General features: G+C 42.5%; 3 protein-coding genes across 8 annotated transcripts; 2 read left to right on the forward strand and 1 right to left on the reverse strand.

The window, feature by feature from the left end:
* Nucleotides 1-11,340: 11,340 nt before the first annotated feature.
* On the forward strand, nucleotides 11,341-57,301 carry CCDC92 (coiled-coil domain containing 92). Of its 4 annotated transcripts, none has more exons than XM_083150935.1 (4): nucleotides 11,341-11,673; nucleotides 46,446-46,613; nucleotides 48,481-48,522; nucleotides 56,025-57,301. In XM_083150935.1, exons 2-4 carry the CDS (start codon nucleotides 46,484-46,486, stop codon nucleotides 56,795-56,797), a joined length of 945 nt encoding a protein of 314 aa, XP_083007061.1. In that variant the 5' UTR covers nucleotides 11,341-11,673; nucleotides 46,446-46,483; the 3' UTR covers nucleotides 56,798-57,301. The 4 variants fall into 4 exon arrangements, with proteins under 4 accessions (XP_083007061.1, XP_083007088.1, XP_083007080.1 ...); XM_083150962.1 differs by lacking the exon at nucleotides 11,341-11,673 and adding an exon at nucleotides 20,935-21,017; XM_083150954.1 differs by lacking the exon at nucleotides 11,341-11,673 and adding an exon at nucleotides 21,368-21,690.
* Nucleotides 57,302-64,913: 7,612 nt separating this feature from the next.
* Nucleotides 64,914-221,754, reverse strand: DNAH10 (dynein axonemal heavy chain 10). The gene is made up of 79 exons (XM_083150976.1): nucleotides 221,464-221,754; nucleotides 218,509-218,637; nucleotides 217,311-217,462; nucleotides 214,750-214,858; nucleotides 203,309-203,424; nucleotides 200,498-200,726; nucleotides 198,125-198,282; nucleotides 194,269-194,499; nucleotides 193,990-194,180; nucleotides 192,618-192,816; nucleotides 186,086-186,280; nucleotides 185,778-185,948; nucleotides 182,619-182,795; nucleotides 180,403-180,576; nucleotides 177,842-178,011; nucleotides 176,971-177,122; nucleotides 176,310-176,471; nucleotides 174,544-174,751; nucleotides 174,200-174,356; nucleotides 169,918-170,394; nucleotides 166,233-166,391; nucleotides 163,132-163,248; nucleotides 162,180-162,282; nucleotides 158,409-158,587; nucleotides 156,399-156,610; nucleotides 155,472-155,628; nucleotides 154,475-154,708; nucleotides 154,278-154,400; nucleotides 151,883-152,116; nucleotides 150,401-150,624; nucleotides 147,354-147,623; nucleotides 147,086-147,269; nucleotides 144,116-144,250; nucleotides 139,810-139,962; nucleotides 138,502-138,690; nucleotides 138,050-138,196; nucleotides 135,492-135,683; nucleotides 135,075-135,193; nucleotides 134,806-134,964; nucleotides 133,463-133,598; nucleotides 133,254-133,376; nucleotides 132,883-133,017; nucleotides 131,940-132,156; nucleotides 131,742-131,861; nucleotides 130,646-130,791; nucleotides 125,774-125,926; nucleotides 125,204-125,464; nucleotides 124,669-124,841; nucleotides 122,962-123,055; nucleotides 120,668-120,835; nucleotides 120,332-120,520; nucleotides 120,079-120,250; nucleotides 114,222-114,425; nucleotides 112,996-113,076; nucleotides 111,810-112,007; nucleotides 109,179-109,340; nucleotides 107,563-107,737; nucleotides 100,906-101,087; nucleotides 100,609-100,745; nucleotides 99,582-99,799; nucleotides 98,836-99,057; nucleotides 98,196-98,343; nucleotides 97,462-97,741; nucleotides 94,518-94,747; nucleotides 93,446-93,719; nucleotides 89,470-89,574; nucleotides 89,235-89,389; nucleotides 88,522-88,676; nucleotides 86,597-86,780; nucleotides 76,077-76,277; nucleotides 75,700-75,909; nucleotides 73,852-73,947; nucleotides 72,955-73,126; nucleotides 71,788-71,919; nucleotides 69,552-69,763; nucleotides 68,851-69,018; nucleotides 67,798-67,978; nucleotides 66,233-66,378; nucleotides 64,914-65,180 (listed from the first exon to the last, which is right to left on the reverse strand). The coding sequence occupies exons 1-79, from the start codon at nucleotides 221,687-221,689 to the stop codon at nucleotides 65,034-65,036; spliced, it is 13,935 nt and encodes a 4,644-aa protein (XP_083007102.1). The 5' UTR covers nucleotides 221,690-221,754; the 3' UTR covers nucleotides 64,914-65,033.
* Nucleotides 221,755-228,540: 6,786 nt separating this feature from the next.
* DENR (density regulated re-initiation and release factor) lies at nucleotides 228,541-240,834 on the forward strand. Of its 3 annotated transcripts, none has more exons than XM_083150988.1 (8): nucleotides 228,541-228,714; nucleotides 230,424-230,541; nucleotides 231,810-231,829; nucleotides 234,156-234,240; nucleotides 237,548-237,631; nucleotides 238,340-238,456; nucleotides 238,550-238,689; nucleotides 240,575-240,834. In XM_083150988.1, exons 2-8 carry the CDS (start codon nucleotides 230,433-230,435, stop codon nucleotides 240,617-240,619), a joined length of 600 nt encoding a protein of 199 aa, XP_083007114.1. In that variant the 5' UTR covers nucleotides 228,541-228,714; nucleotides 230,424-230,432; the 3' UTR covers nucleotides 240,620-240,834. The 3 variants fall into 3 exon arrangements, with proteins under 3 accessions (XP_083007114.1, XP_083007134.1, XP_083007123.1); XM_083151008.1 differs by lacking the exon at nucleotides 228,541-228,714 and adding an exon at nucleotides 228,854-228,986; XM_083150997.1 differs by lacking the exon at nucleotides 228,541-228,714 and adding an exon at nucleotides 228,895-229,051.
* Nucleotides 240,835-248,574: the final 7,740 nt, after the last annotated feature.

Below are 248,574 nucleotides of genomic sequence, written 5' to 3' on the forward strand. Positions count from 1 at the left end.
CTTCAAGGGACCCCACTTTTCTGCAGGTCCTAACACTATTGCTCAAAATGGCTACAATACACATAGCTATCACATTCATGTTTGATTCCAGGCATGCTATCTGGTCTAAAGCTCACAGCAGACTACTCTTTTAAAGGTGAGCAGTTACCAACACACCTGTCACTAGTCATCTAGGGAAATGGTTAACATAAGCTATGAAGTATAGGTTAATTCTATCACAAGGTGAAAGCTGGTGGGACCAAATTTTTAATCCATACTGTTTGTCAACATTTCGGGGTCGACACACCCCATCGTCAGGACATATTTGGGTACTTATGTATTATCTGGGCTCCCATGTTAAATGCACCCCATTTTTTCATACCCCTACTATCCAACTACGAGTTGATTTTCTATAGTGTGACGAGCGCAGCGAGCCACCGTGCCTGAAGCGTGGCGAGCGCAGCGAGCCCCGCGAGGGGACGCGGTCTCATAAGAAAAACGGGAGCCCAGATATTACATAAGTACCCATATTTGATAGTGAAAATATGTCCTGACGATGGGGTGTGTCAACCCCGAAACGTTGATACTTTCACCCTGTGACAGTCTCCAACATAGCACACACACACATATACTGATACATACGGATGACCGGTGGTGGTGATGCCAGCGGTCAGAATTCCATAGAAGAGAATCCTGACAGGGGGTGAGTATATACTTACCTTCACCCTGCACCCTTCCAAATGCTAACCCTACCTTCTAGCAGCCTAAACCTCTCCTTCGCAGCCTCAACCTAACCCTCCACACTTGTAGCCTCAACCTTCCCCGCAGCCTAACCCTAACCTTCCCCCTCACAGCCTAACAATAAGATGCCACACTAGTGCCTAAACCTATCTTAGCCACCTAAACCTCCCCCCTGCAGCAGAACCCAAAATCCCCTCACTAGTACTCATAGGTGTGTGCAGTCCATTTCCTTAAGGAGTGCACCATTGGAGGGGCGTGCCTATCACTACCTACTGGGCGTGTCTATCACCGCCTACTGGGCATCAATAAAAGGTGACGTATTTATGTATATGGCCTTCAGAATGAATCATTCCCCCCACACACTAGGAACAGGGAGCGCCTAAGGCTAAGTATTGCCAACAGCGCCCCCTACCATGCAGTGCTGTGTACAGTAGCATGCTCCCTTTATGTCCCTTATTGAGACTAGATTTTGGGGGCCCATCTGTACATGTTTTCCTATATACAGATGTACAACATTATAATGTAACATTTTTGTATTACACAAAATATTGTAATATATATATATATATATATATATATATATATATATCTCAAATTATACAACAAAATCATGTCATGACAGAGATGACAATGCTTCAAGGTCCACTGTTTCCTGGAACTTATGCTTACAATTATATAGTGTACCTTGTATACAGATTATTTTTGCCAGCTGTAACCATGACTATGGCACCTTGCTCTCTCTGTGTGTTACAAAGTAACAGGCCGTACCCAAACAAGTATTATACAAAACATCAGAGAGAATGCCGTGTATAGGAACAGCACTCAACTGATAACATTGAAATTAGCACACAATAGAAAAATAAATATTTCAAAGATTAGCACTCCTTCTCTGTAAATTAATCCAATATTCCGTTTGATCTTCATATACCTATAGCCAAAGTCCTACAATTATTTTAGGCAAATATATATTTGACGTCATTTTGACTGTAGTACAGAGTAGACTTGTACAAAATGCTTAAGCAAAAAAACACAACTTGTAACTTGTTGACAAAGATGTAATAATTTGAATAATACTATTAGAGATAGAGAGAGAGAGGGACAGAGAGAGAGAGAGAGAGAGAGTATGATATTCCAAACCAATAAATTTGCAGCCTAATATCATGTGAGCTGTGTGAACAAAGCTGAGGATGCAATAGAGTTGGTATATTTGTTAGGTTATGTTGAATAACATGGTTTTGCAAAATGGAAAATACTTGGGTCTGGAAAATGTTCTACCTCTTGGTGGTATTCAGGTTTATCAGTCATTGATATCAGATAAGCTTCCTCAGGGCCATCTGTTGGCCCTGAGGAAGCTAATCTGCGAAGTGCGTGCCAGCTAGCGGTGCGCAGGCAGATTGTTGCACTTTATTATTTTTCATATATGCATTTTTATTGTGTGTCCTTTAAAGCAGCGATGTCTCACCAGTCCTTTTAAGGACTGAGACCTATCTGCAACTGTGCTCCTCATTCTACCCTGCGTGCATTTCTAACATTGCACACAGAGGGAGCACCTCCATCTGATCCTCTCACAGGGTGGCCATTCCTACCTGCTATAAGGCAGTGGAACACCCTGATTGAGTGCAGAGTGATCACGAAATAATTCCTGTATAATCTATGCTTCATCTTGAGAGACATAATAGGCATCCCTGCCCTATGTCCCAAGACTAATATAAACGTTATAATATAATTGAGTTGCAGAACAAGGGACACGCAGAGTTATAAGAGGTTTTTTAACCCACTCCTCCCTGGCACCCCCTATAAGTCTAGCAGTAACATTTGGGCACTGCAGACCCACATTTCTGCTTAGAATCGGGGTAACCTTAAAACTGTTTACAAGTGACACACCCAAACACGTCTAACATATAACATAATTACTGTTAGCAACATCTGCCTGCCACCTTGGTTTTAAATGTGTGAACCCCACCTATGTATGTCAGTATTGTGTTTTTAATACATTTTCGCAGACTTTTATAAGATACCCAATAAAAGTAAAATTTTATTCTTTTCTTTGGTGCACCATCTCAAGGACATATCTTTTTTCTCTCTCGAATATTGTCTCTAATCCATGTCCGAAGGTAGCACACCCCTGTCTTGAGAATACCCATATTTAAGCATTATAGATCAAGGGGTCCTCTAATGATATCTAGTAGTCTTGTGCGATTGACCTAAACCAAAACCCCCCACTGTCTGTTAATAGCCATTCTCATTTTATTACTGTTTTCTTCCCAGTTGTAAAGAACAATGCAATATGCTATTAAAGTTGAAAGTATTTTTGACATTTATTTATTAACAGTTTCTTATATTGCGCACATTCTGCAGCGCCACTTATGAAAGCTTTATTGATATCCTTTCTGTTACAGTGAAGCTGGAGACCTGGAAATTTTGTCATATGTGTTTGTCTTGGATCCACTATTTTTCTAGAGCTGGATTAGATTGAGCTTTCATCTCTCAGGGATGACTCCTGCAGTTTACACCATTAACATTTCTGTTATGTCAGTGAAATGAAAATTAATGATTCTATTCTTAGATTTAATTATACATGTGGTAGTTGAAAGGGATTAGTTCTTGGCAAATGCAAACACTCCATTGGCTGTCTTGTTATTCAATCATTATAATGTTTTATTTGTTGTTTGCATGATTTTGAAAATGCTTTATTAAGGGGGTATTCAATGTCGTGCAAAAATGGCGAAATCGCATCTGTTTTCGCAAACAATAGATGGAATTCGCATTCCATCTATTCAATGGTTTCTCTTTTTTTGTTGATTTTCCGAAACAAATCAGAAAATAGGAAAAGACGTGTATCCGTGAATCCACGTAGTTTTCTGTGGAAACAGCAACTAATACGAAAATTTTGCATCTGTTTCCACGAATGCAGATTTGTCTTTTTAAAGAGCTGGCTCTGCAAACACAAATCTCAGCCGTTTGCCTTGTGAAAAAAGATGGGATTGAATAGTCGCAACCTCTTATTTCCGAAAATCAGAAATAAGGGAAAACATTGAATACCCACTAAAAGGAAATCCAACTGTTTATGGTTTTGTGTTGGGATTTAAATAATAAAAATTTTTTTTTTACGTCTTTTGAAGATGGAGACATTTTATGAATGATGTTTGATACTTATTACATCTAACTCTGTCTGCAAATATTACATTTGCCCACCTGTAGTGCAACACGCTTTTGTCTATTTTAAGAACAAATTAGTCCTGCGATCAAGCCTGAATTTCTTTCTTTATTATGTATTCACTTAATTGTTTTAAAAGTATTTACTGGTGTTTAAATCCATATTTTATTCTCTGTTGTAGAACTACGTTTTCCAACATATGCAAAACCGTTGTTCACTAATTTGATAACCTAAGCAAGATTTTGATTGGGGACACCTAGCACTGCTCCCTGTTCACACACCACACAGTAGAGCCCTTTTTGCCACACAGTAGTACCTCTTACACATTATACCACACATTAGTAATGCCCTTATTCTCATAATGCCCAACAGTAATTCCCCTTAAATGTTATGCTGCACATTAGTAATGTAATTCTACACATAATTCCACACAGTAATACCACTTTCACAAATGCCATACATTATTAAACCCAACACACACCCCCACGCACAGCACTCACCCGGGTTGGACTCAGCAGCCCTCCTCCAGAGAAGGTGTCCATTTTGTTACTGCCCACGCCTGCTTCCATTGTCTCTGCTCCCCACACTGGTGCTCCCCCTGGCTCATTTGTATGAGCTGTATGCCCCTAGGCATTTGCCTATGCCTAGGGCTAGCTTTGAACATATGGACACTATAATTCCTAAACAGTTGGCACTTCCTAAACAGAGTGTCAAATGTTGTCTAAGCCCACCAATCCCCATAACAGGACGGAGATTTCTAATATTGTGGAGGTAGCATTCCATATGGGGTAGCTAATGTATAACAACTGGGATTTTAATTGAACTTGTGATATTAACCTATGTTCTAACCAATAAATCCATCTTAAGTAGATGTTCGTTTTCAAGTGTAAATATTTATACATTGCATACATATAATATTAGTGTATGCCAAAGGATTGAACAAATTAGTTTTTTAGTTTTATATTATATATTCCATTGAAATTTAGCGGAAATAAAAATATGTCTATTACATAAAAAAATTGGAAAAGATGTGGATCCGCAAATATAAAAGTTTTTCATACATACACAACACCAATATGCGCCAATAGCTATAAGTAGTCCCATACCAAACTATAAGAAATAATTTCTTATCTGTTTACTTTTGACAAAATTAAACTCCCAGCAATGTGAATTTTGTTTTCTTTTAAGAAGATTCAAAATGACATAAAAGACATAGGGTAGTATCCAATTACCCACAGTCACCCTGGCATACTGTACCTCCCAACAGTCCAGAAAACCACCGGAATGTCCAGATTTTCGGGGACATTCCTGCGTCTCACCCATGACCGGCAGTGTCCCCCGGCGAGGGGGGCTGTTGGGAGTCCCCCCTGTCGGCTGGTGAGCAGCGGTGAATAAACGCTGTGCATATGCGCACAGTGTCTATTCCCACAGCCAGGGGGGTCATGCCCCCATAGCGGCAAAACGTGGGCGTGGCCTCACGGGTGAACCGTGATTATAGGCCACGCCCCCAAAATTTTACGGCACGCAGACCCCTGTCCCTCCTCCGGCTCACAAGAAGTTGGGAGGTATGCCCTGGGATATCCTCATCAGGCAGGTGAACCAAATCCCTGAAAGTGCCTTGTTTTTGTGTGAAAATGGAACTGTGGCCGGCAAAAACCACACAGGTTTTACTGAACCTGTGTGTTTTCATGCAAAAATGCTATAGGTTTAAGGGCCCTACATACACAGAGATGTGTGCCAGAGATACATAACAGGAGATTCGGCACAAGAGATTTCACTCTTGTGGCTCATTTCAGACAATGAGCCACATACAGAGAGATTTGTGTCAGAGATTCATAATGGGAGATTCAGCACGGGAGATTTCAAATCTGTCACAACTGTCACAGCCGCACATGCCATCAAACTGCACTGTGTGTATATATATATATATATATATATATATATATATATATACTTAGAAGATTGGTGTCGGCACTCCACTCTTTTTGTGAGTATAACCTGGGTGCCTTCCTATGAGCAGAAGCATAGATATATTGAGAGGGTTGGCGGCACTCTCAGCGTAGATAAGAAAACTCACAGAGGCAGCAGTTTGCTTAACAATTCAATTCGTGTTAAACGAATTTTCATCAGAAGTACATCATACATTACAAGGTACATACCTTTATCCCTTTACCAAGAAGCCCTGTGCACGTGAGTAACTCCCACAGCGTGTGCGTCTGTGATGGCGCACAGTGCATGATGTCACATCGCCGGGGGTGGTGTGTTGCTAAGCAACTCAAGTCAACAATAAGTGAAAGTTGTGAAAAGATAGTGCTGGCTGTCAAGAGCAGGCTGGGATATCTACTAGAAGGGGCAACAGTGTCACTGAGTCCACATGGGTACATTGTTGCACAAGGTGTAGACCATTTGTTACAGAAAGCAGTTCAAGTTTAACTGCTCGTTGAGTCCGTTCGGTCTCATTGTGTTAAGTTCATACGTCCACCTTGCTTCTTTTTGCAGGAGTTGGTGTTCTCTGTTTCCTCCTCTTATCGACAAAGGAATGTCGTCAATGATCTTATAGCGCAGAGTTGCTAATCCATGTCGCGCCTCCGCAAAATGCCGTGCTACCGGCTGGTCAGAGGACTTGCCCTCTATGGCATGGCGTATTGCGCTCCTGTGCATTGCCATGCGTTCCTTGAATTTGCGTGTGGTCTTGCCTATGTAGGCAAGACCACACGGGCACTTTAGCAGATAGACAACGTACGAGGAGTTGCATTAGTAAGTCCTTTTAATTTTGTAGACCTTTCCAGAGTGGGGATGTGTAAATGTGGGAACTGGTTCCAGGTAGCTGCAAGTTGTGCATCCCACACAGCGGTAATTCCCCGGCTTCTTGGTAAGGAAGTGTCCTGGGGCTTTGCTGATAGGATCTGTCATGTAAGTTTTCATGACCCTGTCTTTTATGTTGCGTCCTCTTCTGAAGCATGGTGTAAGTGCTGAGTTCTGCAGGAGCGGTAGGTCCGTGTCTCTTTTAATTAGGGGCCAGAATGTTTTCGCTGTTTTAGTTAGTGCTTTACTGGAAGGGTTATAGTCCATGATGAATATAGATTTGTCAGTTTGTTTGTTCTTTGATGATGTTTGCCCAAAGTGTGCTTTTGGTGTCGACATTACTTTGTCGTATGCTTCATTTAGCAATTTATGACTGTATCCTCGTTCCAGAAATTTATTTTTCATTAAGGCCAGTTGTTTTTGTTCCTCTTCGGCTGTAGAGCAGATCCTCCTTACTCTGCAAAACTGGGAGTAAGGTAGTGATTTTTTTAGAGGGTCCGGGTGATAACTAGTCGACAGTAGCAAAGAATTCCCATCTGTAGGCTTGTTATAAATGGTTGTTTGTATGCTGTTGTCCCGCTGTTGCACCAGAACATCAAGGAATGGGATTTCTGCGCTGCTGTAATTGTACGTAAATTTGATATGTTCATCTGCTCTGTTGACCCATGTCATCATGTCGACCAGTTCGTTTATTGTGCCAGTCCAAATCACAAAGATGTCGTCCATAAATCGACGGAAGAAGGTAATCTTTGAGTTGTATTCTTCTTTTGTTAAGAACAAGCTTCTTTCAAGGTCTGCCATAAACGCGTTGGCGTACGTGGGGGCCACACACGCCCCCATCGCACAGCCCTGCGTCTGGATGTACATCTCTTTATTAAATACGAAATAATTTCTTGTTAGAACCAGGTTGAGGAGTTCCAGAAATAGTTCAGTATCTGGCCCCTTATATTCAGAGTTATCAGTTAATAGCCTTTTGACAGCAGCCAAGCCACGTCCATGTGGTATACTGGTGTAAAGGTTAATTACATCAATTGTGCAGAGGAGCACTTCTTGAGATGTCACATCTATCTTGTTGAGTTCTGCCAGGAACATACTTGTGTCCCTAAGGTATGTGTTGCCCTGTGTGATGAGAGGTTGCAGGTGTGCATCCAAAAATTTGGAGACATCATAAAGGAGTGAACCCCTGCCGGATATTATCGGCCTTCCGGGGGGCTTTATCAGCCGCTTGTGGATCTTAGGAACCAGATACAAGATAGGTACTATCGGAGTTTTCTTATCTACGCTGAGAGTGCTGCCAACCCCCTCAATATATATATATATATATATATATATATATATATATATATATATAAAGGATTGTGTGTAGACCTGGCACTCCCCCAGCTAGTCAGAGACCGAGGTGCCTTCCGGAACAGAAGTATAACCATAAGCGAAGAAGCAGACAGCGGCACTCTGGGAAATTTTCAAAAACGTGTATTGAGATTTCAAATCTGTCACAACTGTCACAGCCGCACATGCCAGCAAACTGCACTGTTTATATATATATATATAATATATATATATACACATCTATATATATATATATATATATATATATATATATATATATATATATATATATATATACATATATATACATAATGAAACAATAAATGGATACTGGCTGCTGAAAATAAATCTAAGTCATTAGTGGAACAGTGACCTCCCCCCCAAACATTTCATAGTTGGTGTCCCCCATAAAAAGTTTTAATCGTTGGTGGTATAGTGTGGCATCCCCCTCTCCCCTCCACCGTTGGTGGCACAGTGTAAAAAAAATATAGTATATACTTACCAACTCCGGTGTCTTCCAGCGTCGCGTCCTCTCACTGCAGCTTCCATCTGACTGCAGAGGGCGGGCGCGGCACCCGGCAGGTCCAGGAAGCGTCTCTTCAGCTGGGCTCCGGCGGCAGCGGGGCTTCAAGGTCGGCGGCAGCGGGGCTTCATCTGGGCGGCGTGCTTCGGCATGACAGTCGCTTAGATGGCCCTGCTCATCCCCGCGCCACACATGCGGACTGTTATGAATTGACCGGGCCATTCTGAATCTTGTGCAGATTCAGAACGGCGGGGGCGCACATGTAAATCCCTGTGGGGGCTATATACACAGCGATTTACATGCATTTTCAGGGATTTTCTGAGCAATTTAGTAAAATCGCTCAGAAAATGCCTGAAAATTGTGCTGTGTGTGGGGCCCATAACTCTACGGTAGTTAGAAGAGAGCCCGGAGCAGGAAGATCCAGGATACTATGTGGAACCCTCCCCGGGAGTTGCAAATGATGCATCGCATGTGATGTATCACTTGCAAAACTTGGCACATCAAGTGCCTAATCTTGTGTCCCCCTCCCAGGGAGCTGCAGGGGGGAAATCAGGTCTGACTTGTCCTTAGGACAAGTTGGACTAATGTATGGGGGCCTTAAGCATTACAAAAAGGCTGGACTGGTACACAGGGGTACGGGGAAAAGCCCTGGTGGTTCCCACTGCCTATGAGCCCACCTACTCCTCTATGGATCAGGTCCCAGACTTTGCAATTGAATTATACATCACACATATGTTCAGTGGCAGTTTTCACCTATGGGCTGCAGCCCCCCCCCAGGTAAAATCCGCCACTGTCTCTGCCTAAAGTAAAGCCAGATGCAGTCTGTGAGACTGCTCTGGCTTCACTGTGACTGGCAGTGACTTCCTATTGGAAGTCTGACCTGCCAGTCACAAAGACAGTCGCATTGGGAGGTGTTCCCTCCCTCTGAGATGCATCTCTGTGCGCAAATACGCAGCAGCCCCCAAAACGGGCTCTGCACATGCGCAGTATGGTGGACCATACTGCGGATGCGCCGGACCCGGGACACACGGAATATGCCTATGGGGCTGCTGCAAAAGCAGCCCACAGAGGCTGGGGGCCAGCGCATGCGCAGTACTAAAGAGGCTACTGCGCATGCGCTGGCCGCACATCGGGACCGGAGCAGGCAGCTGAAGGGACCAGGAACATGACAGCGGCAGCAGAGGGGGGCCTGACTGGAGGCTGGTCAAACCCCAAAATGTACACCCCAATGACTGCTCTCCCAGGTAAAATCCACCACTGTGCTCTGCCTAAGTGAAGCCAGATGCAGTCTGTGAGACTGCACTGGCTTCACTGTGACTGGCAGTGACTTCCAACTGACTTGCCATTCACCCAAGGCAGTCCCATTAAAGGCCCCTAATTCAGAGATGTACGCTAATGACGCTGCAAGTGTGGTTTTCTCTGCAACATAGCTCCTGATATCAACAAATTAAGCTACCACCCAAAAATGAAAAGAGACGCCCACCAGAGCTCCACAGCTCATTTGCATATGCATACGCAGCCAATATGCAAGAACGGGAAAAATTAAGTACGCCTATGGCTTTGTAGACTGGCAGCAACAGTAGCAATGCAGTTATTGTACATTAGGACTCACAGCTGTGTATGGTATAACCCGCCGACGGTCATTTCTCTGGCATCAGAATTCTGTAGGATTACTACCTCATCCCTTTATTTCTGGACACAAATAATGACACAGGTTCTGTGGCTGGCTGACTTCAAGACTCCATTTCACCTGGTTTTAATCAGCCACAGAACCTGTGTTATTAATATGTGTCCAGAATTAAAGGAATGAGGTAGTAACAGTAGTGATGGATTAGCCACGGGGCGACATGGGCGGTCGCCCCGGGGCCCCCACACATTTGTGGCATGCAGGTCCGGGGCCCCAACACATTTGTGGCATGCAGCGGGGTCTGGCAGTGCAGGGTCGGATAGCACTGGCAGGCAGGGGGTCCCTGCAGCATATGTGAGATCAGCAGCGGAGTCCCTGCGGCGGATGGGAACTAGTTCCCATCTTCACATACGCCGAAGGGATCCCCTGCCTGCTAGCGTTGCATGGACCCCGCTGCCCAGGTAGGGGGGGAATGATGCCTCCGCCAGAGAGGGGGGGGGATGCCTCCATTGGGGAGAGGGGAGATGCCTCCGTGGGGGGGCCTCCACAGACCTTTTTGTCCAGGGCCCCCACAGTCCTTAATCCGGCCCTGAGTAACCCTAGAATTCCCGACAGTGGGGTGAGCGCATTCAAGCCTCTTGCGATCGCCTCCTATTCTCCCTCTATAGGAGTCAGGGACCGCCATGAGGGAAAATAGGCCCTGTTAGTCAGGATCTCAATTGTCAGTCTTTTAACAGTCGGGATTCAGATGTCGAAGAAATGTCAGTGACTCAGTGAGTCATCCAGCACCCCTCACAGCTACTGTCAGAAACAGGTTATAAAAACGTCAATGACACACCTGGATTTTCGCAACCTCTCCCCGCAATCATCATGCTAACACCCCCAAATAATCACTTCCTGTCAATTACTTTGCAGAGCAATCCATGCTGTGTGCAGGTACCGCAGCACCTTGACACATGCGCAGTCCAAATGCAGCGCATGCTCAGTCTGTTAATGATAGCTCAGTTCCGTGAAACATCGACTTTGCTTGACAAGCCGCGTGTCCATGTCAATTACTGGCCAATTCTGTATAATACTCTAGCCCTGAGCAATAAACCTATTATTACACCACTCTGGGACTGAGCAACTATGATCTCTATTGAGCCCTAGCGGCTGCATCTGGTAAAACACCTGCTGGCCTCTTCCTGGGTGACCTCGTTTCCATGGTGACCGCATTGCACCTGAGCAGCAGCCTGTGCGTTCTCCTGCTGCAGACCGCTGCCAAATACCGACACGCACACCTTGGCAGCGCTGCAGGGGCCACACGGCTCGTGTCTTCAGGCCATAGATCACAACGGACACCCCGGGACTCTTATAGGAAACGTCTGGGAGCTGTAGGCTCCGGGAGGCCTCCCGTCATGCATCGCTTTATTGTGGCCGGTAGCTCAGGGAGATAGGAGAAAGGCAGCCGGACAGCAGCAGGCCAGCGGACATGACCCACAGCACTGCCTGGCAGTAACACCCGCTTCATGTGTATGTATACCTCGCATAGCTATACATGGTGCAGCACTGAGCGCTAGGATACAGGCACTGTGCTTTGTGTGTACTCTGTATTTCCCCTGGTGATTACATGTATGATAATGCATATCTGTGTAGCAGAGAGTGGTACCAATTTCCTGTCTTTCCTGATTAGTAATATCATTACATCGATATTTGCAGATGAAGTTTATAGTATTGAGTCATTGGCTGAAGCAATCTTGCAGATCCCAGCCACTTTGCTACTGGGGTAGTTTGCATATGTCTAGGACACTTCTGGATCAATTCTAGCTATATATTATGCCATAATCATTGTGGTTCTATTACATTCAACACTCTTATCTATGCCAGCTGTGTAGCCTTTGCTTTCTTTACATAATATTGTATTGCCATTCATTCACCTTCAGATATTCCAACTATTGCTAGAAATAAATGGCTTATGCACATACTGTAATGTGCAGTTATATTGTCTCCTTTTTAGGTGCCTACTTACTAGACGATATCATGAACAATATGCACGATTATGGCCATCGTTAATAACATTATCGTGACTATCATCCACAGGTCGCTATGCTGGGTACACACCTACAGATTTATCTGTCCAATCTATCTGGTGGGATCAAAAATCTGACAATGTATGGGAGCATATGAGACTCATTCATTTGCTCTCAAATGCTGGAAAACAAACAATAGTAATTCAGATAAATTGGTTAAAGTCGTTTATTTATCAGATTAAACTGAGCAATCCTTGTTATCCATTTTCCAGTGTTTGAGAGCAATTGATTTGATTGTTATTTTCCCCCATACAGAATGGACGGATAAATCTTGGTGGAAGTATGTATGTGTGTGTGTACCCAGCTTTAGCGATGTCCTCCATCATCTGTACATGCAGGATGATGGAGGATATCCCTAGCGAGAAGTATGATCCCCACCCCCGCCGTCAATCCCGACGCTGGCAAGTGTGTCTGCACTTTCTGTTGCCGGCTACCTCCCAGGTCCCGATGACCACCACATCGTCTAATGTGTAATATCTAAAAGTAAAATATAGCTCTCATTTCTCTGCTTTCTGGCAGAAGAGTTCCCACATAGTGGGCGACCAATATATCTTTGTAGTATCCCATCTCCCTTATACCCATGCTATTTGTTGTATACCTCGCATCTGGCCAGCTCCCCTGCTGCATAACAAGGCCAGAGAAATTAACATTTAAGCAATCTGAACCCTCTTATGCCAAGAGAGCTGTCTGATTGGCTGGGCAATCATCCAATCAGAGCTGCAAGCACGAGAAGTGTCAGATCACTTGGACGTAGAACCTCTCCCACCTCCTCCAATAGGAGATAGCCCAGTGATTAGTCAGAAGCTGATTGATAGGGTGAGCAGGGAGAGGGTTAACTTGACATTTTGGAACAGTGTGGAATTAATTTATAGGAGTTATAGATGTAAGTAAGAGGACTTTGGGGCTACTCCTTTAAGTAAAGTAAGTTAAGACTATACCCATGCAGCTATTGCAAAGGGATACGGTCATTGGGTCACCACCAAGTAGGTCAACAAGCATTAGGTCGACATGACTTTAGGTCAACATGCAGTAAGGTCGACATGACTTTAGGTCAACATGCAGTAAGGTCGACATGACTTTAGGTCAACATGCAGTAAGGTCGACATGACTTTAGGTCAACATGCAGTAAGGTCGACATGACTTTAGGTCAACATGCAGTAAGGTCGACATGACTTTAGGTCGACATGGGTCATTAGGTCAACAGGGTCATTAGGTCGACATGTGCCAACAGGCGGTATTTCATGCCCTACCATCTACTGGGGCATGGTGGGAGAATAAAATAGTGTGCCGAGCGTAGTGAAGCAAAAAACAAAAACATGTCGACCATACCTATGTCCACCTAATGACCCTGTCGACATTACCTATGTTGAACTAATGACCCTGTCATCCTTAAGCCATGTTGACCTAGTTGTGTCGACATAATGCTTGTCGAACAACTTGTTGTAGACCAAATGATCCATACCCATTGGGAATAGGGCAGTATTTCAGGAACAATTGCTAAACTAGAATCTTCAGGTTACTAGGAAGAAAACAGGAGAGATGAGCTGTAATTGGAATTCATTTGCAGATTGATATGTTACTGTCAAATAGGAGAATGTAAACTAGTAATTAGTGTGAGGACAAGACTAATAGCATGTTATGTTACCAGAGTAATATGGTACACAGAATACTAAGTATTACAGGGTGCTCGTCCCATAATACTTACAAACTTGAGGGACTGTAGGGCTGCTGGCACTTCACAATCCTACTGTGCTGAGCTATATGTTGTGTAATGTGTTGATTTCCTTTTGTGAGAAACACTACAGCAAACATCATGAATGATTTTTATAGCGTGCATACAAAGTAATATGAGTGCACCTTACACGTATTTGTGCACCTCGCCGTAACTGTTTCTGGTAAAGGTAATAAAGAATTTAGCTTGTGATAACTAGCCAGAGACTGCAATATAGCAACACAAGTGACAGTGTGTACATACCTCCATACTCCACTCTCTTCTGACTACGTCATTGAACCATTTCAATATTTGACATTGGACAACACAATTGAACACATATTTTGATTATAGTTTCCTGATAATTTGTTTCCAACAGGTATTTGTGAATGCTATTAAAATAATTGTATTGTTAAATACATTGGTGTTGTGACTGCAGTTTTAATTGGCAGTCTCTCTGCTACTATATACTGTAGTTACACAGGGCCTTATTCTAGTTCACTCTTTTTGACAAAATCCTTCTTAGATCGACAAAACCATGTGCACTGGAGGGGGGCAGATGTAAAATGTGCAGAGAGAATTAGATTTGGGTTAGTTATTTTGTTTCTGTGCAGGATATAGGTCTCACTTTTAAGTAAAACCCCACCCAAATCTAATTCTCTCTGCACAAGTAACATCTGCCCCAACTGCACTGCACATGGTTTTGTCCATCTAAGAAGGATTTTGTCAGAAAGAGTAAACTATAATAAGGCCCATAGTTACATAGTAGATAAGGCTGAATAAAGATTTGCGTCCATCGAGTTCAACATGGGTTGTAATATCTTTTATCCCTTGTTTTATAGTATGTTCTGACATTTTTAAAGACAGATTATGAGTTATATTTGTACCCTTGGATGTTTTTAACCAATAAATGTTTGTCTAACCTTATTTTAACCGTATTTATAGTGTCTGCTGACACCACTTCTCCAGGAAGAGAGTTCCAAAAATTGACTGCTCTGACTGTAAATATTTTTTTTCTTCTAAGGCAAAAAAATCTTCTATTTTTCTAATCTAAACTTGTGCCCTCACGTCCTAGATTCCTTTCTTGCAGTAAAAAGGGTGTGTTCCTTATATTGGCCCCTGATATATTTGTACATGTTGAGCATGTCCTCCCTTAAACATCTCTTTAGTGTAAATAGTCCCAAATTGCTCAATCTCTCCTCGTACTTTAATTCTCCATTCCCCTAATAAGCTTTGTTGCTCTTCTTTGTTTTTTTCCAGTTCTATAATGTCCTTTTTATTGTGTGGGGCCCAGAATTACATAGTTACATAGTAGGTAAGGCTGAAAAAAGACTTGCGTCCATCTAGTTAAACCTGGTATAGATATTCTTTGCTGATTTGGTAGGTTCTGGTATTTTACAGACAAATTATATTTCTTATTTGTACCCATGGATGTTTTTCTCCAGTAAATGTTTGTCCAACTTTGCCTTGAACGCATTTAATGAGCCATTTTGTACTCCATATTCAAGGTGAGGTCTAACCAATGCTTTGTACAGTGGCATAATTACTTTTGAGTCCTTAGTTTCCATGCCCCTTTTAATACATGCTAGAATTCTGTTGGACTTTTTTGTTGCTATGTGACATTGAACACTGCACCCCAGCTTGTTATCTATTTGGACTCCTAGATCCTTTTCAAGTACTGAATTACCCAATGCCTCCCCGCTTAGGTTGTAACTAGCACACTGGTTATGTCTCCCAAGGTGCATAACCTTACATTTATCCACATTGAACCTCATCATTTTGAAGCGTGGTGACATCTTCTGATGATACTCTGCTCAGTTTTGTATCGTCTGCAAAGATGGATACATTGCTGAGTAACCCCATCCCAATATCGTTAATAAATATGTTAAATAAAATGGTCCCTAGTACCGAACCCTGTGGCACTCCATTTAGTACTGGTATCATATTTCATATGGCACTGTTCACAACCACTCTTTGCGTATTACACAGCCAGTTCCCTACCCATCTACAGATACTTGCCCCTAATCCCAGGTCCTCCATTTTATTTATCAACCTCTTGTATAGTACTGTATCAAAAGCTTTAGCAAAATCTAGGTAGACCACATCTACAGTGTTTCCATTATCAAGGTTTTTGCTACCCTCCTCATAGAAACCTAGTAAATTTGTTTGGCATGAATGATTTTTCACGAACCCATGCTGGTTAATACTGAGTAAACTATGAAGGTATAAATATTCCTGGATACCATCCCTTAAAAATCCTTCAAATATTTTACCCACTATTGATGTTAAGCTCACAGGTCTGTAATTAGCTGGGTCATCCCTTTTTCCTTTTTTGAATATTGGCACTATCTCTGCTATTCTCCAGTCTTTTGGTACCTTACCTGATGATAGTGAGTTATCAAAAATGTAATATAGAGGGGTCGCTAGTTCCTCCCTTAATTCCATTAGTACCTAGGATGATTCCAGGGACGTGCAGTCAGGGGAGGCAGGGGAGGCAGTGCCTCCCCTGTCATTAATGATTAACCATAATTAAAATAATACAAAGAAGATACTTATGACACATATTATGTGTCATAAGTATATGCTTTATATTATAATCATTTTTACCCCTTTAAAATAATATACAGTATATCTTGGTCTAGGAGGCACCAAGTGCGGTGCCTCCCGCTAACAATGTAAATGGCCAGAATCAGGGGGCGGGCAGTGGGCGAAGCCGAGCACTGGGCTGTAAAAGCCCATTCAAAAAAGCTGGGGAAACGGCACCTGTGGCAGTGCCTCAGTGACAGGGACGTGCTTTCTGCCTATATGAAAGCACGCCTCTGTCACTGAGGCAGATGTGATTGGGCAAGCACATCTGCCTCTGTGACAGGGGCGTGCATTCATAACGGAGAAAGCACGTCCCTGACTATCACTGAGGCACTTCCAGGGGAGTATCTACAGGCGGCGTCGAAGGCTGCTTAACTGCCTTTTGACGACTGCTCCTCGCCGCCTGCTGTCTACTCGCCGCCCGCTCCGTGTCTCCGGCTCACGCGGCTCTGACTGTGTGGACAGTGGGGGCTGACAGCAGGGAAGTTGGGTGGCTTACCTAACCCCGCCAATGGGTGCCAGATGCCGGCTAGGCGACGCAGCAACTAACCCAGCGTCACTAGTCCTGGCCCCAAAGGCAATCCCCTGCACCCTCTGAAAATGTTTTAATTTTTAATCATTGCTGCCGCCGATGCTTCCGCAGTGAAGGGAGGAGCAAGGCTGGAGGTGCGCTCTCCCTGCACTGCTTACGATGCTGTGTCTGTGACCTGTAGCTGCCGCTGTGACAGGTCAGGCTGTCAGCATAAAGAGCGGGTGTGTGGCATTAAAGCGCCCCCCCCGTACTGTGTGATGCCCCGGCGGCATTATCCTACAAACCCCCGGCTCTCATACTGTGATGACTGAGCCACTCCCCTCCCCCCCCCCCAATGTCCGGCTCCCATACTTTGTGCCCCAGCAGCTGCTTCACCCACCAACCCCTGACTAATGTACCCTGATGCCTTGGCCGCCGACCACCCCTGCTGCTCCATCTCCACCCAGGCAGTGACTTCACATGGATTGTAACAGCACCTAATGCTGGCCGTGCTGCTGAACTTCCCTCCTGATACCCGCAGGCACAGACTGGAGGTAAGTTGTCACTTCCCTGCACTGTGCACTTTCATTGTTCTTTTCCTTCATGCCTTCTCCCCCACCCCCCCCCCACCCCCACCCTCACCCTACACCTCCCTGACCACAGTATACACTCCAACTACATTCCTTACAACCCCTGCATTATTTATTTTGCTGTGTCCAAGTTGCTTCTGCGCTGACAGGCAGAAGCTGTTTTGCCTGTCTCTGCTGCTTATGCAGGTGGCAGCTCCTACAATAGCCTGTCAGCGCAGAAGCAACCAGGACTCAGCGTTCCCCACAGAGTCCGTTGGTGCTGGCCCCACCAAAACAGTGCCTCACTGACCAGTAACCTCACCGCACGTCACTGGATGATTCCCATCTGGCCCTGCTGATTTGTTTGTTTTTATTTTGCTGAGCCACAATATTATCTCCTCGTCATGAAATCAATATTGAGATCCGGCTTGTTTGTCCCATTTGTGGTACATGTATGTTTCACAAATGGAATATGAGCATGAAATAAAATAGTGCAACAATGACACCATAGCTTTGGTTCTTGGCACTGTTGTGTTAGCATACACAGTATATGGCTAGGGTATCTGGACTCATGATAGATTGACTCTAGGTCGACAGGGTCCAAAGGTCGACAAGGACAAAAGGTCAGCATGAAAAATGTCGACATGGCTTTTTAAAACAAAATTATGAGCCGACATGTGCCAACAGGTGGCATTTCATACTCTACCATCCACTACGGCGTGAAGGGAGAATATAATAGTGTGCTGAGTGCGAAGCATGTTGACACAGACACCAAAAAGACATGAAAACTCATGTCAACCTTTTCACTGTCGACATTTGGACCCTGTTGACATTTCCACTGTCCACCTTTGGACCCTGTCGACCATTTCACTGTTGACCTTTGATTGACATTAGTGGTTGACCATATGACTGTAGACCTATACATTGTAGATCTAAAGTTGCACACTGTGTTAGCATATACAGTACATGGCTAGGGTTGCACACTCTCTGTTAGCATATACAGTACATGGCTAGGGTTGCACACTGTGTTAGCATATACAGTCAGGGCAGGCAACAGAAATCTTGGAGTCCTGTACACTGATGTTTCTGCCCACCCCCCCGCACTTTGCCCTTCAAACCCCAACCCCCCCCCTGGCATGCGGCGATGCCTGGCTCTCTCTGAGATGAGCTCCAGGCAGCTCCTTGCCTCCTTCCCTCCTTAGTCCACTCCTTACCTATACCATTGAGGATCCAGGGGGGCTTTTACACTTCAGTCTTCAACTGTGTAGTAGAATAGAATCTCTGACCACAGGAGGACCACAGCAGCAGGGCAGGACTCCGAAGGCAGCTACCACAGTGCGGAACACAGATTAAGTGTGCTGCGCATGCGCAGTAAGGTCAGTGACGCGCGGTAGGAGACAGCCGACTCAGGCTCAGCCTCCGAGCGCTGAGTGGCTGACCTGGACGGCGGGCAGACAGAGTGACAATCAGTGCTGCGGCAGGAGGAGAGACCCAGGGGCGGCGGCGCGCACAACACAAGCGAGTTGGCTGGACAGAGCCAGCCCAGCACAGACACCAGACTGCTGTGGACCGGGCCGCAGCAACGGGGTTCACACAGACAGGCCCTTGCCGGGCTCTGGAGCCCTTCAGATTGCCGGGGCCCCTCACAAATGCCCCCCTTGACACCCCCCTGTCGCCGGCTCTGTATACAGTACATGGCTAGGGTTGCACACTGTGTTAGCATATACAGTACATGTCTAGTGTTGAATACAGTGTTAGCATATACAGTACATGGTTAGGGTTGCACACTGTGTAAGCACATACAGTACATGGCTAGGGTTGCACACTGTGTTAGTATATACAGTACATGGCTAGGGTTGCACACTGTTAGCATATACAGTACATGGCTAGGGTTGCACACTGTGTTAGCATATACAGTACATGGCTAGGGTTGCACACTGTTAGCACATACAGTACATGGCTAGGGTTGCACACTGTTAGCACATACAGTACATGGCTAGGGTTGCATACTGTGTTGGCATATACAGTACATGGTTAGGGTTGCATACTGTGTTAGCACATGCAGTACATGTCTAGTGTTGAATACAGTGTTAGCATATACAGTACATGGTTAGGGTTGCACACTGTGTAAGCACATACAGTACATGGCTAGGGTTGCACACTGTGTTAGTATATACAGTACATGGCTAGGGTTGCACACTGTTAGCATATACAGTACATGGCTAGGGTTGCACACTGTGTTAGCATATACAGTACATGGCTAGGGTTGCACACTGTTAGCACATACAGTACATGGCTAGGGTTGCACACTGTTAGCACATACAGTACATGGCTAGGGTTGCACACTGTTAGCACGTACAGTACATGGCTAGGGTTGCACACTGTGTTAGCACGTACAGTACATGGCTAGTGTTGCATACTGTGTTAGCATATACAGTACATGGTTAGGGTTGCATACTGTGTTAGCATATACAGTACATGGTTAGGGTTGCACACTGTGTAAGCACATACAGTACATGGCTAGGGTTGCACACTGTGTTAGTATATACAGTACATGGTTAGGGTTGCATACTGTGTTAGCATATACAGTACATGGCTAGGGTTGCACACTGTGTTAGCATATACAGTACATGGCTAGGGTTGCACACTGTTAGCACATACAGTACATGGCTAGGGTTGCACACTGTTAGCACATACAGTACATGGCTAGGGTTGCACACTGTTAGCACGTACAGTACATGGCTAGGGTTGCACACTGTGTTAGCACGTACAGTACATGGCTAGTGTTGCATACTGTGTTAGCATATACAGTACATGGTTAGGGTTGCATACTGTGTTATCATATACAGTACATGGTTAGGGTTGCATACTGTGTTAGCATAAACAGTACATGGTTAGGGTTTCATACTGTGTTAGCATATATAGTACATGGTTAGGGTTGCATACTGTGTTAGCATTGCATACTGTGTTAGCACATACAGTGTATGGTTAGGGTTTCATACTGTGTTAGCATATACAGTATATAGTTAGGGTTGCATTCTGTGTTAGCGTAGCATACTGTGTTAGCACATACAGTATATGGTTAGGGTTGCATACTGTAAGTACCTTATGGAACCACTCATGATGCTTAATTTACTGATATGTGTGTATCTGTCCGCACACCCACTAATGGGATGTGTATACAGTAGTACATAGCCGCACAGTGTGATAGAATGCAGGATGCGGTCCTCCCGCACCTGTGCAACAGTCTGATGGAACGTACGTGTGTGTGGTCCTGTATGTCAGGATTCTGCCACTTCTATGATGTCTGATGTTGGGATGAGGACATCTTTCTGGTCCTTTCTTGCCTTATATACCTTGAGCACGCATAGAGCCACGCAGAGTATGACATCATATGGCACAAACTTCATGTGAGTCCCCTGCATTGTGTACATTGTGTCTACATGGCATAAGGTGACGTAGTATTCCTGTTGGTAGGTCATGTACGCTGTCCTCTGGGTGTGGCATTTGTCCTATATTAGGATTACAGAATTGTTGACGATTATTGATTATTGCGGATTATTGTGTATGTGCTGTCACCGAACTCCAGTGGTAATGCTGCATCCCTCCCCCTCCCGTCTGTCTATCTATCTACAGTATCCCCTGTCTATGGGGATCGGCACTGGTACTGTCTTGGTTATCTTCTGGCCGGATGTATTTATAGCTTTGGTTGATGCGCTCGTTAGCAGCAGTACCTTTCATCTGCTTCTGTAGGAGGTGCAGCAGTGTCTTCATCCCAGCCCTCCCTGCCCTCGTCATCAGTATGCGGGGCATCGCCTTGGAATAAACGATCCATATCATACCCCCGGGATGTGAGAAGGGCGTTTTCCTCCGCTGATCACAAGAGGAGCAGGGGCTGCTGCCGTGCTGTGTGTGTGTGACAAGGCGGGGACACGGTGCCTGCATACATACTGTCAGTCCTAGCTGCTGTCTCCCTGCCCATGTGTGAGTGAGCAGTAGCGCTTCCCCATGAGCTGACCGTTTCACACGTGGTGCTGAAATCTATAGGGTGAGTTTCCTGAGGCGACCTCGTTCCCTCCAGAGGTAATGACTTCAATGTGTAAATATTTACTAACAAGGCTCTGTAGACTATCGGCATGCTGATGTTGCTGGAGATCAGATGGTCCGCATTGCAGATATGAAACTGTCCAGACTGGTACCTTCCCAATTTGTTCACTTTAACGTAGAGGGGATATGTGTGTGTGTGTGTGTGTGTGTGTGTGTGTGTGTGTTTGTGTTTTGTAATGATCACTCCGCGTACACAACCACAGGGAAGTGGCCCATTGGCATTCTAATTATAACCTCTCTTTACAGTCAAAGTACCTGACCATTACTGTAGCATCCCTTCTGAGACTCTTTTGTCTGTTACTTTGCATTGGTAAGCCTGCTCTTATGCCCAGCTGGCAATGTCACCAGTGTCACCAGTCCTGCTTTTCTGCAGGTAAATTATAGAGCATCTGCCCAGAAGGCGGATTCTGCTGCGAAAAACTGGGTCAGCTTTTGTGGCTATTCTAAGTATTTGTTTAAGCTCCAATCTTACAGTAAAAAAAAATACTATACTATAGTCTCTATGCATTGTACAGTACACATGCCTACATTCTATAGAAAGCAATCAGGAAAATCAGCTACCTGTATGTTATCGTGGTAGGTTATTGCAACACACTAGTTATCCTGGAATGAAATCATCAGAAAAGTTTTATAGAGCAATTGCCAGGCTTTTCCATTGTCATTCAGATTTGCAGCTACTGCCATGTGCGTTTCCTATGTCTTGTTTGCCAACAATAGCCACTACCACAGCTGTGTTTGTATTTTTGCCTCTATTGTTTCTTTAGCTTAAAATTCAATAAATAAAATATAATTTTATCTAGCCACCGAAAAAGCTGTGATTTGGGCTTTTTTCAATAAATTGTGGTACATTTGTTTGCAAACATTTATCTGTTCTAAGAGCATGCATCAATTGACGTCTGTCTTCTACACTATTTAAATGACTGCCTCGTATGTCTTCTGCTTTTGTAGTAGCACTTCTGCCTGTTATTATGTCAGTATACATGGTTTCAATACTGTGCTTATTTTTTTGTTGTAAAACTTTCTTTAAACAGTTATATTTTATGCCCCATCTTGCATCTCTACCTACGTTTTGTTTTTGGTCAGTTTGGCGTTATAAACCAGGCAGATAATGGTGTATATGATGTTGAAGTGCGTAGAAACCTTTAAAACCCAGTTCATGTCTAGGAGGAGAGCCACACACACACACACGTCAGCTGTCAGTGTACCATTGTTCTGCTCAGAGCATTTTACTGTAAAGACACACCCTTAAGAACACAGACCTCTGTGTATCAAAGGACTTTATTGATCTCTGTACCTTCCTCCATTTTAGTTTAGGGATCAACAAAGGTCATATGGATACATAGGGGTTGATCCTATTAGGTCTGAAGGGTGCGAGGTGCCATTCGGGTGCCGTTTTCATGCGTTTAAACACTGGAAAAGGCACACGTTTCAGTCCGATCTTGCACCCTTCGCTGGGCCCAATTCGCTCTAAAGTGTGCCCGGTGCCATGAAGATTCGCACTCGGGAATCATATACCCCCAATAGGATCGACCCCATAGTGCCCTGTAGCCTGACTCTATTGTGTACTGTATACACAGAGACATACCAAAAGTGTGATGGTTATACCAGTTCTAACATGTTTTACAAACAAAACTGTTGTCTATTCCCACCCATGTTATAAATCATTGTTGCACATGAATGGAATCATTTGTCAAATTAATTTGATAACAAATACAATAATTTATTATCCGTAACATCCCATAAGAAATGACATATTTACCTTAGTTTGGAATCAAGGTTAATACAGTAGCTGCATAATCTTTCCGGTAATGCTGCAGAGTATCGCAACTTTGTATTCTCTCCAAATGTGTTGTAGGTTACAGAACAGTTCACCTTTATTATGAACACACTAGTGAGGGTGTAGTGACTTCCAGTTGAGCTCGGTAAACTCTGCAAGACTGAAGTTGCATAGAAAGTAAATATTAGGTATTTCACAGAGTGCATGTATGATATAGCTAATGATGCTTCTATGTCTACTACCGCCTCGTACTATTACTGGGTGTGGTATAACTCGCAGACAATGTCTAGGGCGACCCCAAAAGGTTGACATGCACAAGCAAAATGTCAACCAGAAAAGGGTGACACATGAAAAGGTCAACATTTCCACTGTTTGTTTGGTGTCATTGTGTATACCTCATACCAACAATTAGTGTACAGCTCCCCCCCTCATGGCTCGCTTCAGATGCCTCACTCTGCGACCACTGCGCTCGGCACACTTTACCATTCCCAGTCTGAGTCCAAGTGGAAAAGTCTGTGTTGATCTTTTGACCAGGTTGAGCATAAATATGTCGACCACGTGGTGTTGTCCTATTGACTATCGACCTAGATATTGTCTGTCAGCCATCTGGATACCATTATTACTTGTGCTATACATGTCTCTGTACTTCCAGCAATGTGGGCAATGGGTTGTGTGTTTCCTAAAATGTAATTTTACCCTCATTTCTTTACTGCTGTGAGGTTTATGTTTCTTACGATTTCTAAACAATGAAGTAAAATCCCTCCCATTTTTTGTAATAATAATAATAAAAGTAATAGATTTATTTCTATTGCAACATAATGATTCTGTAGCCCAGTACAGGCACCAACATTCAGGATTACATGGGTATATGCTGCACTGCAGGTGGGGCAGATGTAACATCTGCAGAGAAAGATAGGAGCCAGTATTTACCCTGCACAGAAGAAAAAAAAAAATGTGTGTGTGTATATATATATATATATATATATATTTATATATATATTTATATTTGCTCCTCTCGCACGGCAACATGGCTTGTTCCAGACACGAAGTTATTTTTTATTTGTTTTGCTTTACTGACCAATATGAATCAGACCTATAATTACATAACAAGACACTAGCAGAACAGGCCCTGCTTATATTCTGATACAGAAGTTGGGGGGGGGGGGGGGGGCAGGGATAGAGTATGTGTGTGGCAGATCAGTGGTGTGCAAAATTTGGATAGGTAGGTGTGGTAGGTTTTACTGAAGAGTTGAGTTTTTAGCTCACATTTAAAGGCATTGAGGTTAAAAAAGTCTGATATATAGGGGTGGGACATTATAGGGAGCAAGAGCAGCATAGGAGTAGTCGTGCAGGAAGAGGAAGCGATCAGGAAGTAGGAAAGGAGGCAGTCATTGGCTGAATAGAGCGGGTGAGAGGTAATGTGAGAGGAGATGACTGAGTGGAGATGACATATAAAGGTGCGTACACATGGATAGATTTGTCCAACGATTCAATCTCGTTAACGATTTCCTCTGAACCTCCTGCACATACGATTTGGTGACAAATGATGAACGATTGAGCAAACGATTACACATGAAAGATTGATCTTTAACGATGGTGGAGGGAGAGGGAGCCAGTCAATTAGCCTTACCAAATCGTTCATCGTGCATACACATGAAACGATTGGTACACATCGTTAACGATTGGTCGCTGATCTTTCTGCATGCAGGAAAGATCAGCGACCTCTACCAACGTACGCGCATAGTTCGATATATCGTTCATACACACGGAACGATTGGTCGTTTCAATCGATCGGGAACGCCCAGATCGTTTAGATGTAGGGGTACAAATTGTGGTTGAGGATTGTATAAGGGAGTAGAGGAGTCTGAATTTGATTCCATGTATTATAGGCAGCCAGTAGGGAGTCTGAAAGGTTTTACTAACTTGCAATAATTAGATAGAGGTTTGGCAAATGCTGAGCCATTTATGGAAACTGGTGCATTGATAACTGCAAATACTGGTGCTGCAGCCAAAGCTCATATTACATTCTGAGGTGGCACACCTATTTTTGCACAAATATAATGGGTTTTAGGACAAAAACACATATTTGTTGATGAAGATGTCTCTATGTAGGTTGTCCCTTGCTGAGTGGTATCGTTCTTAATATTACTACCACATGCAAAGAGAGATTTGTATTCCAGGACATGATTATTAAAAGGTTAATGTAGGGGTTTTTATTCTGTGGACATTGCAGAGATTATTTTGTCCCTCAAGATGTGCTGAATACTGGGCCTCAGGCAATGTTTTACCAGCTCTGCCTTCTTCCAGGTGTATTTCATATGAAAAAATAAATTTCTAGGAGCACTTCATCTTGTTTAATGAAGCACAGAAAGTGGCACATGTAATAAAGGACAATCCGGTATACCCTCCCTCGCCTGATTCATTTAGGACATAAATGTGGTTAGCATGGACAGTGCTGTAGTCAAACTAAAAATATGAATCTAGCTAACAAAAGCTGCTATGTTCTAGTAGTAGACCGTAGTCAGGGGTACATGCAACAGTACCCACAAATCTACAAATGCCTAGCAACATCCAGAGGATGAACCTGGTTTTGCCAGTTATGGTATAAATGGTAGATAGTGACAAACTTGTTTTGGCCTTTGTCAATGTTGACCTTGGTTATATATACCATTTCACGGTGTCAACTTAATCATTGCCGATCATTAGTCTTGTCTACATTGTCTACCCAGTGACCGCATACCGTTTTGCCTTGCAGATGGTTGCAGACTCACACAGAATCCGGATCCTCAGGCCAGCTATTACATTTGGCCCATTTATTATACAAGAGGAGGCTAATTAGACATATGGCTGCAATCTGTCATGTATATTGCCTCAGTTCCCCCTCTAAATTGCTCCTAGGGGTATGTTTTAAAATGGGGCAACCTTTTGTACTGTATATGCACTGCATCACCTGCATTGCACATAGGGGGTTATTCAGTAAGGATCTCAAAGCAATCTCTTTCTCTTATGGGAAAAACCATGTGCACTGCAGGTGGGGCAGATGTAACCTGTGCAGAGTGTTGGCTACTTTATTTTTACATTGCAACTTAAATTTCAGTTTGAACACCCCCCATCCAAAATGAAAGGTCCATACACACTGGGCAATTATGCCCAGTGTGTTTGGTGCACGATGATGAGGAAATTAGCTTGGCTGAAAAATGCTCAGTACATATATACACAGAGGGGGAAATTTACTAAAGGAAATTTGTAAAAAATAGGTGTAAAAATAGGTGTATTTGTATCCAGAAATACACTTATTTTTGACATTTACTATCCCGAAAAAACGGCAATTCGTATTCGTATTGATAGCACATCAATACGAATACGAATTGCCGTATTTTTGGGATAGTAAATGTCAAAAATAAGTGTATTTCTGGATACAAATACACCTATTTTTTACAAATTTCCTTTACTAAATTTCCCCCTGAGTGTTTTTCCCCCTGCCCAGCCTTTTCCCCAGGGGTGGACTGCTTTCCATAGCAGGACACTATGTAAAGCCGCCTCTCAGTCGCTTTCTGCTGGTAATACCAGCAGATGAGTGGCAGCCAGCAGCGATGATGCAGAAAGACCCAGAAGCGCTCACCGCTCATAGCTGCCCTATACACACTGCGAGGCTTTCACATGAAAGTCCCCTCTGCACATGTTACACCAGCCCCACCTGCAGTGTACATCGTATTGCTTATTAGAGAAAGATTTTACTTTGAGATCCTTGCCCCAATATTTATCATCCCCTTAGAATCTAGTTTGCTGTGGGTTGTCAACCTTGCCTAATGCTTGTGTTGACCTTCCAGCCCTGTCGATCTTAGCCAAGTTGACCGATTTCAGGTGTCGACCTAAGTAAGGCCTGTCGATATTCAGTGTTCAACCCAATGCATGTCATATCCACAGAGTACACAGTTACATGTGCACCAGTTTTCATAACTGACATTCATAGCGCTTCCAAAAAGTTAGTGATGTAATTTCCAACATTTTTCTTTTACGATAACACTCAGATGGCACACATCAGCTTTCGGTGCCATCTCTGGCAAAACTAATCGGATCATTCTGAGAAATGTGATGTTCATATTGCAGTTATTAAATACAATATTTCTCTGTCGTCCATCTTGGTGACACATCTACTGTAACCATGGGATGTAGGAGGGTCCGCAGGAGCAAGGCACCGATGCTAACTTCTTTGAGGGGCAGGCTCCACCCTTCTGTATCCCAGCATTCCTCAGTTCGTTTTAGGTGTCCACTGGAGTGGGTGCTAAGCTGACTGGCTGCGACCTCCCCATGAACAATTCGCACTCATTTTCTGGTTATTAAACAGTATTTGTCTCCTGAAAGTACATGACATGATATGATTGAATGAATGGTGCATTGCTTACATAGGGCCTTATTCTGGTTGGAGCGGCCGGGCCGTACGCGTACGTCCCGGGATTTTTTATGATCTGCGCATGCGTACATTCGCTAATGCGCAGGCGCGAACACTCCACAACGCTTATGGACGGGCCTCTACGTGCGAAAAAACCTATACGCGAGTGTACGGGCATTGGGGGCGGCATAGGGGCGTGAAGAGGGGAGCGGCCGAAATAATGAGGGAAAAAGGGCGTAAATATGGGCGTACACGGGGGTGTGCACCAAAAATGAGCGGTGCTACTACCGCACGATCGACTAAGGCACCGTTCATTTCGGACACAAAACAGGCGGCCGCAAACCGCCATCTCAAACCACCCCTACAGATACCGCATGCCAGCGTGCGCCTGGGTTTGCTAATTTACGCTGATTACTACTCAAACACATACACCTGAATGTAATAAGCAATGCTGCAGTCTATTAAGTCCAAACCATGATTTCACTACCTGCAAGCCACACACAGCACTCAAACACATTGGAAGCTTATCTTTCTATACTTCTCTACATTTAAAGGTTTGTTTAATTTAAGGTAAGAATCTTTTTAAGACCTGCTAAGGTAGCTATTTGCTAAACAGTTACACACATTCACTACGTGCTTTCATAGACTTTACACAGTAGCAAACTCAATCTACACAAGTCGACATGTGTCAACGTGTTCACTCTAATACAAACATAGGTTTTGTATTTATGATACAATAACATAAACCACATCTAACACCTACAAAGGATGTTTCAGCAATGTTTTAAGCCCATGCCCACTATTTTGCACACAATCTTTGTATAGTACCCAAAATACAGAACTGTACCACTATTTGATCTGCTATAAATTGGATTTGACTACACTCTGGATGTAAGATGCCACCAATCACATTATTGCACTCACATCTCTCTAACAAAGGATTCCTACATCTGCTTATGACACTGTAAAATCATATATATTTAAAAACTTATACATGTTTCTTCACAAGCAATTTTATCATGTTTGGCCGATTCACACATCTTTTTTTAGGGAGGACACATATGCATTCCTACACAAATGTACCTTTTGACCCTTGTTTGTCTGCCTCACCCACTCCATGAGGAAAGCATTGTTCTGGACCTGCTTTTACCTACTACTGTAGGAGCTACCTCACCTGCACACAAACTGCTTTCTCACCTATTAAGTTGCTCTGCACATGTGCTGACACAAACTAATTAGCAGGGAAAAGTTGGATAGGAACATGGGAATGACCATGGAGAGGGTTACACATGGGAAACTTCGACCATACTTCAACAAATGTTCAAAAATACCCTGGTCAGTAAGTACACATAAATCTAGTATTTGTTTCACACAAGAAATTACACATACAACAATTTTGTTTTAATTGGTAAAATAAATTTATTTGCTGTTCAGCATCACAGCTTAGTAGACACTTTCATGTCATAAATCAAATAAACAAATAAAATAGACACAAAAATAAAAAAAAACAGCCAGAACAAGAGGTTGCATATCTCCAAACATGTGTTACCCTGCAAATGCAATGGTGAAAGAAATGGGGACACCAGAATACGTACTGCAACAACCAGGGTGAATACTAAGCAAGATACACACCACCAAAAATTTATCCTGCATTTGTAGAGGTCAAAATAAGAACTTTAATGCCCATGGCACGAAAATGGATAGATGGCCAACTCAGGAAGTGGATGTCCAGTGCAATTTAAACATTTGGGGTCCAACCACAGAGGAAGTGAACCAGGTCTCATTATTTGGGCCCTTTTCTACCCCTTTTAGATGGGGCCTTGGGGACAGGGGCCTTTGGGTCAGATGGCTTGCGGCGTCTTCCCCTAGTGGACACAGGAGGGTCAGCAGAGGTGGAAGGTTGGGGAGCAGCTTGGGGTGGGGCAGCAGATGGGGGATTGTCCCTTAGGGACCTGGCAGTGGGCAGCAGCTCCGCAAGAATGTCATTCAGGCGGCTGAGGTGTTGGCCAATGTTTTGCATGCCAGCCGCCAGAGTGTCATTAATGCGGTTGAAGGCCTCACACTGCTGCCTGTTTGTGGCCTTTCAATCCTCCAAAAATTCCCCAATCTGCTGCTGACGGAGCGCAGCATCCACCCCTTGCTGCTCGATCCTCTCCAGCGTCACCATCATGCTCTCATCCCATGTCTCCTGTGGCTGGGGCTGGGGGTGTCTTCTTGGTGGAGGCTGGACCACTTGCTCCACCTGTGGCTCTGCAGAGGAAGATGCTTCCGGTACATCCTGGGTTTCTGCTTCTGCTAGGATAATAATTGAAAACAATGTCACCATCACATACGCACTAAAAAATCTCTTTCAAAATACAATGCATTACTGTGACTTACCATCAAAAGCAGCATCAAAGACCTCCGCCGGGAGCTCACTGTCCATATTGGAGATCCCCCTGACCTCGGCCACATCAATGACGTCCAAGGCGTCCTGCTCCAGGGGGGTATACTCCAAAGTATCGGGCATAGGACCTCTCCCGGTGGACATGCTGTGGTTGTACCGGTCAGTCATCTTCCTCTTCAGTGTACTTTTGAAGTCGGTCCACCTACAAGTTTAAAAATACAAATATCACCATGAGATATGTGCACCACTGTGCTACGTGACATTTCCTAGTGTGGGTGATCTTATGTTTTTTATCCATATGTGTCCCACACACATTAATGTCTCCATTAGGAGGCATTTCAGTGTCTCATCTCATTCATTAGGCCACTAAATGCACATACATAGATCACTATGCAGAAATGACATCATCCCTGGCCAAATTAGGCACCTCCACCTGTTGTGAAATTACACATTCCACCATAGCTTGACAGTGTGGTTATTATGGAGTCATTTAACTATGGGATGGCATACTGGGATGTGTAGTTTCTCACCAGCTACATGTGCACAGTTTGCTCATTCTTGTTTCAGTTGCATCATATGGAACATGTAAAGGTGGCCATACACGTTACAATTATTGTATACAATATTGCATCTCATAGCATATCGGTTTTGCGATGAGATCAGATTAGATGAGATCTAGTACAAAAAGTATGTGCTGCACATACTTTTTGTACTCATCGCTAAACCGATATGCTATGAGATGCGATATTGTATACAATATTGTATACAATAATTGTAACATGTATGGGCACCTTTACAACAACTCTTTCCAAAACACACTTTCTCTTGTCCCATCACATACTTCACATACTTCACATGAGCAGAACTGTGCCCATAACCTCACATCACACCAATGGTGCATGTTTCATATATCAATGTGGGTTATTAGACATGGTTGTGTTCACATGTGACATTGAAGTGTAGCACTATCTACAAACACACCTTTCTATTATTCTCAAAACATACATGTAACATATGTACACACATATGACATTATCAGGGGGACAAACACACTTGCCTTTTCTTCACCGATAGCCAATCTCTGACCACTGGTGACACCTGGTTCACTTCCTCTGTTATCTTGTCCCAAAGGTTTCTCCTTGCACTGGCACCCTGCTTCCTGATTGGCAATTCTATCCATTCACGTGCTCTGGGCACTAAAATTCTTAATTCTGCCTCTACAAATGCAGGGTTTCTCTTTTTGGAGGTGGTATCCTGCTCAGTCCTCACCCTAGATGTTGCAGCTCGTTTTCTGGTGGCCCCAGTTCTCTCACCATGCACCTGCTGGGTCACACCTGTTTGGAGAGATGCAACCTCTTGTTCTGGCTGGTTGCTTGGCCCTTGTGGAGCTGGTGGAGGTTGAACAGGGCCTGTTAGTGAGGGGCCCGCTTGGGCTTGCAGGCTACCTCTCTCTTGAGCCCTCCTTCTCCGCTCCTGTTCCCTCTTCTGTAATGCTTCAAGCAGGGATTCTGCTTGTGCTCTCTGCAGAGCGTCCTCAGCTGCGGAATCGTCTGAGTTAGACATGTTTGCAGCAATTCTGGCCTGCATCTGACTGAATATTTATATGTTAATCTCCCGCCATGAACAAGGGGGCGTATATTTTTCCCCGCAATGTACTTGCTAATTTACGCCGATATTTCCCGCCGATAATTTCCGCTTAAATTACGCAGGTCTCCACGCACCTGATCAATCACCTGTATATGCACATACACAGGTTGTGGAGCATTGTGTTCTGCATCGTGAAATGTGTGCACCTGTCATTCCAATGATGAGTGTTGTCAGCTGGTATCTGTTGGAGTTCGTGTATGCTTTGTGAGTCACATTTCAAAACATCACGTTATAATGCTTTCCTTACATATGTAATGAGTCTGAAATTGTCATACACCAACATGTTGCAATGTGCCCCTTTTAGCAGCGTATTTATTAGTAGACGCTTGCGTGTATTCTTTTACGCACACTGTATATACAGTTCCTCTCTATACATTGAATGCATGCTGTTGGTTATGTTGTGTATATCGGAACGGTCCGCGTAAGTTTCTATTCGCATCCAGTTTGTTAATGTAAGAAGGATTAATAAAGTTAATACTAAACAAACAATTTTTTACACCAATCAGCAAGCACCAAAAGTGATATATGTACCTACAATTAATAACTGCGCCATTGCCACTATGACTTCAACCAGGGCTAGGGCGTTTTCTACCCAGGAGCTATTGGCCTTGGTTGAGGTCATGGACCGGCGCCTGGGGCCCAGGGGCCCTTATGTCTCGAATAATGACAAGCGGCGGGCATATAATGCTGCCCGGACCGGCGTTCACAGGAGCCTGGGCCAAGTTGAGCGGCGCTGGTCTGACCTGCGCCGGCGGCAGCCAGTGTTGCTATCATCACTTCGCCGCCATATTGCCCGATGTAAGTTTTTATTTACTAGTATGACTGCGTTTTTTTGCAATGTTTTCTGTACTTTTTATAAATATGTTCCTGAGTATGGGGGTGTATAGGGGGTGTATATGGGGTGTATATGGGTGTATATGGGGTGTATAGGGGGTGTATAGGGGGTGTATAGGGGGGGGGTTTAAGTAGTTGCTTAGTTTTTGGGTGTAGCATATCAATTAGTTTGCATGATAAATGTCTGAAATATAACAGCAATGATAATTTGGAAGGTTATGAGCATGACTAATGTGAATTTTTCTTTCCCCCTTTTTTATGAAACCCAATCTTCGATTTCTATGCCATCAACATGAACATTTCAGCACGGGCAAGAGCCCGCATAGAAGCCCGGGAGCAGGCAGCCCGGGACCAGGCAGCCCAGGAGCAGCCGGAAGAGGAGGAGGAAGAGGAGGAGGAAGAAGAGAAGGAGGAGGAAGAGGAGGAGACAATGCCTCAAGCTGGGGCCCACACAATTTCGCCATCCCCTTCCCCCACCCCCTCCCCCACCCCCTCCCCAACCCCCACCCCCTTCCCTACCCCCACCCACACCCCTACCCCCACCCCCACCCCTACCCCCACCCCCTCCCCACCCCATTTCCAACCCCCCTACACCTCTCCACCACCCACCCCCAAACCTCTCCAATCCCCACTCACACCCACTACCAGCATCCAAACTCCAATCCCATCCCCCTTGCTCCTGACCCCCCCAACCACCGCACAGCCAACCAGCGGCGACCAGGATGGCTCAAGTAGCCGTAAGTAAATAATGTGTCTAATGTTTACCTACACATTTCTACACATAAACAATCACAACAACCACATATGTGTATCCAACATCAACATTAGTTGCAACATATCACTGCAGGGCGACCATGAGGTGTGGCCTGTCCTTCTCCAGGAACAAGGGTCCCCTTGGTGGTTTTTTGGAGTGTGGCCATGCCTCACCCCTTGAATAATTGACATAACAGTACATCCAATGAGATATCCGACATTAGTGGTGTTGTAGTTATGTGGCTCCAGGTGTTGGGTAACTCCACTTCCCAGCATGATTTGCAACATAAATGTAGAGATTGTTTTGTTAATAGTGTGTGAGGCCATGCGGATGCATGCTTTACAAACATAGCTGTAGGCCTATAATTTGTACAGCAATGTCCTAAATTTAAAATAGTAAGGAGTGCTTAAGCTGCCACAATGTCATAACCCTTAAATAGCACAGCCTAATTGTGAGGTTAGAGGAGAGTCCCCCAAAACCAAACTAGCAATTGGGATACAGCATACATTCATCCAAGAAGGAGTAATTTAATTAATGTTATTTACTATGTACAGTATGTGTGTGTTAACATATTATTTTTCAGTACTGTGTTTACAGCAGACCCATCTTCAATGTAGTTTAAAAATGTATGTGGCCTTCACACATAACTCACAAGTTTTTATTATGTACAAATACAACAAACATTTGTGTATGTTATATATTAATTTTTTTTTTATCCCTTCACTACAGACACTGAACAGCAGCAGGAGGAGGTGGCAGCCCTTATTCGGGAGATCTTCCTGACCCTTTTTTATTTGCAAATTCTTTTTGGCCTACTGGAGGCCCGCATTTAATTTATTTTGATCCCCCCCCCCCCCCCTTATTATGTTTGTTATAAATAAAAGTTAATATTGTGTTATAAATTGCCTGTGTTTTTAATAATAAATATGTTAGAGGGCTTGTAAGGGTAGGTACATACAGATGTGTAATGTAAGTTATATTAGTAATTTGAGGTGAGGGGTAATGATTGATGTGTGAATGTGTGTGTTTTTGAGTAAAATAACACATAGTGAAAATGCATGAATGTTTAATGTTGTTAGATTAAAACATCACACATAACATCAGGGTAGGTATACATGTTACACATTTTGGACAAAGTAATTATGGACATAATTTAGTACATATACAGAAACACCAACATAACTTGATTTAAAAGTAACAGCAATATGGGGACACATAGATAGTGATTAAAATGCAACATTAGAACATAACAAATATACATGTAATGAGGGTTAAAATGTTGTTTTATTAGGGTCATTATTAAGGTAGACAATTGAGTTAATAGAAAACAATAATTGAATAACAAATAGAATAATTAATTAATTGTCAGAATTCTAGTTGAAAGGCAAGATTTGCAGGTCCATATATGTGAAGGGTATGCCAGCGTACACGGACGTACGCTCACTCTCACGAGCGGTGACATAAGCTGAGTTTTCCATTGAAAACAATAGCGACCCGTCCGTGCAAGCTGGCGTACGCTCAGATTTCCGCAAGAAGTCGGCGGGAAGACGGACGAGAGACGTCCGTAAACGGTGGCGTACGCTCAGTTGTACGCCAGTTGTCGGAGTGTAAGGGCTGGCCCGTCCGTGTACGTTGGCGTACGCTCAATTGTACGCCACTCCCCTTTGACGTTGTTTCTGGCCGTACGTATGCGGCTGAGTTGTGGGTGGACTTAACCCCAACGGCCGCGTACGGATAGCGTACGTTGTTTTGGAACGTACGCACGTTTGGCCGCTACGATCAGAATAAGCTCCATAGTGCCCTGGTTTAGTCAGCAGGACATGTTCTATATACAGTGATGGTGTGCGCTCTGTGTCTCTGTAATAGAAGCTAAAAGGGTACTGACATAACCTGATCACTCAGCTCCCATGCGGCAGGATGAAGTCATTGGAAGTGAATTGTGTATGACCACCACACGGCTTTCTTTTTATTTTAAGGACCTGTAAACCTAAAATACAAGTTACCTCATGGGGTGTGGATTATTAGATAGACTATGTCTAGAGAGACAGCCAAAAGGTCGACACATGAAAAAAGTAGATATTAACAAAATGTCGACATGTAGTAGGTCGGTATGGTGAAAAGGTCGACACAAGCAAAATGTTGACATGTGAAAAGATTGACATGAGATTTTCCCATTTTTTTTGGTGACATTTGTCAACATGGACCCTCAATTAGTGTGACGGGTACTCTCGCATGGCTCGCTTTCAGCATCATTTGTAGTCCAAGAGGATGGTAAAATATGAAAATATTCCCAAATAATGGGGAAAAAATTGTGAGCAACTCATGTCAACCTTTTGTCAATGTCGGCCCAGTGCATGTCGACCTTTATCTGTGTTGACTTATTGCAGGTTGACCTTTTGAGTGACTGTCTAGACACTGTAGCTCTATCAACCAAAAGCAGCCTCATGTAAATCACAATCACACATACAGCATATCCCATACAGTGATGGAAGATGAGCAGATGAGAGGGAGGGGTGGGGAAGTGGGGAGTTTGCAGACACAGGCCTATAAGGATACAAACCATCTATGACATTTCCCGGTGTGTCATGGGTGCCAGCTCACTCCCAGCTGTAACACATTCCGAAAGCAGAGCACCAAATAAGTGTATTATTTTTTAAACAGTGTATATTGGTCATTACCAAAGGTATAATATATGATCGCTTATCTGTGAGTCTTGCTCCACAATGGTTATTCACAAAATGTCATTCAGAGGAATCTCTTCGGCAGTCTGTATGTAGATAAAGAGACTTAAGGTCCATACACACTGGGCGGTTATGCCCAGCGTGTATAGACAGCAATGACCGCTGTCATCGCTGGGGGGGAAGATGCTCAGTGCATACACGCTGAGCCGCTGTCAGCGGGGGGCGGACACATTGCATAGCGCAGCGCTTTCCCGGCGATGATCAGTGTGAATCACCGCTCACCGTTCATTGCCAGGCTGTACACACTGGGCGGCTTTGAGCTGAAAGCCGCTCAAACTTGGTGTTTTGAGCGACTTTCAGCTCAAAATCGCCCAGTGCGTATGGGCCTTAACACAGGGGTATATTTACTAAAGTGTAGGTTTTAAAAGTGGAGATGTTGCCAATAGCAAACTATTAGATACTTTCTATCATCTTCTAGAAGGTGCTAAATAGATGTTAAGTAGAATGATTGGTTGCCATGGGCAACATCTCCACTTATAACACCTGCACTTTAATAAATGTACCCCATAGTGTATACTGATTGTGTTTAGTAATATAAGATATCCAGCAATGTAATAATAATAATAATTTGCGTACCGGAATCATAAATAAACATATTGGGCCAAATAAAACTGATTGGGTCGAGAAATCAGGGGAAAGTGGCCAAATTGCATGTGTTTGACATAAATCCGATAAGCGGTCCCTTGCACATCGGGTCGGACAGCCTCCCAGCAGAATGCATGTGGTATATCGCACACAAAAGGGCCTCATGCAGTCAAGGGGGGTTGGCTGCGACTGCTTCCCTTGGGGAAGTCGAGCAAAAACCATTAATGAACTGTAGGCTGCTATATCCCCCCCCCCCAACAAAAAAAAAGAAGTCAATATCGTATTCAGAACCAATTGTAAATAAACTATATTCCATGTAATTTTTTATTATGTACTAACGTTTTGATAAGCACGTGCATTGCCTTGTTAACCTTTAAAACCTGGGAGTTTTACTTTCCTTTGGCCTGTACTTATACGTTTATATCCAGGTCTGTAATTAAACTAGTGTACATAAATCATTATGTATCTCTTTGAGCAGTGGTGGTAAAAACACTTTGCTTTTAAATGCTCCAATATAGCAAATTAGAAAGATCCTTCTTCACATAGCTTTGTTTGTTTTCCAGTAGCTTGCTTGGCATGAACCAGTAGCCTACTGCCAATTTGTGCTGTAATAGCTATCTATGGGTTTGATCACTGTGATGGGAATCTCTAATAGACATGAAACCGCCAGCCCCTCAGACTCAATGCATCACATTCCCTTTTACTGGTCAGGGGTTAAGTGGGCCCTGTCGAGTAGGCATTCATTAATGACTTCACAGCTACTTATACATAGATTACATTGTAATCCTGTAATGGGAAATACACACCTGAGCAAGGCTGATTCAAGCAAAGCTTCAATGCACTTTCAATGGAGTTCTAGCAATATTATTTTAACTTCATTCTTTTTGATATGGTAAGAAGTTACAGATGAGCTCAGCATAGTGAGGTCAGGATGTATTGGGATATATGCATTTCATACTGTAAGTAAAGGAAAGTTACTTACAACATTTCATTTCATGTTGCAGGACAATGTCCTGCTTATCCATTTATAGAGTTAACAGTTTATGTTTTAAGTACAAGGAAAATATGACAAATGTAAAAAAAAGTTGTTATTACAGCTTGTATTCAATAAAAAATATGCATTTCCCATACACCTGCTCCCTGATCCAATCAGGGGAAATTACACAAAAATAGGTTCAATCTACATTTTGCCAAAATGTGTCTTAAGCCTCGTACACACAGGGCGACAGATGTGATGTGCTGAGTGATGTGCTTAGGTCGCTCAGCTGACGTCGCTGGCACACATGCGATGTACCCGCGATGTGTGCTGAGTGATCTGTGTGGACTGGCGATCTCACTAGTCTATGCACGTGACCGCACAATATCGTCGCTCAAGCAATCTCTGCTTAATTTCTGAGCGATCTAATCAGATCACTTAGAAATAGGGCAAATTCGCTCCGTGTGTATTCCCCATTAGTTGCAACGCAATGTGATTAGACAATTGCCAATCTGATATTATTACATGTTAAAGAAATACAGTTTGCCTGGTAATGACATGTGAGATAACGGAAACTGCCTCCAGCTCCAGATGCAGTACAATTGCCTGTCGGCATGTGTTAATTAATTAAAATAAGTTCTCTTTCCTATTCATGTTACGGTTTTGTTACCCTTCTATAATTTATTGGCATACTGTAAAAATGATCACATATTTTACATTCTAAGGGGTCAATTTGCAGGTGCAAGTCATCGCAGCAGGGGCCACACTTTATGGATGCCCGAACTCACACAAAAGTTAAGGTACTCTTTACCTAGAACGGCGCCCGTCGCGGGCATTGCGGGTACATTTATGTGCGTCCGCGACGCGACCGACGCGATGCCCGCGATTTCCCATTGAAACCCATGTTAAACATGGAAATCGTGTCGGTCGCGTCGCGGACGCAGATAAATGTACCCGCGATGCCCGCGACGCGATGCTCCCGATTTCCCATAGGAATCAATGTTAAAAGGCGCGATGGACCCGATTTTACTGTTAAATGGCTCAATCCACCCGATTTGGCCATAGGAATCAATGTTAAATGGGCCACAGAGCCCATTAACCCTTAAATGCCCCCCCAAATTTTTAACGCCACCCCACGATCCACGTCAACCCGAAGCGTGGCGAGCGCAGCGAGCCCGCGAGGGGCGTCGGTACGCGTCCTCCGACCTTTTCATGCCCTACTATCCACTAGGGCGTGGTGTGAGAATATAATAGTGTGGCGAGCGCAGCGAGCCACCGAGCCCGAAGCGTGGCGAGCGCACGCGGATACCTTCACAGTTATGCGCGTCCCCTCGCGGGCTTCACAGGTGTCCGTGGCGACGCGGACACCTGTGAAGCCCGCGAGGGGACGCGTCTACCTGTGAAGGTATCCGCGTCCCCTCGCGGGGCTCGCTGCGCTCGCCACGCTTCGGGCTCGCTGCGCTCGCCACACTAATATATTCTCACACCACGCCCTAGTGGATAGTAGGGCATGAAAAGGTCGGAGGACGCGTACCGCCGCCCCTCGCGGGCTCGCTGCGCTCGCCACGCTTCGGGTTGGCGTGGATCGTGGGGTGGCGTTAAAAATTTGGGGGGCCATTTAAGGGTTAATTTGGCCCCAAATCGGGTCCATTGAGGCATTTAATAGTAAAATCGCGGTCAATCTGCCGTTTTAACATTGTTCCCTATGAGGAAATCGCGGTCATCGCGGCCATCCCGATTTACCCGCGATGACCGCGATTTTTACCCCGACGCCCGCGATTTCAATCGCGGGCGCCGTTCTAGGTAAAGAGTACCAAAGTGAACGCTACCCCATACAGGTCTGAGTAATTTTGTGTGAATTCAGGGTGATTTCAGCCAGCAAAGGGTGCGAGTTCGGGTGCAAATGCCAGCATGAAATGCCACAGCAATGGCACATTGCACTCTTCACAAACAAAGGGATTAATCCCTAAATAGATTGGCCCATTTTCTTTCTTGGGGGGTGGGGGGGGGGGGGGGTTAGAGAGTAATACCGGTACTTGTTTCCTAGCACGGCCACAATCGCGGCCATCGGGGGTAATTTTTAGTGGCACGCGACGCCATGCTTCTGGCTCGCTGCGCTCGCCACACTATTCTATTCTCAACTCCACGCCGACGTGGATAGTGGGGGTATGAAAAGGTCGGAGGACGCGTACCGCCGCCCCTCGCGGGCTCGCTGCGCTCGCCACGCTTCGGGTTCACGTTGATCGCGGGGTGGCGTATAGTACTTTTGGGGGGACATGTCAATGTTCAGGGGAGTTTTTTGGGGTTTCTGGCCCATTTACCATTCTTCCCTATGATGATTTGGGTAAATTGACCCATTTAACATTGTTTCCTATGGGAATGCCCGCGATGGCCCCGATTTTACCCCCGATGACCGCGATCATGATCGTTGTGGCCGTGCTAGGAAACAAGTACCGTAATAACAATTATAAATACTTGACAAACATCACATGTCAAGTCATGCAATGGAGGCAAATCAATTCAACAATATTAGGAATATCAACATGAATAATGTTTTAAGCAAGAGGAGGGGGGGGGGGTAAGAAGAAGGGACACACAAAAGGAGAAAAGGAGAGGTAAGTGATCAAATCAGTAATAGGAGGGTGCCCTAACAATAAAACCATAACAAAATAGGTCATAATGGTCCATTTTAGTATGTGACATATTTATATAGTAAATATTTATTGTGGTTCCCTTGTATTCTAGTCACCAATATATATTAAATACTAATAATGCCCCAAAACACATTTGTTATTTTTTAATTACTTTTTATTCTATCCGCCTGCACTATATATGTTACATATTTATTTACCCATATAGATCTATGCTACAGTAATGTTGCCAACCAACACCTACAGTATTGCCTCAATATTTGTATTGTATTGGTTGTAGTACTGTATATAGTTACCTACACTCTTCTTGTCTTGGTCTAATGCAAGACTTGTACACTATATTGAAAAACATTTACCCACTGATTGCAGTTTGATGTTTTATTTTACTGGTATGATGGTAAATCTTGTTTGTTATTTGTGTGTGTGTGTGTGTGTGTGTGTGTGTGTGTGTGTGTGGTTATTTCCTGACTATGTGCTTAGTTTGTATGGGCCTAGCTGTGGCCAACATTAGTATGAAACAATCCAATTTACAGAGAGCTACTTTCAAAACCTAACTTGACTGGTCACAAATTAATTGATGTGTTAATAGAGTTAAGTTTCAGCTTGATGATTAACCAGCTTTTACAAAGCTAAATTATAATGATCCTATATTGGCCTCTTAATCTTGGCCATATTTATAGTATTACCTGCAGATTTACATTTCCAACGAATGTTATTTAATCAAAACAGAAATTATATTTGTAAAACAGCTGAAATATATTTGTTTTAGAATTGTTTTAACATTAAAATTAAAGCTAAAAACTTGAACCAGATGAAATATTATTCCTGTCTTTCTACCTGAACGGGATTTTGAATGTTGCTGCCTGGGTCATTGCGCTCTGGAATCTGGGAGTGGGGCATATGCTCGCTGGACTGGAAGTGTGGCAACCGCCATTTGTAAGTAATTATTTTTAATATTAGAAATACGGGACCCTGTATTACAGGAAGTGGGGCATCACTAAATGCTACCACTTCCTGGCACCGAAAAACGGATCTCCTAATTGGATAGAAGCCATTTAAATAGAGACATTATCCATGGAACAGACATACAAATACCTTAAATCTCCTTGAGAAAGACCCAAGCAGGGTTGAAACACATTTGAGTGTATCATCCTGACCCACTTAGAAGGGACCAATACCGACACCATCCAGCTGCTATTCGATGCCAGTAACCGGGACTGCCATCTTATACCATGCACTTTTGAGAACTTTGTTACTCTTAGTTCTCCACCTTTTCGGGCAATCCTCCCTACATTTGGATTCTGGTACTTTTATATACTTTTGTTGTTCATACCATGTTTTTATACTTTTCAATATCATTAAATTGAGTTACACTAGATTATGCCTATTTTGTCACCATTCCGGGATGATCTGGAGCAACATAAGTGCTTTCTAAAATACTAGAAAGCAAGAACTCCGAAAAAGAGGAAAGCCTAGTGGTTTTCCTCAGTATACGATTTCTGGATACCCGGATCTCTGCAAGTTCATAGAACATAACTGATACTAACAGATTCTTTATTTTTTTTGGTTAATGTGTTACACTGCATCGGGTTTCACATAGAGAATGGTTGATGCCTTCCATGCAAGACCATGATGGGAATCACATTGAGCTAAAGATCATTATAGTAAATAACATTGGGGGGTTTCAGACCTGACCTCAGCCCTGCAATTCTGCAAGATGGACGATTATGAATTGACTGTGCATGCGCGCGGAACGAATTGATGGCCATTCAGCAAAAAAATAGTGTACTTTTGGATTGGTGTTTTGTTTTGCTTTTACTAATATCTGAGGTTTTCCCCCTTTTTCCCAAGTTCTTACTTACTAACGGCTCACTGACTAATGTAAGTGGTTAATTGGTGTTTAGTGTCACGTGACGCTATGAATCTCAGATCAGAATGAAGAGGAACAAGTTTTGTAATCTGATAAATTCTGTTAATGCTGTTCTAGAAAGCCTTGATAAAGACTCTTCTGTCCGTAGATTGTCCATCATGAAATTCACACAATAGTTCTTCAGTAATAAACTGGACACTAGGGGTGTCACTGCAGCTGTCCCTAAGACTATCCATGTTTTAACATATTTTATTCACAGCAGGGGAATTTGGTTATTATTTTGAATGGGCCACTCTGATAAGATACACAGATTTGGTGGTCTGGACATTGTAGTTTTACTTAACAGTACTTTTCTTATGTGATTATGTATTATAGGCCTTATTCATGGTTGTACGCACATGCTTAGGCAGTTACGATTTTCCAGCCTACAGACTTGCTAATCATCGTAAGTGCGGCTGCTGCCCTGTAAAGAATGCAGACTGAATGCAGACTGAATGCCCCCGCCCCCACAGCCATTGCAATGTCCTCATTACTGCATACACATAAACAGCATAGATGCAGTAATGAGGAACTCTAACTAACCAAATGAGTCTGTTCACAAAGACTTACTGCAGCAGTAGCAACACTGGTGCCATGTTTTTCTGAGGTTGTGAATGCCTTACACATCCTAAAAACATCCGTGACATGCCTGCATTTTTAAGCCATTCCTCATTTCCTGTTCTGTCAATCTTTTGTTTAAATTCTTACTGTGAGCGGCATCACAAAAAATGCTATGACAGCACATCTGCAACCTACCAGTAATCACTTAATTGCGTGAAAATCGACATTGCTTAGAAACATGAATAAGGCCCTATGTCACAAGAAATTCAGTATAGTAGTACTATTTCACACCCATTTTATACCCCTCTCACACCTGCGATCCGGCAGTTACCAGGGTTGACCCTTTTACACCGAAGAAATACCTGTGTTATTCAGCAAATTACCGGGTTGAAAAGTTTTAACCCGGTAGTTTGCTGCTCGGTGTGAAAGTGGTATTACTTAATGATGGACCACTGAGTTTGTTGGTGGTTGCCACCATAAGATTTATAGTATGGGCATCCTTAGCAACTGCAATCAATAGGTAGTTAATTATTTCAGTCTAATGCACCCATTAGAGATGTATGACAACAATCAGTATTTTTTTTTTATTCTGCCACGGCTGTCCCGGACACTGCAGACTGCCTGCCCCGCCGTCACACTGCACCCACACCCCCGGGAAGGCCGGATGCCACGCTGCCCGCCCAGCCCCTACTGATCGGGCCCAACACATCGTTCGTACTAAAAAACACCCACGATGTGCCGCTGATGAGTTCCGATCCAACAGATTGAATCTGCAGCAGGTTCAATCTGTATGGTCCGACCCGACGCACACGGGGCCGCGCATCTAGTCGGATGGGATGTCAAACACATCCGATTTTGGCCAATTTCTCAGCCCGATCCATCGGTATTGGGTGAAATTGGCCCAAATTGGATAAGTGTATGGGCACCTTTAATGTGGCCATACACTGCTGCGATGTCTCGCAGCAGTGTACGGCCAGCCGATACCCCGCAAGGTGCCCGGGACTTTCCCTGGCGACAGAGACACATGCGATCCATCACAATTTGTTGTGATGGATTGCATGCGACCCTGCTCTTCTCCCTGCCCGCCACCGGGAGGTCACAGGTCGGGTGATCTGACCGGTCAGGATGTCCAACTGACCCGATTTGACAGCCCAGTTCGTCAGAATCAGCCCAAATCGGCCCAGTGTATGGGGGCCTTTAATGTATAACTTTGCGAGGCAAGTATTTATAAGGTACAATAAGTAGCATTGCAGGAGTCACTCCAACAACAGGTTAAACCAGCTGTAGAAGATTTCATGACAACACAAGGTATTTGTTAGGTAACATTTTTGTAAACTGTCACCATTCCCATGACAAAGTGCCCAGTAGGCAGGAAACATGTTAGGACACCATACTGTCCCTCCATGTTGTGACAAGATCACCTTTATGAATGACTATCAATAACCTTTTGTCAGGACTGTTTGTGCTTTGTACCTATAAAGAGGATGTGAATGATGCAGACTAATTGAAAACATTTGTATTGATAAGTCTATACATTAGAAATACTTACAATCCAATAGTAGATTCTCAAGGGTTTATTTACTAAGATGTGAGTTTTATTGAAGATGGGATGTTGCCCATAGCAACCAATCAGAATCTACTCTTTATTTATTTAGCACCTTTTAGAAGATAACAGCTAGAATCTGATTGGTTGCTATGGGCAACATCCCATCTTCAACAGAACTCCTATCAGTAAATTTACTCCTTAGGGTGGTATTCAATTGTTTAGTCAAGCCCCATTTCCTCTCTAAATTAATGGGAGATCATGGGGAAACATTCAATTGAATTTATTTTGCGCATATCACACTCATTATGGTCGGGATTAGGTGCACATAGCGGCTAAACATGACAAAACTAATGGGAGCAATGTGAAATTTCAGTGCTCAAACTGGTGATTTTTCAAGCATTTAGCTTCACCACCCCTGGGGAAGTGAGCTGTACTGGTGTTAGAGTGCCCGCTCACAGAAACATTTGCATATTGCTGGGAGGGGCATGTAAAGGTGCGGGGACATACTTAAACAACTGAATACCGCCCATAGTCGTTAGATTTGATTGTTTATATGTGTGACCCATGTTACAACAGAATGGACATAGGAACTGAGGGAACATATTTATTTAACCTGCTCTTTTAATCATTTTGTAGTATGATTGTTACACTATACACTTATAAGACCATAGACTTATGATTGACACAATAAACTGATTGTGAATCAAATTGTACTTAAAATCAATTAGTCGAATGATACTCGCATTACATTTCTGTCCTCAGACAAAGGGCTCTGATACAAATGACTGAAACCTGTACAATCCACGTGAATCAATCAATGTAGGCCTGTTTATGTTCCTGATTAACTGTGAAGATGTGTAAAATGATGTTTAGAGAAGGGAGGGCCCTTCCCCTGACTGCAGGCCGGCACACACCTACAAATCACATGCGATACATGCAATGTGTCACTGATGCATCCGATCTGACAGATCATATGATCTGTATGCTCTGGTTCGATGCGCATTCCCGTGTCAGACACAGCCGATTTGGCCTATTTTCATCCAATATATCGGCCTGTACCAATCGGATGAAAACAGGTCAAATTGGACCTATGTATCCTTCACAGTCAGACACAGGCTACTTACACAGGGAAATATCACACTGCAGCGTCCACCTCTGAATCAGGCCCATAGTGGTGTGTGTGCAGTGATGTTGGTATGGCAGCTTAGTAGAGTATGTACAAAAGTTACTATGTCAACATTGTGACTATATCAACATTTTGAATGTCAACATGATATCCCACACGCATTTAGTAGTGCATACAGGAGTGTTAGTTACTGTAATCCACTACAATTGGGGGGAAATATGCCACTGTTATTATGCATCACACTCGCACTATCTGCATTAGCAGTGCCCTTTGTGTGTCTGAGTACCAGGACAGTTGTGACAAAATTAAGACTTTAACATATTCCTTTTTTTTTTTTTTTTTCATTCAAGGACAACTTTCCTCAGTAAAGCAGGGTAGACATTAAGTGATATATTAAATGATATAGCTCATTTTGCCCCTTCTGATTAATGCCATTTGTAATATCGTCCTGTGTAAATGCTCAATATCATTAACGACGTACGCTCCTGTGGGTTGTTAACAATGTCCCTCATCATCCGCGCATGCAGCTCAATTTTGGCTATATCGTCAACAACTGTATGGAGCGGGGACAGGATGACATCACTGAATAATATTGTTAGCATTATCGTTCAGTGTGTATAATCTATATCGTTTGCCTGAAAGTTCAAGCTAAATTGTTAACAATATCGTTCATAGGTGATATCATCTAGTCTAGTGTGTACCCAGCGTAAGACCTGCTGGGCCTCAGTGTGCTGTAGGGATATGATCTTGCCTTTATGGTGTCTATACAGTGTCAAACACTGTCAAATATATCATATATGTTTATAACATTTATGTTAAAATTTGGTCATGAATTTCTCTGGCAGGCTGACTCCTTGCTCTCTCCTGAAGAGTGAAAACCATCATGGCCACTTCCAACCTGGAAAATCAGCTACAAAGTGCCCAGAAGAACCTGCTATTTCTACAGCAGGAACATGCCAACACACTGAAAGGCTTGCACGCTGAGATCCGCCGATTGCAGCAGCATTGCACAGGTAATAATGACTAACAGGCATACTTTGCACTAGGTAGATATCTCAGCACCGACCAAGTAGTGCAGCACATATATACATACATGTTATCATGCATATAATTGTGAAGGAACGTTGATCCCCGGATATCGCCAGCACTGTTTTTATTGTGCGCAGTGTTAAGCTTCCCCCAACCCTTCCTCCATAAACTCATTGGCTGGGGGAAGCTTAACACTGCAATAGCTTATGCTGCTTCTTGGGCAGCTCTGGTGATCCCTGGGGGGATCGATCCAGCACATATAACATGCATGTATATATGTGCTGTGTGATATCCCCCCTGCACTACTTGGTCGGTGTTGCAATCGCTTCTGAGGTATAGATGTATTCACATACATCTAGCCTCCTTGTGAATTGAACGACCCATTCTAGTCGCACCATTCCGTTGGGTGACTCAGTAGTGCCAAGCATCTTTTTTTGTGTTATTTTTTTTTCATTTAATCTGCGCCTTATTTACATTTCTATGCATATAAGATGCACAAGTACAAGACCTTGCCAATTAAAATGATATGTGGCGTGCCTATATTCTGTATGTTGCATTTTGTATGCAGATACAGCCACAGTCACACATAGAATATAGGCATGCTGCATATCATTTTAATCAGCATGGCCTGCTTTAAGATGCATGTTTGGCAAAGAAAAAAAAAGTACCACACAAGGCCCGCAGGTCATTAGTTGCACCATACTAATCAGTTACGATCATTGCAAAATAAACATTATGAATCATTGTTTCTGAGAACTAAGCTGCATCCTAATGTCCAGAAATTGTAGCTGACTAATATACAGCACACACACTTATTGTGGAACTTCCATTGCACATGACCTTTATCACAAACTGATGTCCACAAAAAGAAAGTTGCGAACAATACAGCTTGCATGTATGATCTGACTGCAGAATCATATGTTCTGTACCATGAAGCCTAATATCGGTGCTGTCTTCTGAGTATAATATACTGTATGAATGTGAACACCTGACTAGGACAAATCAAGGATATAGGATGCATTATTGTTCTCCTGTGTTGCTTCTCGATCAGTATGTGCAGCCCAGCTGGCTGTCCTTCAGGTCACTAGAAAGGATGGAACATACTGCTAGAACACCTGTCCTCATTACACACAAATAACAGTTTGGATCATTGTAACTCATTCATTACCAGCAGCTGGCTAACCCAATAGTTTCTTCAGATAATGTACAAATCTTTTTTATTTTTAGGTTACAAATTGTAAGGAGTGATTGTAGTTCTATTTCAGATGGGAGGTTCCTATGGGCATCCGATTAGATTCTACTTCTTATTTATTTAGCAGACAGAATTAAGTGTATCTAGATTACCTACTAAAACCCCATTTAAGGGGAAATTTACTAAGATAGGGAGTTCTATTTCAAAGGGAATGTTGCTGTGGGCAACCAATCGGCTACTATCTATTATCTTCTAGAAGGTGCTAAATAAATAAGTAGATTCTGATTGGTTACCCATAGCAGCATCCCATCTTAAATAGAACTCCCGTGTTGGTAAACAAACCCCTCATTCCACACACCGGGTTACCCCCTAAGTGTGTGGTCTCCACCCTTTGAATCAGAAACGTAAAACCGCAAACTTAATCATAGAGTATATATGGTAACAGCTGCATGGCAATATAAATTCTCTGTATGGATACAAAACAAAAAAAAATATTTTTTCATAGAGTGGGTGATTAGGAGACCAGCCAATGTCAGGCTTCTTTCAGAAAATAGAATGATAAAATATCTTCTAAATGACGATTTGCCAAATGTGCCCAAAGGGCAAAGCGATACTGGTTATAATCAGATGTTTAATACTTTGTGTTTTTTTTCTCATAGATCTGACATATGAACTGACTCTTAAAAGTTCTGATGAGACAGGTAAGAACAGCTGAGTAAGCTAATGCTGTATTATACAGGTATATTTGTGTGCCTATTTCTGCAATATTCTAACAATGGCTGCCATGGTTTCAGTTAGGATAACAGCCATTATATGATTCTAACACTGCATAGAACAAGGAACCATTTCGTTTCTGTCCAGTATGTTCCCTGTGAGCATGAACCTGATCTACAAGTAGTGATCTAAGAGAGGCTGAACACAAAGGGAGACCATGGAGAATGTGCCAGCACAGAATCCACACACTGGCCCTTATTCAGATCTGATCGCAGTACAAATTTGTTCAGAAAATGGGCAAAACCATGTGCACTGCAGGTGGGGCAGAGAGAGATAATTTGGGTGGGGTGTGTTGAAACTGAAGTCTTAATTGCAGTGTAAGAATAATGCAGCCAGTATTTAAAATGCACAGAAACAAAATAACTCATACATGTTACATCTGCCCCACCTGAAGTGCACATGGTTTTGCCCATTTTCCAAACAAAATTGTACTGCGATCAGATCTGAATAAGGGCCACTGTTTTCTTTTATAATTACTTATCTTTCCGACCTCCACTAACATTACTTCAAGCCTTGGATTCTAGTGCCCTCTATGTGAATAACAGTTAATTTAGCTATATGCTTAAAGTTAATGACTGTTTTGTATTAGACAGTATAATGCACCTAATTCAGCTTATCCCCTTAAATTGCGGTCACATTTATGGACCGTTTGTGGGCCAGGCCACAGTGGCTGCTTGATACCACACAAACCTGCTGTGACCCAAAACATGGCGGCATGCACAGCTTGGCTGCACCTCAATGGGGCTACCCTTAACATGCGACAGTTCACTATATATATATATATATATATATATATATATATATGTTATTGCAAAACTTTGCAGTCGCATCACAGGGAGGGACCTGGCATGTGGGGAACTTTGCTCTTTGTGCTGGGCATCCCCCAAACATGCATCAGCTTATGCCCTATTGTTATGTTCATGTTACTTTCTAAACTCTACAATATTCACTGAATCTTTACGCAATAAATATTACTAGAAAAATTGTGTCCCATTGTTTGGATTCCATTGTTTGGGAGACTTTTCCCACTGCCGATGCCTGCAGTCCAGGGATGCCCCAGTCAGGAAACTACATGAAGGAAATGACCAAAACTTTTCCACAGAACAATTGACTCAATCTGCACATTTTGCCAGGAGAAGTGAATTCTGAAAAATGTGATTGTAGATATGGTGCAGAATGGTGAATCAAAAATGACAATCACAGAACGACACATCTCTATGATATAGTCTGTTTTGCTGCAATATTCAGTTTGCTGAAACTTTTCTTACAACGTTGCTCATCTATATTTAAATATAAGCTCCTGTCAGTTGTTAAAAAAAAGCTGATCATAATGGAAACCCAGTAGTGGAACTACAAAATATGCTCCCCCCCTGCCGGAAAATTTAGGCAACCCCCCCAGTAAAGTTTACTCTCACTTATACATCCACTTGCCGGTTCTACGGGACCTGCAAATCTACTTACTAGCCTGCAGTCCCGGCGCTCTTCCTGCTGCTAATGAAAAATGCATCCAATTAAATGGCTACCCCTAACAGCAGACCATTTTTAAGGTTTCTAGAGGAGGTCGCCTCCTCTTGCATCCTCAAAACCTGTCTTCTGTAAGGGGGCAGACATTTTGTTAGGGCTATTTTTCAATCCACAAATATACTGGTAGGCTAATTGGCTCCAAACAAAAAATTAACTGAATGTCTTTGTGTGCGTGTACATGTGGTAGGGAATATAGATTGTAAGCTCCACAGGGGCAGGGACTGATGTGAATGTTCAAATATTCTCTGTAAAGCGCTTAGGAATATGTGTGCGCTATATAAGAAACCGTTAATAATAATAATAATAATAAATGAATTAGCAGCAGCAGGAGGAGTGCTGGAAATCGTGACTGCAGACAAGTAGATCTGCAGGTCCCGGCAAGCAGCAGCAGTTCAGCGATAGCCCCGCAAACCCTCTACGCCCACATTTACTCAGCTCCTCCCTGCCACGGCGGGGTCTGCTGGGCTATTGTTATGCCACTGCGGCAACCTGCATATTTAAATATGTATGTGCAAAGTTGTGAGAGAAATTTGCACAAATGTCTTAAAAAATATCCTAAAATTCATAAAGCAAGTTGATATACTAGAGTAGCACAAATGCATTTATAAACGGTATAGCAATCTATTTAATAAGAATATTATCCTTTAACGCAGCGGTGTCAAACTCAAATTCATCAGGGGCCGCATCAGCAGTTTGGTCACCCTCAAAGGGCCACTGTATAATAATAATGCAATGACACCACAGGCTTCTCCCGCTGTATAATAATAATGCAATGACAACACAGGCTGCTCCCGCTGTATAATAATAATGCAATGACAGCACAGGCTGCTCCCGCTGTATAATATAACAATAGTAATGCCATGACACAAATTATTATACAGGGGGAGCAGCCTGTGGTGTTATTGCATTATTATTATACAGAGGGAGCAGCCTGCGGTGTCATGGCATTACTTTTATATTATACAGGGGGAGCAGCCTGTGGTGTCATTGCATTATTATTATACAGGGGGAGCAGCCTGTGGTGTCATGGCATAATGCCATGACACCACAGGCTGCTCCCCCTGTACAATAATAATGACACCACAGGCTGCTCCCCCTGTATAATATAAAAGTAATGCCATGACACCACCACCAGATATATTGTTTTTTTATGTAACTTACTGTATTTTATCCCTCAGGCTCCTTTACTGCTGCTGCGGCTCCAGTGATTTCAATTCCACTCTCTGCGCCACGGCCTGTCCTGCTGCGGCCCCCCGACTCGGCCTGCCTGCAGACGCGTGGGTGGGAGGCGTCATCGTCATGACGTCCCCACCCAGCGTCTACCACTGCCTCGATAAGAAGGAACAGGCTGCCGGGCCCTCCTCCACGTAGCCGTGGAGGCCGGCGGCCATGTTCCTGTGGCCGCAGACATCTTAAAAGACCACAGGAACATGGCCGCCGGCAGTGCAAAAACAAACTCTCAAAAAAGAGAATAAAAGGTGAAGGCTGGCGGGTGCTACGTGGGCCACATGACGAGGTCTGTCGGGCCGGATTTGGCCCGCGGGCCTTGTGTTTGACACCCGTGCTAACGTATATTGTAATTGTATCTGATAGAGTTATAGAATAACAGCGTAGACAAAAATGTTTTTGTTAATACAAATTATATACCATCAAAGTCTAGAGGGAAATATCAATGAGTTGAAAATAGAATGTAAAATGATTGATTTGAAGGCCTGCTAATACATACGTTCAATATCTGCTGGTCAGCATAGCCTGTGTGGTGCTTAGTAGGATTTATCAGACACTAATTGCAACTGGTGAAAACATGGTAGCTCGTTACTATGATGTAGCAGTGTGTGCGTTCCTCTGACACATGCACTAAATGCTGAACAAAGAAATAAGTCCAGGATGTGTCTATTACGGCTGCATGCATGCTAATATCTTAACCTGTAAGCACATTGTACAACATATACTATGTAGTGAAAGAACCACCCCAGAAATCATGCAATATATATATATATATATTCTATTTATTATACTTGTTATTAAATTACTGTTACTAATTTTAAACTGTTCAATGCAATATCTGCGCTAATACAGAATAAGGCTGACATGGATGAATCAAACTCAGATTGTCCTATATATAAATAAAAAAAAACATCCCCCTCGTTTTTTTTTTTTTTTTAATACCTTTGTGATTTTTATATGTGTGCGCGCGCACTGAAATGCATTGATTTTATGATTATGGGTTGATAATAAATTATTAGAGTACAATCTGAGTTTGATTCATCCATATCAGCCTTCTTCTAGATTCTATATTAGTGCAGATATTGCAGTGAACATTTTTTTTGTTTGTGTGTTAACTTATGCTGAGTTCTCGTATGCCTCCACAGGCCTATTATATATCTGCAGCTTAATTACATGGTTTGTTAAACTACTGCAACAGCGCTCATTTTTTATTAGCACTCCTATATATTCTGGAGTGAACATTACCCATTTTATACTTGTTTCTTTGTAACTGTGTCACAGATGATACTTTTAGCATAAATCTGAGATATTTATTACTGTCAGGGATAAGTTAATGAATTAACGTCCTTGGAGAGAACCGCTTTGCTGAGGATGATGGGAGTTACTGAACACTGCACCTGCTAATATCACATTGCTGACTAAGCCATTTAGAGCAATATTTTTGGCACACAATTCACATTTTTCCTGTAGTGTGAAATACCAGAACAAGCAACAAATCTATGTTGCTGGTGTATATTGGAGACCATTGGGGCTTGCGGTACTTGTACACCAGTGTGCAACTAAATCGCTAATTTGTGTAAAAGGTTCCAAATTGACCACCCACTGTGATTATTCCCACCTGGTTAGATTTCGATTATGCTGAACCTGTGACTTTGTACATAGGTTGTACCAGTTCTTTTGCAAACAAAGTCACAACTTAGCGTCTCTGGTACACTGTGAGCAGCTTTGTATGCATCCACGATGCAACTAAAACAAATAAAATGTTTGCTGTGCCACATGTATTGCAGCATCTCAGTTGTGCCAAGCATTTTGTACCATGTGGCATAAAGATGCCAGGTGTCTGAGGGCACATCTGTAGCCAGATTCTCAAGTAATGACCAACCAAATCCAGATTTCGGTTATTGTCATGCAGAGAAAGGTGAGGTACCATTTGGTTCTGTATGCTTCATTTTAAAATTCTATGCATTCAGATTGTTGACACCAGAATATCGATATGGTCTGAATGCCAACTTGTCAACATTGTGAATGTCGACACCCCATTTTAGGGTTAAGCCTAATTTTAGAAAATTGTATTGGAAATCATATTGTCAACATGATGAGCTTATGTATACAACACTACAGATAGATGTCAGCATTTTGTACATGTTGGCATTCTGGCAATGTTGACGTGGCCTAAGCAAAGGTTTATTTTTATTGTGTTTTTTTCCTTCTATCACTTATTTACAGCCAGATTTATCATAAAAAGCAATATCTAGTTAAAACGGGTGCGACAGAATTGTTGGAATTCCCGAATGATAATTAGCTGTGTAAAATAACTGGCACTGCCCTGCTTCAGAGAAAGCTGCTGTGTTATATTCCCTTACATAAGCTTTAAGCTCACGCTGCCCCTTTAAGTGTCACCCGGCGGCTGATTGCCTGCACTTTGCTGCATCTACAGTATGTCATACTCTATATCCACACAGTTCCCTGTGGGTTCAGATGAGAATTACAGGACAAATATTAATATTTCATGTAATCTTGTTACAGCTGAATTGATGGGAAATTGTAAAAACTGGACTCTTGAACAGCAAATGGCCTTTTCTTATTGATTTCCTGGCCATTAGTGTCCTTGAACACATGAGCCTTTCATGTTGTGCTGTTCTCAGAACAAAGCTCTGCTTGCAGACTGAAATCTGAGCTTGCATAGAGATACATTGCTGCAGTTCCATCAATATTTGATTCCTTATGGTGGCGGACTGCAGCATCACTATATTGTACAGCAAAGGGAAAATGAATGCAGCAGACAAGTAGGATGCATTTCATATTTCATTTCCTGTACATCCTCAGCACAAAACTGGGGCAGAATTCCCAAACTCATTGTCAAAGAAAATTGGTCTGTGAAATGATCTAATTCACAAACGGAAATAAAAACTGTGTAAAATGTCCCAGCATGCGGGAGAGGCTTGCTGGAACTCATAGTTCCACAGTAAAAGACAATAGTTTTTATTCTATTTTTTTTACACTGAATTAGCCTGGTGACCACCGCACAGGGTCACCGGGGACAGCACCAGGCTTCAGCCTGATCAGGTAAGTCCTGGAGAGGGGGGACCCCCTTAATTGGGGGGGTCCCCACTCCCCCAGGGCCCCTGGCCAGGCTGACTGGTCAGTAGGGATAAATGTTTTGGCTGCGGGACCTTATATAATAAGTGTCCAACGGCTGTGACATTACCCTGCTGGCTGGTTTGGCCTGGGGCTGGTTCTTAAAATACTGGGGACCCCTAGTCATTTTGTCCCCCATATTTTGGGAACCAGACCTGGAGCCTGGGGCTGGTTTAAAAAAATCAGGGAACCCCTATTTTCAATACGGCTGCTTAGTAAATCAGGAACCACCATTCTTTTGAATGGTGATTCCTGTCGTATTCTATCGATGGTGTATTCCTTCGTATTTGTAAATACAAATACGAATGTCCCATCAATATGAATACGAAAATTGTTAATTTGTTAGTAAATTTCCCTCTTAATGTCCAAATACTCCATACAGAAAATATACATAGTATATGTAACTTAGCATATCATATTATAATTAAAGTAATATATAAAAATAAATAAAACAACAGACTTTAAGACAAGGATGAGTATACTTGCTGTATCTATACTGGCAAAAAGTGGTGACATACAAGGAAGGCAGCTCCTGACTGTCCCAAGTTTGAGGGCATACACTGTCATACACTGTCATAGGCAATAAATTGGACTTGGATACAAGGAGGTCATTCTGGTTGACTCGCACAGCAGTGAATTTCACTGCTTTGCTAGCCAACTAAATGCCGGCCGCATGAATGGCCACACCCCACTCACAAGGCGATTTTCCCCGCAGGCATGTGAATGGATGTTTTGCATAAACATCCATTCCCAACCTTGCATGATTTCTTCAGGCCATGCAAATATGTCAGTGGAGGCTGCCTTATATTTGCGGCCATTCCGATGAAGGCAGGGCGGGCAGCTGACATCATGTGACATCAGCCGCCCGCCCCTGGCATACCTAATTCCGCCCGAATTCCTATGTGAATGCCCATTGTTTTCATGGGGACACCCATTAAACGCTGGGCATTCCCATGGGTGTGACCCGTGCCTGCCGTCCCACTCCCGCACTGCTCCGTCCAGACAAACCAGCGACTATGCAAGTCGCCATTTGCCACCAGAGTCTGCACATGCACGTAAATGGTTATGCGCATGCGCATGCACAGAAGCAAAAGTGGAAGACTTTGGGGGAAATTTACTAAGATGGAAATTCTATTTCACATGGAATGTTGCTATGGGCAACCAATCAGTATCTACTTATTTAATTAGCACCTTCTAGACAATAATAAATAGTATCTGATTGGTTGCCCAAAGCAACATCCCATCTGAAATAGATCACCCATCTTAGTAGATTTCTCCCTTTGACTCTACTTAGGGCACACCTGGAAACCAAGATCACTGTTCTCATTAGAAAAAAAAATCCTTACTATATCCTATTTATTTTAATAATAATCTTTACAACATGTATTTCAAATCAGGTACTTAATCTACAGTCAAAAAAATATGTTTTTATTAAACTGTCGCCACACTTTTATATTGTTTACTATCCTAAGCTAAGGAAAGCTGAAATCTGCATTCATAAGGAAACATAACCTTTAATCCATGTGTATTTTTTCCCCAGGAGATAGTACTTCAAGAAGCACTGAGCTAAGGAGAAACTGTGAAGAACTGGAAGCTCAACTGAAAGACAAAGAAAAGGAGAACAAGGAGTTGTTAAAGGAGTTAGAGCAGAAAAATGCAATGATAACGGTCTTAGAAAATACAATAAAAGAAAGAGAGAAAAAATATTTAGAAGAACTAAAAGTTAAAAGCCATAAACTAAACATGTTGTCCAGCGAACTGGAACAGAGAGCCAGCACTATTGCCTACCTTACATCCCAGCTGCATGCAACCAAAAAGAAGATGATCAATTCCAGTGGGGCACCTGAGGTTGCTCCTCCAGGGAGCCCAGTAATGCCCAGTTATAAGCCATCTCCCCCAAAGGAAAAACTACCCGAGACTCCAAGAAGAAGAATGAAAAAGAGTCTGTCTACTCCCCTTAATGCTGACTTTGCTGAGGTCTACAGGCTTGGGGCGGATGGCCGTAAAATAATGTTGCGGGAGCCCGTGGACGCTATGCCTGACCCAACTCCGTTTTTATTGGCTAGACAGTCGGTGGACACACAGATCATTAAAGAGCGGCCTCTTGTTATACCTCCGATTCGTTCTGATTCAAGTAGTCCAGCTAAAGAGAAGAAGCAGAAAGCTCACATCGGGGTCGCACATAGGATTCCACATGCCACCACTGTCCAGAGCCAGCTTGTACCCCAGCCAGAAGTTGAAACATTAGCAGTGGATCAGGTTAATGCAAGCAAAGTTGTTAGGAAGCACTCAGGAACGGACAGAACTATTTAATATATATTTAGTATATCCAACTAAACACCATGTTATAACTTTAACAAATATGTTGCTTTTTATGCACTGTGTGATGACGACAAATACAAACGGTAGATATTTTTTTCCATTTTCTTATTATTTTGAATAGCCTGCATGCCAAATGTACACAGACTTTCTGTCGAGAAAAAAAATGTTCTGCTGTTCTGAAATCGTTCCTTCAAATGACAAAATGATAAGTGATATATGGTGATATATGAACCCACAGTATGTAAAGCTTGCTCCAAATCTTCCATCTAACAGCGTCTATGCTATAAGGTAAAGCACAGCATTGTCACTTGTACAATTCTACTGAATAACACAGCAATATTAGTCTGATGCGCAACAAGCAGCATAAGGCTGGCAACACGTAATACTCTACTCTGTACACTGTATAACAATGCCTTTACTGTACAGGCGGCACGTGAAATAATGCAGATATATGTATGTCTGATGGAACTTAATAAGACAATATACTCACACTGAGCCAGTGGTGGTGTTTTTACTTAAATTACATTGCATCAGGGGCATAAGTTCATACTGGGAGCCCTGAGGGGACATAGTTATTGGTGTGCCCCCCACCCCCTTCTCTTCTCACATTAACTACCAACACCCCCTACCAGCAGCACCCAGACATACTCTCAGAGATGCTAAGATGGTGTGTGTGTGTGGGTACTAATTAACTGGGCCTGGACTTGTCAGAGGTTGAGTCCAGGTTATCTTCTAAGGCAGGGATGGGGAACCTTTGGCCCTCCAGCTGTTGTTGAACTACACATCTCAGCATGCCCCGCTACAGTTTTGTTATGTGGCCATGTTAAAACTGTTGCTGGGCATGCTGGAAAATGTAGTTCAACAGCAGTTGAATGGACAAAGATTCCCCATCCCTGTTCAAGGGGACATGGTCCCCCTATGCCTCATGTACATGGTAATCTCTCTATACAGTTGCCGGCTGCTGTGGGATGGGCCCAGTGGCGTAACTATAGCTCCACAGCCCCCGCGGTGGCGGGGGGACGCACAGAGAAATTGAGGCGCCGCTGGGGGGCTGCGGAGCTATAGTTACCCGCGGTCTGTGTCTCGCCCGGCTCTCTGCCGGGACCTGCCTGACCGTCACGGTCCCGGCCGGCTCCTGCTGCAATGAAAACTGACAATTAGAAAATGGCTGCCTCCATACTGCAGACAGTTTTCTGTCTGCAGTATGGGGGAAGCCATTTTCTAAGAGTCAGTTTTCATTGTAGCAGCAGGAGCCGGCCGGGACCGTGACGGTCAGGCAGGTCCCGGCAGAGAGCCGGGCGAGACGCAGACCGCGGGTGCAGGTATGGGTAAGAAGGGGGGGGGGGGGGCAGGTTAGGTGTGTGCGGGGGCGGCGAAAAAACGTGCGGCGGGGGGGGCGCAAAATAGTTAGTTACGCCCCTGGATGGGCCCTTCCTCCTGCAGATCACATTCATCCCCCACATTTACTTCCACCACCCCAAAAGCACTCAGACTGGGAAAGGGAGTCCGGTATCCGAATTTCGGATCGACGGAGGGCTGATCGACAATACCATGGTCAACCACCAGAGGTCGACCTTGGCTAGTTAGACGCGTAAACTTGGTCATCAAGCATTAGACAGACAGGGACGGGAGATAAGACGGAAGGTAAGCATCAACATAAACCTGGTCGACAGTAGCAAGGGCCACACGTTTTTTTTTGTCTTTTGTCTGATGCCAGTCCACTTGGATCCTAATCTACTATCCAAGCTGACATAGCGTAGGAGTATAGCATGGTGAGTGTAGCAAGACATGCGAGGGGACACTGTGCACATATACAGTGCCAATGGGCACCCTACTGACATTTGTCACCAAAAAAAGACGGATAACCCGTGTCGAACTTGCTACGTCGACCAGGTTTCTGTCGATGCTTACTTTCTGTCGGTCTAAAGCCCAACAACCAAGTTTACGTGTCTAACTAGCCACGGTCGACCTCTATTGGTCAACCAAGGTATTGTTGATCAGCCACCCATCGATCCTATATATCGGAACCAGAGAGATCCATGACACATGCTCCTTGGACTCCCTACTTATTCCTGCTGGGGTGCATAAAGAAGAACCTGGTGCAATGGTGGAAGTCAGTGTCCTCTCTTCAGGGGCCAGATTCACTATGCTTCAAATGTGATGAAATGTAGAGTGATAAACAATCAACCAATCAGCTCTTACCGGTCATTTTTCAAACACAGTCTGTGACATGGCAGGTAGGAGCTGATTGGCTGGCTGTTTATCAATCTCCATTTTATAACTTTTGAAGCTTAGTGCATCTGGCCCCAGGACTGGCACCAATTGTCTCCTGTATTTAGACCCCCACACTGTGTACGGATTGCTGGACTCAACCTGTCTCATCTAATGCATCTAATCGTCAATGCACAGTTTGCAAAGCAGGATGCAGCATGTTTGTCAAATATGGAAACTTCCTTTCCTAAATATGAAAATCACAAGAGGGGATCATGCTATGCTAATTGAATTAAAATGCTTTAAAGTTAATGCACTGCAGTCAATGCTAGGATGTAAATATTACTATCCTCTATATCAGGGATCCTCAAACTATTTTGCTCTGGGACCCCATCAGACAATAAAAATAATGACAGGACCCCAGCAAGTTACTGCAGAAGGTCATCAGATCACATGTGTAGTCAGCAGACAGCACATACATAGCAGCATTGTGGAGGAACAGAGTGATGGGAGGAGTCTAAAATAACAGACAATTCAACAGAGTCTCAGACTCCTTGAATCACTGACTGAGATTAAAAAAGTCATGAGCCTGATGGTCAGCAACATGGAGTCGCGACCACATGCTGAGAAGGTCGGGACCCACTTTGGGGTCAGGACCCACAGTTTGAGAACCGCTGCTCTATATGGTGCTACAAGGTGTCCGCAGCACCTTACAGAAACAGAACATAAACGAACTGTGTGATCAAAACAAAATAATCACTTACAGTACAAAACATTATAGAAAATGGACTACATGGAATATAAAGATTGCTGCTGCAGCAGTCATAATACCCAGGTAAAAAGCACCAGTTGAGCCCAAGGGTGCTGCTATTGGCAGTGGGGAGGAGATCAACCAACTATTGCTAAACTGAAATGAAATGGATTTATTACTACAAACTAATAGCATACCCTCCAACATTTCAAATGCAGAAATCGGTACAACTTCAGAAAAGAGGTGTGGTCATGGGTGAAGGGGCGTGTCCACACCCCCTTTCTTATCCTTTTGATGGACAGTTTTGCCAATGTAGAATTATCCTTTCTGATCACGGTGCGGTCCCTACTTGATGCTGCTCCCCTCTCTACCACTTCTCCATGCTACAGACTCTCCTGCTGCTGCTGCTGCTTTAACACACGCAGCCGCCTGTGGGGAGGGACTGCAAGCGCTGCCTGAACCAAGGACTCGGCGGCGGCACGGCCAATCAGCGACCTTGCACAAGTGATTGACGGTGACTCAGCAAAGGGCTTGCAAAAAAAGGTGGTGGGGAGCTGCAACCGCAGGTGTGTGGCTGCTAAGAGGCCAGAGATATACACTGTATGGGCAGCGGCCATTTTGTAGTGTGTGGACGGGGATAGAGAGAAAAATCGGTACAATCGGTACAGGGAGATTTAGCCGGTACAGACTACTAAAAAAAAACGGTACTGTATTGGCTAAATCGGTACAGTTGGAGGGTATGTAATAGCTGCACAATTCTCAGAGAAAAAAAGGTCATTTGCAGTTGCTCGAACCTCTAATATTCGCATCATATCTGTCTGGCATTGCGCCTATCAGTTTGTACAAAAGTAAAAGAAGGTAAATTGCTTGCAGGTTACATGAAGACTCATGTGTAAGTACCATTGAAACAATGCTAAATGGTGGACCATGCCCCTTTAGTTCTATGCTAATAACCGTTGATTTAAATATACCAGGACACTCAGGTATGGAGTCCTCGTAATCATTGTTTCCACCCTTGCACAAATATAAAACCAATAAAGAGTGAGATTATATTTCTCTAGTATTGATCTACTACAGTAATTAATATTCCTTTAGTGGGACATTTCTGTCCACCTGCTTATCTCAAGCACTGGGATACAGTACACAGCCAAAATGGACACTGATGTAGTCTTTTGGTGTCTCTGACCTGACTAGGACCTTTCATTGGGTCAATAGCAGCAATTTGTGCCCATCTTCTAACTGCAGTTACCATGTTCTTAATAATAAGTATTTGGTATTGTGATCATTATCAATGTGTGTGGCCAGTATACCAGGTTATTTATAAAGTTGACTAAGCAACAGTTGGATAACTTTTCATTCTCTAATGTGTTCTCAGAGATTGTCTTATAGACAATGGTCCTGGGAGATAGGATTGTAAAGAAATATGTATACTTACATCTAGAGCGGTTTCTTGCATAGGATGATTGCATTTAGGTTTGTATGATGATCATGTGTATGTCTCTAATTTGAATAAAGGGGAGGGGGCATCAATTCTCTTACTAGCACAAGGCACCAACATGTCTAGTTACAGCTCTGTGTATAAGGTTACTACTGGGTGGTGTAACATGTATAAGAGGTACTACTGTACTGTGTGGTGTAATGTGACAAATAGTCACTACTGTGCGGTTTAAGGTGAATTGGTACTATGTGGCTACAACCCTTCCCCATGTAGCCACAGCCCTACATTTTTGGCACATACACTGGCCCTAATTTGAATATGGGAGGAGGGGGCACCAATTATTTTTCTGGCACACGGCACCAACATTTATACTTACAGTGCTGGCACCATAAATGAAGGAATAAAATAAATTTCAAAAGTTGTATATTAAAGTATAAAAGACTAATGCTTCTCCTCACCTCTAAAGGAGGAATTCAGAGTTTTGTGTGCCTGTAGCCACTAAATGCAGCAAGTCGATATGTCAGATGTTGAATTCATAATGTCAACATTAATTAAATGTTGGCCTGTTGAAAATGCATTTTTTTTCCCATTGATTTGTCAATTTAAAACCCCCATACATGAGCAGCACACTGTACTGTATTGCCACAATGTCCTGATGCTCCTATGGCCGAGTAAGATAAATAGGAAAATTACCGTAAACAGAATTAAAAATTAAAAATTCCAAATAAATACCAAATAAAAAGTGTTTCAATTGGCAAATGTGGTGTTTTTAAAACTAGTAATTTCCCTCATGGATCGATGATCATTTACTACTGGCCTGTGTGTTGTTGGGACTCCTGTAGGCATTCCAAAGAAGAACCGGTGTGTTTCCAGTTATGTGTGTGCAATTTGTTCGAATATAATAAACATTTCTGATTTTAGTATCAAAGAAAATAGTCTCTTAGGAGTAATATCAGCCAAAAATAAGCCAAAGCTATGTCTACATCTATTTATGGTCTGGAAAAAAATATGCCTCCAGCGTTCTTTGCCTTGTGTGCTTTATCAGTAGCAGATATAAAGAAAATGAAACAGAGTAAAGGTAATAAAATCCAGTGAAATCCAGTGGGGATGCGGTCATTTGGTCTATAGCATGATGGTAGACAGTCATTAGGTCGACATGGGAAAAGGTCGACATATGTCTATGTCGACATAGGAAAAGGTCGACATGGTTCTAGGGCAAAAGGTCATTAGGTCGACGGGGTTTTTTTCACAGTTTTTTCTGATTTCTCCCCAACTTCCAGGTTGTGACATGAATAACAAAGCATACTGTATACAGTATTTCAATTAGGTCCTTATTTTGCTCGACAGCACTAAGGTCGACATGCATCAAGGTCGACACACCTGAAGCTTGAAATTGGTTAAGGTTAAAACATGCATTAGGTGGACAGTCAAAAGTTTGACATGCAATTTTTCAGTTTTTTTTTTCCCGATACAGTCAACAAAGGCACTAAAAAAGTGTGCCGCATCCCTTCGTATGCATGCTTCGGTGCCTTGCTGCTCTCTGCACTCTATAATCTTCTCCCACCACGCCCAAGTGGATGGTAGGGCATGAAATACTGCCTGTCGGCACAAAAAGAGTGAAACACTCCGTGTCGACCTTTTGACTGTCGACCTAGCCCATGTCTACCTAATTACCTGTCAACCTAACCCCATGTTGACCTTCAGGTGCGTCGCCCTAATGCGTGTCGACCTTCAGTGGTCAAACCAATGAATGTCGACCTTCCCCTTGTGTCGACCTAGTGACTGCATCCCACATAATTACTGATATTTTGTCAGAGACCGTTCCTGTTTTGGAAATGCACATCGCAAATGAAAGAAAAACTAATGGCAGAAAGGAAGATAAGTCGGCTTTGGAGGTTCCACTATTTGGTTTGCTTCCATCTGGCCTTGGACTGCACCTGGTTGGCCCAAGCTGGTTCTAGCCTGAAGGCAAAGGAAATGCTGACAGATGGGAAGTGTACTGATCCTCAGACTATTTGGAATCTATTATTATTTTGTCCCAATGTCCTGGTTCATACAATGCCCATAACACAGAACGCCCTGCACATAACACACAACACCCAGCATTTGACACCAAATATACATGTGTCAGTGTGACAGGAGCCTCACATCCCTACTGCATGCTATTGGGAACCCGATTCCTACTCCTTATCTTCTGTATTGGTGTTTGTGGCTTCCCACTTGCATAAGTGCATGGCCATCCCTGTAACATGCAGCTCTGTTCTCACTATGACAGTCACTGCATGCTGTGAGCATGACGATGACCTGGTCCATTATCTGGGTTATTTCATTAGTAGCTGCAGATTGTACTTGCAATGTTTCATCAGTGCTTTATCTTACTGTTCTATAACCCTGTACAGCAGATCCTTGGCTCAGCTCAGTACAGCTCTAGCTGTGTTGGCTCTGATGGCACTTACATTATGAGCAAGTGACGACAAGTATGTCCAAGATCTAAGAGGCAGTGCCAGTAGTAAGAAGCTCCTGTATGCTAAACCCCATCTAATCTAGGCATATCAATCAAAGCAATACCCAGCCTTTCTGTCCTGCACTGAACTTTGGCAGCGAGTTATTGTGTGACAGGGACTGGCGTCATTGACTGCTGTTTGGCCTTAGTGGACATAACACCCTGAGGATTACTCACTAATAACCTCCACTAATCAATGTAATGTGCATTGCTGCGAACTTGAAATAAATGAAATACTATTAAAAGCAAGTACTCCGTCTGCTGCTGATCATGCCACAACAACATATAATGGTGATACTTTTGTGTCCATTGCAGTGGCGGACTGGGCCTCCTAATCGGCCCTGGCATTTGTGCATGTGCGACCTTTGTAGTGCATGCATGTGCCGGGCATGTGGGTGGTGGTGATCCCGGCTTGCAGGAGAGAGGGAATAGCCGCATGAGATGCCTCCCTATCCCCTCTCTCCTGGACCCGACCGGCGCAGTACTGTGTATAGGAACCTAACAAAAAAGCATCAGCAATAGTATAGGCACGGTATGAGCTAACTAGTAAGACAAGAAAGCCCTAGCACCTATAAGTTACACATATATAACTTAGCCTTTCACATCATTACCTTCCCAGAAACCATTGTCAGACTGTCCCCTCCTATAAGGTAACAGACAAGCAAAGCTGGCACATAGTATATTCCACCTGCTAACTTTATAGCGCACACTCTGAACGTGAATCAGGCCCATTGTGTTTATCTTTCTTTATCATCATTTAATTCAGTCAGAATTTTGCTTCAAAAAGTAAAACTGTGACTTCTTTCTCTAAAATGCCAGAGACTGCCCAGCACAGGGCAAGGCCGCCCAGCATGCCTGGTCACTCCCCATGATATCACATTATATTCGCATTTCTATGGTACTCCTATACCTGCGGACGTAGCTGCCGCGAACCACCCCAAAAGCTGTCCAGACTGCTCCCACCCAACACAGCTTCTCCGCAGTTTGAGCCTTTGCGCATCAGTGCTGCGGCAGGCATGCATGCGCACTTGTGCAAGAATGTCCTAATAGGCCAAGCTGAATTAGGCCTGATGAACAAGTATTTGATGTATCCCATTTTCACTATAGCATTTCTCATCTTCTCTATGTACATAGGGTTTATTGTTTAATACGGGGGTTTGAATGAATGTTGAAAGCCATATTAATGAAAGCAATCATTGGACAAGCACCATTTATTTCAATGTTTATCTTACATATATCTAAATATATAAACATTTAACATGAAAAATATATCATCTGTTATTGTGACAATTGGTAATAAGGGCACATGCTGCTCTGTGGTAATCTAATCGGAGTTGAGCGTGAGGCACACTCCTTGCAGCACCCAGTGTGAAATGTGCTTCGTTGTGTAGAGATCAGCCTCAAACACCAAACCAACTCCCATTGCATTCCTCCGCATAGATGTAGTGTAGACGGGCGTCTTCAATGTGTTCTGGAGAATATAAAACAGCCAGAAAAGCTACATGAAGCTTCTACCTTTAATATATACAGATATTCAGAACATTTTATATACATAAAAGATGATTAATTACTGTACATACAATTCTCTTTAACCATACACCTTAGACACCCAGTTCCTAGTCACGGCACCTGTTCTATCATAAGCCTGGATACACCAGATCTCTCCTCTCATACGCCATTACAACCCTCATGAATTATGTAAGGGAAGAACATGCTTTTTGGCAACATATGGTGTAGTCAGTAGATAACGACATCTTTCCTACGTGTCAAACAAGATAACAGTTTCCACAACAAAACATTTGGAAACTTCAAAAGCTTCTCTTACAGCTATGCATTAATAGAACAAGTAATACTGACCTCCGACATTAAGGTCCAAGGTGGCCAAGTAATATGCAGGTAGTTGATTGTGACCATTGATGAGCATTGCTAAGCTCTGCTTTAAGTTTTGTAAATGTGTATATAGGGCTTAATTCAGGTTGGATCGTATATGTTAAGTTGCTCACAGCAGCTCAGCATATGTGATCCATAGCAATGCAAATGCATAAATGATCCAACCTGAATCAGTTGTTTTTCTATATTCAGCATGTTGGAATGTACTATTGCTTTAGAACAGGGGTGGCCAAACCTGTCATAGAGATCTACCAACAGTTGCGGTTTAAAAGGCAACCTGTCGAGCTATAGTAAGAATGAATGCAGCATTCGTTGACAGTTAGCAATGACTACAGCTGTGCACCAGCTACAGTAGGTTATTTGGAAAACGTGGACCGTTGGTTTGGCCAACTCTGCTTTAGAAGGACTCTAACATCGGTGGTCATTGTAGATCTACCAGCCAGACCACATGCATAGAATAATCTGCAAATAACAATATTATTTAAAGGTAATGAACATTCAAAGTTATTTAGTGTCCTTTGACAAGTACATAATCCATGTTAACCCATATGTCACTAGCCATATACATTCTCAGGGATCTATTGTAAAAACAAGGTTCGATTTGGCCAACAATTATTCCTTCTGGTGACTTACCTGTAATTTGAGACGATGAGCTTCAATTGGGATAACCTTCAATACAGGAAGCTCCACGACAAGGACTTTGGGTTTGCTTTTAATTAAACATGATTTCTCTATGTCCCAGTCAGCTCCCTCCAAATACAGGCCAGAAATGAAGCATCCTGCACAGAAGTTATGAGGAGATAGAATTCATGTTGCGTGCACAAATGACTGCAGTAAAGGCAGCATAAACTTAGAGAAAAGCAAATGAGGCACACATTTTGGACTTTAATTGTATATTCAAGTGCATGATGAGAAAGTAGCAAAATTAAAACCTTTATTTTGTGCTGTAAAATATGTTCTCACTTACTATGAATAGTAAATTTACTAAAAGGTCCATTTTAAATAGATCTAAATCGATGTTGTGTTTGTTGACATTTTAAAAAACTGATAAAATGTGCAGTTTAGCAATTGATTTCCAATTGATAACCTTTATCAAATTAACTCCTTAGAGTGAAATAGCCTATTAATTACATGTAATAACCCTGTTGCTGAAGGGCTCTTTTTCTGGGATTGAATATGACCAGCCAATGAGGAGGTATGACACATAAACACCACACTTTCAGAGTTTACATTTAGTTTAACAGAAATACATATGATATTATGAAGGACATATATATATAATGGGCCTAACTTGTCCTTTGTACCAAAGTGTTTAAAGGCACCTATTGTCTACACGCATCTGTCCCTATTTTGTGTGGGTAACAGCTGCAGTATGGTATATGACTGTGTGCTGGACATAATGTTATATTCGGTACTAAAGCTGAATCAGATCGATCAGTCCTATGACTCCACACAATGCATACTTGCCTACCCTCCCAGAATGGCCGGTAGGTTCCCGAAAATCTGGTCCGCTTCCCGGAAAGGTAGGCAAGTCCTCCGGAATCCCCTCAGTCTCCTGCAAATACCCCTCGGAGTGGGTACGGAGGGACCCGATGACACGAATCGCATCATCAGGCCCTGCCCCCCCACTGTGAAATGTCTGTAATACTGGCAATTCACAGCAAGGGGTGTGGCCACGATGATGCAATCGCAATGACCACATCCAAACAGGTTAAGTAGATTAGCCCTGCCCCTTCCACAGGACAGCCGCCATCCCCGCCCTCTTCTTCTTCTAGCTAGCTTTGCAGCCCTCTCCCGGAAAAGGACAGCCCAAAAGTAGGCAACCCTGACACAATGTAGATGTCATAAGTTGGGTATTAAATGACAATGCAAATGATGCCATGTCATCAAGAATTTACAAACAATATTGTACAGTGGTCACATTAAGGAGCAATCCTGTCATTGTCATTATAGTCATGATTGAGCATCATGTACAAACGGCAGAGGGGCTCACTAAAGATTCATGGGAGCGTGCACTGTTAACCATATAATGCATAAACACTAGACGATATGCACAAAAACATCATTATAGATGGTCGTTATTGAGCATATTGATTAAAATATCTAATGTATACCCAGCTATACACAAATAAATACTTTTGCTTCAGTACATATGGCTAAAGTTCCTGTAAAATAATGAACACATTACAAATACACACCCTGTCCTGGTCTCTCTGTGACCTCATCAGCTGTATGAAATTTGGTAACCTGAGTGTACAGGGTGGAACGGTCAAGTGGCCATCCATTCTTCCTGCATGTAGCTTGGACAAGAGCAGTCAGATAGGACTCCGGAATATGTAACCCTGACAGCCACATGACGTTTGGCTCACTGTCATTCACCTGAAACAATAAATGAATGTATCAATTTAGGGCAATTTATATAAACATGTCATATTTCTATGCTGACTCTACATCATTAACTCACTTTGTATATGGGAACACCAGATGACACAAACTATAGGTCTAACATCACCTTTCTCCAGCCTCTAACACCAGAACTGAATCCAATAGACACAGATGCGCCCTACCAGTGGACTGTAGGCATCTGCACTGTAGCATGTTGAACAGCAACATAATTAATGTTGCTGATATAAATCAGTGGGGCTGTGGTTAATAGATTAAAACTTTATCTTATCCCTTTCACACAGCACCTCAAACCCGGGTAATTGACAGGTTGCTGACATGTCGACCCGGGTCAAGTTGCTGTGTGAAAGCACTAAAGCTTATAACCTGGGTCGTCCAACCTGGCAATTCGACCTGGGTTATAAGAAGGTTTAAACCTGGGTCGTTCTCTGTATAATGGGCCACCCAGGTTTAACGTGAAAATGGCGGACCCAGGTCCGACCCAGTATAGCAATATAAAAGTCATTGCATAATATGCTGGTAATATATGCATAAAGGATAATAATATCATAGCATAAATATTGAAGCCATAATTGTATTATTTCAGAAAGTAGCTAGAGCAATTATTCACAACTGAGAGGCAGACTCAATAATCCATTGTGAGCATTTGGCGGCTTCATAGGGTGTTTATTTGACCTGATTTCTGCTTGCAGCCTATGAACATGCCAGCAGAAATCAGCCTATCATAATTGTGCTTATAAGCGCAGGCTGAGCTGCCAATGACAGAGCGCATCTATTTGAATCTGGTAAGATTTAATTGAAAAGAATTCCAAGAGTACAAAAAGGATGCGACTAGTCTTGTATCTTACCCATGATGTGTATTGATTGTAACGTCTTCTGAAGTGAATCATCCAGTTTCCCAATGACTTTAAAGTATCAGGAGCCAGTCTGCGCCATATGTTAGGAATCTGCCCATTGAAAAGCGCTCGAGCCACTTCATCTAACTCATTGCTCATTCCAACTTCCCCAGCCAAAGCCTGCAGATAACAGAGTAGGAAGTAGTAACCAACAGAGGTGGATCAGCTCAGCACAACAGAGGTTTATTTTCACTAGCTAAATACACTACAAGTACAAAGATATACTGTAGGGCCTGACAGTGTGACTCCCCTGGGACATTTGGGCTTCTACAAACGGTGGCTCACTATGAAGCACCCAGAATCTCTTTGTGTTTACTTGCCATATTGTCACAATACAAGGGGCAAATGGCATGGCTGAGCTGATGAATCACATACTGTATGACTTACACACATAACTGCCTTTGATGTTGCTTTATCACAGTACACACGGAAGCATCAATTATAAATGTGATAGTGAGGGCTATGATGTATTAAAATAATTCTGTTTAATGTTAAACCCCTTTACTGTTAGGTAAAACAGGGACAGCAATGGGAAATGACAATGGCAATTACACTGCTCAATATAAAAGCTATTAATCCATATACAGTACAGGGCTATACGGTATGGGACAGCATGACACAGACTCTCTCTGACCGCTCTTTCTCTGAATCACCTTCTGAAGTTCAGCCAGGGACCTGGACATGCGGATGATCAGATTGTTAAACCTCTCCAATTCCTGCAGTAACACCACAGTGGTGGGGGATATTTCCAACCCCAAGTTCTTTCTAATTTGATCCAGATCAAATATTTGGGGCAGCTTGTTCTCAATGTCCTTTGCCACTTGGCCGATGTACTCATCTCTGCTTATACCCGTGCCTGATTCTCCTGGGGTGATAGTAAGGCAAAACATTTACGTTTATACAAATGGTGTGATGATATTATCCTTTGTTTATATGGCACCACAAAGGGGTCCGCAGGTACAAAAACAGAAACAGTATGGACAAAGCAATAAAGAAACTCACAGTACAGAACATTGTCCATGTCTTGCATGACATAGACACTGATTATAAACATTACTGCATCGGCCGTATAACACAGATGTGTTCTCACTCATCCAGCCTCAATACGCCATGTAGCTCAGGATGAGTGAGTCACCAAGTCTCGTGCCACTCTGCTAAAGTCTGGCATCTTTCTTGATGAACATGCATCTTAGTCGCAGCACAATGTGACTAAGACACACAAGAAGACTGCGCTGATTAATTTGATATATGGCACATAGTAGTAGTAGTAGTAGTACGTTTATTTATAAGGCGCCGCAAAGTGTCCGCAGCGCCGTACATAGCAAAAAAAAAAAAATTACAAGGTAACGTACAGGGTGTGTTGAAAGATACAGTATAAATAGGGGTATAGCTGGTAGGACTAAAATCAGCATCAGTTCAGAAGTAGGTGTCAAATTTGTCAAGGAGACTGAAGATGAAGTAGAGGAAGGGAAGAACAGGACAGGAGCACAGGTGAGGTAATGAGGTAGGGTGAGTACGAGAGGAAGGAGGGCCCTGCTCATAAGAGTTAACATACTAAAAATAGGTGGGTGGACGAACGAAATACAATAGGATAAGTAGGAACGGAGGGGAACGGAGGCAGGATAGGAGGATCAAAAGAGGTTAGGAGGAGGGATAGGCTAGTCGAAAAAAGTGGGTTTTGAGGGAGCGCTTGAAGGAGGTAAGGGAATCAGATAGCCTGATGGGTGGCGGGAGGTTGTTCCAGTGCAGGGGGGCAGCGCGAGAGAAATCTTGGACACGGGAGTGGGAGGAGGTGATTAGGTGAGAGGTCAGTCGGCGGTCAGCGATGGAGCGAAGAGGACGGGAGGGAGTGTGGATAGAGATCAGTGAAGAGAGGTAGGGAGCTGTGGAGGAGGAGAGAGCCACATCTACGTAACTGGGCATGCCAAGGAGAGATGCCAGAGAAGCTAGATCAATGTCATTTCATGACAAATTTGCTTTCGTTATTTTGATAAATAAAACAAGTTCTGTTCACAAGACATATCTTTTTTTCCAGATTAACTCTTGTAATATTGGACCTAATTCAGACCTGATTGCACTGCTGCAAATTCGCAGGCTGGGTGATTATCGACAGCGCATGCGTACGGCCCATAGTAGGCATGCATGAGACCTTCCTGAAAAATATTCCTGACAATTTTCTTTATTACTGGCCATACACAATTTGATTGACAGGAAGCCGCCATTTGTTTGTGGTAACTGGGCATTTTCTGGGAGTGTCAGGGAAAATGCAGGCATGCCCAGGCATCTGAGGGAAAGCTGTGTGATGTCAGTTACGGCCCCGAACAGCCTGTTTCTATCGCAGCCGCCGAGTAAGTCCTGGGCTACATACAGACTGCGCACAGTGGAAAATCATTGGATTGTGAGCGGTTGTGAATGGACTGCAGCTATTGGCCGATCCAGCTGATTTCATAAAGCCCTGCTAAGCAATTTACAGGCTTGCACGGGGCGTGATGTCACTCTGGCGGAGCGGCGTATAGCTGATCACAGGGCTATAAAACTTAGCAGCCCAGCAATCAGGTCTGAATTAGGCCCATAGTTCATTAAAATTAACCATACTGACACATATATAAAGTAAAGCACATGTGTAATGTTTAAAGGTTTGAGGCACCAACATCTAAGGAAACTTGTCACTCTCTTTTATGTCATGTCCACGCTCCCCCCCCCCCCACGTCCACCCCCATTTACTCATCTGCCAGTTAAATAAGGTAGCTCACATATCTAATAATAAATTCTCATCATTTCCAGAATATCCCAATACATGGATATAGCAATTAATACATAATGTGAATGTAAACGTGTGTGTGTGTGTGTGTGTGTGTGTGTGTGTGTGTGTATTCAAAGTGCAGGCACCTGTTTGTGGCTGGAGCTCCAGGAGGTGAGACCACATATCGCGAGCTGCCTGTGTGTAGTATCCAATTTCAGCATTAGAATGGAGGCCAAACACCTGAGGGGTGTTAGCAAGCGGAAGTGATTCTATCTCCTCTGTTGAAAAAGTAATATTAAATAAAAGCAATCTTTAAATACTGTGCAAACAATACAATGTAATGGTTTAACATATACATTTCAGTTTCTTAGAATGTGGGTTACCGCTTTGTTCTCCTATACACAATAAGGGCATTATTCAATGAAGATTTTTGGCACGTGCAGCGAATCCTGTTTAGGATTCGCTGCACATTCGCCGTTTCCAGAGGGCTGGAGCATTCGCTGCCAGCCCTCCCTGTCGCCCTATTCAACGTTGCAGGGGCTCACTGCCCCTGACGGTGAATTTTAACCCCTGCGGCGAACGCCGGAGGATGCCGGGGGACGGCGGCAGGCAGGGAGATGGAAGTCTCCCTGCCTGCCCCAGAATGTATGTGGGGTGGAAGGAGGGCTCCCCGGGACACAGGCAGCACAAGCTGCCCCCCGGGAGAGCTGGCAAGGGACTCGGGAAGGGAGCCGCTGCACTGCTCCCGCTCGGGCATAATGAGCGGGAGCAGTGATATGAATATCTAATGAGCGTCTCTCTGCTCTCGGCCCCCTGCTGGCTGTTATGTGTAAAAAAAAAAATTTTTTTATATATATTCATGAAAAAAAATAGCATGCCCCTTCACCGAAAAAAATTACTGATTGTTTTTGAATCAAATTTAAAAAAAAAAAAAACTTTATTTTAAAAGTTCAAATTCCAGTTCACCATAAAAAGATGGCGATTGCTACACGGTGAAGCATGGCGAACATGACCTTGAAATTAATTCGCCATCTGATCATTGAATAGACTCATAGCGAATCACGGCGAATGACAGTGAAAAAACCCTTTGAAAAACCACAGTGAATTGCGGCGACTATCAGACGGCAAATTGGCCGTCATTCACTGTTTGCCGTCAGCAAATAGTGCACGATGAATAGGGCAAATCAGTTTTTCAGCAAAAAGATTCGCCTTACAGCACGAAAATAGCACACATTCGCCTTAGAACATGGCGAATCAGCGTCATTGAATACTGCCCTAACTGTGCCCAAACACGTGAATGATGTAGACCTTACCAACATAGTCGTCTTTTTGGTTTCCACTTGGAATTTTGTAATCAACCTCCTCATTTTTATAGAAATGGAACAGCTGGAATGTGTCAAATATAAAGTCACCCAAATACTCGTCCATGTAGGTGGTGAGGATACGACGGTCAAAGCTGTCAATTGCCCGTCCCCCATACATCACCTACAGAGGTGCAGAGAACAATTATTAATAATTACTTTGTGGGGAGGCCGATACCTCCAAAACATTCAATGTTTATAAAATCTAAAGTAAACCATATAATAATGATCAAAACAACTGTGTCTGACTTGTTACCTATACACAGTAACGTAGCTCATAAAGCTCTCTGTGTGTAGGCCGTTGTTGCAGTGACCTTTCACATAACAGCCCCTTCATTCTATTCCTGTATAGTTTCTAGTAGTATCTAGCAGGGGCCTGCACACAGATGTATTTACTTAAAATATGAAGCAGTAGGCAGACACTTCTGTGACATGACAATATGGAGGGAAGTCTGCTGTTCTGATGAAAGCGCCATCCGTTTGGCTGGGGTTGGGGAAAACGTTGGCTCAGTGTGTAAAGCACTGTTTTAGTTGGTCAGACATGTTGGATGGCTGGTCAGGTGGTCTGAAAGTCTTGTTCATGTCACAAACAGCCTAGAAATGAATTGCTCCTATAAAGATAGATGAAAATGAACTCATCCACTATAGACATTATGGCTCATCCAATATTCCTCGGAAGTAACCATGAATTGTAATCTACAGTATGTTTGGGATGTTACTGTATTAATAAGATGCTAGAACACCTTATTCTTTGTGACTTACAGTAAGATGCATGTAGAAACTTCTGTTTCATATTGGAGTTTGTAGAAGCCAAGGACAATATGGGAAATAGTAAAAAGAGAAACAAACCTCTCCAATTAGGTACTTGAGGCTTCCCCATGGTATCCTGGTATCATGCTGGGTGTAGGCTTTGGTCAGATATGTATGTAATATCTCCATGCACACCTGGGCACAAACAATAAAATCAGAATGATGACACTGAAAATGCAACTAGTGCAACATGATATGGACAAGAAAATCACATACAGTATTAAGTTCATTAGAACAGTAACAATCTAAACAAGCATTAAATAAAATATCCCATGTTCTGTACAGTAAGTGTACATCCATATTCACCTTAGAGATCTGCACCTACAGTATTTGAGGGAATCTTTATTACATGCGTAACAATCAGGAGTTTGAGTCTTTGTTCCATTACTGTGGAGTTTGTCTTTTTCTCAATAGACTTAGCCATATCATATGTTAGAAAGCAGTCCCTACATAGCTCTGCTTCTGGACTTTCCTCTTAATGTATGATTGCAAGCACCTGTGTTGAACAGGTTAATTGATAAGAAAGGTGTTTCACCACAGGTGATGGCAATCATACATCAAGAGGGAAGTCCTGGGCAGAGCAATGTGTCCCTCCTGCAGAGGGTCATGTTGGGAGGTATGAATAGGCTCTCACTGTTAACTGGGTAACACCCTGAACACTGACCCTCTAGTCTTATGTAAATATGTCATGCTGCAATACATCTCATTCTTGCACGTTGGCACAATGTGAAGCACGTGGGCACACCACAAGCTGTATTTAGATAGGAACATCTATATATGCCTTGCGTTTCTAAGCGGTTTCAGGTGTCTACATACACATCCTATAAATAATGGAAGATTTGCATATAAGCAAGGACATTGCTGTGTGCTGAGCAATCATGCTGAGTGTTCTAGCATCGCTCAGAATGCTTCAGAATCGCTAGGTGTGAAGTATGCAGTCGATATACCGTATATACTCGAGTATAATTCGACCTGATTATAAGCCGAGGCACAGCCGAGGCACCTAATTTTACAACAAAAAAACTGGGAAAACTTATTTACTCAAGTGGGACCCTCACTTGAGTATAAGCCGAGGGGGGGGGGGTTCAGCTTAAAAAATGTTCTGAAAAAGTAGGCTTATACTCCAGTATATATGGTTTATGCTACAAATGTATGTACAGTCTCTTACAGAGTTAGTACGGGGTTCCAAACATTTCTAACCAAAATCTGTCTAGGATTAGGGAGATGTCCTTGCTAAGAAACCATTTCAAAATTGGCCATATAAGTGGGAGACCATACAATACCGGGCCACTGAATATATGTGTACTTTATCGCTGCATGGCAGAGTTCACTATGCTGACATTCATAATGTCAACACCAGAATGTGGAATATTATGAGGCCAGCTAAATGTTGACATGGAAATAACAATAGTTCTAGGGTCGACATTAGGCTGAAAACTGCTTGTCTGCATTTACTATGCCTATATGTTGAGGACATGTTGACCAAGTCGAATTATGAAGGTCAGCTTGGGGAATGCTGACAAGATATCCCGAACCTCACAGCATGAGGATAGCATTACAGACAGGGCACTGTTATAATGGTATACATAACTAATCACTGTAACGCTGCCTTGCAGTATGAATATATAAATTAAGGCTGATCTAGCAGGTTTATTTGTAGACTCAGGGGTAGATTTATTAAGCTTGTGAAGTGATAAAGTGTCTGTTTTTTTTCACCGGCCAATCAGCTCCTACCTGTAACTTCACAGTTAGGAGCTGATTGGCCGGTGATAAAAAGAAAACACTTTATCACTTCACCAAGCTTGATTAATCTGCCCCTCAGTCACCACTTTTACTTCCTAAAGATGTTGGAAAGTACAGACAGAAAGTAATGCCAAATGACCATACCTGGAAATCAGACTCATTGAAATCATAAGACACATTCCAGCCAATCTTCCCAAACTTCCTTCTCTCCTGCACCACCGCATGGAAGAAGGTCAGGACATAGACCAAGGTTTTGAATGCAGGATGCTGACATGCATCAAGAGCTTCATGGGTGATCTTGAAGTATGTTGCTCTCATGTTCAACTTCAGCCCATTAGGAGGTTCTGTAACAACCTGCAGAGCACACGTATAAACTGTTTATAGGTACAGGACTTCCAGATAAGCATCAACAGGATAAAACAGCATCAGGTCCTTATTATATTCAGGGGGTCCCTGGACAGTTAGTATTGATATGACTTTCTGTTTTCAGCTGTTTAATCCTTTCGGGGGAGTATATTTACCTTGAGGGATTTCTGTAAAATTCCAATAGGGAAGTCTTTGGTGGGATCTGTAGTGAGCCACAGGCGGAAGTCTGGGTGTGGTTTCCTTATCATCTCCAATGCTTTTTCTAAATCTTTCAGCCACTTCACCAGAAGGTGGCAGTTCTGTAACATGAGCCACTGTCCACGAGATACAGCTATCTCCAGGAGCTGAAGGGCAACCTATCACAACCAATGTTACATATTATTGTTACTACAGTTGTTATTATTAATTTGTATAGTGCCACATATATAAGTATGGTGTCACGGTGCTCTGATGTGCAAAGATGAAATCAGAGCACACATATTGGGATGTAAAGGTATACAAAGATATATAGGGTGAGAACATAAAAAAGAGTAGTGATGTCCATCTGTTATAGGCAGTTTAAAATGAATAGCTATATAACAGATATACTGTATGTCAGAAATGGATTTACAAGAATTAAACCTAGACTGGATGTATACACACCCAGGGCCGGCTCTACCATTAGGCAGCTGCCTAGGGCGCCAGGATCTGGGGGGGGGGGGGCGCCACCAAGTCTGCCTATCAAAAAATCCAGGATGTCCATGAGGATCTTTGTTGTATTTAATGGAGGTGGCTGCTGTGGAACTTCTAAGACATCACCTACATACTTTCCTACATTTCTGCCCCCTCCTCCTCCGACATTACTGCCCCCTCCTCCTTACTCTATTATGGATGGCAAAGGGAGGCCTCCAGGGAAAGCAGGGGACTTTCCCACCTTCCTGAGGGCTGGGTGGACCACCCAATTTTTGGGAGCCTGCCTGCCATTCTGGAAAGTGGGTATTGGTGGCAGTATTGGGGGTGGGGGAGGGGCAGTTTGTCAGTCTCAGGACTTGCATTTCAAAGGGCTCTTGAACAGTTTGCAGTTAACTAGTCATCAACACTAATGTTTATTAAAAAGTCTTTTTTTTAAAAGGAGGTGTAAAAAAAAGAATAAATTGAGGTTGAACATCATCTGTGCACATGAATAGGTCAGTCATATATTCCTGTCTGGCTGCCAGGATTAACCCTTTGAGTGCCAATGTATCTACTGAAAATGCCAGCATTGCTCACAGTTGTTATACAAATTCAAAGAAAAAAAGTTACATTAAAAAAAAGATTATATTTCCTATATAAAGGTAAACCTTACAGGTCATTGGGCAGGATGTACTAAGGGAAAAATGCGGTAAAACTCCAGTTTTCGAAGTGTTTACCGCATTTTCAAATGTACTAAGACCTGTAATGACTACAGCTGTGCACCAGGTGGCAGGGTATCGCCACCTGGTGCACAGCTGTAGTCATTACTAACTGTCACATTTTCAAACATGTGCTGCATTTATTCCTACTATAGACCCACAGGTTGCCTGAAACATGAACTGGTGGTAGATCTTTGGTAGACCGGATTGGCCACCCCTGGGTGTATGAGGCTTTAGACCAGGGGTGGCCAAACCTGTAATCAAGATCTACCAACAGTTCATGTTTTTCAGGCAATGACAGGCCGGACGCCTGGCCAGTTTCTTGAATTTGTCCCAGTGAACTCCACGGCAGTGGCAAACAGCGTGTGCACACGCTGTAGGAAAACCAGAAGAAGACCGCCGAGAAGGAAGAACCAACGGAGGCGAGTACGGATGGGGGAAAGCAGAAACAGTGTGCTGAGGGGCCTGTAAGGTGGTGAACAGTCACCGCGACGGGTCATAACAAACCCAGTGCTCTCTGCAAGCTACTGGAGAGACTGGTCTACTCTCGCCTCACAAACTTTCTTAACTCTAACACCCTATTAGACGCGCTTCAGTTAGGCTTTCGCTCTCAACACTCCACTGAGACAGCTTTGACTAAAGTGGTGAATGATCTGGTAACTGCTAAGTCTAAAGGCTATTACTCACTACTTATTCTTCTAGATCTTTCTGCTGCGTTTGACAATCTGTCGATTTGTCGATCACACTCTTCTCTTACAAACACTACACTCCCTAGGTCTTAATGATAAAGGGATTTTTGTAAGAACTTACCGTTCGAATCCCTTTCTCTGATATGGTCCTGGTGACACAGCTTCACATTGGTGACACAGCTTCACATTGGGATGTAGGAGGGTCCGCAGGAGCCAGGCACCTATCCTAAAGCTTTTGGAGGGTAGGCTCCTCCCCTACTGCATCCCAGATTCCTCAGTTCAATCTTTCAAAGCCACTGGAATACATTAACTCAGTACAAACAACTGCACATATTATATGCACAATTTTAAATTTAACTTTTCAACCAATTATAACATGAAACATCATGAACACTGGCATACTTACTGAGCGTAAGGGAGGGATCGCTGTGTCACCAGGACCATATCAGAGAAAGGGATTCGAACGGTAAGTTCTTACAAAAATCCCTTTTTCTCTTTCAATGGTCCTGGTGACACAGCTTCACATTGGGACGTTCCAGAGCCGGTCCTTTTGGGTGGGTACGCACAGGTCTGCAGTATTCATCACTGCTCGCCCGAATGATGCGTCCACCGACGCGAACTCATGGAACCTATCGAATTTGGCAAAATTATGAACAGATGACCAAGTGGCAGCGCTGCAAACCTGCTCAGCTGTTGCCCCATGTCGAACCGCCCAAGAGGTGGCAACCGACCTGGTGGTATGCGCATTAATCCTGGCCGGTACAGGCCTACCAACTTTAGTATATGCAAACGCAATAACAGAGCGCAACCACCTAGCAATGGTCTGCTTTTTTAGAAGCAGGCCAACTAAGTTTGTGTATGTCATACAAAACCAGTAAAGTATCAGTCTTTCTGACACTCTTAACTCTGTCCACATAAACGCGCAAGACGCGCACAACATCCAAATTCCTCAATTTGTCCCTTTTCCTAACAACCCTCTGGGGGTTGAAACACAGGCAGAACAATCTCCTGATTTAGAAGAAAAGCAGAGACTACTTTTGGTAAAAATCTAGGGGTACTGTCCGAAAGGCAGCCCTATCATCATGACATATAAGGGAGGAATACTTGTAGCACAAAGCAATCAACTCCGATATTTTTTTTTTTTTTTTTTTTTTTCTGCTGACGCCACCGCCAACAAAAATACCAGCTTCCCTGAAAGGAAACTAAGGTCAACCGACCTTAACGGCTCAAAAGGCGCCTCTTTAAGGTACTCCAGAGCCAGAGATAATTCCCCTGGTGCTACTGGTTGGTTGTAGGGAGGTTTCAATAGATAAACCCCCTGCAGGAAGGTCTGTACTTCTGGTTCTAACGCAATCCTTCTTTGGAAAGAAAAATTGACACGGTCGAGATATGTACTCTGAGTGACTGAAGGCCTAACCCAGAGGAAAGGCCCTCCTGTAAAAAACTCCAACAATTTAGCCATTTTAAATCTCGATGTGCGTGACCTCTGTCTTACACACCACCAAATATAGGTCTTCCAGGCCCCAATATAATTTACAGAAGACACTGACTTTCTGTCTTTCCTCATTGTGTTAACCACCGCCTCTGAGAATCCTATATTCCTCAAAATGGCGTTTTCAACAGTCAGACCGTCAAAATTAATCGAGCTGAATCCAGCTGGTTGAACGGTCCTTGTTTTAGAAGGTCTGACCTCAGAGGTAGACGCCACGAGTCCACAGAGAATCTCTGAAGCCTCGAGTACCAGGATCTCCCTGGCCAATCTGGGGCCACTAAAATTACTGGAATTGTCTGGGCCTGTATTGTTTTCAACTCTCTTGCCAGCATTGGAACTGGCGGAAAATCATAAAGAAGATTCCCCTCCCAGGGGATAGTCATGGCATCCACTGCTTCTGCCAGTGGATCCCACATCCTGTCATACAACCTGGGTACCTGATGGATGAACCTGTATGCCTTCAGGTCCCTCTCCGGGGTTTCCCCCTTATTGTAATCTAGTGGAATACTTGTGGATTCAGCCTCCATTTTCCTTCCATCAGTTTCTCCCTGCTCAGGAAGTCGGCCTCTATATTCTCCACTCCTGGTATGAAGATTGCTGATAATGCTAGAACATTCTGTTCCGCCCACAAGAAGATTCGGGACACCTCCCACATGGCCAGATTGCTGTGTGTGCCTCCCTGGTGATTCAGATATGCCACAGCTGTGACGTTGTCGGTCTGAATGCCTAAAAGGGAGCTCTTGTAATCTTTTCTCCCGCCAGAGAAAACCTCTTCCACACAGCCCTCAGTTCCAAGATGTTGATCAGTAAGGCAGACTGTAAAGTATCAGTCTTTCTGCTCTAAAGTGCACAAGCCCTGCAGACGCAGGTCCATGACTACTGCCCCTCATCCTCTGAGACTGGCGTCGGTAGTTTTGACTACCAACCAGCTCCAGGACTGCAGGGACCGACTCCCCCGAAGGGAATCCACCTCCATCCACCATTTTAGGAAGGATCGAGTTTCTGAAAACAACACCATTTGTTCTGACCTCATGGTCTGAGTGTTCCCTGTCCACTGGGACACTCTAGAGTGGAACCTGGCGAACTGTAACGTCTCGAAAGACGCCACCATCTTCCCCAGCAGTTTGAGGCACCTCCATACTGCTGTGCTCTGAGACCCTAGGATCTCTTGTACCAAGGCAGCCAGATCCCTGGCCTATGCCTCTGGTAGAAACACCCAATGCAACTGGGTATCCAGACCAATCCCCAAGAATTGGAGTCTCTGTGACGGCACCAACTGAGACTTTTGTAAGTTTAAAAAACCAGCCGTGAGCCTGCCAAAAACCCAATGGCTTTTGCCCAGTGACTCTTCAACATGTCTGCTGACTCCGCTCTGAACAGCAGGTCGTCCAAATATGGGATCACAGTGTTTCCCCTCAGTCGAAGCACAGCCGCCATTACAGACATTATCTTGGTGAATACCCTTGACGCTGTGGCCAGGCCGAAGTGCAACACCTGGAATTGCAAGTGCATGGTCTCCTATCTCAATAGAACCTGATGTCCTGGGTGAACAGGAACATGAAGGTATGCGTCCTGGACATCCATGAACGCCAAAAATTCTCCCTGGTCCAGGCTACACAGCACTGACCGTAGAGACTCCATTTTGAAATGGTCTACCCACAAATGGATAATTAACGACTTTAAATTGAGAATCGGTCTGAAAGACCCTTCTGGTTTGGACACCCGACACAGAGTGGGATAAAAGCCTTTTTTCCATTCCGCTCTGGGGACCGGGATCACCACACCCTTCTCTAAAAGAGAATGAGCCGCTCCCAAGGGAGCTGTACGGAGCCGAGCCCCTTTTGGTATTGGCGTGGGAATGAATCTTCTTGGAAGAAGACCCTTGAAGGGAATTCTGTAACCCTGGGTTATAATTTCTAACACCCAAGAATCCCGGTCTAACAATGCCCATGCGTCTTTGAACAGTGTCAGATGTCCCCCCATCTTGACCACCGCCGGGCAAAACCCTTGGCAGTCATGCAGACGGTTTGTCCTCTCCTTTGTGTTTGGTTTCTTATGAAAGGAACCAAATTTAGACTTTAGGACCTTTCCCCTGAAGGGCTGTCCTCAGAAAGACGCACCTCCTCTAAGGGAGGGCCGCAAGGCTGGCCTGAAAGCAGAAAGCCTTGATGTCTGCTTGGCTGCAGGGACTGGCAGGACAGTACTTTTGCCACCTGTGGCCTGCTAATAATCTCTTTCAGTTCAGAAGGAAGTAACAGCTTTCCTTTAAAAGCTATTGTCTCTAAGGCTTTCTTAGACACATTATCTGCCTCCCAAGCCTTAAGCCAGATCACTCTCCTGGCATTTACAGACACTGTGGAAACTCTGGCAGCCATTTTGAGAGCTTCCTCTCAGACTCCAATACATGCTCTGCAGCCGTTTTTAAGCTTCTCTGCAAGCAATAACACACAAGGGTCAGCGTGTAAAATAGTGCACAAATTTTTGGCCCACACGATCATGGCCTTAGAGACCCAGGCTGAAATCCTCAGAGGGCGTAGGGTGTATCCCACCCCTTAAAATAATGCTTTGAGGCTACCCTCCAGCTTTTAGTCTGCGGGGTCCTTAAACGCTGCTACCCCTTGTACTGGTAGCACAGTGGCTCCACCTGAGGTCTTGATACACGTGTCACAGAAGCATCTACCACTGGGACTTTTTTCCAGAGGTCAGCATGCACCTCAGGCATGGGGTACAGGCTTAGAAATCTTTTAAGTATCTGAAGCCTTTTATCAGGGGTTTTTCAGGCCCCTTAGCAGGGAGATATCAGATTCTTTACGCTGTCTCATAAAAAACAACCTTTGCAGGAGTTTATCCTTCACAGACAAATTTAATGCCTGTTTAACAGCAGTAATAAAATCCTCTACCCCTGAGGCTGAGGACTCTTCAGAAATATCACCCTGGTTTGCTCTGTGTACTCTCCTACCTCATCAGCAGCTAATAATGGCCCTGAATAAGACCTTTTAGGGGTCCCCACAGAATAACCATAAAACTTGTGCAACAAGTAATTTAAACCTGCTGATTCCCATAGCAGTATCCTGCATGACCTGTAATCAGTCAGGATCTGTCTGGGTCCGAGGCACAGAGCTAGGGGACTGCTGAGAGAATGGCAATGGTCTAGGGAAGTTACCAGCCATCACTCTGCCTGTCCAGTAATGCTCCAAGGCATTTTTAGACCTGCCTAGGGCTTGGCCCATGCAAGTTCCGATGTACTACCCTCTGGAGTTCACTCCCCATGGGTTTCACAGCAGCGCATATAAATACATAAGCCCCCCTCAGGGACAATTCTCAGTGTACAACCACTGCAAGCGCTCAATGCATTTTAGGCTCCCTCCCCCAAGACCACAGGCTGTTGCTCAGACCTGATGTTCTCAATAACACGGTCACAGCATTAAATGTACATACATTATATACAGTGTACTCAGTCACTTAGCTTTCTGTAGTCTTCAGAATGGGGAAAGCGAAGCCCAGGAAATCCAATCACTCTGTCAGGATCTGTAAGCCAGCTCAGCTCCGCTGCAAGCGTTCTGAATGGCGCCAAAACAGAGTGAGGGAAGGGATCAAGTCCCTGCTGCTGCGGGGTCTGTGACTTTTGGCGCCAACTACCCCCAGACAGCCGCTCCCATTGTAGGATCTCCTTGTTCCAGTATCTCCCCCTCAGCTGGGGACCACTCGGAACATGCCTGTAACAACACTGCTGTCCTCTCATATCAGGAGCTCAGTGTGTAAGCTCCGCATAAAATGGCCGCCGCCATCACGGAGCGCCTGTCCCCCATGATCCCCACCTAGCGTGAAGCCGGTTTCAGAGCGCTCCGGAGCCCAGGCAGCTTCTTAAAAGAAGCTGTAAGCGCTGCACAGGGAGGCCAGACAGCGTCTCCCATGTGCACAGTGAGCTGACAGGACGCGCTTCTGTCAGCTCCTGCTGCGCTAGCAGTGTGAAGATTCACTAATGAGAATCCTCACACTGTGCCTACCTAGCTAGTGTAAAAGTTAATAAAATAATAAAAACCCTAACTAGCTCTACTCCTTCGGCTGCTCCGGCAGCCCTTTAGAATAGCACCCACTCCAGTGGGCACCTAACACGAACTGAGGAATCTGGGATGCAGTAGGGGAGGAGCCTACCCTCCAAAAGCTTTAGGATAGGTGCCTGGCTCCTGCGGACCCTCCTACATCCCAATGTGAAGCTGTGTCACCAATGTGAAGCTGTGTCACCAGGACCATTGAAAGAGAAACAGCCCTTTCCTGGTTCACATCTTACCGATCTGATTGCTCTTTCAGTGTTCACTTCTCTGACTCTACTTCTTCTTCATTACCTCTGTCAGTCAGAGTTACGCAAGCAGATCTGAAGATAAATCTGCATGTTTATTTTCTAAACTGCATGAAAAAAATAAACTTTGCAGAAAAAACAAATATTTTAAAAATAATAGAAAAAATAGTTCACTCACAAAGGGGTCCGATGGAAGTGGTGCGCTAAATGCATCCTAGCGCTATACATCCAGGATATGAAGGGTGGATTTTTAAAACCACCTGCCTCTTCTGTTTAACAGGTAAATGTTATAGGTTGCTCCTGCCGCAATTTGTACTCCACGACTCTCTGCTATCTCCCGCAGCTGTGGTCCCAGCTTGTAGGTAGAGAGAAAGTCTGTCTAGTACTGACATACAATGCCGGCTCCGTTGTGCGGCTCCGTTTGCGGCTCCTGTTCTGGGGGGTGGTTGGAAGGTAGAAAAAAAGTGACCACGTTCACCTGGCCAACGCGTTTCAATCCGCAACGGGATCTTTGTCAAGGCTCTCCCGTTGCGGATTGAAACGCGTTGGCCAGGTGAACGTGGTCACTTTTTTTCTACCTTCCAACCACCCCCCAGAACAGGAGCCGCAAACGGAGCCGCACAACGGAGCCGGCATTGTATGTCAGTACTAGACAGACTTTCTCTCTACCTACAAGCTGGGACCACAGCTGCGGGAGATAGCAGAGAGTCGTGGAGTACAAATTGCGGCAGGAGCAACCTATAACATTTACCTGTTAAACAGAAGCGGCAGGTGGTTTTAAAAATCCACCCTTCATATCCTGGATGTATAGCGCTAGGATGCATTTAGCGCACCACTTCCATCGGACCCCTTTGTGAGTGAACTATTTTTTCTATTATTTTTAAAATATTTGTTTTTTCTGCAAAGTTTATTTTTTTCATGCAGTTTAGAAAATAAACCTTTTTAAATAAATATATTGGAACTTGTATACATCTGACCATAAGCGCCTGTGTTAAAACTTCTCCAACCCCCCCTCTTTCATCCATGATATTGGCTGGCCGATTGAACCAGCTGGAGATTTCTCAGGCTGCTAGGTGAGAGGCGCATTTGAAAAATCACACACCATCCCTTTTGGCATAAATCTGCATGTGTATGGCCACCTTTAGGTCCTCTGATTTCTCAATCTATACTTCCTCTCTTGGCAAAATAATCAGCTCTTTTGGATTTCAGTATCACTTATATGCGGATGATACTCAAATCTATCTATCAACCCCAGAGTTGTCACCAGTGGTTTTGGGTCGAGTCTCTGAAAGTCTCTCTGCCATCTCATCTTGGATGTCTTCTCGCCAACTCAAACTCAATATTTCCAAAACGGAATTACTTATATTCCCGCCAACTAAGAACAGCTACCATCCTGATATCTTTATCGCTGTTGAAAACTAGACAATCTACCCTACCCCACAAGCTTGTTGCTTAGGGGTCATCCACGACTCTGAACTGTCCTTTCTTCCCCACATTCAATCTGTCTCCAAATCATGTTACATGCATCTAAAAAACATATCCAAAATACGACTGTATCTCACGCAAGACACTACTAAATCTCGTATCCATGCACTCATTATATCCTGCATTGATTATTGCAATAGTCTCCTAAATGGTCTTCCCAAGAACAGACTCGCTCCACTGCAATCCATTTTAAATGCTGCTGCTAGGCTGATCTTCCTTGCAAGACACTCATCGTCTGCTGATCCAGTCTGCCAGTCCCTCCATTGGTTACCTGTATCTTACCGTATTCAATATAAAACACTTCTACTCGCATTAACCGAACTGCACCAGCATATATCTCTTTACTTATCACAAAATATCTCCCATCTCGACCACTCCGCTTTACACAAGATCTGCGTCTCTCTTCTGCACAGATCACTAGCTCCCATTCACTATTACAGGACTTTCATCGGGCTGCTCCCATCCTATGGAACGCCCTTCCATGCACAATAAGACTCTACACTAGCCTCCAAACTTTCAAGTGTTCCCTGAAAACTCACCTCTTCAGGCAAGCCTGTCATATTTAAGTTCTACATGCATAACCCTCTGAGGCACTTATGTATTATATTGCTTCCCTTCTGGACTTGTAACTGTGGGACTGCTGTGCTATTACTGATGCCTGTCCTTGTGTTTCCCTCCTATATCCCTATAGATTGTAAGCTTGAAGCAGGGCTCTCTAACCTCCAAGTCTGTCTGTTGTTACCCAGCTTGTTTTATCATTGTCTACAATTGTAAAACGCAACGGAATCTGCTGCGCTATATAAGAAACTGTAAATAAATAAACATATAAATATAGAAACTCTGAGACTAATTAGCAAAATCTGAAGCTAATTAGGGACACTGCAGAACAATTTGTACATGTATATAGGATTGAAATATTAAATAGCATTTTAGTTTTCATTCATTTTTATATATACCTGGAGTAAATAAAAGGTTATACAAATGACAGAGTGAAGCAATTTAACTTGATAGCAGTTTCTGCCGTTTCTATGTTATAGACTAGAAATTAATTGATATACTGATTATATAAGAAGTGTCTCAAAATGTGTGGGGAGGGGGGGAGGGAGGAGGTGGGGGGGATTAAGCATTTGCAATAGATTAAGTTGAGTTTTCTGGGTGATCGAAAATAAATGTAAATCAATATTTACTGTAGATGTGTACATAATCCAACATAATCTAGCACAATAGCACTGTATATATGGTAGATTAATTTAGCAAAGCAAAATTATTTACTGTGAGTTAACCTAGCTGTTGAGAAATACAGAACATAATAAGAGGTCAAACAAGTCGCGTTACTTACTTTTTCCTGCCCCTGACCCATGGCAAGGAATTTCAAGCGATTTCCTCCAAAGCCTGACCTGTCTGCCAACTTCATGAGGTCACTGGCAGGATCAGACCCCGGACTCAGGATAAACACAATGGGTGAAGTAGGAACACTTTGTTCAAATATAGCTTCAAAGCTTATGACGGGTGGCTGGACATACCTATGGGTTGTAACAAACATTCTGCACTTAGTAAATGAACCTTAACGCGTGTGAGTGTGACTCGCCTGAGTGGACATGACACATGGGTAAGCGTGTGTTTTTATACTGGTTATGGACGGATTATCATTGTCCTGAAGGCTGCAGTGCTAAACAATGATTATTTCACTTTTGCCATTACAAACCATTAAGTGCCCACAGCTAAATATAGGTTGCAGGGAAGATACATTTACAATGGTTAAAAGACTAATCTAAGAAGACAAGTGTTAGCTGGCAGTTCTGCAGGGACCACAGAGAAGAACGGTAGTGATATAGGAGTACTGCGGCAATCTCATCAGATTACATTATATGTGAGCCAGTGGGGAAAGATCTACCATTCATTATATTTCTATTGGACTGCTGCACTTTCCAGCAGTGGCATGGTTACAGCAGGGACAGGGTTACAGCAGGGACAGGGTTACAGCAGGGACAGGGTTACAGCAGGGACAGGGTCACTGCAGGGACATGGTCACAGCGGAATGGGATCATTCGTCAGACTGCATTTAGGTCTACAGTCATTAGGTTGACCCCACTAGGTCGACTGGCAGGAAGGTCGACCTGAATTAAGGTCGACATGGGCCAAGGTCGACATGACTTAAGGTCGAATTTGCATAAAGGTCGACATGAGGAAGGTCGACTGGTCATAAGGTCGACATGGGTTTTTCACTGTTTTTTTATCCGAATGTCGACACAGTCGACATGGACACAGTTGGCAATGAGAATCGGACCCTTGCATCGCTCGCTTCGCTCGCGATGCTTCGGGCACGGTGCCTCGCTGCGCTCGGCACACTATTTTATTCTCCTACCACGCCCTAGTGGATGGTAGGGCATGAAATACCGCCTGTCGGCACATGTCGGCTCAAAAAACAGTGAAAAACCCATGTCGACCTTATGACCAGTCGACCTTCCTCATGTCGACCTTTATGCAAATTCGACCTTAAGTCATGTCGACCTTGGCCCATGTCGACCTTAAGTCAGGTCGACCTTCCTGCCAGTCGACCTAGTGGGGTCGACCTAATGACTGTAGACCTAAGTTCATTCTAATAGATGACCGCATCCCGTCACAGCAGGGACATGGTCACAGCAGGGACATGGTCACAGCAGGGACATGGTCAAAGAAGGGACATGGTTGCAGCAGGGACAGGGTTGCAGCAGGGACAGGGTTGCAGCAGGGACAGGGTTACAGCAGGGACAGGGTTACAGCAGGGACAGGGTTACAGCAAGGACATGGTTACAGCAGGCAACAAATAAATATTAAATGAGGTGCATGCACTTTGCCAGTACTATAGCTGCTCCCAAAGGTGCTTTATTCTGGCTGCCTGGTCATGCTGGCTCCTAGATGAGTGTTACTGTAAACTCAAGTATGTCACACTGCAAACAGCTGGCACGTTCTATATGTATCCATACAGCATCACATAGTTATATATAAATTACAGTGTTTTACCCACTGTAGTCAGAACAATAAAAAAAAACAATCCATTTAGACCTTCAATATACTTGGGGGTCATTTATCAACTGTATCATTGATGTGATGCAATGTAACTGTACACAGCTTCCAACAAGTGTAGCCATTGCTAGACTGGTGACATTGGCATTTTGGAAAGAGGGTGCGCATATATGTCCCCAGGGGATGAGCGTGACCGGACGACAGGATGCTGGCTGTCAATAGACTGCATTATATCATTCATTTCAGCTGGTTACTTACTTCTCTCCCATGGTGACTGTGACATAGTCTGTTACAGCCCTGTACACACGGTCGACTCTAAAGCATCTCAGCAGCAGCAGTTTTTGAAAGGTAGAAAGCTTGTCATTGTAGCCGAGAGGGAAGGGATACTGCTCCAGAGTGTCCAGGTCATACCACTAAGTACAGGAGCAGAAGAACACAATTGCTGATGTTTTCTGTAGTATACGATGGAAAATTACAGCAAACATCTGATACGTTGCTATGGGTTACAACACTTTTTCCTGTGTAACCCTTTTCTTTAATGACCTTTGTCATTATATGTGCAAAACGTCCTTTAGTGCTTCATCGGACACTACACATTTATTTGATCTAGTTAAAATGTCAGTTATGTTATCTGCTGCAAATTTAATATTTATTAAGTAATACAGATATGAAATGACAATACAATAGGATGACTGGTCATATTTGTTCTCGCTTAACCCTTTGAGTGCCAACATCTGCGCTAAAATTGCCAGCGTCGCTCACATTTGTTATATAAATTCAAATAAAAACCGTGGTGTAAAAAAATATTAAATTTCCTATATAAGGTAAACATTACATGGAATTATGATGAATATAAAGGTTTGCTTGGCAATTTTTACACCTCTGTTATCAAATTCACTTGGCATTCAAAGGGTCAAGTAATAATATTCAGCTTTCTGTGGTTTAAATGCGATAACTAAGATCTCACTTACAACTTTCCATTCCGACTCATGTCTCTCCACAAGATCAGGAAGTGACCCATACAGGGATGGAAACAATTCAGAGAGGCGGATGATGTCTTCCCATCCTTGGTCTGGAAGCCAAGAACATGGCTTCTTTCTCTTGCTTTTCTCCAGTGATATATTTCCTAAAGGAGAAAGAAGGATCTAAATACACCAAACTTAAACCAAAACCCAGATTCTTATAACGAGTCACAATAAATGATACCTTTTAAGAAGAAGTCCAGTTCCTCCTGTGGCACCCTGCCATCTGCTTGTTCTAGCTTTATAGTCATATTGAAGGAAAACAGCAACTTATGTCTCTCAAATAAGCCTGAAAATATAATGTTTTAAGTTTAACATCAATCATAAAAATCACATCATTTGTAAAAATGTAAAACTGTGACAGTCATGTGACCAGAAGTTTATTGCTTCCTCTTAGGTCCCAAATACAGTAAGCAGCTATAGGGAACCTATTCTAACCTACACTAGTCATTTGAGTTGCTCCAGTGTTTGAGTATTGAATTAGGAACAAAAATGTGGTAATTTACAGCAACTAGCCTTATCACAGCTATTGCACAAAAAGTGCAAGGAAAATGACTTTTCGCTGGTACTGTATGTATGCCACCATTTCTTTCTAACACCTAATGTATTCTATTGCAAATTCTCAAACATGGGATTACCACAATAATTCTATATACCATATAATATAGGATAACAGTATTTAAATGGTCAGAATAAAAATGTGTACACAAATGGCATATATATATGAATTTTGTTCACATGAAAAAAATTGTTTTTATTATATATTTGGTTAGTTATAGTCAATTTTACAAAAAGTTAATAAAAAAAGACTACTTCATCCTGCAAAGCTAAAAACACACCAAAAACACCCCTGCAAGGCTAACAAAACACCCCAAATACTTGTCCCATACCTTGTACCCCAATTTTCATGATTTTGCATTATTTGTTTAACATAAGCTACAAGTTATTATTGGCTAATTAAAAACGTCTAAAGTGCCTAATTACCCATTCAGAGGGGTATCCCCAGGGCCGGCGCTACCCACTCAGCAGCTCCTGCAAAGCAGGTAGGCGCCATGCTGAAAAGGCGCTGTCTCCCACCCTGCTCTGCTAAAGTTGCCTCAGCCCTCACTGTCACTGCCTCCTGCACGCCGCCTGCAGCGCCTGTCTGATAGCGGGCGGCAGTATGGAGAGGCTGAGCAGCTCCATGCACCGCACACACACTGTCCTCCTCCTGCGACCTGCCCCCTCTTCCTCACACTCACGGACACTTGCGCTGAGGCATGTAGCGCTGTCTGTGAATGCCTGGATGACATGTCATGTCCAGATCCGCCCCCTACCCATTGCTCCCTACGCCTGTCAGCTGTCAATCAAATGACGAACAGGCAGCAGCGCTGCCTCCTCTTCCTTCCCTCTTCTCAGTGTGCTGTGCCAGTGCCAGTCCTCAACACTCCGCCCCCTCTATTTCCTCCCCTCTTCTTCCATCTCCTCCTTCTCTCCCCTCCTGTCCCCCTCAGTCACGAGAGGGGTGTAATGGCGTCCTCAGCGTCCTGCCTACGCAGATAGAAGAGGAGGGACTGCACAAGAATTAAACAGCAAAAGAACAGTGATTCTTTTATTATACATGTTTATAGCAAATTTTTTAATAATTGTATATTTTTTTTATATTAATTTAGACACTTTTTAAATAATGGGCTGGGTTATGTGCCTAAAGGTGGCCATACACACTGCAATAGCAGCGTGCTATGCGATGTGTGCTCCTGCGGGCATCGCATCACATAGTACAAAAAGTAGGTGCTGCTTTCGGATCGCATCGCGATCTAGCCCATAACGTATGTGATTCTCGCAGCGTGTATGGGCACCTTTAGTGCCTGCAACATTTTGCGGACACACCACTGAGATGGTGTATGCATACATGTACATGTACCCGAGATCCTCCATAGGATCTCATGTTGCATAAACTCCCACAATCGGGCTGCAGTTTGTTGCAATGGCAATGTGAAAGGGCGCAAAATTTATGGTTTGCAGGAGGGCGCCGGACACCCTAGCACCGGCCCTGGGTATCCCAGTGATTTTGAACCAAATCCCTACATTTTTCACCTGCTCAGAAAAGGTGAACGCAGATTTGTGATAAAACCTGTGGAAAATGATTGTGGTTTAGTTGCAGACAATTTTTTGTCTGCGTTTTCATAGCTAATTGGGTACCCTCCCTAACCGAAGAGAAAATTAGTGTTGGTAGGTAATGATTTTGGTGAACAAAAGATTCCCAGCCCTGAGAGATACAGGAGTTATTGGACCGCTAACAGATGCACATTTTTTATAGTACAATACATAGCATAAATGTAGAAGTCAACATTGAAAAGTAATATTTTCATTAATAAGATTCTTATTAACTTTTAAAGTGTCCTTATCTTCCACAACACATTACAAATTAAATAATACATACCAGCCTTTATAACAATTACATGATTTTAAGATTTATGCAAACACTAGTTACCAGCCCATCAAAATGACAGAACAACATAACAGTAAGGTCAGTGTAGGTGACTGTGCGCGCCCAGCCTGGAGCAACACTTTAATGTTGTTTGGCATTAGTTAATAAATGTGAGCGCCTACATTTCTAAATAAAATACAAACACCTCTGCCACATCTGTTATTTTGTGGTCAGAATGTAATGGGAATAGATATCTATGACTTAATGCAATATAGCTACAATATATATAATTAAGAGCTAGCATTGAGAGTGTGCAGCAGTAAGCCGTAAACATCATTACTGCATATTATGCACCAGTCCTCTAGTACTAGCAAGAGACACGCATCCTATCCTTAAGCACCATACACACTAGCTGAACCCCACCGACACCGATATTGGCAGCTGCGGGGACCGGACGGGATGCAAGCGCATACACACTTTCCGTTGCTGGGGTAAAGGGAGAGACAGCGAATGGAGACCACGAGGGAGAGACGACCATGCTGCAGCTGCAACATGATTGTCATTAATGAGGACCTCCCTCGTCTGACCATGAAGGACAAGGAAGGAGGTTGTTAACAATGTGCACAGTCACTAGGCAATATAGTAAAATATATCATTCAGAAGGGCCCTTCTGAGTGACATCTTTTACTACATATATCGCCTAGTGCAGCGGTTCTCAAACTGTGGGTCCTGACCCTCTCAGCACAGGGTCGTGACTCCATGTTGCTGATCATCAGGCTGATGACTAATCTCTGTCAGTCTGAAAAATCTGTTGAATTGTCTGTTATTTTAGACTCCTCACATCATTCTGTGCATCCACAATGCTGCCATGTATGTGATGTCTGCTGACTACACATGTGATGTGATGACCTTCTGCAGTAACTTGCTGGGGTCCTATCATTATTTTTATTGTCTGATAGGGTCCCAGAGCAAAATAGTTTGAGGACCCCTGGCCTAGTGTCTATGGGGCATAATTGGGTGTGGATCAAAGAGTCAATGTTTTTAGGCCGACAGTGTGTAGCCACAAGGTCGTCATGGGGAAAATATCAACACAAGTAAAAGGTTGACATGGAAATGGTCGACACATGAACAGGTCTACATAATAGTTTCACATTTGTTTGGTGTTACTTTGTACATTAGAGAATGTGCAACTCCAATTAGTGTACCATGTTCCCTCACATAGCTTGCTGAGCCACATAGCACGTGAATGGTAAAGTATGAAAAAGTAAAACAATTTAAAATAAACAAAGTTTTCCTACATTGCCACTTATATCAACAGTGTGCATGTCCACCATATGTGGACTAGACAGTCAACCTATAATCCAGATCCCATCAAATTATTGTAATCCTGTAGAATGTAAGGAAGGGAGCAGAGCCCTCTTACCTCATTGGGGGGTATTCAATCTCAGACGATATTACTGCCCGGAGGATGTCAGTGATCTACACTCCCCTATGCAAGTTTAACATTGTTAAAAGTCGAATCTGCACTGTCAAAAATGGCCAATGAATTGTTGAATCTGCGGCCATTTTGAATATCGGTGGCTGTTTCCGCTGATGCACAGACTTTTTATGATTGTCGTAATCATTTGCTAAATCAAACCACGACAATGAAACTAGACCCAAACACAAGGCTTCCTGCACATTCCGAAAAAGAACAAGTGGTTTCCTATGTGAATTACAGTGTGGGCTGTATCTGAAAGAAAACACTAACCTGTGCATCCATAGTTATAAATGTTGAATGTCAATGTGTCCATTATGTTTTTCAACCTTTTGACCAAAATACCATCAGGCAAAGATTTCCGCAGTGATAGATCAAAGACAGCCAAGAATGATGACAGCGAATACTGATACATTGAGTTGACCAGTGCCATCTCAGACAGGACAAAGAAGAGTATGGCACCACGCTTGGCAGCTGGTCTATAACCATCTCGTAATTTATCAATGTCCACTGCAGTCCTCTCTGCTAGCTTCAATTTTTCTGATACCTAGTTGGAAAAGAAAATGTTAATCTATGACTAAAGGGAATGGGATCATTCGTCAGACTGCATTTAGGTCTACAGTCATTAGGTCGACCCCACTAGGTCGACTGGCAGGAAGGTCGACCTGACTTAAGGTCGACATGGGCCAAGGTCGACATGACTTAAGGTCGAATTTGCATAAAGGTCGACATGAGGAAGGTCGACTGGTCATAAGGTCGACATGGGTTTTTCACTGTTTTTTTATCCGAATGTCGACACAGTCGACATGGACACAGTTGGCAATGAGAATCGGAATCGCAATGCTTCGGGCACGGTGCCTCGCTGCGCTCGGCACACTATTTTATTCTCCCACCACGCCCTAGTGGATGGTAGGGCATGAAATACCGCCTGTCGGCACATGTCGGCTCAAAAAACAGTGAAAAACCCATGTCGACCTTATGACCAGTCGACCTTCCTCATGTCGACCTTTATGCAAATTCGACCTTAAGTCATGTCGACCTTGGCCCATGTCGACCTTAAGTCAGGTCGACCTTCCTGCAAGTCGACCTAGTGGGGTCAACCTAATGACTGTAGACCTAAATGCAGTCTGACGAATGACCGCATCCCGACTAAAGTACTTTAATATTACAACTGTAATAGTAGGTTGTCATTGTATGCTGTTGTTCATTATATTATGCAACTTTATACACATAGGCCATAACAGTAAATATGGAGTTAGTAGCTTACTAATATATAATGTATTTATTGCATATTGGAAGAATCAGAGTTATCTGTCATTAGACAGTAGTGACATTTGACACCTACCTCTGTAGCTTTGGACTTTGTCTCTTCCAGGGTATGAACCAGTTCCACATTATCCAGCATGTTACCGGTGGAGGTTGCAAGCTCTCTTAATAAGGAGTCTTCCAGGTCCTTTAATAACTTTTTATTCTCACTGGTCTCCAGAATAAGATTTTCTCTTTGCTCTTCCAACTCTCTTCTTTCAAAGCCAACAATGACACTCAGTAATTGATCTTCGAGGCCTTTCAAAGTAACTGAACATTACACAGAAAAGAGATTCAGAGTGAACACTGTGCCTGTTAGTATACAGTATATTGGTTTTTTTTGTACTGCAAAACCAATCTATCATGCATTGTACATAAAAAAAAGTATAGGCATTGCTTCCAAACAAATTAGGCCCTTTCTTCATAATTCAGATATATATTATGATTTATTCAATCTGGGGTATTCAATCTGGGATTTAAATTGTTGGAACGTCTTGACAGTCAGAATCCTGGGCCGTTTTCGCGCAGCTCAACTGTAACTCAGTTGGAATTCAATGTTCTGGCTGTCGAGTGTCGGAAAGTGGGCGTGTTAGCGAAAACAGCCGCGGATTGACGAAAAACGTCCATGATTTTGACAATCCGTAGCCGTTTTCCTACAAAACAGATCCAACTTGTTTTAAAGTCAAATCTATTTTTTCGTAATGTGCCATCGATGCTGTCAGAAATGACAGCATTGAATAGGCGACGGCCGCTATTTCCACAGGCCGGGAGTGAATACCGCCGTAAGTTTTTTATATATATATATATATATATATATATATATATATATATATATATATGCAGTACAGCTCATAGTTTATGCAGTGTTTGAGAGGCTGCATAGATTAATTGTCTAAATATATTGCTGCATAAAAAATAGTTTAAAAGCATGTTGGAAGGGGAATATTAAACTCTATCACAGGCAGCAACTGGGATGAACTTCTACTTGTAAAGAGACAGACCCCCCTTCCCCGTCCCACCACATAAAATCATTTGAAATCATTTGGTGTGGCAGAATGTGAATTCTGTCTCATTCTATCTTGTGTGGCATAATGTGAGTTTTAGCTCATACTGTGTGGCATAATGTGACTGTTGGCTCATACCTTGTGACATAATGTGAAATTTGGCTCATACTGTGTGGCATAATGTAATTTTTGTCTTATACTGTGTGGCATAATGTGAATTTTGTCTCATTCCATGTGGCATAATGTGAATTTTGTCTTATTCTGCTTGGCATAATGTGCATTTTGGCTCATCCAGTTTGGCATAATATGAATTTTAGCTCATGCTGTGTGGCATAATGTGAATTTTGGCTCATTCCATATAGCATAATGTGAATTTTGGCTCATTCCATGTGGCATAATGTGAGTTTTGGCTCATTCCGTGTGGCATAATTTGAATTTTGGCTCATTCCGTGTGGCCTAATGTGTATGGGGAGTATTGCACTGGGAGGGGAATATTTTGCATAGGGGGAGACGCAGGTAGATCCCCAGTAAGTAAGTGTACAGAAAGTAGATCCCAGGTTACAAAAGTCAGGCCACCCCTGTTCTAGAAGATAATATATAGAATCTAATTTGGTTGCCCATAGCAAAATCACATATTCAATAGAACTCCCATCTTAGTAAATAAACCCCCAAGTTTGCCTTGTTTGCTGCCCCTACCCATGTATGCCTTTGCCCCACCCCTCTATGTGTTCCTCTGTCACACGTGACCATGTGTGCCTCTGAATCCACCTTTGCAAGTGTGCCCATATTACACCCTGAAAAAGTATGCCTCTAACCCCTTAATTATATGTACTGCTCCACCTAACAAATGTTTCTCTGCCTACTTTCACTTTCTTTATCCCTCTTTGTCCCATTATCCCATCTGTTTCCCCACCCAATCTAGTTCACCTCCTTCTACAATCTTCGCCCACCATGTATTTCCTTTTCACACCACACTTTTCACCACCTCATCTTCCATTTATCCCCTGCCTTTACTTTCTGCTCTTATGCACGCTGTATGTAGAACTCTATTAGAGGTGGCGTGGATAAATTGAAATACAACTATGGGCGGTATTCAATGTGAATACCGGCGACGTGCAGCAAATCCTGTTTAGGATTCGCTGAACATTCACCACTGCTCGCTGCGTTCCGGAGCCTCGCCGGCTCCGGTATTCAACGAGTCAGGGGCTCGCTGCCCCTGACCGGCGAATTTGAGCTCCTGCGGCGGACGCCGCAGGGAGCCTGAGGACGGCGGCAGGCAGGGAGATGGAAGTCTCCCTGCCTGCCCCAGAACGTTTGTGGGGGGGAGGTGGGCTCCCCGGGAGCCAGGCAGCACAGGCTGCCCCCTGGGGGAGCCAGCAGGGGACCGGGTATATTCACTACACCCGATCATGAATATGTAATGATCGGGTGAAGTGAATATATGAATATCTAATGAGCGGCTCGGCTCCGGCCCCCTGCTGGCTGGTCTGTGTAAAAAAATATATAATGAATAAAAATAGCATGCCCCTCCTCAGAATAAAATTCCAGATTTTTTTACACCAATTGTAAAAAACAAAACACTTTATTTTAAAAGTTCACCTTCCACTTCACCATAAAAAGATAGCGATTGCTACTCTGTGAATCATGGCGAAAAAAACTTGAAATGTATTCGCCATCTGGTCATTGAATAGGGTGATTCACCGTTTTAGTTAGAAATTCGCCTTACAGCACAAAATCGCCATAAAAACCTGGCGAATCAGCCTCAATGAATACCGCCCTATGTATTACAACACACAATTGAGCCCAAAGTTGGCATGTAAGCACAACTTTCTATTGCAAGATGGAATCACTGTGGTGGATTGCATGGCTGAGCCTATTAATCAACTAGTACTTGTTAGAAACTAAGAAACACACCTATGCAAAGGCAAGGTACAGTGCACTATGTATTGAATAACTAGGAAAAGTGTTATATATCTTCACCTGTGTAATTGATGACCATTGCTTTACCAAACACTGAAGGAGAGTACTTTGGGTTTGCCAGCTTTGTATTTAGGTACAGTCTGAAGTTTGGATCGTAATCAACCTCTTTATCTCCCAAATAGAGAAACTGACGACCTTGGGCGCCTTTAATATTTTTCTCTAAAACATTGTCAATGACAGGGTCAATATATTCATCAACATCTTGAAACAGGAATGGGAATCCGTACTTAATGGCCATTTCTAATTGTTTCAAGAAATCAGGGTCATTAAAAGAGGAAATCTAAAAAAGAAAAGATAAATAAAATGTAATATTCAAATTTATTTCTTAGTATCAATTATAATAATTTTATTAATATAGCGCTCTTTCTCCAATAGGACTCAAGGCGCTTACCAGATAGAATGAATGTAATACAGTACAGAAACAATGAAGTACAGAAAAGCTTTTCATAAACAATACTTGAGGGAATGAAGAAAATGCTTGAGTAAATAGGAAAGTCTTGAGTCTCTTTTTTAATCATTCTAGATTGGGAACTTTCTGCAATTGTGGGGGGGGGGGGGGTGTTAGTTCCATAAAGTCAGAGCTGTATGGCTAAAAGCTCGACTCCCAGATGAATTACGGGAGATCTTAGGTTAATTAGCAATCAGTAATTCAGTTGCCAATTATCAGTTTATATCTGCCTAAATCAAAGTAACTGACTGATCCCTTATAATGTAATAAAACAAGTTAACCAAACCTTTAGGTTGTTCCTTTCCTCCTTCCTTTTGATCCAATTGAGTGCTTGCTGTTGAGGGTCTATGCACAATGGGAAGCGGCTTGCCCTAGTGGTCAGTATGCCATTTTGGACTGAGAGTTCATCTGGAGGTAGACCTTCTGAGCCCCACCTTCAGGAGAGTCACATATAACAGCAATCAGAAATTTAACAGAATGTCACAATGTCCGTTTGTCCATACAAATATAAATACATTCTGGGATACAGCAATTGTAAACTGTATTTATCTATAAAACATATTTGTGGTCATCTCTAAAATCTTTAATTATTTTTTATTTTAGAACTGCTGGACTATTTTTGGCTTTGTTAATAAACACAGGTAGTGTATCATTTTCATCAGATTTTCATGTTGTATGCTGATGTTCCAATATGTTGTTATTGAATTATGATTTTCTGAACAATTATGGCAAAATAAGGGCTTAATCTGCCTGATTCAGCGGCTTCGCTGCTTAGCGGCCCATAAACACAACCCACCACCCAGCCGAACTAAATAAGGTCATAGTCAGCGACCATCAAATGATTTCGCTCACCCCTTTGGAAATAAAAGTCAGTTTAGACTTCCAAAGAGCGGGTCCGCCATGTCTGGATTAACTTACTCACTTACCTGCTAATTTCAACATCATCAGTAAGTAAACTTTCAATCCTGAAGGGGTGACTCAGGGGGACTTCACGGTCCACTATGTCTTGCTGCCATTCTGTGTATACCATCTCTTTACGGAACTCCCAGTTGAAGGCCCCTTCATAGCTAAGGAATGCTGAGCAGAGTAAACAATCTCCAAGCAACTTCACTCTCCTCTCCTTCAGGTCTTCTAAATCATTTGTCCACCTAAAATAGACATATTAAAATTAGATGCATCATAGATAGCAAGTCTCTTGCGAGGCTATACACTTACTACGGCCTACATTTCCCAGCCAGGATAGGTTAGTCCAGTCGTGGAAAGGCTAAATGAATTATAAGTGCTCCCACGTCCTGGAAAGACTTTGATTATGTTCCAATTCATCTACTGTGTTCTGTTGCTCTGTGATTCTGGCTTGGGACAATAACCTATGATTCATGACTTGTGTAGATAACTGTCAAATTCTTTGTGCTATTGCTTATAGCTCCAATGGATTTACAATAACCTGCTGAGCTCTTATGTGGTCATTTAAAAATAAATCTACACATCAGCTTTTTAACCAAATAAAACAGATTGCTAATAGACATAAAGTAAGTGAATTGCAATTAAGTGATAGGACACACACAATTCCGATGAAGGAATTTACAAAGGGCACAACAAAGAGGTCAATGCGATAAAACTTCTGCTTAAAATAATGAAGGTTTTCTTAGCTTAAACTTCTTTCCAAACTTGCCTTAAATTCTCAGATCCCAAACCAGAGATCAATTTATCAGCTGCTATCAGCCTGCGCTCCATAATTTCCGCTTCCTTCTGCAGCTTTTGCTTCTCTGCTATGGCATCTTCATATCGTTGTCCCAGGGTTTTCAACTCACTCTGGATGGTGGCTAATTCCGACTGGATCCTCTCCAGGTCCCGCTTACTTATATAATAGTTCCGCTCCAGTTTTGCCACCTGCATTATGGAAAAGTTATTTCTTCTCCAAAATTTCCCTAAAGTACCAATATTTCAGGATAAGCACCTAAGTGGCAATGGTTTGGAGATCTTAATGTTAGCCGTATACATTGTAATGATAGGCAGACCTACTGAGAATTAGGTGGAGAACATAGAATAGGTGTTTCAGAGAGAAAACACAAATGGAGCATCTGAAAAAAACTAATTAAAAAATGTTAAACAGATATTTCTCTTAATATATCCTGAATGTACTGGAGAGGCTGCTATATACAGTGCTATACCGGCCTGTGTAAGCAAGCTTCTTACTTTTTACTATGTGTCTTGGCCCCTCCAAGCATCTATATTGGTCAAAATAGGTTTCTTATTATTTTCATAATAACACAACTTGAAAAAAAAACTAAACTACATTGCTAGATTGCCCTGATCAAGATGTTGTATGACACTGGTACATCTGTGTGAGACTGAGCCTGTATCTGTGTGGGCTCCAATGCAAGCTGCCTTCTTGTACCAAGTTCTGCTGTGCTTCATTTGCAGCTTGGAACATGTGTAAAACCTATTTCTGTGCTTATAAAAAAACGCAGCCTAGAACCTCTAGTACCTTGTGAGCAGCTTTTCGTTGCCTAATGCGGTTAAGACATAAAATAAGATGGTATGCTACTACGCTCAAGCATCTCAGTGGCACCCGGCATGTCATGCTGTATGGAATACAGACAACCAGTAAATGAGGATTTCTGCAGATGACTTAATAAAATAAAGTATTAAAAGAAGTAATAGAAAAAATACAGTCACTATTATTATCCATACTCTACCTTTTCTCTCTTTGGTTTGATCTCTTTAGCCACATCACAATAACCCATTACAGCATCGACAAACTTTAACATCCCCAGGCCCGCTTTACTAATGGCCTCCATCTCTTCAAATGTTGCATTGAGATTTCTTAAGAACCCTAAAGAAAAAGCCAAAAAAAAACATACAACAGATTAATGGCATGTCAGGGACTAAGATGATGTATAGCAAATATAGTTTAGCTAAAGTAATGGGTTATCATAACAGGAAATATATCCCTTGCAGACAGATATAGCAGATATACTGTATGGTCACAGTACCTCTGACTGTCTTGACTTGATTCTGGGTGATTGCATCAAAGTCTATCTCCATGAGTGTCTTCAGGAAATTTGGTTCCGACATCATTCCCTTTGCATTCTTCCAGCTTATCTCCTTGTACCCTCTCATCACCAAGATACACTCACAAACAACCTGAACTTGCCTTGGAGGTTTGGCAAATGTCCTTAACAAAATAGAAAATACATTTAATCTTTCCATGAAACAGTTATGGTTTAAATGACACAATAGACCACTGCAAGCTCAAACATCATGCTATACTACCGTACAATTGACCCAAACAACATAAACAGCTTAAAAACAAGTAACAATTTTATGCTTCATACCGACTACAAGCAAACAAACCAAATCCATAATTAAGCTTTCATAGACAGCTGTAGAGCTTAGGTTTGTGGTGGTCTAACTAAAGCATATTATAACTTACCTAGGACTTAATCTGTATAGGAAAAAAATATTTTATAGGCAGCATAGTACTCTGTTACAGCGACCCCCCTCTGATTCCTCAATATACTCTAATGTATAATACTCTAGTGCTCGATGCTGTTCATTTATATGAAGTAAACAAACATTCTTTATTACTACACACTACGCAGAAACACAAAAGGAAAGTTTGCACAGGTTTAGAATATGTTGTTGTATATTTTTCTCTGTGTGAATTACCTAATGTATTGGCATGTCATAAAAGGTTGATTGCCTTTGATTGGTGGTGCTCGAAAAGGTTTTTGTAAGAGCAGAGCAGCAGTGATTATGCCTTGATATAGGACTCTGACCATCATGATACGTTGTGCGCTGAATTGTCTCCATTTATAGGATGCCAGAGGTTTTTCAGATACTCCTGTGTCCCACTGCACCTTTAAGGGTAATTTAACCCTGTATTTTGACTATTTTGGGGAAATTTACCAAAATGGATTCGTAGAAAAAAGGTGTATTCGTAGGGAGAAATACACCTTTTTTTTACGAATTTGTATTTTCGGGATTTACAATCCCAAAAATACAACAAATCGTAGTCCTAAAGATGGAACATTCGTATTTGTATTTACAAATACGAATGTCTACACCATCGATAGAATACGACAGAAATCACCATTCAAAGAATGGTGGTTTCTGATTTACTAAGCAGCCGTACTGATAATACGGCTGCTTAGTGGTGTGAAACACCCACGCAAATACGACAGGAAAATAGAACACCATTTTCCTGTTCTATTTGCGTTTTAGCCTGCACGGATCAGTCAGATCCGTGCAGGCTTCAGTGTAAAAAAAATAGAAAAATAAATAAATTAAAAAAAAAACCGGCGTGGGGTCCCCCCCACAGCTGTAACCAGCACCAGGCTGAAGGAGCCGGGGCCGGTAATTAAAAATCAGGGAACCCGACAAATAGGGGTTCCCCGATTTTTAACAACCAGCCCCAGGCTCCTGCTCTGGGGCTGGTTCCCAAAATACGGGGGACAAAATGACTAGGGGTCCCCCGTATTTCAAGAACCAGCCCCAGGCAATACCAGCCAGCGGGTAATGCCACAGCCGGGGGGAGACTTTTTATGCAAGTCCCCCCGGCCAAAGCATTAACCCTACCGACCAGTCAGCCTGGCCAGGGGCCCTGGGGGAGTGGGGACCCCCCCAATAAAGGGGTCCCCCCCCTCCAGGACTTACCTGACCAGGCTGAAGCCTGGTGCTGTCCTCGATGCCCCTGGGCGGTGGGCATCGAGCTGATGGTTTTGTGTAAAAAATAGAATAAAAACCATTGTCTTTTACTGGTGAACTATGAGTCCCAGCAAGCCTCCCCCGCAAGCTGGGACTTGGAGAACCACAAGTCCCAGCCTGCGGGGCATTAAAGGGCCCGCTGGGTCTTGTAGTTCCACAGTAAAAGAAAGAGTTAAATAAACACACTGACACACGTGAAAAATAAAAGTTTAATACACACATTACACATACATACTGATACTTACCTTTCTTGATCCCGTAGGTAGCCCTGGTCCTGATGTCCTGTGTCGTCCATGTCGGCTGTCTGCGTCGTCCTCCAGGTCCATGTCGACGGTCCGTGTCGTCCTCCAGGTCCATGGCGGTGTCCGGGTCCGAAGAAATCCATGTTGGAGCTGTGGAAGGAAATCCTACTCACCTGGTCCTGCGCTGAAGAAGTCTTCTCTTGATCCGACGTAATCCAGGTAATCTTCCTGCTGTCGCCGGTCCCCGCTGTCTGCGCTGTCTCTGCATCGCGCTGAGGAGAGATGCTGAAGTTTCATATTCGGCGCCTCTCCTCAGACTGAATTCTATTGGCCGCCTAGCAGGCCAATCAGGAGCCGACTTTCTCGGCTCCTGATTGGCCTGCTAGGCGGCCAATAGAATTCAGTCTGAGGAGAGGCGCCGAATATGAAACTTCTCAGCATCTCTCCTCAGCGCGATGCAGAGACAGCGCAGACAGCGGGGACCATCGGAGGGTTACAAAGCAGTCGTATATGACTGCTTTGTAACTGATCCTCCGGAACACGACTTTGCATACGACTTAAACAGTCGTATGCAGTCGTAGGGAAAATACCAATACGAAAAACTAGGTTTTTCATATTGGTACATTTCCCCCTTTATGTCTAACAAGAGGTGCATTTTATTAATTAAAAAAAATACCAATTAAAAAGTAATATTTTAAATACAAACATACACAAGTATTTAAATAAGAGTGCTTCCCTCAATAAATGTTGTGTTTACTTTTTTGCCTTTTTCTGTTACTATGTATTTCATAAGAGGGTGAGCAATGTAACTTTCCAACTTAACTGTGAATGTAAAAACACAGAAAGGAACACACCTACCTATATGGCTTTTAACTTTCATATGCTCATATAAGGATATTATCCAGCCATTGTGGATTTCTATTTTACATTAATGCTATACTATTATCACCTTACTGACAGTAGGGCACATGGGAAAACATTATAGGAAAGATATACCTTAGCCCTATCCATATGTTTACACTCCACAATACTCCACTCACATTAACACCTCACAGCAACGCACATCAGAGAGATTGTCACATGGCCGAGAGATCGTCACATGGTACTTACATTCTCCTTTGATGAGCATTTGGTAAGAAAAAAATCTTATTCCACCTCATGTACAACAACAAAAACTCTACAAAGATGATCACAACACACTACAGTTTGCATATCTAACCTTAGTATAGTAGTACAGAGTACAGAGGTGATGTACATGTGCATCTAATTTCACAAAGCAGGGCTAAAATAAGATTTTGTATTATGGAGTATGATGATTACAAAGAGAGAAAAGGCCAGGAAAGGAGAGGGTACAATTCAATTGTGTCTCTCCGTTTAATTATGCCCAATGAAGCGGGCAGACACATTTGAGCTTGCAGCCCCCTGTGCCGGTGAGCTGAAATGTGCAAAAAGTGACCAGGTCACTTTTCAAGTAGTACCCAGCACTTTGGTTGGGTTTAGCTGTTTTACATGGGCGCAACAAGCTTGATAAAAAACAATTGAATATCACCATCTTGAACGTTCATCATTTTATATGGGAGATTGGGTGCAACAGACCACTGAAATCGCCACCCAATGAATTGGGTAGCCCTGTTTTTATGTTTTGAGCTTTGAAACAGCTTGATGTTTATACTTTTCAGAGTGTGCATTATCAGCCTCTGTATAGGTAGGAGTGTTTCTAGTTTATGGAGAGAATCTACAAGAGTGTAGATGTTGCTCTAGCAGCATACTGTACATACAATTTTTGTTAATAAAGTTTATAATTAGGACACAGAGTTGTGCCATGGCCACCAGGAGCGCACTATGATCAAGTGTGCTGTGCATAGAGTGTATTAAGTGGAAAGTATAACATTCAGAAAGACATGGGCCTGATACACACATCCTGGATGTCATTTACTCACACAACAAATACAGTATATGCAGAACCTGTGTAAGACTAGAGGGGTCAGGGTTGCTCTATATCGGCATCATATACAAGGTACGCCAACTTTACACTTATCTCCATGTTTCTGAACACTTATTTTGCTTGTAAACTAAGAATTTCATCTTTGCCATCACTATTAATTTAAAAAAAATCTCTAACAGAGCAGAAACAACTTTCCATTTTATTTACTTCAAAGAAAAACAACTGCTAAAGCATACACAACGAGCATAATATATGTATGGAGGCAAGTAGTTCTCAAGTAGTCAGTGATGCATTTGCAATTGTCCCAGAGGGCTTCTAGTGCTGGCGATAGTTATCCCCATCATCACTGCACTTTCCCTGACTGCCCACAGATAATAACACTTTCTTTCCGTTACACAATCACTCCTGCCCGTACTTGCCCTACTTTAGTATACCTCTTCCCTCCCCATCCCAACTCTCCAGGCAAAGATGGGCATATGTGCCCAAAATCAAGCAAATTGGTGTAGGTGTCTGGTATATGAACGTGCACGGTAGTTTGCAATCTGACCCAGTGCTCACTCTGCATCTGCCTCAAAATGTGTAGACTCAAGTGTATAAAAACATTATACAGTACATAAAACAAATCTATCAATTGCAGCCCTAAACAAATAAAATAAAACAAGTAATTAGTATATAAAAAAGTGTACAGTATATATTTCATTAATCATACAGCTCACTAATAACACATAATTTTAAAAAACTAACGTGGGTACTTATGTAATATCTGGACTCCCGTTTTTCTTATGAGACCGCGTCCCCTCGCGGGGCTCGCTGCGCTCACCACGCTTCGGGCACGGTGGCTCGCTCCGCTCGCCACACTATATAAAATCAACTCCATGCGTAGTTGGATAGTAGGGGTATGAAAAAATGGGGTGCATTTAACATGGGAGCCCAGATAATACATAAGTATCCTAACGTGTTATGTTAAGTGCACTATATGGAATAAAAATGAGAAAAAAATTATACTTTAGGGGCCCATACACGAAGCAATGTGCTCTATGCATTTTGAACTAGATTGCATCGCATCTAGTTCATAACGAATGCAATGTGCTACAGCAGCGTGTGTTTTGTACTAGATGTGATGCGATGCGATCTATGCTGCACATACTTATTGTGCTATACGATGTGATGTGTGCAGGAGTGCGCATTGCATCTCACAGGCAAAGTGCATGGGCACATTTACTGCTTGTCTTTCTCTTACCCAGTTAGTGCAATGATTTCCATTCACCCCACATATCTAGTACTCCGGAGTACAAGGATACAAAATATGTGTAAAATATACAAGGGATGGTAGAACTGTTTAGTTTAAAAATGTCATTTCATTCAACTGCATCTACATTTAATGTAATGACTGAGCATATACCAAATCTCCCCTGCTTATAGATTCAGTGGATCTAACACCATCTGACATGTCAGCCACTGTTCATTATTTGTTACACTAGTATAGCCATTCCGACAGGAGACAAATACTCACTACACTGGTGGAAATTGGCAATTGTGCGATAATTTTTTGTGCTTCCAATGCATACAATGCATACAGGTGGGCAGTGACTGCAAGTGATGACTCCTGACCACTTCAATAGAACCCATGGCAGTACAAGTATATTCTACAAAGTGTGACCACCATACTGAAGATTTAGCATAATCAACACAGAGGGAGAGACAAAGGCAGACTCCAAAAGGTAGTCCGAACTGCAGAGAAGATCATAGGGGCAGACCTTCCCTCTGTCCAGCACCTGTACCTGTCCAGAGCAAAAGAACAGGCAACGAAGATAGTCAAGGAACAACTACATCCTGTCCATGGCTTGTTTAACCTGCTGCCTTCAGTCAGGCGCTACAGGGCCATTCCCACCAGTTCCACCAGAAGCCTAAAAAGTTTCTTCCCTCAAGCGGTTCACCTGCTGACACTTGAACTTCTGAACATCTCACTGTCTAGTCGCGCCATAAGCCTTTGCACATAATCTAACACTGTGTCCCCATGAAATATCTTTCTGTATGACTGTGCGTGTCCCTGACCTGTTTATATTGTTTATTGTTTATACTGTATACTGTTTACTTGTTCCCACTCTGGCTGTTGCACAGCAAACTGAAAACCAATTCCTAGTATATGTAAGTATACCTGGCCAATAAAGCTGATTCTGATTCTTATGAAGATTAAAAAAGTTAATCTTCATAATGGAGATTTCTTCCTGTGGTGATTGTGATGATTCTTCAGTGGTCACACTGTGCATGTGACACTCCTCAATACCATTTCACATTACGGTGTTATGAGCCTCATTCAGAGATTTGTTATATAAACTCAATGTTTGCACAAATCTCAGATGTCTTTTATCTGCGAATGTGCAGAAGCCACGCTGTGTATGGGCAGATCTTGGTCTGCAATGCAGCTCACAGCTCTGCAAAAGCCACAGTATCACTTATTGCTGCTTACATTTGGGGCAGCAAATGGCAGCATTCCAGAGGTGTGTCTGCCCTATTTTCTGGGTGTGCTGGGATCCTTGGATGTACAGTACTTTACTGGCTCCAGCAGCAGGGCTACTTCAGATGTCCAATGATCACACAGGTGAACCAATGCTGTGTCTTTAGACACAGCAGCTGATCACAGGAGCCTGTAGTGGGCGTCATATAACACAAGATGCACTGTGCATCTATCAGCCACTACAATCATCCACTAATGTAGATACATTTGCTCATACATATTATAAAATCAAAGCTACCTGATCTCAGTAACATCAGATCTGTCCAATTTCTGCAGTTCCAGTTTTGCCGCCTCCAAGATGGGCAAAGCTTCTGCCAGAGAACTCTCCGCATCCTTCTTCTCCACCGCAATCACCTTATTCTGCTCCTCTATTTCTGCAGCCTTCTCTTCAGCAAGCTTTCGTTTCTCCTCAGCTATAAAACAATAACAAGACTAAAACTGTGAGAAGGAATGAGTGAGAGGGGCATACGCAGGAGGCCTTCTACATGCCAATGCAAATGGCGACCAGCCCTTAACTAAGGAAAACTATGACTGAGGATTCCTCCTTCTGTTAAAAAGAGATGTTATGCAGGGAGGGTACAGGGTGCATAGGTGGGCAGATGCAGGGTGCAGAAATGGAAGATGCAGGGATCAGAGGTGGGAGATACATATTGTGTACGGTGCTTAAGACTCACATTGTCAGGCACTTATACACACATACATACAGAATTATTCATAGACAATCGAGTGTGCTTGTGTGTACCCCTCCCATCATATAGGGTAGGAACACTGTACTGGCTCCTCCATCCCCTCCTCCTCTCTCCCTATGCTGCTGGCCTGTCAGTGTGCTGAGTAACCCTGTCCCCTCTGCTTCTGCATAATGGTAGTTACAGCACTGCCATAGACCAAAAAACAAATATAGGGTAGCTTCCCAGCGCTAGTTGGATCCAATGAATAATAACTGCTCGATATTCCCGAGTGGATATCCTATAGGACCACACTGACCTTGGTGTTGGTCCCTATGTGCACAAAAAGGTATCTTTACTGGCTCAAATTCACAGGGTCTTGTACACTTCTATCCAAACATGGGGAGATTACAACTGACCTGATAGTAGGTCCCTATATGCACATCGCGGTTTCTTTGAGAAGCTCCAAATCTCTGTGACACACACACACTCTGTTGCAGATAGTACTGACCTGGTAGTAATGCCCTATGTTCACATAGGGGTTTCTTTGATACGTCCCAGCCAGCACAATAAGTTCCCAGAGTTGAGTAGCGTGCTTTCCAAACACTGGATGGTTTATTGCGAATATAAAAAATTTCCAATTCAGATAAAATGTTTAAAAATGAGAACAGGATGGGGAACAGAAAACTCTGGACAGCCACCACAAATCCTTCTCATCCGGATTGAGTTGGAGAAAGGTGGGACCGATGGAAAGGGTCTATCCAGGAGTTGTCTGTGTCTCCTTCCATACACACCAACGCGTTTCAAAATTAATCCTACCTCAGACACCCTGTGAATTTGAGCCAGTAAAGATACCTTTTTGTGCACATAGGGACCAACACCAAGGTCAGTGTGGTCCTATAGGATATCCACTCGGGAATATCGAGCATTTATTATTCATTGGATCCAACTAGCGCTGGGAAGCTACCCTATATTTGTTTTTTGGTATATGTGTAAAGGAGTGGTGCTCCTGGTTAGCAATCCAGCTGCGGTTGAAAGCGCTGTCTAACTGAGAATCTATCTTGTTTCAATTGTACCACTGCCATAGAGCCTATACAGTAGAACAGAGGAATACATTTCTATTATTTTTGCCAGAGACAGTATGCATGCTCACCATACTCATCTTTCTGCATGACTGTGTATAACTCACCAACTGCAGTGTTGACTGATATCTCATCCAGTAACGCTTCACATGCGGCCGATTTCTCGGCTAATACAACCTTCTGTTCAGCCAGCTTTACATTAAGCTCAGCCAGTTGCACAGTAGCTTCCTTCAACTTGTCTAGACCCCCTTCCAATCGTTTGCACTGTGCTGCAATAAGAGACCATATAAAAACGTAAGAGAGGCTAAATACCAAATACGGTTGTAAGTACAATACATTTTATTTCAGCATCTTATTATTTATATTACTATATAATCATTTTCTCCATTGGTCACTAAAGTCTGTGCAAAGTGTTATACATATTTGCAGTATAACAAGGGTATGCAATCTCCCTATTCAATGCTGTCTTTAGCGACAACATTGAAGCGGGATCACGGCAGAACAGGTCTGACTTTAGAAGCTGTTGGGCCCGTTCTGCCGATAATGGCCGTGGATTGTCGCGATCCCGGCTGCAGATCGACAATCCACGGCTGTTTTCGTGGCCACGGCCCAATTGTGCAGAGCGGCAAACGGGACATTGAATCCCGCCTATCGTTCTGCGGTCGATCAGACCGCAAACCGGCCAGGATCGACAGCCGTGATCCTGGATTGCATAACCCCCTAAATCTTTTGGGAAAAAACTACCATCATAAACTATAGAACTACCATCATAAACTATAGATGATGGGCTCCAAATAACCATTCTTATATTAAAATTACCCCTGAACAGCAGTGATGTAATTAGGTGTGGGCTGGAGTGCATCAGGTTTTTACTGTGCCATTTTTATGGTTACAACAATGCAAACATTCCACTTCTCATCTAGGGTAATCCGATTTACCCCACTTCACATTAAGTATGTGAAGCTGTAGGAAAGTGCCAGGTGATGGTAACAGCACCAGAGGAGAGGTTGTTTGGAATGGATCCATTGGAGGCAGTGAGTAGTTTCCAGTACATAGTGTTGCACTGACAAGTATAATGTAATAAAGGTGAGGAACACATGAGGTGTATGGATGAAGGTTTTGGGAACATGGAGGGGTTTCTGTACAATACCATTTTTGACAAAATCCAACATGTCTTTATTTGTCTTTTATGAGGATAAAGACACGTTGGATTTTGTCAAAAATGGTATTGCACTTTTCCTTTCCTCCTGCTTCACATATGTTTCCAGTGTGTGTTTATTTTGTGTTTTAATATACAAATTCAGCCAGAAATGTAAAGAACCGTATTCAAGGGGCTCAATTTTTAATTTGACCTGGGCGCTATTAATCCTAATTATCCCTGTAGCCAACAGTAATAATGATAATATATTCATTAATAAAATGAGCTTCTAATGATTTGCATAAATGAAGAAACGCTTTCAGGATAGTTCGGTACTGGGGCTCTCTCCCTATATTCTGATGACACCCTACTGACATTGGGATATTCAGATAAGCTACTGTATGGGAAAAATGTACTAAGATGGGAGTTTCACATGGGATGTTGCTATGTGCAACCAATCAGATACTATTATCTTCTAGAAGGTGCTAAATAAATAAATAGATTGTGATTGGTTGCCCATAGCAATATCCCATCTTAGCAAATTTCCCCTTTTTTATTTAAGAAGTGTACTTGTTTATGTGTAGTAATACATTTCAAAAATCACTATATTTGAACCATTATTCTCTCTCTCTACATACTGAATGGAAATCCTACAAAATTGGGTTAATATACATCCCGATGGTCATTAAGCACAATTTTCTGATCCCATATATTCCCATAAAGAGGATTAAGGGTTTTTGAGTCTCCAAAATGTATTACTTTGATGTATCTGTTTACAATAACAATACTTATACATTAAAAATAATTACCTTCCGTTATATGTGGATTCTTAAATTATTACACTAGAAGGCAATTGTTTCTCTCTCTCTTTTTATCTATATATATATATCTATATACAGGTTGAGTATCCCGTATCCGAATATCCGTTATCCGAATTATTCGGAAAACCATACATTCCAGAAAGTGGAAAAAAAACGTTTTTTTGCTAAAAACTCACTGGGGACATTTGTAACAGCCCTACTGAGGACATGATATGTAACTGGCACTATATATGTACAAGAAAATGATTGCTTGGCCTTCAAATTCAATATCTGAGATAGTACACAAATTTTGTTTCATGTTTTGAAACCTTGTTTTTTGAACAAATAAAATATATTTGTGTGCATTTCATGTGGTAATAAAATATATGTGTGTGTATTTTATGTGTTTATACAGCATAAATGCAAGATACTTCAAAATACATCATTTAAATATTAAAATATTCCAGAATACGGAATAATCCGCTATCCAAAATTCTCCTGGTCCTGAGCATTTTGGATACGGGATACTCAACCTGTATATATATATATATCTATATATATATATATATATATATATATAGATATATATATATAAATATATATATATCTATATATAAAACTACTAAGCCTGCACGAAGCAAAAGCTTTGAAAGCTAGTCTGCTACCTCCTGTGTTTGTGCATGTGTGAGAGAGATGCAGTTTCCATCTGTGCCAGCAGATGGCAGTATTTAGGAGACTCACGGACACTAGACTTATATAGATGATTTTTTTTTCCCCAAGAGGCCACATTCATATCTTACCCAGATTAAACTGATTCTTTTCTTCCAATAACTTTGAATATGTGTTGATGAAGTCCAGATAATTCTTTGGGGTGACATAATTGCTGCGTCTTAGTTTCTGCTGGAATTTTTTGCTGAATTTCCCCACAGAATCATGCACCATAACAACATGGCCAATCACAGGCTCTAAATGCTGAGATGGGATCATTTCATTTACGCCTGAAACATGTAAAAACAAATATTTGAAATTAATATTTTACAATGACTATACTTTATACCTGAAGCTCACTAACATTTTCTGCTGATGGCAAAAAGATTTAAGGGGGTATTCAATGTGGGACTGCAACTGTCAGAACGTCCTATCAGTCGGAATCTCGGGCCGTGAAGTCGACAATCCAAGGCTGTTTCCGAACCAAAAAAATCCTACATATTTAAAGGCGGATCTGTTTTGCCGAAATCCGCCTTCAATGCTACTGGAAACGGCAGCATTGAATAGGCAGTAGGCACTATTTTCCCTGTCGGAAATAGCGCCCGACATTGAATATCGCCCTATATCAGTTTTCTGATGTAAATAAAATTATACAAATAAAACTTTTGCCTTTAGTCATCTTGGATTAATTATTATTTAAGTGTATGAATTTATAATATTGTTTTTACTTGTGTATTTTATATTATTGTGCATTGACCAATTGAGTATTAAACATACACTTTTATTGTTATCTGGCAGCCAATAAAAAGCTTGAGGAACGTTTCATTGCACAATCATGTGTTTTGCCCTTACAAGCACCTGGGCAGGGGTGGCTCTAGCATAAGGCAGCTGCCTAGGGTGCTGGGATCTTGGGAGGGGAACAAGGGAGTCTGCCTATTACAAAATTAGGGATGACTGTGACAAAGTCCCCTTGATGTACAAAGGTGGTGGCTGTGGAACTTCTAAGCTGGCACCTCAACACTTTCACTTGAGGGGCTGGAAAGTGGGTATTGGTTGTGTGAGGTTTCCAGGGGTGGATGGGGTCAAAGGGGGAAGGGTAACAACAACAGTAGACTAAATATTTGCTTAGGGTGTCGAGAAGCCTTTCGTCAGCCCTGGTTGTAGGTGGATACAGCAATGTTATCACGTGTACAATACATCTTTGTAACATCCATGAGTATCAGCACAAATATTTAAACATGGTTTTGCAGAAAGTGCTGTAAGACTTAATCAACTCACCTAAAAATGATTTAGCAACAGCATATAGAGCTTGTGGTGGCCAAGGCAGGAACCAGTCAATTCCAGTATTATTCACCAAACCTTGACAAATAAAACACACATTTCTATCCTTAATTGAATGCATTATAATAGATGTAGGATACAAATAATTCATATACATTTTATATTCAGTTTCCCTATATAACTCTGTATATTAAAGACAGCCATGTGCACTGCACAGAGCTGGATTAAGAACCTTTTCATAGTAGGCTACAAAGTGACATTGAGAATGCGATATTGATAAATAGGCCCCTATGTGTTTTAAAAGGTAAAAAGAGTGAAGACACTTGTAACTAACTTGCGAATCAAAATGGTAACAAGCACTGACCCCTAGCAATGAGCATTAACTCCTGGCAACAAGCATTCTCCCCATGGCAACATTTTAGTAGCTCTTCAGGAGATTTATTTTGTCTCTAATAGCTTATGCCCAATTAAGATAGGAGACCACTGGTACTGAATATTGGATATGTCAAAAACTGTATATGGAACAAAACTTGTATTGAAAAAAAGCTGTGATTGCTAAATTGTAGCATTTTGTGTGCAGACTCAGGAGTAAATTTACTTATGCTTCTAATGTGACAATGTAATGTTGCCCATAGCAACCAGATTTTGACTATCATTTTCTAAGAGACAATAGGGAAATGGGATTGCAGGCAGTCTAGGGTAGAGTAGGCAACTATGAACTGAGATGAACAAAATAAACTTGTTTTTAGCTGACTATATTCATCATGCTCACTCTTTTTTCCTGTGCAGCAGACTCCCATGCTAGGGGGATGTGCTTCTAAGATAGTTTAGAGAGGATGTGCAGGTACACATTGGGGGGACTGGTCCATTCCCAGCTATTTGACTTTGATCAGGTCCCACCAGGAGACTGTCCTAAACATAGCTTTATATAGAGATTAGTACTAAACAATGTATGTTACCTTAATGGCTCAATGTTCAATGTGGTATTTAGAGGTGTGTAAGCACTATTAGACAACCAACAAGGTACATTCGCTAATTATTATCATTTCAACATGAACATTTCTAATTTTTTTATTATTTCACAGAATTTTGTCTCTTCCCCCATGCTTATGGCCTGAGACAGATGTCAGTTGCTGCCTCCATACAGCAACACAGCTGTCCTGCCCAAGGATGTCATCTGGAATACTATGAATGGCACAATAGACACAAAGGTCACCTCTCACCTGGGAAATTTCTGCATCTGGTTCTTAATGTGTCACCAACTGGGGACATTCCAAGTAAGATGTGAAGATTGTTGGCGCTCTTGTTAACGAAGAACTGCCAAATGCTTTCCTTGGCAGGACCCACTCCGTGTTTGCCAGCTTCCTCCCTGACTTGGCTTAGAATAGATTCCTTCTCCTCATCTTGGAAAAGTGCTGGGACCATTCCTAAACAATGACCAAACAGTATAATATAGGGTGCTGCCATTTATAGACACTTTTGTATCTTTAAACCTTCCTGCTACATAAATGATGTGCTACAGTAGGACTATGCTAGCGTTCCTTGCTGTTCCAGTGCTGTATGTAATTTGTGACAAATCACATTATAATCAAGAAAGCTCATTTAACCACTTTCCATATGAGTAAGTTTTGGATTTATGTGTAATTTATCTCTAGTCTCTTTCTCTCCCTCGGGAGACTATATGTCTGTATATCTAATTTAGCTATCGCTTTTCTTTTTCACTAGTGGGGTTTCTACATCTACAGTATCTATTTATTTATCCATCATCTCTCCCTCTCTAGAGGACATCTACATCTCCCTCTCTATGGAGTTTATCTATCATTTGATAACACAAACTAATAATTGATATGGAATGTAGTGTCAGAAATAGTGTAACAATAACTTTAGTATACCACTTATAAAAAAAACATGACATACTGTAACAGGGTGCCCTCACATAATACAGGTCACTTCAAAAGGTGGTAAACTTCTAGCGTACAAACGGCATCCTCTGCAGTAGCGTTGCAAAAGTCAAGATATCAATGTATTTTATAAAAGGAGTACCGCACCATATACAGTAAGTGATATATTTATGGGAACCCCTGTATAAATCTTGTGTTTGCCTTGAGACCCGGGTGTGTCAACAGATGGAGATGGGACGCCTCTCTAAAACGAATACTTTACAAGACTAACATACATTAAAATGAGTAAATAATTAATTTCCCCTTGATCCTTCTGGGGATGGTTACTATGGTTACTATGTTAGAATGGTTACTATGCATGCATTCTTTAATAAAACATCCTTTGATAGGAAATAACCGGTTAGTATATTTAATTTGTATTCACAGTTATTTTGAGTCCCCCACTTATGTGCACATATTAGTGGTATTACAGCTCAATTTGATCACACACCTCCTGAGGAAGCCGCTGACCACAGAGAAGGCGGAGAAATGCGTAAAGGGCCTACAGGGGTTGCTACTGGCAGCACACAGAACCGGAACCAGTGAGAACTCTCTGACAAGACCGCAATTGTAAAGACTGCACCAGCGGTCGGAGTAACTCATCAGGTACTGGAAGCCGGATCCCTTACTTGTGCTGGGCCTCAATTTAGCTGTAATACCACTAATATGTGCACATAAGTGGGGGACTCAAAATAACTGGATACAAATTAAACAAACTAACCGTTTATTTCCTATCAAAGGATGTTTTATTAAAGATTGCATGCATACTAACCATTCTAACAGAAGGAGCAAAGGGAAATTGAGTATTTACTCATTTTAATATAGGTTAGTCTTGTCTGTGTTGCTGGCCATATATGTGATTATCTTAAATAAATTATACAGTTATTTTGCACAGCGCTGTTCCACTTTTTTGTTGTTGCTAATTTTGGAATAAGGCTGTAACATAACAAAATGTGGAAAAAGTGAAGCGCTGTTAATACTTCCCGTATGCACTGTAAATTTTTCCTGTATGCCAGAGTATTGGAAGGTATGTCCTACTCACTGTAAGTCTACCATGAGCAACACAGTGTTGCACAGGGGTAGGCAGTGGACCATGGTACATACTGGGGGTAATGAGTATACAGGCCTCGATGAACCAAGTTGTTTTTTTTTAAGACAGCTGTTTGCTGTCTACAGCAACTGCCACGTGCTCCACAGACAATGAGTTCCATCAGAACGCTCTGTGTTTTGCAATGCATAGGATGAGGGGGAGCTGCTCCACCTCCCTCAGAGTGGCAGGCATTTGGATGCACTGTGAGGGCTGCAATGTTACACAGATGTGTGTCAGTGGAGGCCTCCAGTTCAACCCACAGTATGCGGTGTATGATGCAGCCATTCCCTTAACTGATTAGGTAATTGTGGCTTCTGGCAGGGGTCATGTCCCAATTACAAAACATTGAACATTAGGATGTGTGGTTTTACAGAGGTGAAAATGTTTCTAATTAATCATGCAGGGAGACAGGTATTACTGAGGATTTATTTAAAGAATAAATTATTTTTGGGAGGTAGTGTCAATTTAGGGGAGTATGCAATGTCGGTCGATCTCCCGCAGCCATCTCCCGACGGGGAGATGGCTGCGGGGCCCTATTCAATGCTGTCTTCCCTGACAGCATTGAACAGGGGTTCTCTGCAGAACGAGCCCGACAGCACAAGCTGTCGGGCTCGTTCTGCCGAGAAAAGCCGGAAATAGGCGAGCTCCCTGCCGGAGCTCGTCTATTTCCGTCCTCAACTCGCGGCCACGCCCCCTTCTCGCCTTTCGGCGGCCGGGACATTGAATCCCGACCGCCGAGCTCACATCGAGCAAAGCGAGAACGGGACAGGGGCACAGCTGTCGAGCTTGTTCGACAGCCGTACCCTGACATTGAATACCCCCCTAAGTGTGCTCTGTGGTGGACTGTGACAGAGATTCATTTATTAAAAGTGCCTGAACTGTAAGGCTGGGTAATGCTGTACATACAAAATGTACCCTGGGTAAAACAAAAATGTGTTTCCTTACAAAATCCAAGGAGGTTAATCCTGCCGTGGCAGCAAGCGCTTAGAAACATAGAAACATAGAATTTGACGGCAGATAAGAACCATTTGGCTCATCTAGTCTGCCCCTTTTTTACCCTTCAGGTAAACTCAACCCTTTTTAATCCTTATTTCTTTGTAAGGATATTCATATGCCTATCCCAAGCATGTTTAAATTGTTCTACTGTCTTAGCCTCTACCACCTCTGATGGGAGGCTATTCCACTTATCCACTACCCTTTCTGTGAAGTAATTCTTTCTAACATTTCCCCTGAACCTACCTCCCTCCAGTTTCAGTGCATGTCCTCGTGTTTTATTACTTGTTTTCCTTTGAAGAAAATTTCCCACCTGTACTATGTTAAAACCCTTGATATATTTGAAGATTTCTATCATGTCCCCCCTTTCCCTTCTCTGCTCCAAACTGTACATGTTAAGATCTTTTAGTCTATCCAGGTAAGTTTTGTGATGTAGGCCATGAACCATTTTAGTTGCCCTTCTTTGTACACTCTCCAATGTATTTATATCCTTCTGAAGATATGGTCTCCAGAACTGGACACAGTATTCCAGATGAGGTCGTACCAATGACCTATAAAGTGGCATTATTACGTCTTTTTTTCTGCTACTGATTCCTCTCCCTATGCAACCAAGCATCTGACTAGCCTTCCTCATTGCTTTGTTACATTGCCTCCCTGCCTTTAAGTCACTTGAAATAGTGACTCCTAGAACTCTTTCCTCCTCAGTAGTTTCCATTATAGTACCCTTGATACTATATTGAGCCTTTGGGTTTTTGAGTCCCAAGTGCATAATTTTGCATTTTTTAGCATTAAACTGTAGTTGCCATTCTCTTGACCAATTCTCAAGTTTACTTAGATCATCAGTCATTTGATTTACCCCTCCTGGTGTGTCTACTCTGTTGCATATCTTTGTATCATCTGCAAAAAGGCATACTTTCCCTTCAATACCATTTGCAATGTCACTAACAAAGATATTAAAGAGCACTGGTCCAAGTACAGATCCCTGGGGTACTTCACTGGTAACATGTCCCTCCATAGAATGCACTCCATTTACGACAACTGTCTGTTTCCTATCCTGCAACCAGGTTCTTATCCATTTAATTGTTTTATAATCCAATCCCACACTTTCAAGTTTATTTAGCAGCCTGCGATGTGGGACAGTGTCAAATGCCTTACTAAAGTCTAGATATGCCACATCTACAGCCCCCCCTTCATCTAGTATTTTGGTCACGGAGTCAAAAAAGTCAATGAGACTTGTTTGGCATGATCTCCCTGCAGTAAAACCATGCTGTTTTGGATCCTGTAAGTTGTTTAATTTAGGATGTTCCACTATTCTTTCTTTTAATAGTGTTTCCATTATTTTCCCTACTACTGATGTAAGGCTCACTGGTCTGTAGTTACTTGCTTCTTCTTTGCTTCCGCTTTTGTGCAGTGGAACTACATTTGCTTTTCTCCAGTTCTCTGGAACTGCACCTGTATCTAGTGACTGGTTGAATAAATCTGTTAATGGCGCTACCAACACATCTTTTAGTTCTTTTAGTATCCTTGGATGCACTCCGTCTGGCCCCATTGATTTATCCACTTTCAGTCTTGAAAGTTCTGTTAGGACTTTCTCCCTAGTAAATGTACCTCCATCTACCTTATTTTTATGAATGTCCTTGCAACTTAACTGTGGTCCCTTCCCTTCTCCTTCTATAGTGAATACAGAGCAAAAGTAATTATTTAGATGATCTGCAATTGCCTTGTCTCCCTCCACCAAATTCTCAGTGTCTGTCCGCAGTCTTATTATTCCTCCATTTGATTTTCTCCTTTCACTTATATACTTAAAAAAGTTTTGTTTCCTTTATCTACCGACTGAGCCATTTTCTCCTCAGCTTGTGCCTTGGCACGCCTGATTACTTTCTTAGCCTTATCCTAGACCAGTAGCTATATACAGAAGGATTAGGAATACTGGAAGGGAACAGGTCTGACATAAAGGGCAAATACTGATTTTAGGAAAAACAGATTAAGTTAATATGGACAAAGAATATTTTAGATTTTTAAAATAATTAAAACCAGCTTTATCATAGAAATAAAAGTACAGAAATGTACTCATCTGAAATATGGTTTAATTGAATAAATACCTATTTTATCAGAAAACAAATTCAAAAACTGCAACACTTTATGCTGCTGTGCATATTCCCCTACTGTAGGGGTTTCAAACACATGTTCTGCTGCACTAATATGGCACGTCCAACAGTCTCAGACAATCCAGGGGTCTGGAGTCAAGGGCACAGGACTGCTGTCAGTCAGCCCACACAAAAGGGAAATACTGTACAACACAAGGTGAATTTTGTTCTTATAATATTCTGTTTGTTTAATGCCTTTCACTTTCATAGCAGCAGTAATGTGTGCTTACAGGAGAGGTTGGGACTGGATGAATAATGTACTGTTTCATAGATATGTTATATTTTGGCATTTTATATTATATTAAAAAAGATTTAAAAAAAACGTTATTTTAATAAACTTTTAAATCATATCAGGTTTTTTTTTCTTATATTTTTACTTTAAAACCTAGAGTATGTGTTCCTCATGCAAATGTGTTGTCCGCAGAGCCAAAACTAGAGGTGTGCGAGTGGTACCATCACCCAGGGCATAAGGCTGAGGTAGTGGCACCTGTTTATGGCTTGTATTAATACATAGAATCCAGGATACGTACTCGAATCTATGGATTATCACAGTCGAATCACCTAAAAACAAGCTATTTAACAAGGAAAAATTACTCATTAGCTACAACAGGTTGCCTTAGGGACTAATTGAACAGCCCCGCAGCCATGGACATGTGGGAAGAATTTTAGGCTTCTAGGAGGTGAGCTTATGCAGAGACCCGCCTGACTGAGGTCACATCTCCTACAGCAAGTATAGGCTTGTGCAAATGCATACGAATGATGATGACGAAAATTTACACCAGTGACTGGAGGGTGACGGAACAGTCACATAGATGCGGCCAACTATGTGATTACAAGCAGAGATCTCCATCTAATTCTGAATATGGATAGTGCCCCAAAATATTCAGAGGTGCTGAATAAGTAAACCTACCCGATGTTAACATGTTGTTGATAAGTTCCAGAAATCCTTCTTCTGCTACGTGAGCATCTGTAAAGAGGAAAACCATTTTCTTGTTCTCCAGACCAAGTTTCATGTAAAGAGTCTTCAGATCTTCACGGAAACTATTCTCTCCATACCCCCGACTCAGAACAATTTCAAAAACCTAATAGAAAGGAATTGTCTTTACAGTTACCTGACAGCCCTGGAAATGAATCGGATACAGCTGATAATAATGTAACCAAACCTCATATCCAGCAGCAAAGGCAGCTAATCGAGCAAGAGATTGCTTCCCTGAGCCTCCTACGCCAACCATCAGCGCATGACCGCGGTCCATCCTTATAATGCGGTGTATACGAGTTAAATGCTCCAGTGCATCATCAAAAAGAACCAAGTTCATTTTGCTCTTGTTTTCATTGTATTCCTCAAGAATTTCCTGCAAACAATAACCATTATATACACACATCCTTATGGTTTTAAAGAACAAAAATAAATCAGGCATTTATGGCAAAGCAAATATTGTTTACTTATGTGATACAGAACATGGTTGTTGTTGTTAAACATACTAGCTGGATCATCTCACCTGAAAGAGAGCTTTGGCTGCTTCATAATCTAAAATGTCCTCATATACCCGAGGTTCTCCTTCATCCATTGCTGTTCTGTAATCTCCAAACAGAATGGGGTCTCTCATGGCATGTTCTAAGTCCGCTTTAAAATGTTCCTCTATCAAACTCTGAATGTTGGCTTGTACCTTTATGGTGAATGGAAGCAGGTTGTATTAGTTACTACTATAAGTTAAATGCAAGTATTTGACAGATTACTAATAAAATAGCAAAGTGTATATACCATGGTCTAGTGCAGGCATGTCCAACCTGCGGCCCTCCAGATGTTGTGAAACTACACATCCCAGCATGCCTTGCAATAGTTTTAGCATTCCCTAATAGCAATACTATGGCAAGGCATGCTGGGATGTGTAGTTTCACAACATCTGGAGGGCCGCAGGTTGGACATGCCTGGTCTAGTGTATACACAGTCCTCAACTTTATATGTACAAGAACTAAACTCCTACAGAACTAAACCGATGCCTTCTGACAGACCGTGAACATCAACTTGTTTTCAGTAACTAGTCTTGGCATCACTTAAGCATCCACGTTAAGAGGTTTTGCATTTGTGACCTGGATGTATTGACTTAGAATTCTCTGAATCTTTGCACCTGCATTCAACCTCTGTTGATTTTGTATCACCTTTAACTTACAATAATAGGCTTTTAGATGCATACAATAAACAATAAATATAGTTGAGTTCTAAAGGCCGGTGAACACACTGGACCTGATTGAGAAAAATATAAGGAGTTAGGGAGTGGGCGAAAAAAAGATAATGACTTGGGGGGGGGGGGGGACGACGACAGAGATAAAGACTAGATCGAGGGGCATAGGTTGGAGAGCAGCCGCTGAGTCCTGCCAGTGCCAGTGCCACTAACCAAATCAATCCCGGGATTGACATCTCAAATTACTGTCTTTTTATATTGCCAGTTGTAGTTCCCTTTGTCCGTATGGTGTCAACCTATTGACTGTAGACCAAGACGCTGTCAACCAACCTATCAACCGAATACCCCCTGAAATTTACTTAGGAGACACAATTAACTAAGGGTCTATTTATCATCACTAAAGTGTTAGTTTCTGCATGTTTTACATAATGGGCCATTCCTTATTAGCGGTTCAGGAGGGCTATCTAATATTTAGCAAACTAAACACCATCTTCAGCTGGAGCTGGTCTCTCAGAGCACCGCTCCTTCCTCTGGAAAAAACGGCCAGGGTTGCAAACAGGGATATGAGCAGAACCCTCCAACCCCAGAGTTTTTAGCAATTTATGGCAAACCATAGGCAGAGGCACGTGAATACTGTTCTTCAGTGAGGAGCCATTGGTATTGTAACAAGTCTCTGTCATGTACGTCCATATACATGCCACAAAAAAAAAATGGGTACTTGTTTCCTAGCACGGCGCCCATCGCATCGCATACCATAAGGCATACGATGGTATGCGTTGCGATGTTACGCGATGGCAGCCGATGTAATACAATTTTAAATTGTATACAATCGCATTGTATGCCATTGTATGCCATATACAATGGTATACGATTTAAAATTGTATAAGCACCCTAATGGGTGTTTTTAATGTGTTTAAATGTGCCCCCTATAAGATAATTAATTGTATAAGCACCCACAACAATGTTAAAAGTACCCCCACGCCACCCCCACTATCAACGCCAACCCGAAGCGTGGCGCTACGCGTCCTCCGACCTTTTCATACCCCCACTATACACGTCGGCGTGGAGTTGATTTTAGATAGTGTGGCGAGCAGATGCGGAATACATGTAAAGTAATACGCGTGCGCTCGCCACGCTTCGGCCTCGGTGGCTCGCTGCGCTCGCCACACTTTATAAAATCAACTCCACACCGACGTGGATAGTGGGGATATGAAAAGGTCGGAGGACGCGTACCGCCGCCCCTCGCCGGCTCGCTCCGCTCGCCACGCTTCGGGTTGCCATTGATAGTGGGGGTGGCAAGGGGGTGCATTTAACATTGTAAGCACCCATTAGGGTGCTTATACAATTAAAAATTGTATAGGGGCTTATACAATTTAAAATCGCATCGCATTGCATGCGGGCATATGGCATGCGATGCGATGCCATACAACTTAATATCGTGGGTGCCGTGCTAGGAAACAAGTACCAAAAAATGTATTGAAAGGGAAATAAAATATTGATAGATTTATATAATTGTGTCTCTTTAAGAAGGTAAGCTTAAATCTGCAGAAATATAGCTGACATTGTCCCCAAAAAATAAAATAATCAATAATATTATAAGTGTCAATTACCACTTTCTTATCGTCTTCATTGATAAGCCTATCATGGAAAACTCGTAGCGCCTCATTCCTCCATACTCTCACCATCTGTGCCACTGTCTGAAATCTAAAGTACAATGCAATACATAAAGATTAAAGATTTATCTCACATATACATAAGAGAAAAAAGGGTATTTGTTTCCTAGCACGTCGCCCATCGCATACCATGCCATAAGGTATGCGATGATATGCGATGCGATGGTATGCGATGCGATATTCAGGTAAATGACCCAGAATGTACAATTAAATATCGCATAGCATCGCATGCCAGCAAATGGCATGCGATGCGATTTTTTAATTGTACAACCCTGATGGGTGCTTACAATGTTAAATGCACCCCCATTGTCAACGCCACCCCCACTATCAGCGCCAACCCGAAGCGTGGCGAGATCAGCGAGCCCGCGTGGGGCAGCAGTACGCGTCCTCCGACCTTTTCATACCCCCACTATCCACATCGTTGTGGAGTTGATTTTAGATTAGGAAACAAGTACCGAAAAAAGGATATTTTATAACTAAACATTAAGAACATGATAAATTTAGTATGGACTATATCAGATGTTAACTTAAGCTATGCCCTTCTTTACATGTTCTTTTGGGTCTGCTGTATGGAGGACTAATGTTTAATAAACAATAACAATTACCCATAAGACTGCTAAAGGGCCTGAGTTTTGTTCACTTCACCAACAACAGCATATTGCCACATCTGATAGACCTGATTTTGAGTTGTACGCATATGGAGCAATTTAGACCCATTTGTATTGGTCCGAATTCAGCCCCTTCCCAATGTTTGGGGTCTGTAGAGGAACGCCCAGCGTGTTATGGGCGTCCCCATAAAAACGCTAGGCGTTCCCCTGAGAACACAGGTGTGGCGATGCCTGCTCAGGGCGGGCGGCTACCGTCACATGATGTCAGCACCGCCCCCAATTTGGTGGATAGGAGGCATCTGAAAAGTAAGTATGGGCTTTCTTTTCAGAGCGAAGGCTGCAGAAATCATTAGATTGGCAGCGACCACCAAATGATTTCTCCCTACGTTCGCGTACACATCCCCTTACATGCTAGTGAGGGGATTCGGGCATCCAGTCGTCATGTCATCCAGTCATCATGTGGGGACAGTCATCATGTGGGGACAGTCATCTGCTGGAGACAATCTTCCCCCTGCCTCTGACACTCTGCTGTGGGGGAAAGGGCATCTGCTGGAGTTGCTGGATGGTGACAGGCACCACCTCTGGGGTCAGTGCAACATCTCTTTTGGGGTGAGTAGCGCTAGCCATACCTATTTTTACCCTCCTCCCCTGTATATGTTTTGCTTCCTTTCAAATCAAGGGGGTAACGTTGGCATATCTAAATATTTTTTGGGGTAAAAGGTAAAAAGTTCCCTAAACCCTAGTTTAAGCAGACTCATTTATTTGGAGATGAAGCATTGGATCTGATGTATTAGACATGTTTTTACATTTTATTGAAGCCTGGTTATGAATAACATGGTGTGTACTGTAAGTGTATGTATTTTATGCATCTAATAATAGTTACATAATTCCAAATTCTGGCTTGTTAAATAAATGTGTTTTACATCTGCAATTCAAAGAGCTATTGCAGTCAATTCTGAATCATATTGTTCTGCTACAATAAATCAAACTGAACAAAACAACAACATGCCAAGTTATAAAACTACATTTAAAATACCTTTCTGGGGTCGTTAAAACCAATCCATTAAATACACGAGAGAGGTCTCGAAGGTTAAATATATAATGGAACTTTGAAGGTGTTGGAGGAAGATCCCGAACAATCATTTTATAAAGCTCAAGAGTACAAGAAGTCAAACTATCACAAATAGCCTGGATATCTTCATTAAATATCTGTAGAGGATAGAAGCGGATATTTTGATCATTTTCATTTAAAATATCCTTATTTTGTTACAATTTATCCTGGTCACAATATTTCTAGATTTAAATATAGAAGTACACAAAATTCCATTTGGGGCAAATTTAAATGAGCACCGAAGCGGTCAGGACCTATTCAACTAGCTTCTGTGCATCAACTACAAAAGGTTGATTCTGCTCGCAGTCTATAGAGGTGCAAGCAGCCTACTGTAATGGGCAAAAAATGTTAGCGAACAACAATCTGCTCCTTAGTAGTTCTAAATTATGCATTTATATTGCTATATATAAACAGAAAATAAACAAAGTATTTTTGCTCAAGTCTGAGATGTTCAAATTACCAATATGTGTCCATGTAAGATAGAGAAATAAATACGGTGCAAGGACTCTTCTGAAGGGAATAGTACATTAAATACGGTAAAAAGGGAAATAAATCGTGTGTCCACTTCATTACGGCCACCACCAGCTTTTCCCATTGCAGCTATAAATCCAAGATCCCGGAGGAACTTGCAGTTAAGCTCTTTGCCACGGTCATACATGCCGCCCTTCTCCAGTAGCAACTTTAGCAGGGCAATTGGCTGTTGTGTTCCATATTCGTCCACCTAAATATAAAATAGAGATCAACATTACATATTGGTAGGCTCTGTATGCCAGAAATGTATATTTGATTAATAATCTAAAACTATGGACTCTCAATATTAATTACGTGAAAAATCCTTTAGATATAATTCTATAAAAATAGTGATTCTGTTATTAAAATGGACTTCTCGCAATAGCATAAGGCAGTAGATATTTCTTCTGCGGCTTTCTGCAACTTTGCATACGACTCAGAATTAGGCTGATATTTTCAAGTATGAACATCATACAGATGTTTGGAGACAATATTGATAAATTGTCATAAGTAAACTAACCTTTGGCATATTCATGTCATCCATGAACACCAGCAAACGTTTTCCCATAGGTGGCCCATAGGTATCCTTTGTACGTTTCTCTACATTGGCTTCCAGATTTCTTTGGATGTCCATAGAGGTCGTACGAGAGGAAAAATTGATAGTCAAAAGAATCTGCCAAGACATTGAACGTAGAAGATTTTATTTAAATGGTTATTAATTGGTTACATTTATATTTTAGTGGTTTATGAAATAGGGTACTATAGGAAACTTGCCAACACCACAAAAATGAAACAAAAGATAATCTTGGTCTATGATGTTCCTTTCCCCTGTTTAACTAAACAGCAGTTTACAAGCATTGTATGTGGAAAAGGTCCATAAGAAATTTATGGTGATAAAATGTGACACACTTCAAGCACTAATACTAAAGAAGATGTAAAATGTAGGAGTGTAACAAATAACTCCTTGACAATTAATTTATGCGAATAGACAGCCAGAACTTGATATGGTATAATCATAATGGTTGGTGATGAAAGTACTATCAGCGGCAAGGGTCAAGACACTATTAGCCAATCAAATGCAAATGTTATAATCATCACTACATATTGCTTAAGCAGCTCTCCACAATAGATATGACTCCTACAACACTTAATGGGGGTTGTGTCCACATCTAATTATGTGAACAGGACTTTCTTGAACCCAGTAGGGACTTGGTTGCCCCTGCCACCCCATTCCAATTTACCAGGCGTGTGCATGGATTTAAGTTAACTTCAGGAAAATATCTGTATTTGAATATATAGATTTATATTTATTTTCTATTTATTTTTATTATTATTTATATTTTACTTTTATTATTGTTTATATTTATCTCTATTATTATTTTTATTTCTAACATTATATTTATTTTTATTTAATTAATTTTCATATTTATTTTCTTTATACACATGTGCTCTCTAAGTACCTATTTTGATATTCAAAATAGGAATGATTATATTATTCTAAACCAAAATATACTGAAACTTTAGATACATTTGTGTTACCTACAGTATATACATTGTTACAGCAATAAAAAGTTTCAAAGATTTGCTATACAAATGTCTCTCTTTCTTTGACACCCTGCATTAAAATCTTCAGCTCTCTGCTTTTTAAATTATGTATAATTATATTTATAATCTATATCATTCTTTTTTTCCCTTATTGTATTGAATGCTAATAAGCATATTCTATATATTTAATACAAAAATCCACCAAATATTTGCATATAAATATGGATTTAACCCAATTGTACACAAATACTTTGATGACAAACTTATTTATTAATTAATTGCTTATTATTGTTCTCCAATTTTTTTTATTAAATAAAACTACTTAGTGTTTATTGTATGATATTTTATAGCTTTTACCAATTTTTTATACACATTTGAATACATAATTGGTCGCTTGTCTAAAATATCTTACTGACAGGTGATTGAGATAATCAGTCATCAAAACCGTGGCATTTTGAAAAACCAGACGTTAACTAGGAGACGCAACATGTTGACGCCCCCCTGGTTTCCAGTTATTCTAACTGGCCTCAGCAGCAGCAGCAGACCGTCCAGACCTCTCGCAATTACCTGCCCTCTATCCAAGCCCCAGTGCCCCTGACGGAGACCGCTGTCAATCAGCGCAGCAAAGCGGCTTTTCTCCCTGCAGCCCTGCTAACAGAGGACCGCCGGCAATTAACGAACACCCGCCTGACACCAGCACCACTCGGCAAGAGACATATACAGGAGGTGCCTGCAGCCCTGCTGCATCATCTACTGCTCTTACATAGCACACTCGGGGGCAGATTTATTAAGCTCAGTGAAGTGATAAAGTGTCTGGTTTTTATCACCGGCCAATCAGCTCCTAACTGTGACATTACAGGCTTGGTTTGAAAAATGACAGGTATGAGCTAATTGGCCGGCGATAAAAATCAGACACTTTATCACTTCACCGAGCTTAATAAATCTACTCCTCAGTTATTACATCAAATCCAAGACGCTCTGATCCTCCATGCAGGTGAGCTCATTGTGTGCTGTACAATTCAAAGCCGGTCAATCGGCTTACCGCCATTAACTCTGCATATGCTGAAGCCCTATTATAGGTGCATTGGAGGAATAACCACTTAGAATACTAACTTTACGTTTGCATTAACTTCATTGGTACTCTTTACCTAGAACGGCGCCCGCGATCAGAATCGCGGGCGTCGGGGGTAAAAAATCGCGGTAATCGCGGGCATCGCGGGTAAATCGCGGGTACATCAAAATCGGGTACCCGCGATTACCGCGATTTTCCCATAGGGAACAATGTTAAAAAGCCTGATTGACCGCGATTTTACTGTAAAATGCCTCAATGCCCGCGATTTTCCCATAGGAATCAATGTTAAATGGGCTACAGAGCCCAAATAGCCCCAATTAACCCTTAAATGTCCCCCCAATTTTTGTACGCCACCCCACGATCCACGCCAACCCGAAGCGTGGCGAGCGCAGCGAGCCCGCGAGGGGCGGCGGTACGCGTCCTCCGACCTTTTCATGCCCTACTATCCACGTCGGCGTGGAGTTGAGAATAGAATAGTGTGGCGAGCGCAGCGAGCCACCGAGCCCGAAGCGTGGCGAGCGCAGCGAGCCCCGCGAGGGGACGCGGATACCTTCACAGGTAAACGCGTCCCTTCGCGGGCTTCACAGGTGTCCGCGTCGCCACGGACACCTGTGAAGTCCGCGAGGGGACGCGTATAACTGTGAAGGTATCCGCGTCCCCTCGCGGGGCTCGCTGCGCTCGCCACGCTTCGGGCTCGGTGGCTCGCTGCGCTCGCCACACTATTCTATTCTCAACTCCACGCCGACGTGGATAGTAGGGCATGAAAAGGTCGGAGGACGCGTACCGCCGCCCCTCGCGGGCTCGCTGCGCTCGCCACGCTTCGGGTTGGCGTGGATCGTGGGGTGGCGTACAAAAATTGGGGGGACATTTAAGGGTTAATTGGGGCTATTTGAGCTCTGTAGCCCATTTAACATTGATTCCTATAGGAAAATCGCGGGCATTGAGGCATTGAATGCAAAATCGCGGTCAATTAGGCTTTTTAACATTGTTCCCTATGGGAAAATCGCGGTGATCGCGGGCATCGCGTCACGGCCGTTTATGTGCTGCCCGCGATGTCGCGATCACCGCGATGGGCGCCGTTCTAGGTAAAGAGTACCACTTCATTCACTTAAATAGCTGGGATGCCAGCTTTTTCCAGTTATATTGCTTTATCATAATACATGTGATTTCTGTATGTGTATATATTTTTGTATATTTCTTTCATTATTATGTGTTTATATTTTTTGATATTTTACTAGATTGAGTCTTGTGTCATTATTGAAAAGGTGGACCTATATACAGAATTTAACTATATGTGCAAGTGTCTGCACTGTGACAGTTTTCCAATTGTATTTGGAAATAAACTCTGTATATTAAGAGTGACTACAAAGAGGCAGATTCACTTATTCCTGGTACTGATATTGCTCACAGTCTATGGATGTGTGAACAAAACCAGTCCAATGTAACTATAACCAAAGAAAAATATACATTAAATAATATAACCTTATACCTAAAAAAATTAAGCACCTTAAGTACGCCTTAAAGAAAGAGTGCTATAGAAATACTACTACAACTACAGTTGTTTTTATTATTATTATTATTATTATTATTAATATTAATAAACTCATCCTGCAAACTAGAAAACAGAGGCAACAAAAATTCACATAAAATTGTCTATTACAATATTATGTGCCAGCTTGGCGCTGAATGTGTTCCTTTCCCAAAATTTGTATACTTTAGCACTGACATAAAATCATATGCTTAGCAATTAAATGAAACATTAAAAAACACTCTTTTCAATGGCTGGTTTATACCTTCTTCTTCATAACCAACCTTGATGGAATTGTGTTATATTTGAAGCATAAGTGGTGATCTAGGGGGATTATTCTGGTTCACTTGCAAAGACAAATTCACTCTCTAATGGACAAAACCATATGCACTGCAGGTGGGGCAGATTTAACATGCGTAGAGAGAGTTAGATTTGGGAGGGGTGTACTTCTATATTGCAGTGTAAAAATAAAGCAGCCAGTATTTACCCTTCACAGAAACAAAATAACTCACCCAAATCTAACTCTCTTTGCACATGTTACATCAGACTCCCTGCAGTGCACATGGTTTTGTCCATCTGAGGGTGAATTTGCCCTTGCAAGTGAACCAGAATAACCCCCAAGGTGTATAATAGACATTGTCATTGAATGTGCTACTAAATGAGATCTTCATGAGAAGCTAAAGGGGCTAAAAGTAAGGAGAGTTTAGCTGTATTGAGGAGTATTGGAGGAAAGATACAGTAAATAAAAAATAGTAGAATCCTAGAGGAAAAACAAAACTATATAATTCAATTAATAAAAACAAACAATTTTACTATCATTATGAGGGAAGCTCAATTAGCCAATGTAAATTACCCTGGCTAATTAATCCCTGGGGGGTATTTAAATTAACACCCATAGGCAGCAAGATCAGAGATTTTGTTTCAACTGCCCAGAGGCAGGAAAACAAAATCCCAAAAGGCCATTTTTTCATGCCCGAGATAACACATTATCCTGGATCCTGTGTTTTCACTTAAAAAGAGTACAGTTTTCTGCCAAGATATAAAAAAGGTGGGTAAGTGTTCAATTGCCAAACATTGGGAAAAACATCCTGAAAAAAACTTTTTTTCCCCCTGATTAATAATTTACCACAGCTAATTGTATTTTACCTTAAATACTGTATCTTAAATAGAAAATGAGCTATTTAAATGAGACAATATTTAATATATTATGAATACATATGATACACTCATTTTTTTTTTATGTATACCGTGTTATCACTGTTTAGGTTCCTTAAGAGATTCATTGTAGTTGATGTTTTAGATGTACCAGATTCACCAACAAGAACTACTGGACGTTTAATTTTCACCATCTGCTCCAACAGCCACGTGGTGCGTGTAGTGTCTACTGTGGGAACTTGAACACACAAAGTATGGTCATCAGCACAATTATATAAATAAATGTTTAATTAATATACTGTAGAAACCATGAAAACAAGGGTAATATCATCAGGTAACAGTAAACTAGTACAATAATTAAAAGCAGAAATTAAGAGAAAATGCAGATGCACACTGTAAACACTAAGGACACTGGAAATTAGAACAATTATAATAAACTCTGCAATTTAACATGGAGTAAAAGGTGCTTACCATAATTTTGGTCCAAAAAATATGGGCCCAACTACCAGGGCCAGGTGACCTCATCAGGTAGTGAGAAGTTACCGTTACAGTGTTAAAAGGGGTTACATTAATAAAAATAATGAAATTACTTGTTCAACACCAAAGTGTATAAAATGATTAGATAGGCCAGCTTGGGAATAAGTTATTTTTGGCAGTTAAGGGGCTCAGGTTTTGAGGTCCTAGATAGGATATCATTCCTTATTTTCCCCAGAAAAAAACTAGGGGTCCTAATTCCATAAAGCAAACCTCCAATCCATCCATGGAAATAGATTTGGTTATCTAAGGAGCCAAGCTACATACCCTTAGAAAAACAGTAAGCATTGCTGCTCACCTAATGGCACATTTGCTGGAAGTACACCAAATTATATTCTGAGCTCAGTGACTCAGTTACACTTCAGAAGTCTGGGCGACAGAAATCATTGATCTGAACTACATTATAGGTCTACTGAAGTCCCCGGTCATATATTATGGTGTTTTTTTTTTACCAAAGCTCTGACAAAGGGCATTCAGTCTTTACTTTGATAATGGAGTCTATACAGAAAGAACTAAAGGGTTGAGATTATAGTGAAATCTCTTCCTGGTTAAAACTAGATTGATCTTTCCACCCCATTTTGACCCTAAATTTCCCAAACATCCAGTTTTAAATGCACAGGTTGTGGCAATAAGTACCTAGACTTTCACACTTACCTAGAATATCAATAAATTTCACATCTGATTTATGTATGTATTCTGGAACCAATTTACTCCAAGGTATCCATTTTTTTTTCTCAATATCAAAATGAAAGTCATAAATGGTGGGCAGCTGACCTATAATGAAAACACAGATTCAGACGATTAGCTTCCTACTATACACCTTCTTGGTGTAATGAACAGAATTAAACAAACCTGGAAGCTCCCCCGGTCCCGCCAGGGCCTGCTCATCGTAAATAGTTGACATTGATGCTAAACGTTTCATGTACTCATCAAATTTAACTCTTCCGGTTTCAAGTAGTGTCGCTCCCAAAGAGCAATACAAAGCTTCTATAAAGTAGCATTCCAACACATCAATATCTTCAACTTCTTTTTCAATTAAAGCATCCAGCATCATGGACAATTGTGTCACCTAGAAAGTTAAGAACATAATGATTATATATATCTTTTATTTTTGTAAGCTGTCAATTTATTTTTATCAAAACTGTGCAGGGGGTGGATCGAGAGAAGGGAATTCCCATGTGCATCCTCCATTTGGGGCCCTTCTCTCTCTCTCTCTCTCTCTCTCTCTCTCTCTCTCTCTCTCTCACACACACTTTTGTTCTACAGTAGACTCTGGCCCTTGCCAGAGTTTACTGTGAACTTGCTCATCCTACACCATTTTCTGAATGATTTCTGTTGTGAGCATACGCAGACCTCTGGAAACATGACATATGCACCATGTTTCATTAATCTCTGCAGTGCAAATGGAGAGGTAAATATTTTGAATGGGTGCAGGGTCTGCCCATGTGTGCAAATACCCTGTACGCATTATTGATATGCCCATTATCTATGGAGTTTTGTATTTCATACGAAATTCTCGATTTGGTCTTTCATAGACTAGAGAGCCAAGTAGAATAATGTTAGTGGCAAGCACCATACCGATAATCTTTAGGAATATCATTTGGCATTAGCAGGTAAGTAAGACAATTGAATAAGGGGAGGGCATAAAATGGGTATTGTGTTTCTGGGTTTAGTATAAGTGGGATCTCTATCTATCTATGTACCCTGGGGAATCCAGTATTATTGTCACACAAGGTTGAGTGGAGAATTGGGTGGGTAACACATACAAACTACCACAAACATTATTTATAATTACCATGTTTAGATCGGTTTGAGGAACAATAGTTTTTAACTTTTCTCCTTGTTTCCCATCCAGAATTCCTTCAACAATCATTTCAAGGCAGTGAGGAACATATTTCTCAAATAAGCGATTTAATTCAATGTGCTCTTGCTAAAATAACAAAAAGTAACTAGCAATGTTAAATAATTCAATCCAGTGATTAGGAGAGTAAGACAAAGTAACACATTGTTCAGCTTCATAAGGAAAAATGTACAAGTAGAAACATAGTAGAAACATAATAGGGTTAATGTGGAGTAGGTGCCATATAAATAACTGGTAATAAATAATACTCACTCAGCATCAGGACCATTGTAATTAATGATAAAGCATTCTGCACGTATATTTACCTTGTTCTGCCTATTGTTGACCCACTTCTGCCAGTAAGGTCGGTATTTAAGGTTTTTAGGATCTACAAAGACCATTCCGCAGCGGGATACAGTCGCAGGAGAAGCATATTGTAAATCCCCAACCTAAAGAAACCACAGAAACAGATGATTTACTTGTGTAACAGACTGTAGATAGTGAAAATCATTACCAGGATGAAAATAGCCTAGACCTCAAATAATAGGGCGCAGTGTGGTTGAAGTCGTATTCTTTCTCCGTTTGCCAAGGTCAATAGCTTGTTATCGTCCATTACAGAGTTCATATTTTCCACCCAGAGAGCGTCCACATGTCCATCAAATAATATGTACCTGCAAACAAGCAGTGAAATGCTATAAAAGGAGTGCAAACTACAGAAGTGTGGCAGCTTTATTTACAAAGTGTTTGCATTCATAAAGACATTTTTAATTATTATCTAGCCATTATTGGCAGAAGCAAATTAAACTTGTTATTCATGTGTAGGTTGATTTGCTAATGCAGTATTGAGTTATGCATTTTTCTCAGCTGTCCATTCAGGTGCTGAATAGGTAGGGTGTCACAGTATGGCGACTCCCTCTATGTGATGTTGCACAGCAGAGGAAGGCAACCTGTTGTATGGTTCTACAGTTATACTAGAGCAACAAGTTCCAGCATGCAGTGTTCTTTATTCCCAAAGCTACATAGTACTGACACACTGCTGGGTTCTATGGACTGATATAAGAGAGGTGCAGAAAGACTAAGCCTGCACACATATTCACTAGTGCCACTGTAAGAATACACACTGCATGTTTTGAGTGTATCCCAGCGATGACACTGGTAAAGCAGACAGATAAGTTTGCTAAGGGCCCGATTCAGACCTGTTCACTAGGCTGCGTATGTTTGAAGCCTAGCGAACAGGTTAACACCACCCGCCGTCCGACCACACCAACCCCTGCCACGTAAATCCCTGCATTTGCATACGAGGGGATGTGTACGCATACACATCCCCTCACATTCCGGCACACGGAGAAAAAATCATTCGATAATCGCTCATCATCTAATGATTTCTCCTCCATTTGTGGATAAAAGCAAGTCTATACTTATTTTTATGTGGGATGGAGATGACCGAATAGGGGGCAGGTGCTGATGTGACGTCAGCCGTCTGCCCCCAACAGGCATTGCCATGCCTGCCTCTGCAGGGGGACGCCCAGCATTTTTATGGGAACATTTTCACAATATTTTCGTACATTAAATGGACATTGGGATTTGAAAAGAAACCATCTTCACAATACAGTCTACTCAATACATTTTTAATAATATCCATTTGAATGGACAAGGGGTCATAAAGGGTTAAGCTTCCTGTTTTAGATGAGGTTGCTAGTTTTCAGCATGCTCTGCTCCTGTTTTCATGTTCATGCCCATCATAGGGAGATTAAACACAAGGCGATAATTCTGTTCTGCACTAAGTCAGATCGTACACTTTTCTGGTATTAAATGAACTTCATCACAGTTGGCAATAATATACATACAAAGCTAATAGATTTGCCGAGTGGGTTTTACCTTCTCTCTTTTTTATCAGTGGGTTTGTTGATTTCCCTGAAGATATTAGAAAGGACCCCATCTGTCCAGTCTCTGGTTGTTGGGTCCAGGATACCATATAGCTCAATCACACTCATGGCTTTGGGATTCAGTGTATATAGCTTTGTCATAAGCCCAAGTCTGGTAACAAAAAAAAAAAAATTAATGTATAATTCACTTTTTTATTCTCCCATTACAACATTTACTATACATAATGCTACATAATGCTACAAAATAGACACATCACTTACTTAGTCTGGGCCAAGCACAAACTGTTAATTACGACAGATTTACCCCCTCCGGTGGGCCCAACTATCATAGTGGTGTGACGAGTCAGCATTGTTTCGTACATCTGAACAACTTTGTCCACCTATATAAAATATAAAAATCTTTAAATAATTAACATTTTCATGAAAATAATATAATTTAGACTCATAATACCGATACTTTTATTTAAAAACATACAGTAATAAGTAATAATTTGTTTGCCGTATCCTAGAAAGGCTAAAATTATGCAATTGCTCCTATTTGTACATAAAAAAGTATTAAAAAACTCCTTGCTAAACTTTACTCTTCTTTCTTGGTCTTTGCATTGAGGAAAATCTTCTCATTTTCCAATATGGCAAAAATCTGCCATCAGCTCATTACTGTTAGAAATATACATTTACCTGAACAGGCAGCAGTATATAGTTGTTCTCTTGAAGAGCTTCTTCCACAGCATCATTAAATTTGGGGTAACGAACACGGGGGCAGTCCAATCCCGGGAACAAATCAGAGATTAAACCAAGGAACAGAGGGACATCCTCAAACACAAACTTGGGTAAATTCATGTCCCTCAGAGCTCTCATCAACACAACATCCTAAAACATAGTAATTTAAACATGTATTATATTATCATCATAGCATTGCATAGGCTATAAGAACATTTATAGAGGGGGACCAATTTGGTCTAAATGCCTGCCTTGGGCAAACATAGCTCCACTGTACAGTAGGAATGTCATACAGTACGAGCAGGCCAGACTTGAGCAAAATGTCTACCAGGTGCCAGCCATGGCTTCATGGGAGCCCACAAATATGGAGCTAGCAACGGTATAGGTTCCACGTGTGAGGGCACTTCTATAGGTGCATCTCATTGTGCTTCACAGAACACAAAAACACAGAATTATGCTACAGTATGAATGACTTACAGTACGAGCAGGCCAGATTCATGCACCAAGCAGATTAACAAAATGGCTATAGAGCGTGAACCAGGGCTTTGTGGAAGTGCTTCTGGCTTCCTCTGCAGCCAGGTTGCTATTGCTGTACTGCATGGAGGCGACGGTAAGCAATCCTGCCTCAGATGGGTCAGCTCCTGCCAGGTGCTCAGCTCTGTGTTGCACAGTATGTGTGCCCAAACCTGGACAGCGGTGCAGGTAGGGGGCAGGAGCTGCGGGTTGATCACTGCCGTGTCTGTTCCTTTGTCAACAGCCCCTGTGGTGTCAACTAGCGTAATGAGATGCACCTTCAGCATTTCCCTTAGTTGGATAAAATCTATGCCATTGCTCACTCTATAGATGTAGGCTTCAATGAAGCACTGGTTCAGGCTTGGTAGACATTTTTTTAAACCTGCTCGGTGCTTGAGTCTGGCCTTCTACAGACAGTATGGTGACTGTATGCTCGCTGTATCTCCATAGCGCCTATGTGTTTTAAATAGCGTAATGAGACGCATGTACAGAAGTGTACAGTGTAAATGCATAACCTATGCAATAGCATTTTCTGAGAAAAATGTCTATTTAACATACAGTACAGTAAAGTAGCATGTATAAATGTATGAATGCTAGACTAAAAACATAGAGAGAAAAAACATCGTTATTTAGAGAATCATACCCGGGTCTCTGAGCATAGAGAGCGGCATACTTATCCACTAGCCTTTGACACATCGTGATAGCGAACTGTGCTCATAAGTCTATGTGAAGATTGATCTCATGCCATCAGTTATGCTTACTCTACGGGAACTGCAGGACGCTATGTTTATGAAATAATTTTGGTTAGGGGACCCCGGAAGCTCCACCTGACCGATGTACATTACATGGCCCATTTGCCCGAGCTTGTATTGTACTGTACTGCACAGATGGAGCCGCAGCGCCATTCGCCGAGAATGAGATGCACAAACATCTCAGGTGCAATCACCTTCCATTCTCGCCAAATGGCGCGGCTCCCTCTGTACTGTACTGTATATCAATCCGCTGCTGAATTAGTGGAGCATTATCCAACCAGAAGGTGGCGATGTGTATTGCCTATTGTGCAATGTGCCTCAACACACCTCAGTGCGTCTGAGTGCACTACAAAAATGGTGTGCCAAAACCCTCGCTTAGGCACGATGGTGCAATGGATAAGTGTAGCTCCATCTGTACATCCTATTGCTCTATCTGAGATTGTTTAAAAGGAAACGCCAATCTGTTGGTGTAATGGGCCCCATACATCAGCAATCACAATTAATGGATTTCCAGATCCAGGGCTTTTTTGGCCAGATAAATGGATTCTACAATCTATTTGACTTTGCCCACACATTACAGATTTATTTCAGTGATCTGCAGATTTTTCCATCTAAAGATTGCATCTTCATATCTGGAAATTGCCCAATCGATTGTCATTTCAGCTGTTCATAATGTAAATAGATGAAGAAGATGAATTGGGAATGCCCACACATATAAAAAAGATCCGCAGATAATACCAGATTATTAAACATGTTTAAAAATCTGATTAAGCAATCGATTGGTGATTTTGATTGGGATTGCCAAAAGGGGGAGCCCACACATCTAAAATTAATTGTGGCAATCATCTCCATATCTTAAAATTGTCACAATTAATTGCTGATGTATGGGGCCCTTTACTATATATACCAAATACAGTTGTCAACAGGGGTTATGTATCAAAAGCATCTCACAGAAGCAGTTATTCAATCAGCTTCTGGCTTCAATGCATAGAAGTATGTTGGGATTTTAGTCAGTTGATTTACTCCTCTGTACTTTATACGCTGATAAGAGCAGCCTCTGCAGCAGTGCCCACAGTGATTGCAATATACTGTAGGTGAGTGCATCCAGGAGTGGGTCCCAGAGGAGACTGCTAACCAATGGGATTAGATAGAATGATGTGTCATCTCAGATTTATTCAAGTTCGACTGTATCTGTGTAACAGAGCCTGCTTATCCACTGCAATTTCATCGGATAAAATACAATACAGTTACCTCACTCAGGTCAGGTGATCCTCGTTTCAGCTCTCCAGCCATCACCAGCACAGACTTTAGGGCACGCAATCCAAAATCATAGTGATGCTGTTTGGATAGCTGCTCTCTTGCAAGTTTGTACAAGACAGTCATCTTTTTAGCCAAGTTCTGAATTGGAGGACATGTGATAAGAATTAACACATCTTAAATATAGTCAAATATTAATTTGTTCCAAATGGACTGCTAAATGCATTTTTGTGTTACTTGTGATGAAGTAACTTAAACTGGAATAAGTTCGATAATTTGCTAACATAATCATGTTCATACATAGCTGTTATTCAAAAGGTGGTTATTTACATGTTATTTCTTTAATGATGTTGTGTACTTTACACAGTGTTTAACCACAACAGAACAATAGGAAAATAATACTCAATACATTTTAATTTTAGAAAACTTGTAACCAAACAACTCACCTTGGCCAAGAGAAAGCCCTCTGAAAAGAGCATGATTTCACAGATTTGCTGGAGATCCGGTACAATGACCACCACTGGCCTGAAGAGAGCCTTAACGGATTCTGGCAGCTCTGTTCGCCCAGCATAGCCAGGATTCATTGTAATGAAGATCCCCATTCGAGAATCTAGGGCAATCTCCTGGCCTTCAAACTAAATAGCAAACATGGAACAGCAAATCAGATCATCACTGCTTGTATTGCAATGGTTTAACATGGTACAATATTACACTGTCCACATACATCGTATAGGTTACTAGTAAGCCGACTCGCAGCAAAAGCTTCAAAAGCTAGTCTGCTAGCTTGTGATTGCCCCTGTGTTTGTGCATGTGTGAGAAAAAGATGTAGTTTTACTCGTTGCCAACCGATGGCATTGTTTTTCGGAGACACACAAACAGACACTAGACATATATACAGATGATGTACTGTTTTGTTGACAATAGCCAAGAGGCAAAGAACAGTCAAAGAAAGGTTAATAGAATGAAAATAGAAGGTGTCAAAATTGCATTTTAACATTTCTTAGAGTCAATTCAAAGGGCAAAATCAAAGACACATAATAGTACTATACTTTTTTTTTTTTAACCATTGTTTTTGATATTGCTACATAATAAAACAAACCAGCATATCACAAGGGAGTATATTCAATGGTATTTGCAAGCTGTTACAGCAAGCAGTGTAAGTGCTCGCTGTCACAGATCGCACGTCTACTATTCAACTGACCCACTGCATACGCTGTTTCCCTGTTGCTAGGTTTTTGTAGCAAAGGGGAAACAGCATGTATGGCTGCTAAAACAGCGAGGCTTGTGGCTAAATGCAGCGGGCTCCCTGCATTAACCGCGAGCCTCGCTGTTTGGGGGAATCCTCGCTGTCCTCTGACGGCGAGGATTCCCCTGGAACGTAGAATAGGGTGAGCGTCCGGCGCGGGGTTTAAAAGGCTTGTTTTTGTAATCCCCGCCGTTTAATCCTCTCACAGGCTGCATTGAATACAGGCCGATATGTAAGGCATAAAAAGTTAGAGGACCACACAAAAGATCCAAACACATCTTCGTGAAAATAGGTCGATATTATAGTAAACATTTACCAAACAGCAAATAATCAGAGAAAAATAAGTCACATAGCTAATAGTAACTATTAAAGCTAGTACTATACTTTATACATGTTCTCAATTATTACTGCAACAGACAGTAAAATAAATATACGGTAACAACATTTGAACTATATAGTAATATAGGATTGTCTGACAACCAGAAATACAGTCATAGACACTACTCACCTGGAATTTCTTCAAGTGATGGATTAGGGCATTCCGTATGGTCTGTATCTGAGAGGAAATGACTGAAAGCACAGAGGCATCAATCCTATTGAACTCATCAAAACAGCCCCAAGCTCCACATTGAGCAAGGCCAGAGAAGATTTTACCGACAGCCTACAAATATAAAGTCAAGTTAAAAATAAAATCAGATCTACATTAAATATCGGAATTTTGACTGAAACAAACAAAGATATAATACAAAACATAATTTAACATTCTCTGTAGTGGTGCACAGTGTAGTAGTTGCAGAATTTATAGAAGTGAATAATTATATTAGTATTACTAACAGAATTAGTGGTAGTATATGTCATTGTCAACATTGTATGACTTGTATGATCGGGGTAGAGTTTGTATGTTTTAACTGTGTTTGTATCGTTATCATCATGTAGATGCTCCAGTGTCCTTGCAGCCTCAAATCCTACTGGTAGTTTACTATCTTCTTATTATAGGTTAGCGAGAGATAGGAAAGTGGATTGTAGGCTCCATTGAGGCAGTGGCTTATATGAATAAACAATCACTGACATATAAGTTCTGCATGATACGTTGCTGCTACTATAATTTATTAACCTTTATTAATATAGTGCCAACATATTACTTAATGGTTTGCAAAGTATGTTTTAATTATTCACTTTAGTGTCTGCCCCAGTAAGTAGACCGTACAGTTTAAGAAGAGTGCTAATACCGTTTGTGTAGCAATTCTGTTCAGTATATATCCAAAAGAGTGGACGCGTTAGGATTTGCCATGCAGATTTTTAGTGATGCTATCTCCTAAGCATGCTTTCATCTGGATAGGTGGAATAGCTGTGTTCTTACATAGGTGGACCACATTAAGGGCTAGTTTGGTATCCACAGGACCGGCGACAGGGGGGGTCAAGGGGGACAAGTGTGACGGGCCCCAGAGCTTCCATGCCCCGCCACGGCCACCACCTGTACTAGCTGGCCTGTCAGTGACCCTTGTGGCCCAGCCGTCTACTGTGTACCATCTGTGTGTGTCTGAATTCTGACTGACTCACTGTGTGCCACTGCCATCTACTGTGTATGTTTGTGCCCTGCAGCTCGGCGCTCAGAGCCGTCTACCCTGTGTGTGCGCACGGCCTGGGGCCCCAGGCGCACAGCCATACCCACTGCTGGCGTTGTAGCCTCAGTCTCTGGCTCCTGTACTTTTACTGCACATGCACGGGTCATCTGTTCCTCTGTGAACGCCTGCCTGCTGGTAGTGCTGCTCTGCATTCTTTTGTAAAAGTGACAGACCAGCAGCAGCCAGGAGGCAGTCCAGCAGGTCTTAGAACAAGATAAATCCGCACCTGAAAACAGGATTTGGAGCAGCAAACGGTTAAATGAGGTTACTGAAGAAGAGGGTTGTGTGGATTTGGGATTAGGTGGGGCCCCAGAAATATCATTGTACAGGGTCCCAAGATTTCTGTTGCCGGCCCTGGGTATCCAGATGATAGGCTGAGAGTGTCTAGGTCGACAGTCAATAGGTCTACATGCATATGGTCGACATTGCAAAGGTCGATGAGTGAAAAGGTAGACATGAGGTTTTTTTTTCATACTTTACCACCACAAGTAAAAGTGATGACAGCGCGTGGTACCTTGCCAGAAGAATGGTGAGCAAAATGAGTGACCTTTTCATGTTGACCTTTTCATGCGTCAACCATTTCCAAATTAACCTTATGCTTGGGTCATCCATCTGTCTATGTCAAACTTGTGTTGACTTAGACACTGTCGACCTATGATCCATACCAGCTGAGTACTGTGGTGCTCCAACCAATGTAGGATGACAATACACAGGTAGGTAAAAATGTACTTTTCTTACTTATTCTACATCTATATATCAAGAGATCATGTTACTAAAAAGATAAATAAAAATGCAGAAAAGAAAAATAGAATATGTGAATTAAAAAGTACCAGGGTAAATTTCTACAAATAATGTCTCCACTTTTCACTTTCTAAATTTTATTTATCTCTTTTTAGTCATTTAAGTTTATTTTGGTACTGCTTTCCTAGCACAGCGCTCGTCTCATTGATTGTATGCCTAAAGTTTAAGGTACTTAAGGCATACAATCAACGCGATGGACCCGATTTTTTAATCTCATGGATCTCATGGATGCATGAGATCCATGAGATCAAAAATCGTGAGCCCCCAATAACCATTGTTAGCACTATCAACGCCAACCTGAAGCGTGGCGACCTTTTCATACCCCCACTATCCACGTCGGCGGGGAGTTGATTCTATATAGTGTGGCGAGCGCAGCGAGCCACCGAGCCCGAAGCGTGGCGAGTGCACGCGGACTACTTTACATGTATTCCGCGTCCCCTCGCCACACTATATAAAATCAACTCCACGCCGACGTGGATAGTGGGAATATGAAAAGGTCGGAGAATGCGTACCGCCGCCCCTCGCGGGCACGCTGCGCTCTCAACGCTTCGGGTTGGCGTCAATAGTGGGGTGGCGTTAACAATGGGGGGCCATTTCACCCATGAGGGGGGAGTTAGCAATTAAAATTGGGGTTTTGGGGGCTTTTTACATTGATTCCAATGTACAAATCTCGTCGATCGCGTCGATTGCATCATCTCATGCATCTTATGCCGCACAAACACATAAGATGCATGAGATGCTTGAGATATCAGCCCCACACATACAATCTAGATCGTGGGCGCCGTGCTAGGAAAGCAGTACCTTTATTTTTATTTACTTGCATATTGTCTTCCTACTTCAATTAGTGCTACTGTACTTCTTTGGTCCTGCTATCCAGCAAAGACCTACACAATTTAAGGGTAATGTTACAAGGGTTACATGTTTTCTAATGATTTTGGAAGAGTTATAAGGAACATAATCGCAATGGCGTTTAAGCAGATTGGGCGTAGCCTGGTGGTTGTTTGGCATTTCTCCTGGGAGAATAGCAAGATTATTGCTACCTATGAAGGGGGGGGGGGGACAGGCTGCCATCTTTGAGGAGGCTAAGACAAATAAAGGGGAGTTGTACCGCTCAACCAGTTTGCTTGGGGGTGGAATGTCTTCCATCCCATTTGGTTGAAAAAATATTAGGTACTTATGTAGTATCTGGACGCCCGATTAAAAAAATCGGGTCCATCGCATGCGACGCGATGCGATGGACCCGATTTTTCCATAGGATTCAATGTTAAAATGGACTGAGTCCATTTTAACATAGGATTCTATGGGAAAAAGGGTCCTTTTCATTTCCCCACTATCCAACTACGCATGGAGTTGGACATAAACCTGTGGCGAGCGTAGCGAGCCACCGACCCCCAAAGCGTGGCGAGTGCAGCGAGCCCCGCGAGGGGATGCGGAATACTTTTTAACAAATCCGCGTCCCCTCGCGGGGCTTGCTGCGCTCGCCACGCTTCGGGCTCGGTGGCTCGCTGCGCTCGCCACAGGTTTATATCCAACTCCATGCGTAGTTGGATAGTAGGGAAATGAAAAGGACCCTTTTTCCCATAGAATCCTATGGAAAATCGGGTCCATCGCATCGCAACGCATGCGATTTGGTCGGATGCGATGCGATAATCGGGCATCCAGATACTACATAAGTACCAAATATTAAATTGCGAGGCTATTGCCACGGGTACCAACTGCCTTTTCTTGCCAGCCTTAAGCTATCAAGACTAATCTGATCAATACATTTGTCTGTGACCACTTTAAGAGCAATACTGTTGTGCATGTCATTATTCAGGGGGGGGGGCAAGGCTAAGTTGATGGGCGACTTACAGTAATTGTTATTTGTTATGCATTTCTGCCTCAGTCCCTACTCTGTATCCCACAACATACACTCAACCAAAGTCAATTGAACTACCAGCTAATTTTTAGATCTATTAGAAGAAACTCGTGAACACATACCGCAGGAGTAAACCTATGCCACTAGTTTTCTGATGCCGCACGGCTAAGCATTGTCCTACCCACTGTGCAGCAGTTTACAATTTCATCTCTGAAAAGTTGACAGAAATAGCGTGCAATCATTGCTATAATACATTTTAGGAACATTGGTTTTACAGGAATCTGTAAGCTTTTTACAGTCCAAGCAGTTTTGGGGATACTACAATTTACATCATTACATATGGACTGAAGATAGTTCGAAAATACTTTTCTATAGTAAATATTAACCTGAAAAGTAATTGGGAATAAGAACAGACAACTAAAACCACATCTAATACACACAATTGTTTGGCAATGATTAACAATAAAGCAATGAAATATACTCTTATATAGCAGGTTACCTTACTATACAGTATATAACATGTACTCTACCTTGTAGTCCATGCCTTCACCACAGTTTGTCACCACACACAGCAATCCCAGAGCTTTAGCCAGATCTTTAGTTGTTTCAGTTTTACCAGTCCCAGCAGGACCAGCGGGTGCTCCACCCAAATACATGGAGAGTGCCTAGACAAAAGCAAAAGTCACTGGATTATACAACACTATTGGCCAGATGTACTAGGCCTTGAAAGTGATAATCCACCAGCCAACTGACCCCGATTCTCAGGTCACTTAGATTTGCGTAAACCCTCGGGAGGAAGTAGGTGGACAGCTGCCATCCGGTGATATCAGCTGCCCACTCCCGGTACAACATCATGGTCTGATTACTATGGGAACGCCCATGAAATTCTGGTTGTTTCCATGGGCGCAACTATCTGCCGCTGCCTCACGTCCCCTGGCCGCAGCCATGGGTGCGTGCACCCGGCAAACAGTCTGTTCGCCGTTGCCGTATGTGTCTGGCATATGCACATTCACAGAAATGTGGCTGCGCATGCACATATACCAAACAACGTCCCTGTGCGAACAAACGCTGGCTGCGAACGGACCAGAATAAGGTAAAAAAGCAGGGTTTTTTTAAGATACAGAATTCCTGGCTGAGCATCGCAAAAGTACAGCATCCTCCAATGGAGAGAGAAAAGTTTTAAGATAAGTACAAAAATCTTAGTATTTAAATGGCATTAATATAAAAAAAAAGGTTTAAAATATCTACATAATAATTATTTAAGGTCTTCCCGGTCCCCTTTAATGTGTGCATAGTGAAAGCCTGGGCATACGTCCCAACCACTCCCACTGTGCCTGAGATGGGGTGGAGTGGCTGCTGTAAAAGAGGGGTGGGCGGGACACAGCAAGTGTGAGGTCGGGATGGAGCGACAGCGGAATAAAAAGAGAGGGGATGTGGTAGGGGACAGGGGCGATCAAACTATGGCAGGCCAGGGCAGAGACTGATGTGTACCAGGCCCAACAAACTAGAATAGGGCAGACCAGGGCAGAGACTGATGTGTACCAGGCCCAATAATCTAGTATAGGGCAGGCCAGGGCAAAGACTGATGGGCCTTATTCTGGTTGGAGCGGCCGGGCCGTACGCGTACGTCCCGGGGTTTTTCATGATCTGCACATGTGCAGATACGCTAATGCGCCGGCGCGAACACTCCACAACGCTTACGGACGGGTCTCAACGTGCAAAAAAACCTGTACGCGAGTGTACGGGTAATGGGGCGGCATAGGGGCGTGTTGATGGGAGCGGCCGAAATAATGAGGGAAAATGGGCGTAAATATGGGCGTACACGGGGGTGTGCACCAAAAATGAGCGGTGCTACTACCGCACGATCGACTAAGGCACCGTTCATTTCGGACACCAAACAGGCGGCCGCCAACCGCCAGCTCAAACCACCCCTACAGATACCGCATGCCAGCGTGCGCCTGAGTTGGCTAATTAACGCTGATTACTACTCAAACACATACACCTGAATGTAATAAGCAATGCTGCAGTCTATTAAGTCCAAACCATGATTTCACTGCCTGCAAGCCACACACACAGCACGCAAACACATTGGAAGCTTATGTTTCTATACTTCTCCACATTTAAAGGTTTGTTTAATTTAAGGTAAGAATCTTTTTATACGCTAAGGTAGGTATTTGCTAAACAGTTAGACACATTCACTACATGCTTTCATAGACTTTACGCAGTAGCACACTCAATCTACACAAGTCGACATATGTCAACGTGTTCACTCTAATACTAACATAGGTTTTGTATTTAGGATACAATAACATAAACCACATCTAACACCTACAAAGGATGTTTCAGCAATGTTTGAAGCCCAAAGTAATTATGGACATAATTTAGTACATATACAGAAACACCAACATAACTTGATGTAAAAGTAACAGCAATATGGGGACACATAGATAGTGATTAAAATGCCACATTAGAACATAACAAATATACATGTAATGAGGGTTCAAATGTAGTTTTATTAGGTCTTTATTAAGGTAGACAATTGAGTTAATAGAAAACAATAATTGAATAACAAATAGATTAATTAATCAATTGTCAGATTAGTAGTTGAGAGGCAAGATTTGCAGGTCCATATATGTGAAGGGTATGCCAGCGTGCACGGACGTACGCTCACTCTCACGAGCGGTGACATAAGCTGAGTTTTCCATTGAAAACAATAGGGACCCGTCCGTGCAAGCTGGCGTACGCTCAGATCTCCGCAAGAAGTCGGTGGGAAGACGGACGAAAGACGTCCGTAAACGGCGCCGTACGCTCAGTTGTACGCCAGTTGTCGGAGTGCAAGGGCTGGGCCGTCCGCGTACGTTGCCGTACGCTCATTTGTACGCCACTCCCCTTCTACGGTATTTCTGCCCGTACGTAAGCGGCTGATTTGTGGGTGGACCTAACCCTAATGGCCGCGTACGGCTAGCGTACGTTAATAGCGAACGTACGCACGTTTGGCCGCTCCGATCAGAATAACCTCCGATGTGTACCAGGCCCAACAAACTAGTATAGGGCAGGCCAGGGCAGAGACAGATGGGTACCAGGCCCAATAAACTAGTATAGGGCAGGCCAGGGCAGAGACAGATGGGTACCAGGCCCAATAAACTAGTATAGGGCAGGCCAGGGCAGAGACTGATGTGTACCAGGCCCAATAAACTAGTATAGGGCAGGCCAGGACTGATGTGTACCAGGCCCAATAAACTAGTATAGGGCAGGCCAGGGCAGAGACTGATGTGTACCAGGCCCAATAAACTAGTATAGGGCAGGCCAGGGCAGAGACTGATGTGTACCAGGCCCAATAAACTAGTATAGGGCAGGCCAGGGCAGAGACTGATGTGTACCAGGCCCAATAAACTAGTATAGGTCAGGCCAGGGCAGAGACAGATGGGTACCAGGCCCAATAAACTAGTATAAATTTAACAAAACTTTGCATAAGCAGAGTACTCAGAGATAAACAGTACCTGTGTAAGAGTCAGATATATGCGGTCTGTCAGAGGCGTGATGACCAGTCTCCCATTAAGGCCCATATACTCATAGCCGTAGGCAAAGGTTCCAGTGCACTGGCGGACATTCAGTTCATCAGGTTCTCTATCCCAATAAAACCGTAGTTGGCTTTCCCATTCAAACTCCCGGGCATCCATAATACTGGTCAAGAAAAAGGTCACAGAAATAATTTTACTAACATTCATTAATTGCAAAATCAGCTAGTACAATTTTATGCTAACTTACCTGTCTCTCACAAATATGTCTACAATGTCTCTAGCATGTACATCAATAATGAGGACAGTATTATATTTTTTTCTGTCATTTTTGCTTAAAGGTGTGGTGATCCGAGTAACTAGCTCATCAATTTGTTGGTGCATTTTTTTGGCATAGTTCTTCAAAGCTAGTTTTTCCCCTTTCTTGACCTTCAAAAAGATGTCTTCAACTTCCCAAGTCCACCAGACCTGATTGCCAGCCAAGACAACCATCCCCTGGTACAAAAGCATCCAGTCCACCCTGCAGAATTAACACATTGCACAAAGTAGTAAATGTTGTTTCAGATGATACTACATTATAAAGGACATTTTTTTTTTTAAATAAGCGTATTAGAAGATTTAGGGGAGTATTCAATCTAGGATCACGACTGTCGATCCCTGCCAACAGCCGTGATCCTGGCCCGTTTGCGGTCAGCCCGACAGCTGAACGACAGGCGGGATTCAATGTCCTGCCTGCCGATCAGTGCAAAGGGGACGTGGCCATGAAAACTGCCATGGATTGGTGATCTGCGGCCGGGATCGCGACAATCCATGGCCATTATCGGCAGAAAGGGCCCGACAGCTTCTGAAGTCAGGCCCGTTCTGCCGTGATCCCGCATCAATGCTGTCGCTAAAGACAACATTGAATAGGGAGCCACCGCTATTTCCCCCATCGGAAATAACGGCGGCACATTAAATACCTTTGTGTTTTCACTAGATAATGCCTCATTTTAACTCAAAAACAGGGTTAACTTCTGGGATTTGGTTTTGCCTGCCTGAGAGGGTGATTGGATAGCCCCAGGTGAGACAGTTATCCATAGTCATTTACCACAGGTAAAGAACCACGAATGCTGAATAAGCAATGAGAGAGCATAAACCCCTGATGGGTTCCCCAGGTTTCACTGGAAGGCCAGCTGACATGCAAATAGGATGGGCACAAGGCCTATCAGAGCAGTGGGAGGGTACAGACAGGGAAGAAAAGGGATATGCTAACAGGAAGTTCTTCCTCTGTCTGGAAAAGCCCCACCCACCCTTCCCTATTTCTTCTCTCTTAGGCGGCGGTAAAGAACGGTCATCCTTGTAAGATCTTGAGGTGTGTGTGTAGATAGTGGGGTGTCGCTCTCCCCTGACATCTATGGTCATCGGCCATGCTTCCGCCCGGGGGGTGGTCACCACTAGCACGAGTGGATGACCGGGGAGAGTGATCACCAGCGATGGTGTGTATGGTAAACATCTTTAACCCCCACTTTCCTATAGTGACCATTCTTTGGTGCCGCCACCATTATATATATAGTTTAGTTTAATTGTCAAATAAATTTGACATTCATTTTGAAACGCCAGCACTTGTGTCTGTGTCTTTTTTATTAGATAAGTTTAGTTATTAAGGTTTAGGTTAAGTTTATGGTGAGTTGAAAGGTGTAGACCTGGGGGATACCTGATGGGGAGTTTATTGGCTACCCCTCGTAAATCTAATAGTAAGCCATTAATATACACATTTCCGTATCATCCATTTGTACAAAATTATTTCTGTATTTACATTTCAGCGTAGAGTTGTGGTTCCTTATGTGGAGGCGAAATTGGGGCAGGCATGCAAGCTCATTAAGGGTGTGTAAACATAAGTGTGACACAACTGCTGAAGCACATCTGTAGATCCACAACATAGTACAGTAACTAGAGCTGCCAGATGACAGCACTTTGTGCATTAACTTGCAGTTACTGTATATTATGTGAAAATGCAGCCATCACTATATTCACATTTCTTATATCATATTCCATGTGCACTACTGCTGGAAAGGGATATAGGCCCTTATTCTGGTTGGTGCGGTCGAGCCGCATATGCGGCTCCGACCGCACCAGACGAATCCCCGCCTACAAGACGGATCGGCACGGCCGTCCGTACACGGACGGCTGCCGATCCGCATGAAAATGGTGGAGGCTACGCCTCCACCATGGTGGGAGCTGCCCCCTGCATTCGATGGTCGTCGACCATCGAAGGCAGGTCCGCACGCCGCGGCAGCTCCCGCAAGCTGAGACCACACGGACAATCGTCCGTGTGGTAGCTTGTATGGGGGCTGAAAGCTGACATCCGGCGACGTCAGCTTTCCGCCCCCATGAGTTGCGTCATGGCCTCATTACCATGCATACGCCCCGCGTTTGCATGGGAACGCCCATGAAACGCGGGGCGTACACATAGGGAAATGAGGGCATGATGCCTCTCACGCCCCTATACGCCCCCTTTGCGGCGGACGAAATACGTCTGCGGCGAAGGGGGCTGCACATGCGCAGATTCACCTCTGCGCATGTGCAGAGTAAAAACATCGGCGGTACGGCCGCACGCGGGCCGTACCGATCCGATTAGAATAAGGGCCATAGTCACTAGGTCTACAAGCATTAGGTCGACACCACTAGGAAGACATGCATGAAGGTCTACATGACTGAAGGTCAATGTGGGTTAGGTCGACATGCATTAGGTCGACATGGGAATGTCGACAGTCAAAAGGTCGACATGGGGTTTTTCACTTTTTTTGAGCCATGTGCCAACAGGTGGTATTCCATGCCCTACCATCCACTAGGGCGTGGAGGGAGAATAAAATAGTGTGTCGAGCGTAGCAAGGCACCTTGCCCAAAGCATGTGAGGAGACGTTTCAGGGTCCATGTCGACTGTGTCGAAATTTGGAACAAAAACAAGTGAAAAACCCCATGTCGACCTTTTAACTGTCGACCTAGTTGCTGTCTGACCAATGATCCATACCCACGGGTATGGATCATTGCATTTAGAGCTGTGCTGCCACTTAGGCAGCACAGCTCTAAATGCAATGAATATTTATTTGGAATGATGGAATGGTTATTTCTGCTTTAGCCGTATCGCATGCAAAATGTTATAAAAGATCAATTGTTGTCTACTGCTGACACCTAAAATATTGAAATGAAGAGATATCACGTATAATTTTCATATAGAAGTAAAAATGACAGGAATCTATAACCGTGGATTACATAGGACAGAAAACTTATGATGAATACAACTTTATTATAAAGTACCTGCTTTTATCCTCACAGTATCTAAATATAGCCTCCTTAGTAATGAGTCTGTTGGTTCTCCGCATTTCCTGCAATACAGCAGTCATCCAATCCTCCACACGACCTTCAGCTGCTATAGGCTGGCGGAAAGCCATCTCCTCTCCTTCAGCTGAGATCATGCCTGTCGCCAACATTTCACCACTATCTCCAGCACGAAACTTTAGCGATGCAATATTATCATACATCTGCAATAAAGCAGGTTGTGCTTACATACTGGTTAAATAAAATATTTAATCTCTTTTGAAAAGGCAATCATAAAACTATCATATAAATAGCAATCACTTACCATAACGTCATACCGTTCACTGATTATCAAGTTGTACTTAGAGCTAATGGTTTCATGTAAATTGATGCTAGCGAGTTGTCGTTTAAAAAGAACTTGCTAACCTACAATTTCCAGCACAGGGAAAGGCCGCCCACATGCTGAGTCTTGCCCCCTAGCTTAAAATCCAGTTAAGGATGGTCAATGTTTGGTTCTATTTTCTAGGTTCCTAATGTTAGCAAGTGAAGCTGCAACCCAGGAATGAAACAAGACGCCCAACGGATCCATTGCAAAGTGTTTGCCAATTGTGTACACATTCACAGCATATATGCCATAAAGGAAAACAACGACCGCCAGGGTAGCTCTGTGGCATGCACACTTGATGCAGCATTAATGACAAGCGATCACTTCCTGTCAAATACTCTTCCATGAAATGGTCATTGCGAGCAGGATCCCAGCAGCACGTGGCGCAAGCTCAGTTCTATCGCAGCGCATTCGCAGTCTGCTGCCAGAAAACATCTGATTTCCACCCACAAATGCTGGCTTCCTGTCAATCAACTTGGGTACGGCCAGCAATCAAAAAGGTTGCTGAATTTTATCGCATGATGGATTCAAGAGTTTTGCACACGGCCGGCCACTAAGTGGAGCAAGTCAAGTGTTGCCCCATTTGGGAGTGCGCAGTTGCTGATTCTGACATTACTGTTATGTTATTCCCTAATTTTGACGGGCTGGTAACTAGTACAGTAATATGTACAGAATACAGATGGAGCGCCTCTCAGCCAGCGCAGGGAGTCGCCAGATTCCCTTGGCTGGTGCAGGCTGGCGGAGAGGTGCTCCATCAGACAGGGATGCATGAACGTCTCACACATGTCCCCATCAGCACGGTGGCGGGGAGCGTTTTCCCTACCCGTCTCTGCTTCAGGGAGATGGCCAGGGATCGGGGGGAGCTAGGGGCGGGGGGGGGTCTGCGGGCAAGCTGCAGGGGTAGTTGAGGGCTCCAGCGGAACGGGGCACATGATTGTCTCCTGCAATTGCGCCCCCGAGTTTCTCCGTCTACATGTAGTATTTAGTAGTTATTGCAGAAATAACAAAATTATATTTTAGCCCTAAAATTAAATGTTTATGTGCAATGCCTACACTATATGTTGGTTTTAATTACAAACATGTGAAAAACGCCTCACCTTGATGATATGTTCCTGTACACATGTGGGATCACTGCTACCCAGTATACTGAGCAGCTCATCATCCGATATAAAGAAGAATCGGGGGAAAGCATTCCTCTTGGAATCAAGGTAATCATTCAAACTTTTCTGACATTTCTCAAGACTCTCACTTAGATTTTGTAAATCAAACAGTCGATTCGAGGCTTGACAGCATCGCTTTATCACAGGGTCTTTCACTGTCTCTGACATTATCTATAAAGGAAGATTAGAACATTATTTATTGTATATAACTTGAAAATAATTTATCAAAGGAGACAAAGGAGGGCTGGAGCAGGACTTTGGGGTTATGGAGCTGGAGCAGGATTTTGGGGTTATGGAGCTGGAGCAGGATTTTGGGGTTATATAGCGAGAAGGATTTTAGGATTATGGTGGTGGATGTTTCATGATAGCAAAATGTACAAATGAACCTAAACAAGTTAATAAATAAATAAGGAATAAATATAATTTCCAGTGAATGATAGAGGAAAGTGAATATGCAAGATATATATTCTTGTTACTTCTCTGTATTGACATATAGGTAGTGGCAAGTGCTCAATTAGTTTAGTAATACCATTCAGGTGCATGAAAAGAAGGTATTACTAAACTAATTGAGCACTTTCCACTATCTATATGTCTATTTTGAGAGGCAGGAAAGAGCATGTATTAGGAGGAGATGCAGGTCCTGATATGCCATGTGGAGTAGTATGGGGTTGCTCCAAGGTAGGTAGCTCTTAGTTTACATATATTTTTAAGTAAGGAGCCATTATCATGTGGCTCCTTGCTCATTAGACCCAATTAACCAGTGAGTTTGAAGAAATTGTTCATAATCATAATTTATCTAAGTGTCCTGGTAAATTTATGGTCCATAGTGATGACCACAAAAGACTGACTTCTTGGATGTGGTAATAACCAAAAATGGTCCTCGTTTCAACACATTATAAGCCTACGGACCGTAATGCTGGTTTACACATCGATAGTTGCAGGGCTTAAAGTGGTCATGGAGGGGTGGGGGAACTCTTTTCTCTATGCTACATAATTACCCCCCCTCCCCCCATTAGGCAGAGACAGGGCCAGGGGTAGGGTTTTTGGCATCCCCCTGCAAATTAGAATGCTATTCTGTCAGAATTACTGTGCAGGGCCAATATGGAGGTTAAAATGTTCCACCTCACCATTAGAGGTGGTGAAACTTAGTTCCACCCCATTCCCCCTCACTTTAACCCCTGGATAGTTGCCATCCCATACCTCTAAAACATGGGTAACATACTACCTCACCCCTAGATTGTGTACGCTGAGTTCGGTGGATATGGACCTGCTTCCTAGGGCTAATAATCAATATGTTACTAACACATGTGCTCTGGCAAATCTATGTTTAGCTTGTTCGTGGATGGCACAGTCTGGGCCTTCCTTTTTTGAGTGGTGGGTTTTGGTTAACTCTCCTGTACAACATGAAAAATATGTTCACATGTACTCTTTCTAAACATTATAAAATTTAGTCTAGATGGATTGACTCTGTATATGCCTCTACAGTCTGAACCATCTTTATTTCCCTCACAACAATATGGGATATTGTGGGTCTACGCTGCATTGGTTTCTGTATTGCCTTTACATATAAACAGCTTTGAAATATTAACTACAAAATTTAAGATTCTCATCTATTACATTAGATGTACCCTTCTTAGTTGAGATTGGTATGGACGATAAATCAGTACTTATTTTATTTATTTTGCTTTTTTTTTATCGTTAAAAAAAATACATACAGTTTTGACAAAGATTTATATTTATTTTTGAAGCTTTATTGTATACAGGGACATGGTGTATTTTCAAATGACAATAATGATAATTTTAAGATACACTTATACATTGATAAATACAGTGCCATTGTTATTACTTATTGGGCCGGGCAGCAGCTGGAGCTGAGTTCTGCGATCATCTCAGGGCTCGGCTCAGCAGCGCTGTCCAGCACTAAGCAGCGCAGACAGTGGCAATCACAAGATTTTTCCGGGTTTGCCAGTCTGGGCACTGGAGCACAGCCCGGAAAATTCTAAGGAGTGCCACTGAAGGGGTTAACGTAAGATTGTATGTTTATTTTTTGTATCCTGACGATAATGCCATTAAACACACACACAAGCGCACACATTACTAACATCATCATTGGAGCTCAACCTTAGTCTGCTCTGGGTGTTCTCTCATCGCTAAAACAATCCATGTTTTCATAGGAGATAACGAGAATGTGGTATTCAGGTTTTACAACATCTTAACCCCAGTTATACGGATTATTGTGCCTTTTACATAAATGTATGGCTAAAACTATAAGTACAGTACATTTATAATTATCATATGTAACTTTATTACTGCAACAGGAAATAATACTTGCCCTTTTAAATATTTTGTCAATGTTGTCAAATTTCTTTGCCTCATCTGGCAACTGAGATCTGATATCTCCACCGATAAATATGCTCTCCAAATACATCCATTTTCGTTGCACAACCATCCACACCTGTAAATCAAACACAACACTTAAGAATTTGTCACCCAAAAAATTAGTTTCTAGTGAAAATGTTTTGCACTTACTTCGATAACTTCCCCAAATAGAGAGAGCATCTTTTCCCAATGTTGTACGGTGTTCAGGAAAGGACCAACAAAGCGACTGCCAGAGATGCTCTGCAGGTTCACAGCATTGTCATCGAGTATCTGCAGAATGTCATCAACAGATCCCAATATACTGCCACGGTCTTGAGTACCCTTTATATATCTCTGTACAATAAATTTCATATTTTCCCAAGTATCTACGATTTCCTTAACACCCTATTCACAAAAAGAAAGCAAAAGTATATGTAGTTAAAAAAGATTTAGTTAGTTGGATATTAACACAATTTTTATCATTTTCTCTCTTTACGCCATCACAATGGATTTGAAATTAAACAACGGAGATGCAACTGAAGTGCAGACTTTCAGCTTAGGCACTGCAACCATTTTTATAGTGAGTGCCCTATTTACAGGCGCTAAAATGTAATTAAACAAATGAACAGAATCATAGATAAAATGTTTAATTTTAATACTTTGTTGAGAATCTTTTGCTGGCAATGACTGTCTGATATCTGCAACCCATGGACATCACCAAATGCTGGGTTTCCTCCTTTGTTATGCTTTGCTAGGTCTTGACTACAGCTTTGTTCATTTACGGTTTGTTCCTCTGTCTTTCTGCCTTTTGTCTCCAGCAAGTTAAATGCTAGATCGGGTTGAGATCAGGTGACTGACTCGCACATTATGGAACATTTAACTTTCGCAGTATGTCTTAGGGCATTGTCATCTCTACTGTGAAGTGCTGTCCAATCAGTTTAGCTAAATGCGGCTACATCTGAGCAAACAAGTGTTTGTTTAGAAGCAAATTGCTCATTTTTTATGTAATTTGCTCCTAATCAGGCCCAATGTGCCTTACTAGACCCTCAAACGGAATGTTTCTTTCATATCACTATTGTCACTAATTTCATTCAGATTAAATTGCAAAATAATGATGCTGTTTTGTACAAAGGTTCCATGTTTCCAAACTTGATCTAAGTACTCTTACCTTCTCTATGCTAAGCTCTTTAACTGCTGAAGCTACAATCTCATTGATGACTTCTGGATACTTGTGTAATTCCATGGCAAACATGTTTTCCAAGGTGAAAGTATCAGGGTTCATATCGAAATTTGTCCCTGTTTTGGACATCAAGTCTTTCCAATGCCTGTAAGACAAAACAATACAAAATATATTTAGGAGGTAAGTAATGTCCTGGCATCTGTATCATCCGTACAGTACGAGAAGGTTTCATGGTACAGCTCAAACTGTATCTGTGAGATCAACAGTAGCGATGAATCCTGGATGTACAGTTTTGACCCCTATGACCAAACAGTTGGCCCAGTGGTCGCCAGTTGGAGTTGAGCAGTCAGAGGAGTTCTGCCATAAGCATAGTGAGTGGAAGCAGATGGTTGCTGTTTTTGCGTCCATGACTTGTCATGTATCTACCATACCACTCGTCCAGCAGCACACCAACAAAGGGGACTGGTTTGCCAACCAATGCCTGCAGCAAGTGCTGGAAGCCATTTCCAGGCACGGTCCAAGAACTCGGGATTTTGGTGCCCTTTTCCATCACTACAATGCACCAGTCCACAAGTCCAGGAAGGTGGTGGATTTTCACATTATTGCTTCCAGAAGTCTGGATATCCACCATACAGTCCAGACCTTGCTTCCTGTGACTTCTTTAAATCAAGATGTGAGGAATTTGTTATGGGCTACTGGAAGCTGCAGTGGAGATCTTCTTCTAGCATGTAGAAGATATACCTGATTCCATATGGTTTGAGTGCATGCAAGTTGTATAGATTCTTCTGGTAAATGTTTAAAAAAAATATATAATGTTTATTTAATTTGTAAATAGAATCATTTTTGTGCAAGCAGAAACTTACTGCACATCCCACTGTAGCATTGAAAAATGAAAGCTTAAAAATAGGTTCAAACCTGTCTCTGAGTGCTTCATTCTTCAGATCAAGAAGTAAAGGAATGGAATCCTTGAACTCTTTCATTTTGGATTCTAGATAAAAAGCCACTGGCAGACTGCGGATTTCTTTTAGGAGCTTTCTGAAAGTTTTGAGAAAGCCATCAATCCCATCTTGGAGAATCTGAACATTTAAATTTGCCCAGAGTGTCTGTGACCATTCTTCTTTGGCAACCTTAGAGAAAGTGATATATTTACTTTAGGGAACATTATAACTTATACAGAAATCATGATTGACTGTAATCAACTTATTTTACTATACTTTATCTAGTTTTCATTTAAGTATATTTTGGTTTTCTATATTTTTATTCCTAAAAAAAGTGCTAAACTCAATATACCCTGTACATTTAACATGCTGAGTTTATGTTGTAAGTGATATACCAGGCTGACCTGGCTGACCATTGAAAGCTGACTATTGATATTTTGTTAGATTTTAAAGTATTTAAATTGTAGATGCCATTGCCAGTATTGAGTCACCATCACTCTGCCTTGAATACTGCATTATTATAGGTATTTAAACTGTACATGCCATTGCCAGTATTGAGTCACCATCACTCTGCCTTGCATACTGCATTATTATAGGTATTTAAACTGTACATGCCATTGCCAGTATTGATTCACCATCACTCTGTCTTGCATACTGCATTATTATAGGTAATTGTGCAACTGTATTAAGAATTAAAGTGAGTTAGTGTCTGGGATGGTATGTAACCTCTTACCATTTGTTTGTCTTAGTTTTATTGCTGGGAGAGGGGCTCTGGCTGGGTGGGGTCTCAATCAATTAACTTAGAATCAGCTTTTAGTATTTATTGAGAATACCAGGCTGACCATTGAAAGCTGACTATTGATATTTTGTTAGAAGATTTTTAAGTAGGGATAAAACAGTTACATAGCTTAAAGCCTGGACTTAGCCTGGACTTACACTGGACAGAAACTGCCAACCAACTTGACATCTTGGTATCAAAGTGACACAGAAAGACAAAAAACAAGAGCAACTCAGAAAACCAAGGGACTGCTTTGAGTGAGCTCACTTTATCCTCACAACATACTACTCCTGGCTGCTTAATCTGGCTATTCATCCATAATATCACTATTTCTACAACTGCTAAAACTTTGAATATCACTCTTTATGCTTGTATGTGCACTGTCTGTTTTGAAAATGCACAGCTGTACCTCTAATGACTTCACCTCTCCTGCTCTTCCATTGATAGTAGGTGTCCCCCAACATTTTATTCTTGCCCCTCTTCTTCTCTATCTCTACATGTCCTCTCTGGGTGAGCTTATTTGCTCACTCGACTTCCACTATCACCTCTATGCTGATAATACTAAAATCTACATCTGCTTTCCTGATTTCTCTCCCTCTATCCTCACTCATATCTCCAGCTGTCTCTCTGCGGTCTACTCTTGGATGACCCAGCGCTTTTTTAGACTTAAAATATCAAAGACTAAGCTGTCATCTTCCCACCCTCCTGCATAAAACCTGACCATATATCATCCTAACCTGTTTATGCTCACTTCTTTCCCTTCTGTGTCAACCCTGTCTGTCTAACCCTCCCCTTTAGAATGTAAGCTCTCACGAGCAGGACCCTCTCTCCTCATGTGCCTTTCTTAGAATATATAAACTTCTGTCACCCTGATGACACTGACTTCAGTGTCCTGTCCCCTGATGCAACTATCCATATTTACCATGTACTTGTCCTAAACTGTCTTGTAATGTAATTCGTTATGTGTTTTGCTCATAACTATGCTCTGTAAAGCGCTGCGTAATATGTGTGCGCTATATAAGAAACTGTTAATAAATAAAAATAAGTTTACTTTACAGCTAAAAATCTAACAGTCACCTAAAATGGTCTTATCTTAATGCAATGAGCCAATGTACATTTGCCACCTAGATTTGATTTTGTTTTACTTTCAAATTATAATTTATATAATTATATATAATTTACAAATACAGGGTTACTGGACTAACAAACCTTTTGTGCACTGTAGATATCATATACTTGTCGCAATCCCTTCATTTCCTTTTGCACTTGTAAGAGCTCAGAATACATGGTTATAGGTAGATCAAAAAGCTTTTCAGCGTTGGCCAACTCTTGTCGGTTCTTCTCATAATTTACCAGCTCTTTTTCATATGACACAAGGATCTGTAAACCTGCACGCATTCAGACAGAACAATCTGATTATTTCATTAGTAATAGATATGTCCCCAAAGTTATAAATCAAGTTCTAAAATAAGTAAACAGTGATTGCATTGTTATATTACACTTCACAGTAAACTTTCTATTAATTATTTATTTATAATATTTAGTAGGAATATGGTACAAATAAGCAACTTTCAGAATGTAACATTGATATTATTATTAAAAAAACATTTGGTTAAAGCACTAGATTTAAATTAATTGACACAGTGGGGCAGATGTATTAAGCCTTAACAAGCATAGGCGAATCTAGGGGGTGGTCCGGGGGTGCACAGGACCACCCATTAGCCCATTTTGTAGCTGAGGGATGGGGCTTTCCAACGAGCCCAGCCCCGTGTCCCTAGCCCCCTGGGAACCGGAGATACTGCCAGGCAAAGCTGGAACGTTTTCCCTATAGGATAACATGTGACCCGCTAATTCCGACCCCCACCCAGTTCAACGGCTGCCAGTTCCCACTTCGGCATCACTGAAGCTTGAGGTTGATCTCAGTCGAACCCAAATCGCTGGGCCTTCAATCTGATACCAGGCTGGATCCATAGGGGTTAATTGGTTCCAGGGATATTGAGGTTAAACCGTTTTTTTTTTTATTTTGTTAAATGTAATTTCATGACTGTTTATGTTCTTTGAGGGCAGATTTCTCTGGAACCAAACAGCCCAGTTTCACGGGACCAAAATCATTTGAAGCCAACTCAAAAGTTCTTCAATATAATACTGATATGATATGATCATGTAAATGGGTCAGTTGGTTCCGAAGATATAGCTGGTTGGTTAAAGGGGGGTAGGGAGAGGGGAGTGGTTATCTCTCCCCCTCACACCAGAAAATGCAGGGACTAGGCTGGTGTATAAGGGGTCAGCCTGGGAATGTCCCTGCATGATCCTGGGACCATATTCCCGGGTAAATCCCTGCATTTTCTGTTGTGAAAGGGGTATTATTTGAAACAGCTGTGACCTGCAGTGATCTGCCCAGCTGTCAATGACTGTCACCCCTGCAGCTTCCACTCCAATTCTTCTCCCCTCTTTCACCTCAGCCCGCCCCCCTTTAATCATGTGGTGCCGGCGCCCGGCGTACTCCCCCGACGTCACGCATAACAACAGCGCACACAATATTTCAAATGTCCACTCGGCTAGTGGGGACACCAGGAGGGGAGTGGGAGCGTGCTCTGCGCTGCGCTCTGCTCCTCTGCCCATAGAAGCAGCTGGACCGCTCTTCATCTCTCCCTGCAGCAGCAGCGAAGGCTCATATAAAAATTTACAGTAAGTGGCACTTTTGGGGGTATTGCTTAAGGGACGCTACAAGTGGCGGTATGTGGGGGCATTATGCATAATGTGTGGCTTAATGTGTAAGGGGCATTACGGTGTGCAGCATCATGTGTAAGGGGCATTACGGTGTGCAGCATCATGTGTAAGGGGCATTATGATGATGTGTGCAGCATCATGTGTAAGGGGCATTATGTGTGCAGCATCATGTGTAAGGGGCATTATGTGTGCAGCATCATGTGTAAGGGGCATTATGTGTGCAGCATCATGTGGAAGGGACATTATGTGTGCAGCATCATGTGTAATGGGTACTATGGTGCACGGCATCATGTGTAATGGGTACTATGGTGTGCGGCATCATGTGTAATGGGTACTATGGTGTGTGGCATCATGTGTAATGGGTACTATGGTGCCATCAAGCAAGAACCCCCTAGCAATGAGCACGTAGGTAAGCAGCACTTATGTGGCAAATATGTAATGGGCATTACGGTTTGTTATATAGTATGTAATTGGCATCATGATGTGTGGCACAATGTGTAATGGGCATTATGGTGTGTGGCCTTATGTGTAATTGGCATTACGGCGTGTGGCTTTATGTGTAATGGGTATTACGGAGTTTGCTAAAATGTGTAATGGGAATTACTGTGTATGGTCTAAAGTGTAATACCACACCCCTATTTGTGATGTCACACCTCCTTCCCATGAGACCACGCCCCCTTTTGAAGCGCGGCTTCGCCGCGCAAAGGTCCCCCTACTGTTATGTCTAGATCTGGGACCACCCATTACCATAATTCTAGATTCGCCTATGTTAACAAGAGATAAATGCAAGGGTGATAGGAGGTGATTGGCTGGACTTTTATCTCTCTCTAACTGCCATGTTACAGGATGTGTTTAAAAAAACTCAGTAAGGAGCTGATTGGCTGGATGTTTATCTATCTTTGTCACCCTTGCATTTATCTCTTGTTAAGGCCCCACTGCACCTAAATTGAGCTGCATCAAAACATCACAATTCTTATACTCTATCTTATAATTTGCTGAACAATGACAGTGTATGGTATCGCTAAAGCCGAGTCCAACGCTTTCACACTTAACACGGGTCGCTCATTATACAAAGGGCGACCCGGGTTAAAAGCAGTGGTGCTTACACACTGCATCTCAACCCAGGTCCATACGTCAACAATCCGGCAATAACCCGGTCCGAGGTGCGATGTAAAAGGGGTATAGGTTAAGCTGCCTCACAAGAGCACAATCTTGATATTTTGTATCTTATACCTTGATAAACTTCAGCAGTAAGATCTGATCTTCCCATTCCATACTAAGTTCATACATAACTTAGTTTTCAATATAGATTTTTAGGCTCAGTGCATATTATAGGTGATCATATTCATCAGGAGCAACAAGATACAATTGTCAGTAATAAAGACACTTATGGGGGTATTCAAATGTTTACAATTGGGCATCATTTTTTTCCATCTTTCAAATTCAAAGTATAGTAAAAACCCATATCGATCTTCCAATTGTCGACCTAATGTTTGTGTCAACTTTTTGAACCTATCAATCTTGGCCATGTAGACCTTCACCAAGTGTCGACCTAAGCACTGTTGACCTTCAGTGGTCGACCCAATGCATATCGTCCTTAATTTGGTTGACCAAATGACCCATACCCGTTTTTCCGGTGTGCGTACACTCTATGTGGGGGATGTGTCCATATACTCTATGGGGGGGTTGTGATGGGGGGAGGTTGTGTCCCTATAATCTATGGAAGGGGGGTGTGCTATACTCTATTGTAATTCTTTTTTTTAAAGTTTATCCGTAAAAGAAAAACACATTAAATAAGTGATACACAAACTTTTTGGAATCTCGGCACCCTAGAACATCAAAATGTTTTCAAGGCACCCCCCCTCTAGGTGCCTAGGTTGCAGCATGGCAGCACAGTAGGTTTTGTAGCAGGTAGCACACAGGCTTCACAGATGGGTACAACACTCCAGAGGTCCCTAGCGTAGTCCCCACACCCCAAGCCTATTGCCCAGCCACTAACTGGCATTGGAAACCTTGACCCTCTGCCCTGAACAAACATTTAACAGCATGAGATATTTTCACGTGAGATTTTATAATAAACATGGACTGGATCTAATCAGTCCCACTGCTGCAATATCATAATATAAGATACAGTGCTTCTCTGTAAAACTAACATGTGAGAATGTTTAAAGCCTATGAATATATCATATTGCTCACTCCTGTTTCCGTAAATGCCACATTACACCAATTATGGTGTTTATTATACCATACCTTTATCTAGGTCATCTCCAACAGCACCAGGTCCTTCTATATGGAACAAATCTGCAAACTGTGCCAACTCTTTCTTATAGTGTTCAATCTGATCTTTTGTGATCTATGAAGAAAAAAAATGCAAAGTATTCTTTCAGATTGAAATTATGTATGTGCATTTATTAGAGATGTGCAGACTGGGATTCCAGAGATCCGAGCCCCCACGAACGTCATCATTCGGAGCCCGGTTCCGAGCAGCGCTGAGATTCCCGCCTGACTCGGGTCCGTCCGCGTGGTCAGAACGTCATCTCCCGGCGCCGGATTTCGCGAGGCTTTAAATAGCGGCTGCTGCGCCCGCCATCTTCACTCCAGTCTAGTAGTGGGTTGGGAGAGGGTGTGTTGGTGCTGCTACTGGGGCTTAAACTTGAGCTTGAGCTTGACCTTGAACGCAATATTTTTTATTCGCTGGGGCTGTCTCTCAGTGCTGCTGTGTAGTCTAACTGTGTACTAGTACTACCATATCTACCGCTGCAGTGCCACTCTTACATGAGCCATGTGTTTGTGCCACACTCTTGTGTGGCTTAGCATAGTTATCCAGCTACTTCGGGGGCAACCTTTTGCCCTAAAAACAATATTGTGAGGTGGGAGGTGTTCAGAATAGACTGGAAATGAGTGGAAATTAATGTTATTGAGGTTAATATAGCGTAGGAGCAAAAAAAACAAACCCAAATTCTGCGATTTTAGCCGTTTTTATGCTTTTTTTTTAACAAAAAATCCAAACACAAAACACTTAGGAGGTGTTTTGCCAAAACCCATTAGAACCCAAAACCTCAAGGTAATCAGAACCCAAAACCCGAAAAGTGGCCGGTGCACATCCCTAGCATTTATATCACCAAACACACCACCGTAAAACACATATTTTTTAAAACAGTACCTGGTCTTAGAAATACATACAGTATTGCATTATAATCACCTGGGTGAATGTCCTTTTCACTTTTCCAAGACTGCGATCCACCTGCTTTGATTCCTGAAACAAATCTTTCCAGATGTGTGTTATGCTCTCTGACAAACCTTTCTCTTCTTCATTAAACTAAATAGGAAATAAACATTATTTGGATTATACTGTATCAAAGATAATGCAAATAATACAGTTTGCAATGAATAGTACACTTATGGAAATTCAGTAACTAAACTAATTGCTGCAAGATTTGAAATCATGATCATGGGACCCGCTCATTAAATCTGCACTGCATTGGGTCCCGTTCATTAGATATGCACGGAGCGGGACCAGCTCAGCATACACTACTGCCTGGGTCACCCTTGCTCTCCCTTCTGTGGATAAATGTGAGCTGCAGCCCTCCGTCCCTCTTCGCAGTGGCCGCCCTGTCCCCATCCTGCCTGTGCAGCACCAGGAGTCCGCCATCCTGCCTGCCATCGCTGTGTGCACCGTATTGTGCTATTTTCGCCATCATTGGCAGCGAGCCCCTGAGGCGTTGAATACGCTGAATGGCAGGGCTGGTGGCGAATCTACCTGAAGGGGGAAGCACATTCAATGCAGGCAAAACCATGACAGTGTAAGCTGCCCCTGCGCTCGCCGCAGCATTGAATATGGCACATAGAGGTAAGAGGGCCCTGCTCGCAAGCTTACAATCTATAGGGAAATAGGAAGGATACATAAGTATAGGCACTATTTATAGCATAGCTGTCCCAACAGATTACAAGGAACAGTCCTGAAGGAATGTAGCTTTTGAAGGTTATGTCAGTGGATCAGGAATTTGAAAGGCTTGTATGAAGAGGCGAGTTTTTAAAAAATGTTTGAAAGTTTGGAGGCTAAAGGAGAGTCTTGCTGTGCATGGGAGGGCATTCCATGGGGTGGGTGCTGCCTGACAAAAGTCCTGCAATTGTGAGTGGGAGTGAGTAATGATGTGAATGAGAGATGCAGATCTTGTGCAGAGCAGACAGGTCGAGTTGGGAGATATTTTAAGATAAGCAAAGAGAGATATGTTAGTGTAGCTTGCTTAGTAGCTTTATATGTTAGTAGAAGTATTTTATATTAAAAGAAGTATAATATGGGCAACCAATGGAGGGACTGATAGACCGGATCAGCGGATGACAAACAACTTGCTAGAAAGATTATCCTTGCAGCTGAATTCAAAATGAATTGTAGTGGTAATAGTCTTTACATGGGAAGACCCATAAGGATACTATTGCAATAATCAATGCAGGAGATAATGAGTGTATGGATTCGAGTTTCTGCAGTGTAAGATATGGTTGTATTTTGGATATGTTTTTAGATGTATGTAACATGATTTAGAGACAGATTAAATGTGTGGAACAAAGGACAGATCAGAGTCAAGGGTGACACCTAGGCAGCAAGCTTGTAGGGTAGGGTGGATAGTCGAATTGTCAACAGTTATGGTGAGGTTGGTTATTACTCTTGGCTGGCGCAAATATAAATCTTGGCTGGCAGGGATATAACTCTTGGCTAGCGGGGATATAAATTTGCTTTGGAAATGTTGAGTTTAAGGTGTCGAGATGACATCCAAGATGCAATGTTAGAAAGGCAGTCAGTGACACGGTCCAATACAGGAGGATAGATAAATTATATCATCAGCGTACAAATGATATTGAAATCCAAAGGAGCTGATTCGTTTACCAAAAGATGAGGTATATATTGAGAAAAGCAGAGGACCTAAGCCTTGCGGTAATCCAACTAACAGAGGTAGCAAAGAGGAGGTGGAGTCAGAGAAGTGAACAGTGAAAGAGTCATTAGATAGGTAGGATGAGAACCAAGAAAGGGCTGTGTCCTGATAACCTATTGATTGCAGTGTGTGTATGAGAAGAGAGTTATCAACAGTGTCAAATGCAGCACAGAGAATCAAAAGTGATGAATGGCCTTTTGATCTGGCAGTGGCCAGATCATTCACTACTGTGGTAAGTGCTGTATCTGTGGAGTGTTGGGAACTAAAGCCTGATTGAAGTGGGTCCAATAAGTTGTAAGAGTTGAGAAACTGAGTGAGGTGATTGTATGCAAGTTTCTCAAGTAGCTTGGAGAGGCATGGGAGCCGAGAGATGGGACGGTAATTAAAGAGAATTTGGTTCAGAATTGTGTTTTTTCCGAATGAGAGTGATCACTGCATGCTTGAGCAGAGACTGAAATATACACGGGAAGGAGACCTGACACCTCAGATCAGGAGGAGGAGGCCTCGCGCTGGATATTGGATGGAGTAGGAGGCCCAGCACAGAACTAGTGCAGTCGGAGGTACATGCACTATAACTGTGGGGGGAGGGGGATTAATGGCTGTCACTAAATGTTCAGACCCCTACCCTCTCTCCACTACAACCCCCCTACTACAACAACCCTCTATTCTAAACGCTCTTCAAAACCTCCTCTCCTCCTCTACAACCCTCCTCTTTCCAACTCTTTAACCCCCCTCTCCTACTTTATTGCCCCTCCTAATCTAACCCCCATCTCCTGCTCTACACCCCCCTCCTACTCTAACCCCCATATGTTCCAAGTCTGTCCCAGCAGCATCATAAAAAGAAAAGATTAACAAAAGAATGAACCTGATAGAGAATGCCTTAATACTTTGGGAACTTGAAAATATGATTAATAGAGACTACCAGGGTATAGCCAACATTCAAATTACTTTAATATGTAAGTGCCAGGCACGCTGTATCACTGCCTGTACTGCAGTATTCCTTTGTTCAACAGAGATAGAAGAAAAAAATTAATATTTTGTAAAGTGGTGCCATTTTATACCCTCTATGGAATTAAAAGTAAAATTAATTAAGAAATTTTTATTAGAGATGTGCAGGTTAGGATTAACTCAGCTCTTATAGCCAAATGAAATGTCATTTTATTAATTAAATTAAGGTTGGATTTTTTTGATTGGTTACCGGCTGTCAAGTGTTTAGGATAGCCAATAAGATCCCACTTTGAGATCCACGTAAATCCAGTAAAAACCCGCACATCTCTAATTTTTATGTTTTTCAAATGTTCTAGTTGTTCCCTACATCTAGAATGACGTTGTTATATTAAGTGCCATTAATATTCCTGTAACTTTCACTCACCTCAATATTGTACATTGCCAACGTTCGGTATCTCTCTTGGATATCTTGAATTCGCAGTTCGACCATTAGAGACATATCTCTAATGTCTGCAATGGTGGCAAGTACAAATTTGAGATCTTCAAGTGTATCTGGAGTGCGCATAAGGTTTAGAGACAGGTTCTACAATACAGAAAAGCTTCCAAAGGTTAGCTACTGTATGAAATATAAATAAAAAGACCTAAAACATAAGCCATGAACAGTGTAGGTTTAGATATACATCACTATTATTTTATAGCTTCTGTATATAAGAAAACTTCAAAAGAAATTACGGTCACAAAATAGTAAACAAAGAGTTCAGGAATGGAAATTTACAAACAATATTTTTATTTTCAATAAAGTGAAGGTACTATTTATTGTTTATAAAATGTTCCTTTAGATCTGACATAGTTGGTAAGACCAATCCTTACAGAGGGCTCATTTTATAATGGCTCATTTTAACCTCTGATAAGTAGAATTCAGTATTTAACATTTACTCCTAGGACTACTGTACATCCATTACAAGTTTTGTTATTTTGAATATAAGGCATTAATTACGTTATATTTAATCCAACGTTGAGCTTAAAACTTAAAAAAAATGTGCAATAGTTGTGTGAATGTGAGCAGAATTGTATATCATATTTAAGTAAAAAAAATACTTTGCCCATAAGTAATTATGTAATTTATTACTTGCAATCAAATGAGTATGAAATAATTACAAATATGTTCCTAATTTTATAGGGGAATTCAATTGTTTTATAAGGCCTGTTACTTAATGGGCCCTGATGGAGCAAAAGTATTGTTCTGGGCACCTACTAATAAATCCACTTGTTGGTCCATAAGTAACAGCCACCGGGAGAACAATTCAATTGCTCCCATATACTTATTTTCAAAGTTAGCTGCAAACCTTGTGAATTCTGTACAACTCTAAAAATAAAAAATAAAAAAAATGGACAAAAACCTTTAGTGGCACTCACTTTGGGGCAGGATTCTCTAAACCAGAAATGCGGTAAAAACCCCGTTATCTGGGTTTTTACCGCATTTCTGAATTTTCTAACCCCCCTCCACAGTGTCAGCGCTGCGGAGAGAATCGCCAGCAAAAGCTTGTGATTCCCTGCAGAAGCCTATGGGCTCCTTACAGCAGCGCTTTCATCCCTTCCAGCATGCCCTGCAGACGGCTCCGGCACTCTGCGCATGCGGACTCTCAGGTCTCAGACCCGGAAGTTCAGCGCCGTGGCCGCATCACAATGGACAGCTCTTATCGCAAGAGCTGTCCCTTGCGTTAATAAGCGCATATGTTAGAGCATATGCGTTCATTAAGAATGCGGTGCCCGGTGATACAGGACAGTGGATGTTAGAACATCCTCATAGAGTTAGGAAAAATAAACAGAAAAATATATATATTAGAATAGATATAGGCAACAATCACTAAAAAATAAAACCAAACTACTGCCAAGTTTTGTCTCCCTGTATTGTTCCTTTGTATGGCGCTGCGAAACACTTGTGGTGCCTTATAAATAAAATTATAATAATAATAATACTGTAATGGCTTCATGAAGCATGAATTATCATGTGTAATATCACTGCGTACAAATATCATGTGTATCTTTGTTTCCTCCAGAATGCCCCAGTTTGTATATGCCATATCACATGGACCACTTGAGACATCAGATACAAGGATACCAAGTTACCAATACCAATACTGACACACAAAATCATGAAGTCAGTAGTGTGGTTTTATTTTTCATTTTTTATAGATTGTTGTCTATATCTATTCTATTTTTTCCGGTACTCTTTACCTAGAAGGGCGCCCACGATTTTGATCGTGGGCATCGTTAGTAAAAAATCGTGAACATTGCGGGCATCGCATGCACTAAAAAATTGCATGCGATGCGACCGACGCGATGCCCGCGATTTCCAATAGGGAACAATGTTAAATGTCCCAATTGACCCGATTTTCCTGTTCAATGTCTCAATTGACCCGATTTTTCCATAGGAAACAATGTTAAATTGCCCACAGAGGCCAAATAGGCACCCTGAAGTGTGAAATGGCCCCCACAATTGTTAACGCCACCCCACGATCAACGTGAACCCAAAGCGTGGCGAGCGCAGCGAGCCTGCGAGGGGCGGCGGTACGCGTCCTATGACCTTTTCATACCCCCACTATCCATCTCGGCGTGGAGTTGAGAATAGAAAGTGTGGCGAGCGCAGCGAGCCACCGAGCCCGAAGCGTGGTGAGCGTAGCGAGCCCCGCGAGGGGACGCGGACAGCTGTGAAGCCCGCGAGGGGACGCGTATACCTGTGAAGGTGTCTGCGTCCGCTCGCCACACTTTCTATTCTCAACTCCACGCCGACGTGGATAGTGGGGGTATGAAAAGGTCGTAAGACGCGTACCGCCGCCCCTCGCGGGCTCGCTGCGCTCGCCACGCTTCGGGTTGATGTTGATCGTGGGGTGGCGTTAACAATTGTGGGGGCCATTTCACACTTCAGGGTGCCTATTTGGCCTCTGTGCCCCATTTAACATTGTTTCCTATGGAAAAATCTGGTCAATTGAGACATTGAACAGGAAAATCGGGTCAATTGGGACATTTAACATTGTTCCCTATGGGAAATCGCGGGCATCGCGTCGGTTGCATCGCACCCGATTTTTTAGTGCATGCGATGGTCGCGATGGGCGCCCTTCTAGGTAAAGAGTACCTTTTTTCCTGTTTATTCTTACCAACTCTACGAGGATCTCCTATAGAGTGAGCACCACTGGCCCATACGCACTGGTCGACTTTGAGCTGAATGTCGCTCAAAACAGCATGTTTGAGCAGCTTTCAGCTCAAAGCCACCCAGTGTCTATCCCTCGGCGATGAGTGCTGTTGCGCGCTCCCACATCATCGCCGGGAAAGCCTTTCATCTGCTGCTGATACCAGCAGATGAGCGGTTTTGAGGACGGCTTTGCATAACACTGCACTATGCAAAGCCGTTCGCGCCCCTGCAGACGGCACCGGGCAGGGGGAAACCCGCTCTGTGAGTATGCACTGAACGGCTTCCCCCCCCCCCCCCAGCGTTAAATGCGATCATCGCTTTCCATACAGTGCCCAGTGTGTATGGACCTTAAGGGTTTTCAAACTTTTTTTGATAGTTTATATTTGGTGTTGTGTTATGTGACACATTTGAGATCATTTCTATTTATGAGTGCGCAGCTGTATTTATTGTTGTTTTATATTTCGGAGAGATCTTTAATAGAATAAATTTGTTAATTTATTTTTCATTTTTCAAATGCTCTGGAAATTCCTACAAACATATGAAAAAAAAATCTTAATACACACACATATACTGTATATATATATATGTACAGGCAAAACAGGCTGGCACTCCACAATGAAGAACGGTTTACTTGCCCAGGTGCCCTCCGGGGTGCATAAAAGGGCCATAGGTATATAGGACAGATGTGGCGGCACCCACAGGACATACAAGAGAAAAGAATCACTACCACTCAGGGGTTCTTTGTCCAAAGTTTCAGTTGTGAGACTTTTATCAAGAACTTTTTCTCTTGTATGTACTGTGCCACCGCAACTATTTTATATATCTATATATATATATCTATAGATATATAGATATATATATATAGATATATATAAAAAATTGAGAATTTCATGTAAAATAAAATATGCGCACATACTTCCAGTTCATCCCTGAGACTGTGGAGCTCCTCCCGTGCAGACTCATTCAGAAGGTGACCAAGTGAGTTTACCCATGCCCTTGCGTTCTCCTGTACTGTGTAGACTAAAGGTCCCAAGTGCAGCCTAATACATTGTTCATCTTTAATTAAAGGCTGTTGTGTAACCTCTTCAGCTAGCCTGCTATAAAACTGCAACTTCTCATCATATGTTACGCAGGATGGCTTTCTGGCAGCAAACTTTTCCAAGACAATAGCTTTATCCATTTTCCATAGAGGCCGGTATCTCTTCCACCTGTTCAGGTACTTCATGAGAGACGTGAGGATCTTGTGCATGTTCTGGTTGATAATCACAGCTTGTTCTGTGATTTGAGGGTTCTGATAAATATCACTATAGAAATTGTAGAGGACAGGTTCACCTTCCTCTGTTTTTTGAGGAGGGCAGAGAATGCAGGTTCCATGCATCCAACGTACAAAACTCTGAAAGGAGAATAAATTGGTCACACGAAATGCAATCCTACATACCATCTATTTCTAAGAAAAATAGGTGAAATACACTAAACTAGGTATTTTGAACAAGACTGATAAATAAGATGAGTAACAATCCAGCAATGCATTACACTTTACAACTTTCCAACCAATTGTCTGGAACAACAGGACAATGCAGAAATTGCAATTGTAATTAAAAAAAGAGGAGGGAAAGAAGAATGCACATCACTAATGCTGTGTACACACGGTGAGATTCCCTTTCTATTCGACTTTAAGATTCGAGTGCTATGCAATCTTTGCTAACTCTGCACTATTCACATACAATTCATACAATCTACATCCGATTTGCACTATATAGTCATTGCTGCCCTGTCTATCTGGGTTTCCATTTGTGCTGTCACTGGAGCGTGCATCGGGATCTCAAGGTAAAAAACATGTGCGATCTGCATACAATTTTGACTATATAGTCAAAATCTACAGTAATGTCAAATCTCAATGTGTGTACATTAGTGGTATATTCAATTAGCTGCAAGATTTTCACTGTAATTTTTTTCCACGGACCTCGCACCTGATTTTGGTCTACCTAGAGGGGATTTGTCTTTAAAAATCAGCATGCAGTCACCTGCAGGCTGCCAATGCAGTATGGGAGGAGGGCTACAGGGTTATGGGCAGGTTTATGGGTAGGGTAGTATAGTGTAGTGCAATGTGTATAATTAGAGGTAGTGCAGTATATTTGAAGAACGGTACAGGTGAGAGGCAGTATATTGCAGTGTGCGCAGGGAGTGGGTGCAGGTGAGCGGTAGTGTAGTGCAGTGTGTGAGATGTGGGTGAATGTGAGCGCCAGTTTAGTGCAGCAGGTGCAGGTGAGCGGTGGTGCTCTTTTCAGGAATTATAGTATTAGGAGGCGACCTGAACTGGACTTTAGACCCCTCCCAGGACGCATCCTCATGCACCCCCAATTACTCTAAATCCAATTATATAAAAGTTAAGAAATTATTCCACGATCTCCAATTAGTTGACACCTGGAAAATTACCCTCAGATCGTGATTACACCTATTACTCTAGTCACACAAGAGATACTCTCGACTTGATTACATCTTCCTAAGCCATAGACATCTTCCCCTGATAGTTGACACCTCAATAGGACCTATATCATGGTCAGACCTTGCCCCGGTCTTTATGACAATTACTAGCTCTTCAGGCCCAACAGATCAATGGACTTGGCGTCTGAATGAATCCTTATTATCTGATGAGTTTTACAAGTCTGAAATAGCCAAGGCCATGAAGGAATATTTTACAATAAATGATTCAGACGAAATTTCAAAAATAACTTTATGGGAAGCCCACAAATGCGTCATAAGGGGTAAGCTTATACAGCTTGGAAGCCTTCAGAAAACAACAAAAAAATGCCCAGATCAAAAAAAATCAGCTCTCTTGAAGTGGCACATAAAGCATCCCTGTCTGTGTTAGAGTTCACTGAACTAATCGAGGCCCTCACCCAACTTCAACCTCTTGAGGAATGGTCCTCACGCACTACAGACAATGGGCACTAGATGGTCTTTTTAGGGTAGGTCAACTAGTCCAAACCACAGGTGTCAAACAATTTGCTGACATCCGCTTGAAGTGGGAAATCCCTTCCAGAGACTTCTGGAAATATCTACAAGTGCGACACTTCTTGAATACCAGTAATAGGGCCAAACTAGATTCTAGAGAACTTAAACAGTTTGAAAGGATGTCCGTTGCCCCTTTGGACCCTGGACACACAATCTCTTCTCTATACAAATTACTCCAGAAAGCGGTACTTGTGTATTATCACAGCGCCAGCAAAATTGGACGCAAATCGCATGCGATTTAGCGCCCGATTTTCAGCTGATTTTCCGCCGATTTGCATGCTATTCCATCCTTGCACACCCCCACTATCCAAGTTAGCCTGAAGTGTGGCGAGCGGACGCGGTACGCGTCCTCCCAACCTGTTTATACCCTCACTATCCACGTCGGTGTGGAGTTGATTTTATAAATAGTGGCGAGCTCAGCAAGCCACCGGGCCCGAAGCGCGTCGAGCCCCGCGAGGGGATGCGGAAACCGATCCAGAAGTGTGGCGAGCGCAGCGAGCCCCGCGAGGGGACACGGATTACTTGACGTGTATTAAGCGTCCGCTCGCCACGCTTCTGGATCATTTTCCACATTCGCTCGCCACCCTTCGGGCTCGTGGTTTGCTGCGCTTGCCACGCTTTATAAATTATACTCCACGCTGACAGGGATAGTGGGGGTATGAACAGGTCGGGAGGACGCGTATAGCGTCCGCTCGCCACACTTTGGGCTGACTTGGATAGTGGGGGTGTACAAGACTGGAATAGCATGCAAATAGGCAGGAAATTGCGGGAAATCAGCCGAATATTGGCCGCTAAATCACATCGCGGATCGAATCGGCCGCTAAATCGTATGGGATATCGTATGCGATTTAGCTTAAATCGGGCACCGTGATAATACACAATTGCCCAGAAAGCAAAAACCTCCCTATTTTCACCCAAAAATGGGAAAGAAACTTAGGTATATCACTAACCCCCAAAAATTGGGAGACCATCTTCCTTAAACCCCATAGAAGCTCTTTGCATCCAAGTAAGGGAGACACAATATAAAGTGTTAATGAGGTGGTACATGTGCCCATCTGTACTGCATGCTATCTCACCCTCTATATCCCCCTCTTGTTGGAGATGCAGAAAAGCTACTGGCACGATGCTCCATGTTTGGTGGGACTGCTCTGCACTTAAAGCCTACTGGGCAGACATAATAGAAACCACACAAGAGATTCTGAAGGCCCCCGTACCCAATGACCCAGCCTTTTGGCTGATCAATCATTCGACTATGACACTATCGGCCCATAAGACCTTGTTGCTATGACATCTAGCAAACGCTGCCCAGGCAGTGATTCCCTCATTGTGGAAATCCTCTAAACCACCCATGTGGAAATTTTGGTTCTCTAAAAGAGATCACTATCAAAATATGGAAGATGCTCTTCTCACCTCAAAACACAAACTGGTGGACTTTGCGTAAGTCTGGCTCCCCTGGATAGAGTATAAATCCTCTGAGGTTTACAAACACTTTTTGTTCTCAGACCTTGGAGTTGTAGCAGTTTCATCATAAAGGAAATGCCACATGGCTCTTAGCAATTTTATTCTCGGACAATGGTCACCCTTAACATCCTCCCCCTCCCATCTCTTCTTCTACCTACCCTTTCCTTTCCTACCCCACCTCTCTATCCTCCCTTTCTTCCTAGTTTTACATGTTGAGGAATATATTAATATACAGTAACAGTTTATGTAATTATTCAGAACTATAAGACTACTAGTGATTCATCCAAAACGGACTGGTAATTTACCATTAATATGTTCACATTTCACTGTATAGACATGTTGTAACATTTATTTGATTATACTCAATAAAAACAGAATTTACAAAAACAATATGGATTTTACAATATGGATTTTAGGAAAAATTGGACTTGGCCTAGAGGTTCTCAAAAAAAGAAAGCAAAGCAAGTATAGAAACAGCAGAACTTTGCTTTTTGTACATGTGCCCAAGTTCCCCTCCCTACAACCGCACTCTGCACTGATGGTATAATTTAAATATAATCCAAAATAAATTCTGAAAGCAGGTTATCCAGGCTGATGAAGGAACGTATTGGCTAGTGAAGACATCTTGTACTGGATTTAATGGCAGGAATGGTTAGTAAGATTTTGATTTTCTTTACAAAATAACAATGGCTATTACTCTTATTGCGGAATGTTTGCATTACCTTTGTCGTCTCAAGACACCCTTTGTAGCACTGAACAATCAACTTGAAAATTTCATTGAAATTAGGATGAAGTATTATTTCTGGAACCGATAGAATAGTTTCCACTTGAAAAAGAGGAAGATCTCCGAGGATTGCGGCATTAAAAGCTTGGAAATTCCTATTTGAATTGGAATAAAATAAAATTAGCCGAGTTTACTGAGACAGCTTCATAATGTCACTTTACAGATTGAACCCAATAGAATACAGCCTTCATTAATCACTTATTAAATGTATGAATACCTTTCTCTGTGTTGCTATATGTATGCAATTATTTGTTAAATCGGGAAAGCAAATGTTTTACTTACTTTAGTACCATCTTTGTCAATGTGTTGTAAATTCTGCTTTCCCAGTAAGCATAATAAGGAGCCATCTTGGGATTTTTTCCACTGTTTGTATTCACCACAAGACCTTCAATTTTTGTTATTATAGACTCAATTGCAGTATATTTTCTGACCATAATTTCAATGTCCTTATTACGTTCATTCTCTATGTATTCAAAGAATTCATTGACGCCTAAAGAAATGTTGAAGGATAGAAATCACAAAACTAGATGGAACTTGTGGTGGTAACTGCTGACCACATTAAAAATTATTTTTTACAGAAGTGCTTGAAGTGAGCAACTGTATGAGCAGCTGCTGTCTGGACTCTCCACCTCTAAAGGAATCCAAAATGGCTGACTGGGCTGTAGCACCAGCTTACAGCCTCAGGCAGCCACCAGTCTGACTGCATCCAGCACAGTCAAGCGGTGTCTGTGAGCTGCGCCAGGTAGCTGAGGCTAGCGCCGAACTAGGTGACCGATGAGCAGGCAAAAATGAGCTGCCAGCAATTTAGTGGAGGACACGGCTGGCATGGACGGCACTACTAGAGGCCACAGCTCTCCAGTGCGAGTGGAACTCGGTCCGAAAGAGAGGAGCAGGAATCACCAGATACTGGAGAGAAGCAGCAGAAAGGTGCAGTCAGCCTACAGACATACACTGGAACACCAGGATGGCAGGATGCCCTGGTAAGGTGCCCCAAAAGTGGCAAGGTTGCAGCAGCTGGAAAGAAGCACGTCCACTCCTCTTGTCAGCCAAGCCACGTCCCCTCTGCTCTGGAGATTTATGACAGCACAAGAGTCAGCAGCTGACAGAATATCTGTTAATAACTCAGAATAAAGCTGGCCATACATCAGAAAGATCGATCTTAAGAGTGATTGCGCTCATGATTGTGTACAATTTCCCTTGAAATCCCAGGCAGTCCTTGGTGGTTTTTGGACACACAATCTACACACAATCGATCATACCATCAATCATACAATCCATCTACTGCATGATTGTGTACACAAGATGTGCACACAATCTGCATACAATCCATCTTACAATCAGTCATACAATCCATCTGCTGATTGATTGTATGATTATGTACATAAGATGTGCACACAATCTGCATACAATCCATCTTACAATCAGTTGAGATTGTATGATTGGGTACAATATCTTTCTGATGTATGGCCACCTAACTCTGCTGTACTGTACCTAGATTTGCAATCTCTGTGGGAAAGGAGTAATGTAAAACAAAGAAAAGAGATAAAAAGGATATTTGTGGTCTTTAAGACCACCCCTCATGATGCCATAGCAATATATAGGCAATAAGTGACAAAATACAGTAACATACATACTTTGGGGTTGGTGATTTGTGATAGACACTACATTGTCCATAAATTCATATTTATGAAATGTAAAACCTATCTATTAGAAAACATTGCTGTTCAGCAGGTGACCCTGAGGAAGTTTGATGAAAAACACTTAAGTGGTTTCCCAACATGGGACTGCACACACTGAGACCACTAATTCTGTAACACTTTACATGATCTTTTATAATACAATTACACTTGTTAAAAGAAAAATATATATACAGTGAGTTGCAGCAAAAAATAAAAAAAGCTCAAGAAGCAGTAGTGGGTACTGTAATTAATCAATACCGTTAGCTGTAGATACATAAACCTGATATTTTCAGGAGACAGGTCAATAATCTGCCAGCAAGATACAAGCACAGCATGCTATTTATTGTCAGGGTTTTTAAACTAATATACCTGGGAGTTCTGTTGACTTCTTTGTTAGAAATTTAAAGAGGTTTGCAGATTCAATAGCCGACAGTTTGCAATCTATGTCATTTGTGTTCTTATGGATTTTATGTACCAAGGCTTCAAACTTCGAAACAGCCTGCCCGCTTCGAGTGATATAGTCTTCAATGCCTTAAAAAAACAATGATAAATAGTTTGCTTTAATGTGATGAAGGATATACTGGTGCTGTCATTAGGTGAAGCATAAGATGGAAGTGGCCATATGTGAACTCCTAAAATCATCGAAAATGCTACAGACTTTAATGCCATTAGTCGCAATCCTTTAAAGCAGTGAGTGAAAACAATACATTTAATCAAGGACAGAGACATATATGTATGTTATTACATATCAGCATTCAGCAGACATTTCAACTACACAAAAAAAGAACTAAAACCACTAAAAAACAAATCAGACATTTAGGGGGTTATTCTGGTTCACTCCTTCTGGCAAATTCCTTCTTAAGCCCCGTACACACGGGGGGGGGGGGGGGGGGGGGAGATATATTGCTCAGCAATATATTGCTAGCAATACAGTGCTGAGCAATATATTGTCACATGCCTCCCATCAATGAGGTATTATACAAAATGATGTGGAAACCAAAAACAAAGAGGTTAATGTGAAGTTAGTTACCTAATGAGTTCCAATTCAGTCTTCTATATCCAGATCGAAAAACCTTTAATAGGTCTCGAATGTGGTTATTAAGCAGTTGTGTTTCAGCTTCATTAAGTGACTCCATGAGTTTCTCATAAGAACCCAGAATTTGTTTCATGCCATCAATGTACCTATAAAAGTGTGTAACATTGTCATAAATTAGAGACCAATTTTAAAAGCCTAAATGTGGCCCAGGATGCAATATCTACTGTAATTAACCAAGCCCACAATGAAAAAAACAATGCCACGTAATTTAACTAATAACATTATCACATACAGATGTAGCCACGCTCATCTATCCCCAATTGGGATGGCTTGCTCCCAGTTGTCAAACCTAATTCCCATCTGTGGCATGGAATTGCCAGACTGCGATACCTCTGCTCTATGTCTCTCTATGAGCCGCAAGAGCAAATTAGATGCAGGCGAATGGCGACAGGATTGCACAAAATCGCCACAGGAGTCACACGTGGCGGTTGGCGTGGGATAGATTAGCACGGCTTCATTTGTACTATGCTGAAGAGGATAGTTAACATCTAAAAGGTAAACTCATGTACTCAATTTATTTATTATTTATTTACAGGTTCTTATATAGCGCAGCAGATTCCGTTGCGCTTTACAATAGTAGACAGTGATAAAACAAACTGGGTAACAACATACAGACTTGGAGGTAGGAGGGCCCTGCTGCAAGCTTACAATCTATAGACATACTACTCAACATATATATTATATACAAGTATAAAACGGTAATAGCTATTATTATTTTTATTTTTTATGAGCATATTTCTCAAGTTTTTCCAAACAGCAGAGGCCGCAACATATGAATGGCTGCAATACTGTAAAACGACACAACCTTAAGTACTTGTCTTCTTGTAGTGCTACATTTCTTTGCAATTCACCAACTGAGAAGCCCAGCTGCTCCATGTGTTTTGTTTCCATTATAATTTCTTTCAGTTCAGGGGCAAAATTCACCTCGTAATGGACATTTTTATAATCTGTGTCAGCTTTCAGTTGGTCTACATCCTGCAAAAATCAAAAGGTCCTTATTATTGTTTTAAAAATAATAACATAAACAGACATGCGTTTTTCCATGAGCGATTCAGTCTGAAGCTGTTGCCTACAGATTGGCAGGACAACCCACAGCTTAGTTCTAGTTATTATCACTTTATAGGATGAATGACTGGTTAGCAGAAGACTGGAATCTGGAAGAAATGTTTTTATTTTAATATTTCACAAAATTGTTCACTATATACAACATCACCATGTTATGGTTTGACTTTCAGGCGTCCTAGATAGACAAAAATAGGGGAGGAAAGGACAGGGAAGAAACCAAGTTAAGATAACAACAAAGGAGCGGTTAAATGCAGACATAAACCCTACGAAATAACAGGACTTCCCTTTTGCCAGATGGGTATCATTCCAGGAATAGAGTCCTCCTGTTTGTACAGCTGAAATCCTATTGTATATATATGCCTCCCATAAATCAGGGCTTAGAATCTTGTACGGGATGATATTTATCTTTAATAAATATCCCTATTTTACATTACACCTTAATTTTATTTTACTTTGTGATTGACACTTAAAGAAACCTTGATATACTGTTCCAGCATTCATAACTGCGAGTTGGGGTATGCCTGTCTTGAACTCTTGAAATACAAAGAAACCTTTATATGCATGCTCTTTACCTTACACTGTGAGTTGGGTTATGACAAACTATACCGCTGTATTTTCTCTTTTTTGATTCTCTGCCCTTATTGGAGGATACATATGAGAATGTGCAAACAGGAGGACTCAATCCCTGGGATGACACCCATCTGCCATAAGGAAAGTTTTTGTATTGTTTAGCCATGTACATCCTATACATTCATAGTGATTTTCAATAAATAAGGTAAAAAAGACATTTCATGTGTGTAATATTCTCTATTTCTTTCTAATTTCTTGCCAAGATAGAGCAGGTAAACCACGGCTTCCCCTCACAGCTATCAGACTGCACCTCATAATCCGTCATACTGTACCAACATCAGTTGTAAGATTGTGGGGCTCGCAGAAATATGGTCAAGCATTGAGTTGTGATCAGCTTTCTGATTTTAAGGGGCATATCAACATGAGGAAAAAGTGCACTGCAAATTTACTAAAGGTTCTAAATATGGATGAGAAGAGGTATAGTTTTCCAAGGGCCATATTCCCCTTGGTATGTGTAGGTTTAATGTTATTACTGGCACATATAGGCATTGTTTTGTATATGTATGATCCTACTGTGTTGTAAATGCATTGATATGCTCTGGGTGGCTGCACATGCACTATACACTGGGTTGAAATAACTTGTTGTCTTTGTATCTGTTTCTAAAACAGAAAAATGGGGGTGTTGCCAATAGCAACCAGATTCTGCCCTTTTTTTTTTAGAATGCAATAGAAAAATGATAGCTAGAATCGAAATTTTTGCTATGGGTAACCACACTATTTGTCTGTTTCAGAGACTGTAGTAAATCTACCCCTAGCTGTCTCGCTTGGCCGGGGATTAGTTGTATGATTATGTTCATAAGTTTTAGAAGAATAAAAACCAAAATATGATTTTGGTACTCTCCATAAAGCCCCTAGCAAGAATCGACAGGGATACTGTTGCCGGGAGCGCACTCCCGCGACCAGCCCGGCAGCTTCCCAGTAAACAGCTGTGTCCCCCTGCGGCTTCTCCTAGCAGTATCTCCTTTTCATCAGCAAACCAACATTTGAGGTAAAGACAGTACCATCCTTACCAAGTCCTGCAATTCCAGGATCTTTTCCGTTCTAGTGTACTGAATTCCAGCCCCAGAAACAGAGTACTGAAATTGTGCCTACTCCCAGGCTAAAAGAAAAATACTGAGCCCAGGAAGTGGGGGGAGTGGTGTGTGTGTGTGTGTGTGTGTGCGGGGGGGCACTTTTCTTTTAGTGCCCTATAGGTACCTATACACGGTGCATGAACTCTGTGCTTTTAGTAATAGATTGCATTGTATCTAGTACAAAATGCATACAATGTGCTACAGCGCTGTGCTTTTTGTACTAGATATGATGCAAACTAATACTAAAAGCATGGGCTGCACAGACTTTGTGCTGTGCGTGAGAGCGCGCATCGCACCTGAAAAACCAACCGTGTATGGGCACGTAATGGTGCTCCGTACTTTTTGTACTAGATTGCTTTGCATCCAGTACAAAAAGCATGTGATGTGCTACAGCAGCGTGCTTTTTGCCCTAGATGCCATGCGATCTACTTTAAAAAGTATGGGCTGCACATACATTTACTTTTTGTGCTGTGCGATGTGATCTTATTGCATGGGGAAAAAAAAACCCTAATGTTTGGGGACCATAGCTCCTGGTGAAGGCTCAGACACTTACCTAAGGTGAAGGCAGTGTAAAAAATAAAACAAAACTTGTACTTACCATGTCAGATAAATTCAAGTGCGCATGGTTAAGAGCTGGCACATGCGTGTTAATAAGTAAACTTCTTTTCAGCAGTGAGTGCAGGATCTGATCTGTACTCTCTTTCCAGGCTTCATATTTTTTATCCTCATATGCCTTCATTCTTCTTGCCACATCCAAATACTTTGCCTTCGCCTGAGACAGGACACAAACAAATACAAAGTAAGACCAGTTTGCAAGTGTCTTCTGATGGGATGGTGATGGTGGGGAATATATGATAAATATTTAGAGAATATAGGCTTCTTCTGAGTTTAGCGCAAAGGGAAATAAACACATTCATTTACACCTGGAGCAAACCATGGTACAATGAAACAAGTGCAGGGTAAATACTGACTGCTTTTGTATGTAGCTCACACATACTGGACAGCTTTATTTTTATACTTCACAAGTTGGCTAGAATATGCCCTTCTGCATCTTTCTGCACATTTTACTTCTGCTACACCACCAGAATATGAACACACCCCTCTACATCTCTCTGATCATTTTACTTCTGCTCCACTACCAGAGTATGAACACACCCCTCTACAGCTCTCTGATCATTTTACTTCAGCTCCACCACCAGAGTATGAACACACCCCTCTACATCTCTCTGATCATTTTACTTCAGCTCCACCACCAGAGTATGAACACACCCCTCTACATCTCTCTGATCATTTTACTTCTGCTCCACCACCAGAGTATGAACACACCCCTCTACAGTTCTCTGATCATTTTACTTCAGCTCCACCACCAGAGTATGAACACACCCCTCTACATCTCTCTGATCATTTTACTTCTGCAACACCACCAGAATATGAACACACCCCTCTACATCTCTCTGATCATATTCCTTCTGCTCCACCACCAGAGTATGAACACACCCCTCTACAACTCTCTGATCATTTTACTTCTGCTCCACCACCAGAGTATGAACACACCCCTCTACAACTCTCTGATCATTTTACTTTTGCTCCACCACCAGAGTATGAACACACCCCTCTACAACTCTCTGATCATTTTGCTTCTGCTCCACCACCAGAGTATGAACACACCCCTCTACATCTCTCTGATCATTTTACTTCTACTTTTTTTCCTTGTTCCCATTTCAAAGACAGATACATAATGAGCAAGTAATATATGATATAAAGGGGTTTCCATTTTTTTTGGGGGGGGGGGGGGTCATTAATGCATGAGGAACAGGGGTGTCAGAGAATTATAGAGGACAGAAATAATTGCTCAGTGCTCTGCTCCTAGGTGTAAAAGATCCGCTTCCAACAACTGCTAAAGGATAAATTATTAATATTCTTCAAGTAGCTTCTACAGTTTATATTAATCCAGACTGTGTCACCTCCCAATTCTTAACATAAAAATACACCCAATATACATAAAACACAAAAGGATCTTATGACCACTGAGTAAGATGTCATTATAAAATTCAGATCATACTCATGTTCATGTCTTCTGCACAGACCTTAGACTTACTGTACTTGACCAAACCAAAATTCATGAAAATCCTATCAGTTTAATATTACCCCTTTCACAACGCACAAAGAAGCGGGTCAACCTGGGTCACTGTGCAGTGTGAAAGGACCTTCTGAATAATCACGGGTCCAGCAACCTGGCAATCCGACCCGGGTTAAAAGGAGGGTTTTACCCAAGTCGACACATTTTTGCTGGACAGTGTGAATGGATAACCCGGGTCCAGCGACCTGGGTCCCGTTCACACCATAGGGAGGAGGCAGCTTCAGCTCCAAGTGCTGCCTCCTCCCCCGCTCCACAGTGACACTCCTCCCCGCCCTCTCGAGGACGTCAGTGAAATCTGGCATTTGCGATGTAAAAAGCAGTATAAGTAACGCTGAGAAGTACGGTATATGCAACAAATTACTATCCAGTGACCGTCTGAGGCAAAGCCACTGGTTCTTAAAGAATAGGTAGCTGCATTTTCTTTCTTCTTTTTTTTAACACTTTTTTTTATTGAGACATTACATACATGGTATAAAACATACATGATGCTATACAATGCTCAAGATTCAAATAAACATATCATGACAAGTTACAGTTGTCCAGTGTATTGTGTCCAACCATCATACAGATTGTGGAAATGACATCAATGAAGAATCTATACACAATGCATTTAAACATTCGGTAAATGCAATTTCTAAACATGTATGAGTAACCAGTGCAATTTAAAAGCATACCATTTTCCCATGTTCACAAGACAACATCTCGTCCATCTCCAGGAATCTAATAATTGTATGCTTGATACGGTTGAAAAGTGACCTCTCCCAATATATTGACCCAGCCACTGGAGGATGATTCTTGTACAACTTTGGATTGTTCAGGTTTTCCACAAAAATGTTGTCCACTACATCGATCTGCAATGAAAAGAAAATCATTTCATAGAATTTCAAAAATTCCATAAAATATGCTTGTTGAATTCTGTACATGGGGCTAATTCAGTGCATGCGAAATGACTTAAACTGCCGTCGCATCCAAAAAATGCGTAAGAGCCATTACACGGAAAAACACGCCCTATAACAAACATTCCTCCTACCTCAAAAGGTCAGTACCACCTTCTGGGTGATATACTAGAATATGTGGCAAAAAAATGTAATAAAAGTTTTGACACTGGCCCTTATTCAGATCTGATCGCAGTACAAATTTGTTTGGAAAATGGGCAAAACCATGTGCACTGCAGGTGGGGCAGATGTAACATGTGCAGAGAGAGTTACATTTGGGTAGGGTGTGTTGAAACTGAAATCTAAATTGCATTGTAAAAATAATACAGCCAGTATTTACCCTGCACAGAAACAAAATAACTCACACAAATCTAACTCTCTCTGCACATGTTACATCTGCCCCACCTGCAATGCACATGGTTTTGCCCATTTTCCAAACAAATGTGTACTGCGATCAGATCTGAATAAAGGCCACATTGCCAGAGTCTTTGATTCAAAAGTGTGGAGACATCTTTCTGAAGTTATCACTAGTAAGATGGCACAGGCCACCGCTTGCTGGCATTAGTGGAATCTAGGTGCAGAGTGTCGAGCTACACTGTACTCAAGATCTACCAATATTATTTTTTTTCCGGGAACCTGTGGATCTATAGGAGAGGTGTTCAGGTTTGGTTTTACTCTGATTTTCTCGGTTCTCAAATCGGGATCGAATTGGCTATCCAAAACACATGACAGCTGATAGCCAATACGATGCGGATTTGAAAACCAAGTAATCCGAGTAAAACCGAACCCGCACATCTCTAATCTATAGTAGGAATGAATCCAGCATGTTTGAAAATGTGACAGTTAAATATGACTACAGCTGTCTACCAGCTGGGTGGTTTGGGAAAACGCAGCCATTAGAAGGTCTTGAGGACCGGTTTAAAAAGCCCTGCTGTACACCCTGTACCCCTTATAGACATGCCTATGCCACAGTCATGACACTGCTGGCTTGTATATGAAAGTCTCCCCCAAAGTAACTACTGAGCCTGGATTAGAACCGCATTTAGATAGGAGGACATTTATTGAAAGATTAGCTTTGCCCCACAACTAAATTCCCTGTAGATGAAGGTCTGCCACCAACCCTTGACCTGTCATGATGATGGTCCAAGTCCCAATGGACACAATCCAGCCTTGGTGGTGGTGAAGTCTATTAAACAATAGATTTATGAGTCACAAGAGACAACTCAATTAACTAGTGGCTAGACAAGGATCAGTCCATGACAAGCAGGAAACCATTTTCCCCAGCAACTGCATGCACTGGAGAACTGAAAGCCACATGTGTGCTGAGTACTGAGGTCTGACGAAAGATGAAAAAGATTGTTTCCTTTGGCAACTAGACCAGGAACAAAGAGGAGCTTGAAACTCTGTAATACAAGTGAGCCTTTCCCCTCCAGAGTGTCAATTTACAACTGCAGATGAGACTGGAGAAGTAATGCCAACTTTGCTTTTATAATTTGGTTGTTGAAGTACAAGAAATTTAACATCAGCCCTGTTATTGTAAAAATAAAGACATCACTGCTATAATCTTCAAAAAGAATAATGGAGCTGTAGCTAGAACAGTAACCGAAAAGTAGGGGCACATGTGATCAGATTTAAAGATTTTAAGGCCCCCATACACTATGCGATTTTGGGACGATTTCATCCGATTTCGGCAGGTGTGTGATATCTGATCCGATGCGCGGTCCCGTGCGCATCGGACCGGATCAGGGAGGTCGGACGGTCAGTACATATGATCACGTCCGACCTCCCTGTATGCATTTGCCTGCCCACCTGACAGGCATATGCATGCAGACACCGGGGGAGCAGTGTGGCAGGCAGCGGGTCCCTGAGTGCTAAGCTGGCGGCGCCGGGGAGTGCTGACCTGGCCGGGCGGTGATGATCATAGATATCAGCACAGCAGCGCTGCGGGACGGGACGCACAGTGGCGGGTATTAGATTTTAAAATTCCTGTCAAATGACTAGCCGTTCTCTGATTGGCTGAGCTCTCAGCCAGCCAATCAGAGAATGGCCAGTCATTTGACAGGTATTTTAAAATCTAATACCCGCCACTGCGTGTCCCGTCCCGCAGCGCTGCTGTGCTCATATCTATGATCATCATCACCGCCCGGCCAGGTCAGCACTCCCCGGCGCCGCCAGCTTAGCACTCAGGGACCCGCTGCCCACCCCACTGCTCCCCCTGATAAGAGCACCACCGCCCCCTGACCCTCACCGCCCGCCCCCTGCGCCCCGACATGTGATAAATCGCAAGCGATTTATCACATGTCAAATTTGGCTCATCAAGTGCCAAATTGTGTGTGAGCCTCACGTGGAGCTCCCGGGCGGCTCACAGGAGAATTGGGTCCGACTTGTCCTAAGGACAAGTCGGCCTAATGTATGGGGGCCTTTAGATTCATTTTAGATTTAGATTTAGCAAGATAAAACTGCTTTCTGAAATAAGAATGATCTTTTGGGAGTGGGACAATGATTGCTGATGGCAATAATGACTGCATGTCATGCGCCTCACCTTGTAGAAGAGGTTTGATAAAGGTTCAGGGAGATCTAGATTATAACCCGTTTCTAGGATACCTCTCACCCACTGATGAAGTAGAAGTAGAAGTTATTCCCAAAGCAGAAAGGCCCCAACCAAATACTCTAAAAGGTACAAAAGAGTTGTGATTGGCTCTGAGATGCTGATGTGAGGCAGAGGGGGAGGGTTTGGCTTCAAACAAGTTTAGGTTAATGACAGAAGGGACAACAATTATGTTAATTAGTACTGCTGATGCAAATGTTAATATGAAGATCAATGTATACTGTACTTGTTATTTTCACAAAAATATATAGTGTAAGTTACATTTTAAGTGCTTTTAATTCAACACGTACCTCTTTGCAATACTGCTCAAGGATAGCATTAAATTTCTTCATCATTTGCTTATTGATGGCTTCTCGAGAGCGGATGTGCTTAAATTTCAATAGCATGTCAAACGCAGCCTCAGCTGAGCGAAGGGTCTTAAACGATTCATCAATGAAGTTTATGGCTTCTCCTTCAATAGCCTGTTTATTATTTACATAAAAGCAACATTTCAGTGGACAACTCTTATATTCATGTATACCTCATTGAAATCACCCAGTATATTATTGTCACATATTCTCAGGCTAAAATATCTCTTTATTTATTTTTTTTTACTAACCTGAACTTCATTTTTAAAGTCGTCCATGACAAGCTTCCACTGATGGGCATATTTTATATTGAAGGGATCAAAGGACAGGGTTTCCATTGGTTTGATAAGGCCATCAACTCTATGCAAGACATCATCGATACGCTTGGGGTCTCCAGTGACAGCCTTCAGTTCAGGCCCAAAAATATTGTAAAACTCTTCCAGAACCTGTACATTTTAAAATGCATAAAACTATTACTTTTTCACAATGTAAAATTATGTAAGATAATACAGTATAAGTAGTTTGGGTACTGTAGTTCAGAAATGACAAAAGGAGTGTAATAGGCTATGAGAAAGAGTGACTGGATGTACAGACGTGTCCTCCTACACCTAGTCACAATATTTGGTACTCTTTACCTAGCACGGCGGCCATCGCGGGCATTGAATGCACTAAAAAAATCGGGTGCGACGCGACCGACGCGATGCCCGCGATTTCCCATAGGGAACAATGTTAAATTTCTCAATTGACCCGATTTTACTGTTCAATGCCTCAATTGACCCGATTTTTCCATAGGAAACAATGTTAAATGGCCCACAGAGGCCAAATAGGCACCCTGAAGTGTGAAATGGCCCCCCAATTGTTAACGCCACCCCACGATCAACGTGAACCCGAAGCGTGGTGAGCGCAGCGAGCCCGAAGCGTGGCGAGCGGACGCGGATACCTGTGAAGCCCGCGAAGGGACGCGTTTACCTGTGAAGGTATCCGCGTGCGCTCGCCACGCTTCGGGCTCGGTGGCTCGCTGCGCTCGCCACACTATTCTATTCTCAACTCCACGCCGACGTGGATAGTGGGGGTATGAAAAGGTCGTAGGACGCGTACCGCCGCCGCTCGCCAGGCTTCGGGTTGACGTTGATCGTGGGGTGGCGTTAACAATTGTGGGGGCCATTTCACACTTCAGGGTGGCTATTTGGCCTCTGTGGGCCATTTAACATTGTTTCCTATGGAAAAATCGGGTCAATTGAGGCATTGAACAGTAAAATTGGGTCAATTGAGAAATTTAACATTGTTCCCTATGGGAAATCGCGGGCATCGCGTCGGTCGCGTCGCACCCGATTTTTAGGGCATTCAATGCCCGCGATTTTTTTACCTACGATGCCCACAATCAAAATCGTGGGCGCCGTGCTAGGTAAAGAGTACCCAATATTTCATATGGCTCAAGATGCCACCATTACCAGGATTGGATTGGCCCAAAGGTAACAGGGAAACTCTCAGTGGGCCTCAATGCCGGCGGGCCCACCTCCTTCGCAAACACGGCAGCCAAACACAAATGCATATACCATCGGAAGACACAAATTCATCAAACAAACACAGGAGCTTAGTAAATGATGTAAATGATCATAATTTTTCTTTACAAATATACACCCATGTAGGTTTGTAACCAGTAGTGTTTAAACACAAATTGTTGTAAATTTACCCCATAGTTGTTACATTGCATATATATATATATATATATATATATATATATATATATATATATATATATATATGCATAAAAGAGCATATATATAATATTGTTTTTTTCTTTCTTCATATGGACTTGACACATCAACTATATAACATAGTAATGATTAAATTAAAAGATAAGGATAGTTACTACAATGCCTTTAACTCATAGGGGGTCCAGAGCAGCCACCTACCACAGGCACCTCAAACTTGGAGCATCAGGTTGCAATGTGCCTAAGGATACAGACACTTCCAGAATTTGTTCTGATGCAATACGTTGGGCATTTTTGAAGGTATGTATGGCCATAATGATATTTGCAAAACTTGTATATTATGTCTGTGGTGGATGGTGGCTCCTGGCCTCCTATGAGTGAAACAGGCTTAGCTTAAAAAAGTATATGCAACTGTGTGTAATGAAAGGGCAGTGTCGGACTGGGGCATGAAGGGCCCACCAGGGAAATGCACTCACAGGGGCCCACCAAGGGGCAGAGCTGTGGAGTCGGAGTTGAGGAGTCGGAGGAAATTTCAAGTACCTGGAGTCGGAGTCAGCAAACAATGCACCGACTCTGACTCCGACTCCGAAAATTATAATTAAGGACTTCTCTACTGTAAGAATAAAGACCAATGCATGCAGTGCCTCACGTAACCGCAAAACGAACACGTTAAGTGACCGTGAAAAAGCATGCTTTTCATGTGCTTCACTATATGGCACAATTCGGAGCACCAATACTTATAAATGTATTCTCCCTTGTAGTTTACAACTTATTTCCAACGTTCAATAAGGTTTTCAATACCTCGTTGGTAGAAATCACCTGGTGTAGACTCGAAAAATTCATTCAACCAAGCTCTCCCACAATACGCACAACCTCTTTTTACGCGGATGAAGATCTTGTTTCATGCACGGGGTCGTTTGTTTGTATCTTGGCTAAGCCATTCCTTACGCTGGTTCATATTGATGTACAGGCACCATTTTTCGTCGCCAGTAACGATTCGGTAAAGAAATCGTTCCTTGTGTCCATGAATTGAACGGTGATGAGCAAGCAAACCAGCGGAGATTGAGGCTCGTTGATTTTTGTTGTTGTCACAAAGCATGCGGAACTCATGCTCCACACTTCTGGACCTTTCCTATTGAGTGAAGATTCTTCTCTATAGCTAGAAGAGCTTAGAAGGACTTGATGGAACAGCTTCTTGGATTCAACTGTTAGTGTTTATATTTATTTTAAAACCTACATGCCTGCTTGTCTGTATGAGGGTAGACATGTGTACATGTTTCTGGAAGAAACTGTCTATCTATACATTTGCTAAGCCTATAACTACATTTCAAGATTAATATAAACCATTTCTAGGTTTTACAGAGTTTGATTTTGGTTCATATAGATAAGCTTTGTTTTTGTTCCCAAAACTACCAAATAATGTGGTTTTTATCTTTGAACTGGTAAAGTTCCTGTTCCTAATGTTTATGCCTACTGCTACTATCCAGCCATTTAATTGATTAATAAAAAAATTAATAAAACTTTGTTTTCATTGTGTTTGTCCTTTGCTTAAACTGTTCAATACAGTAGACTGTTGGCTTCCCAGCCTCTAGTTTCTGTAGTAATAATATGTATGTTGCCTTTCTTTACTTCAAGGAATGTATCAAATACATTTGCATATTAATACAGAGGAGTCGGAGTCGAGGAGTCGGAGTCAGAAGTACGATGAGTCGGAACTTTTATCTGCCAACTCCACAGCCCTGGGGCATGGTCTTTTTGAGGGGTGTGGCCACCTGACCAGAGAGGAGTGGCTATGCACTATGCGATTTTTGCACTTTTGGCCGATAATCAGGCGAAATCGGCCCAAAATCGCAGGTGTGTGACATCTGGTCCGTAAATCTCCCACCTTGATAATAATGTACATAAGTCCCACAGATAATAATACATCAAATACCCCCCCCCCCCAGATAATACAGCACATAGGTCCCCCCACATATAATACAGCACATGGGTCCTACCTACACATATAATAGTACAGCACATAGCCCCCCCCCCCCCACATATTATACAGCACATGGGTCCTCCCCACACAGATAATAGTACAGCACATAGCCCCCCACTTATAATACAGCACATGGGTCATCCCCACACAGATAATAGTACAGCACATATGGGTCCTCCCCACACAGATAATAGTACAGTACATAGCACCACACATACAAAATACAGCACATGGGTCCTTCCCACACAGATAATAGTACAGCACATAGCCCCCCACTTATAATACAGCACATGGGTCATCCCCACACAGATAATAGTACAGCACATATGGGTCCTCCCCACACAGATAATAGTACAGTACATAGCACCACACATACAAAATACAGCACATGGGTCCTTCCCACCCATATAATAGTACAGCACATAGGCCCCCCAAATATAAAACAGCACATAGGTCTTCCCCACCCAGATAATACGGCACATATGTACCCCCACATATAATACAGCACATACCGTAGGTCCTCCCCACCCAGATAATAGTACAGCACATAGGCCCCTCCCATATAATACATTACATAGGTCCCCCACTCAGATAATAGTACAGTACATAGACCCTCCCATATACCCATATAATATAGCACATAGTAGGTCCCAGGGCCGGCGCCACCACTAGGCGGATCTAGGCATTTGCCTAGGGCGCCGGCCTCTGGAGGGCAGCACTTTGTAGTACCCCCTGAGGAGGCAGGTGAGTGTTCCCCTGTCCCCCGTTGGCACATAGGTCCCCCCCCCCACACACACACACACACACACACACACACACACACAATACAACACAACGTGCCTAAGAATACAGACATTTTTACTGCGTATAACTGACCTCCCCATTACACACCTACCAACTTTGGTGCTCCTTGAAGAGGGGGGGGCGTGGATATCTGTAAAGGAGGCGTTGCCTATACCCGCGTCTTTCCCGAGGCCATGCCCTGTTTGGCACTGTGAGGGCATGGCCCAGAGGCTCTGTGAGCCTCTAGCCATGCCCCCCTGGCTGCGGGAATAGACGCTGTGCGCAGTGACAAAGGGGACTCCCAACAGCCCCCCCTCTGCTGGAAACTGCGGGAGGGCCACGGGAACCTCCCCCAAAACTGGGACGTTACCCCAGTAATCGGGAATGTTGGGAGATATAGGCCACCAGTAAAATGGACAAAATATGGCCAAAATATGGACAGAATATGGACAAAACCGAACTTATTATCTTTCCCACACCCAGAGCTATGCCCCCTACTAATATCTCTATCACTGTTAACAACACCATCATCTCCCCCGTTCCCCAACTCCGCTGCCTGGGTGTCACTCTTGACTCCTCCCTCTCCTTTGCACCCCAAATCCAAGCCCTGGCCCATTCTTGCCGGTTCCAGTTAGGCAACATTGCTCACATCAGGCCCTTTCTCTCACAGAGTGCAACTAAGCTGATCATTCACTCATAAGTCATCTCACGGCTCACTTGACTACTGTAATGCTAATGCAGCCAGGCTTATCTTCCTCTCCCGCCACTCTAATTCTGCCACTCCCCTTCTAAAATCTGCACTGGCTCCCATTGCCCTACAGAATCCTCTTCAAACACCTCACACTCACATACAGGGCCATCTCTAATTCCATTGCTCCATATATCTTTAACCTCATCTCCTTTCATACACCCTCCCGCCCTCTACGGTCGGCTGATGACTGTCGTCTCTCCTCCACCCTGATCACTGCTTCCCATGCTAGAGTACAGGACTTTGCCCGTGCTGCACCTCTTCAGTGGAACGCACTCCCTCACTCCATTAGACTCTCCCCGACCTTGCAAAGCTTCAAACGTGCACTGAAAACTCACCTATTCATCAAAGCATACCCTTCCACTGCATAAACTAGCTGGTTCTCCGACCCCTTGCCTGTTTACATCCTGCTATCTAACCACCACCCACGTGCTTGCACCTCTTGTAATCTGTCTGTCTCCCACTCCTACTAGATTGTAAGCTCCTCTGCGCAGGGCCCTCTTCCCTCCTGTTGTCAAAGCCCACTTCTCTTCACATTTCACTCACAGCTCTCCTATACTCCAACACTCAGTGACCATCTTTGTCTGCATACTCATCTCCATCATTGGCCTCAAGCCTCTAGTTGTATGTTGATTGAGTCCTCACTACTTATATTTAAGCTGTAATATGTATTGATCTGTGGCGCTCTTTATTTATACTGTATTTTTGTTATTTATTCAATGTTATGCCAAGTTTTGTCTCCCTGTATTGTTCCTTTGTACGGCGCTGAGAAACACTTGTGGCGCCTTTTAAATAAAATTATAATAATAATAATAATAATAATAAAAGCCCTGATTTTTAATATGCGAAAACATATTTTAGAAGGGTATAATTAAGGAGACCACTGCGAAACATAGGGCAAAATTGCAATAATGCTAAAAAAATTTCATGCAAACATTCAGCAGGTACAATTGAGTAACCCCTTTTGTCTTTCTAGCTATTTCCAAAGCTAAAATAACAGTCCAGCAACAGTAGAGTTTTTTCAAGCCAATAGACTGGATGTTATATCTGTCCCCAGTTTCATTGACCGCAGGAAACAGCTACTGTATACCAGAAAATGAGATTGAGGATGTAGCAGAAAAAAAAAAACAGCTAAAAAAAAGTGAGAAATTCTAAATGATGTAGCTGATATAATACATAGGCATGTTTTCAGTCATCTACTAAAAAATGTATCACTGTATGCACAGCAAATTTAGAGTCAGTAATCTTTAGCAATGAATGTTACCATATTGGCTTCTACTTTTTAAAGTAAGTCTTTAAATTAAACTTATTATTGAAAACTAGGTGGCCAGTGCAAACATTTTTCATGCAAATGGGCCAAGAGTAACTTTTTTAACTTCTATTTTTAAACAAACACTGCATTGTGCAATTCTAAATTAAAAATTTGTCAACAGCGGATAGCTTAATCTTTAAAATGTTACCTCATTTACCAATTATGGTTAAGTATGAAGGGAGAAAAAGGGATCATCACCAAAAATGACCTTCTAGAAATAATATATATGATGATACATCCGTACCTGTAAAATATCAAACAGATCCTGGCAAATAGTAGTCAAATAGTCAGTTTTTTCAAACAAACGCTTTCTATCAAATTCCCAGCGCTGGTCCCTTCCTAAAGCCTCGATCTTGGCACGAACTTCAAAGTAGCAACTTTTCCACAACTCCAGGGTTCGTTTTGCTTCCAGAGTCTTGTTCTTTGCAGCCTCCCTGTGTTCTCTACAAGTACCAATGAGATTTTCAGCTATGAATGCCTAAAAACTGCCACTTTAATTGGCTACACAATTGACTTTTTTTCTAATAAATAAAACATCTTTAGCTTTATAAAACAGTCTGCAAAATATATATGATTTTTACTACAAAAGCATAAAACTCAAGAAAGTTTATTGTATTCCCAGTAAAGAAACGGATGAAAAAAAAAAAAAAATGCACAAAAGAAATTACTGGGAGCAGGTCATACATCATTTTACATGTTCTAGCAGTCTATACTCATCACACCATTCTTATTATTTGAATGTTTCAGGGTTAGCAAATCCCTTTAGCAAGGTGTACCACATTGGGACACATTTTCCGAAACATTGGGATACATTTTCTACTAAAGTATATTGTTTGCAAAGACCCAGTGAGTGCCTCTGCTTGTTTTGGGACCGACTTTATATCTATCTATCTATATATATCTATATATCTATATATAGATATATAGATATATATCTATATATATATATAAGCAAATGCTTTGAGAGCTAGTCTGCTACCTTGTGATTGCCTCTGTGTTTGTGCATGTGTGAGAGAGAAGTGTGTAGTTCCACTCACTGTCAACAGATGGCAGTGTTTCAGAGACACACAAACAGACACTAGACATATATAGATGATATATATACACACACACACATTACAATTTTAAACTGATTCATATTGTGAGGTTGCATGGTTTTTACTTGAAAGCAGACAGAAAGTGGGCAGTGTGGCTCATCTGAGTATGCTCCAAGCAGACACAAAAAGTAGGTTCTCTGGACTGCCAGCGGCCAGGGAGCAGACATTGCCATTCATCCTGCCTCCGGCAGCTCCCGCAGCCCCTGTCCCAGCGCACCGAGACCCTGTGCCCTCCTCCCCCCTCCTGCAGACCTCCTGCCGCCATTCCCGACGTCCAGCTGCTGCTTCCATGTGCCTGCGGCTGCTCATTGCCTGCTGTTCCCCTTCAGCTCTGAGGAGACACTGGCCACTCTTCAGAGCTGAAGGGGAACAGCACGCAATAAGAAGCCGTAGGGACATGAAAGCACCAGCGGCTGGACGTTGGCTGCCCTGCGTGTGCCACTGGAAGGCCAACCGAACCATTGGACATATGATGAACATATGATATTAGTAATTGCATAATGCTGACCACTAACTAACCTGAACAATGTGTGAATATTAAGCACTCTGCACACTCTTTCTGAAATTTCCCAAGCGATTCTCTCCATTAAAGGGACCATTCGCTCATCCTTGTTGTAATGACGTGAAATGATCCACACCATTCTTAATGCTTTCATCATTGACGGAATTGTATCCAAGACAACATTAAAACCTGTACCATGTGTTAAATTCTGTAGAATAGAATAAAGAAAACAATTAGGGGAGTTTTGCTGATAACATCGTATTGCTAGACAAAAAGATTCCAATTAGTAGACTGACCTTTAGATGTCGCTCCAGAGTGGAGAGAAATCGAACATTATCAGCAGCTTCAACGTGATACTTTGCTAATTCAGTGACTGTCAGATCCAGGTTCTGTACTAAGCCAGGGTCTGCAATGGACAAAATACTCAGGACCTTCTTGACTGTAGGGAGTTTCAGCTGTTCACTAAGGGCGCTTAAAGTGGCATTGCGTTCACGCCAAAAATCAACTTCAGCCAGAGGTCCATTTCCCTGAAAGCAAGGCACAATATATTTCAAGATTTGTATATTTATTTATTTAATTTCCAAATACTCACCATGAAGTAGGTATTCTCAGAAGAATATTTTCCCTGACCAATTCAGTCTTGTACACAATCAACCCTTTGAGTGCCAATGTTGCTGTGAGAGGAGATGTCCAAAATATCTGCTAAAAATGTCAGCCTCGCTCACAGCAATTTTTGGGGCGCACAAAATTGAACTAAACTTCAATTAATTGACTTCAGATCATTTGCCGGCAATAACTAAAGTGATTCATATTCCTGAACTATGGCCCTGGCGTTTTTTGCAGATATTTTGCACATCTCTTACAGCAATGTTGACACTGAAAGGGTTAAGTCACATTTTAAAATTCTTTCCCTTGATTTACATCCAAATTACTGCTTAGTCCCTTATTATTGGTATTTACACATTGTATTACAAAAATAAACATTGCAAACTGCACATGAAAAAGCTGGATATCTATTTACAATGTTTTCAACTGTTGAAATACTGCTTTATTAAAATGATTAAGCTACACCACATTACTGTGAACGGAACATAGTTAACAAAGGCCACAAGTAAGTGTTTATATTAAGTGGGGTCCCTTGTCGGACTGTGGCTTAAATGCATTGATCAATACATGAACTAAAACTCCACTGTTGATTACAGTTAGTTAATACAGGAAGTTCAGAGTCCCTGTGATTTCTATTTCAATAATGTGGTCACATACTGTGTTGCACCCCAAATCTAGAAATGGTGATGAGTACAGAGGATTATTGCTTTATATGTTAAATATATTTTATATATATATATATATATATATATATATATATATATATATATATATATATATATATATATATATATATATATATATATACATGTCGAGTATCCCGTATCTGAATATCCGTTATCCGAATTATTCCGAAATACGGACATTCCAGAAAGTGAAATTTTTTTTTTTTTTGCTAAAAACTCACTGGGGACATTTGTAACAGCATCACTGGGGACATGATATGTAACTGGCACTATATATGTGCAAGACAATGATTGCTTGGCATTCAAATTCAGTGCTGAGATAGTACACACATTTTGTTTCACGTTTTGAAACCTTGTTTTTTGAACAATTAAAATATATTTGTGTGTATTTTATGTGGTAATAAAATATATTTGTGTGTATATTATGGGGGATATTCAATCGCCGTCGAGCATCTCCCGTGGGGGAGATGCTCGACGGGCCCTATTCAATGCTGTCTTCCCCGACAGCATTGAACAGGGTTTCCTGGCAGAACGAGCCCGACATCTCTAGCTGTCGGGCTCGTTCTGCCGAGAACAGCCGGGAAGTGACGAGCTGCCGGCTGCATCTCATCACTTCCCGGCCGCAACTCGCGGCCACGCCCCCTTCTCGTCCCGCTGCAGGCGGGACATTGAATCCCGCCTGCTTGTTCTCGGTCGAGCTGACCGAGAACGGGACTGGGTCACGGCAGGCGAGCAAGCTCGTCTGCCGTGACCCGAAGATTGAATACCCCCCTATGTGTTTATACAGCATACATGCAAGATACTTCAAAATACATCATTGAAATATTAAAATATTCCGAAATACGGAATAATCCGTTATCCAAAATTCTCCTTGTCCCGAGCATTTTGGATAAGGGATACTCAACCTGTATATATATATATATATATATATATATATATATATATATATATATATATATATATATATATATATATACACACACACACACACACACATACATACTCATACATTGTAGCTTTAGTGATCCTAATGACACTAGTTTACAAATGGGCAATATGTCATCAAAATTCCTGAAGAGAGGATATTATGGGAAATCCCATAAATCTCCAAAAAAGAGCTCTACAAATTAAAAATAGATCAATTAGGTATTACATTAATATAAATAATTTATTGTATATTCATAAGCATGAACTTATTTAAAGTCGAAGTGTAAAAATAAAGCAGTCAGTATTTTCCCTGCACAGAAACAAAATAACTCACCCAAATCTAATTATCTTTGCACATTTTACATCTGCCCCCTGCAGTGCACATGGCTTTGTCCATTTAAGAAGGAATTTGCCAGAATGAGTGAAAGAAAAGATGCCCAATGTTAGCACAAAATGCTACCCAAATGAAGCATATTACTCCTTTCAGCCTATGGTGGATGCTGGAACTGTGGGGTATTATAGGGTCTGGAGGACACGGTCACCAAGGAGATACCTTCTTTAGGGAAGTGCAAACCGTGGCTCCTCCTCCCTCATACCTATCCCTGTCTTCAGGAACCAGTTTGTTTCTTGGTGCCTAAGGTAACAGGGTGCCTTTGCAAGGAGGGGGCTGTTTCAGTCCCTATTTTCTTCGTTCCAGATGCAAATATAGGCCCTTATTCAGATCTGATCGCAGCACAAATTTGTTCTCAAAATGGTCAAAACCATGTGCACTGCAGGTGGGGCAGATGTAACATGTGCAGAAAGAGTTAAATTTGGGTGGGGTGTGTTGAAACTGAAATCTAAAATGCAGTGTAAAAATAATGCAGCCAGTATTTACCCTGCATGGAAACAACATAACTCACACAAATCTAAATCTCTCTATACATGTTACATCTGCCCCACCTGCAGTGCACATGGTTTTGCACATTTTGAGAACAAATTTGTACTGCGATCAGATCTGAATAAGGGCCATAGAGTAGATGGTAGCAGTTGGGGGGGGGGGGGGGGGGGGGCATCCATAATGCCCATTTATCTTTACCAATGCATTCCCAATAATGCAATTCTGAGCTACTGTTTTCACAGCAGTCAGTATGTTAAAGACCAAGTCAAAAGCATCATTTTTATCCCAAAAATATGATGTATTATATTTTAGAGAAGTATCATAATGACCTCAGAGTTCTAATAAACACAAAATACTAACCCCTGAGCAATCTTACAGATGTGTCCTCACATTCACCATCAATACACCACACCATGCAGTGCCTGGTGTTAGTATGCAGTCAGATACCGTGCAGTTCTGCTAACATCAGGCATCTTTTCTTGCCAAAATGACAATGTGGCTAGGACACATTGTGCTGATTAATGATTAATTTGATATACTGAGGAGAACAGAACATGTATTTTAAAACAGCTGCATCTGCTATATTGGCTCTTCATTGCAACTAAAAAAAACCCTTACACAACGGCTTGGCAACTGCCCACCGGGGAGGCGCTGGCGGCTTGGATCCCGTAGCCGTACACTGTATGCGATCCGAGTCATGGCTGCGGGATACAGCAAATCCTTGTGGCAGCCATTACTATCTCCGGATCCAAACCAATGCGCACTGGATCAGAACTGGAGGTAAATCACAGAAGACATGGCACTTTTTACATGATTTATCAGCCCAATGGGACAAAATCGTGTGAAAAAAGCCCTTGTCATTCAAGTGTATGGGGCTTTAAGACACATTTTGAGCAAAAATTAAGAAAGAAGATTTTCAAGCAACCTGGTGTGTCAAGAGGGTCTGTTTGGCATGACTGCAGCAAAGCTATATGAGGACACATCTATAAGTCAAATATGATTCCCTTCAGCATAATATTGATCCATGGGGTATTACATGTATAATAAGAATACCTGTGGTTTCTTTTGTAGCTGCTCTTCCAGAGCTGCTGACATCTGTGTCTGCCAGTTCATTACACATTGCTCAAGTCTTTCCACAGCAGCTTCATCAGCTGCTAGTACAGTAGGCTCAACATCAAGATTTACCTCCGGCATCTGTAACTTAATTTCTCCTAAAGTTGAGATGAAAACAAGGAGAATATAAAAGTCTAAGAAACCTTTGACCGGGTATGCAGAATAGATACTCTAGAAAGGTATTTTTCTATGCATTAGTAAATGGTTAAAACCATTTTGAAGCTGAATTAGTTCAGGAAAAGACCTAAGTTTTACTATTTGTAGCTGGAGCAAAGTGGAATTCTGTGCTGGTTATTCCCCAAAAAACTGTGTTTCCAGTATTGTCTTTGTTCAGAGGTTAGATGGTCTCTGTGGGATTTACCAGCCGCAATTGTTTATTAGAGTAAGCGCTTGTTATATATCAATTTCTCTGTGTATATCAAAGTGTAAATCATGGTCACATGACCAAGCAAACACTCAATTCTCAACTAGCGCTCATCTGCTTCAGAAATGGTGGGCCGTTCACTTCTCACTCACTAACTTCTCAGCTAGCACTGGGCAATGGTGGGCCGTTCACTTCTTACTAACTTCTCAGCTAGCACTGGGCAATGGTGGGCCGTTCACTTCTCACTCACTTCTCAGCTAGCACTGGGCAATAGTGGGCCGTTCACTTCTTACTCGCTCACTTCTCAGCTAGCACTGGGCAATGGTGGGCTGTTCACTTCTCACTCACTAAGGGGCAGATTTATTAAGCTTGATGAAGTGATAAAGTGTCTGGTTTTTATCACCGGCCAATCAGCTCATAACTGTAATTTTTCAAACCAAGCCTGTAACTTCACAGTTAGGAGCTGATTGGCCGGTGATAAAAACCAGACACTTTATCACATCACTGAGCTTAATAAATCTATCCCTGACTTCTCAGCTAGCACTGGGCAATGGTGGGCCCTTCACTTCTCACTCACTCACTTCTCAGCTAGCACTGGGCAATGGTGGGCCGTTCACTTCTCACTCACTCACTTCTCAGCTAGCACTGGGCAATGGTGGGCCGTTCACTTCTCACTCACTCACTTCTCAGCTAGCACTGGGCAATGGTGGGCCCTTCACTTCTCACTCACTCACTTCTCAGCTAGCACTGGGCATTGGTGGGCCGTTCACTTCTCACTCACTCACTTCTCAGCTAGCACTGGGCAATGGTGGGCCGTTCACTTCTCACTCACTCACTTCTCAGCTAGCACTGGGCAATGGTGGGCCATTCACTTCTCACTCACTCACTTTTTAGCTAGCACTCATCTGCTTCAGAAATGATGGGCCGTTGTATTTAACGTATAAAACAGAAAACATAGCCTACAGTAACCATAAGTGATAGTAAGTGCTTTGTCTAGGATATGTTGTGGCATCTTTGTGAAGAGGTCCATTTTCACATGTTTCATTGAGTGGACCCATCATGTAATACGTATGTACTGGGAATATATTCCCGATGGCTCTTTTCTTTCCAAATCTGTAATACATATCTCATCTAAGTGACCTGATTTATTAAAATACATGTAAACTGTCCGTCTATAAAGTGATCTATAATTTCTCTTTCTCAATTAAAATATAAAAAGAGATAATAGAAACTTTGGTACTTATGTATTATCTGGGCTCCCATGTTAAATGCACCCCATTTTTTCATACCCCTACTATCCAACTACACATGGAGTTGATTTTATATAGTGTGGCGAGCGCAGCGAGCCACCGTGCCCGAAGCGTGGCGAGCCCCGCAAGGGGACGCGGTCTCATAAGAAAAACGGGAGTCCAGATATTACATAAGTACCTAAACTTTTAAACTATAGCGTAACCAAAAAGAATATCAACATTAAAATAAATTAGAAAGGATTTTAAAAATACTTTCATCTCATTTTACGATCTGCTCATTTTGCATAGTATCACTACTATTGTATTGTGAAATATATAACCTACACAATTATATATAAATAAAATGAAAGGAAAACATATAGTTAAAAAAAAAAATGTATAGGGGTGTAGTAGTCCCACAGCCCCATTTTCATGAACACCTGCCAAAAATACTTTCAGAAAAATGTGTATCAAGCATCGTCACAGCATGACAAAAAGATCGAAGCCTGTTATATACTTACTATGATTTCAGAAATGCAAAGCCTTCCCACTATTTATCAAAGGACACAAAAACACTCCTGGTCTAAAACCCATGCTACGTTTTTAATACGATGCCAATTGCTCTTAAGATTTATATCTGCCAAATGCCATAAAGGGTATAAACTTAAGCGATTATAATGTACATGCATTCAATTTTATGAAATCTTTGGAAAAACTTGCCCTCTAGTTGCTGAATGGTTTGCTGAATATGGTTCAAGAACTTCTGCATATTCATTAGGAATTCATCTCTAATTAGTTGAACACTTATCCGTTCTGCTGCTGGTTGTTCCAACTTTGTGGGGTCTTTTTCAGTTGAATCTTCAGAAGAACCTGGTGGTCGACCAGGATCCTCCTGAAGGGAACCATCTGCACTTTTGTGTTGGTTGTAAGACAATAGAGGCATAAAAACCTAACATATGAACAACACCAGAAATACAAAGAAAAAAACAGAGAAAATAAATCACACTTTTTATACATCATACATTCCTAAAATATAAAGTCTTAAATAAGAATCTGCTACCATTCATTAATTAAATGCGGCTGCTAAATTGAGGAAACTATATAATAAGCATATGAAAGTAACATCCACTTTTTTAAACCTATAGCTGTGTGCTACAAACCACGTTACACAGAACGCGTAAGCTACCCGTGACTCAGTAGTGCCAAGCATCTTTGTGTGTGACTTTTTTGCTACGATGTATCTTATTCTCTAACCCAGTGGTTCCCAACCTTTTTTGTCTCCCGTATCCCTTGATTAGGCTTTTCATTTATGAGTACCCCCTCGTGTCAAGCCGCGCCTGAAAATTTTGGGGGCGTGGTCTAAAAGGGGTGTGGTCTCATTTGAAGGGTGTGGCTTAACAGGGGCAAGTCACTCCCCCATTTTCACTGTGGTGGTATGTGCCATGTCTTCAGATTAATTTAATAACATGCTGATGTATGATATCCAAAAAGATTCTAGTGCTCAGTTTATACTACAAAAATCATTCTGGTACCAAATATAAAACATAGCGTTCATACTGGCAATGACGAGAAAAGAAAAAAAAATGCAACCACTTGACCACAATATAAGCTCGGCCCATTCTGTGGACAGCATATAAAATAACAGAACACTGTCAAATCTCTATTACTGAAGCAACAGACATTCCAAGGGATCACGTTAGCCTTCCCATAGTGAAAGATACACATATGCCCCCAAAAGTGCCAGATACACATATGCTCCAGTGGCGCCACGTATGCCCCACAGTGCCAGAAACAGGAATGCCACCACGGTGCCAGGTATGACCCCATGGTACTGGGTATGCGCCCACAGTGCCAACAATGCCCCTACAGTGCCAGCAACAAGTATTCCCCCATAGTACCAGCAACAAGTATGCCCCACAGTGCCAGCAATGCCCCACAGTGCCAGCAATATGGTATGAGCCCACAGTGCCAGCAATATGGTATGCCCCCACAGTGCCAGCAATAAATATGCCCCCACAGTGCCAGCAATATGGTATGCCCCCACAGTGCCAGCAATGCCCCCCACAGTGCCAGCAATAAATATGCCCCCACAGTGACAGCAATATGGTATGCCCCCACAGTGCCAGCAATGCCCCACAGTGCCAGCAATAAATATGCCCCCACAGTGCCAGCAATAAGTATACCCCCACAGTGCTAGCAATGCCCCCCACAGTGTTTCCCAGCAGCAGCACACTCACCATTGATGCTGCTGCCGGGGAGAGGACAGTGTCCCCCTGCAGTCACTGACATGTAGCTACCGCCGCTGCCTTCTTCTCTCAGGGAAGGAGAGTACAGCACACTGCGCATCTCTCCTTCCCTTCACTGTGACTGGGCTGCCCGCCAATCAAAGTTCGCGGGCCGGCTCCTGATTGGCTGCCGGCCTGCAAGCTCTGACTGGCTGACAGTCACAGGGAAGCACGGTGAGGGGTAGGAGAGATGCAAAATGCATTCTCCTCCCCTCAGGCTCAGAAGCCGGCGCCTCATACCCCCAGCAACCCGTCTGGCTGCCATCCGTCCTTCCAGCCGCGGCAGTCCTGCGCATGTGCCGGGTCACGCAGCCGCCATTAGCGGCTTATGGTTTGCGTACCCCCTGAAAGACCAGCGCATACCCCCGGTGGTACGCGTACCACGGGTTGGGAATCAATGGTTTAAATAAAGCCGTGGTCACACACATAATAGAAGCATGGCGCATATCATTTTAATCAGATGATTGTACATCCTATTCGCACTATTTTGCAAATAAGGTGCGTTGTAAAAAAGGAAAGGAAAAAGTTCCACGCAAACACACTTGATGCTACAGAGTCACACACTGCATGCCGCAAGTAGAAGGACTGTGTGATGCTCAAGAAAGAGAGCTTAATGTGGACACATCTGTAATCATGTTGAGCATTGCAGGAGGTGCCAATCATTTATATAAGACTCTGTACAACCAAAAAAAAGATAATTTAACCAACAATTACAACATTTTGCCACCCACATAGATAACAATAGGGACAATGTTACTTTAGTGAATGCATTTCCCACTGCTCAGTCCAAAATAATTTTCTTACTAATAGACACCTGCCCAGCTCTCTATTGTGAAGCCCATTTTGAAGATAACATATACATCATGGGTAATAATATTAGGTCAAGCGACCTGGAATCAGTTAAACTGGGTTTATAAACCATTTGAGTGCCAACATCTCTGTAAGAAATGTGCAAAACATCCGCAAAAAATGCCAGCATCACTCACATTTGTTATATAAATTTTAAAAAATATATATGGTTTGTGTAAAAAAAGATTATATTTCCTATATATATTACAGATCATTATGATGAATAGAAATGTTTGCTTGGCTATTTTTTTACACCTATTTGGCAAATTCACTTGGCACCCAAAGGGTTAACTTGAACACATCTATATAAAACACTTCAGAATCCCAACTAAAGAACTTCAATGATTTCTAGACATGTATGACACATGTATCAGTATTCTTTGTATTTCAACTCTACCTGGGAAAAAACTTGTTTAAGCATCAAGAGTGGATGTCCATTCAAGATTCCATACTCCAAAAACATCGGCATAACATCACAAGCCTCCTGCATATCATTGGGTTCCAGTATAGTTTCTACACAAAAATAAAATCACATAATTAACATTTAAGAGTGTAGTATATTAGGTTAACAATGCCTAGGTCAACCCCCAAAAATGTGACATGAAAACGTTGACATTCGAAAAATGTTGACACAAGCAAATGAAAGGGTCAACATGAGTTTTTCCCTTTTGTGGTGCCAATGTCGACACCTGAGCATGTTAGCCACCAATTAGTGTACTGCTTCCTTTGCCAGGCTTCGGGCCAGGTGCCTCCCTCCTCTACTGCTGGGCACACTTTACCATTCCCAATAGGAATCCACGTGGATAAAGGATGAAAAAGTGCAAAAAGAAAATTCCCAAAATAACTCATGTCAACCTTTCATGTGTCGACAAAAGCCGTCAACCTTTTGCGTGTGATGACTTTTTGACCATATCAGATTATGTCTATAATTTCTTCACTGCATCATAGAAAATGGTTGCTATGGGCAACATCCCTTTTTAGAAGCTGTATTAATGTATCCCTCTCTGTCTGCCATCCGGATACCAACATTTGAACACAGATACACTAATATTAATAATATTACCAGTTTCAGTAAAGTTGAAATCCAAGATTGATAAAAATGACCTTATCATGTTTAAACAAGAGTGTGTGTATTTCTCTTTGTGTCCACTAGGGGGCAATAGTGGTTCTCAAACTATTCTGCTCCGGGGCCCCAATTTATCAAACTTCAGCAACCTACTGCCAAAAAGTTCTCACGGAATATAACTGCAACATTAATAAGCTAATTATCAAAAATATAGTAATGTTGACAACTATCTTGCTTTTATTTTGATGGCATGTCCTTGACATGGCAGTAGATCCTCGCACATGCCCCTTATGTGTTCATCAGAATACTCCACCACTCACCAATACCGTTGAAGCTCTCATAGGTAGTTGGAAAACACACTTTAAGCTTCCGCCTGCCCTTAGGATGTGCACTGACTGTGCCCTCCCCGCTTTGTACATAGAAGGAGGACACAAGGCACACCCACAGTTCCTCCCTTTAACCCCTTCCCGACATTTGACGTATATATACGTCATGGCCGGGAAGTACTTCCCGACACATGACGTATATATACGTCATGACTTCTAACTGTCACTGCGTCTAGAGACGCAGTGACAGAGGGACGATGTCTGCTGTCCCTGACAGCAGACATGTCCCTGCATGCCCAGGGGGCGCTGCGATGCAGCCCCCCCGTCGGCGATCGCTGTGATTGGCTGTTCAGTGTGAACAGCCAATTACAGCGTTTTCTGTGTCACCGGCGAATAACGTTCGCCGGTGACACGGGATCGGAGGTGATTGGTGCTGTAAAGTACAGCACCAATCACCGCGGGGTGTAAGGGTGACACTGGTGTCACCCCACCTCACCCCGCCCGCCCCCAAAGGCCGTGATTGGTCCGTCGGACCGACGGACCAATCACAGCCATGGAGGGGGGTTTAAACTAACGGGGACTACACTGCAGACGCCATTCCGGTCTGGAATAGCGTGCAGTGCGGTCACCGTGCCCAGCTGTCGCCATTTACTGACCAGAACCTTGCTCAATACTTACCTGATCACTGCTTGGGATCTTGCTTCATCTTGTGACATCCTGTGCTGTGTTGTGCTGTGTTGTGCTGCTGCAGTGTCATCGAGTTAGAGAGAGAGAGAGATAGAGAGAGAGAGATAGAGAGGCCTAGTGACAGAGAGTGCTATATTTTGTGCTGCTGCAGTGTAATAGAGTTATAGATAGAGAGATAGAGAGAGATAGAGAGAGAGAGATAGAGAGAGATAGAGAGATAGTGACAGATCGTGCTATATATTTTTTATATAACTGACTGCTGCCCCCCCTTTTGTGCTGATCAGTATAAATTAACTGATCAGCAACTTTTTGGGGGCGCAGGGTATTTTTTATATATACTGTATATATATACCTGTCAGTGCTGCTGCTGCAGTGTCATAGAGTGATAGATAGTGAGAGATAGAGAGATAGAGAGATAGAGAGAGATAGTGACAGAGAGTGATAGAGACTGCTATATTTTGTGTCTGCTGCCCCCCTTTTGTGCACCCCCAGCAACTTTTTGGGTGTGCAGGGGTTATTTTTCATATATATAACTGTCAGTGCTGCTGCTGCAGTGTCATAGAGTGATAGATAGTGAGAGATAGAGAGATAGAGAGAGATAGTGACAGAGAGTGATAGAGAGTGCTAAATTTTGTGTCTGCTGCCCCCGCCTTTTGTGCTGATCACTATATCTGAGGTGATCAGCAACTTTTTAGGGGTGCAGAGGTTTTTTTTTTTTTATATATACCTGCCAGTTGCACTGTCAGTTGCACCAAAGGTTGTGCACCTGCTGCCCCTCACTGGTAATCAGTGTCGCCAGTGGCGGATTCAGGGGGGGGGCACCTGGGCACGTGCCCCCCTGTCATTCATTTTGTAGATGAGGACCAGACCTTTCCAACGAGCCCAGCCCCATGTCTCTAGCCCCTCGGGAACCGGAGATATCGCCTGGCAAAGCTGTAACATTTTTTCCCCATAGGATAATATGGGACCCGTCAATTCCGACCCCCACCCGGTTCCGACGGCTGCCAGTTCCCCCCCTGGCATCACAGGAGCTTGTGGTTGAAGTCATTCAATTCCAAATCGCTGGGCCTTCAATATGATACCAGGCTGGTCCATATCGGTCAATCGGTTCCAGAGATATAGCATGTAAATCGATTTTTTTCTTTTTGAAATGCAATTTCATGGCTGTTCATGTTCTTTGAGGGCAGATTACTCTGGAACCAAACGTTCCAGTTTCACTGGACCAAAATCATTCAAAGCCCACTCAAAAGTTCTTCAATATGATACTTGTCTCATGTAAATGGGTCAGTTAGTTCCGAAGATATAGCCGGTTAAATGAGATAACTGCTTAAAGGGGGGGAGGGGTGGTTTTCTCTCCCCCTCACACCAGAAAATGCAGGGACTAGGCTGGTGTAAAAGGGGCCAACCTGGAAACGCATTTTTTGGTGTGAAATGGGTATTATTTCAAATAGCTGGGACCTGCAGTGCTCGGAATACAGCCAGGCTCTGCCACTGTCAGTGGCTATCACTTCTGCCTGGCGGCGGCTGTCCCCCATTTTCCACGAGCATGTATTCCCCGATGGCAATGAGCATGTAATCCCACATGGCAACAAGCATGGAACCTCTGGCAATGAGCATGGAACCCTTGGCAATGAGCATGTAGATAAGCAGCACTTACTGTATGTAGCATAATTTTAATAGGCATTATGGTGTTTGGCATAATACATAATGGACATCATGCCGTGTAACTTAACGTGCAATGGACATTATGGTGTAAATGTTTAATGCGTGCCTTTGGTGGACAATGTCCTTGTTTATGAAGCGTATTGTGAATTTTGTCTTAATCTGTGTGGCATTATGTGAATTCTGGCTCAATCCATGTGGCATTATGTGAATTTTGTCTCAATCCATGTGGCATTATGTGAATTTTGGCTCAATCCGTGTGGCATTATGTGAATTTTGGGTCAATCCATGTGGCATTATGTGAATTTAGACACAATCCATGTGGCATTATGTGAATTTTTGCTCAATCCATTTGGCATTATGTGAATTTTGGCTCAATCCATTTGGCATTATGTGAATTTTGGCTCAATCCGTGTGTTATTATGTAAATTTTGCCTCAATCCGTGTGGCATTATGTGAATTTTGACACAATCTATGTGGCATTGTTTGAATTTTGGCTCATTCCATTTGTCATCATTTGTAAGGGGCAAGTATAATGGGGTCCAGTATATTGTTGCATAATGTGTAGAAGGTGTATAGGATGTTGTACACTACACTCAAGGACATGCCCCCTGTTGAGTGGCCACACACCCTTTTCCAGAGCGCGCCTTCGGCGCGCGCACAACTACATCCTTCACTTTTGTTGCCATGGTGGGCCTGTGCACTTTAAATGCCAGGGCCTATTTTTAATCCCATTGCCACCCTCTCTCTGCCGCTCTCTTAGCATGTACACTGGCACCACTAACATTGGCCCTCCCCCACCTAAACCCTCTTTTATCATGGTGCCCCCCCTGTCATTTTATCCTGGATCCGCCCCTGAGTGTCGCATCACTGATCACCTTTTTTTTTTTTGTGTGTGCTGTGGGGTCTTTTTTTAATTTTTTTTTTACACACACTGTGATTTTGGGGGTGTCCTGTGGCCGCTGTGCGCTGATCAGTGACGTACATCACTGATCATCTTTTTCGGCACAGGGTTGATCTATTTTTTTTTTTTTTTTGATCAAATTCCTGTTGCCTTTGAGCGCTGTTCAGTGACGGACGTTACTGACCAACATCTGTGCTCAATTTTTGGCGCAGGACCTTTTTTTTTTTTTTTTTTTAACCCCTTCAATTTTTTTTTTTTAACCCCTTCAATTTTTTTTTTTAACCCCTTCATTTTTTTTTTTTGTATAAAGTATTTTTTTTTTCTGCACTACATACACACTACACACTACATACCCCCCTGGTTGAAATAAAGTTTGTACCCCCCCCTACACTATACACGTGTTGAAACATTTCACTACCAGTAACACAAAAATAAAAATGGCATCCCAAATGTCATCCCAAATGTCATCCCAGTCATCCAGAAGAATGTATTCAGTGGAGGAGGCATATGCCATGCTTGCTTCTGACTCTGACACAGCCAGTGATGCAAGCGGGGAATTTGAAGGATTCGCCTTAAGCTCCTCTTCCTCCTCTGGTGATGAGGGACCCCCTCAAAGACGCCCCCGTAGAGCAGCTGAGACCCCCCCCCAATAATTGATCTCATATGGACCCCACCACCAGACAATTTTGAGCCCCAGGTTCCTGAGTTTTTGGCCATGCCAGGAATCCAATTTGATTCCACAGGTCTCAGAGAAATTGACTTTTTCAAATTATTTTTCTCTGATGATTTTATAAATTTAATGGTGGACCAAACTAATTTATATGCCCAGCAGTTTATTGCTCAAAACCCCACGTCATCATTTGTTAGGTGGACCCCTGTAGATGCAGTAGAGATGATGACGTTTTGGGGTCTGGTGTTTCATATGGGCATAGTAAAAAAGCCAGAAATTAGGCAATATTGGAGTACAGATGTTCTGTACAGCACCCCATTTTACCGTATGGCCATGCCCCGGGCTCGATTTGAGACGATCCTTAAATTTTTGCATTACAACGATAATGCACAGTGCCCACCCAGAGATGATCCCACCTTTGACCGGCTATTCAAAGTCAGGCCGGTCATTGATCATTTCAGTGCCAAATTTGAAGAGATGTACATCCCAGATAAATTCATTTGCATAGACGAGTCCCTTATACATTTTAAAGGAAGGGTTAAATTCCGCCAGTACCTTCCCAGTAAGAGGGCAAGGTATGGCATAAAAATGTATAAGCTGTGTGAAAGCACCTCAGGGTACACTCACAGGTTTAGGGTATATGAAGGGAAGGATTCAAGAATTGAACCGCCAGAATGCCCCCCCTCCCTCGTAGGTGTTAGTGGAAAAATTGTCTGGGATTTAGTGCACCCCTTCCTGGATAAAGGTTATCACCTCTATGTGGATAACTTTTACACTAGCATCCCCCTGTTTAAGGCCCTTGGTTCAAGAGGTACAGGAGCTTGCGGTACTGTGCGCAAGAACCAAAGAGGCCTCCCAAAAACGCACATTGCCCAAGTAATGAGAAGGGGTGAAAGCAGGGGAATATGCACCGAAAATATGTTGTTGGTCAAATATAAGGACAAGAGGGATGTCCTTATACTGACAACAATTCACGGAGACAGTACCACCTCCGTCCCTGTACGAGGTACCAGTACCCACACCTCAAAACCTAATTGTATCCTGGATTACAATAGGTACATGGGCGGAGTGGATCTTTCAGATCAGGTACTGAAGCCGTACAGTGCCCTGCGGAAAACAAAAATCTGGTACAAGAAGCTGGCCGTGTATATCATCCAGATGGCACTGTATAACGCTTACGTGCTATTCCGTTCTACCGGCCAGAGGGGGACATTTATGCACTTTCAAGAGGAAGTCATAAAGGGCCTAGTATTTGGGAACCAGCAGGCAGAGGGCCCCAGTACTTCTAGTACTGGCCCCCGTATTGTACCAGGGCAGCATTTTCCGAACGAAATCCCCTCCACTGCAAGAAAGGGCAGGACACAAAAAAGGTGCAAAGTTTGCTATAAAAAGGGAATAAGAAAGGAAACTATTTTCCAGTGTGAAACTTGCCCCGACAAACCCGGCCTATGTATAAAGGAGTGTTTTAAAATATACCACACATCTATGGATTATTAGGTTCATCATTTCACCGTGCTTCGGGGGTCTTGCTAATGCCACATAGCACCCACCAACATTCCACCAGAATCTGAGCTGCAAAATCCAAAAATCACTCCTTCCCTTCTGAGTCCTGCCATGCACCCAACTGGTATTTTTTGGTCACATATGAGGCATTGCCATACTCGGGAGAAATTGGGGCACAGATTTTGGGGTGCTTTTTCTCCTTCATACCTTATGAAAATGAAAAATTTTGAGCCAGAACTGCATTTTTGTGTAAAAAAATGTAATTTTTCATTTTCAATGCCCAGTTGTATCAAAATTGGTGAAACCCCTGGGGGTTTGAAATGTACACTATACCCCTAGATGAATTCCCTGAGGGGTGTAGTTTGCAAAATGGGGTCACTTGTGGGGGGGTTCCACTGTATTGGTGCTTTGGGGGTCTTGCTAATGCGACATAGCACCCACCATCATTCCACCAGAATTTGTGCTGCAAAATCCAAATATCACTCCTTCCCTTCTGAGTCCTGCCACTTTTTGGTCACACATGAGGCATTGCCGTACTCGGGAGAAATTGGGGCACATTTTGGGGTGCTTTGTCTCCTTCATTCCTTCTGAAAATGAAAAATTTTGAGCCAGAACTGCATTTTTGTGTAAAAAAATGTAATTTTTCATTTTCACTGCCCACTTGTATCAAAATTGGTGAAACCCCTGGGGGTTTGAAATGTACACTATACCCCTAGATCAATTCCCTGAGGGGTGTAGTTTGCAAAATGGGGTGACTTGTGGGGGGGTTCCACTGTATTGGTGCAACATAGCACCCACCATTCATTCCACCAAAATCTGTGCTGCAAAATCCAAAAATCACTCCTTCCCTTCTGAGTCCTGCCATGCACCCAACTGGTATTTTTTGGTCACATGTGAGGCATTGCCGTACTCGGGAGAAATTGGGGCACAGATTTTGGGGTGCTTTTTCTCCTTCATACCTTCTGAAAATGAAAAATTTTGAGCCAGAACTGCATTTTTGTGTAAAAAAATTTAATTTTTCATTTTCACTGCCCACTTGTATCAAAATTGGTGAAACCCCTGGGGGTTTGAAATGTACACTATACCCCTAGATGAATTCCCTGAGGGGTGTAGTTTGCAAAATGGGGTCACTTGTGGGGGGGTTCCACTGTATTGGTGCTTGGGGGGTCTTGCTAATGCGACATAGCACCCACCAAAATTCCACCAGAATCTGAGCTGCAAAATCCAAAAATCACTCCTTCCCTTCTGAGTCCTGCCATGCACCCAACTGGTATTTTTTGGTCACATGTGAGGCATTGCCGTACTCGGGAGAAATTGGGGCACATATTTTGGGGTGCTTTTTCTCCTTCATACCTTCTGAAAATGAAAAATTTTGAGCCAGAACTGCATTTTTGTGTAAAAAAATGTAATTTTTCATTTTCACTGCCCACTTGTATCAAAATTGGTGAAACCCCTGGGGGTTTGAAATGTACACTATACCCCTAGATGAATTCCCTGAGGGGTGTACTTTGCAAAATGGGGTGACTTGTGGGGGGGTTCCACTGTATTGGTGCAACATAGCACCCACCATTCATTCCACCAAAATCTGTGCTGCAAAATCCAAAAATCACTCCTTCCCTTCTGAGTCCTGCCATGCACCCAACTGGTATTTTTTGGTCACATGTGAGGCATTGCCGTACTCGGGAGAAATTGGGGCACAGATTTTGGGGTGCTTTTTCTCCTTCATACCTTCTGAAAATGAAAAATTTTGAGCCAGAACTGCATTTTTGTGTAAAAAAATGTAATTTTTCATTTTCACTGCCCACTTGTATCAAAATTGGTGAAACCCCTGGGGGTTTGAAATGTACACTATACCCCTAGATGAATTCCCTGAGGGGTGTAGTTTGCAAAATGGGGTCACTTGTGGGGGGGTTCCACTGTATTGGTGCTTGGGGGGTCTTGCTAATGCGACATAGCACCCACCAAAATTCCACCAGAATCTGAGCTGCAAAATCCAAAAATCACTCCTTCCCTTCTGAGTCCTGCCATGCACCCAACTGGTATTTTTTGGTCACATGTGAGGCATTGCCGTACTCGGGAGAAATTGGGGCACATATTTTGGGGTGCTTTTTCTCCTTCATACCTTCTGAAAATGAAAAATTTTGAGCCAGAACTGCATTTTTGTGTAAAAAAATGTAATTTTTCATTTTCACTGCCCACTTGTATCAAAATTGGTGAAACCCCTGGGGGTTTGAAATGTACACTATACCCCTAGATGAATTCCCTGAGGGGTGTACTTTGCAAAATGGGGTGACTTGTGGGGGGGTTCCACTGTATTGGTGCAACATAGCACCCACCATTCATTCCACCAAAATCTGTGCTGCAAAATCCAAAAATCACTCCTTCCCTTCTGAGTCCTGCCATGCACCCAACTGGTATTTTTTGGTCACATGTGAGGCATTGCCGTACTCGGGAGAAATTGGGGCACAGATTTTGGGGTGCTTTTTCTCCTTCATACCTTCTGAAAATGAAAAATTTTGAGCCAGAACTGCATTTTTGTGTAAAAAAATGTAATTTTTCATTTTCACTGCCCAGTTGTATCAAAATTGGTGAAACCCCTGGGGGTTTGAAATGTACACTATACCCCTAGATGAATTCCCTGAGGGGTGTAGTTTGCAAAATGGGGTCACTTGTGGGGGGGTTCCACTGTATTGGTGCTTGGGGGGTCTTGCTAATGCGACATAGCACCCACCAAAATTCCACCAGAATCTGAGCTGCAAAATCCAAAAATCACTCCTTCCCTTCTGAGTCCTGCCATGCACCCAACTGGTATTTTTTGGTCACATGTGAGGCATTGCCGTACTCGGGAGAAATTGGGGCACATATTTTGGGGTGCTTTTTCTCCTTCATACCTTCTGAAAATGAAAAATTTTGAGCCAGAACTGCATTTTTGTGTAAAAAAATGTAATTTTTCATTTTCACTGCCCACTTGTATCAAAATTGGTGAAACCCCTGGGGGTTTGAAATGTACACTATACCCCTAGATGAATTCCCTGAGGGGTGTAGTTTGCAAAATGGGGTCACTTGTGGGGGGGTTCCTAACTTTTAGCATCCTATGGTGCCTAGAAACCTACATGGTGCCTAAAAAATAATCTCATAAAAAGGAGGCTCCAAAATCAAGTAGGTGCTCCTTCTATTATGAAGCCTGTGGTTTGGTCAACGTGCACACTAGGGCCACATATAGGATATTTATGAAAACAAAAGAATTGGGGGAATCAATTTTTAGTCACATTTCTCTAGTAAAATGTACTGTGTTCCTTAGAAAAATGTATTAAAATTGCAAATCTGCAAAAAAAATGAAATTTTGAAATTTCACCTACACTTTGTTTTAATTCCTGTGAAACACCTAAAGGGTTAACAAACTTCCAAAATGCTGTTTTGAATACTGTGAGGGGTGCAGTTTTTGAAATGGTATCATTTATGGGGGTGTCTCACATACAAGTCCCTCAAAGTCACATCAGAACTGAACTGGTCCCTAAAAAAATCAGTGTTTGAAATTTTCTTGAAAATTTGAGAATTTGCTATTCATATTGTAAGCCTCCTAGTGTCCAAAAAAATTAAAAGGAAGTTGAAATAATGATGTCAACATAAAGTAGACATATGGTCTATGTTAGTTATTAACTATTTTGAGTGGTATGATTATTTGTCTCACAAGCAGAAAATTTAACATTTTGCAAATTGCTAAATTTTCCATTTTTTTACGACATTTTGGTATTTTTCACAAAAAAACACAGACTGTATCGACCCAAATTTACCACTAATTTGAAGTACAATGTGTCACGAAAAAACAATCTCAAAATCACTGGGATAAGTAAAAGCAAAAAAAAGTTATCCCCACTTAAGTGAGACATGTCAGATTTGAAAAAAAGGGCTCTGTCAGGAACGCAAAAACTGGCTCTGTCAGGAAGGGGTTAAACACTAGTGTAACAAAACAGACTTGCTTTTGCTTGTGGCCAGGAGCCAGATTTATTAAAACAATAAAGTATAGGTGTCCATACACTAGTGCGGTTTGAGCTGATTTCACCCGAGCCATGAAATCAGCTCAAATTGGGACGTGTTTGATGTCCCTTGTGTCTGATGCATGGTCCCGTGAGCATCGGACCCGCAGCCCCTTTGACCTCTGACTTGACTCGGCTCCCCTCCTGGCAGCGGGGTCACATGCGATACACAGCATGTGAAAGGACCACATCCGATGTATCACATGCGATTCTGCTGCCGGGGAAGGTCCCGGCCGGCTAAAGGGGGCCAGATGGAGCATACTCTGCTGCAATACATCGCAGTATTGTATGGGCACCAATAGCCGTGAAATAGTCATTTGACCACATCATAAAGGAAGCTGTGACTCACTGTTGGGATGCCACCCACACTTTGCGAAACAGTGCTCTATAATAATCATCATAAACACATAGGGGTACATTTGTTAACATGGGAGTTCTATTGAACATGGATTTTCCCATATCAATCAATCAATCAGATTCTTCTTATTTGTATAGATAATAGATAGGTTGCAATGGGCAACATCCCATCTTCAAAAAGAACTCCCATCTTAGTAAATTTCCCTTATACTTCCCAACCATACAGATTTCGGAGGGACAGTCACAATTTCAGGGGCCGTGCCTGCCATTCCATAATCAGGATTATCATACTGATTTGCAGTCAGTTGGAATGATTTCTGTAAAATGACTATAAAAACCGTGCTTTAACATTAAAACGCAGACCTGGGGTATTCACACCCAAATACCACAGTACCTTCCATTGATGGTCAGAAGAATTTATATATCTGTATGAGCTGTATGTATTTCAATAGGCAAATATTGCACTTTCCAAGTATGGATAAATCTACTAAAAGGGTTAATACAATCAAAATGTACGCATCAAGAAACTGATCAATAATATGGTTTAAATACATTCAGTTTATTGATCTGGCAAAACCTCAATGTATGTATTTAAAAAAAAAAAAAAAAAAAACCTATTTCATTACCTTGGGTATTTCGCAGGAAAAATAAAGCACTGAAATCTGCAAACTCTTCAGGGATGCAATTGAATGAGACATAAAGAACAGTGCAGTAAACCTTCTGTTTGATTGTTTTCTGAAAAGAAAATACAATGTTGAAATCTATTATGAGAGTATTGATGCGCAAATCGGACTTCTGGCTGCACCTGGCAGTCAAAATAATAACCCTAAATTGCTGTCTAGCTGAGCTCCAGGAGTGGAGGAGTGCCAGTTGGCTGCGACTAAACCCTGATAAAACAGAGGTCCTTATAATAGGTCACAGAACGAGGCTGCAGAAGAGCCAACCAACAGGACTTATGCTTGGTTGTGCAGAACCTCAAAACACAGAAAATGTGTGGAATCTTGGATAGTGGCTTGACACTTAAACACCAGGTATCAGTCACAATTAAATCCTCATTCTAGCATCTAAGGAATATAGCCAGAATCAAGCACTTAATTCCCTCAGAAGATCTGCCTAGTCATTCATGCATGTATTGTATCACCGGGTTGGGATCATTTGGTCTATTGCATTATGGTAGAAAGTCATTAGGTCGAATCCATTAGGTCGACATGCTAAAAGGTCGACATGACTCTAGGTCGACATGATTCTAGTTCGAAAGGTCATTAGTTCGACAGGTCATTAGTTCGACAAGGTCATTAGTTCGACATTGTCTATGTCGACATTCACAAGGTCGACATGGGGTTTTTCACTGTTTTTTTACCTGAATGTCAACACAGTCGACATGGACACAGTTTAAAGTGCACTGCATCCCCTCGCATCGCTCGCTGCGCTCGCTATGCGTCGGGCACGGTGCCTCGCTACGCTCGGCACACTATTTTATTCTCCCACCACGCCGTAGTGGATGGTAGGGCATGAAATACCGCCTGTCGGCACATGTTGGCTCAAAAAACAGTGAAAACCTCCATGTGGACCTTGTGAATGTCGACATAGACAATGTCGAACTAATGACCTTGTCGAACTAATGACCTGTCGAACTAATGACCTTTCGACCTAGAGTCATGTCGACCTTTTAGCATGTCGACCTAATGGATTCGACCTAATGACTGTCGACCATAATGCAGTAGACCAAATGACCGCATCCCGTATCACCATGCCTTGACTACTGCAAATCCCTCTACCTTGGTCTCCCAACAAAGATTTGCACTGCTTGCAGATGGTGCAAAATAGAGCTGCCAGGCTATTAACCAATCAGCCCCATTCCAGCTACATAACACGCATTCTGTACTCCCTTCACTGGCTGCCTATAAGATGGCGAATCATTTTCAAGATTGGCTTACTGACTTTCAAAGCTCTAGATGACCAGGACCCAAGTCTTTCAGCACTGTGGCTCCAACTCTATGGAACTCACTTCCCCGCACAGTTTGTGAAGCTTCCACTCTCGAAACATTCAAAAATAGACTCAAGACTTTCCCATACCTCCCAACCGTCCCGGATTCGGCGGGACATTCATGATTTACGGCCGATGTCCCGTCGTCCCGGTACTGCTTACCGCAGTCCCGGCTTCCCGAGACGGTTGGGAGATATAAACCACGATAATATTACGACGAGCGAAAACGGGGGCGTGGCCGGATTTCACGTCACCCCGCGAGGCCCCTTTTCTCGAGGCCACGCCTCCTTTTCGGGAGCGGCTTCGCCGCGCGAACGTCCCGACCTCCCAACTTCAAAAGTTGGGAGGTATGCTTTCCTGTTCACCCAAGCATTTCACTAATGTCCCTTATTAAGTTTGTTTTTTTATTTTGTGCTGTAAAAGGATAACGCAAGCACTTTGGAGAAAATTGCTATTTAAATAACATTATTATTATTATTATTATTATTATTACCGACACCAACCAACTGCCTAAAATCCCAACAGGAATGCTAAACTGAAAACTACCACTAAAGCAATATTATTATATCATTTTGACAAATATAAATACAGAAAGATCCAGGGTCTAGTGTTGGTAGAGAATTGCCATTGCATAAATCCATTGATTTGATGTTACGTGGTTGACCACAGCAGATTCTTCTAGTTATTATTTATCTAGTATTAGGGCATGGTGAATTGCAAACAATACAACTAATGCTTTGTCAACCAGACACCCAGTCATTCCCTTGTCAGTTATCTGACTGCATAGAACATGTACAGTACAAGCAAAATACATAAAACATGTACAGTACAAGCAAAATAATAAAAAAACATGGGGGTGGGAATGTTGTCCAATTTAGCAATGATAGCTAATTTTTGCATGACAAAAAAGCAAAAAAGCATCTATTTCCGTAACCCATTTTATCACAGGTATCCAATCAATTTCTCACAAGCAAAGTGATGGAAATGGGGATACAATGTATGGGACAGAAAATTGGTGTGTTTTATGAATGGGACAAGTATTCTTAGGCTTGCAGGTGGTAGCAATCAATTGTTTTTGTAAAGCTTGTAAAAATGCTTTCACCCATTTTCATGTACACCAAACTTTACATGCGAGCACAGCCTGCAGCTAAAAGTGGAATCTCAATTTAGGTAAATTACAGAATTTAGAATGTAGCTTACAGTATGAGCAATAGGGGAGACAGATGTTCCATAACCTCTTTCTTCAATTGATTCCGAAACACTTTCTGTCTCCAAAATAGTGGAGTCCTCTGTATTTCCATTTACTTCTGTAAGTAGGGACCCGATATCCCTGACAGCTGTGCTAACGTTGTCTAAATATTGGGGGGAAGGAAAACACAATATTGGCATGAACAATTTATCAACTTGTAAATCAAAGATCACCAACATGGATTTTTACCTGGACAGAAATGTTGCAGAAAATAAAGCGAGGAGTAGGCTGCACTGACATTTCTAAAACATTTAATCTGTTATGCACCAATGTCAAACAAAATATTGCACAGAAAAAGATTTATCAACAAAATGCATTCTGTCAGTTAAGGTGCGTACACACAGGGGCGATTTTGTGCAGAATCGCAGGAAATATGGTCGCTGAGTGACCATATTGCCCGCAATGGGAGTGTGCACCGGCGATATACCGTTTTTGCCCCTGTGGTGATCGCTGGTCGCAGGAACATGCTCCCCTGGCAGTTTCTTTTTCATCAGCGACCATCTCTGGTCACTGATGTAAAGTAGAAACTGAGCAATATATCTCCCCCGTGTGTACACAGCATTAGAGAATGCAGGCATGACTTGAGTGGATAGATGCGTCCAGCAGGGTAATGGTATAAATGGTGAACAGTCACTAGTTCAACCACTAATGTTCAACAGACAGAAGTTTGACACATGAAAAAGGTTGACGAGCATAAGGTCGACTTGGTCAAAAGGTCAACAAAATCAAAAGGCCAACGTTGGAATGGTTGACGTGGAATAAGGTACACGTGGTGTAAGGTCGACATTAATTTTTAGCATTTTCTTGTGTGTCTATGTCGACATAAATCGACATGGACACCGTCTTAGTGTAGCATTTTGCTTGCCATGTTTCGGACATGGCGCTTCGCTGTGCTCGCCACGCTGTTATAATCTAACTCTATGCCCACTGGGATGGTATAGGATGAACAAATTGGTTTAAAAAAAAAATCATGAAAAACTCACGTCAAACTTTTTTATGTCGACCTACTGACCATGTTGACTGAATGCATGTTGACCTTTTTTCATGTGTCGGCATTGTCTGTTGACCAATAGTGGTCAGCCTAGTGACTGTTGACCTCAAGACCGGATACCTTCCAAAAAAAGGCGGAATGACTGCAATAATACTTACTGTCACTAGATGGATCTAGTGAGCTTATATCTTCAGATTTTTTACTAGGGTCCTCGATTTCATTTTTTAGTAGAGAGATGTTAGTCTCTTCTTCTTGTGAAACAATTAACGGTAAATGTTCTTCTGGTTCTAAAAAAAAAAAAGAGTTGCTTGTGTACTGAAGCTTCTCCGGATAGCTAAAACAAGGGCGAATTGTGCAAGTACAGGAAAAACTCAACTTATTTACTCTAGTTATGATGCAGTTATAGATCAATGCCGGGGGCGAGCGGTGACAGCGAGCAGAGCTGCCAGCTCGCTATCACCGCTCGCCCCGTCAGTATTCAAGTGACACACACACACACCCCCTTCAATACGCCCGTTCCCCCTCGCTCCATTTTTTTGAGCGAGGAGGAATCGGCATATGAGGCTGCAGAAGCCACGAAACCCCGGCTAAATGCAGCAGGTTCGCTGCATTAGCCGCGGGTTTCGCTGTTTGAGGGAATCCTCGCCGTCCTATGACAGTGAGGATTCCCCCGGAACATTGAATAGGGCGAGCGGCCGGCGAGGGGGTTACACAACTGCGAAAATCGCTGGTTTTCTGCGATCCTCGCTGTTTAACCCCCTAGCTGGCTACAACGACCGGCATTGAATACCTGCCATGGTGTATTTAAATGAAATTAATCATTCTGCATCTTAAGGGAATGAGACTCTGCCTACTTTGTCAGTCCAGGGCCCCACAATTTCTGATGACAGCCCTGTCACCCACACTATTGTAGGCATTCGCCCTCAAAAATAAATAAAATAAAATACAGTTTGGCAATTTTCAAGCTACTGCACTGGTTCACAAACTTTTTCAAATCACGACGCTCTAGAGTATCAGAATTTATTCTGTGGAACCCTCAGTCCAAAATTTTCTTTTTAAGCAATTTAGAAAAAAAATATTAAATTGAGTTAATATGTCATCCTTAAGGCCGGTACACACTTGGCGATGTACAATATCCGAAGCAGCGAGGACCTGGTGGGATCCAGCATTGGCAAGTGCATACACACTTGCCGATGTTGGCGGGCGTTGAACAATAGCCCTCATTAACGATCCGCTCCCTCGTCTGTACATGAACAGCCGACAAAGTGGGACGTTACCGAACCGTGGGAGCGCGCATTGTCCGTCTGGGCAATATAATAAGCAATATTGCTCACGTTAATTATTTTGTTTGTAATTGTTCAATTTTTGGGGGGCTGTATGACATGACCCGCATGATTGCTATGTATGCTTTATGCTTCAAATTGTATAACCAATTGTAGAATAACATTAAAACTACTATCTTAAAATGGTTAATTCTGCAATTATCTTTTTTTTTGTGGATGAGAGCAACACGAACTTAATATAATATAATATTTCATTACATTTTATTTGTATTTGTCTACTTGTATTGTTCGTTTTGTCCGTATTGTATCTCAAAGGGAGCCTTGGCCCCTACTTTTATGGTAAAATAATTAAAAGTAAAATTTTAAAAATAAGTGTGCACTCCAAAAATCGAGAGTACTTTCTCCCTCTTCTTTACAGTCTATTTTACTCACAGGGGAGCACCTCCACTTTAATCTACTGACCAATTAGGCGTAACTCTGTATTGTGGACATTTCATATCTAAACTATTGCTGCCCATACACTATGGTGATATTGCAAAAAATCCTTCTATTTCGACCACATCTGTGCGATATATCGAAGGATCGTATGTGTGTCGAATGGGCCAATGGGCCCGACGGTTGAATGTTGCATGGATAGATATTATGTGCTGCACATAATATCTATTGAATTGCATGAGTGACTGAATGTGGTTTTCAACCATATGCAATCACTTGTAATGCGATCTGCGGTCACTGGACGGAGGTAGCGCATCGGGTTTGGGGGGGGGGGGAGGCGCACTGGAGGCCGGTGCAGATCAGCAGCGGCGGCAGAGTTTGAAAAAACTCTTTAAAACACTGGGTAGTCCTCTGATTGGCTGAGAAAGTACTCTCTCAGTAAATCAGCAGCCACCTGAGAGCTCTCTCAGCCAATTAGAGGGTTGGGTACTTGTGTAGTTTCACGGCGCCAGCATGGCACCGTGCGTCTGAGTCCCCTTGCGGGGCTCGCTTCGCTCGCCCTCACTACACTCGCCACGCTATTTAAAATCAACTCCATGCCAGCATGGATAGTGGAGGCATGAACTATCCATGTTGGCATGGAGTTAAGTTAGTTTATTTCACATATTTAGTGGCGAGCGTACACCCGGAAGTAGTACCGAGGGTTGTTTTTTTTTTTTTTTTAGAATCTGCCGCCATTGCTGACCCCTGCCACCTGTCAGCACTTCTTCACAGCCCTACGTTGCTCCAATGCCCACCCTCTTCCACACCCAATGTGACATCGCAGATGACATGCAACATCGGGTGCTGGAAGAGGATACTTTAGGCACCATAAGATGCGATCGGATGCAATGGGACATCCGATCGCACACTTGTATGGGCACCATAATACATTTATTTTGATATTGACAGTGGTATCTGTGCACTGGTGTTTGTTCCATCAATTCCCTTTTACCACTAATCCACCCTAATACTAACCAATTAGTTCCTGATATTTATCGAACTCGGGGCAGATTTTTAAGCTTGATGAAGTGATAAGGTGGCTGGTACTATCACCGGCCAATTGGCTTTTAACTGTCATTTTTCAAAATCAGCCTGTAACTTGTCAGTTAGTAGCTGATGAGTAGGTGATAAAGTACCAGCCACATCACGCCACCAAGCTTAATAAATCTGCCCCACAGACATTTAGGAGATGATTGTCTGGTACTTTATCTCTCCCCACGCTAAGTATACAGACTCTGTTAATGTGAAATGTGTCCCACTCCCTAGACATGATGGTCTGGATGCGTGAAGTCACGATGGTGTTACCACTGATCACCCCACGACATGGGATTGGGACCGGACCGGATCACTTACCGACTGCTATCTGCACGTCTACCTCCTCCTCTCTGATACTTTGGAAGAAAAACAGCGCGGAGGGGGCCTCCTCGGCAGAGCTCTCGTTAAGAAACCGGAGCAGTTTGACCTCATGTTCTCCGTCGTTACGGTTGAGGAGTTCGTCGAAGCAGCTTGGGTCTGTCAAGCCGAAGCCGCAATACACTCGGTCCCTGATCCACTCCAAGCGCGGATCGTCCAGAGCCATGTTAGCTGCAGCGCCGGACCGGCTGTCAGTTTGTGGTAACTATGGCAATACTTCCACGCTACCGGCACTACATCCTGGCTCACAGCGATACTTGCAGCCTTCAAAATGCAGCTCACCATATCCATCCGCCTGCTTGCCGCTGTACTGGGGCGTAGAAAACTAACACCGCAGAGACATAATAAACTGTGAAGCGCATCATTACATGCACAGCAGTTGTTTCATGAAGTCTTTCAAAGTTTATATAGTCATGATATAACATCTGTATAAAATGAATACAATAAACGTTCTTATTAATATAAAATATTTATAGAATATTTCAAGTAAAGTGTCCAACACAGCAGAGGGCCACCTGCAGTGCAAATACATTTTAAATTACTGTAGCATAACTTTACATTTCAAAAGAAATATTACTTGTGGGACGGATCATTCAATAAGAAATGTTAATTTAACGGGGGAGACACGCCTGGTAGTCTATTCAGAAATCCCTGCAGTGCAGCCTCAGGGCTCACTTCTTATTGAATAGCTCAGTCAAGTCGTTCTCAAACTTGGTCCGCAGGACCCCACGCAGTTCACGTTTTCCAGGTCACCCGACAGGTGCACTCATTACTGACTGACACACAGGTGGAGATAATTATTTCACTTGATCCTGCGAGGAGACCTGCAAAACATGCAATGTGTGGGGTCTTGTAGAATAGCTCATACAAAAGTTGAATGGATTGGCACAGACTTTTTTTGAACACATGTAGATATATACCTATGAAAAAAAGATGATAATAAATAAAACCATCATCAAAACTGAACTTCTTATATAGTGAAGTATCAAGTTGGTGGGGGTATGGGTAAAAACCGGACCAGGACAAGACCCCGGGAGGGGGGGTGTCCTGTCCGGGGGGGCTTCACACAACAGCTGTCACCAGGGAGAGGAGAAGGGGGAGAGTAAAGCCTCCCTGTAACAGTCCGGACCACACTAGGAGGCTGTAATCTCCCCTTCCCCATGTCCCTGGTAAAAGCTATCACAGGCATCTCCCCCGGATAAGACACCCCCAGGACGGGACACCCCCAAGACTGGACACTACAAGCTCTGGAATGCAGATTTTGATGTCCGGTCCGGCGTTCCGGGGTCTTGTTTTCTAGGGTCCGATTTTCAGCTGATGGGTTGGAAATCGGCCGATCAGCAAAAAAAATCTTTCTAGTTTGTAGGCACCTCAACTGTATTCGGAGCTGTATTAATGCTATTTTTACACTGCCAGATAAAATGTCAGTCATACGACAGACTTTTTATCTGACAGCATGAATGCGCTCTGTACCAACCTGCCTCCTGACAACATAACCAGTTACATATGACATCATATAATGCAGAGGGAGTGGGGCCAGGAGCACTAGTGAGTGCAGTGATGAACATAGCATTCTGAGAAGGTCCAATTGGCTGTACAGGCTTTGTAGTACTTGTCTGGAATAGTGATGGTCCTAGTCCTGGGCCTGCTGAAAACTTCAAATATCATCCTGAAGAAGTCAACCTGTTCTCTTCCTTCACAAACGCGTTATGAAGCTCAGAAGAAGCCACTTGAGAGACATGATCTTTTGCAACTATAAAAGTGGTTAACAGCAGGAGAGTTTTGACCATTTGCAAGCTGCTTTTGAGCTCCGTCCCGAAACACTGTGTTTGAGTGGTTTGCAGAATTTTGGCATGGGATACAGTCCCCATAAGATGAGGAGCTCTGTATCCGAGCTTAACCTGCTGGTTATGGAAAAGTCAATCGACACTGTCTAGATCGACAGTCACGGAGTCAACCACTCTTGGTTGAAGGTGTCTGGTTAGATGCCAAAAGTTACTCGACCACGTCAGAGGTAGATTTTTTTTTAGTGTTTTTTTTTATGCCGAATGTCACATGGATCCTCGTGGACGTGGACACAGTGGCCCCTCGTAATTGCTCTCTGATCTTGCAATGCTTTGGACACACTATTATAATCTAACTCTATGTCCACCTGGATGGTAAACTGCACCACTGCATCTTACTCTCATCAGTGATGATCTAGACGCCGTCGACTAACCTTCAACCAAGAGTGGTCAACCCAGCGACCGTATACTGTCTGCAATCACTGAGGAAAATGCTGCTGTTGTGTGGGCCATAGTTGAGGTTTAATGCCATGATAACTGTGGCCCAGTTAGAGAAGGAGATAGGAATCTCATCGAATCCATCTGCTTGTCACGCTACGAAAAGCTTGGCCTGACTTAAGCCGTGTACACACGGCAGCAATATGTGCTGAAATCGCTGGCAATATGGTCACTGGCGACCATATTGCCAGTGATGGGAGTATGCCCCGGCAATAAATCGCCAGGTGCGCGCTCCCGTTTTCAGCCCCGTTATAATCGCAAACTGATTACCTCTGCTATACACAAAAACAGGTTGTGGGATATGGCCTCTCTTTGGCGCACTGCTGCCTCTGGTGCGTACTCGTCCCTAGTTATCACCAAATAACTAAAACAATAATACAGAAATATACAAATAGGATTTTCCAAACTGTATGAGGCGCAAAACTGTCCAGATGTTTTTCTAGCAGTCAAAATTCCATTCAATCTTCCTGACCATTACACAATGGATCTCGGAGCGAATCAGGAAAAAGAAGAAAAAAACACCAATTAGATATAAACTGGATCAGGAGACTTTTACTAGTGAAGCCAAAAGTTGAAGAGCATAAACGGGCGTACCCAACTCACAGTATGGATAGCACTGTATGTGCACGTAGCGGGTACTTGTTCCGTTATTTATGAATCTTCTATGTTCTCCCTCTTGGCTCCCAGTGTTATGTGTACCATAGAAAAAAATTGAACAACAATGTGTGACTCTGAATAAATCAATACTGTGTATATTATTGTGGCAGGAGAAGAGCTTTGTAGGCGCACCTCACTTACTTATAACAAGAGGGAGGCACACATATAAAGGTTTCTTTTCCAGTATTAGTGCATCAGATATGTGCACAAATGAAGTGAGAAATAGTAGGCGTACCCTACTCACGGTAAAGGTAAGATGGTATAAGCCCGTAGCAGGTTCTTTGCCTTTCTTTTCAAAAATTCGTGACTTGTTCCACTGATTGTGAATCTTCTATATTCCCCCTCTTTGCTCCCGGTTTTTTGTGTACCATAAAAACAGAATCAAACAACAATGTGTTAAGGCCCCCATACACTATGCGATTTTGGGACGATTTCATCCGATTTCGGCACTTTGTGCCGATAATCGGATGAAATCGGCCCAAAATCGTAGGTATGTGACATTTGATCCGATCCGATGCGCGGTCCCGTGTGCATCGGACGGGATCAGGGAGGTCGGACGGTCTGTACATACGATCACGTCCGACCTCCCTGTATGCATATGCCTGCCACCTGACAGGCATATGCATACAGACACCGGGGGAGTAGTGGGGGCGGCCAGCGGCAGCGGTGGTGGGGGCGGGCAGCGGCGGTGGGGATGGGCGGCGTGTGCGGTGAGCGCAGTGTACTTACACATAGCAGCAGCGGCGGGGACGGGACGCGCAGTGGCGGCTATTATATTTTTAAAATACTTGTCAAATGACCGGCCGCTCTCTGATTGGCCGGAGAGCTCTCAGCCAATCAGAGAGCGGCCGGTCATTTGACAAGTATTTTAAAAATATAATAGCCGCCACTGCGCGTCCCGTCCCCGCCGCTGCTGCTATGTGTAAGTACACTGCGCTCACCGCAAACGCCGCCCGTCCCCGCCGCCGCTGCCCGCCCCCACTACCGCCGCTGGCCGCCCCCACCACCGCTGCCCGTCCCCACTACTGCCGCTGCCCGCCCCCACTACTGCTCACCGCCCTGCAGCTCCCCGGGGTTTTTTTTACATGGGATAAATCGCATGCGATTTATCCCATATAAAAATGGCACATCAAGTGCCAAATTGTATGTGAGCCTCCCGGGGAGCTGCCGGGCAGCTCGCAGGTAAATTGGGTCCGACTTGTCCCTAGGACAAGTCGGCCTAATGTATGGGGGCCTTAACTCCGAATAAATCAATACTGTGTGTGTTTATTGTGACGGGAGACGAGCTTTGTAGGCGCACCTCACTCACTTATAGCAGGAGGGAGGCACACATATAAAGGTTTCTTTCCCAATATTAGTGCATCAGATGTGTATACAAGTGAAGTGAAGAATGGTAGGCGTACCCTACTCACGGTAAAGGTAAGATGGTATAAGCCCGTAGCAGGTTCTTTGCCTTCCTTTTTAAAAAATTCGTGACAGTTATAATTCTCTCCGTCCCATATGTGTGGGTATTAAAGAGACAAAAAAAATTGCAATGTGTAGTCTCGTCATCAAATTTCTATGTCTCAATAAACAGTTTATGAGATTGTGAAATATTTATAGTACCAATAATTATGGTGAAGTACTGTGTATATCCGTACCGGGACTCACACTAAAAGGTGTTCTCAGTTTGTGCATAAAGGTATCTTTTGGTGCTCATAAATTGTGAGTAGATATCCTCCACCAAATCAGAAGAAGTTTTTATACCCCATGTGAATGGAACACTTTGAATGTAGATAGTATCGGCGTACCCCGACTTACGATTGAATAGGTGTTTGCACTCCTGTAGCGTTTTCTTTCTGCCCTGAGTTATTGGTATTGTACTGGGGTATTCTCATCCAGACATATACCCGAAACGTAAAGGGCGAAAAAGAAAAAATATTGTTTCAGAGTTTGTACCCAAGGAGCAAGAATTCTCCCTTTTGGTAGTCTAACGCCCCAAAAAAGCTCAATGTTTCCTCCGTAAAAAAACTTTTATTTTCCACTTAAAACGGAACAAGTACCCGCTACGTGCAGATACAGTGCTATCCATACTGTGAGTTGGGTACGCCCGTTTATGCTCTTCAACTTTTGGCTTCACTAGTAAAAGTCTCCTGATCCAGTTTATATCTAATTGGTGGTTTTTTCTTCTTTTTCCTGATTCGCTCCGAGATCCATTGTGTAATGGTCAGGAAGATTGAATGGAATTTTGACTGCTTGATTACCTCTGCTGCTCCTCCGGCAGAGGTTTATTTTCATCGGCGACCATCTCTGGTTACCGATGAAAAGGGGACACTGAGCGATATATCGCTCGGCTATATATATCGCCGGGCGATTTATAACCCCGTGTGTCCGCAACTTAAGGTTTCTGCAAATTGCGTGCCCCATCAGCTTACTTGAGAGCAGGGAGAAGCTCAAGTGAATTGGTGCCATAACATGCTGGTCAAGGTTGATGCTGGTCGCTCAAACTCTTTTTTGACCCCAAGACCAAACAACAGTCGGCCCAGTGGACCCCTGTTGGAGGTGTGCCATCACAGAAGTTTTCATGTAGGTGCAGCATGACCAAGCAGATGGTGGCTGTATTTAATGCCAAAATGGCATTTGGCAAAATGACATTTTAGACCAAAACTGGTCATTTAGCTAGCATGGAGCAGCATACCATCACTGGACACTGGTACACCAACCAGTGCCTGCAACAAGTGCTGGAAGCAATTTCCAGATGGCCTACAAGAACTTGCACTTGTGGTGCCCTTCTGCATCATGACAATTCACCTACCATCAACAACAAAAAAAACACAAGAAAAAGAAGTTGGAGGCGGATATATCCGCCTAATACTTATTTTCTTGTGTTTTTTTCGATGATTAACCTAAGTTGGCTAGGATAGCACCCCCGCTACTGAAATAATCTTATAGCGGTCTCATTACCCCCCACAAAATGGGGTAATAATATGGTTGTGTGCATATCTCAAAAACCTCTGCCTTTGTGTCTCAATTCACCTACCAACAAGTCCAGGAAAGTGGTGGATTTTCCAATGAAGCAGCAGTGACATCAACGTACCTGAATTTGTCCCATTATGCATACCCTCCAACATGACCCATTCCATTAGGTACAAGATGATCTGTTCCTGGACTTCCCTGCCAGTGGCAGTTACAGAGGTAGGACTGCACCACTGTCCAATATTCAAAAAGGGGAGCCACACCTACTGCCACTCCAAGCATCACTGTCCTGGACTCACTGGCAGTTGATGTGCCCCCCCCCCTCCTTGAATATTGGACTGTGCTGGAGTCCAACATCTGTAACTGTCACTGGCAGGGAAGTCCAGGAACAGAGCCTTTTGTACCTAATGGAATGGGTCATGTTGGAGGGTATGCATTATGCACACTCCTGATTCCATTTCTGTGCAGAATCTTTTAGGCTTAACGCACTGTACAGTGGGTTTCTTGTAAATGTAAAATAAAGAGAAGCTGAAGTATTATTGATAATGGTGCCTAAGGTATCATTTTTTATTAAAAAATTTGGTACTTATGTATTATCTGGGCTCCAATGTTAAATGCACCACATTTTTTCATACCCCTACTATCCAACTACGCATGGAGTTGATTTTATATAGTGTGGCGAGCACAGCGAGCCACCGTGCCCGAAGCGTGGCGAGCCCCGCGAGGGGACGCGGTCTCATAAGAAAAACGGGAGCCCAGATATTACATAAGTACCAAAAATTCTCATATGAAAAATCAGAATGGAAATAATAAATCTCAAAACTTGGAAAACAACTTGCTAGTTCCACCTCTGAACTGTACTATACTTGACTACCTGACCCTCTCCATGCTGGAGAAAATGCTCTGTTTCTGAACTTCCCTGGTAATGTATGATTGCCATCACCTGTGGGGAGCTAGGTAAAGGTGTTTCACCACAGGTGCTGGCAATCATACATTACCAGGGAAGTCCAGGAACAGAGCATTTTCTCCCACATGGAGAGGGTCAGGTAGGCAAGTATATGATAAAGATTTCATCTCAGAAAGAAAGGTGTAGCAAGATGGCGCATGTGACATGCCGGAAATAGGATCACAGATCGGTGACAGCTCCTATTGGGCGACGGAAGTACTGCTAGCGCAGCAGCAGCCGGGAGAAGCAACGTTGGGCGATTTCCACGCGTCGGGGACGGAGCAGTACTCTCCTGCATGTGACCGGGATACCAGCAGCGGCTGAGAGAGCACAGTGGCGCCGGCTGCCTGGGTAATGGAGGGCGGGTGCTGTGTAGAGTGGAGCCCGGTGCTAGCGGGGCGGGGGTGTGAGGAAGGTGTGTACTGGGTCTGGTGGTGACAGTGGCGCCGGCGTATGACTCATACAGAACTGACATTAGCCCCACGCAGCAGACGGAACCGGCTAATGTGCTCACTACGGAAAAAGGACTCGAATAAGGCCGGACTAGTCCCTGCTGTCACACACTCGTTGCCCAGGACGCTGCTGCTGGCAGGATAATAGGCTCTCCTCCCCCTGCCTTGCAAGTTAGCCACACTGCATTTACTGTAGCCTAATTAGGCTTACAAAGTACACAATCAGACTCTTTTAGGTACACTTGTCAGCCATGCTTCATAGCTCTGATCACCACTGAGTGAAACAATTCTGTTGTGTATCGTATTGAAAAACTAACAATATAATTGTAGGGGCTGGCCGCATGTTTTCACCCTATAAACATAGTTTCTTATTGCGTAAATATGAAATGAATTCTGGGAGTAGGGATCAAGTCTTTCTGTAGAATCGGATGCTCGGATAAGAGCTCATGCCTGCTAAGAGGAAAAATGAAGTGATCCAGTATTGTGCCTTTCTTTGCTGTGTGCTGTTATTTGGCATCAGAAGTGCAAGATAATCGGGAGGGATCTTTTGGATTCCGCTCCATAGAGAGATCCTGAAAATGAATAGGTTACGATCTCTAATGTCATGAAAAGCCTTATCTTTTGGGTGTGTGCTTTCCTGAGTATAATACAACTGGCATTTAAGCAGTCCCCATAGAGCCTGTGTGGACTTTCTATGCAATCAATAACCAAAGGTCAACAGTAGATCTCTCCATTACGTGCTGTGGTACCCTTTCAATACATCCTCCCACAATTATTAGTTTCTGTGCTTCCAGCATTAGGCTATGCCTACACATTGCGTTTTAGCAGGATGCAGTCGAACAAGACAACAGGATGCAGTTTATTGTGACCACACGTTGCGTTTAAGCAGAATGCAGCAGGCTTGTCCATATATCCTCTTGAGTAAGCATCCTGCTTAGCAACTCCTGTTTGACTGCATCCTGCTAAAACACAATGTGTACAGGCAGCCATAGATTTAAATGTGCAGGCTCCATCCTGCCAAACAGGTCCCTTTAAAAGGGACCTGTCAAAATGTAATGTGCAGATGCAGCCTTAATGGTTAGATGCCACTCTTTTGGGCATCCATTTAAAGTGACCGGGTGTTATTCAGTTCTTTTAGGTCCCCAGCCCCAAGGCTGCACTTAATTGTGGGTTTCTGAGCAGAAATCCGAGCAAAATAGGCCATTGGGCTGTACAGTATTACTGGCACACATGGCACTCAGCACGTGAGATGCTGCTTTAAGCAACTTATCCTGGGCATTTTTGGGGTAAAAAATGTGGCTGCCAGGACTTGCTGGTTGCACGAACAATTGAAAAGCTCCTGTCACTTTAGACTGGAGCTAAGGGTGGCCAAAACAACTGAATTGCCCCACAAAAAACTGAAATACTGCAATGCGAATTATTGTATTAATCTGAACATTTCAGTAGGCAGGGAGATGGTTCATTTGTAATTTTTCTGATTCAAAGAAATTAAGTTTTTATTCCAATTGTTACTATTATTAAAACAAGTAATGTGAAAAAAACATAAATTTTTGTTTTCCTGATTGCATGTGCGTTGTGTTAATCTAGATTTTAAATTCATTTCTTTAGGTCTCGGAGATGGCTAGTACAGCAACTGAGACTTCAGAGCCAATACCAGATTGCAAAGCAGAAGTAAGAATCCCCAGGGTGGATGCTGATTATCCACTAAAAGTCCTTTACTGTGGAGGTAGATCAAAACTTTTGTATTACAATATTGCAAAAAATGCATATAATTGTTTTGATTTTATTTTGTATTTGAATAACTGAGGTAATTGAAGTTTTAGTACGCACTTTAATGTATAAAACCATCAATATCCAAGTGTTGAACATAATGGTGTGCTGTTCCATTCCAAATTGTTTTATTTGAATTTACGGGCAGATTCAGTTAAGCAGGCCATACACACAGATATATCTGTACAATCTGTCTGGTGTGAACAAAAACCTGGAAATATATGGGAGAAAATGACAATCAAAAGTTTTCTCCCAAGATTTTCTGACCAGATATCGCATGCGATCCACTGAGCTCTCAATTTGGCTGATCAGCCAGATCATTTTAGTGTGTGTCCAGTATAACGGAAATAGAGCATGTTGTATAATAAGGACTAATGTTTTAAACTTTGTAATTCTGTATTTTTAAAATGCTTCTTGCAGCCTTACCTGCAGTGATGACTGTCTAGCACAGTGGTTCCCAAATTTTTTTAAATCACGGCGCTCTAGAGCATCAGAATTCTTTCCACGGCACCCTCTAGGCCAAAAGTTTATTATTCAGATTTTATTGTTAAAATGAAGTAAATAGTTGTATATATCATTCATAGGTTTAATTATGGGTGAGGGACAGGATCAGCTTCTGTTTGTCCACAGATTTTACTATTGGCAGCCGCCAGCAATGGTTTTTCCTTTTACATTGACCGTAAATAATTTGAATTGTTCCTGGAACACCAATCCAAGGCAAGTGTCCTGAGGCACCCCAGGGAGCCACGGCACACAGTTTGGGAACCACTGGTCGAGCACTATTCTGAAGTATTCATTGCATGTGTGATATATGGTAATTTTCTAATTGGTGTCCACACTACTAACTCCTTTCCCACACTTTTTGTTGTCCTTGTCCAACTGAATTCTTCTTTGCTTTGAATAAATAACTACTTTCTAGAAGTTTTAGTAAATCTTCCTCAATTTAAGTTAACTATTTCAACCAATCAGATTTTTGCTATAATTTTCTTTGTAGTAAATAAATTACAGCTATAATCTAGTTGATGTGGGTAATGCCTTTTTACTTTGCTGTTACATAATCTTTAGTAAGTGCATTTTATGGCCTCTTATTTGAATCTTTCTGTCTTTAAAAAAATAATAATAATTGCCGATCATATTTAGTTTAGTCATATTTATGCTTTTTTTTTGTTATAGTTATGATAAATCTGCATATTTATTTCTGTATATATTTTTTCCTCTTCACAGTGTGTTCATTGCCAACAGAGGTAAGATTGTTTTGTTTTTCTTAATAAATACAACATTCAGCAGTAGGTGTGAACTTTCTTCATTTATTCTTTAATTTAATGAGGCTTATTGCAACCTCTCTGGTTTCTAAACTAGCTACTAAGTATCCTGAAGAAATACATAATTTGTATTTATACAATACTACAGTTCTACTGTGCAGCACAGTCTATTTGTACTGTGTTGGAACGAGAGCCAGTCTGTCTTAACCTTTTGCATTATATCCAGACTTGTAAAACCAAGGTTCTTTTATTCACTTGAGTTCATTTTGGCAGACTTACACAGTTCGGCAGTGAAATCCATGATTTCACTGGTCCAGTTTTACCCTTCTTTATCTATTATATAGGACCTTAATTTGGTGTTGAATGCCTTACAGCATGCTCCATTTGAGACCTTATAAGTGTAATAAAAATGTAAGCCCTTCCCCTGGAAGAATTTGATTATTTTTGGCTTTACTTTATTGGTTAGAAGGGTTTCAGACTTTGATGCTCTGTATTATAGGTCTAACTTTCTGATTTTCCATGGTGATCTGGCTGTCTTTTGGACTATGCCCTCTTTTCTGCCAAAATCTTTGGGAATTCATGTTAGGATGTTTTAATTCCATCTTTGAATAAATAGCAGTCTACAGAAGTGTAGGGCTGTGCAGAATTACAGTATGTTCGGTAAACCAGGGATACTAGCACGGTGTGTTATCGTGTGGTCCTCTGATATTTAGAAAATGGGTTTGCCAGCTTTTAAACCGTCCATTGCTAAAGATGTGTCCAAATACACCTAGGGGTAAATTTACTAATAACCCTTTCAAATTGCAAAGCCGTATTGGTCCTGGGATTACCATACTGGGTCTGACTCTGTTCTGGCGCTTTCACCTTCAACATTCAACCCAGGTAGCCTATTATACAGAGGGAGACCCGGGTTTAAACCTTCTTATAACCTAGGTCAAATTGCCGAGTTGTTTCACACCACACCTCAATCCTGGTCCATACATGTGAAAGGGGTATGAGATGGGAGTTCTGTTGAAGATAGGATCTTGCCCATAGCAAACAATCAGATAATATCTATTATTTTCTAGAAGGTTCTAAATAAGTAGAATCTGATTGCTATGCGCAACTTCCCATCTTCAATAGAACTCCCCTCTAAGTACGTTTACATCTATACCCTATTCCATGTGGAGTATCATATTCTTTCAATGTTGCCTCTAATTTGAATAGGGAACTAGGGATGCTGGGCTATGACTTGAACCACATGTTGATTAGTTTGAATCAAGGGAAAGCCAGGTTGGAAAGAAGGTGCTTTGAGCTACTGTCAGAGTGAATGTACTGGTAGAAACTGCTTTGGAATGTCCCCAAGTCATTTTAAGATTTTTTTTTTTTTGGGATATTATTAAGATATTTGAGCTTTTTCTCAGTTTATTGCTCATTGTCCATTGTTGCATTTATTTGACAATTAAAGACAACATTAAATATTCCTCCTGCTCCTCTCCCTCCATCCCTCCCTTTTGGTCTACAACAACTAGGTCGACGTGGGCCTAGGTTGACACAAACAAGGTCGACAGTCAAAAGGTAGACATGGGGTTTTCCACTGTTTTTTGAGCCAACGTGCCAACAGATGGTATAACATGCCCTACCATCCACTAGGGTATGGTGGGAGAATTAAATAGTGTGCCGAGCGCAGCAAGGGGACGCGGTGCACTCTAATCTGTGTCCATGTCGACATTCAGGTAAAAAAACAGTGAAAAACCCCATGTCGACCATTTGGCTGTCGACCTAATGGTGTCGACCCAATGCTTGTCGCTCTACTTGTTATAGACCAAATGATCCACGCCCGTATAATACTGCACGAACCATCCTAATTACTGGGCCCATTTAATCAGCAATATTTGCAGCTATAATGCAAAGCATTCCTGATACTAGTCTCCACAGCTACTGCCATATACAGATAGTGGTAGCGTGTTGTAGCCTATGGGCTGCACATCATGGGTGTAATTCTGGCAAGGTTTCCCAGGAATCCTCCACTGAAAACGTCTGCTGTGCATGGCAGAAGGAGGGAACCACACATGCACAGCAGCCCTTCTGCCACACTCGCCACATTGCAGGGATAGGCTCAGATGGCTTTTCAAATGTAATCATTAATAAATAAAAGAAATGATTTAACACCAGTTCAGATATTCTTTGGCCTTCCATGTTTATGTTAAAATCTAATATTGTGGACCAATCATTGGGAGGCTGTATGGATTGAGAGTTGTATTGTTGTTAGTATTTCTGTTCTACTGTATTTATGTGCAGATCACTTACAAGTATATTTCTTTTTCAGTACTGTGAATATATGCCCGATGTCACAAAGTGCAGACAGTGGCTAGAAAAGAATTTCCCCAAAGAATTTGCTAAACTTACATTAGGTAAGAACAAATTGCATTGTTGTGCTTCTCTCAATACCTTTTTCATATCAAAATCTGCTACCAGTGTATTTTAATTAAAGCTTATTGCAGTGCATTATTTGATGTATGTGGCAGACAGTAAACTGTAAGTCTATTTAATTTGTTCATAACTATTGTTTACTAAAGTTTGATGAGAAGCTATGAAAGCAGAATGCATCTTTTGTCTCCAATCAGCCCCCAACAGTATCGAGGCCAATTAATTTCTTACCTCAGAGGAGCGCATCTTCATGTTCCTTTTGGCCAGGTCATCCTGGGGGGGGAGAGAGGGAGAGTGCGCGACTGCGGGGACTGTGCTAGGGTGCTCGTGTGTTCAGGCACCCTGAGTGCTCCCGAGCGTCCCTGAACTCGACTGCAGTGGTGAATGCCCAGCAGCATCGCGGTGGTGGTTAGTGCCTGGCAGCATTGGTGGCAGTGGGGAGTGACCGGGGAGGGCGGGATGGGGCAGGTGAGTGGCAGAGGTGTGTATAGTATGTCGCTGCGCCCCAGTTCTGGAGGCACCACTGGCACACACCTACATACTGTATTGTGGTATGCCCGGAAACCTTCTTGGACAGCTTGCTGCAGCAGCGCAGCTGAGCCCGTAAAATTTCCGGCCATACTACTGAAGCGGTTATACAATTAGTTCATGAAAGCCAATTCAGCTTTCTTGCATGAAAGAACTTTGGTTAAAGTACTGCAGGATCACGGCTATATCCTGAATTTCGAGAAGGCTCACTGTTTTAGCGCCTTCACTTTCTGGTTGCCTTTCTTTAGTGCGTTTTCTTGCCCTAACCCAGACGATACAAAATGTGATCATGACTGTACTGTCACTGCCTTGTTGGTCAGTATTGTTGTGCATGAAATTGTTGAGTGAGATTGTCTACACCTTCGAGCGTTAAGTACACCAGGTAACCATCCTTGGTATTCCAGTGGGAAATTCTTCAGTTTCTCATTTTGTCTAAAAGCACTTCATTGGTGGCTGGTTTCTGAGCCTCACTTTTGCAACTACCACTGTCAATTTTTTCACTGGGACTATTCAAGTATGGCCACCAGCAGCAGGACTGATCAGGGATTTTTTTTTTTTCACGACCTCCACAGGCTTCAGAATAAATCCCTTTTTTGCCAACCGGGCAATGAAATCCCATTGGTCTGCACAGTTACAAAAACAAATCTATCTATCTATCGATTCCATGTGTTTTTTGCTTGAAAAAACACATAATATTTTGGGAGAAAAAAGGCTCTGGTACTTGTGTATTATCACGGCGCCCATCGAATCGCATACCATAAGGCATGCAATATTGCGCGATGTTCTACAATGTCATACAATTTTAAAATTGTATATGCCATACAATGCCATACAATGCGATGGGATGCGATTATAACTTGTATAAGCACCCTAATGGGTGCTTACAATGTTAAATGCACCCCCACGCCTCCCCCAGTATAAACGCGAACCCGAAGTGTGGCGAGCGCAGCAAGTCCGCGAGGGGCGGCGGTACACGTCCTCCGACCTTTTCATACCCCCACTATCCACGTCGGCGTGGAGTTGATTTTATAAAGTGCAGCGAGCCACCGAGCTCGAAGCGTGGCGAGGGGACGCGCATAAGCGTGGCGAGATATACGCGTCCCCTCGCGGGGCTCGCTGCGCTCTCGACACACTTTATAAAATCAACTCCACGCCGACGTGGATAGTGGGGTATGAAAAGGTCATAGGACGCGTACCGCGGGCTCGCTGCGCTTGCCACGCTTTGGGGTTCACGTTTATACTGGGGGGTGGCGTGGGGGTGCATTTAACATTGTAAGCACCCATTAGGGTGCTTATACAACTTTTCATCGCATAGGGGGCTAAAATCACATTGGGTGTATGGCATGCGATGAAAAATTGCGCAATCACATATCGGGGGCGCCGTGATAATACACAAGTACCAAGGCTCTAATTGAATTGCCAAATGCAAAAAAATTATGCAGAAAAGCCCAGGTTTTTTTTTTTTTTTTTGTGGTGCACAAAAATGATCAGGGCTAATTGATTACCCCACAAGACTTAGAAAATAGACCCCACAATCACTAACTCGGAAAATAACCCTTATGTGTTGCCTTTTGTAGTGTTACTGTAATCTAGGTTACAGTGTTGCTAGTTACAAATAGTTAAGCATTTAATATTGTCATACATTCCCAAAATATTAATGTGTAACTTGTTATAATACTTTATTGAAAAACTACAGTGTAAAATACATATAATTCAAGTAAGATACAGTATTTAAACAGTCACATATATGGAAGGAGCACAAAATTGCAGAGACAGAAAATAAAGAGGTGATGTACATTGACAAGAATTTTATGTACATAAGGTGCACTTTATAACTTTGACTAAAATGAGAAGAGGGGGTCGCACACTTTGGTTTTAAAGCATAAAACCCACATATACATCCAATCATAATAACGTTGAAACTTATAGTTATTTAAAAAGCAAAGGGAAGAATCAGTGCAAAGGAAATACGAACAGCAACCTAATTCAAAAAGGAGGACAAATACAGGATTGGGAATCATATAGAACTGGGAGATGATTTGTTCACTAACAGGCCTATACTTAGGACACGCAGGCATGTACTGAGGCTCGAGGAAACTAACTTCCGTACTAAACTAAGAGGATTCTTCAGCATTAGAGCAGTAAAATTCTGGAACTCATTGCCGGTGGGGGTTGTTACAGCAACTACTGTTAATGAATTTAAATCAAACTGGATGCATTTTTGGCCACTAAGGGAATCCTATAGATATGACTTACTCAAGTTAGTAGTTACAAGTCAGATAGGTTGAACTCGATGGACTCACGTCTTTTTTCAGCCTTAATTTCTATGTTACAATGTGTAGAAAGTATTTCTGGATTATACCACTAAGCCATATAGCTTGCGGAATAATGTGTAATATTAACCTTGCTACAAGTCTTTTTAATATTTGCAGAATATGAAGCTACTGTATCAACAGTAATTCATATTTATGTTTTAGATATCTGAGCTGGAACAGTGTAATTACTTAAATCCTCAAGTTAATAGAATAGAATCAGCTTTATTAGCCAGGTATACTTGCACAGCAATCCAAACCAAATTCCTAGTATACGCAACAGCCAGTTATGTACAGTTAAACAGTGACAGTACAGTTATACATAACACATACAGGTGTGTACGGTGCACAAGACAGGGGAGACACGGGGTAAAATGGCTGAATATTAAATGCTTTCTATTTGTTACCTTTTAATTTACCAATAACATGCATGTTTCTGTTGGTTTCACAGGGAATTTTCCCAAAGTAGAAACTATTGGCAGTGATGGGCCAATCACAGCTGGTGAAGAGGAGGAGAAGAAAAAACAGAAACGGGGTGCTGTTTTTTTTTCTAATGTGTTATTTATTTGTGTGACACTAGTTGTTTTTGTGAACCTGTTCTCATATCAATGTATAACCCCCAGTCACTAACTGTATTCATAACTGTTTCATATTTCAATGTTCCACATATAGGGGTGGATTTTATTAAGCTCGGTGAAGTGATAAAGTGTATGGTTTTTATCACCGGCCAATCAGCTCCTACCTGTAATTTTTTCAAACCAAGCCTGTAAATACAGTTAGGAGCTGATTGGCCGGTGTTAAAAACCAGACACTTTATCACTTCCCTGAGCTTAATAAATCTGCCCCACAGTATCCTAGATGTTGTAGAAGTGTAATGGTCTTAGAAGTGTAATGGTCTTGTTAAAACTGCATAAATCATCTAATGCCATAAGAAAAAAAAATACAATTGTATAATGTATATGTGCACATTTTTTTTAATTCAATCATTTTTATAGAAATTATGCTTGTAAACAGACATTAACAGTTTCTTATATAGCGCATACATATTCCGCAGCGCTTTATTTAGTACATACAAATCTGTATTAATGTACAATTACATATGTGCACTTTTTACATTGTCATTACAATCTTAGTAATGAGGTATGCCTTTACCTTCTGAGACTGAAGTAAATGCAGTATTTATTATGGGTTTTTTTGTGTTTTTTTTAAATGCAGTTTGATTCAGAGCTTTTTCATTTTGCAGGAGGAAGAGGTCAGATTAAGCAGAAGAAGAAGACTGTACCTCAGAAGGTTACAATAGCCAAAATCCCCAGAGCAAAGAAGAAATATGTGACGCGGGTATGTGGGCTAGCAACCTTTGGTAAGTATGAAAAAATGACAACGCTTTATTTCTTTGTTTTAGCCATGACTTTGGATTTGATACAGATGGTGTTTGCATTATGTTGTTTTGCAGAAATAGAGCTCAAGGAAGCACAAAGATTCTTTGCTCAGAAATTTTCCTGTGGTGCATCAGTGACTGGGGAGGATGAAATAATTATTCAGGGAGACTTCACAGATGATATTATCGATGTCATCCAGGAAAAGTGGCCAGAGGTAATTTGTGACTAAAAACTTAAAACCCTTTTATACTGTACGATGTGCACTAGTAGAGAGTGACCAGCTTGTCCCCTTAAACATAAAGGTGCCCACAAACTAGATAGATCTGTGATCTTAAGATTTCACTTGAACTCCCCGTCAGTTCTGGACAAAGATTTTGTGCGAAGAGTACATTTTGACATCTAAAGATTTCAGAAAAATGTAAACCCCTTCTTTGGTATACCCAGAAATGTTCTGGGCTGCCGGCCGGCCACGGGCTGTGTGTCTTCATCACTCCCCCACACACACGTCGCTCACCCTGTCAATCACACCCAAATCCCTAAGCGACCAAACACCTGAACGCACCAAATACCCACCTGCAGGAACTTGTCCGAATATCCGAACCCACCTGAACACCCAACTCCCAAATACCCGAAGACCTAAATCCCACAGAACTTTAGCTGCATCTTCTGATCTTCCCTGTAGCAGGTAAGAACTAAAGATCTGCAGTAGTGCGCATCTGATTGCGATTGCAAACAATTTGCGATAAAAATATACTAAGAATATCAGCCGAGCGCTTCAAAAAAATTGGTCAGTTGCAAAAAAACGTGAATAAAATATTAAAAGTAGAAGATCCAAGCAGGTTGTCAAAAATGAGGAGTGCTCAGTTATGCGCACGGCCAGCTGGTCCGACCACCTGCTCGGGTGTGATGCGCACGGGACCGCGCAGCGGACCCGACTGCATGTCAGAGAGAGGTGATTTGGTCCGATTTTAAAGGGCCGATTGGTCGCAATCGGACCAAATCGCCTCAGTGTATGGGCACCTTAAGACTGAGTCAGTAGCCCATTAATCTGAAGGAAGAAAGCTTGCAGCTGAAGAACTCTAAATCAAAAAAGTTTTCACTAATCCAAGTCGGTGCATTGCTCATTACAGTAAACTAGTCAGCTAACTGGGAGAGGTTGAAAAGAGGTTGTTAGAGAGGTTGATTTGGATGCACAAGCGGTATGTGGAAATTCAATTGATATGTTGAAATTGCCTAATATGATTGGGATGTGGCCCAGGGAGATGTTGAACATTCTTTGAACGATGGAAACCTTAGTAATAGATCAGTTTGTAGAGCTGTGAGTGTGCAGCGTGTGGAATGTAGGGGACAAAGCCCAGCTCCTTGTTTGCTTTCAGGATTGGGGGTGTAGAGCATTGGCTGAAAGTTACAGGATCGGCAATGTAGCCCAAACGTGTGTGTGTGTGTGTGTGTGTGTGTGTGTGTGTGTGTGTATATATATATATTAGCAAATCTATTTATATGCCAGACACACATTGATCTTATCAAGAAAGATGTATTAATAACCGTGTGTTGCAATTATGCCTCCTACTACAGTCAACATTTATTTTTATTTTTTCCTTCCAAACTTCCATGTAAAAAAAAAAAATAACGTGTAGAACAACAATTGCTACAAATCTGTTTGGCTAAACAGTGCAGCTAAGGGGGGGGGAAACAAAAACATCAAATAGCAAGATTTCAAAATAGGTTTATCTTCAGTTTATGGACATTACAACCAATCAGAGTGGCTTTAGTAATGTTTGCATTAATAAATAAATTAAAAGTTCTTAGCCAAACCGTTTTGGTTAAATAGTTAATATAATAGATTTCTGTGCGTACACATGTGGCAAGAACCCTAGACTGAGTGACTTGTGCTATTAATGTAAAACTATACTAACAAAGCAATATGTGATGTGTAGGTGGGTAACCCGCATGGGCCTCTTAACAGCATAGCCAAGCTATGTCCACTTGTTTGGACGTATTGGAAATAGACCAGGTCCTCCTGTGTGTGGCTATATTTAAGTTGTATTGTAGGACACTGTTTCAAATGTCGTCACTAAATGCTTCTTTCTGCTCAACAGGTCGATGACGACAGCATTGATGATCTCGGGGAGGTGAAAAAGTGACATAACATCGTGCCTGTAATGTTCTAGACTATATAGCCAAAGTGAGAGAGGATTATCAGAGCTTTGTGTGTCCTATGTCTTGTACCACCCTGGTCCATGGCATTTGCACATCTGTAAAATGCTATGTTTGTTTTTAAATACTAAACTTAAAAGTAACCAGTTCCCTCAAGCAAGTGCGTATGTGTTTAGAGTAATAAAAATGTTTTTGGTCATTACCTGCCTGTCCTCCTCTGTTATCTGTGGACAACATTATTTAAAAAAAAAAAACCCCAGAAGAATGTTACTTCGGTGATATCCTATTCTTCCATTGGGATCACATTGGGGTATGGTGGGTGAAGCATTGGTGTGGCCAACTTGAGTTGTAACAATTGTCTGTGCAATTCTACACTGCACTCCATCTCTACCAGGAGCACTGGATTATGTTTAGTAAAGTACTACAGAAAGGGAGAGAAGCTGGAAAAGCAGATGTCCTCCTAAAACAACAAACAAAACTTATAACAAAGGGGGTTATTTAGACCTAATGGCTATTGTGCCAATTTACAATCCTGCCAATTATCCACTGACTGCACATGCGTACGGATCATTGCGGCCATGCGGCATATACATCTAATTACAATTCAGAGTCGTCATTTGTGGGTGGACATCTGCTGTTTTCTGGGAGTGTGAGGAAAAACGCAGACGCTATAAGGTAGGGTTATGGAAGGATCAGACTTACATTTGCACAGACTATGGAAATCATTTGATGGTAACGGAATTGCGTATGGATGTGCAGATAATAGTAAATATTGATCCATTTGCAATTCTCTTGCAGATTTGCACCGGCAGGCTGTTTTTCTGTCTGGGCAGTGGATATGAAACCTGTATGAACAGACAAACAGGTGACAGTCTTGCAAAGAAGGTTAGCAAAAGCTCTGAGCCACGCTGCCCTGGAGGCACTCACTGATATGATAGAATATCTCCTGACATTTCAGGAACAAGAGGATTCGTTCCTCTGTGCGTCTGCCTAATGGTGGGAGTAATCCAGCTAGCAATGGCTTACAATGTTGTCAGCTAACACCTTTCCTGAGTATCCCAGACAATACTGAGATAATCCATCAGATTTTCCTAATTACGCCCAAGGAATAAAGAGAAATTATGTCTTTTGTAGACCTGACTGGCCAAAGCCAGAATCTCGGTCTCCTTATTAATGAGACCACTTTTGGCTGAAGTCAAGCCTCAGTTGAATCCTAATGGAAATTGAGAAAAGGAAACAAACAGGGGGTTATTCAGATTGGTTCAGTCCCCCGTGCTTTCGCATTTCTGTGCAGATGCAGGGTGTGACTGGGCACGGTGAACTACATGTTCTGTCCCGCTCACATCTAGCAGTTTAAGCGTGGCGCAGCGGCAGGGGGCACAGACCATAGGAACGTCCAGCGTTTCATGAGTGTTCCCATGAAAACGCTGGGCGTTCCTAGGAAAATCTTCCGATGGCTTGGGGGGGGGGGGGGGGGGGCACAGGCGGGCACTTGCAGATCAGAGACAACATTGAGGTAACTCTGATCTGAGTGTGCTGGAGAAATCATTTGATAGTCGGCGACCATCGAATGACTTCTCCCCCACATCCAAGGCTGCGAATGGATGATTATGCAAGGCACAATAGTAATGGCTTCCCTCCTTGCCTTATATTATGTTCACTGGTTGATGATTAGCCCTCATTTGATAGGACAATAAAAAACAACACTGACCGTTTATAGGAGCAGTATATGCATGTCCTATATAGTTGTAATACCAATGGTAGTCCTAAACCAGCTTATTAGCCCTCATACCCCACCCACCCAGCCATTAAGAATAGCAGCTGTATAAACTGAGGGATATAGTAAAATGAAAAATAGCAGCCACTTCGGCACATAGAAATATCCACCCTCACAAAAACAGAACACACATATATAATTGTAATCTATAGAGAGCAGGATATTAGCTAACGATAACCATAATCAATGAATATGAGGAAAGGGTACAAATCAATGTAAGGGAGGTCAGCAGTACCAACGCAATAGAAATTCTTAGTCCGGCCAGTCTTCCATGCCACCAGACGTATATGGCATTTTAGCAAACTGTTCTCCCTGAGAAAACCTCCCAGAATAGGCAGAGCAATAGGGCCAAGATGATATAAAACAGAAGCAGGGCAGATTATTATTATTATTATAATTTTATTTATAAGGCGCCACAAGTGTTTCGCAGCGCCGTACAAAGGAACAATACAGGGAGACAAAACTTGGCATAACATTGAATAATTAACAAAAATACAGTACAAATAAAGAGCACCACAGTTCAATACACATTACAGCTTAAATGTAAGTAGTGAGGACCCAATCAACATACAACTAGAGGCTTGAGGCCAATGATGGAGATGAGTATGAAGATGGTCACTGAGTGTTGGATTAAAGGAGAGCTGTGAGTGAAATGTGAAGAGAAGTGGGCTTTGACAACAGGAGGGAAGAGGGCCCTACTCGGAGGAGCTTACAATCTAGTAGGAAGGGGAGACAGACAGATTACAAGAGGTGCAAGCGAGGGGGTGGTGGTTAGATAGCAGGATGTAAGCAGGCAAGGGGTCGGAGAACTTAGCTACAGGTTCAAAACAGCAAAGGTTCAAAACAGCAAAGGAGATCATCCCTCAGGGCCTTGGTTGAAGATATACATTTCTGAGGGCACGTGCCCCGGGAAAATAAAGATACAGAAGCCATAGAGGGTGCAATTGTATAGATCTCAGGATATATAGTCCCAGGCATCATTTCGGGCACATCATAGAGAACAGGAGGGAGGGCAATATCTTTGCACATGCCCAAGAGTTTAGCGAGAAGCCGAGTCTCAGAGACCTTAATGGCATCCAGGATCTGATGTAGTGGGTTACCCATCTTATACCCAGTATGGAAGGGTCAATACAGAGTCCAACTCCCAAGTGTAGTTATAAAGGGAGAAATTGGGGAGGCGTCTAGCACACCTCCTATATTACAAAGCAACAAAGGGTGCCTCACTCAGTGTCCCGTAAGGGTATAGGAGAAGGATCAGTAGGTCTGGGTCCACAGCGGAGGAGAGATGAAAAATGCACAGCGTGCGTAGTCCCACGAGGCAAGATGGCCGCAGTCACTGCCCCGGGCCAGCAATAGACAGCGTGACTGTGTCTGACACAGAGTAGCAGGAGATGGCCGCACTGCAGGAGATCAACAGGAGGGAGGCAACCGCACCGGAGATCCCATATGTAGCTGTGCAGACAGGAGTGCGGCTTAACAGAGCTCTGTAGTGCAGGGTTATGCAAGGCAGCAGCAAGATGGCGCCGTTACGCGATCTCCTCCACGGCTCCACACCACCACAGAGCTAAATCTGCAAAGATGGATGGCCGAATCCCGGATCTGGGACTCCAAGAATTTGCCAGGGACGTTCCCCCAACATCCTATGTAGGCAGGTATGTCGAGGCGGCTGCAGGATATTCGTACAGGATAGTTGGAGCGGGGAGCAGCTGAAGGATAGGTCCGCTCACATGGCCGCCATAGCCATGCCCCCATGTCCTATATAGTTACACTCTTTTCAAGTATGGTATATTGTACAGTGGATAGATGTTGCTGTTAACAGTATATATCTAACTTACAGTACCAACACAAGCATTACTGTGCTGCCCCAAACAGGTGCTGCCTTATGGGAAATACACCACTGCACTCATCACTAATCATAATTGGTGCACCATCCTTTGTGCTCCTGTAATTTTTCAAACACCTGACAGACCTGGCTGGTTGGCGCACCGTCTAAAGTTAACAAGAATATCACTCGCTGATTGAATGTTCCGAAGATACCATGATTTTGGCAGGAGGCAAAAAAGGAGGCTGTAAAGCAGTACACTCTGTAAAAAGCTTGCTTTGAATGAAAGCTGAGATCTGGATCTTCAGGGAGCTTAGAGGTAAATGTGCTAAATGGCTCTCCTCAAAGACTTGTATCTTTAGTGATTTCAGCAGCTGGATGCAAAGAAGCAAGTATATTAAATACAAAACCAGTCATGATTTGCATTTAATATTACCCCTGTATTCTGTACCCTCGGGTTTCCTTTGGGTACTCTGGTTTCCTCCCACAGACCAAAAATATACTGGTAGGTTAATTTGGCTTCCACCAAAATAAACCCGAATGTGTGCATGTACAAGTGGTAGGAAACATAGATTGTAAGCTGCGTGGGAGATAGAATTGCAGCTTCAGCGTGAAAGTCCGTCTCACTGTCAAGCGGCCCAGATCAACGCGTTTCGGATATTGGGTATATCCTTTTTCAAGATGTACCGCCTTATCCACAGGCAGGTTCTTTTGAGGGTAACCGGATTGGTCACATGACCGGTAGTGAGCCACTTGAACCATCCCGCATACTATGTGAATCTCCTTTGCTCTTAGCACATGGGTTTTTAATCTTTCATTGTTTGTTTTACTCCGGATTCCTGTGTGTTGGAATAAATTGTATTTTGACTTGTTACCTGGCTTCCTGGTTACCCTCGGTTTGGAAAAGAAACCTTGATGGGAATGCGAGACAGAAATATTATGTAAGTCGATTTCATGCTGTTATCTGAAGCCCTAAAAACTGTTATGTGCACACCTGAATTGAACACAATTGTAAAGGTGCCCAGACACTAGAACGATTTTTTTGGGCAATTTCCAATAAATCGACCGATATATCATCCGATGTTTACAGAAAATCGGCCGATTTCGGTCCGATGCGCGCCCCCGTGGATCTTTTGCTAAATCTTCTGATCTTACATGCTGCATGAAAGATCAGAAGATTTAACAAAAGATCCATAGGAACGCACATGGGATCTTAAGAAAAATCTTTGGTAAAGATGTGCGCTTGCCTGAAATCTAATTTATGCGCACATCTGATGATCGCAGATCTTTCTAGTGTGGGGGGCACCTTAAGTTAACTTCTATCCGGTAGTGAAGTGTCAACTGAGGAACACTGCGGGGGAATCAAAGCAGATTCCTGGCTTAATTTAAGATAACATTTAGTTGTTATTTATGTAGAGCGCTGGTCATCTGTAAAATTTATCTTTGTCCATTGTAACTTGGGTTGAGTGTTAACCCTTCATAGGAGACCAGCTGCCAATTAATTCACCGCAAGGTGCAAGATACCTAAATTGTGTTTCATTGTAAGCTCCACTGTGCCAGAAACTAATGTGAATGGTCAAATATTCTCTGTAAAGCGCTGTGGAATATGTGTGCTCTATATAAATAAATGGTAAGAATATGCTCCAAGAATAACTGAAGGTGCCCATACACGTTACAATTATTGTATACAATATCACATCTCATCTCAGTTTTGCGATGAGATGAGATCTAGTACAAAAAGTATGTGCTGCAAAACCGAGATGCAATGCAATATTGTATACAATAATTGTAACGTGTAATGGCACCTGGAGAATTAAAAAAAAAATCTTACATTTAGAAGTACAGCTAAAGGTGAATACATATTTATATGGCAAATTTATGAGTGAAGCAGTTCTTAAGGTGCCCATACACTGTACAATTATTGTATACAATTTAGACTAGATTGCATTAGGTTTTGCACTGCAATGAGATGAGAACTAGTACGAAAGTATGTGCACGGTACAATTATACTATATAGTCAAAATCGCGTCATCGGGCTCGAATAACACAGCCGTCGACCGTGTGCAGCATGAAAAAGCAGGGTTGGAGACCCGGGAATTTAGACATGGGTTGAACCATTCACACTGAAAGAAAAAACGGTTTTAAAAGGCAAATTACTGCGTCGACATGCTTAACCCAGGAATTTTACTAGAAGTGAGAACGGGGTGTCATTTAAAGTTTGACCCTGCTACAGTGATTGATGGTGGTCTCACCTCCAGGGGTGTAACTAATGCTGCTTTCAGACCGCATAAATGGCTTTGACCAGGTATTTTAAAACGATTCTAAAAACGGGTCTGCCAGCTAAAACCCCTTTCAGACCGCATCTCCTAAATGGTATATTACCGTTTAAATGCCGTTTTTTTTTTTTTTTTTTTTACATACAGTAATCCCGTTTCAGTGTAGTGTAGGTGTATAGACAGAGCCTGTACTCGGGGCACACTGCACACAGGCATTGTATATTGTACTGTATATGGAGCGTGTCAATCCGGGCAACCCTGGCAGCTGGGAGGGGATCCTGCGGCCACTACCACGCATGCGCCTCACTCCCCCTAATACCGGCTCCTACATGTGAACGTACCTATCTTTGGCGTCCCTGGTGCTGTCACCGCCACCTTCGCCAGGTGAAAGACACGTCACCGTGGCCAGACGGGATGCTCTCCCCTGGGAGGAGTTTGGGCAGGGGGTGTACCCAGTGCGGCTACCTCGGGAGCTGGCTCCCCTGTCACAGGCCCGCTAGCCAGACGGCCCTAGCAACCGGATACATGCCTACATCCTGCGAGAAGATGCGACGCACCTTCCCGGCTCATACTAGGTATGTGCAATCACGCAATTCAGGGAATTCCTAGGTATTTTTGAAATGGGTTTAAGTTGTGGCTCTCCCTCCAGCCCAGCAGAAGCTCTCTCACTCTGACAGTGAGCAGTAGCTGATCTGCTCTTTGCCAGCACAGTGCATAGTTAATGAGCCGGCTGCTCAATACATATGCGCATATGTAATGAGCAGCCGGGTCATTAACTATGCACGACGCTGGGGACCAATAGAGCTCACTGCTGCATGGGTACCGTTTTAGACCCGTTGAGACACCAATAAAACCAGGTCTGAAACGGGTAGGACCCTGCTTTTTTTAACGTTTCCAAAAACCGGTCTGAAAGGGGCATAACACTGAAACAGTCTATGGCAATGGCTCCCAAATATTTCGTAAAGGTACCCCAACAGTCCAGGTTTTAATTATATCCAGGCTTAGGCATAACTGACTTAAATAGTATCTCCATTAGTTTGATTATACCATCTGTGCACAAACAGGGATATCCCTAAAACTTGACTGTTAGGAGTTAATTTCCAAGGCTGTTAGGAGTTAATTTCCAGGGCTAACTATGTTGGTAAGAGTTCTAACCATGAGGTGTATACCATACTGTAGCTATAGATCTAGAGTTATCTTTAGTCATACTTGCCTACTTTTGAAAACTAGTTTCAGGGAGATTATAGTTGGTAGCAGAATTTTGCACAGTGCCCCATTGAGGGGGCGTGTCATTGCTTCACCCAAAGGGCGTGTCTAATTCCATATATGGAGAGATTGTGAACGTGGCACCTAGAAGCGTAGGTGGATTCAGTATGAAATCCCGGCGGTCGGGATCCCGGCGTTCAAAATCCGGACCGCCGAAATCCTGACAAGGGGGGGACGTGGATCGCCCCCCCTTGCGGGCTCGCCACGCAGCGGGCCCGGTGCCTCGCTACTTTCGGCACACTGATTTATTCTCCCTCCAGGGGTGTCGTGGACACCCACGGAGGGAGAAAGTGTCGGGATTTCGGCGGTCGGGATTCTGAACGCCGGGATCCCGACCGCCGGAATTTAAACTGCATCCCGCAAAGGTGTGTACTGCTACATCTGAGAGGAATCTAGTAAAATGACTTATATACAAATGCAGCTGAGCCCCAAAGCAGTTAGTAAGAGCTACTGTACTTGCTAAAGTGCTGGGTAATGGTACTGATGATTCAATAATGTATGTATCACTAATGTATCTATCACTATTTCCCCAAAAATTGTCACTGTGTAATGTGGGCTGGGTGAAATGAAGGAGATTGCTGTTATTTCAGGGAGTCTCCTGCAGAATGCAGGAGGGTAGGCAGCTATGTCTTTAGTTGTATATCTATTTATGGTAAACGTTTACCTATATTAGCTTAATTACAAATTTACTTACGCTTGTTTACTGTACCCCATGTTCATAACTTTTTAACCACGTTATACTAGTTTCATTTTAAAAATTGCCTAAGAAGAAAATTGCATCATAAATAGAAGGGTAATTGG

Source organism: Crinia signifera, chromosome 1, assembly GCF_055691185.1.
Source record: "Crinia signifera chromosome 1, ASM5569118v1, whole genome shotgun sequence".
NCBI lineage: Eukaryota > Metazoa > Chordata > Amphibia > Anura > Myobatrachidae > Crinia > Crinia signifera.

Coding starts and splice junctions, on each gene's coding strand:
- CCDC92 (XM_083150935.1), top strand. CDS start 46,484: ATGGCCACTTCCAACCTGGAAAATCAGCTACAAAGTGCCCAGAAGAAC. Junction 46,614..48,480: donor ATTGCAGCAGCATTGCACAG/GTAATAATGACT, acceptor TTTTTCTCATAG/ATCTGACATATGAACTGACT. Junction 48,523..56,024: donor TAAAAGTTCTGATGAGACAG/GTAAGAACAGCT, acceptor TTTTTTCCCCAG/GAGATAGTACTTCAAGAAGC.
- DNAH10 (XM_083150976.1), bottom strand. CDS start 221,689: ATGGCTCTGGACGATCCGCGCTTGGAGTGGATCAGGGACCGAGTGTAT. Junction 152,117..154,277: donor TTGACAAAATATTTAAAAGG/GCAAGTATTATT, acceptor CTTCCTTTATAG/ATAATGTCAGAGACAGTGAA. Junction 69,764..71,787: donor GGAGCTCCAGCCACAAACAG/GTGCCTGCACTT, acceptor CTATCACCCCAG/GAGAATCAGGCACGGGTATA.
- DENR (XM_083150988.1), top strand. CDS start 230,433: ATGGCTAGTACAGCAACTGAGACTTCAGAGCCAATACCAGATTGCAAA. Junction 237,632..238,339: donor GAAGAAAAAACAGAAACGGG/GTGCTGTTTTTT, acceptor TTCATTTTGCAG/GAGGAAGAGGTCAGATTAAG. Junction 238,690..240,574: donor TCCAGGAAAAGTGGCCAGAG/GTAATTTGTGAC, acceptor TCTGCTCAACAG/GTCGATGACGACAGCATTGA.